Below are 288358 nucleotides of genomic sequence, written 5' to 3'. Positions count from 1 at the left end.
AAGCGTAGAGCTCTGTTCTGTCCCTTTGTCGCGGCGGGACCCCCTCTTGGGCTTCTCGCGCGTTAGCCGGTTTTCGTCTTTGTTTTTATCTCTTATTTTGCGGGCTGGGGGCGGTGGCGAGGGGCACGGTTGCGCAACGTTCGCAGCATACGGAACAGTGGCGGCAGCGTCTCTTTGCAGCTAAGTTTAAAGACGATAGTCTTTTCTTAGCTACTCGAGCGGTACAATGTTGGCCTGTCTGTCTGTCTGTCTCTATGTGTCTGCCATAGAGATAATTTATTATTGCAACTTATATTACACCCCGCTGTATGCATTGGAGCTTCCTGCCCCGCACGCTTTTTCTTCCAGTACTGCAGCGATATGTCACGTTGCAAAAATCCTTGCTAGTGCCGACTTAATCACAGTGGTAGTTTAAACTCTCGAGCGTACAAAAAGCCTGTGCTATCAATAGTTCATCTGCTGAGTGCGTGCTACAGGCACCCATAGCTGAACTTGCAAACACTCGTCAGAGCAACACCTTTTCACAGACCTCCACTGTCTGTATCCCCATACTGGGCATACCTCAATTTTGAGCCTTTTATACCGTGGTGACCGCAATGTTCCTTTTTTCTGTTCCAACCCCTCCTCCGGAAATTTTTCCCGTCTCCTCCTCCCGCGCAAAAGAAGAACACCAAATATAACACAAGACCAGGATAACCTTACAAAGATAACTTATCGTTTTTCGGCTTCAATAATGCCATTGAATGGCAGCGATCATGTTCTACAGCGTGTCAGTGGAGTAATTTTGAAGTGCCAAAAAGTGTGCTCACCAATGAGTCACTCGGAAAGACTACTTGCCTAGCAGGTGTTCCGAACAGCTACTGAGGATGACGCAACATTGCATGATGCAACATTGCGTCAGCAGAACCACTTCACATGATTCAACATTGCGTTAACCGTAAGTGCGGCTATTGGTTGGATGTAGCCGCTACGGCTGGACAAAACTTGGGGTCCTACTACATATATTCCCTACAGCGTCCACCCATGCCTCGTTTGACCTCGCAAGGCAGATAAAAACTTATTCTCACTAAGAAACGAAGTTTTACACGATATTGAAATGGAGTGCAAAACAATGACAATCGAAGAAAGAAACATATGCTGACGAACGTTCAGCGACAGGATGTGCCTAGAGAGCGCTAAAATATTTGGCAACTCTCGTTCCCTGTTCAATGCTACCGGTGTCTAAATAAGCATTGGTGGAGTTTATTTCCACTGCACCAAACGGTAACGATGGTATTTTTAACGATGATTTATGTGTAACGATTATATTCACCACCTTGCATAATTGGAAGCTGGGATGAATTTATATAATATACTCGGAGGCGCCACGCGAACGCAGCGCAGAAATGGAGGAGCGATTACGTATTCCCCCGTATCCGTCACTGGTACTTCTCCCTCCAGACGGCCACTTTAAGTTTATTACGCCCGTAGGCCCCGCCCACGTTTTCAATGAGTTGGTGTTATCACCCCATATCAGACATTGTGAACTTCTAGCAGATGAGGCTTGTAAAACCACAGATTCGACATCGAATGGCCCGGGGCCCCGTTTCATCTTGGGGGCTAGTACATGCATGTACATGCTGGCACGATTTCTCACCACACGTGCTCTAGAACTAAGCATAGGTAGCGCCAGGTGTACTGCATACACACGAGAGAAACCGTACCAGCTAAGTGAGTGAGAGAGCACGCGACATCACACATGCCACCGAAATTGCATTCATTGAATTATTCTTTAAATTTTTCAAAGAAGGTGGTGTTTCGTGTGGTAAAAACGTCTCCACCGGCTGAAACCATCTTTGGGCCTTATCGATTGCCCTGAAAATTATGCTTCTGGGCGTAAGATATGGATAAGCCTCGAACCTTATGCCACACCTGTTCCTCGAAAGCATCATTTCTCGCATCAAACAGATCGTCATGCTTGGCATCCGGACGTCCGTGGCTAGCAAAGCGCAGTGGTTTTGCAACCTGGTCACTGTAAAGACTACGGCAGATGTCCGTTTTGAGCAGATAATCTTACTGACAGCTACCTAGATAGTTAGTTAGACATAGTTACCTAGACAGTTACCAGCACATACACAAGGAATCACGTACATAACGCGCACATTTTTATTTTTCCGTCAAAGATTTCTGAAAAGGCGCTTTTTCATTAGTATTCTACTCTGAATGCTTATTGGAAGGATGAGGCTTGTGTAAGCTCCAGGTCTGTTTTGATCTTGCACATGGTGCCTATCACTAACGAATTCATTCAAGGTACGAATCCATGCGGTGAGGCGTAAAGCTTTAGGTTGAAACCATTCTTTGTACGCCGTCCAACTTTGTTGGTGACTCTGTGCCAGTACCACATACACACCGGGACGTTCATTTTCTAATGTCTCCTGCTGCAGAATTCCGCACGCTTCGAAGACACGTGGAGCCTTGAGGGTTCTTACTTTCAGACAAGAAATACACACGGAACCATAGCCATACACGCTTGCCTTCAAAAATTCCGCGCGTTCAGACGCTACCGGCATCGACATTGCAATATTTGTATGGACTAACGAACGCCCAACGATTAATACCTGGCCGCGCTTTCAAGCTAATACGGTAGCCGCACGCCAAGAAAGTAAAAATAAAAAAATGGTTCCAATCCACGCTGTGAATTAAGGTGGTTGGAAAGCAAAGCTTTAAACGACACCCACAAAAATTGGCCATGCGGCGTTACTTGAATTCACACACGTTGTTCTACAAAGAGTTGAAGCCATAGATTCTGCCAGCCGTTACCTGGAATTAGCGGGGGCAGCATCCCGAACGTAGCAGCAGCGTCGGCATCGGCCGAGCTTGAGCGGCGGACGCCGCCGCTGTAGCCCGGCCGTGAGTCGGGAGAGTAGAGATCCGGGCACAGGCAGCATGCACGACGGCAAGCACAAGAACGAGACGACGCATGTAAAACTGTGATTGCCTGCTCACCAGACTTCTCCAAGGTAATCCGCCCGATTACAAAAACGCAAGCAAAACTCGGTGCATTTCTGGTGAGATAACTGACACCGGGCCAATCGACGAGCTACATCGCCCGTGCGCAGGTCATTCCAGCCACGAGCAACGAGCCGCACCACGTACGCACCACGCAAGAGCCAGAAAGCACAACATGCCAGGCACCCGTTCTAGATGTACACGAACGAAATTCTGAGAGCGCAGAACGCACCTGAGCCAGTACGTAAATTTTCCGCACGTGCTGTACCGGCCCCTGTCCGCGGAACCAACGACAAAGCATCCGTATTGGTGGAGAGGCTATGACGAGTGAGATGCATGACGTTTGGAACGCACCATACGTGGCGAATGACAGCATACCAATGTTAGTGGAGTTGCCCAGGAAAGAAGAGACGCACAGCGCACGAAACGCACGAGAGGTGACGAACGACATCCAACTTGGACCGTGGGAGCTGACCATGGTGAACAAAATGCAAAGCGCACGGAAAGCGACCAAGCCAGCATACACGTAGGAAACCGCTATTTGCGACATCATGCGCTCCAGATGCTCCTTTCCGAACTTGGCCAACGAATGTCACAACAACAGAAGTTTGCCTTGGCACAAGCAACAATAACCCAGCCCGTGCGTTTCAACCGTACCGGAACGTGCGAGCTCTCCGGCACCCGATCCTCCATCCCGAGTCCAGCGAACGAACGACATCACACTCGCGCAGGTAGGTCCGTCAACCAGCAATGACACGGGCAGCACTTGGGGCATGTCTGAGCTGGAACGTACAAGATCACCAGCACCCGCTGCTAAGATCGAGACTCACACGACAAACTCCATTTTGTAGAAGAGGACGCAACCGTGAGCAAGCGGACTCGGGATGGACGGAATGCTTTCGAGCCTGCTGGTATGGGAGAGATACCGATTCTAGCATTCTCGAATCAACGGGCCAAAAACGAGAGCTTGAGCAACGACACGGACACGGCAAGAAGGGCAACGAATAAGCCCGATCCAGACGAAAGCATCGAACGCCCTATCGATGAAGGGACGCTTACGACACCAACGAATGTGGGAGGAATGGACGAGACGAACTACGCCCAATTCCCCGCCACAACGCTTTCACTTTCGTAGCAACCAAGGCGAAAGAAAGCAACGATTTTGACCGATCCGCCACGCCATCCTACAACAACGCCACGCAACCGCCCGCTGAACGAAAAGCCAAGCGGCTCCCGCACCATACCTAACTCTTACCTCAATCGAGTCAACGCCGCAACGTCTTGAACGTGCCGAACTATGCCATCCCAGAACACCGCAGCGAGCCAGCGCACAAAACAGACGTCTATGCTCCCACATTCATCAAGCACGCAACGAGCTACAGAACACGATCGGCGACGGAAGCGACATGACTAACGCTACGACGTAAAGGCTGTCTTGTTCAGGTCCGACGAAGTGAATATCACGGTACACACATTAAAAAAACAAGCCGATTTGCTATTCACCAAACCTCATCGAGACAAACGCCCTGTAGCGGAGTTTCTAGTATCCAGAACAATATAAAAAATTACACCATCTTCCCATGGGGAACCCTGATGAGGATGCGAAGCATCGTGGCGGTTCCGTGTGGTTCCATTGTGTTGCCGTTATGTTGAGGGATCTGGTTTTTACTAGCGCCAGAGGGAATTCCGCGTCCGGGTCCACACCGGTGGCAAGGGCACGCAGGTGCTGTTGTGTTACGTTCAGTAGGCGGTGGTTCTCGAGGCGCCGAAACTCGTCCATCATGTTCTTGTCGATGTTGTCGCTGTGGTAGAATCGGTAGTCTCCGTCAGCTTTCGTGAGGTAAAGGTTGTTGACATTGGTGCACCGGCTGAGAGCAATGTACACGCCCTCCACTTCGCAGCTTTGTCTTCTCGTTTTTCTTCTTCTTCGGCGGTTCCCCTACGGGAAGATGACGATGGTGGTTGAAGGCGAACCTATCTCGTGATGGATTCTTTGGTTGGCCTATCCCTAGGGGCATCCTACCACAATCAGCATCAGAGGCGCTGCGGACGATGCTGGTTGAGCTGCAAGGAGCGTGGCGCTTCCCGCCGCAGCTTTCCCACGGGAAATTCATCATCCCCCTCTAAAGTTTTCAGGTCGTTGTTTCCGTTGACGTTCAGCTTCGCGTGCCTTCATTGTATCAGTAGCTTATTGACGTAGTTTGAATGAGTCGAGAAGATAAGGCGCGTTCGTAGCCCTTGCTCCTGTTCCGGATTTGTAGCGTAGTGGGAAGAGCACCGCGTACCTCCCGTTGGGGCCAGGGAGTCGTGGGATCGAAACCGGGCGCCGCTAACTATTTCTTTGTTTTATACTTTAGTATCGCGGAGCTGTGGGTGTAAGGAGGAGAGTTGCGCATGCGCAGTGAGCGTGTGGACGGCGCCGCCATCAACGACGGAGGTCCAGCGAGCCGCATTTAAAACAAACGCCAGCATCGAGCAACTCGGAGTTAGTGGGCAGTGATCTGGATACGAACGGATGTCAAACTACGCCGACACCTAATTGTGCCTGAGAGTATTGAGTATTGAGTTGCGTATTCATGAGTAATACAAATCCAGTACTCATGAATACAGATTGAGTACTCAGGAGTACAGATTGTGTACTCATGAGTAAAGATTGAGTACTCATGGCTACAGAATATTGAGTACTCATGAGTACAGATTGAGTACTCATGAGTACAGATTGAATAGGAATACTCGTGAGGACAAATGAGTGGGAGTACGAGTACGATTACAAATGAGTATCTGATCAGTGAGCATGAGTGATTTTGAGAACAGACGAGATTTTGAGTCTGACCTTGATTGAGTACAGCGTCAATTAAAAAATTGTGTCTGAGTTTGAGTGAGTTCTTTTCGTTTTACCGACCTATGCATAAGACAGACTAAAAATTGCTTCCTGCTTATACTCAAGAGATATTCCCATGAGTCATAGATTGGGTTAAAGGTCTATGTGATGCTGCTACGATTGTTGTGTAGTCCACTTTACTGTTTATATTGCGGTTCAACATTTGTAGGTCTTCACTGTATCGAGCCAAATTTAACACGTTGAGGAAGCTTTATTGTACCTTGAACAGAAAATTAGGGAAATTCAAACATGCCTTTATGTTACTATCGTAGAATTTATTATACGTGAGCATGCTAAATTAGTCGATGATTTCAACCTTACTTATTACTACTGTTGAAGAAGCTGCTTACAAATAAATTATGGAGAAGCAGTCGAACATTAAAACGTGCGAACCCGGCTTACGGTGAATGATGGGATTTCGTAGGTCACTCTACAAAACCAAAATGTTATATCAGATAAAGTAATAGAATACTGCGAGAATAGCAGCAAACTACTGTAGCAATATTGTGCATGAGAATGTTTTTAAAGCTAGCTTTAATTACGTCGCCCCCAGCGGAGGGGCTTTAGCCGTAAGCAAAATTAGGTTCAATTGGTTCTGAAAAGGTTGAAGTAGTGAAGGGATCACAATATTACCTGACATAACGAAGCCACCTAATAAAATTTGGTAACTGAATTCAGGGTTATCTGTTATATTATGTTGAAATCCATGTTGTATAAAAGCCAAAGAAAATATCGGCAATATTCTTGTAATTGAAAACAGGGAGCCTAAGCCACAAACAATGGACTGTTTCAAAAAACGTGACGAATAAGAGACCTTGAGCCAATCATCATCTTTTTCCCGTATTGACTTCAATATTGCTGCGGTGAAAGAATTAAGCTTAGGTTTCTTTTGACGCGAGGAAATATAAAAGCCCATGTACTCACCTATATGTTGTAATTCAAACGGCTCAACCTACGAAATATGTTTGATCTATTTCCAAGACAGGTGTATATTCATATGATTGTATATTCATATAGGTGTATATTCATATTCAATCGCCATTTGGTTTTGAGAGAACATACTTACGAGACTATAATGAGTTCTTTTTCGTCAGTGTCGCAGGAAATCAATCCACACATCAGGCCATGAGGTTGGTACGTAGCATTGGATTTTGTTTCACCTGGCGCGTATTCTGTGCCATTAAAGTGGCAATGTCCTGAAATAAGTAGGGCAATTCCCGTTTATCTTGTTTTATATAGCGATTGCCATTTCAATGTTGGCGAAGAGCTTCACAACAGTATACAATGAAAAGTATGATAAACACATATTAGGGAGATACCCACACTGTGACTTTCAAAAAGGCGACATTTGCATTTCCTTCCATTGTAAATGGACATAATAGATAAACCAGGTCCGTAACGGATGTTTTTGCAGTGACTGCTTCAAACTATATCCTTGTGTAATAGACTACCGGATTCAAAATCGCCATTTCAGATACGTTGCTACGCATATTGACTCATTTCACTTTCAGGGGAAGTACCTCAGGTGATTGCTTTGCGATCTTTATTGCTCTACGGGCAACCAGCTCCACGTCAAATCTGTTACACGAGCAGGATGACCCAGCTTGTTACGAATTCTTTCGTAATGAGAAGTTTGAAAAAACGCAAGTACAAATACGGTCATAACATTCCTGTTTTAGTACTAAAAGGCTCAAAAACTGGGAGTGTACGTGACATACGGGAAGCTGGTTTCGTGAAGCATATTTTACCAGTGGCGCTGTTTATGCTCGACTTCCACCCATGCTTGGCGTCGCTCAAAACGGGGCGAGCAAACTGGAGAGGAGAAAAATTCTGGGCCAAGAAGTGCGAGGGAAAGCGGCGAGGAGGCAAGGAGCGGGCAAGCTGGTGGGGGCATTCCGCGTCTCATAAAAACAATAAAGCAGTCCCACTCAACGGGAAAGCTGTAACGTGCGGAGTAAAAATTAACAAAATGGGCTTGACGCCCTATCTTGACTAGCTTCAGTATCAGCCTAGCGCTGGTACTGAAATAGTCAAAGTACTCAAAGGCACCGGAGTCAGCTGTCATTTATATCGGGTAATTGTGCATTAGATGATTATGTCCTATATTATATCATTGTGTACCATTACCGCCCTGAAAACGGCAGCCTTCGTGCCAACGGCGCAGCGCTCAGACCCACTTCTACCACTGCATATGAGTATCTTATGCCAGCGTAATGGAATGGGATTGACACTGAGTTTGTGACGCTAGGGACCCATGTTCGATCCAGGCCAGGGGAGTAGGAGATCTTTTTGAACGCCTCATTACTGCAATAGCGGGTCGATCATGATGGGGACGAGCTACGACGACAAGCCGCGCCTCTAATGGCGGTGAGATGTTTGAGTGGTGCCCCCTGGCTCGGACGTAGGCTTAGGGACTCGCGCCGCTGTCGTCTGCTATACTCCGCTTGTGAGGGGCAGCAGTGCCTGTTCTAAAAATCGCACGCTTTGATGCTTCAGTTCATTTAAAAGAGTATTTGCCGTAATTCAGCTATTTTGACATCTTCTGACACATCTAAATAGTTTTAAGCTGTATTCCCCACAAGTGTACAACACACCAGACGAGAGAAAACAACTTTCTTCAGAGCATCGGTGAGAAGATCGTGTGTAATCTGTCCTTTCTTATTTATTCGCGAGTATCAGCGCTCAGAAATCCTCGATAAGTATTCACAATGCGTAGGCTAGTCTACAGTATTTTTCAGATGCTCTTTATGAAGAATCAACGGTCTAATGTTAAGCAGCGGACTCCTAAACGGGCATCGCACAGCAGGAAATAAAGCGGGTGTCTTCTGTTTTTTTTTTTCATTGTTGTTGACTTGTACAAGATGAATGTTGTTTTTTTGCGGTTTCCAACGCATTTATTTTCTTCACCCTAACAAAAGTCTTAGTAGATTTGGCCCTGTCCGGTAGGCTGACAAAGATCGTGTTGATATTCTCATCAGGCTATATGGCATTCTTTCCCTTGTTCACAAACTGGCTTTTGTTATGGCTGCATGGCAGAAGGCGCATATCCGAAGCGTGCATTGTTTATTCACATGCAAATACCGTGAGAAGGTTTCCGCACCGCCACCACGATTGCACCCCAGACAATGGTGTCCAGAGTACGGGTTAGCCTCTTTTGTGCTTCGAACTTGTATCGTAACCATCATTATCAAAGTCAACTGACTCTCCATCCCGAACAATTATAACATGTATACGCTGTTCAAGGCTTGTTATAATCGGAAAAGGACGCACTAAATAGTATACGTGCATACATTACAAGACTCGAAACCGATTTATATTGCCAAGCAACTTTTTAATGTTTTTCAACCCTTCCAGGCGTAAAGAACAAGTCCTGGTGTTATCGGGATGGCGTTCTATGAATTCAAGAAAATTAGTTTTTCTCTCTTGTCCTGGACTGAGGACCCGGCCAGTAATCAGCTCGAATTTACTGTTAAATAAGGTCTCCTCCTCTTCCACTTCCTGCTCCTCCTCTTGATTGCAGTTTTTTTTAATGCATATCCGAATACTGTGAATATATGGCTGTGGTAAAAGTACCGAAATATCCCTCTAGGTCTGAACAAAAATGGTGTTTGTGTATCTGTAATGTACACGTGACTTGTCTTGCTCAATAGACCTCCATAACGGCGCGTGGTGGTAAAAAACAAGCATGCGGATATACACATTGGGTTATTGGGAAGTCAACCTACAGTTTTTGTAGCCCATAGTGCACGTCGGCATACTTTCATGCAATGACAACGTAAAGTGATGTGATACAATTTTTCTAGCGTTCGGAAAGGTTGCCAAAGATGTTTTACTTTACATATGATTACCGAGAATAGTAATACCTTCTCCCGAAGCTGACATCCCTGAAGGCCTGGAATTAGTTTTCGTCTTGTATTTTGGGGGTTTTCGGTTACTAGAAGCTGGCTGTTCCCACTGTTCGAGAGATTGCTTATTACGCAAGCTGACGCCTAGCGCCGGCTCTTCGCGCTCCGCACAGGAACGGATTCGGAATTGGGGCGACGCCGGCCATGTTTCTTCCGTAGGGGTATAAGGACTATATTCAAACTCCCGCCTTTAGCTAGCGTATTCGATTTTAATTCTATTATTAGGATATAAAGTTATGCACACGCAAAATCTGGTACGCATAAGCATCGGACGTTAACCGAGCGCAAAGAAACAGCAAAGCGCGAGCCTGAGTGAAGCAGACAAAAAAAAAGTGAGAATCTCTAAGCCGACGTCACGGAGGCGCGCTTCACAGCGCCGCCTGTGGTCGAGCTCACCACCAAAAGTTATCCGCATGTAAAAGATTCCCGTTGTGGAATTGCAACCGTGGTCGCTCGCATTATGAAACCGGCGTCTATTCGATTGTGTTATCATCGAATACGTCGCGCTCAGCACTTCCTTTGAGTTTTCACCGGGAGTGTTGGCGTGGGACTTCGGATATGGTGAGGTGGGCAGATATTTGTGTGGGGACGTGCGTCAGCGTTTGGATGCGGCTTGTGGTGGCGTAAGCTCTGACGTACTGGTGATAGCCTAGTTAATATAGATGGCGTGGGATCGGCAACATTCAGTGTCCGATCCACCGATAAGATGGGCAGACCTACAAAAAATTGAATTGAAACCTCTGATGACCACCAGCTTTGGAGTTTTCCCTGTGTTTGCATCTCAGTTGTAAAGGTGGCCGAATTTTTCGAGGGCACCTTCATAAAGCTTGTTTGGAAATCCTCTTTTATGAATCATGTTTTATGAAAGCTCCTGTGTTTTGTCTTACATAACTTCCTTCCGCGAACACTGTGCAGAGCCAGGTGACACGGAGACGTGGGGATGGGATGGACCGACGCCCGTGCGAATGTCATTTGTTCGATTTGGAGCGGATGCATCGATGAGGCGCTGACCCTGGTGAGTTTGACTGGGCACGTTGTGGGAGTGTCATGGCACACCAAGTTCGGCTTAAAATTAGCGTAGTTCGGCTCTAAGGTCCTGTATGCCTTGTTTGAAGATCTTGTTTTCGCGCGCGTTGGGATTTGGTGTGCTTATTTGCGATTACTAGGGAATATATTTGATGGAAGCTGCTATTGCATCGGCCCAGGTGACACTGGTTCTTGTTTTAGACTTTTGTCCTGATATTACACCTGTTACGTTGTGCGACCAGGGCACAGGGAGCTCATAGCCAGATGGCAGGGTTTTTTGCATCCAGTACAGCGATTGCGTGGTTATGCGCGCCGCCTAGGGTAGATACTGGCGACGGCAATCTCGGCCGACAGCAGCTGATGGTCAGAATTTTGCCATGTGCCCTATTGTGCTGAATTTAATACAGACAATGTGCTTGGGTCTGTACTCAGCCACCCGCACCAGCTCCATGTGGCACTTGACAACACAGGGCAAGACTACAGAGTCAAAGTGGAGGATAGCGTAGTCACACTTGCCTACCTTTTGCACCATGGTAACAGCCGCCTGTTTACAGCGTAACCTACTGAAAATTGTCTCATTGCTTTCTTTGCGGTCGATGCAGATGAAACCGCGCGATGCGACAAAATAGAATATCATTGTTATCAATGTTAGGGCTGCTAGGCTGCCATTGTTAAGAAATGTGGGTCATTTTGCGCAATATCTGGTATTTCTTTTGTCGGAGTCATAGAGGAAAATTGTGAAAATGTTTAGCGCATTACCGTAATTGATGGCCACCATCCCATCTAGCTCGGCGCTTCGGTAGCTACAGCCTATGGCATCATCAATAGCTTGTCTAGAGATATCATGCACTCGTACTTTGTTGGATGTTCTGAATTGCAGCAAGAAACGAGCCTAATTCACCGCTTCATTTTTAGAGGCCTTGGTCTTCTTAGTAAATCCAAGGCGGTAACATACGCCATCGTCGTCGTTATCATCTTTCGTCTGGTTAATCTGCAAACGAGGTCGCCGTCTTTAGGCACCTTGTGTGACTATGCCGCAATGAAGCCGTTGCTCCAAGGGGACTCGGTAAGAGTGGAAGCTTGGGCATGTTTGCGATCGATATTTGACACCGATGTACAGGTCAAAAGACAACGAGAAGAAAGAAGATAGGACGGCAGCCCTGTATTTTTTCTCGTCATTGCCTTATTGATGTATATTATGTGTTGTATATGGGTCTCGGTAGTGAATTTGATGACATTCTTTCCGTATCATTTGAAATGCCTGCTTGAATTTCTTTACAGCCAGCGCATCACAGCGCTCAGAAGCTGAAGGAGCAGCATCACCAATAGTTTTGCTGGCCCGGGTGCAGCTGCAGCCACTGCTGCGTATGCGGGCGAACGCCATCTGTGTCCTAGGACTAACGACTGCCGTGTGGCTGCGTGAAAAAATTTCCGAAAATGATGAAGCAAGTGTGGCGCAATGGTACTTTCTGGGTGGTCAGCGCAGTTCCTGATACTACGTACTTCCTCTGCCAGTAAGCGAGGCGGTCCTCTGCAAGAAAAGGCTAATAATTACTAAGCTCATACGAGGCGTATTGGAATCACTGGGCCCGCTAGTGGCCATCGCTTGGGGAGGTTTTCCTGCGCACATTTGCCGTCCAAGGGGCAGCCTGCGCAGCAATAAATGCAACGCTGCTATGTGTGTGGACGTTCGGCGAACCTTTACAGCCTTGGAAGAAACGCACGGGGATTAGCTACACGCATTTATTTGTATTACAGGGTGCGGAACAGCACTGCTTCAAAACGCAGCGCAGTATAGAGCCGTTCCAGTTACGCTCACAACACGACATTTTTGTAAACGCAGCATTGCAATCACTGCGAAAATAAATATGAAATTTCCCTCCCCAAATCCCCTCTTAAATCTCGCATACGCAGCCTTGTGCACATTATATCTGGTGGTGGGGTACCTGCGTCGTTTCGTCGGACACCCCACTTGGCCGCAGTTGCCTGCCTGACGAGCCCGCCGGTTACGGGCAGTATCTAGGACATGGTTTCCGAATTCGGGCTTTAATTCTGTTTTGTGCTAGGTGTTCCAATTTTTAGCTAAGCCATTTTCAGCTTTCATAGACCCATTTTAAACTCTTCGTAATTGCGTTTTTGTCACATGGAAATATAAATATCTTTGAGTTTTGTTTGTATATTCTGAGGAGTTTGTCTACTTTATTGTACTGCTGCAAAGCCGCAAACGGCATTTGTAGCGTATACGGGCAAAGCAGTTGCAACGTTTATCAACTTTGTCACGCCTATTTGACCGGTAGTTTTAAACATTATGTGAACGATTGAATGAGTGTTTATTTCCACAAACACGTTTATGGAGTACAATACGGAGAAAGTTGCAATCTTGCGACTTGTCGGGAATTAAGGATGAAAAACCTTTTTTCTGGAGCCGGGTTGTCACGAACTGCCAGGATATTATCTGGCCTACTAAAACTCTAGATATAATATTGTACACACGGTGCACTAGCAATAACGAACGGGTGATCGCATGTCAAATTCAAATTTAAAAGGCAAAAGAAACGTTTCGGCATCTATACGGAGGTCTTGTTCACCGTCCTGGTCGGAGATAACTAGTTTCTTCAACTACAAATCTTTCACCCGACCAGACCAGCTATCGTCAAACCTTAGACTTTCCTGCAGTAGCAGTCAAGCCGCAAGAAGCCATTAAAGAGGCCATTTGCCGGCATTCACCGCTGTGGCTAAGTGGGCTGAGGCGTTGTGTTACCGACCCCAGGTACGCGGGTTCGACTTCCGGTCGGGGCGGCTGCTTTTCATATAAATGTGAAAAGCAAAAAGGCTCGCGTGTTCGAGATTTTGGAACACGTTAAAGATCTCCAGCCGGTCAAACTTAATCTGGAGCCATCCATACGGTGCGCCTTATCGCCTGTGTTACGTCGGCGTGTTAAACATCATAATCAGTCAGCCAGTTTTTCTTCATATCGGCGATGAAAATTCCAAGGTCTTGGGAGCTATATTCTCGGCGCACACAACATGCGACTCCCACATGAATTGTTGGCCAGAAATGTATCCTCGGTTTGGGTGCGCTATACATTGTCTTGGCATTTTTCCAATAAGTCATGTTTACAATGTTTCATGTTTCAATGCTTCATGTTTACAATGCTGTTTAGAGATGTAAGTTAAAATATTTTACGTTAGTATGGAGAACTGCTATAAGGAATGCTTATATATTCATTCTTCTTGAAAAGACAGAAATTTGACGCACTAAAGATTTTCTGTCTTTGCATTCTATGGACAGTCATTTCAGCCACACAAGATAGTCAACATTCAGAATAATTAGAAATACCACCTTTTCTACCAATTATATTGTTCGAGTAAGGCCCACTGTGATGTTTGTGAAAATATTTGGTGAAACCATGTGAACCGGAAGGGGCCGATCCCGTAAACAAATTACATCATCTTCCCCTAGGGCAACCCTGATTAGTATGCGAAGCAGCCATGGGGTCGACTGAAGCTCCCATTAGTTTTCAGTTCGTCATTCCCGTTGACATTCAGCTTCGCGTCCCTTCGTTGTATCAGTTGCTTCTTGACGTAGTTTAAATGAGTGAAGGACATAAGGCGCGTTCGTAGCGCATGCTCCCGTCTTGGTTTGTGGCGCAGTGGGAAGATCTCCTCGTACCTCCCGTTGCGGGCAGAAAGTCGTGGAGTCGAATCCGGGCACCGCCTAACAATTTCTTTTTATAGTGGACTGCACTGACGTCAGCCCAAAAGCTGATGGAGCTGAAGAGACTCGCATGCTCAGTAGAGTGCGGACGGCGGACGACAAGGAAGGGAGGGACACAGCCCCAAGCATGAGATGCTCCGCATCTATAAGATAACTACTCTATACTGCTCCCCGGTAGAGCACTGACAATTTTTAGAGTCACCTACAACATACTTGTGATGTTTATGCGATTACACACACAATTGCGGAATATCACAGGATCGGTTGCAAACAATTGCATTCTATAATTTTTAATGACAAAATAGTGTAATGATCGTATAAACAATGTTTTTTGAATTTTTCATACAAATGGACTTTGTAAACGTGTTTGACCTTTTGCAAAGTTCATTTGCTACGTGGTCAATAAGAGTGATGTACGCTGTTCAATGAACGGTCAGATTTCTACCGCATAATATTTGTTTCTTACCGACGAAGCTATCTACTGTATTCTTCTCACTAAATATGCCGCAGGTACATCGGTACTCTGGCCCCGTCAAGCTGTCTCTATACCTTTATGCCAGAGTTATCATGAAAATGGGCGACCCTGTACAAAAGTTTGAAAATTAAACTCGATTTGAAGAGATTTATTTGTAATTTTATATGTTGACCATTTTACAGCTGGATCAGATAAAGTTGGCTTTACCTTTATCATTACTTAGGCATCTTCATTTGATTATGGGGGCCTGTTTTGCATTCTACTGAGCTACTTTATTATGCCGTCGTTATTATTTTATACTGTAAATTTCCTTTATTTCAAAAAAGCTATTAGGCACCTGGTTTCTTTCCATTCTGGTAAAGGGTGATGGTAGTTTTTGTCACGTAAATGTAATTCGATGGGTCGCCACCCAAATACACCGGCGCGGTGAAACCAGGAAGACCATAACATGCTTATCAATGTGAGCAACACAGGTCAATGACACTACGTCATCAGTTGCCTGAGTGATAGGAGCATGCAATTGTTTGATTGTTTGTCAGTCACTCGCGGAATGTACCAGTATGACTGGTATTACATTCTGTTCAATATTGATATTATCGGAGGATTTTTTGCTCATGCAAGCTTCAGCAATTACAGCAAGCTCGAAATACCAACCCCATTCTATGAAACTTCAGTCGTATAACTTTTAGGTCAACATTCCTAAGACCACTTCGGTTAAATGCGGTGTCAGGTGCGCGTAAAAGGAAATATGTCCCCTTCAAAACTGTTTCATAGCATTTGCGACCGACGTCCGGCGTAGGCTACAGTAAAAATTAAAAAAACCTTTCTTCGGGTATGTTCCATACAACGAGGCGCTCATCCACGTGACTTAAGCTCTCGTTAGCTAGCTGTGGTCGTTCATGCAGTGCACCGCAGATAATACAGCCAAACAAGCAGAAACATTTTCAGTCATCCTTACCTGTCTCATAACATGGTGGAAGGAACTGGGAGAGACGCGACGCGGAGGAAGCCAGATTGAAGCCATTCGAAACCGTTACAGCGGATCGCAAAGGAAAGCATTCAGAGTGCAGAGATTACAAAAGCCCTTGACTAGGCGAGGCAAAGCAAGTTGTGTTAAGCAATGAAGTGAACAGTCAGTAGGCTCGAATGAGCTCTATAGAGCACGTAGACACTGACGCGTAAGCTCTATAAGAGACGTATACACTGACACGTACTGCAAACGAAGTCCAATTTGTTATTTTCCAGCAACTTCCAGAACACAGAAATGGCAAGTTTTTCTTTTCGGCATACGAAGCTATCTACTGTATTCTTCTCACTAAATATGCCCCAGCTGCATCGGTACTCTGGCCCCGTCAAGCTGTCTCTACACCTTTATGCCAGAGTTCGATGGTCGGTGGGGAGCTTAGCCGATTTCTTGCATTGGACAAATATTTTCGTTGGAATTATTTGGTCGTCTTCAGAACTGCGCCCTAAATACTTCGGTGCTGCTTACATTGAACCAGCTCGTGCTGATTGAAACGCTCTGTGTTAGCCACGGTTTGCTCGGCGTGGGTCTCTGGAGCCATCGTGAGAATTCTCCATTATATATCCCGAGAAAGTTTAGGGGGCGCAACTGGTAAGGCATTTGCTACCAATTTCAGATATCTTGGCATCACCTCGGCAACTGACAATTTTATTTAGTGATAGCTATCCAGTATGCATCACACGGTCAGCGCAGCCGCACACATTAAAAACTAACAAACATAACGAAATCCTGTACACATCATGCCCACCATGGCCTTTGTACCACGGTGGATCAAAGGCCAAACCACATTCTTCTAACCGCTAACTCCTCGCGAGGCCGAATTCAATTCTTCGCTTCTGTATTTTTTTATTCCATTGCAGCTGTATTAGGCCAGGTTGTGTAGCCTCTTCGCTGCCCTCACATACACCTTTCCAACTTTATTCGCGTTTTCAAGCAGTTTATCGAAGTGTTCCTAAAGCGCTAGGTGTGCACGTTTTATTATCGTTTCTCGCCTAATCTTGTATTCGAAAACATCAATCCCCTACTGTATACACGTCAAAGGCGCTTTGAACTATTTTCCGCTTCTTTTCATCCTAAGCTTTTGTTATTGAATGTATCAGCTAAAATGGTGGCCTCATGTTTTTGAAAACAACTAACGTGTGATAAACACCATATGGCGGCAACCACAAGAACACAATAAACGGCGGTAAAATTTAAAAAGAAGTATGGTACAGGATTGTGAAGTCCCCCATAAAGGTATAAATAGATGTATATTGGAGTGCTCACCAGTTTTAGTGATGTTTGCTTCAAGCTTAGTTATGTTTTGTGCTGACGTGCTCCACACACCCAAAATCAACGCATAGGCCGCCACAGATATTAGTAATCCCATTCGGACTTCTGTCTCCCGTTGCACACTGACCGCAAATGGAAATTTTTTCTGAAGTACTGGCTTATTACACATGTCGTGTTTTCGTCAGAGCGCAGGGAACTAACAGTGGTCAACACACTACAAACACTCGTACTCCGTACTTGCAGTTTTTTTTTTTCGCGTGACACTTCGTAAAGGTCAAGACGGAAAGGGGAGGGTTGTAAATGCGCTCGGTACGACGGAGCATGTTCTTTGACGTGCGCACTTCGAAAGCCTACGGCATTGAAGGAATTTTTTTTTCTTGGATACATAATTGTGTGCATGTCTGCAATGTCTAAGCGCAAATACCGACTGGTCCCCGGCACACCAAATACAAGTAAGAGTATTGGCTCAAAAACGTAGTGCCCGCAGATCGGATGTTAAAAGGGGAATGGGGTTGTTTAACTCAGAGGTAACTCAAACATTTCAAGCAAGAGATGAGCTCCCACACTCGACATCCACCCAGCCAACCTGTGCAGGAATGCCCCTCCATCCATTGTAAATCAAAGTACCCAGTTAATACCAATATTCGCCAACCCATTGAGTTCATTTAGGAAGTTAAAATGCAAAAATTGTTATTTCCCCAATGGCGTTTTAAGTGATGGTAATGACATATTCCGGTGGTTAGCTAGGAGTCTGTTTTTGCTAAATTTGGGAGCATTTATATAACTTAGGGAATGTTTTAGACGGGTTTCAGGGGAGAATTTCATTCTTTTTAATGGAGTTTTATCTAGTTTTAGGGAGCTTATGGGAACCTTTTATACTCTCTTTGCAAGCTTTCCCAAAACCGAAGGAAAGCTTTTGCCCCCCAAGGGGGCATTGAGCCTTGCGAAGTATTTTTTTTTCGCGCTCACAAAGCATTTAGGAGCCTTTACTGAAAGAACGCAGTATGTTAGCTTAAATGAAAGTTTGACATTTGGTGAGGTATTTTGAAGTACAATGGTAGCCTTCTGGAAGCTTGAATGGACTATTTGGGTTCTGTACTCTTTTTTCGGTTAAATCAAATCTTCATTCCAACATCAACAGCTACAACAGGTCTCGATGCTGGGTACAATCAAAACGCCGACCCTTGGCTTGACAGTGAGAGTGCCCTGTATACATGGCAAAAAGTAGAAAATGCATGAGACACATAATGCATGCACATTTCACTCAAATATGCAAATTACACACAACTATGTGAATCTCACACAACAGTGCAAATAAACGTACTATGCAGATGCACATAGCTACAATGGCCCCTTGCCGTTTGATTTTTACAAAAAATAAAGAACAGCAATAATCAATCTGTGCGTTGCCTACAGCATAGGTGCGGTTTTAAAAAAATATATAAATAATTGCTTGATTGCTATCCTCGTACTTTCATACCTTATGAAAGGTAGAAACTATCATGCAAGGATGAAAAATCATTGTGACATTCTTAACACAAAATTATTTTTGGGTAATGACCACCTACAAACTGGAAAAAATCGTAGTTTACACAATGCAATAAGGTAATAAAAATAAAACAAAGCGTAACTAACAATAGTACTGAGATTTTTAATGATGTTCAATCATTGTATAGCCATAAAAAGCAAGTTCTTGACTGATCCAAGAAGTGATTAGACCTAAGGTCTTCTCTCATGGCTCTGTACTTGCAAGTCCTGAAGCATGCTAGCCAAATATCAAAAAAAAATTCCCCGCATTTCCCCGAGGGGAAGAATGTGAAAGTGCGAATGCACGAGTTGAATTTGCGTGGTTCGGTAATGTTCGCGAAAGAGAGATCACACACACACACACACACAACTACAAAGAAAGAAAGAAATGCATTTATTCACAGACACCTATTTGTGTTGTCGTTGTACTTGATTGCTAGAGCGGATCTCAGCTTTGAAATTTCGTGTCAGTACTCCTTTAAGCGGGTGCATTAGCCCTTCTCACGCCCGATTCCTGGTCAATCCCCCACGTGGGTATGTGCCATGTCAGCGGCCAGGCAGCGCGCGCCCATCTCCCCCCGTTGCCAAGTAAGACGAGGAGCGCGCACCCGCAGCTGTTGCTATGCGGACGGTGGCGGACGCTTCAGGCTCGCTTAAGAAGTGCATTCGCACTTAAAACTGAGCGTCGTACTGGGGTATTTCACATTATACGCCCAAACAATACGCAAACTCGTATAAGACGTTTTCCTGGTTCGCATGATTACTAATACGAATAACACGCCTTTTTCGAGTCAAAACAATTTCTTGCTTCCTAAGATTCGAAGTAATTATTGTAACCCTACAATACGGTTTTCAGCGATATATTTTTGAAATTCTTTACCCAGCTATATTAAAACAAATTCTTTCTATATGTTGAGAACTGTACTTAGGAACTGCCTGCTCGACATTTAAATTTCTTGTGGTATATTAATGTTCCATTTCTTATTATATCTTGTTGTTTATATTTTGCTTGAAATCTACTACTTGTTATAACTGTAGCTGAAGTTCTATATAGTTTTATATTTTGTCTCTGAATACATAGTTATGTATTGTTCAATTGTTCTGTATAGTTTTATAGTTTGGCTTTGTAAATGTAGTTGTTTATGGTTCAATAGTTCTGAATACCTTTTTATTTTTTAACGTCGCTCGTATTATTTTGTGTATCGTCATCGGAGGTCCCGCGTACGGCTTCGGCCTTGGGACCTCCGTCTGTATTACAACCTATATGTAAATATGTATACATCCCTGAATAAAAATTGAATTGAATTGAATTGAAAAAAGCACCCCAGTCCTGTAAACATTAAGGGAGCAAGGAAACAAAGCTGGCTAAGTGCGTCTACGTCAACAGCATCATTGCAGAACTGCAGGAAGGGTGCCAGGGAAAATTTGCCTTTGAAAAAGCAACGAAAAAAGAAGATTCAGTCAGATCCAAAAATATTTTAAGTAAAGAGGAGCTTCAAATTTTAAGAGTAGCACAAATAAATCACCAGGCAGACACCATGGCTAGAGAAACCTACAATAACTGCAATAAGTTTTAGTAGTAACCAAAGCATATAGACCAGGTTTGCTATAAAGTTTAGGCTGAATCAAGAATGCAACAGTGCTGCAATAAATTAGCTGTAAATATGGTGCTGGAGGCCTTGGAGAAAGGCTTTTGTCCTGCAGTGGACGAAACCAGGCTGATGATGATGATGATGATGATGATGATGATGATGATGATGATGATTAAATACAGTAGCAGTTCCTTAATTTGAACCTGAAGTGGACGACAAACCAGTTCAAGTAAGCGCAGTTCTAATGAGGAAGTGGGCGCTAGAAATGGGACTGCAGCTTTTTCCGGCCTATTCTGCAACTGTAGCTGATCACAGGCCAAACGATCAGGCACAACAAAAACGTGCAACAGCTTGAGTCGAAAAATAGCAGTGCCTGCTGTAGAGGGCAACACATGTTGCGGCATGCACCAGAGCGCTGCCGCACTGGCTCAGACGGGCAAGTGAACTTCGCACTACGTTCACACCTGCTTGTGCTTCTCACCCGTTCTATCGGATGTATAGTAAATTTCGTGTGGGTTTGCAATGCATTGTATTCACTATCTGCCAATGTTTATATACCCAAGGAGCGGTGTAAGCTAGGGGCTGCTAGTTCGAACTGAATGTTGTGAACACCGTCCCTTTCAAATTATCAGGAGGTCCTCACCTTAAAATACAGTGTAGAATTGGGACCTGTACATCAATTCGGATGGTCTGCATTTCAAATCAACCAATTTCAAAAAACAAGCCTTCACTGTATGACATTTGCTCCTTTAGAGCAATAAGAGGTTTTTAATCGTCACTGTGGCGAATCAGTGGTGCATTGAAGGTCATTCTCTGTAGCAACCTCAGCTTGCAATTTTATCACAAAATGTGATGTATGCCTGCCTCCAAATAAACAAACCTTACTTGCAAGCTTACCTTGACAGAGTACTCATACAAAAATTCTTGTGTTGCGTTTTTTTTCACTGTTATGGGTGCCTATCAGCCCACTAGTTATGGAACGGCACATTAGATGGTCGGTCGCCACCAAAATAATTTACAGCCTGGAGGAAGAGGAGTAGGAGTGGGATAACTCTCAAGCAGACTAGCACCATTCACTCTCATGACCTATCCACATAGCTTGTAGCTTGCCCATGATACTGCCAGGTATTACCGAATTATCTGTACCATCTTCTGAAAGCACGGACTTAATGCACCTGTCAAGTAACCATGGTAGAAGTGACCAGGAGTGATACCTTAAACTGCAGAGCACACGGCGTTGTTAATCAGTCTTCACCCAATCTTTGGTGAGGGCACCACTCATTCATGCATTCTATTCTCATGGGCTCGTAAGTTGTTTTAGGAAAAACTTTCCCAGCTGGAAGATTCTGCCGATAAAACATGATTCAGGGCGGCTGCTTTTGCCCACCGGTTGTGCAACACATCACAATAGTGCCGCTGCTAAAGCCACTTTAAGAAATGGCTTCCATCATTTTTTAAAAAAACATTATTTCTCTAACGATTTCTTTCAAAAAGAACACATTGAACCTTCCTTAGACATTTGTTTTTTTTTTAACGTTAAAATCTAAAAAAATATGAGTGCATTTTTCTTTTTGGTCATTACCACCATCATGCGTAACACATTTATTCCCTTGAGTATTGGAGTTTAGTACAACCCGCCCGAATAATGTCATTCACTTTCTCAAGGCTTACGCACTTCATATTATTTTTTGTGCGTGTGGCACGGGTATTAAACACCGCCAACTTTAGCAAGTATGGTATTACGATCCTGCTTCAAAGCCACTCCTTACATTGTTTAAAAGATGCCTAAAATACCCTAATGTCGCCTTACGTCCTATCGTTCACTACAGCTCTTCTCCACTTTATATAACGTAATGCTAAGCCATATTTTTCAAAGGGATGCTTAAGGCACGCTAAAGTGAAATTGTCAAACTTGTGTCTGTGTAAGCAAGTAATGGACCTTCTTCAACATACTCTTCAGCGCCTCCCCTGTCACTAAGGCAGTATATATTTTTTGAGAATACAGAAGTGAGATAAAGAATCAGACGATGTCTGTGGAGGGCGCAATCACAGCAGTGACTTAAATTACGCTCAAAGTTCTCGCAATGTGAGTGGACGATCCGGACATTTTTGAGTTTCCATTGCACTTTGCGTCAAGTTAATCTTTTTTTTAAAGAAGAGCTTTTGGGATATTTTCCCCATGCAGATGAGGCAAATGTGGTACTTGTTGATTTTTTTATCTGGTTGTGGAGAATGTGGTTGTGTACTTCCGAAGAACCAAAACCAAAACAACATCAATTTCTGTTCTGGTGCTCTGCAACACCGTGTTTGGCCTGTGTGATTATCCTTAGCTTTGCACACTCACTACTTCGGGAATTGGCTTGCCTCGCTCTTGCCAAGTTGTCAGCAGCAACGTGGGCCTGGTAAAACTGGGACAATTGCTATAGGTATTAAGGGAGAGCAGGTATCGTAGCATTCAGAGCCAAAAGACGAACCAATATATCGGCAGTGGCTGAACGCTCTCCGTGTCAGTGGAGACGTTCAACTGTAAGACGGTTAGCACACACTTTCGGAGCTCTCCTTGCTGATCCTTGTTATACCCACCTAATCAGATGTATGTCGACATCAGGCCCACAGTCGGCGGATTCAGCACCGCGTCGGCAAGATGCCGGCGCCCTGTCACATTGGGCCACCTCGGCCACCGGCCACCTCTGGGCGCTGATGTGTGCACCGGTTGAAACTCGCCTGTAAAGCATTCGAGGTTGCTGCGGAAAATCATGCACAAAAAAAGAACTCATGAGTGCAGCATAGAAACTACACAAAAATTGATTGCCTGGGATTCGAAACCACATAGTGCAATAATGCTTGCACTGTGCTTCCTGTGACTGTGCTACAAGAACATCCAGGGCCACTCCGATAAGGGACCCCCCATCATGTTGTACATTGTGGTTTACTTGTTGAATAAGGCATTGTGAGCTCCTAATCTAAGCATTTCTTCAAATGTTTTTGCAGTATATTTCCCCCTAGCCGCCACAAATATCTTTTCCCGACCTAATGCATTCCTTCGGTTAGCATAAGCGATTGCAAATATGCACCGGCTTCGCTCTACAAGCCATAAAAAGGCGATATCAGGCAGCACAATTGCGACGCTTAGGCCTTACACTAGTAGAATGAAGTGTCTTGAATACAAATGTACGAGTCACTCGGTCTCCGTTGTGTACTAATATATAAAACGCCGATAGCGTAAAATCCGGTGTTTAAAATGAGGCAGCGCACGACGAAAGATGTTATCTCGACTCCCCTGTTACGAACCGGACTACAAAAGAATGCGAATGCATACCCCCAAAACCCACATCAGCGAGGTGTCCACAGCTCTCGCCGTATCCAAATGCTCTTAGCAGCCGTTCCTTGCATGAAAGGAGCATGTAAAAATGCTTTGATCAATTGGCATTTCTCGTCCTTCTAAAATAATAAAAAACGATGGCCGAATGCGATGCTTAAAGCTCCGACATCACCGAGTCACCGACGTTCTCTGTTGTATCCATCCGGGCTTCACAGTGCAGTAGTGCCGGCAGGGCAATCTCAGTCGCTGCAGTCGGATGCGTTGGAGCGCTGGCACGTGAATTTAAATCGTCTATACGTGCGCAAGCAAGCGGAGCATATGAACATTGCGACTTTTTCCAACTGCGAGCACTGTCTCTCAGTTAGCAGCAGTGTTTGGCAAAAGCTATTACAAAAATAAACAGACTGAAACGACATGGCCATCCCATCTGCCTGTGGTCGCGCTGGTTGAAGTATCAATACCGGGTATACGTACGACATCGGTTTTGTAGCTGCATGCAACCGTCGCGTCCTGATCACTCGTTATAATTAGCATTAAGAATTAAGACACGGCTGAAGTGCTGATACACGTAAAGAACACAAGACTAACATGGCGCCCGTCCGCTTCACGCGATTACCAGATCTGGGGATTTTTTTGCTGGCTTGTGTGGAAACCCCGCCAGGAACTCCATTAAGGAACGGAAGGCAATTAATTTTAAATGGTCTTTTTTACTCCTCATATAAGCTACTGGAATAAAAGTTCGGTTTTTCCACATTTTTACCCCATACATAGGGGGCAAGCGTTTTTCTGAAGGGAGATTTTAAAGCACATCTCTAGCTGAAAACTCAATTTCCGGCTTGTTTTCGTTTACAGTGAGGACTCCCCCAATCCAGGTCTACACAGCACATTCAGAGAAACAGAATAGCATTCTGTGCAACAAACGCTCATTACTCCGTCGGCACCTGACCCAGGCAACACCCCTAATACGCACTCACTCTCTTCAGGATATAGACGTCAGTGATTTCACTGTGCCCATTAACTTATCAATGAACGCTCGACCGATGGTACCCTTGCTCAGAGGTGTTATGCACCAGAACTACATTAATCCAATAACCGCGGAGATCTTCACACAGGGAAACTTCGCCGCATATCTCTTACCTCGTGTATTGGAAAACTTCTCGCACACATGGCCAACTAAATTTGCTAAATTAACGCATTTATTTACTCAAACGGATGCAGGCTCCCGCCTCCACCTAACAACGCAGGGAGTAATACTTCCCTACCACTATATTTTACTCTCCGATTATTCCCGAAAGCGCATCACGAAGGCCAATCTATCTCTGCATGTCATGAAAGCTTACTACAATATATTCCCCTCCTTCCTCCTCGTTGCAGTAAATGGTTACATTGCTTGAAAAAAGAGCTACCAACCACGTTTACAATTTTGTTACCGACCGCACCCAACGTTTGCTAGTTGGTCCTCACTCCGATGACAAACTCACACTTTCCTTCCAACTCAATTAAGGTATAGAGTTGGGCAGTTGCTTCATTTACAACAGGATGCAAGAACGCGGAACCCCTCTCAGGACACACCCGGGAAGGCAATTGACAATTCAGTGCACATCGTGCTGATGCTCGCCTCGTCTGGAAAGCCGTGCCATTATGAACAAATACAAGGATACAAACACGCAAATATGTTTTAAGCTCTCTTGATTGCCTGACGACAAATACATTAGTATGCACCGATCGTCTTAATGGACAACGTGATGATGCACAGTCATGCACAATTCAAATGCGAACCGTGGAGCGCATTTGCCCTCATTTGAAACCGACCATGCCAAGCGTTCCGGAGGAAGACCGACTGCGCATGATACACCTCTTCGAAGAAGATATTAGGCAGCACCATATTGCGAAAGCCACAGGACGACCACTATGCACCGTGAATTGATACCTTCTTCGAAGAGGTGGATCATGCGCAGTCGGTCTTCCTCCGGAACGCTTGGCATGGTCGGTTTCAAATGAGGGCATGGCTGACGGCATCTTCGCATTTTATACAGTTTTGTTGACACAACAGCGACACCAGGAAAAGGGTGACGTGTCAACAAAACTGAGTAAAATGCGAAGAGGTCGTCAGCAATGCCCTCATTTGAAAACGACCATGCCAAGCGTTCCGGAAGAAGACCGACTGGGCATGATCCACCTCTTCCAAGAAGGTATTAGGCAGCGCGATATTGCGAAAGCCACAGGACGACCACTATGCACCGTGAATTGAATCCTGCAAGCGTTCCGCGATGAGAGCCGGATCGAGAATCTTCCCCGAGGACGCAGACCACGGGCTACCACAAGTGAGCAAGACATGCTAATCGAGGCCGCCACGGCAGTAAAGCCGTCCCTGGCTTCTAAACAAATCAAGTGTGAGCTCGGCTTTTCGGCAAGCACGAAAACTTTTTGACGCCGCTTACGTGATGTGCGGCAACGAAACTGTGTCGCTGCTAGAAATCCCAAGCTTTCGGAAGCGAAGAAGCTAGTGAGAGTGTTTTTCGCTGAAGACCACGAATTCTGGGCGGCGGAAGACTGGTGCTGTGTTCTCTTCACGCCCGAATCCACATTTTCAAGCCGTTGGGACCAGCGCCAACGCATTTGGAGGGCCGTGAACACCAAGTATGAGTGATGCAAATGTTTTTCCTTTATTTTAAAACCACATAGTAATAGAATACACAGCGATAGTGCGAATATAATTAAAATATAGACCAGGCAAACGAGCCCACGACAAGCTTTCGTGTTGCTTGCATGTTCGTTTACGTGAAGGTTTGTTGCCCCTCACCACGCGTTTTGTAGTGCAGTCATTTCATATCTTTCTTCGGCGCAGCCCTCGCCAGCAGTCATAACTATTTCACTCTCAAGCTTGGGCGCCAAGTTTCTTTTGTGACTCACAATAGAAAAACCAATGGCGGAACATATGCAGTCATTTAGCTGCCTACAGCACTGCCTTTCCCGGAGCGAAATTTTGCGTCGGGTGCATCTGTCGACAATGGCCCAGGGATTAATAAACGTCTGAACGATACCGGCACTAACCTCTGCGATTTCTTTCTTCCTCAGATTCGAGTCGTGAAACCTGCAGCGGATTTCAAGTAGCGGCCGGTGCACCGTTAGCGTGTGGTGTGTGATTTCAAGCCATGGCCTCGGTCCGTTAGTTCGTATCGAGGGCTGCTTCAACGCGGCTGCCTACGAGGACATTGTTGACAGCGTGGTGATACCCTACGCCCTCGATGGTTCTTATCGAGGGCTGCTTCAACGTGGCTGCCTACGAGGACATTGTTGACAGCGTGGTGATACCCTACGCCCTCGATGGTCTATTCGCGGATGGTCTGTATTATTTGCAGCATGACCGAAGCCCGATACACATGGCTCGGTCAGTAAAACACCTACCGGAAGAAGGGGGCGTGATGGTGATCGAGTGGCCACGGCGGGGGGTGAACATGAATATAATTGAAAACGTGTGGGGAGCAATGAAGAAGTTATTTAGCAGCCGACAGCTACAGGGCGTCTCGCGTGGCGCGTTGTGGTAAGCTGTCGAAGAGGAGTGGCAGCGTCTCCAAGCTACCGACTTCGCGGCGCGCCTTTGCCAGAGCATTCCTCGATGTGTGGCGGCTGTTGTGTCTGCCAAGGGGGACTTCACCAAGTATTGAAGTTTCTCAAAAAGGCTCCCGCCACTGCCTTTGTTGACCAGGGGCTGCTGCCTATCCCGGCGACTGTTTGCCATGACACTTGCATTTTTAACATTTTTTTAGAATAATACCACGGCTAATTGGCAGTTTTCGGGTTGTCGCTCACCGTAATCTCATTTGTTTTTGTTGTTGTTGGCACAAAGCACATGCTGCGATCTGTATGCCTCGGCACTATGCGGCTGCTAACTGGCCGAAGTAAACCGAGTTACGGCGTCGTTGTCAATGGGCTAATTTATTTTCTTTGGTTTTGTGGCATGCATGCGACGCCTCAGGATCAACTCCTGACTGCAATAAATATGGCTTTGGGTCAGTCCCAATGGTCGTCGTTGGTTCAAGTCACTGCGCCACGCACGCGCAGCTATGGGACGCTGGCAAAGGCGGGGAGCGGCCGATCGTGGGCGCCGAACGCTGAGTAACCGCAGTTGCCTACTATCTTGCGCCGCCTCGCTAACACCTCAGATTTCAGCGCTCTTGCGGCGCTGCGACAAAGCAAGCATGCGAGCGAGCAGAGGGCAACATATAGGAGTGGGACACACTGCCTCGCTCCCTTTATCTAAACTGCGTATTTCCGTGAGTTTTCCACGGCCGCTGCCAGGTGACGGCACCGGTATCTTCGGCCACGCGCTCCGCGGTTCTCAGTTCAATTGTCCATAACTGTACTTGAAGTGGTGAAGGAGGTCAAAATGCACAATAGTGTAAAGCGACTCCGCAGTGCGATTGCTTTCATTTTACTAGGTATTTTTGGGTTCTTTTCTTTGTGTCTTGCTTTTGCTTCTGACAATAGGTATTCATTTACTGGCCACATTGAATATGCTGAGTTGTTTGTCGGTCATCCTCCTTGTACACTCCTGACTGTTAGTCCTGGTTCTTTCCTCCGTTTTACTGTTTTGAACAGAGCCCTCATGAGGCCTTCTTCAACCCGTCTCTGTTTAGCTTACCACTAGGCTATTTTTCATTCATGAGCCCTTCTTTTCTCTCTACGTTGTCGACATTTCACCACACTACACTACACACTACACACGACTCATACATTACAACAAGGACGCACGATTACCAAACACTGTCTAGCAAAACGAAAACGAAAATTGAACATTTACATGCACATCACCTCAAAACAAATACCACCCTGCGTACCTTGGCCCCCTAGTACACGATTTCCTACCAGTAGTGGGCTCCACAGTTGACTTAGGACCGCGACGTAGGTCCGGAAGGTAGAGGAGGTGGCGTGTCAATTCAAACTAAGCTCCCATTTTGTGCAATTATCTAGGGTTATAGCATTATCACTGGCCATTACGCAATTTTATGCATCGCAACCAACAAAAACAGATTTGCTGTTTGTATCGCCCACCCTCTGGAAGCCTCCTGGCTGTTTTGCATTTTTTGACCATTTATTATCCTATGCAAGTGAAACAAATTGCTGCCTTATTGTATGTGGTGACCAAAACATCTATCAATTAAAGAACACCGCCGCTGCCATTGAGCTTTCATCAATAATCCAGACCAATGGCTTTACAAACTTCATCACGTCCCAAACACGTGTCACGTCGACAACAGCGTCTTTAAGTGATGTATTCATTACTAACTCTGCCACAGAATACACTACGTCTGGAGTTCTAAGCACGGATATTAGTGATCATATGCCCATTTTCTTTATCACTGACCCCCCAGTTGGAGTAAGGCGGAAAAACTGGGACGCCTTTACTTATCACCTGATAACCCCAAATACGCTGGAAGACTTTCGAAAACGCATAGCTGAAACAAACTGGACAAAAATCCTTGCCGTAACGAGTGCAAATACCGCTTAATAAAGCTTTAAAAATTTTTTAAAATCGCTCTAGTTTAATTCATTTCACATTCAAACGCACCGAACATCTGGGAATTCGCTCAAGCCATGGATTACCGGTTGCCTAAGAAAACAAATTGCAAAGAAAAACAAGTTGTACCATTCGTTTGTAAAAACTGGAGATTCAAAGAATTGGGATAAATACAAGTCGTTTAGAAACAACTTAAGGGGAGACGTGGGTCTTGAAATGAACTTTTTTATTAATTGGTCTGTGATAATGAAAATCACTGTGCATAGGTGTTTTGGCTTCCTCATTTCAAATATGTAATTAGTTTTCAAGTGGTAGAATTATTTTTTGAGTTATAAGGAAAACACTGGAGCCTAATTAAGTAATTTCTTACGGGCCTTTCAGGAACTTTTTATTCAATTTTTTTTAAAAATAAATGGTATGGGTGTGTAGCTTAAGACCTGCCATGCATGCTGAAGCTATTTATATTCCTGTAAAGATAGTTTATTGGATAGAATTAATCTAATTATGCCAAGTACAGTTTTCTGAAAACTTAATGACCTCTAATTATAACTCATAACATTTATTTGAGGCAAAATGAGCCAATTAAAATAGCTTCAGCATGCAGTTCATTTTATCCCGAATTCAACGGTATAACACTTGTAGAAATCCTTTGAAAAAAACTACCTCAAAACCCCTGTAAGGCTAGGCACATATGCAAAAAAAGGGAAGCTGAGAAAATCGCAGTTGAAGTTTTACTACAAGTGACAGTTTTATCTATTGAGCATATGAAAAAAAGAAAGGTTCTAGAATGTAGCTCGCTTTTCGCTCAACACGAGCATACCAAGTTTGCTGAAATCAGTTGGTGGGAAAATTATGAAATCCTCTGTCTACAGATGGCACCTGGCAGAAAAACTGAACAAAAGCAAAGCCAGAACGTTGCTTCAATTTTTATGCTGTTGGCATCGCGCCGTCTCTCTTTGGCGACTAGGGCTGAGGTGCCGAGCGTGCACCACAGTTGTAAACGCTATTTTGTTATGTTACTGCTTCATTTGTAGCAATCAAATCGGATTTGCATCGCGTGAAGTGAGTTGCAGCGAAGGGGCTGGTAACGGAATGCCCGCCACTGTTCTGTAACGTGCATGCGCTTGGCTAGGTGGGATAACCACGTTTTCTGTTTAATCTACTCGTATACCACGTTACCAACGCACATTGTGCACAGTGCGAACATTTATAATTCTCAAATCGCTCATCTATATGGTAACCTGCCCACGAGGAAGCGCGCGCCGGTGTGCGGGCCGAACCGCCGCAGCATCGTTGATAACAGAATGAACACACTTCCCTTGCGACGTCGGCATGCGGCATCCTCCACTTTATCATTTCTTTTCTTTCTATTTGCTGCTGATCGAAAGATAGACGCACCTTAGTGCCCCCGCAGGCGTAATCATATCGCTACGCTATCGTCTCGGCAGCCCGCGCGGGCGCTAAGCCTACCTCCGTCTCGGCGCCGTTCTCGCGATAAGTCGTCGTCACAGGAGCAGAAAATCGTATTTCAGGCGCTTTTAATAATGCCTGTTCTTCCTTTCGGTTATCGATAGACATCTTTACTTTATTTTTACGCCATGCGGGGCTTTTGCCGGTCCTCGCATAGACGAATACATGAGCCGTTGCCCTGTGATGAGAGTGCCGAGCAGACGACCCACTGCGCCCAGCCAATGAGATTGCGCCCTGCGGTCACGTGCAGTCAGTAACCAATTAGGCGGCGCGATCCGTCTCTTTTCTACCCCGGTTTTACTCGCAACCAACGGACGAAACGGAGTGGTTCTGGCGGGGAATTGAAAACGAAAAGACGCGCTTTCGAATGAGACCAAGATGGACGCCGTGGCGCATGTAGAACCCGAGAGGCGAGTCGTCGAAAAAATGCTATTTTCGCGTCGAATCTTGGCCCATTTTAGCGGGCGTCGGTGCTATAAATTGATATTATGGCTCAAATACGTACTCCTGGGTCTGGATATTTTGCTAACCGGTAGAAAAATAGCTCTACTTTCCGAAAATGGCGATTTCTAAAAATCGATTTTTTGGCCAAATTTCGGGATTCCAAGACCCGCGTCTCCCCTTAAATAAAGAAAAAGAAAAGGTGAAACGAGAATACTGCAACCGCATTTTCGAGGCAAGTTGTTTCAAGCGGAGTGAATGTTTGGAAGAGACTCAATGAGCGACTGAGCAAGAGATCCTGCTGTACCCCGATCTTCAGTCTCAAGGTGCATGAAAAATACTTAGTGGACCTGACCTCGCTGACAGGTTTAACGATTTTTTTGTAGAAATCAGAGATGCTAGTAACCTAAACCAAACTGCCCAAAAACGTTGAGTCCCTTCCTAACACAATCTTTCTTCAGCCCACGTGCATGCGGGAAGTAATATACACCACAAATAAATTTAAATATATTCATAGCAGCGATCTTAACGGTTTACAAATTAGGCCTATTAGGTACCTTTTGGATCTTTTAAAGAGGTATTTACTCACATTTACAATGTAGTCCTTTTATCAGGAGGTTTCCCAGAAGGCATGCAGGTAGCCCAAGTGAGCGTGATACACAAAGGAGGTGAAAAGAATGAAATTGAATTATAGGCCAACCTCAGCCTTTCCAGTTTTTTTTAAATGTCTGGAGAAAATATTATGTAACCAACTTGAATTTTTTCCTGGTACACAATCTTCCCGGAACACTGCCAGTTCTGCAATAATAGCGCGCTCTAGAGAAAGCGCGCTATTATTGCAGAAAGACACGATTCTTGAAACTTTTGAAAAAAGCTTACATACGCTAGGCATATACCTAGATTTTAGTAAGGCGTTTGATTGTGCTAATCATGCACTTCTTCTTAACAAATTGCACAACTATGGTTTTTGGGGTGTGGCCTATAGTCTCATGCAGCCTTACTTTTTGACGCCATCTCAGTGCGTAGAAGTAAATAACCACAAATGGCAAACTAAGACTTTAAAAACTGGCGTGCCACAAGGGAGCATTCTCGGAACTATTATATTTTTATTTTACGTAAATGATATAAAACGCATACAGATAAATTGTAAGTTTAATATATATGCCGATGATTGCACTCTGTTTCTGGTAATAAATTGGAGACTATAGTGCCCGTGTCATCTTCTCTATGTTACGCAATGCAAGAGTGGTCCCAAAAGAACTGCTTAACGCTAAAAGAATGAAAAACAAAGGTGTACTTTTCCGCCCTTTAGGCAAGGCAGTAGTAGTACCTGATAGCATTGTTTTCGGCCCGTATAAAATCCCTATGGTCGAAAATGTTAAAATGCTTGGTGCCGTTTTTACAGAACACCTTTCAAGGAAAGAGCATGTTAGGTCACTCTGCTTGAAAGCGCAAAATGCCGCTGGTATCATAAATAGGTCTCGTCATTTCTTACCCACTGGCGTAAAGCGACTTTTTTACCAGGTGCTGTTTCACTCACATCTGAACTACTGTGCATTAGTCTAGGACACCACGACCTTTAAAAAATATACACAAAATAACAACAGTGCAAAAGAAAGCCATTCGTGCAGTTAAAAATGTTCCCTTCCTAGCGCACACAAAAGAACTATTTCAAAAACAGCGATTATTAAACGCTGAAAACATATATCGATATAAACTCATCCGTAGTTCGAGGTATGCAAAACAAAGCAAACAGGATAATTTTATGACCTTAGCACATTTACAGGAAACTGTATATGCATACGCACACCGATATAAGCCTCCTCGGAAAATCCCATAATTACGGATTCACTATGGACAACAGCAACTACAGCATACACTTCCCAGCACGCTCAAATATTTTCACAAACAAGAAATTGACATTCTGGTTTTAAGGGATGACGGCATCAGAGATATGTTTATTTAGTGTCGCATTTGTCTTTTTGTAATTTTGTCATTTTGTGGCATTTGTGATTTTGTATAATCATTTTTCTCAATGTACACCTTACGTTTTAAGCCTCTCATTGTTGCGTCGGCGGACGGTGCTCTGTCAAACTGCAGGGTTGCAGCTTTTTTTCGTCCGCTTTTTATCACCTCTGTAGTGACATTGGTGCAAAATTAACCACAATGTATTGTATTGTATTGTATTGTATTGTATTGTATTGTATTGTAATGTATTGTATTGTATTGTATTGTATTGTATTGTATTGTATTGTGTTGTATTGTACCTCACTATAACGCACACAAGACTGCCGTACTAACTGGCCTAGCACAAAATCCACCCAAAGTACGCGAATTCTTGCAATAGTATCCAACTGCCATGCTGGCACAAAAGAAGACACTTTAGTTCTCCTTGGATAGCCCTTCACAATTTTTCGAATAGCATATAAAACCTCCTTCCGGAAGCTCACACCAACTGTTCGATCGATACTTTCCAGAATAATCTGTTACTTTCCAGAATAATCTGTCAATTCTAGAAAGTAGCCCTGGGGCTCCAAGCCTACACTAACATCCTTAATATACCCTAACTAGTAGTCGACGGCACTCTTAGCAAATTTCAAGACCCTCACCGAACGTTACGAGTTTTCCCCTTTCCTAAAACGCACTACAGCTCGGCTAGACTACTCAGGCGTCGAATAAATCTCCCCCTTACCGAAATCAGCCGCAGAGATACCACTTTTCTCGACATCGAGGCCAACATACACATTCTATCTTATTTAATACCTACACCCCAACTGCAATACAGAAGATCGGCCTGAAGAGCGACGGCTCTCCGAAAAAGCCCCACCTGATTCAGCCACTCTCAATACAGATTCGGAAACCTATCTTACTAAAGGTCTACTTGGTGTCCCCACTGTTTTTCTCCATAGCTATGCTGAAATTCTCGTGAAATATTGAGTGGTTCTTTATAGCTACCTATATTTCGAGAAAACGCAGATCTGAAGCAGGGCTACAAATTGCGTTACGCTGGATGTGGTTAATAACATGAGTATTTGAGCGTCACAATAACCAACATCTTCTGGAACCTTCACGACAAGTTTTTTTTTATTTGCATTCTGAATGCTTCGTTTATTAACACATAATCATCAAAGTGTCCCGCCTAAAGCAAAATTCTGTTACTTAACATTATAAGACTGAACCTGGAGTATTCACATGTTTTGTAAGGTTCGTTAACAAAGTATACCATCGATGGTCTTGAGCAATCCCAAAAAAACTGTGTGATTTATTCATCAAAAAATGTTCCGGAATAACCCGTTAATTTCCGAGCTCTTTTTTCTAGACATTGAAAGAAACCAATTAAGATTAGATTTTCTTTGTCTACTCGTACGTCACAAACTAGCACTGGACCCCTCACTGTTTCCATCGCTATTAACAAAAGGAGCTACCCGGCGCCAACAAAACCAAGCGTTTACTGTTGTGTCGTATGCACTTGTATGGTCCACTTTGCTTGGACCCAGTGTCCGCAGTATGTAAGGTAAAGAAAATTTATTAAACACAAGTTACAGCTAGGACCCGCTGCAGTTATCTACTACACGGGTCGAGAGGGCGCAGTATTTGCGCAATATGCCACAGTGAAAAGGAAGTGAAGATCACACAAGTTCACAAAACAACTAGTACACCGCACCGAAGGTCCTTTACAATAATGTCCGTGGCACGGGACTCAGACACCATAGTTCACGCGTGTGAGTGAACATAAAAAACACAACAGTTCACACACTTTCTTTGTATGTCCGTACAGAGTTGCAGCTCAGCCAGGCTGCCTAAACTGCGTCTTTGCCTCAAACATACAACTCCCTCAGCACGCAACTTTTACCCTATTAATAAGGCACGACACACCATTGCACGGTGTTATTGGCAACCTTGATAAAGCGAGTAGACCAACGCATGAGGAAAGATTCTTCACCCGACGAAACCCGCTCATGCTGCCGATGCTCTATGGCCATTTTCTGAACACGCCACAACAGGGGATACATGGCTCGCTGTGGTCGCGCCTGCAAGGTGGCTACACCTCGCTGGCGCCACACAACAAAGGCACCCACACACATCAGAAAGCTGGCAAATGGGTCTTTCGATTTCGTGTGGGCTCCCAGCCTAAGCTGAAATCTTCTGCTGAGTAAAACGCAGAATGTGGCGGCCACACGACACTCAAAAAAAGCATGCTCTAGCGTCTCAGTGCGTCCGCAATGCGGGCACCGGGCAGAGCGAGCCACACCAAATGCTGCAAGGCGGTCACATGTCGGCAGGGCCCTCCAGCCCCGCAGCCACCCGAAATCACGAACGTCTGCAGGAAGCACCGCTGACATTAACTGTTGCCAGTGGGCCCCGCGAGACTTCTCTTTTTGCCGATCATTCAGTTGCCCAATAGCCAATTTCTCGCATATACCAGTCGCAGATGAGGCTCTAATATCCAAATCTGGTTTGGTCGACTGAAAGCCTGTAATTGTTTTAGCAACGTACCTATAGAAAGCCGGCGGCTGCACGGCTGTAGGTCCGGTAAAGGGCTCATCATAAAACAACAAGCGAGCAGTACCCAAGAAGTAGCGAAGCAGAGCCTGCCCCGGGTACTCATCATCATCTACAAGTTCCCACACACCGCGTAACGCTAGAACACTTGACATCGTGTTGAGGCATGGCAAGCTAAAGCCCCCCATGCTGCGGGGCAGACGCAGCAAAGCGCGCGTAACAGACTCGGTCTTGATAGCCCAGAAAAATGACCCGAATTTTGTGGCCAGCCGACGGGTTATGTCAAGAGGTGGCCGAGCTACCCTAATTTATACCTATGATGAGAAGTTCCTGGCTGACAGACTGACTGACTGACTCACTGACTGACTGACTGACTGGCTGACTTACTGAATGAGTGACCGACTGACTCATCAACTTCCAGCCAAAAATGCTAGATGTAGAGGCTAAAAATTTCTGAAGTACGTTTGTGTATTGGCGTTTGTGCTCACTAAGGCGGGGTTTTTTTAGTTGTACTCCTAATGAAAAAAAGGGTAACTTGAGTTTTCGTAAATTGATGTTTGTCTCGCTCACCCGTTCACATATCGAAGCGCTTTTTTGGGGGTGAGGGGTGTAACAAGTGTATGGCACCCCCGACACTAATATTGGTTGACCGCTAAGTTCGGTGGCACCACCAGGCTCGGTGGGAAACATTTTGCATGGCTGACCAATAAACACTGACGAGAACGGCGGCTCTCGTTCAATCACCGTCACCACCAGCACGCTGCGTGTTGTCACTCGGCTGGAGGGTACCCCGACCCGCCCACGTTCACGAATGTGGAGCTAAATCTGACAGGTAGTAATACTTTTTCTACACAGATTTAGGTCGCGTCTATGAGCGCGTTTTTGCCTAGTTTAAAATCTTGTAACATCCTGTAAAATCTTGTAAAATGTTGTAATGGATGGGTAATCATTTGAGTACCGTGCATGCAAACGATGTTTCCCGGCTTGATTGTCACGGTCAATGAATATCCTCAAGGTTCCTTCACTCAATTAAGGTGCAGATAAACAACTTCGGCGGCACGTTTTAACTATCTCGGTAGGTTGACGATTCGACTATGCCATGTTGTCAATAAGTCTGCGATGTAAACATCCCTGAATATGCTGGCACATTAGTCTGGTGAAAACCTCTATATCGAATGTGACAAATGGATCCTTGAACGTCAGCGAACGTACGTTACCGACGTTTTGGCTGTAAAATGTCATGAAAGATTAACAACCTTTTTAATCAGTCTTTTACCCTAAATTAATTTTGCACCTTTTACAAATTGCCAATTTATTTCTGCTTTTCCCTCTCACACAGTGAGAAAAGAAGCTTAGGCACGGGCTGTCCACTCTTTAGGCACCATGAAAACTTTTTTTCACAAATTTACAGCCCCATGTCATCTTCGCCCTATATCGTGTTAGTCATTATTAGCGGCGCTCTTTAGAAAATTGTGATTTTTTATGCCGCAGTTAATAATACGAAGAAATGGCCGTGAGCCCGCAAGCGAGCGAGGACAGAGCGACGGCCGTCCGGCAGTTTGAAAATTGGCTGGCGATTATGATACTCCATAACGGAAAATTCGGACGCAGCGGTTAAGCTATTTTGAGTGTGCATAAATTGTTCACGGCAAACAGTTTCATCACACGTATTTGTATGGTTCCTGAACACGTTCATTTGCAGCGGCTGACAAACTACAACCACCCGTGACCTCGCTCATTGTTCAGCCGCAACTGTACGTTCCGGCGTCGGCGGTGCTCAGCCTCCGCTCGGGCAGCTCGTTTAGCTGCAGCGACAGGCGATGCACACGATTGGTTGCCTCACTGGCAGTTTAGAACTTGCTTCTGAGTGCTGCAGCGCGCTGCGGCAGCACTCAATCGTTGGTTCTCTCAATGGCAGCGATGGTGAGCCTTTGCGTCAGCGGCGCATTAGCTGAAGAAGGGACAGCGCCCCGTGTCTTCTTATCGAATGCACATCATTCGCACGGGCATGCAGCCCTCACGTTTTCGCCAAGCATCGCGTAGACGAGCGTATCGGCGAGCACAGCATGTTGCCCCCACCCCCTTCTTCATCACACTGTTGGAGAAGCGTCTCGCGCCGCCACCACGAACGTCCCCCCTTGCTCCACCCCCCCCCCCCCCCGCTTTTCTGATGGAGGCGAAAAGCAAAAACGCCCGTCTGTACAAAATTTCGGCGCACGTTAAAGATCCAAGGTGGTCAAAATGAATACGGAGCCCTCCACTGCAGCGTTCATCATTGCCTGCGTTGCGTGGGCGTGTTAAACCCTACAATCAATCAATCAATGAACGTCCCCTAACTCCAAATTTCTCGACAGTCTCCTCCCCTGCTGTTGTTACTTCTTTGGAATTCCCATTGTTCGCACGATGACACCGACGGCGACACCCCCAGCCCAAGAATAGGCGCCAGTGGGCTTCGTCCTAAAAAACCAATAAAATGACGAGCGCTAGAGTGCCTCGGGGCGACCCCCAGAGTCACCGGAGCACGTTTGAAAGCCAAGTGTAACTACTCTGGAGACTGGCGAACATGGGAAAAAAAAAACTTCGCCGTAATCGTCGCAACACTATATCGGAACGGGAAATACGGGTCATAGCTCAGTCCCCTCTAATGTGATGTCCAAAGATTGTCACTTTAAAAAAATAAGAGAAGCTACACTTATTGTCACAATGATGGAGTCAAGGTCGTTGCGACAGCGATAAAGAAGCGAATTCGCTGCAGTCGCGGACTTAACCCGTAGGTCTGGTCGTAAAGGTTTTGTACAGCTTTCCCACCTTCAATTATTCCCCGTTAGTGGGAGGTTCCATCGTTTTTCTTCCGAAAACAGTGAAAATAGCTCTTGAATGAAGACAGCAAAAAAAGAAACAGATACGACAGGCGTGTCTTTTATGCAGAAATGCATTATAGTCGGGGGTTGTCGTGCGTCCCTTGGCCGGCGTGCGCAGCGCGTCTGATGATGATTGTGGAATGATGCTCCTAGGGATTGGCCAACCAAACAATCGATCACGAGATAGCTTCGCGTTCAACCACCATCGTCATCTTCCCGTAGGGGAACCGCTGAAGAAGAAGGAGAAGAAGACAAAGCTGCGAAGAGGAGGGCTGCGTGAGTTTTGGCTACCGTTATCCTCCTCGGCCGGCGCATCTTCCCGATTTGAACCCGGTCGAAGAGCGGCTCATCGCGCCTCGACTCCCCTTCATGAGCATCAGGCGGCTGACTCGAGGCAACGGGCAGTTTGGAATCAAGGGACAGGCGGTGAACGTGCCCATCGACGTATCGAAGGTTGTGCGGTGCCTTCCTCGCATGGTACCCGAGGACGTTGCGTTCGACGTTCACATCAAGCGGAGGCAGATGAGTCCGGCAACGTACAAGCGCGGGTTGGTGAAGCGCGGCAACCTCCTGGCTTGGCTCAAGCACCTGGAACACACCCCGCTGTATCGCGCCATCAACGTTCGGGTCGATTGGAGTCGGCTCGATCACTTCGATGACGGCGGCGAACGAGAGGAACCGCAGGAAGACGACGTCGATGATGCTGACGGGGAGTTCGAAACGATTCCCGACGACTTTGACATGAACGATCCTCTGCAGTTGGCGGTTGCGTTCAACGCGGTCTCGAAGACGCTTCTCTATAACGAAGCGGAAATGACGGGTGTGGAAAAAGAAAAAATAAATGATTACGCTCACACTCTCGCCTCTCCTTTCGCCATTAATCGCATCACACTCATCGGTGCACCCAATGCATTTCTGCATCCTCACAATCCCCCTCGGGGAGGTGCGGGGATTTTTTTTTTTACTGTGTTGGTTTCAGCTCGTTCTCACCGATTTGTGATGTATCCCAGAATCAAACGTCACTTACATATCTTCCAGGCATATCGAGAAAACTCGAGTGCCAGGAAGTGCGATTTTGCACCACATCTTGTCTCTGCAGCAGAAAAACAAATGTGCAGAATTTTATACGAACCCCTTCAAACGTGCCCCCACTGCGCCGGGTGCAGAGCATAGGCGCACGTTTAAGTTTTTGTAAAACGATGACTAGATATACTAGTGTAAGGTCCACTTATGATTAGCGGCCAGGCGCCCGGGCTGTGCGTGAGAACCCGCCACTCTGTCTGGTGGCCCAGCACTGTAGACTGTACGCTGCAGCCGTCGCCAATTCGTCATGGCGCGCATGGGAGACGGATTGTCTGGCCCACCGCATACCACAGGGATAATCCCCATTGAGAAAGCAGACGGCGCCGTCGGATTCCATGAACCGTCCGCGTGACGCGAGGATGTGGTGGGATTACCGGCGTCGAAGCGCGCGCCGCGCAAGACACCATTGTTGACGCGCCCCGGGCCGGCACAGTGCACTGTCGCCGCCTTTCGCTCTCACCCCGTGGGGTCGTGCGCACCTGCTCGTTTGCGCGCCTGCCATTGACCCAAAGATGGCGGCGCCTCATTGAATATTTCGTGGCGCACTGAGTCACAGCTGTCTACGTGAATATGGGCACTCTCTTACTCATAAACGAACGCTACAGGGGCGTTCCCGGGAGAGGGTGATCTTGAGGTTTTATAAGGCCAAACTTTGCCGTTGGAAATGGTCCTTGTCTGAGCGCCGAGCTGGGCAGTTCCCGGCTGGACAAGGAGTCTCGACCGTTGAAGCTAGGTTGGGATTTGCGAGCCCCCTAGACAAAAGGGTAGAGGTGTTGTGCCACCAAATTTGTTGCTTGTGCATTCTTTGTTGCAAACGTTTTATATTTCGTTAGAAAGCATGATACATGCTCTCACATGCACATATTCTGAGTAAAAAATTTATTATCGCACGAGTCATGTGAACAGGATTCGGTTTCGGTTTCTGGGCACCGATTCAAGCAGTGACGTGACAGTGTTGCGAGGACGCTCTGCCACGTGTGTCTACCATGCGGCGCTACGGTACGTTGCGACTTTACTGCGGCGTCTGCTCCCCCACATACGTGCTTCACCACGGAAGTAAACACGACGACTCGCCACGTCAAGCTGCGACAGGTCCGACACTTATTCTTTGTCTGCATCCGAGGATGCAGACAAATGAAAACCATTGATATGCAAACCATGAAAATGCTAAAAAACCGCTAAAAAAATTTGCCCCCGCCGTGAATCGAAACCCGCTACGTTGACCGCGCGGGCGCAACGCGCGAGACCACTGAGCCCAGAACAAATGGTTTCACACCGCGATATAGCCGGTGTACTAGATGGAGGCCCATCCTTGGAGTCGTACGTCGGTGTTTACTAGCTAGTTTACAGAATTCCTGACTTGTTGTAAACTCAAATTTCTTAAATAGCGCTTGCGCAGCAAGGTTCCGCGAATCCCCTGCAACAGCTTATCGCCATCAACTCTGCTCTTTTGCGAAAGCGCTGGCAAAAATAAGTATGCCCGGCTGCGACTGCGATTTTGCAGTGAAGGGATAGGACTTGCTGTACTTTGGTTTTATGTTTTACGTTAAAAACCTTTGCCAATACTCATCTCTTATTCCCAAATTACCCTACGTAATTCTTCTTCTGCACGAAACTGATCTTATTGTCACGAGAAGACGATGAACAGGTAGGCACTGAGACTAGCCGGAGCGATGATCACGTTGCAGCATGCTATCAGAGATCGTGGCGCGTTCTCTCCGAGGCCCGTGCTACCTCCTCGTCGTCTTCACAGTCCCCATTCACTACGTACCCATTATGGCCTATGACCACCGTATCAGAACATACCCACACGGGGCATAATGCGTCCTTCGCAGTGCCTGATAGCATACTCTAAGTGGGCAAATCTTTTGCACTACAATGCACTTTTGCACTCATGTCACGAGAAGACGTTGAACAGGGCAACGCAGGGTAGCTGTGCCCTCCCAGCCAAGGACGACGGAGAAGATCTGTGGGTGCGCACTGCCTGCGTGGGCTCTGGGATGGCCGCCGTGTAAATAAGCTGTAAATACATCGTTCGACAGTCTCATCGTTCATGTCGTCTGTCCTGTTGCCACTTAACATTTTGGTGGAGTGTGCGGGTTCCTGCCCCTCCTTGCTTCAGCTTCGCCCCTCATTGGCATTGGCGCTATCGTCGAGAGGCCGTGACTTGCATCGGCAGCCCCAGCCCCGCAACTACCAGAACTCGACGACGTCCCCCAGCACCGTATCCCCAGCCCGTGACAAGCCGACCTAGAACCGCTAAGACCGAATGGCATCTGACCAGACGACGACGACGTGTCCCCAGCTTAATATTCGGACGCAGTTTCGGATACGTCCGGCGTTTGGTGTGGGCCTTGACGAGGTTCTGTCGCGGGACCAGGCATACCCCACACCCTCATCATCCTAATTGGCGGCAAGGATTCATTGTACATTGGCATCTCATCTTTCGTCCTCACTACATCGCTATTACGGAGGCGTCGACCGGGACGGTCGCTTTAAATCTGGGAGCCATGTCACGAGAAGACGATGAACAGGGCAACGCAGGGTAGCTGTGCCATCCCAGCCAAGGACGACGGAGAAGATCTGTGGGTGCGCACTGCCTGCGCGGGCTCTGGGATGGCCGCCATGTAAATAAGATGTAAATACATCGTTCGACAGTCTCATCGTTCATGTCGTCTGCCCTGTTGCCACTTAACTATATATTTTCTACAGGCGAGCCCATCGCACACGCATTCCGGGGTAGCGGCGTCGCCTAAGAGCACGGCCGAAGCGTCGAACGCCAAAATACGGATCGCATTAGCGCTAGTGTTGAGTTGTATGGGCTTCATGGAACTTACTGAGTTTATTACACTCCAGAAACAAACAAAATAGAGCCGCCTTCATTGCGGCACGAATGTTGTCGGGGCGCAGTTTTCGCTTCTCGGTCGATTCCCGACGGCGCGTCGGGCGGCCAGACAGGCGACCGGGTTCGTTGGCGTCTTCGGTCGGCGAGTCAGTCACACTACGGAGGCTTTCCATCGGCCCACGTATTTTTGTCGCCATGGGCGTAGTGTGACCACGCGGTAATTCAGCAGTTGGCCGATGGTTTGGCGACTCGTCGGCGTCGCGGCGTCGTCGCCGTCGTGTCGGCATAGTGTGTCGGATACGACCAAGCGACCAAACAAACTGTGTTAACTGGAATTCACGTTGATTTCGCTCGAGTCGCTAACGTTGAATGACGTCACAAACTTTGTTATGGTGGCAATTCACTGGTGTCATGGTCAGTGGCGCTAGCGATGGGTCTCTACTTCCAGAAGAGCATTTAGGTAATTTTTAGAAGCGAAATAAAATATATATTAAGCGCTTGCTGTACCCAGCACTTCGTGTTGAGGGTCGTTGCATGCAGAGGAGGCCTACAGCAGGCTTTTTACGGCTGTCTTGGAAACGAATCCGAAAATTCTTTTTATTTGACGAGAATAAAAAATTATACACTGTGTTTTGCCAATATTGCAGCAACTGTATACTTTTTACCTTTCATCAGCATTTCCGCTTTCTCCGAATGTTATCAGGGTTGTCATTTAAGTTGATGTGTATTTTTCCTGTTTTTGTGTTTTTTTCCACCTGTTCCTCGTCGATCTTTGTAGAAGATATGTAAACCTGATGTAATCTTATACGGTCATGACCTTGCTCTTGTGAGGAACTGCAGAGCAGCCTCTTTAAGCCCCTTTTCACCTTGGCTTTCGGCGGTTGATCTCCTTTTGTAAAACAAACGAAACACAACGATTCTATTTGATTTACGAATTCAGTGGAGGTTGCTACAGATGCGTTATCCCAGATAATTCTATTTACTTATCCGAATTAGGATATTTCCATCAGCTGGGTATTTATGAATGGGCGATCAAGTCCTATTAGTTATCGACAACGCTCTTTTTGATAGTTGACACATATTTGCCACGAACTACACCACTTCTTACGTTTCTAATTTTCTAAATTTAGTTTTACTTGGTCGTCGATTGTGTGAGCATGGAAATACAGTGAACAATTCTCACCATATAATCGTATTTCAGCACAACTCTCAACACTATCATTATGAATGAGCATAATTAAAATGACCAGATCACAGTGCGATGACGAACTCCTGAAACAACCGGTAACACAAGTTATTGATTGTATTTAAAAACAGCGTTTTGCTGCCGGGTTGTGAATTACCATTTATCCAATTACATAGCTGCCGGGTGTTTGAACAACGTATTCAATATAGTTATATATTTAAATTCAGAAATATTAGCAAATGCTTTGGGAAACATTAAAGAAACAACATCGTTCTGTTTCCACTCATTAAATGCTGTAGCGAAGTCGTCTTTCATTATAACCAGATAAATACCAGTAGAGTCGCACCGTAATCCTATTTGCATTTGTTCTAGAATGGAGTACTTTTCCAAGAAAACTGTCGTATACTTAAGAAAAAGATGTAAAAGGAACAAACATGAAAGAATATTAAACGTCTCCACAAACATGTAACCAGGGGAGGGGATAAGCATGCAGTGTATAAATGTATTCTTGGCGCTTTGGCTTTTTTGACAACTGAGATGAAACCGTTGTGGGGTAGAGGCCTACAACTTTGCTATAAGACTATTGCCTTTTAATTCACAAAAGTCTCGAGCGCGAGGCGTAAACGACTGCCTCGATGTTTTATTTAGTACGCGTCACGTTCCATCGCGAAGCGTAAACAAGTTTCCCTGTGTTTTAGTACCGTGACTACAAGAGACGACGACGACGCCAGGAGAAGCCCGCCGCCCCCGCACCTATGGAGCTTCGCCCTTAAAAATATTTAACAAGCATAGATAATAACCGTTCGAAAGTTGGTTCCTTAAACTTTTTAAGGCCATTAAAACAATAGGGGAGGAATACTTCTTGAACCTGTTTTATTAAAAAAAGCACCAGTTGAGAGAACGTAAGAAAATTAAAATTGAAAGCCAATCATAAGCTGGATTTTCTGCCTTGGTGAACCTTGGCCCGTTGGCGACGAATTCATGCAGCAAAGCCTGGAAGGGTATTCTGTGCCGAAAAGCGCACGCATGTGTGGTGCAGCACTCTATCGAACAATACGCACACACGATACCTGCCGAAGCCATGCAGGGGTCATTGTAATTTCGTTCGACTGTCTAAGCGCATCGCACGTGTTTCAAATAACGCTGCCTGCGTGATTCTTCGTATTCGCTGGCATAAAGCAAGAATAATCCAATGCACCACGGTTTGTCGTCGCTGGAGGAGTCCTGACTCCGAGATGCTTGAAATCCGGAGCACGGTTCATGTTTTCACCACCTCTGCCGAAGCTTCACATGTTCATGCTGATACTTCCCGGAGGCATAAGAAGCACTTTTTTGCAAAACCGCTACGCGTAACTTCAAGTAGGCACAGCGTAGATGCGAAGTGTAGACGAGCGAATCATTCATGCAGCCTCCGCCAAATGTTGAGCGAGAGACAAATACAGTAGGGAACAAAGTGTTCCTCGGACGGTCACCGTAACTTCTTCCGCGACCCCTCCCTACTACCCTTCCCATTTCTTCGTAATGTGGGATCGCACGCCCCGCGACTGCTGTCGCGAGACAGGCCTTCGGTAGTGACAATGCCTCCCCCGACGTTCTTCCGAACGGCCGGGCTTGAGAGGAGGCGTGCTTTTTCTTCTACGTTAGTTTTTTAACACGGCTTGGTAATGCAATGGGTTTTCTTGCATAAGTCGGCAGGCTCACTCATGAGTGTACTCGCACACCCACCACTTACCACTCACGAGTGAGTGGGGAGTGGTGAGTGAGCCTCCCCATCAGGTCGGCCTAGTGAGTACAAGTGCTAGTGAGTGCGAGTGCCACTCGCGGTGAGCCCCACTCCCCACTCGCGAGTGCGAGTTCCATCCGCGGCGAGCTACGCGACACTCGCGGCGATCCCGTCCGCCACTCGTGAGTACTAGTTCCACTTGCGGCGAGCACCGCTCAGCAATCGCGAGTAGGAACGCAACTCACCGCGAGCCCCACTCAGTACTCGCGGGGGCGAGTTCCACTCACCGCGAGCCCCACTCACCACTCACGAGGGCGAGTGCCACTCGCGGTGAGCCCCACTTACCACTCGCGTGTGCGAGTTCCACTCGCGACCAGTCCCGCTCACCATTCATGAGTGGCGATTGCACTAAGGTGTGCGGGAATTACCGCGGTGAGCATCACTCGCTGTTGGCATTCGTCACTGGAGCCGCTTGATGTGGTAATTGCTCCTATCAATATCTACTCGTACGCACAGCAACTAGTTAATGGAGCGATTGCCTTTAGCTTCGGATTTATGCAGCAACTCCCGTCGTTACGGCGCACCATCGAATCAACTCTCCGGTAACGTGTTTGTTTAGGAATACAAATTTGGATGGCCGTCCGACGCCATAATACACTGACTGTCATGACTCATTAAACTGCAAATAGAACTTATGTATTTGTTTTTAAAGCTCATATTTGTGTAACTTCTTGGTCTTGTTCAACAGTGTTGACAAGTATAACCATTGACACCGGTCCTAGACATTTTGATTTGGCTTTGGGTATATAAGACTATTGCGCATGAGGGGCTGTGGCATGCAGTCTCACTGAATGATGGTTCCGGCACGCAGCGTTTTTTTTTTGGAATTGGTGTAGGTAACGTCCTCGTAACAAAGCGAATGAACTTTTCTTCCGGTGACCGCTGCGATGGAAGCATTAGGTAGCACCGTGGTATAGTGATGTATTACTTAGTGTGCATAATTGTCCTGCTTAATACAGCTGTAACTAATAGGCTGTTGTGAAGCACAAATGGTGAGTGCCATTACATTCGTTTGGAAATGTGCCGCAGATTTTCACGGATTCGCGTATCCGGATGGTGAAACGGTTCGAATGGGTGGTTTGCGTGTTGTATAAGAAGTACCCCATTTTCTAGGTCTTGGCGTATTAAACGTACTCTTTTATTATACCTCACATTCTCGCGGACCTGGCTTCCCACATCCTTCTACGGCAGCTACTGGGCTTGCCTTGAGTAATGTGGTCTGCTGTTGTCCCCGTTTGACACACCGGAATACTTCACCGCTGTTGTCTTCTTGCAAAATTTACCAAACCTTTTGCATTTCGTTATGTTGAGTGAATGTTGAAATACGCACCATTTGCGTGCCTTTCGCAACGTGCAGCAAAGGAAGAAACTCTTAGTCACAAAGACCTGATATAGTATTTGTAATTCCGCTAGCCGGCTGCACGCCTTTGTTTAGTTTCCTGCTTCCAGCTTAAGTTTGAACGACGGAATCTGTAAGGAATGTTGCGCCGCACGGCATACACACAGAATACAAATAAGCCCGAATGGGAGTAAATGGCTTGTCGCATAACGCAGAACCAATTCGGAGTTTTCAAAACTCCTTCCAATGGGAGTTTCGCCTTCCTCCCGCTTTTCCGCAGCTTTTTCAGTAGCATATGGGAGTTTTCAGGAGAGCCACTGGAAGCATATAACTTCCTCCAAGTGATAGTTTTCAGGGCGCGTTGGGAGCAGTGTTGACCTGCGTTCCGGGTATGTTTTTTTACTGTTTTTGGGCGTTTGATATAAGCGCAGTGGAGGAATTTATTACTGTGTTTGGGAGTTCTTAATGAGCGCACAGGCCGCATTTTCAGTTTTCGTTTAGGATTACGCAATTTCTAGTCTTTTTCTGTCAAACGTTGAAAGGGAAAACTCGAAAAGATTGTTTTGAGCGCACAGTCAATTTATTGCAAAGCAATTACATAAATACGATATACCTGTGAACATGTTATTCGCGAAATAAAAACACTGAATCAACAAAACACCTACATCGAGAATACAAGGTATCTTGAGTTAAATTTCGCCTCTCCATCTTCTTGGCGAACTGATGGAGACGAAATAGTGATGTTCTTTTGATGCGCGAGCCGAGAGGACGGTCTCGACTCGCTCCGATGACCGACGACCGATGCTTGAAGCGGGTGAGGAACGAGGACTGCCTTCTTTGCTGGATACTAGGTTTATTTACACTATTTACATTACTCCAAGTATCCACATCAGGACAGAGTGACGGTTACATGTTCACTCTGCCCGCAGCAGCCTGTTCGGCCGAGATCTATACTGAATTAGACCCCTCTCGAACGACCCTGGACCAAACCCAACACTCCGGTTTTGATACCAAAAACCCCGCCTCCAAGAAGGGGGCGTACAAGAAAGAGAGAAAAACCTTTCAAACCTATAATAGAAACTATTGATTGGCCACAGGAACCAGCCAATCGCATATGTGTCCCCATCTGCGGTCACGTGACCCAACCCTCTCTCTTATACACTCAGAGTGCATTTCCACGCACGCTATTACAGGCGACAAGCAAATACAGGACGTCTGCGTCCTAAAAGGGACACACCATTACGTTCAGCGGGTGGCATCTGCTCAAAAGCCAAGCCGACGGTTTGGAGCGGTCTCCGCGCGGCTAACCTCTTCCCTCGTCCTCGCCTTGGCGCCTTGTCTGCCCGCCCGCTGGGACAAAGAGGGAGTCCACTCTAAGAACTAAAGGAGTCCCACCAATTCCCAAAGGGAATAGAAACCCTTGTCCCATATACGATTCCCTTTTCCAGCATCAGGCAACTCCCTTTTTAGCAGAATAGCCTTACCCTTCACAAGGGAGTCGCAGGCCTCTCGCGGAGAGGGGGTCGAGGTATTCTCACAGGAGTTGCGGGAACCGCGTCCAGCAATTCCCTCACCACGGGTCGAATAATTCCTCCAGTCAGGGAGTTATACAATTCTTTACCAGAATCTTGCTATACCTCTGCCAAGAAGGTTAACTTACACCCCTCAGAATTACCTTATTCCACCAAACAGCATTTTGCAATACTTCACCAAGAAGGGTTAGCGTACTCTTTTCAGAATCATTGTATTCTTTCAACCAGAGTCCCATAATGCCTCCTCAAGGAGGGCTAGCTTACTCTTTGACAGTACTAATGTATTCCTTTGAAGCAGGATCTATGCACTACCTGCGAGTTGCCGAACTCTACTATTCAGAGGCTTTACGATGTTACCTTTAACAAGACTACACTTTAGCATCCACAACAGCATTAGTGTCAGTCCTCTTTACTTCATGTTTACAAACTGAAATACCGTAAAATTACTTCACAAGCAAACATAGCAAAGCGTCTTTACAAAAAAAGCTGTCGTTTGTGCTTAGCCAAAAAAAAAATAAGACAAATCGTTTTCACACTGCATTTCATGCTTTATTTTGACATCCTCACACACGTCGCTCCACCTGTATTGTAGTTGCTGCTTTTATGACCAAAACCATCTGCTCTGTCGGTGGTAGGCCGAGCATCATCTCAAAAAGCAGACAGGTCCGCTTTGTCTTTGGGGCATACTGGATGTTGAAGGTCCAGTAGACCGCCAAAAGCAAAGCGAACCCGTCCACTATGTCCATAGCCGTCAGCTGGAGCTCTTCGAAGTACACGGTCACGGCTCCAGATTTCTCCGCAGTTTGGCCCGAGAACAAGATCCGGGGGTAAGGGAAGTCTCTCCTGGCTCCTGCATAAAAAGCACACAAATGCAAGTACCAGAACAAACACAAGCAACAGTATTTTGCTCTTCCTTCCTCAGTGGACACATTCACTGGATGACCTGCCTTACCCAACCACTGTACAAGCGATTTTCAGGAAAACGAATCGCTAATTAGTAGTCTATATACTTAAAGCTAACAATTTAGTGACTATGCTAACGATTCATCAATGTGACATTCACAATTGTCTACTGATGAGGCAAAATGCTCCCTTTAGCAAATTTGAATTGCTGTGATGGTGATTGCTGAGCCTGATTCACAAGCACTACACTGGATTTCACTTACTCAACATGCAGAAGAAAAATATGGATACCAGCTTTGAGAGCAAGGCCTCTGGCTTTTCTTTCACCAGCACTGCCACTGAAAAGCCATCTGAGAAGAACGAGAGCACGGGTTAATTTAAAGCATCGGGGTCCTGATCCCCTATTCAAATTTTAAACCAACAAGGTCCTCCTCCTCTTTTTTTCCAACCACTTTCAGAAAAAGCAGCCAGACCAACAACAGAACCTGCAACCTCAGGCCAACCTGCAAGTACTTGGTGTTATCAAAAAGGGTGGCTTGAATACAAGCAATATTACAGCAAAACTGTCAGCCTCTCATTATTGGAATTAATCATGGGATCAGTGAACAGTAACAAGGCCGAATCATGGAGAGTAACAAGAGGCAAGCAGAAAATAAATGCCGCACAGCCGCATTCCTAATCCCCATCAATCTTGAAGCTGCACATCGAATCTTACTCGTGACCAAATAAGTTTATTAAAAAAATACTGCAGTGTTTGGCAGTTTGAAAAAGCTACAGCAATAATGCACTGCAGTGGAAGCGACACAGTTTTAATCAAGCAGAAACTTGGTTACGCAGTTATGTTATGTCTCTAATGACATTTATAATAAAACACAACTAAGGTCAGTCGATGCTAGAAAGCAAATGTGTATGCAAATGACAGCATGAAGGCTAAAAGACACATTTTTATTTGCCAGATGACTATGACAAAGTGACCAAAGATGAAGTGTTTAATACTTACAGCTGTCTGCCGCATCAGGCATCTTTTCTCTCTTTCTGCTGCCGAACGCCAGGCGATCACAATATGTTGCTGAACAGCACTATTGTAGAATAGCCCAGGAAACATCCACGGGAAACACCTTTACGTCGTAGCGCCTGTAATAAGTAAAAAAAGTTCACTATAATGCTAAATCCACGCTGCTTACTAAATACAGCACCTAGCACCAGTTTTACCATGCATGTCCGCGTGAAAATATTCAGCCTAAAGTTCTAGCTTGTCAACACTCGCTATGAAACGAAACGCACTGCAGTATTCATTTTTCTATACTACGTTTTACGGTAGCAGTTACTTGGCTCTTTCTTGAGAAAACAGTACGGAATTTCACCGGAAATGGGCTTCACGCTTATTGCAGTCGCGCAAGGTAATAAGAAAAAAAGTCCAATAGACAAAGCAACACGCCAGCGGTTCCGTGAAATTTTGTTGTGGCTACTGCAGCCACATAATCAATTAATCGCGAAGAAATGTCCTGCCGTCAACGTTTTATTAGCGTAAGTATTGTTTTCTAACAACACGGGACCAGAGGCTACAAGGCAACGCACTACACAATGGGTTCGAAACGCACAAACGTTCACGTTCTTTTTGTTTTTTTTTGCGAGACATCTATGCCAACTTGGAGTTTGAATTGAAACCTTGTGACCTTTGACTGCGTTATATTTTAAGGGGTAACCAAACAAAGCGACGCTACCAACCTAACTGATTGGGTAATAAACTGGTTACCGTGTTGCTGTCGCCGTCGCTCACTTCTGCCTCGTCAGACGCGCCAGATGGGAACGGAACCGACGGATAAGCCCGGCGGCAGTGTAATTACCTTGTCGCTCGACAATATATTTACGTTGCTCAAGAAGATAATGAAACGAAAGCCTAATTTATAGCTAGAGGTTAAAGCGCTGGACACATGTGCGATTAGTACAGGCGATTCGCATGCGACTGATCGTTACGATTGATCGTTACGATTGATCGTTAGGGCCTGTTTTGGGTCGTTCGCTGGTCCGAGGAGGCTCACGACTTGCGACTGGCAAGCCAGATGCAGTCGTGCCATCAATGCGATTGTCGTGAGGCCACAGCCAATGAGAGTCCGCTGAGCCCCAACCGCCCGCAACAGGCTTGCGTTGCTCGGGTCGGCTCGGGTGTTGGAAACTTTAGGCTTAGCATTCTGGCGGACATTTGATCGCCGCTATCTGTGCAACTGCGGATGACAATCCGTAACACAACTTTTCACCACACTATATTCCTTTTTCTCGCATGTGAAACTTTATTTGGGGTATAACAGCCGTTTTAGCGATCGGTGACCAAGACATATGCGTAGCCTGTTTAGATGCTTCCGCGCAGGTATCGCCATCTCTCGGCTGCTCGGCGCACCGCGCGCCGCGGCATCTACGGCCGGTCAGCGCAGGCTTGCATAGCGGCAGATATCTGATCACCGCTTTTAAAATAAGCCCTGACAACAATTCCTAGCACAATTTTTAACCACATTAACACCTACTTTTTCGCATGTGAAACTTCTTCTTAGCGAACAGATTGATTCGGGAGAGCAGCGACAAGCGGTTGCTACCGTGGTCTACGCCGGTTCGAGCCGATGAATGTGTCGAGCTGGCAGGCGCGGCCGGCGTGAGCGCGGACTGTTCCCGAAGGCAGAAAACGCTTCAAGATTGCTTGCTTTATCAATTTCTTGCGAAAAAACGCGCGGAATCTACAAATTCAGCTCAGCGATCGTCGTAGTTGACCATGCAGCAAAAACAGTGGGCGGAGCGAAGCCGACGACACATCGCATGCGCGCATCGGGCATGTGGCTCACATTCACGCGTACGGCTACTCGTGGCGACAGTCGTAACGATCAGTCGCATGCGAATCGCGTGTACCAATCGTACATGTACCCAGTGCCTAAAGAAGCCAGCTTAATAAATCCGCAACTCATACTGCACACGAGTCTTGTTTCAACGCATGCTGAACGTCGTGAACCTGCGATGGATGGGAGCACGGCCGCTTGTTCGAAAAACACAAAGCCGGAAAAAGGATAGCTAGAACTGGTGTCACACAAATGAGAGCACATGTATGTGACCACTTAATTCTTCGCAAGAACCAACAACGCTAAGCAGTACTCACGAGCGCCAGTTGTTATAAATACAGCTGAACTTTTGGCGGGAACGAGCGCGAGCTCTCCCGTACCGCGCAAGAAAAACTGAAATGGTGACTTACGTTTTCAGCGGCGGCCGCAGCAGCCAAACGATGTTATTCCACCAGTCAGGTATACTTCAAACACAGCCACCGACACCAAAACGCACCTCACAGACACGTACAGGAGTACTACGGCGGTTTCAATGCCACAAAAGAGACGGAGACGTCGGAGAGACGCGTCCGTCCGCCAGCCCCGCCGCGATGAAAAGACCGCGCAAAGGTACAACGCTCAAGTAGTCCTACGGACACACAAATGACCCATTCCTAGAGGACGTGTAACACTACCTCGCACGCTCTTTTGAATACGCTGCGCTTTATTTTAGGTACGCTTTGTTTCATGGCCCGGTGCTGTGGTTGTTTAGGTAACTACTTTTTCATTCGATTTCAAAGAGTTCGCGTCCGCCATAGAGGTGTCTGCCTTTTTGCACACCTGAAAGCGTGCAGCTGAAGTTGATAGAGTCGGTATACTGTTTTATTCTCTCTCGCGGAGGATATACGAACTCCATCGATGCGAGACAGAGTCGGTACGCTGTTCTATTCTCTCCCGCGAAAGGGGTACAACCGCCGCTTAGCTCCATCAAGAGCGGGGAGAGTTCGCCAGCAGTTTTATTCTGGTTGCCTAGTAGAGTGAACACGCCATCTAACGCCACACGTGGTGCGGACGGTGTCAAACGACCCTGGCAGGAATAGGAACGCTGTTTGATTCTTCAACTACTCCCCACATTTCTTAGAGTTGCTAATCCCCTCCCAGACCAAGGGGCGCCGCCGCCCGCCTGAACAGCCCATGGGAAGAGACGCTGCCAGCCCAGGCGACCATCGTCGAAGCGAACGACCCGTCAATGAAGAGCGCCCGGCGCCGGCTAAGCAAATTCTCAAAAACTTACACCGCGCGCCTTTTCGACACTAAGAGACACACCATCATTCAGCTTCCCATCAGCTTGTCATGCCGAATTACCCAGCCACCTCCGACTCGACAGAGGTACTCAGGCTAAGTGCCCGTGTCTTTTGACACACAAAAGGACGGGCACAAAACACGCTCTCCGCGGCTCCGAAGTTGGCGTCCGTGCGGCTGCATGAAAGAGACACGGGATAGCAGCTACCAGCGGACACGACGCCAATACCTGAGCCACCGGCGGCTTTCATTAAATAATGAGGAGCCCGAACTTAACATCTTGGTAAGAACTTTATCACTCCAACACTCTTCAACGAAAAAAATCTAAGGTATTTGCAAAAAATGAGGACAGCGTGTCGTCGATTCGCTGTTTGCTTGCACTTGCCTCTCAAACGCTGATGTTGCCACGCCTCCTGGCACGTTCCCTACGAAGCCATTGTAGCACATGCATTACAGAGATAGAAAAACTCTTTAAGTCTAAGTCAACAAATATAAAAGCACATTCGGCATCAGACCTGAAAAAATAAGATACATCATTTTAATGACGCCGAACTTGTCGCTCTTGTGTCCAACTTTTCGTAATGCCTGAATTTTTTTATAAAGCTTCGCAAAGTTGCACTTCCGTCCGAGACACCTGCGCTCTCTAGTCGGAAAAACGAAGTGCTGTTCGAAAGGCAGCGCGAACCTTGGAGCTACCAACTTCTCAAAATGCTTCATTTCACTCTTTTCCATGCGTGTACTGTTCTGGGAGCGAGCTTCAAGTTTTACCAGCCGCACTTCCCCACTCTCCCCTCATCCACAGGTAAAGGAAAATATCCCAGTCGAAAAACACAACAGAAAAATACGACAGAATGATCCTGTGAGGGAATGGGACATCCTGTAGTCTGTAGTAAATCCTGTCCTGTAGTCTGTAGTAAATCCTGTCTTGTTTTCTGTAGTAAATCCTGTCCTGTAGTCTGTAGTTAATCCTCTCCTGTAGTCTGTCGTAAATCCTGTCCTGTAATCTGCAGTAAATCCTGCCCTGTAGTCTGTAGTAAATCCTGTCATGTCGGTTTTCGTAGTAAATCCTGTCATGTCTCCAATTTCAACTTGTTTGGCATAAGAAATTTACTTCCCGTGATGTTTTTTTCTATTAAGTACCTGAGGTATGCAGGATTTCAATCAAATTTCATTTCAATTTCAAAATTTCAATAACAATTTCAATAAAAACATCACCAACAAACTTAAGCATTTGAAGTCATTCTTGCCTTTCTGGTACAATCTTGAAATTGTTTTCAGTGAATAACTGATTTCAGAAAGCTGTACCAAAAGGCATTTAAGCAATGCAACTAGTGGTACATTTATGTATGCAATACAAAAGTTTGATGTTACGCAGACTGCACATGCCTGATCACAGTCCGAAAAAAAAGCAGTTTGCGGTGCTTATCCATTTTATTTTCCTCTTTTTACAACACTGTTCCTGGGCACTACCGTGGCTTAACTTTTTCTCATGGAGAGGCTTTTACTGCCCTCTTATGTTGCTGTTACACCAAACAAATAATTTTTATTTCATTGCCAACTATAAAAACAAAATATGGCGCGTTATTTGTATGCTCCATGATCGTGCTGACTTGGAAACGGTAAGAACTATATTTTTTGATTACAAAAGAGCTTTCATCCGCACGTCATGCGAAACCGCGCCTGCTGCAATCTCACGGGAACCTGGACGCTGGTACACGCCGGTCGCGGAAACTCGTGGATCCAGCAGCCGCTGGAATGTGACGCTGGAACACGCCCGGCCTTTTTTTCTTTAATAGCCGTGTAATTGCAAACCAGCGGAGCTGTTAACAAGAAATACAGAAGTCATTCCTTCAGGGAAACCTCAGTAGCGCTACAAAATTTAGCCAGACTCATTTGGGCACTTTTCAGCTGATTTGGCCGTGCTTCGGAAGCAGGGCCAAATCGCGTCCCATCACCGCGTTCCGTCAATGACACTCAACCTGTTCATAAAAGCAAATTTATTCTATATAAAAAATATTAAACGAGCATCGACCATAACCGTTCGAAAATTCGTTCCTTATATTAGTTAGGGCCATTAAAACACAAGTGAACAAATATTTTTTACACTGCAAAACGTGAGCGAACGTGAGAAAATTAAAATGGAAAGTCAATCTTTAGCTGGAATGCTTGCCTTTGTGAACCTTGTTTCGTTGCATTCGCACAGCAAGGCGTGGAAGGGTATCCTGTTGTGAAAAGCGCACGTCTCTGTGGTGCTGCACTATCTTGAAGAGTATGCACGCACGATACCTGCCGAATTCACGCAGGGATCGTGGCAAGTCCTGTCGATTGTCGTAGCACATCGCACGTATTCCAAATCACGCTGCCTTCGAGATTCGTCACATTCACTCACATTAAAGTGCCAATTATCCCAAGCACCCCGGTTAGTCGTCGCTGGAGGAGTCCTCACATCGAGATGCTTGAAATCCGGACCACTGATCTTGCTTTTACCACAGCTTTCGAAGCTTCAAATGTTGCTGCTGACACTCCGCGGAGCCATAGATGCACGTTTTTTCAAAAAAGTTAAGCCTAACTTCAACTAGGCAAAGCGCCGATGTGAAATGTGAACGAGCCACTGGGCCACGCAGCCACCGCGAATGGACCTTTTTCCAGTACCGGTCCCTCTAGCGGCCGCCACGGCGACCTAAAAATGGCAGTAAGGCGCACCCCCAAGAAAGTTTGGCTTTCGGAGAACTCGTGCACAAAATATCCTGGTCCTGCAGCCCCTCCCGCACTGACCCGTCACCCGCACCTTTCACATGAAGTTCAGTGTTGCAGGCGAATGTTCTCGTGACTAATCTGCTGTGTTCGAAGCGCCCCCCCCCTCTTTTTATTTTTCATTTTCGTAACCCCCTCACTGGCAGCCATGTGCTGGCAGCGTGGTCAGTCTCAAGCGTCTTCGCCCCCTTTTCTTAGAAAGCCATTATTGTATGCCGATGGTACGAACCCACATCGAGGAGTACAAAAAGAGAAAAAAAGAAAACGTGCAGATTGTAGCCGCTCCCTAAGCAGAAAAACGAGGGGCGCGCTTTTGTTTATTTTTCCCGAGGCGCCTGCCAAGAATGGTGGACCGGCAGCCCGCGCATGCGCAGATAGCTACTGGAAAAAGGTCCATTTGGATCGGGAGAAGAAAAGCAGGAGGGAACAAAGGAAGGGTAAGGAGGGAACCGGCCGATCACGAGAAGTTGTTTCGCGACCACTCCTCACCCCTTTCGATTCTTCGTATTGTGGTCTCCCCGTCCCGCGAGTTCTGCGGCGCCGCGACATGCCTTCAGTGGTGACGATGCTTCCCCGAACTTCTTCCGAAGGGCCGGGCTAGAGGGAAGGCGCGCGTTTTCTTTCTTTCTACATTTATTTTTTTAACACATCTCGGTAATGCAGCGAGTTCACTGGCGCCGTTCTTTTTTTTTTCACACAGGTAGCGGCAACTGGTTCGCTGTTTTTAAAATCTTATTTTAACTATTTCGGCTTGATTGGACACATGTTTCGTGTTAAAATAAACAAATTGCTCGCTAAAAAATAAAACAACAACACGCAGATTGAAACAATGGGGCTCTAAAAGACACCCAGAAATACATGTCAGAATGTGCACTGCAATTGCTTGTTATCTTGCTTGTTTTTTATGCGTCCGTTTTGCCGAGGGGCTACCCTTGTTGCCTGATTCTTTTATCAAACATTGTCCACAGTACAATATATGCCATTGCAATTCACTCAAAGAACCCAAGGAATTTCCGAAGTTCTCTATGTATCCATTTTTTTTATTATGCGGCTACGCTTAGATGCTCCAACATTAGTGTGATTTGTGCTAAGTTGTGTTGTTAATTGCAAATTTGTAGCGAAGGTTTTTTCCAACACGGCCGGAATGCTAATGGCCGCAATGCAACAAACGTTCATTACAACAGACGCTTGCAATGCAATTGAACGAGATGACCGTCACTCGCACGCAGCATTGTTTCCGTGAAGCGCACGCTAAAAAAGTGGGATTTTGCGGTACCGCACGGGCCGTAAACACCAAGTTTCGGAGCATCTGCGTCGATCGCGGGAGCGGCATTCCTGTGTCCAGCCAAGCAGCGGCACCATACCATCCCGTACTATCCCGTTCGTACTATCCCCTTCGCATTGGCTGAAGCCCTGTCCCCAAAGGCAATGTCTCCATGTTATTCGATGCTCTCCAGCAACCTCCCAGCGTTGCTGTCGTTCAGCGCGGTGTTTTCCTGTGTATTCCGTTCTTTCCGGGCAATTCCATCGCTCTCCTAATGCCGGGAAACGCGGGGTTTTCCGACTGGGTAAGCAAGAGATTTTGTAGCAATACTGAACGGTCTGTCATCTGACACTTTCGCAATGGATCTAAACTTCTCTTTCACACTATAAAAATCTGCAGGTACTACAAAATGATCTGTCACATGGCAGATAATAATGGTAATTACGGAATGCTGAATGTAGTGGCTGAAATACAGTCTGTGGGCCAACAGAAGTTTGTGTAGTGCCTACAGGGTGTTGCACAATAACTGTAGTACAACAGGAATGTCTCATGCGACAGAAATTTTGTCACATGAGTTTTCCCACACTTTACCCCCCTTCTATTTATATATTCTATGTCATTCACTTCACTTCATTTGTTTGCTCCTAAAAGGCCAGGAGGCACTTCCGACTTGTTTTGTCTAAAAGAAAATATTGTACTTCCAATAAATCAATTTATAGTTGTTTTCCCACTGTCCACTTCGTGTGTCCCAATATTTGGCACCATGTAACCTAAAGCGAACTCTATAAAACGAACGTGAAATTCATTTTTATGTATAGAGGGCGCAATATTCGGCCTAGTAAAGTAGCAGACGCCATTGCATGGAGTCTACCATAAGAGGTATTGGCGGTGAGCGCGACCACGGGCGGCGCAGCGAAACGCGCCTCCGTGACGTCGGCTTAGAGATTCTCGCATTGCTCGTCTGCTTCACTCGGGCTCGCTTTCTCTGGTGTTTCTTTGCGCTCGATTGACATCTGATTCATGTCCGCACCAGATTTTGCGTGTGTGTAACTTTTTATCGAAATAACAAACTTAAAATTTCATTCGCTAGCTCAAGGCATTTAAAGCATAGTTTCGGATACCGCAACGGAAGAAACATTCCGGCGTCACCTCATTGCTTGCGAAGCCGGTCCTGCGTGGAGCGCGAGGAGTCAAAGATAGGCGTCAGCTTCTGTATTAAGCTATCTTTATAACAAAGGGAACACCCAGCTGCTAGTAACCGACAACAGCGAAAATACAAGACGAAAACAAATTCCAGGCCTTTAGGACTGCCGGCTTTGGCAGGAGGAATTACGATTCTCCGTCATCATAGGTAGGGTAAAACAGTTTTTGGGTACTTTTCAACGCTCCAGAATATTGTATCACATCACTTTACGGAAGTGATATCCTGAAAGTAGGCCGACATGAACAATGAGCAGCAAAACGTCTTTAGGTTGAGTTCCAAACAGCCCACTGGGTGTATAGGCCAGTCGTGCTTTTATGACAGGCTTCCAACCACTGCGGAGGTTTATTGAGAAATTCGAGTCACGTGTACGGTAAAGATACGACAACACCATGTTTTTTCAGACCTGGAGATTAATTTCGGTACATTTTCCTCAGCCATATCTTCCCAGTATTCAGATATGCGTGATAGGAAAACTGCACTCAAGAGGAGGAGAAAAAGGAGAAAACTTTGTTTAACAGTAAAATCAAATTGATTAGTTGCCCGGGTCCTCAGTCCAGGACAAGAAAGTAGAAGTAATTTTCTTCAATTCATCAAGGGCGCCATTACGAGTGGAGCAGAATTCTTTCTGTATGCTGGGAAGGGTTGGAAAACTACAAAGAGCTGCTTGGAAATATTCTTCAATTTCCGTTATTGTTATATATGCACGTATATTATTTATTGCGTAGTTAGCGAGAATATCAAGCCTTCAACACCGTAACTATGTCATAATTGTTCGGTTCGAGAGTCAGTTGGTTATAATAAGGATGGTTGTGATAGAAATTCGAAGCACAAAAGCCGCCTTCGAGTACTCAGGACAGCGTTGTCTAGGGCGCAATCGCGGCGGCGTAGCGCGAACCTTCTCACTGTATTTGCATACGGATAAACAACGTGCCCTGAGGGCGTATTCCCAAACCATATCCCGCAGAGGCCCAGACCGACCACACCCTCTAAACAGGGGCGCAGCCAATGAGGTCAAAAAATTGCAATTTTTTAACCACCTTGGACGCAGCACTGTGACGTCTCCACCTATATGTGCGCGACTTCATGCGAGGTGGATTTTTTTCTTTTTTCCCCCTCCCTTCGTTTCGGCTGCTTGGCAGGCGGCCGGCGGTTTCGCTCCGTGGGCGGGGCTGTCCTGCGGCGCTGGGGAAGCTGACGCACATGTGGCAGAAGCTAACCTTTTGTACCTGAGCCCCTGATCTCTCCGCGCTCTTCTTGCGCCCCTGCAAGTTGACGCTGACCTGCGATCGTGTTCCTAGATAAGCGCTCGACTCGGTGCTAGAAGTGCACGCGCCCGGATGGACGCTTTCACGCTCATGTTGCAGTTATACACGTTCCGGAAAGCAAACACCCTCATTGAAAGCTCATCCTACAGCACACATAAGGTTATACCATTGAGTTGGGTGCTCTTTCACTATATACACACCTCAAAACACGATTCGGTGCTGCAGGTAAGGATTACAGGAAAGGCAGCCAATTACCCATTACTACATTTACAAACTGTCCTACTCTAGTGAAATATTACAGCTGCATGAGCTGCTACATTTTGGCACTTTCATCAGCACTATTACATTGAACTTCGTTAACATTAACTTCGTTGCCTTATTTTTTATCAGGAACAGTGCCACTAAGGAAAGTATTGACATTTTGTTAACAGCAATGCAAGGTGTGAATCGTTCTTGCAAGGGTGATACGTTGATAAGAAAGACACAAGCTCAAACGTACACGTTTTACACTCGGTCATAAATTCTGCATAATTTGCACTGCTGGTCATAACAATTTAGGGAAACAATATCGAAAATATATACCAACCAAGTGCTAAGTAATAGTTGGATTGTACAGCTACTGATTGTACAGCTACTGAACCATAGGCCGCTCGCCAAGCAGCGGAACCGAGCGGAGGGGGAAAAAAAGAAAAAAATCCACATCGCATGAAGTCGCGCACATGTAGGTAGAGACGTCACGGTGCTGCGTCCAAGGAGGTTAAAAAATTGCAATTTTTTAACCTCGTTGGCTGCGCCGCTGCTTAAGGGGTGTGGTCGGCCTGGGCCCCTACGGGATATGGTTTCGGAATACGCGCCCTGAGGATATGCTACTTCTTGCTCACAGCCATAACGAAAGCCAATTTGTAAATAAGAAAATCTATGCCATACGGCCTGAAGAAAATATCCCCACGATCTTTTTGAGCCTCAAAAACATTTCCAAACCCACTAATAACGCGTTTGTGACAGTGCAGAAAAATTGATGCTTTGGAAACAAAAAACACACTCACCTGATAGAGGTCAACAACAATGATACAAATAGAGGACAGCCGCTTCATTTCCTGCTGTGCGACGCGCATGTAGGGTCCCACTGCTAAGTACGTATCACCAGACTGTTGCGTATTCATAAGAGCATGTCAAGAATAGGTTAGGGAAGCTTACACATTTTGCGCAATGGTCTAAATAGTGTAGCATCATGGCAGCGATGAGAGCGGTTTGTGTGTGTCACCGAACCAATCAAACCGCTTCCACTCACTGACTAGCCAGAGTCACTGTTATTAACAATGACTGTGGCTAGTCAGTGAACGAAAGCCGTTTGGCCGGTTGGGCAAAAATCAAGACAGTGTGCTGCCATCCACTACAGCAATCCTCGCTAGTGTCATTTGGCAACTGCAACTGATCAGTCTGTCTTGATTTTACCCAACCGGACAAACAGCTTCCGCTCACTGACTAGCCAGCGTCGCTAGCAATAATTAAAAGTGACTCTGGCTGGTCAGTTAGTGGAAGCGGTTGGTCCGGTTGGTTGAAATTAACCATGACAGTTCCGATCGCCGCCATGATGCGACAGTAATTCGACCGTTGCCCGCATTTTGAATACTTATCGAGGAGGGCTGTGCGCTGAAGCTGGCGAATGAACAAGAGAGGATGAGTTCCGCACAATTTTCTGACAAATGCTCTTAAGGAAGTTGTTGTCTTCCCCATTGTGTTTTTCTAGCTTTAGGGTTGACAGAGCTTGAAATTATTCAGAGGCGTCAGAAGCTGGCAAAAATAACTGAAGTACAAGAAATACCCTCTTTAAGACACTAAAGTATGAATGCCGGCGATTTCTAGCACAGGCACTGCTGTCCCTCACAAGGGGAGTGTAGACGACGACAGCGGAGCGAGTCCCTAAGCCGACGTCAGAGCCATGGGGCGCCACTCACACATCTCACGGCTAATAAGGCTGTCGCGCAGAGAAATCTTTTTTGAGCTGTTGCGCTGAGCAGCCGCATTGCCGCTTAGGTAGATTACGTGTACTTTTTTTCAGCGTGTGTTTTAATAGTGGAGTTGTTGTTGCTGGCCGTAGTGTGTGCGGTGTGCGGCAACACCAGGAACTGCATTATAGTTACTCCCGCCATTCATCGTGAAAGCGAGCATGCGCCTTACGTCGTCCAGGCTCGCGCGTGGCGCTCGCAAAAAATGCCAAGAAAACACTTCACGTGCATCCGCGCCTCAAGGGGTAGAACAAGACAGCTCGCGGTACAGACACCCAGTTCGCGAAGTCGGTTGCCGTGTTTGTGGTCTTCGTCTCGTCCCTGACCTTTTTTCGCGCTGTGTTACTCGCGGACAAAACAACCCGGGCCACCAGTCATGCATGATGATGGCAACAATATACATGGATATGACAATGAGCGTACCTAGAAAGAAAGTGCTAACACAGAAAGAAATCATACAGCTTCGATGTGGTTGAAGCATTGCGCGACTAAGTGCAAGCGTCGCCATTTTAAATGCAGAGCATTTTAGGCGCTCGCCTTGTCGTCCTGGCTCGCTCGCTGGAACCAAGCATGTCGCCACGGCGTTAGGGTGTAGCCTAATACGGCCCCTTCGCCACGGCGTAACCAAGAGGCTTCGAAAGTCAAGTTTCTATGCTAGGTTATGCGTAGCGTGAGCTAAGGTTCAGCTGGTTATTCTTAGATTTCATGGTTGTCTAGGATTAAACTAGATGATTACATGCTTACTGTTGCTTATCATCTAATCCAAATCCAATACAAATCCCATTCAATTCAATCAATTCAAATCCAATCCAATGGAATCCAGAACTCCCGCTGCCGCAGTTTCAGGCAGGGGGCGCAAGAGCACTGCAAAGGCAGGAAATTTGATTTGCATGGTGTTGTAGCAGTAAGCCGATAACAGCGGTACAGCCCATTATGGCGAATCACCGCTCTGCGTGTTGTGTTGTGTTGTGTTGTGTTTTGTGGCACAGAAGCAACTAAGGCTACCATGCGCCAAGCAAAAGATTTGGTGTTTTTTGTGGATAATATCCAATTGCTTTATTTTGTTATACCTTGTTTAGAAGTGTAGCTTCTTTTAAAAAAACTAAAGACAGAGGAAATTTAACAACAGCATCCTCTCCTATGAGTAGGCTAGGGTGAAATGGAATTTGCTCACTGTAGAACAGCCTAAAAGGTTTTTTTCCTCAAGGCTTGAAATTTTGCACATGAGCGTAAGATGTGATTTACTGTAAGTTCTTGGTTAAAATCTTTTCTTCTCGGTTTGTCTTGTTTCGTAAGAAGAAAGCTATGTGTAAGATGTGGGGGTCCTATGCAGAGACGACATAAAATCACTTTTTGAGGTATTGTTGTGTAATTGATTCCCAGTATGCTATCATGGTTTTAACTAGGCGAAGTTTCTTGTCGGTTTCCTTATCCCATGAGGACTGCCAAGTCTCTCTCAGTTTGCTCCGGGTAAATTTCATGCAGTCGCTATGAGGAATCTTTACTTGCCTATTTTTCCGTTACCCGCCTGTGCGGCACATGCATCGGCTCTCTCATTTCCCTTGATTGCAACAGGGCTAGGGAACCAGCACAACTTAATTTCATGACATTGTGTTGTGACTGTTACTAAATTTTGTATAATGCCTCCTATTAGAGCTGGAGCTGCAATTTTGTAATGCACTCCTGTGACTCTGCTGAGAAAGTCTGTATATATAGTACTGTGTTTATTTTGTGCTTCATTATCGTTTCTACTGCCACAGCAATGGCCTTACATTCCGCTGTGTAAACCGAAGCGCACTGGGATATAGCCAGATCACCTTTTACCATTTCCCTTGCACTATTGCACTCGCCACATAGCATGATGTTTTGGAACCGTATGTGTGAAATGCTGTGTATTCTTTGTATTTTTTAATTAGTTCCGAAAATTCGTGTAAAATATGTTCTCGCGATGTCTGCTTTTTTGAAGACGTGTTAGTGTGAAGTCAAATGTTGCAGAAAAACTATACCAGGGGTTACTTGTCTCTGCCTATGGGCAATTTGAGGTAATGTGTCCAGCCTACTGAGTTCTTGGCATCTCTCTTCAAACCGAAGAAGCAACGGTCTCATATCTTGGGGTTTATTAATAAACAGTGTCCTAGACGGGCATTTGGTAACTTTGGGATAGCACAGATGTTTCAGCAGTGAACGCATATTTAGTATGTACGAGCACGTCATCATTGTTCTTCTATCTGTGAGTGGTGGTTCATTTGTTTCGACGTAGAGGCTGTTTATGGGTAATGTCCTATACGTCCCAGACGAGAGACGTATACCTAAATTGCGAATTGGGTCCACTCGTTTCAAGTAGGACTGTCTCGCGGAGCCATACACAATGCTACCACAGTCTAAGCAGGAGTGTACAACTGAACGGTAAATTTCTAAAAGGCAGGCCCTGTCGGAACCCCACTGTTTGCGCCACAGGCCCTTAAGTATATTTAGAGCTCGGGAAGCTTTCTTTTTAAGCATATTGATTTGGGGCAGGAAAGCGAGTTTTTTGTCGAACATTATGCCTAGAAATTTGTGTTCGTTTAGTATGCGTAAGTCGATTTCCTTGAGTTGTAGGATTGGATTGGTCTGTAAGCCTTGTTTGAGACAGACAAGAATAGCCACTGTTTTGTGAGGGGAAAACTGGAGACCCTTTCTGTCTGCAAGTGTTGTCAGTTTATTTATAGTCAACTGTACTTCTCTCGCGTGTTGCTACTTTGAAAGATGTGCAAGCTATTTGAAGATAATCAACATAGACCGAGTACATAATCGAGTTTGGAATTATTTTGCATATGGAGTTCATTTTTACAACAAACAGTGTTGTGCTTAGAGTACCCTTTTTAGGGACCCGTTCTCCTTTTCAGAGGTTCTCGAGAGGGTTGAGCCCAGGGGTATCTGTAATGAACGTTTTGCCATGAAGTCATTCATCGAATTCAGCATTCTTCCAGGGATGCCTAACTCTACTAAAAAGCTCATTATTCAAGATCTCCATGTAGTGTCGTAGGCCTTCTCAACATAGAAAAAGACCGCCAGGCAGTTTTGCCTGTGTATAAATGTTTCCTTTTCTATTAAAGGTTGTCTCTCTCTGTCTCTCGTACGGTATTTCCTAGGCGGAAAACACTGCCAGTTGTTGAGCATGCTTTTTTGAAACCACGCTGGTGAACATCAAAGAGTTCGTTTGATTGTAGAACAAAGCTTAATCTTGTATTTATAATACGTTCATACGTTTTAGCTGGACAGCTGGAAAAGTCTATTTGTCTGGAACTACTAGGGGAGGTTGGCGGCATTTGGGCTTTTAATAATGCTACAACGAATGCTTTTTTCCAGGCCACCGGTATTTTTTAAGTGCCCAAATTTTGTTAAAAACTTTAAGAGTGCTCCCTCCGAAGAACTTGAAAGATGTGCAAGATTTCGTAATGTATATCATCTTGGCCTGGAGCGGCCGTTTACCGGCCAATCGAGCTTTTTTTAGGACTTTGAGTGTAATTAAACTATTTTGTGATTCGTTTGCGCCTCCACGTGTTGGGGTCTTTGCTTTTCTATTGTTTTTTGTATTTTAAAATGATTCTGTGTAGTGTGCGGACCTTGAACCTCCCGAGAAGTGTACACCCAGTACATTTGCCCTGTTATTCTAAGCTTGTTTGTTTATCCTGTGCTGTTAAAAGAGAAAGTGGGTTGGGGTAGTATGTCCCATGAAGTTTATTAACATGCTGAAATACCTTTTTTAAGTTACTTAGTGTTTATGGATGATACATATTTTGTCATCAGGTTTCCTCGGCATTGCGGCGGATATACCTTGCTTTAGCTCTTTTCCTTTTAAAATTCATGAGGTTTTCTGTTTCGGGTATCTTCGAAAGACACCCCATGCTTTATTTTGCACCTTTTATGCCTGTTTACAATCCAGTGTACACCATATTTTGTGATTTTGTGTCACCAGTCCCGTGGACTGCGGAATAGCTCGGTGTGCATCATTAACGATGCAGGTTGTAAATTCTTCGTTCACTTCGTGAATGCTAAGCACTTCAGAAAAAACTTCATCTAAACTTACATCGGGCGTACAAGGTCCCCACTCGGCAGACTGAAGTTTCCACCGGAGTGGTTTCGCTGGGATAGTTGTTGGTGATCATATTATGCTGATGAGTACAGGTATATGATCGCTCCCGTATGAATTGTCAATGATATCCCACTTAAAATCGCTAAAAACAGAGGGTGAAATAAAAGAGCAATCTATGCAGCTCATCTTTCCTGAGCTCGGAGAGCAGTATGTACGTTGGCCAGTGTTTAGAAGACATGCGCTATTGGGTAAAATAAAATCCTCTAAAATCTCGCCTCTTGCATCAGTTTTTTCACTTCCCCAAAAAGGAGAGTGGGAATTAAAATCGCCAACTAATAAAAACGGCTCTGGCAATTGGTTTAGGAAGTCCGACAGCTTTCACATTGAGTAGAACGGCGTTAATATCTTAAATATTTTTAGGACCGCGCCTCATTGTCGTAGCTCGCTCGCTGGATCCAAGTACAGCCGGTGTTTCGTCGTAGCCACTGTCGTGGCGGCGTAACTCAGTGGCTTCGAAATCCCACAGGTTTCTATAATCATAAGCCTTCGAAACTCGTGAACCACTTGCGCTTGTCATACATCTCGCCGTTGTTTAGCCTAAAGAAATGTGTACGTACATTTCAGGAAAAATATACGTAATTAACCAGCAGCACCCGCGTCAATTTAGTTAGGAACGATCGTTGGGTTGGTTTTTATGGTAGTAAGCGAGAAAAAGCGGCAGTGCAACGCCGGCACGTGCGGGAAGAAGAGCAGGCAGAAATATAACACAACTCCCGCTGGCGGAGTTTCAGGCCGCGGGCGCGCGAGCCCTGCGAAGGCGGAAAATTTGAATTGCATGGGGTGATAGCAGTAAGCGGATAACGGCGCTACAGCCCATTATGGCGAATCACTGCTGTGCAGTTCCGACTGCTTTGACATTGAGTGGAACAGCTTTAATTTTTTATGTGAAGCTTTCTATTCCTCACTGATGGAGTCGACGTCCGTGTAAAAAGCACTCCAGGAAAGACAACTTTACTTAGTTGGTTTCATAAAACGATGTTGATGATAAGCGAAGGCACATGAAGCGCCTCAAGCAAAAATCTCTCTCATGGTCGGAATTGAAACTGGGTTTCCCGCGATGTGATCCGACGTCTACCCGATTGCGCCATTCCGAAACTGTTGAATCATTTTGGATTTTAAACTGTGACTTTGACTCACTTTGCCCGGGTGAAAGCTTTGCGCTTTAATTCTTGAACACAGGTTTGTCTTTGTCAGTTGGATCAAATTGCTCGGAGTTATTGATTGTTTTGGGGCATGCCTCATAGCCAATGGGAAGGTTCTCTCTTGAAACACCCAATTTTTTTCTTGCTTCACGTAACGGTATCATTGTGGTGTCGGTGTCAATAGGGCCGCATTGAAGGTCTCCACAAAATAGAACAATTCAAGTGGTTTCCAAACAAAGCAAAGTTAAAACTCCTATGCTGTTAAGAAACAAAGTGATTTGGATTGTGAATTAGTGGCGGTTGTGAGTGAGCGTGAGCGGGGGATGGGAGGGGTGAGTGCGGTTGAGTGGGGGAAGAGAGTGGTTATTGCGAGTGAGTGTGAGTGGCCACTCCAAGTGGTGAGTGCAATTGCGAAGTAGTGTTACTGGTGAATGCGAGTGCTGAGCGTAAGGGCGAGTGAGTGCGAGTGGTGACGACGAGACGAGTTGTGAGCGTGAGCACGAATGCGAGTGTGACGAGGAGTAGTGAGCGTGAGCGCAAGTGAGTGTGAGTTGTGACGACAAGTGATGAGCGTGAGCGTGAGTTGGTGCGAGTAGTGAGGCCCGAGTGGCGAGCGTGAGTGCGAGTTAGTGAGACTTTTGAGAGCGGAGTGGTGAGCGTGAGCGCGAGTGAGCGCGAGTGAGCGCGAGTGGTGTGGCGGAGTGGCGAGCGTGAGAGCGAGGAGTATGTTGGGATAAAAATATATTTTGAGTGAGTGTGAGTGACTGGCATACGGTTTTGCCGAGTTGTGTTCACTGTGCCATTTTTTTCTATTCACACCTGTAGCGGCAACCGGTTGGGCTGGTTTTAGACTTAGTTTCACTAATCGAGCTTGATTCACCGCACGGCTTGCGTTAAAATAAAAGGGTTGCTTGCTAGGAAAAAACAATAAAACTTCAGCACGCAGAGTGAGACAATGGGTCTCTCAAACACGCCCAAAAATACATGTCGAAATGTGAACTGCAATAATTACAACACGTCTGCAAAAGTAGGTCTTGCTTGTCCGTTAGGCGTCCGTTTGGCCGATGGCCTACTTTTACTGCGCGGGTATTTCATAAATGATTGCCCGCAGCAAAATAAATGCAACTGCAATATCATCTAACAACCGCAGGAATCTGAGAATTTATACATTTTCCCACTTGTTTGGTAACGGGCTACGCTTAGATTTTCCAACATTACCGTGATTTGTGCCAAGTTTCGCTGTAAATAAAAATTTGTAGCAAATGTTTGTTTTTTTTTCAAATGAGGCCAGAATGCTAATAGCAGCAATACAAGAAACTTTCATCACGAAAGACGCTTGCAATGCGAAGGAGCAGGCTGGCGCGACCGCTTCGAAGCTGGCCCCAAGGAAGGTTTTTTTCGCTATTGGCGCAATGGTCAAGTCCCGCCCCCATGGCGTGTGCGGATTGGCGCATCACGCGCAGCCTCGTTCGCAGGAGATTGGCGTATCCCGAAAATGGCTCCTTTCATTAGTGCGCCTTAAGGAAGGTTTGTGAATCGTAAAGCGGCCTTTTCTTATTTTGGTCCTTTTCCAAAACTTACGACAGGCTTCGTTATGGCATCAGTTAAGTATGCTTTGTGATTACTGGGGATAGTTTCCTCCGAAAAAATTAGTTTATACCTGCGAAATCCGTGAAACCGGTGGTTGCCGCCCTTCATAGAAGGTCTCTATGGCGCCATCTTCCCGGGCCGTCCCACTAATCACTATGACGTTAAGAAATTGCGGGGTGATTAGCCACGTCTTCGCAAGGGAAATGTTTCTCCCTGAGTCTCAAATCGCTCTGCAAATCAAGGACTACATCACGCCGAAAATTGCTCTTTTCAAAAAGCCTCACACACCTTCGTTGCAAGAGGGTAATGCCAAGGCGCTTTAGCAATGATCACAACTATGGCAATAAAGTTACATTGAACAGTGAACACGGGGAAGAAAGGTGATTGTGCACATATTTGAAAGCATCGCGTTACGTCGATTCTCACCTGTTGGTGCAATCAGCAAATTTATTTGGGCAAAAGACTACTCTCGGCCCATCTAGAGCCATATTGTCGGAATCATTGTTGCAATTTGGTATTTGTTCTATAAGTTTGTACAGAAGATCTGGTATGACGAAATTGCATGTACGCGGAAGTTAAATCGCTTTCATACGTGAACGCCGTTTTTTCTCAAATAACGATTTCAAAGAGAAAGGTTAAATGCCCTAGCCCGCAATATAACTGTAGTGGTTGTAGCAGTAGTGCTAGTAGTTTTATTGTTATTGGCTCGTAAAAATGTTCGCCGCTGTACAGAGTAATTACAATATCTGTGTAATACTATGGGGCTTAAACCAAGGTCTCCACAGTGACAGCCCAATGCGCTGCCACTGCGTAATCAATGCTGATTTTTTTATTAGCTGATAATTATACGAATGTTATTCGGCTATATAAGCAGTCTAAATATTCATAGTTTAAGAACGGGAACAGAGCAAAATTTTTAACAAAATGTTAAGAAGGCACACACAGGCATCAAGAAGGTGGGGGCTCACTTTGGGCAGCATATACACCTTGTAAACACGGCCATTGATCACGAAAAAGTGATTTGTTTGAATGAGGAGGGTCCACCTGACGATCGGTTATGCGGTGCTTCCACAAACTGAAAAGCCACTTCAGTAGGAGGAGATCATACGGACCTCCACTTTCTCGGTCAACCGCAAGAAATCGGATAACATACGGGGTAATGTGTATGTTCTTCTCCAGTGTCCGCTGTATAATTTCCCAGAAAAACACTATGTTTCGACTCATAAAGCAGTAGTCAATAGATTCAAATTAATTGCACAACAGGCATTTCACAGGCCATGATACTTAAAATCCCTTGAATGTAGCGGCATTTTAACAGGAAGTGTTGACGTGTGCAATTTCAATAGGAATGTTTTCGCAGCCGTCTGCGTGCACATACGTATAACTCGTGATAAAACAGTGTCATCGCTAACATTTATGTACGGCTGACGATGTATAGATACATGGAACAAGTTTTCCAGTAATACACGTGTTATCTACTTCCTTGTATCAAGGACACAGCACCAAGCTGCGATTTTATCACTGTTTCTTTTTTCGCAGTAAATGCCCACTCGTACGGTTCGCAGGAATCAGTAGCTTAATTTGTCTCCGTGCGTACTTCGTGAAATGAGAATAACACTTTTTTGAAATCATTAAATTTGAAACAATTAAGTTGTGCAATAGTGCCGGTGGGGTCTAATCTCAAGGTGATTCGACGAGAGAAGAATCGGTGTATAAAATCCTCCGATAGTTACAGCATTTGTGGCGTGTGCAGGTCTGCTCGCTGGGGTAATTCGCTCCGTGAAATACCGAACCAATAAAAACACGAGAGCCAAAGTGATCTAAAAGAAAAGAAGCCAGAAGAAGAATTCGCTCCAAAGAAAAAAAATCTACCCCAAAAAATGATATGTAATCATTTTGTAGCAGAAAATAAGAGAGTAAGTATCGCCACGGTTTCGCCTTGAAAGTACGGAGAAGTACTTAAATGCGTCGTGAAAGACTTTTTCAGGCAATCAATCAAAGGGCGTCGACCACACATCGCCATTTCTGAAGGGAAGAGAACGGTATGCTGAGATCGAGAAAATTTTTCCGCTCAGGTCAAAACATATTCAGGGGCACTGCATTTCGCCTGAGTCAGAAACCTCTTAACGGCAAATGCCGCCAAACGCATTCGACATCGCTTTTTCTCGAATATTGCCGGTCGCAATCTGCGCGCTTAAGCCAAAGTTGTCGAGGGAAAGCTGTGTTTACGGGAAAGACCGCGCAGTGACGGAGCACATAATTGCGAAGCAAGATAAAACATAGAGGCTGCTTCTTGCGGTGCCCCTCTAGTGGTGAACGCGCGGGGATGTTTGATGCAGCCAGAGGCTTTTCTTGTTTTGTTTTCGGTTTGCACGCCCCCTCACGCTTTCCTTCGATCCCCCTCCTCGAAACTTTCCAAACACAAAACTGCGCAAGCCGTTGCCACCGGGAATGGGACAAATCGGTGGCCGAAGCGTGGTCGGTGGCACTTTCGTTGGAGCTTCCGTCAGCACGTCGGCTTGCTTAACCTTGAGCGCAAGAGCCGCTTCCTTCAAATTAATAACGACGCTACCAGGCGTTTGCTGGGTTTGTACCTGGAGTAAAAGATTCACTTGAGATATCTTAATAACTTATTAAGGCTGACATACACAACGATATGCCCCTTTTTGCTTTTTATACTGTAATAAAAATACAGACGTCAATATAAAAGCTAACAAAAACGTATACCCACTTTAATCTACCGACCACGATGGTTGAACGCGAAGCTTTTTAGCTATTGAATCCTTGGTTGGCCATCACACACTGCGAGTATGTGGTGCTTTGGGGTGTGCACCACTTTTCTAAAATAACCAATGAAAATTTCTGGTATCCACTCTGTAGGCCTAAAGTTTTGGTTTTGTAGCGTGAGCTACTATGGCCGTGTTTGAGCAGTTTCGCGTGGCTCCTGGAGAGCCGTGCTGCGGATGCGCGAATAGCATTGACGTATTACGGTGCACAGCTGGCGCGCCGGCGCCGCCACCACCGCGACTGGATTGTATTGAATAGGATTAGATTGGAATGGATTGCAAATTGTTTTAGCAGCAGTAAGCATGATAATCAGCTAATTATAGACAACCAGGACAGCTAGGCATAACCAGCGGGGCCTTAGCTTACTCTACGTATATCCTGGCATAGCCGAGCTAAGCCACTGCTGTTGTTTTGGGCTGCGGCAATATTTAATACCTGCTACTTGGCGTACAATGCGTTCTTTTTCGAATGACCACCGGTTTAAGGTGTGCCAAGTGAAATAGTTACGTTAGGCCTAATGTCCTAAGCCGTAAAATGTGGCGTCACGCCTTGTGTCCTGCAGCTAAGAGCCTTAAGCCATGCAGAGCAACATCATTCTCATCGTACGTCGAGCTGTCAGTAACGACTGTCAACGTTCACTTCAGAAAAATGTCGATGGCATCAATACGCCACGCATTCGCACGCCCGCCTTACCTACTCCCTCTGTTGCGCCTCAACGTTCCCCGCAAACGTATTCCTACAGTGTTCTCCTACAGTTCACCAGCGATGATCACCAGCGTTAGAGTAAGTTGCTTTCCAGAAGTGTGTTTCCGCGTACGGACTTCATTAATCAAAGGCTAGAAGCTCCGCTCTAAGAGCAGTGTTTAAGAATTTCTAGACATTAAGCATGCAGCTGACAGATGAAGGCCTTGGCAAAGAATTACTAGGAATAATTTAAGATATTCATTTTGAATATCATGTACGTGGCTTGTGGCGAATCAAACGCATTGCTGAAGACCTTGTGTACAAACACTTTTACGCGTATACCGGAGTCACAAAAAAGATGCCAAACAATTTTATTTCCTCTGCGCATGTAAAAAGTTCGATTAGGAGACGCTCCAACAAGCTGGTACTTGAATCATAAGTACTTAAATATTTTGCCCGCATTTAGTGTTTTCAAACTCGACGTTTCTCGATTGCTCACACGTTCCAAAGTGTTTAATTTGTGCGATATCTTTGTCCGCCGATGAAATTATAGCGCTGATGTACTAAAATACGTCCCGAGGCAACGATGCTACGCGGTACATCGCACAGAGAAATCCGTACAGAATTTCGAGAAGTTGCTTTGGGTTGCCCGCCCACGTCATAAGAATGACTTGAGAGTAATTTACGTCATTTTGCAGCGTTGAATAGCAACACTTCCCAACCACAAAATTGGTGTTTTTAAATTACAAAATACGCACTATTGCGTTTCTAAACGTCGCAATTTGGAAATAAACGATTCACTCACTGATGTCTGTTAAAAAGGGACAATTTGTTGCTGCCAATCGTTTGCAAACTCTTCATTTCTGCCGTGTCTTATAACACAATGTTCACCTTGTATTCGCTAAACACGGATTGACAATAAACGTGCAAACAGCAAGTGTTCCTAATAGACGAAAAAAGCGCTGAAAGCCCTCAATGAACTAGTTATGTTTCATAACGCACAATTGTACTATTAAATGGAAATATCATTTTGTTTTAGCATACTCCTCAAAATCGGCAGTTGTATCAGTGGACTATAATTCAAACTGAAAGATTGTAATTCCGCGCAACTTCAACGCAGCCGTGTGGGATCAATAAATGGGTTGCAAGATACAATATTCGTTTGCCCTGTGATTTAAGCATGTACAAAACTGCTTGAGAACAAACGTTTCTTATGATATGTGAACTTATTTCGTGGCACTCAGAGATTATGGAATGACGTTACGCAGTATTGTGACTCCTGGTTGCTCATAAACTACACGGTTTCCATTATGACATGCACACTTGCAACACCATCTGCTGAAAGAAGGGGCGTTTGGGTGAAACAAGCTACCTATCTCGAGTTTTCGATCACTAACTTGTTAGGGCCTCAAGAGCGCTTAACCAAATGCAATATGTGAGCTTAATTGCCCTTCATTTTCTGTTTCAGCTTGTGTTTCCACTGAAAAAAGCGACCGAATACACAATCGTAGGTAGTATTTTAAAGAATATAAGAAGCCTATTTGCACATCAAGGATTTTGAATACGGTGCAGACCCAAAAAATTTTCCTCGTTGGAAAACAATGATTATGAAGCCACAAAGGTTTACGACCCGGCATTTGAAAGTGAACTTTGGCCCTGTGCACTGCATAAATAGGCAGGGGCGACGCTGAAGATATACAATTACGTTTGGTATCACGCAAAGTGTCGCGTAGGAAAAAGGGCACCTCAGGTTCTTCTACAAACCCTTGCCACTCAAAGGGGAGAAACGACCAGCTGGTCGCAATCATTGAACTTTATTTCGCACATGACGTAGGTAGCACGCCAAGTAACGAAAAATGCGCACATCCAGCTGTTCTGCAAAAATGTCGACAAGCAAATGACCTGACTCCACAATTCAAGCGAGCTTCGTTTTGAGCGTACTAAGCCCTACATACTACTGCTCAGAAATCAAAACCATGTAAGGTTAACATGAAGTATTTATGTTCACTTTCCAAGATCGCTCAAGGAAACCTTGCGAAGCGCCACTTGAGATTGTTCAAATTTATTGTAGCAAATTGATTGTAGGGGAGAGTTAAAGGCTGACCCGGTGGAGAGAAGCGGGGCATAATGACATCGGAGAAAGAAAAAATGCATTGACCAGCGAAAAAAGTAATCCAGCAAAAACAGTCTCATAAATTGTCTCACTGACAAAAGTTCTGGTTACGTCGGGTGGCCTACCTGGCAGCAAAGTGGATAGTGCTGTTGAGCTTTATGTTAGCGTGTCGGCTGATGAGGTCACGTTCTGGCACCCACGCTCACTCCGCTGTTCGTAGAAAAACGCTCCGTTACTGAAGCTGCCAAACTTTCGCCAGCGTTGCAAGCCAGGAGAAAGATGTGGCTTGGTAGTGTGATCGTTTGCGCCCAACCAAGAACTCGTCTCGCAGCGAGCTTTCCCGCCGCACCAATTTGCCTCGTACCTCGAGTGCCTTCCTTGAATTCAGGCAGCCTTGATGGCAAGGAAGATGCGGTTCACCTACCGTGGCTGGTGGGAGTGCGCGCTCAACGATATTTCACAAATAACTGTGCAGATCACTTTTTCGCAATTGCCATGCCTCTCCTTCTGCGTGTTCGCTCGTTGGTCTTTTTTTCAGTTTTTTTCACACACTATCTTTGTCATGTTGATTTTCTCGCCCACTGCTGCCTTCGCAAAAAGAGCCCACTCACGCGTGAACACATCAGATGTGTTTTTTAAGAGAGAAAGAAAAGCAACTTTGCAAAAATAAGTTGTGGGGTAGCTCCTTGTCTGGAAGTCTATTGGCACTCCTCGCGCTCGCCGCTTGGTAAACCAAGATAATGTGGCCGTCGAGGCTTTCAGTTGGATAATACGCTCTCCTTATACTCACGGGAACGTTTGGGAATGACGGGAATGTCGTGGTTTCAACGTAGCACAACTCTATCTCCCAAGCCGACTCAATGAGAATCGCAATATAGAACACGGCTTGTACGCACATGACTTCACAATTTGGACTGGCTCTGTTTCGGTGGTAGGCGTTCAGGACAGCCTTAAATAGGCAGCCGATATAGTTTCAACATGCCTAGGAATATGGCCTTTGCTACGCCCCGCAAAAATCAGAGCTTCTACTAGTCAAGAAAAAGTCGCGTGGAGGCACTCCAGTGACATTAGGATTAAACTGGACGGCCCCACTATACACCCTTGCAAATATCACATCTCAAACCTCTTGGGAAACACTCCCAGCGAGAAGTGTGCTCATGGGGTTCGGTTGGCTACGCCTGTGCACTCATGCAACACAGCACCAATTAGAAGCATTACCAACACGCTACACTGAAACAGCTCTTCGAAAATAGAATATATTCACTGAACACTCACAAGCTATAAATTCAGACGATGAAATATATAAAACTAGACTATAACTTCCAGAATGCGACTTTAAGAAGTGAACCACCTAACACTTTACACCCAAAGAGATACATCACACAAACCAAAACTAGCACAAAAATAGTGCATGGTGCGGAACCATACAACACGGAAGTAGAGCAGCCTTCATCCAAGGTGACTCATGCTGCACTGCATACTCGTCTTCCGAAGCATGAAAAAATAAACTAACAATACTACACAAGACAGTCCAGATGCACACACGTGCATGTTGCAGCGAACGATGCCTTCTGTTCTGTTTTCGTATGTGTTTTGTTTTCAGCGTCTGACAGGGCCCACATGTATTATGGGTGTTGCAAGCGTAGCGGGTGTTACATTCACGCGGGCTATCTCACAATGCTGGCATAGCGTACCGCCCTGTCGTCACTCGACTAGAATAGTCCTCGCTTTCCTCCGCCTAATTTCAGGGCTCCAGAAAGAATGACTGGTTAAACCAAAAGCGCGCTGGTCAAACGCCGCGTCATCCCATTCACCAACGCTTCAATGCGCGTATCCCTTTGTCGTCCGCTTCTTAGCCGCATGTTTTAACCTTGTTGTCGAGGATTGCAAGTTCGCTACAATAAAACTTGTTTACTGAAAGAAAAGTGCATGGTTCTAGGCTACGTTACACATCGTCAAGGGGCGCAGTACTCATTCTGCAAGCAGCCGCTTCAGCGATAGTGCTGCAACAACCCCACAAATCACCATCGTTCCGGGCACTCCATCGGAAGATGTCGAAAAGTGATTGCATAAGCTGCAGCGTCTTCGAATTTTTGACTGGCGGGACGGCCAAGGCGCGTATTGTTATACACTTGAACTCATCTCCAGTCTGGTTTCGCTAACATTATGACATTTCGCACATATTTCGGTAAGATACTGCAGCATATGCAGAAGAAATTGTTTGAAATCGTTCACAGCTATTGCCCGTAAGGAACGACCTGCGCAGTTGCTGAAGATGTCGTGGTGAAGAAATGAAGATGCTGTTCCGACGACGTGCTCCCGAAATGGCAGAAAAGAAGCTGCGAGCTTTTCAACACGGGGCGTCAAACATCAGCTTTTCGCAGCACTCCCTCACAATCTCCATAAAATGATCGCTGAGATCTTATAGAGGCTTTAATGATTGAGAGGATCCTCGACAAGCGCTCGAGCAGTACGTTCGGCCACTCAACGAGGTTCTGACGGGCCCCTTCGAAGCCACTGGATTCACGACGGACGCGTTATTGGGAAACCAATCGGCGCCGGCGTTCGTCAAAAACTTCGGAAACTATCTCCAGAACACCGTAACCTGCCATTGGTTCCCTCACCGACGCTTTCGGGAAGAAGTGCAGCAAGCATTGGTCACTTCTACTGCGCCGGAAGCACTCCGTGAGCGCACGCCATGGCCTAAGCGGCTGTTGTACGCAACCTTCGCACGCCCATACGTCGTCACCAGGATGCTCCGTACTACCATTTCTTGTCGCCAGCCCCACACATAAGGCGCAACACCTTACCCCAACGAAGGCAGATGTGTGGCGAACACCAAAGCTGAATTCTCTAGAACTATTGGTGTCGCTTGGAAGCCAAGCGCAGTTGGAATGCAAATTCGTGTCTTCTGGGGCTTTGGTGGCGTTTGGACGGCTGGAAGGAAGGAGTGACGCAAACTGTATTTTCCCAAGCCCGCTTAGTCAACGGCGCCGTCTTGGGAAGCTGTGGCCATGGCTTCCTCCGCTCTCGACGTAAGCAGAAGCTTTGTCGCAGCGCTGGGGTCTGGCAGACTTGCCTCCCAGAATGCTAAAGCTCGATTGGCGATGCGGGTCAACTTTGGATGTAGATCACCGGCCAATATTGTGTGGAATATGTTTGGTTAGCCTCCGCAGAACGAGGAAGTAGGGGTTAGGGGTAAATTTCGAAAGCGATGTGTGAGGTGTTCAGTGGGTAAAGCGTTAGTCTGCATCTGTCTGGACTAATTTCTGCCTTGTGAGTGCACGATGTGGGGATGGATGTACCTTGAGCGGCGTGCGAAAAGATTCGAGGTATTCCAGCGGCTCAAAGAAGGCTGTGCATCGATTAAGGTTGATGAGAACTGGTCAGGTGCGTGGTAAATACTTGCACAGGCGAACGTATGTGCCCGCGGTGGCATAAATGCGAACCATACGAATTTGGCCGCAAATGTAGATTGCGGTCACTCGTACGATCTTTTCGGTGGCAGAGTCGTGAATTGACTTGGTCACAGCAAAGTTCTGGTGGCCAGATACGTCAACGTAGATCGCCTTTGCTTCCGACTGCAGAAGGGTCGCTGTGCCTACCATCATGAGTGCCGCGGGTCGATGGTTGGCTAAGAGTAAATGCTCTTGTGGGCGGAGTACTAGTGTGGACTGGGTCTTTGGCTGCTGCTTTTTGCGGAGGAAAGTGAACCAGTCATCTTTCTCGGACCGTATAGTTGGACCATCTTCAAAGTTAGGCCGGAGCGAAATGACTCAGAGTTTAGGGTAGATAACTGGGAGCGCAAAAAGTCTTCTAGCTCCGGGGCCGAATAGAGCCACGCAGGCAACCGGTGGATGTGAGCGCAGCCGCCGTCGCTGTAGCAATCGGCCCAAGTCGCTAAGCCTGAACCCCACTGACCAAGGTCTATCTCTTGTTATGCACAAAAACTGTAACCGTGCCCACCTTAAAGGTGCTATCCACAGCTTCCTGGCATAAAATGTCGTCCAGTAGAGTAGGCTTCGGGACTGTAGGGCTAATTTTACCACAAATATGGCCCAAAAGGAACGGAGCGAAGCTCAGAGCAGTAGCGGCGCGTCACTTCGTCTGGAAGTTGGAATTGCATATCACTTGGCGAAGTTCCCACCTGCAATTGGGGCCACACGGCGCGCTAAACGGCTGGGGTCACTGCGCGTCTTTTAGTGCGTCGCTTATCTTCCTTGTGCAAGTGTGAAATCGCCAAGCCCGATGCGGGTTTCACTGTTTCCAGCCCCCCAAGCAGCACCATCTATACCACCCATGCCAAATTGGATTTCGCCCCCACCTTGGTGCAGAGGATGGTCTAGGCCACCTCTCCGAGATGATACTTATTGGCGGCCGATCCCACCGTGTTCCATCTGTGCTGGGCATGGACGTTCACAAAGCGTATTACCACCTTGGCCACGCTGCCGTCATTGCGGTACTTCATCTCCTTCACCTGCCATCCCGCCTATGTGATTTCATTTCCTACTACCTACGAAACCGCACCTTCTCCATACGTCTCAACGGATCTCCCATAGGTTCCTTCCAGCCCCGCTGTGGTGTGCCTCAGGGATCTGTCTTGGCCCCCTTGCTTTTTAACATGGCCATGATACCTCTTGCCTGGCGACTTGGTGCTGTTCCACAAATCTATAGTATCATCTATGCAGACGACATCACGGTATGGTCTGTTCACCAGGACCTTCACGTCCAAAGTGTCCGCCCGCAACAAGCTCTAGATGAAACCAATTCTTGGTGCAGGTATCTGGGCCTCACGCTTTCGCCTAAGAAAACAGCCCTTCTCACCGTGGCCAACGCATGGGGCTGTCGGCGGTTGGCAACCTCCCCGACCCGTCTTTCTGTTCAAGGCACGCCTATACCAACAGCATCTACCCTGCTGGTGTTGGGCTTGGATATGACGGCCACCGGTTCTGCAAAACCTTGGATTCGTTCTGCAAAGCATCAAGCGTCACAATCGCTGCATCTGTTCCGTCGCATGTCTCAAAAAGCCGGCGGTGCGGCCTCCAAGATGGACCGCATGCTTGTCCGAGCCATTCTTCAGCCTCGCATAATTTATCAAGCGCAATTCCACTTTCTTACAAAGTCAGACTGGGCACTACTCGAATCAATAAACAATTCGGCTATGAGAGCTATAACTGGTCTTCCAGCCCTCACCCCCGTCCCTATTCTGTAACAGGAAGCGCAGCTCAACACGTTTGATGAGACCAGCCCCACCACTATCAAACACCAATATACCGCCCCCAAGGAAGTTCCACCAATTAACGGATACACGACCTGTTGGCCGTACTCATCCCCGGACAGTTGGTGCTCCGATTCCGCCTTCTATGGAGATTGGTAGCCCTTCGTCTACGCTGATGTTTGTCGACGCCAGTGCTTCCGATACCTTACTTCATACGGCTCTACTCTGCCCGATTGTGGCTCCCGATCCAGTGACCTGCACTTACATAACAACGGAGAAGTGGCCGTCAATGCAGGCAGAACTCCTTGCAGTTGGGATGCTCTGCTGCACACATCGTTTCTAATCAACCAAGCTTCACCACAGTGTGCAATTTACACTGATTCGTCGGCAGCTGTACGAGAGCTTCGTAAAACTATCACGTCCAACAAACTTCTGCTAGAAATCCAGGACATAATGGACACTTATCCGTGTCGTGTGCGCGTGTCATGACGCCAACGGAATAGCCACCCCGCAATGCAGGCTGCAGATGCCGGAACACACCCCGTGCGTGTGCACTATCCAGCTCCTCTTGCACCTTCGTCAAATGATGTTCGCCTTGCCAGTGCAAAAGAACGTCTACGGCGCACCGCGCGCGCTCTCATACCCCCGTGCGGTACAGATCTCCCTGGAGGGTTGTCTCGCCAAGATGAGGTCCTGCTCAGACGTCTTCGCCTGGGAGTCGCCCTCACGCCAGCTGTGACGAGGTCCTGGCCTCCTCAATACCATGCCCCGTTCAACTCCACCTGCCCCTTTTGCCCCGCTCCAGTTGACCAGGCTACAGCAGAGCACCTGGTGTGGCGGTGCCCTGATCTGCGAAGCCTACGCGCTGTGCACATCGCCACCTGCGGCCCGCGCCCCGGACGTCCGCCAGACTTCAAGGCGTGGATACAAAGACCACATCATGGCCCCCTGCTCCGATTCCTTCGGGAATCCGGCGTATATCTATACATTTAGTTTCCCCTTGTGCTGATTAGCAAATAAAAAAAATCCCCATCCCGAAAATACAAGCAATTAGCGTGTGGACACCACCTAGCTCCACAATGGTTACCAAGGGTATTATAGTATTAAGACCCAGATCGTTGGTCCCTGTGCTAACACTTCGGAGGAGCCGGCCATATCTACATTGCCAACCGACTCAGACGGCGAGGTTTCTCTGTCCATGCTCCCCGCAATTGGCCCGGCCAGCAGATAGACAAGTACCTTCCGCACACCAGCCGGCTCCCAGCACACTTCAACTGTTCGATGTCGCCCTATTCATTTCAATCACCGAGTTATCACAGTGGCGCTGATCACAGTGGCGCTGACTCCCCGTGGCCTCATACACGAATCTCAAAGCAGCAACTTCTGGTGGTGAAGGTGCTGTACACCGATAAAATGAAAGCCCTCCAACGATGCAATAACGCGCAGAAAAGTACCATTTGCGGTGCGCCCACAGCTCTACGCAGCGAACTAATGCAGATATGACATCTCAACACGACTACAACCCCACTGCGTGACCCCTTTCCGCGTGATAAGAAAAATGAATTCATCCGAAGGGCCCGGAAAGCCCGATTACGTGCTAACCAGATTGGCTTCTCTGAGGAATGCGACAGCCGAGTGTATATAAACTACCACTTGACGATGGCCAACAAGCAACTTTCTGCCAAGGCGCTTGCTCTCAAGAAAGACAAGAAATGGCAGTTCTTGTGGACAGAAAACTGTCAGATCAAGGCGCGCTGGAACGAAGAAAGCAAGGCCTTCCGCATAGCAGCAGAGTCCGACCTGAAAATCTTCGCCTAATGGTCCCCTTTTATGCAGTTCACAGCGCATCACGTGCTCAACGCCGGTATGGCTCTGTTTTCACCGGACCAATTTAAACTAGCTCTCCAACGCAAAAATAGATCCCTAATTCACTTTAACGCACGAAGCATCCGCAAAAACTACATTATATCAGCACATTTCTTAGATCGCTAGAACATTTTCTTTTATTTGCCTGTCGGAAACTTGGCTTTGCAATGACGATGCTCTCTTATACGGCTTTCACATTATCAGTCCGAGTTTTGCCATCGTCCATCTAGTAGCCATGGGGGTGCTGTTATCTGCATCTCACAACTAATCTCATATTCACGCAGACTTGGTATCGCAATAAACGTTACTCAATGTGAATCTGTATTTATCGAACTTAACAAATCTTTTATTGAGAGCGAGGGCAAAAACTTTATTCTGGGATGCATCTATCGTTCGCCGTCGTCATCCGTTCCTGAATCTTTGACTAGCCTTGACGCAGTATTTGAAAAACTGTCGACGGAAAACAAAAACGTTGTTCTTGTAGGAGATATTAACATGAACATGTTGGATATTTATTCTAAAAAACCCGCAGACTACATTGCCTGTTTCTGTGGGTTCGGCTATGAATCGTTAATTCAACATCCTACTAGATGTACGTTCCTTTGACCTGAAACTCTAATTGATCATGCCATATCAAACATTTCACCTGCACCGGCATCTGGAGTGGTAAGTGTAGACATCACCCACCATTATCCCATATTTCTTACGTTTAGCGCTGCAGTGGCAAAAAGCCTCCAGTGTTTTTCAACTTCTGTGTCCAACAGAGATAAATTTCTAGAAATCGTTACCTCCCCTGACTGGTCCCGTATCGACACCCTACAGGATGGAGATAAAGCTATAGAAGAAATTTGTAACATTATCCATAATGCCATATCCGCTAGCACCTTTACAGTGAAATGTAAAAAAAGGTTCAAGTACCCTGGCCACCCTTGGGTTACACAGGGGCTACTACGAAGCATGCGCAAGAAAGAAAATTTATACCGCAAAACTAAACAGAAACCTTTTAATTTATCACTTGCTAGGCGCTACAAGAATTATTCCAAGGTTTTGAATAATTTGTTGAGGGCAGCTAAGGAACGTTACACCGTAGGTGAATTTGACAAAAATAAAAAAAATCCTAAAAACATTGGAAGTTATTCAATAATTTTCTAAACAAGTCCGCATGCAATGTGCCTGTATCGGAAGTAAACTATAACGGGGTCATTCACGATTCCGGCGACGTTGTCAATGCATTTTGTGAATACTTCTTCTCGCTTCCGAAACCACAGCTTTCTTCGTCACATTCCGATATATACCTTTCTAGTCATACATTTTACCTTTCTCTTGTGTCACCTGAAGCGGTATACTTAACAATTTTGGGATTGAAAGATAATAGTGGAGGACTAGACAATATCCGTGCAAGTCATTTAAAAGCTGTTGCTGGTGTCATTTCTAGTACGCTATGCATAATAATTAATCGAATTTTTGAAGGTGGAATTTTCCCGCAAATTTTACGAAAGGCGAAAATTATTCCTATGTTCAAAAAGGGAGATAGGTTACTAATATCCAACTACAGGCCGATCTCCATTCTATCATGTATCAGTAAGAATATTGAGCGGTTATTTGTACAGTGCTTGAATGACTTCCTCGCGAAATTTGACCTCCTTAAGCCCAATCAATTTGGTTTTCGCGCTGGTAGCTAGACTACTCTCGCACTCCTATCCCTAAAAGATTATATTAAAAAATTAATAGCCTCCGACTTGCTAGTAGGCTCTGTGTTTAAAGATTTCACGAAGGCTTTCGACTCAATTAATCATAATATTTTATTTCATAAACTTGATATGTATGGCTTAGGGGCCCTGCACTTTCTTTTTTCAGGAGCTTTTTATTTAGGATGTAAGGGAAGGTTTACAATGGCGAACATTCCTCTGATACCAAAATTATAAATCAAAGGGTCCCTCAAGGGTCAAATATTGGCCCCTTATTGTTTATAATTTATATTAATGACATCGTGGATCATCTTCAATCAGATCATTGTGTTCTTTACGCCGACGACACCCCATTATCTCGTGCCCACAAATCGTTACCGCCCCTTGTTTCATTGCTAAATGGTGTTTTAACGAAAGCCATGGATTGGTGTCACAAGAATCACCTAATTATAAATCCCTCAAAAACTAAATTTATGTTGTTTAGATGGGAACAGAAGCGCGTCTCCTTTATACCGGTGATAAATCTGGGTACCGACACTATTCATGCCTCTGACCATGTCATTTTTCTTGGCGTTCACCTTGATTCTCATCTCAAGTTTCGCACTCACTTCAATTACTTAAAACGAAAAATTCCATATGGCATTGGAGCCCTCATTAGGGCTCGTCAGTTTTTTCCACGTCACGCGCTTCTATCTTTGTATTTTGGATTTATTCACAGTCATTTGACATATGGAATTGTTGCGTGGGGTAATACGTAAAATTCTCACATTTCATACGTCTAACATGTCGAGAACCAAGCCATCCGCATAATAACAAATAGCTCCTTCTATTCCAGCGCTAGCACACTTCTTGCTCAAAATAGCGTGTTGTCAGTTCGCAAATTATTTCAATATAACAATATTACTTTATTGTTCAAACTGCTGACTAATCAACTTCTTTTCCACTTTATTGAGTTAAGTTGTGTCACAAATACCAACCCAACCAGGTTCGCTGCAAACTACAATTACTTGCTTCCTTAAGTTTCAACAAATGACTTCGCATTTTTCCGCTATTTCAAGCTGGAATAGTCTGCAGGATGCAATTGAGTCAGTTTCTTCTTTATCGCCATTTAAAAAGCATTTTAAAGAATTTCTTTTGCAGTTTTGATTCGTTCACAGTAGTTGTACGAATGTGTAATTTTGCGTGTGTTTATCTTTTTGTTGTTGTTGCGTGGTTGTTTGTTCGCGGTTTTATTGAATATATGTGTGTTTGTGGTTTTGTTTTGAATCTGGGATACAATTCTTTTTTTCTTCAGTGTCAGCTACATTCCAATTCACTTTGCTCATTTTTTTTCACTTTCTTTTAAACGTATGCAATACTCGCCCCTTGAACTGCGTTAGCTGTTGTCCTCCCTTGGCATAAATTCTTTATAGATTTCGCTTAAATGCACGGTTTCGTCTATTCGTTTTTCCTGCACATTCTGAATTGTTGTTTTGCTTTAAATTGTGATTTGACATACAATACAGTGTAGAGTGTCCAGTTGTTCCTATTTTCGTTTTTTTCCTTCCTTTTTCGTTCTTTTTTCTTTTTCGTCGTTCCAACCTTTTTTTTGCTTTTTTCTTTTGTTGTCGTTCTTCTCTTTTAATTTAGTCTGTCTCGTAATGTTACGACATGAGTTCTTGGTTTGCATTGCTCTATTGTTACTTTGGCTCTTTAAGTGTAACTCCTAGACTTGTGATTATTTATATTGACTTTAGCTTCTTTCATTGTATTTTTTCTATGTAATTATATATCGAGGGTCCCGGTGCAATATCAACTATGGGACTCTCGTCTGGATATCTCTTCACATGTAACCTTCCTCTTTTACAATAAAGTTCTTCTTCTCTCTTAACAACACACCAACGAAGGCAACGACGTCGCGTTGCGAACGGCCGTGAACACATACAAGCCGACATAAGACGCCACGACCTACCCGACACTCGACAAAGGCGACGCACATCGTACGACTGTCCACAGACCACCCGGACACGGTCACGTCGATGCACACGGGAGCTGATCACCCAGTCATGACAAGGTGAGTATGGACGAAGCTTTGGCAAACAGTTTAGACGAACTGGAATGGTCCGCATATCCGCACAGAAAAAGCTAATCTCATTCCCCCCAAGTGGACAATTTAGATCGCTGACCACCATAATGGCACCATGTACCCTTCAGATTTCGACATACTTCTGAACTGTTCGTACGACGTAGTTCCACAGTGGACGATTGTACAGAGAGCAGCTATTCTTTATCTGCAGGCCAAATCCGTACGTTTCTCCGCCGCCGACGCCACGAAGGCGAAGCCCAGCCCCGAGCGAGGGTTTCCAATGAACTTAGTCACCCATCGCAGCTTTTGCTGTAAAAATGCTTATACTGTTGCCGACGTACTTGTGAAATGCAACCAGCTGGCTTCCTGAGCACGATGTCGCCATCGCGGGAGCAATTCCGTGATTGGGGCCAAGAAAATCATGTTCTAATCACTAATCTTTCCGAGGAGCATGAGCATTTCGAAGAGGGCAGTAAAATTGCGTTTCTTGAAGAAATTCACAAAGGAGAGAGGTCATTGCGCTCGCGGAATTTGAACGCCAGCCCCACAACGCGTCCGACCCTAAACGTTTCCTCGAAGTAGCCCAGGAAATTACGCTGGATAAACCAGAACTTTTAGGGGTTTTGCTATCTCAACCCTATTTCTCGCCGAAAAAGATAGGGTTGGCGTCCCGTCCTAAGCACGAAATGAACACTAAAAATGGAGCCAAATTTAGGCGATATTCACCGTAACCGGTTGTATTGACACAAGAGGGAGTTTTCCTAGGCGCAAGCTGAAACAAATTAGATGGCGACATCATATAACCCTCAAAAAAATCCTCCGTCGTATGCCCCCGCGCGAGGAGCGCGAGTAAATGCAGAGTATTGGGGGTGGTCACGTGGCGTAGGTTGTGGTAGTTGGCGGTGGTAGTTGTAGTTGTTGTCGTAGGGGTTTGGGTATTTGGGTTGCGAGACAAGAGAGAGAGAGAGAGAAAGAGAGAGAAAGAGACGAGAGACGTAAATACGTAACGTGTTATTTATTGCCATCGTTTGCACCCCACCCTCTCTGCGGGGCAATCGGTTGGATCGAGACGGCGGGCTGTCGACGCCGAACGCAAGCGTCTGAAGCGCGCTGCCGACGCCGAACTTCGTGAACGAGACGCCGCGGCCAAATGTCAACGTCGGGCCGCGGATCCTTCGCTCGGGCAACGAGTAAATTCGTAGCGCGCGCAGTAGAGGGAGAGGAGGTACCACCTGCTGCTGCAACGCCTCTTTCAGCGCCGGAGCACGCGCCCGCGCTCCCGCACCTGTTGTTGAGAGCGAGGAGGAGCGGGGGAGGGGCGCACGTGCTGGCTGGCTGCGGACGCTAACTTACGGGGGCATAACATCGTGAGTTAAAGAAATGCTCTGCATTTAAAAAATTACGCCCACCTCCCCTCGCGGGAACCCTGGTGTGATGCGACGATGAGGGGGTTCAAGCGCAAGCTGAGAGCGACCGTCGACCGAAAGGCCGCCGGAGAGAGGCCCACCGGTTATATGCGCAGCGCGCCCGAAGTAACGGAGACCGCGGAGAGAGAAAGAGTGTCGCGGCTATGACGCAACACAATCCACTTTAATCCAATCCAAGTCAATCTAATCCAATCCAATCCAAGCCAAGCCAAGCCAATTCAATCGAATCCAATCCAATGCCCCTCGCGAGAGAGCGTTCGCTATCGGAAAGGAGAGGGGTAGATTGGCTGCGGACAACAACAACGGACGCACGCGGACAACAACAACGGACGCACGCAGGAAGGACAGGGCCGCCGACAAGAGACGCTGTCTGCGTCGCATCTAAAAGCCCCGGGGCTGCCCCAGTTGTGCCCGTGCAGAAAAAGACGCGGCACAAAGGTTCTAGATTGACTACCAACGGTTGAACAAAATTACAAACTAAGACGTGTACCCCCTCCCACGAATCAAAGACGCCCTTGACCACATCCGCCACCCGAAGTATTCATCTTTTATTGACCTCTAAACCGGGGTACTCGCAAATCGAAGACGACACGAGGCGCAGCGGAAAACAGCGTTTCTAACGGCGGACGGGCAGTGATATTCTAAGGTGACCACGGTTGCACTGTGCGCGGCGCCAGCCAAACAGCCATGGTACTGGCAACCTGCCGCAAATGACACACCGGCTTCATCTGCCACGACGTTGTCGTATTCGCTCGGAGGATCACGAGCACCTCGCAAGTTTGCAGTCAGTGGTTCAGACAATCCGAACATCAGGATTACCATTGAATGCAGAAAAGTGACGCCTTCCATACAAGGAAGTGAAGTGCTTTTGCCACGTCGTCAACACCAAGGGAGTCTTTCCGTACCCGACACAAACTTCAACCATCGCCACCTTTCAGAGGCGGGAAGACAAGAAAGCGTGCGATGGTTCCTCAGACTGTACTTGTATCATCGGCGCTTCGTCTAAAACTTCGAAAAATTGGAGATTCATTCGCGCGCGTTACTAAAGACAGCATTCAATTCAGCCGGCAGAAAGGGCAGCAGGAAGATTACAACCAACTTTAAAATCACCTACAGTGCCTGGATGCACGCACTTCCGCATTTCGACCAGTATAACGTGACCGAAAGGTGCACAGACGCCAGTAACGAAGGTTTGGGTGTGGTCCTCCTTCAAAGCACACAACGTCGGCGAAAAAGGAATTGTTTATTCCAGCCGCGGTCTGTCAAAATAAGAAAGGAACTGTTCGATCTCTGAACAACGCTGCCTCTTTGTAATATGGACCATTTTTACGTTCCCCCTTTATGTATACGGCAGGCCATTTAAGGTGGCGACAGACAACCTTGCGCTGTGTTCACTCGGACAATAGAAAAACCCCTCGGACCGCATTGGGTGATGGAGCCGGCGCCTGCCGAAATTCGACGTGACCATTCTTTACAAAGCGGGCTGGGTATTCATTATTGTTTTAAAGTTAAATGACCGTTTAAAACCGCACATTGCTCGCATTCTTGCAAAGTGAGAGGCTTCAAACAGAGAATTCGTCTCTGAAACAACATTGAGGAATGTAACATCTTTTGTGGGGTTTAAAATTATGGTAATTATTTATTAAGTTGATTAGACCTTTTGCGGCGCTGCGGTTTTATATATGGAATTGTATCTATCAACGGCCTATAATTGTCACTTGTATACAATGGCCCTTTTAGTATTCCTTCAGCCGTGGACAATACCGCACGCTCGTAGAAAAGATTTTAATCGAAATCACATAAGATGGTGAATGAAAGGCATCAATTAGGCACGCGAACAAGTCATCAAAGGAAGCAGATACTTCTAATATAGAGTAGCTAGAAGTATATTTACTACGCGTACTCAATATAGATGCCAAAACCGCCGCCTCGTGAACTGAGGCGTCAGAATAACAGAAGACCTCTGCGCTTTTGTGGATAATGATGCCGCCTCAAGAGTATACCGCTTCGGGCTCTGGCTTTGCAATTCCTTTTTGTCAAGGTAGCGAGTTTATAACAAGTTGATAACGTGTGGTGCTGTACCGCAAGTATTTTGTAGGAGCGAAGCTCTTCTTGCTTGGGCCCTGTTCAATCCCTCGTTGCTGCGGTATACGGCACAGCACATTCTTGATGATTGTGGCAGGGTCCCCCTAGGGATTGGCCAACCAAAGATTGGCCGAAGAAACAAAACGTTCAACGCGTTCGTTGCTTCCTAACAAGGCGAAGAGGAAGAAGAAGAGGTTGAATTGTCGCCTGCGAGCTCAAGACACCTACCGGGGGTACACGACACAAGACGCTCTGCAGAAGGCGACGGCCAAGGTGGCTAAAATGTCGCATACTGATTTCGCCAACTTACCCGTGGAGATTCTCATCATCCCAAACAACCCCTACATAACCACCACAAACATCGACTTCGTCGAAGGGCCTATCAACGCAGTGGTGGAAAGTTTGACGTGTCAAGTCTCTATATGATGGTGGGCGAATGTTTCACGGTTTTAAAGATAAGTATTTTTGCTTCGCCCCTCTCATCATCATTCACTTCGTGGAGACGGCGGATTTTTTTTTCGAAACCTGATGTTCTGCTACAGGTGTTGCTCGCATTGTTGCTCGCAGACTTCGAAGATGACAGACACATATTCCGGATGGTGGTTTCGTTTTATTCTAAGATAATGTTTTTCATTTTCAACACAAAAAAATTACGCCATCTTCGCGTAGGGGAACACTGAGTAGTATGCGATGGAGGCATGGGCTCGATTCAAGTGCCCATTAGTTTTCAGTTCGCCGTTTCCTTGATGATAACGTATGTAGCTAACGTTATATTTACCGTTTGGTTTCCATGGCAACTACCACATTTTTCACTTACCGGAACTACGAAATGGGAAATTGCGTTGACCCCATGGCTGTTTCTCATAATACTCAGGGTTCCCCTAGGCGAAGATGGTATTATTTTATTGGAGGGGGGTGTGTGGTGTTAGAGGGCAGATACATTAAAGAGAGAGAGAGGGAGAGAGTTGTACGTGGTATGAGTTTGTCTTTATTTAGGCATTATCATCACCATGTTCAACGTAGGTGACATCAAGCTGTGGTTGGCGTTCCACCTTGATTATGACCGCTGTATGGTCCTTGACTGTACATTTCACAGACCATAAGGCGCTGATAATGAAAGCGGAACGCCAACGACAGCTCGACGTCACCTACGTTGAACATGATGATGATAATGCTTAAATAAACACAAACTCATACCACGTACAACGTCTCTCTCTCTCTCTTTAATGCCTGTCCAATCTAACACCTCCACCCCCTCCAATAAAATTACACCATCTTCCTGTAGGGGAACACTGAGTAGTATGAGAAGTAGCCATGGGGTAAAAGCAATTTCCCATTTCGTAGTTCCGGTAAGTGAAAATCGTAGTAGTTATCATGGAAACCAAGGGTAAATATAACACTAGCTACGTATCTCAACCATACGAAAACGACGAACTGGAAACAAATCGCCACTCGAATCGACCCCATGCCTGCTTCGCATACCATTCAGAGTTCCCCTACGGGAAGATGGTGTAATTTTTTACACGAGGACGCTTCGGTCACCCACGAGCGCGGACGTAACCTCGCAACACTACTGAGTATCACGGCGGCACTACCGTCATAGAGCCAGATCCCTCATACAGACTTCACCAACAACTCCTCCATAATGTAAGGCCTCTCTTGACATAAACTGTATGTCGCTACCATTCACGATACCAGCACTACCGCCTTCAAAAATGGCCAGAATGCCGCTGTGCCACTGAGCCAAATTTTAGGGTCAGTGCCATCGAGCCTCGGCGCCTAGTCCCTGCGAAACCGGCACTCCCTGATGTAGACGAGGACACCAACTACGCAAAAGCGGCTCCATATGCACTGCAACACAACTACAGCATCATGAACGCTGTAGCAAACCAGCGGACCACCACTACTCTACCACCAGGGAATTCCAGCTCTACAGCCTATCCAATCGTCAAACGCCTGCACAACAAGGTCTACATCCAGGCTTCCAAGAGCTCGCTAAGTATCCGGGGCTTGCTCTCTACCCCAACTTTCCCAAACCCTCCTCAAGCCACAACAGAAGAATGGCAAGATGGGATCGCGGCACTCCGTCGATAAATGCAAGCACTCCGCCACATATTCGCCAACAAAACAAGCCTCACGCGCGAAAACGCCCAAGTCAAATAACAAGTCTTCCTCAACAATCCGCAGCCCCCCGTGCTCAATGAGTCGTCACAATCTCCCCCGTTCAAAAGACGGGCATCTGCTGCAATTAACAAACTATCCGCCCCGGTAACACCTTACGCGATTACGTCCCTATGCTTGAAATTGGAGTCCGCTTTTACTGCCTTAAAAAATCAAGCCACGGAATAAGTCATCATCGGCATCATCATCATCATCATCATCAGCCTATTTGGGTCCACTGCAGGACGAAGGCCTGCCCCATTGACCTCCACCCATTTCTGTCCTCTGCCGCCCGTATCCACTCCTTGCCTCCGAATTTTCTTATTTCATCTCTCCTTTGAGTTCATAGCTTCCTCTTCTTCCAGCCTCGTCTCGCGATTTACATTATGTTGTCCTTGTGGTCCACCTGTTGTTCGTTCGTAGTACGACATGGCCAGCCCAAGTCCACTTCTTTTTGTTAACCTGGAATATGATATCATCTACCCGAGTTTGCTCCCTAATCCAGGTAGCTCGTTTTCTGTCCCTAAGCGTTACTCCTAAGATATTCTCTCCATGGCACGTTGAGCGGACCTAAGCTTGCTTTCTAATTGCCCAGTAAGTTGCAAAGTTTGCGCTTCGTATGTCATCACCGGCAGGATGCATTGGTTGAATACCTTTCTTTTTAGGGATAGAGGCATCTTACGTTTCATTATTCCAGAATGCTTGCCGAATGTGCCCCATCCCAGTCCTATTCTGCGCCCGATTTCTTTCTCGTGCTTTGGGTCCGCACTGACCATCTGACCAAGGTAGTTATATTCTTGTACTTATTCCAGTGTTTCGTCTCCTAGTCTAAAAAAGGCGCGTTCAGCATGTTTATTTATCATCGCTTTAGTTTTATTCATGTTTAACTTTAGCCCCACAGTGAAGCTCTGTGATTTTGGTTCCTCAATCTTGTTTAGGATTTGCTCTGCAGATTCACTGAGCAAGGCTATCTAATCTGCAAACCTGAAATGGCGCAATTTTTCGCCCTTTACCCGAAAGCCTAAGTTTTCCCAGTCAAGCCTCCGGAATATACTCTCCAGACATGCTGAGAACCATTTTAGTGAGAAGGTATCTTCTCGTCGCACTCCCCTTCGGGTGGGGAATTTATCATTTCTCTTGTGAAGTGTAATTCTACCGGTGCATTCTTCATAAATGTCGACTAGGAGTCGTAGGTAGGTATTCTCTATTCCTTGGTCATTTAAGGCGTCCATTACTGCGGCGGTGCTTACTGAATGGAACGCTTTTTCATAGTCTATAAATATTATTTAAGTGGTTTATTATACTCTGCCCATTTTCCTATTACTTGGTCGATGACATGGCTGTAATTCATTGTAAAGTATCCTTTTCTGAACCCAGCCAGTTCCCTGGGTTGTTGGAAGTCTAGGTTGGCGGTTAGGCGGTTAAGTATTATCTTTGTAAATAGCTTCTACACAACCACAGGAGTCTGATGGGTCTGTAGTTCCTAAGATACCCGCCGCGGTGGCTCAGTGGCTAAGGCGTTGCGCTGCTGAGCACAAGGTCGCGGGTTCGATTCCAGGCCGCGGCGGCCGCTTTTCTGATGGAAGCGAAAAGCAAAAACGCCCGTGTGTACTAGATTTCGGCGCACGATAAAGATCCCCAGGTGGTCAAAATTAATCCGGAGCCCTCCACTACGGCGCGCCTCATCGCCGCGTTGCGTCGGCGCGTTAAACCCTACAATCAATCAGTTCCTAAGATCATTGTTATCTCCCTTCTTCTGAATTAAAACTGTTGCCGTTTTTCCAGGCTTTTGGTACTTTTAAACTCCTTTAACACACTGAAAATGGTTGAGCAAGCTTCTCGAGAATTATATCTCCACCCTCTTTAGAAGGTCTATGGTTATGCCATTATCGCCTGCAGCTTTCCCTTTTTTCATGTCCTTGAGTGCCTTTTCTACATCCTCTTTCGTTACTGGTGAAACATCGCAAGCAACGCTTGTAGGCTCGCTACTTTGTCTCGCTCCAGCGTCGATAGCCTAGTGTAGAACCGTTCTGCGATTTTTATTATCTCTTCCATATTGTGCTTAACGTTGCCCTGTTCATCTCTAAGTGCGCACATTCTGTCTCTGCCAATAGCCAGCTTCCTCCTTGTTGCCTTCAAGCTTTGTCCTCTTTCTAGAGTTTCCTCGATGGCCGCTATGTTGTACGCACGAATGTCGTTTGTTTTACTTTTCTTTATTAATTTTGACAGCTCTGTAGTTCAGTTTATTCCGCCGTACTCAACAATATCATCTTCTGGCGCTGCGAAATAAGTTCATTTGTTTGCCTAGTTAGTTTTCCAGTTTCCTTTCTACATGATGCTTCTCCAGCAGCCGCTGCTGACTCCGTGATTGCTGCTAGGTTATCATTTAAAGTGTCCACACTGTCCTTGTTCTTACCGTCTAGAAGTGCGAACCTGTTCTAAAGGGTTATTTTTAACTCATGCATCCTGTTTCTTACTGACCTTACGTTGGGCTTCTTACTTTTTACGAGCTTCTTTCTTTTTTTGATATTTAGCCTAGCTTTGCACCTAACCATCCTATGATCACTGCACCAAATCTTTCTTATTGCCTCCACGTCTTGCACAATACTTGGGTTGTTACTCAGAATGAAGTCAATTTGGTTTTTGTAATCCCGTCAGGCTTTTTTTCATGTCCATTTCACACCCTTGCGTTTCCGGAAGAATGTGTTCAGTGTTTTTAGGTTGTTTTTCTCTGCAAATCAAACCAGTGCGTCAACTCGACAGTTGCGAGTGCTTATTCCAAAATTTCCAACTGATTTTTCTTCTATTCCCTTTCCACCTACTTTTGCGTTAAAGTCTCCCATTACAATTGGGAACTGCACGGTTCCCTTTTTCATTGCCGACTCGACCCTTTTGTAGAAACTATCTACGGCCTCGTTTTCGTAGCTAGCTGTTAGCGCATACGGTTGTATTATATTTAACCTTTACCGCTTGGTAAGCTTGATCACAACTACTGCAACCCTTTCGTTAACACTGAAGAATTCTTCCATGTTTCCTGCTATTTACCGGTTGATGAAAAATCCTAACCCGTGCAGTTTCTTTTCGTAAGGCCCCAGATAGCACAGAATATGCCCGCTAGTCAGTTCTATGCAGCCTTCTCCTGTTCCTCTAACTTCACTTAGCCCAATAATATCCCACCTCACGTCTATGAGTTCCTCTAATAGTACAGCTAAGCTACCCTCGCTAGAGAGGTTTCGTGCGTTGAACGTTGCCAAGTTCAGTTGCCATACGTGACTGTCCGGATCCAGGGATTCTTACACTATCGGCTGTATGACTCTCCTGACCGCCGCCGTGGTCAGGTGTTGTACAGCTGCTTTGGACTTTGTATCATTCAGCGGCTCCTCTCTTGCGGAAAGACGCTACCATATTTTGTGTTCCGAGGCACAGACGACCTCCCCTCAGTAGCCGATGGCCCTGCGTACTATATTCAGCCTCTGTTGGTGTCTATGCGAGGTTATCATTGCTTAGGGAATTGTAACGCCCTTACTACCTGTACGTTGGGGGCTTCCTTTCTATTTTGCCGGGATTGCGATGCGAGCAGTGTATGGCCCCGCGTTCAGTCTGCGACTATTGCGTCCGCTTGCCTCTCAGTAGTTGTGTTTCTAACATATAATAAGGGTACCGACGGCATACTTTGAAACTGGTAGAAACTGCGGCAGCTACCAAATGCAGTTCCCAAGACGCTTTGAGGTTATCCAAGTACAACTGCAAATAGTTTTTTTGTTTTTTTAGAATTAGGTATGGATGTGGAAGCTCCCAGCAACTCATCCTTTCTTTTTACTTCAGCCTTGAAGACTTTCCTATCCAAAATACACTAAACCAAAGTACCATTCACTCATTACCCTATCAAAGCGCGACACTCCTCGCTGTTTTTTTCTGCGGGCAATAGCCCTGGCCGCTCCTTGTTTGCTCACTCGCTCAGCTTTACTGAGATTCGCCCGACACCATGTAAGAGCTTAAAAGCTATAACAACCAAGCAACTGCGACTTTCGTAGATAGACGCAGAGTGTTTTCCGTAGCACCGTATGAGAATTTAACGTGCCGCTTAGGAGCAGGCTCATTATGAAAATATGCGCGTGACGGTTTCTTCTTTTCTTTTCTGTATTTCTTCTTTTTTCTCTTTTTGACTTTTTTTCTCTCTTACCAAAATATTGCAGGCATAAGGTGCTGCCCGGTCCGGAAGTAAAACACCATCCCGGATACCTTGGCGGCTACGCTAGAAAGGTTCTAGGAACACAAACAGCAGTCCCTCACCAGAGAAGGACCTGACCACCCTGGTGTAGTAGTTGGCCCAACCACCTTATGAGTGACCAACAAGTCAAAACCATCCAAATCCCTGTGCACAACATCCATCTAAAAAATTTTAGACGGGATGTAGGCACCCATTCTACAGCCCTTCCTACCTTCCTCAGCTCATATTATAGGGCAAATATGTATAACCCGGATATGATATGCAGAAGGTACATGCCCCAATGCTCTAACCTCCAGGCATTCCTCACCACACTCGACGAAATATTCCGCCTCATAGCGCCACAGAAACACACCCGCCAACCAAACATCTCAATTACAGAGCAAATCAGGATACTCGTTTCCCTCAACTAGCACTCTTTGTGCATAGGAATACAGTCACCCAAAAAAACATGCTCAACATTAACTTCTCCGATCTATTCATTGCTCTTTAACCCGTCAAACCAACTAGTACCCAATTAACCCTCTTCAATGTGTGTAGCCACCCAAATCCACCTATACCAATTTCAAAGCGTTATTCCAACAAGCGAAGCACCATTCCACCACCTGAAATGGTAGAATACTATGGGAAGTTATACAGGAATTCAAAACTCACGACGCATAACGACCCTCATGTTCGGCCCGAAGATAAAGCGCCGGCGTGCGTGTGTTATGTACAGCTCCCAGTGATATGACCCCGTGATTGATTGATTTGATTTGATTGTAGGGTTTAACGCGCCGACGCAACGCAGGCGATGAGGCGCGCCGTAGTGGAGGGCTCCGGATTAATTTTGACCACCTGGGAATCTTTAACGTGCGCCGAAGTCTCGTACACACGGGCGTTTTTGCTTTTCTGCTCCATCAGAAAAGCGGCCTCCGCGGCCGGGAATCACACCCGCGACCTCGTGCTCAGCAGCGCAACGCCTTAGCTACACAGCCACGGCATGAGGTTATGGGTACGGCTTTGCGGCGCCGAGCTGCCGCACGCCGCCCGTTGCACGCGTCTGGATAGCTGAGATTCTGAGCGCTGTACCTCTGCAAACAATTTTAATTTCCTGGAATCTAATAATTCATACGGGATGGACTCATGATCCTACTGAGCACCCTACTGCACCCTACTGAGAATAATTTACCAGGTCTAGTTACATTATCCTCTAAATAGCGCTTGGAACCCGTTTTTATGGCACCCGCCACGGCTCCTGATAACGTAGCACAAGAAAAAAAAAACATTTCCGTTTCAATGGCCAATTTTTAAATTACGTAGTATCTCTGAAACACCCTGTATACATACACATTTACTTAAACCAATTTTGATTTACTACCCGTGCTTACGTGTTCTCTCTCTGCACGGCTTATATTTCTGATTTAAATTACCCAAGAAGGCCCAGCACTGTTGGTTAGCACTTCAAATAAATAAATAAAATAGTGCTTGGTTGAACCCGCCGCGGTGGCTCAGTGTCTAAGGCGTTGCGCTGCTGAGCACGAGGTCGCGGGTTCGATTCCCGGCCGCGGCGGCCGCTTTTCTGATGGAGGCGAAAAGCAAAAACGCCCGTGTGTACGAGATTTCGGCGCACGATAAAGATCCCCAGGTGGTCAAAATTAATCCGGAGCCCTCCACTACGGCGCGCCTCATCGCCTGCGTTGCGTCGGCGCGTTAAACCCCACAATCAATCAATCAATAGTGCTTGGTTGAACGCCTCAGCGGCGGTGAATGTAGCCGCCTTCCTTAGTAAACAAAACTTTCCATACAACAGAACCGTTCAGCTACAAAAGAAGCGTTTTCTCGTATGTAGAATCAGTTATCAATATCGCCGCGAAACACCCGCGAACCATGCGTTGGGTTCGTTTATTTTTTATGGTTTGCTTTTACTACCCGGCCGCGCCCAGCTCCCTTATCTGGGTCCCGAACGAAGCGCGTGTTGCATTGTATTTTTTATGCTGCGTAGATTATCTCATTCTGATAAGGAGATTGAATCGCCCTGAAGTAACTAGCCTAGAATAATCTTCCTTTGATCTAGAATGTTCTGGATGCAAATCGACGGATCGAGGGCCACTTGCGCCGAAAGATAAAAAGCCTGCAGAGCAGACGTTGCGGTATTCTATTCGCCGCCACCAGTCTGCTCACGTCACTTTGTTGACTGCTATTTTGCGCCTCTGTATTCTTCGAGTTGTTAGGGGAGCCCAAGGTCGCTCCATTAAGCTTGTTTTTCCTTCGAGACAGCTACGTCGTCGTTCGCGACATGACAATATTTTTGGCCAGGTTTTGTGCTGGGAAACCGGTGCTTTAATCCTAAAAGGTCCAGAAAAAGCAAATACTAAAAATATTCAATTGTGCCCTATTCGAAACTGACACATCCGAAAACTTTAAAAACTTGGTAAAAGTAAACCTCCAGCAATGACCTCCGTAATTATCGGAAAATAAAGCCCGAAACAAGAGTCGAAAGCTAGGCTGATCTATGCAGAGAGAGAGAGAGAATAAACTTCCCCCGCATTTCCCCGAGGGGGAGAATGTGAAAGTGCGAATGCACGGTTGTCGGCCCGCTTGCGGCGCTTGCGCTCGGCCCCCGCAGCCCACCGCCTTCTCTTCCATCTCTTCCATCGGGTTTGTAGTATCACGTGTACACCACGCAGTTATCAAGCCGCTATAACGCCGCTGAGTCGCCAACGCACGCCGCTGACGACGTAGTTTGAATGCGTTAAAGATATAAGGCGCGTCACTAACGCTGATATCAGCGTCGCGTCCGTGGCTTGGTCGGTAGAGCGTCGCGCTGCGGCCGCAGAGTCCTCGGATCGAAACCAGGCGCCGGATGCTGTTTCTTTTTTAAATATAGAGGAGCACTGCGGACGCCGCCGCCGCCGCCGGCGGTGGATGGTTTGGGGTCGCTTATAAAGTGCATTCGCACTTAAAACGTCTTTATTTGTTCGGCAGAAGTGAAGCGGCCTAACGTCGCGCTGGACGGTCCCTTGCCATCGGCTACCTATTCGCACCCAGCCTCCGAGGAGACAGTGCTTTCGGCCGCTGACGCTCGAGGGCTTCCAACACTCGCTGGACGGCCTTACGGTGAGCGTCGTAGTCCTTGCTAACTACCGCACCGGCCAGGTGGGGTGGTAACGTCTCTGTAGTACCTTCTTTCACGTTACAGTTCTACAAGATGTGAGCCATCGTGGCTCTGTCCTTCACACACACCGCACACACGTCACTGGGATACACTTCCGGCCATACGTGCTTGGCTATCACTGGTGTCCAAACCGCGTGCGCTTGTAGCTGTCGTAGCGTTACCGCTTCTTGCCTGGTGAGCTTATGATGGGGCGGCGGAAACACCCGCCTGCTATCCCGATACCATTCCAGGGTGTCTTTGTACAAGGTGAGTGGTATCACCTCGTCGTCGTCCGTCCCCATAGGTTGGCGGTCCGAGCTTACGCCGCGACTGGTGAGAGCGCGCGCCGCTCGGTTCGCCTCCTCGTTGCGGTTCTCGCCCGTGCTGACCGGGCCGACGTGTGCCGGGAACCACTTCACCGTCACCGGCAGCCGCCTGGATTGTAGGGTCCCGCACACCCTCACTGCGCTGGGGGACACGTTGTCTGTAGCGTTGTTCATGATCGCCGTTCGCGAATCACTAATCCCTGTAGAGCACTTCGGGTTCACAAGCGCCAGCGCAATGGCCAGCTCCTCGGCCTGATCCGAGCTCAGCGCCCGAACGTTGCCCGCCGTGAACAGCTCCCCGGAGGTTGCCGAGACCACGACCGCTGCGTACGTGCTCGGCCGGTCTGGATACTTGGCCACGTTCGCGTAGTAGGCGCCGGTGTCCGACGCATGCGTCGCCGTGAGAGCTTTTGCCCTCGCGAGCCTTCGGTCTTGGTTGACGTCGGGATGCATGTGCTTCGGGATCGGCGGCACCTGCAGTTAGCGGAGCAACCCGTACGGCAGCGATGCCCGACTCTTTTCCCCTTGCAACCCCTCTCCGCGATAGCCTATCCTTTTCAGTATCGAGGGTCTTGTCCTCGTCTGCGCTAATTTCGCTAGCTCCGCTGTGCGCTGAGCTTCGGCGATTTGGTCTAACGTATTGTGCACCCCTAGCTCCAGGAGTCTTCCCGTGCTCGTGTGCGTATACAGCCCTAGCGCTGCCTTGTACGCTTTGCGTATTATCGCGTCTAACTTCTGGCGCTCCGACGCCTTCCAGTCGTGAAACGCCGCAACGTAAGCCACGTGGCTGACCGCAAACGACTGCACGAGCCTGAGGAGGCTTGGCTCCTTCATGCCCGCGTGATGGGTGGACACCTTCCTGATGAGCCGGATGGCCGTCGCCACTTTGGTATCCAGCTTCTTGATTGTAAGTCCGTTTTGTCTGAGCGCGTCAATGTGCGGCCCCAGCGCTCGTAGTGATTTGACGTGCGGGATGGCCGTCCCGTCCTTCGTCTTCAAGTTGATGTCCGGCTCGGTTGCGCCTCTCCTGCTCCTCCTGCGCGGCGGAATGATCAGGAGCTCCGACTTTGCCGGCGAGTACACCAGCCCCGTTCCTCGCAGTCGATCCTCGATCTCGTCGATCGCTCGTTGCACCGCAGCCTCGATGTGGCCGTCGTTACCTCCCGTCACCCAGAGCGTTATGTCGTCGGCGTAGATAGTGTATTAGACATCCAGGAGTCCTTCGAGTCTCTCGGCCACCCCGATCATCACCAGGTTAAAGAGTATGGGTGATATCACCGACCCCTGCGGTGTGCCCACGCTGCCCAGTGTCCTGTTGGGAAGCTCCATATCCCCGGCCACCATCGTCATCGTTCGGTCGGTGAGGAAGTACCTGATGTATGCAAACGTTCGCCGTCCCATGTTAAAACGGGGCACTTACTCGAGTATTGCCGAATGGAGGACCCAGTCAAACGCACTTTGTAAGTCCAAGCCCAGCACTGAACGGTTGTCCATGGAGCGAGTCGGTTGGTCGATCACCTCGTGCTTGATGAGTAACATGGCGTCTTGGGTGCTCAACTTGGCCCGCAAGCCCAGCATCGTGTCCGGGTGGCGCCATGCCGACATCTCCCTGATACCGAAGCCCAATAAACCCGTCAAAATCGAACACCTCAGACCGATATCCCTCACGTCGTGTCTAGGAAAACTCCTTGAGCACATTATCACAAGCCGCCTCACAACCTACCTAGAAGATCATGACCTTCTCCCACACAACCTCACCGGCTTCCGCCCCGGCCTCTCCACTCAGGACACCCACCTTCAACTGCACAATGACCTACTTCTTTCCCCATCCAAGAGCGACAGTGCGGCTATCCTAGCCCTCGACTTGCACAAAGCATTCGACAACGTCTCTCACGCAGCCATCCTACGGTCTCTAAATTCCCTCAACCTGGGATCTCGCACTTACTACTATGTCGCCTCCTTTCTCAGTAACCGCACAGCAACCCTTCGCCTAGGGCCCCTTACCTCAGACCTCTTCCCCCTACCACCAGTCGGCACACCTCAGGGTTCGGTTATATCCCCCCTTCTCTTTAACCTCGCTATGATCCCTCTGGCCACCGCCCTACTAACTATCCCCAACCTACACACTTCTGTATACGCCGATGACATCACCCTCTGGATGACCAGTGGCAGTGATGCGCACATCGAAGAGACGCTGCAGCTAGGAGCAGAAACTGTGAGTACAGTCGCCCGCACAATCGGTCTATCATGTTCACCGCACAAATCAGAACTTCTCATCCTACATCCCACCCGCCCACGCCCACCCACTGCGCCCCCCATCACCGTCTCGATTGACAACACACGAGTGCCTATCGTCCCCTCCATACGTATACTTGGCATCACTATACAAGCTAACCGCGGCAATACGCTCACCTTTCAACGACTCCGCTCACACACACTTCAGACCATAGGACTCCTCAGGCGTATTACATCTCGGCACCACGGCCTCACGGAGCCCGAGCGACTTCGGCTGCTCCATGCTTTCGTAATTAGCAGGTTCACGTACCACCTCCCATACTGCAGGCTCACCGTATCAGACAAAGCCAAATCGGACTGCCTTCTCCGCAAAGTCTATAGGGCTGCTCTTTTACTTCCACCAAATGCCCCTACCGACCGCCTCCTTCAGCTTGGGGTAGATAACACCACGTCTGAACTCATCGAAGCCCACCGCACGGCCCAAATCCACCGACTGGCCCGCACCCACACTGGGCGTTCCATACTCGCTCGACTTTCCATCTCAACCCCTATCCTCCCCCCATCCTCCGTCCCCATCCCTAGAGAATTTCGCCAACTCATAAGAATTAAGCCACTACCTCGCAACTCTCACCCCACATTCCATGCGGCCAGACGTGCTGCACGCGCAGCGAACCTGCAACGCCTGCACCCCCCCTCACCTCATACCATCTACGTAGACGCTGCTAGCTACCCCTCCCGATCTGCATTCTCCATAGTAGCGCTCTCCGAGGATAGCACACCTCAGGACTCCCTCACTGTCCTCACGAGTTCAGCCACAGCGGCGGAGGAGGCGGCCATATCCCTCGCCCTAGCCCAAGACCCCTGTCCAGACACCATCCTGTCAGATTCACAATCCGCAATCAGAAATTTCCAAGCTGGCCGGATATCCAAAATTGCCCTCCAAATTCTACCCCGAAAACCCCCTCCTCACCCCGTGGTCTTGTTGTGGGTCCCCGCCCATACAGGAATAGGTGCCAACGAGGCGGCCAACCGAGAAGCTCGAGCTATGACCACCCGAGCAGGCCCTTCGTTGGAGACCAACCACGGCCTTCCTAGCTCCCGGGACATTCTCATCTCGTACAGGGAAATCACACAACATTATCGCCTCCTCCGCCGCCACTATCCCCCCCCGCACCCCAGCCTCACACAGGAGGAGGCCAGAACCTGGCGCCTCCTCCAAACGCACTCCTTCCCCTGCAGAGCCTCCCTCTCCCACTCACACCCTTCCCTGTTCCCCTCCTCACTCTGCCCACTCTGCGGCGCCCGGGACTCTCAACTACACTCTCTCTGTGACTGCCCGCGCTCCCCTTTTCCCCCTTTCCCCACACCCACCCACTGGGAGCAGGCCCTGCGGAGCTCGACCCTGGAGACCCAGACCATCCTCGTCTCCAGGGCCCAACAGGTCGCGGAAACCCTTTGGGCCACCGCCACCTCCTCCCCCTGACCCAGCCGTAAAATAAAGTGGTTCTCTCTCTCTCTCTCTCGTGTCCGGGTACAGCCCTTCCTCCTCGAGGTACAACTGCCACCGCTTGAGTAGCACGTGCTCCAACACTTTGCCCACACAGGACGTTAGCGAGATCGGGCGCAGTTTCTCGATGTGCGGTGGCTCGCCCGGCTTCGGAATAAGCACCATCCTCGCCTCCTTCCATTTCTTGGGCAACTTGCCGGCACGCCAGCCCTCGTTGTGGTATCGCGTAAGCGCCGTGACGGCCGCGTCGTTGATGTTGCGGAGACCCATGTTCGTCACCTTGTCGGGACCGGCCGCCGACCTGCAGTTGATCGACTGGAGCACCGCGCGGACTTCCTACTCTTTGATGTCTTCGTCGAGGCGGCCGTTGTCAGTGCCCGCGTACTCCGGGAGGGGGTCCGGCGGGGCGGACGGAAGGTACTTGTTGTTCAGGCGTCGGCGGACCTCCGGCTCACTGAGCTCTTGCTTCGCCTTGTGCAGGGTATGGGCGAAGACGTGGTGCTGCGTTACCTTGGTCTTGGTCTCGTCCAGCAAGTGGTGCAGCAGCTGCCAGGTGCGTCTCTTGCGTATCTGACCGTCGGCCTACTGACAGACTGCGTGCCACTGCTGTCTGCAGAGAACGGCGCTATGTTTCTCTATCTCCTGATTGAGCTGAGCCACCCTCTTTCGGAGCTTGCGATTGTGTCGTTGTTGCTTCCACCTGTGGCGTGCGGAATTACTCGCTTCGAGGAGGTGCGCGAGCCGACTATCGGCCTGGGGGGCCGTGTCGTCCAGCTCGACTTCCGTGGTGGCCGCTCGCGCCGCCTCGTTGAGGGCATGCGTCCACTTGTCAATGTCGTCTATCCGTTCCGGGATCCCGCCCAGGACCTCGCGATACGCGTTCCAATCCGTAATGCATTGCGCTCTGGGTGCCGGCGCCCTGGATTTCAGCGGTACGACGATCTCCAAGATGCAATGGTCGCTGCCGAGCGTCTCGCCCGTATTCGGCCATCGCACCTCGGCTCTTGTGCCGGCCGCCTTGCAAAAGGCCAGGTCGTGGTTGGTGTCCCGCTGTACCGACGTGCCATTCCTCGTGTATCCGCCGGGTCGTTGGGCAACTGGTATCCAGCGTCCGTGGTCTTCTCGAACAGGCTTCGTCCCTTCGCCGTCGTCTTCGGGTACCACCACGTGGTGTGTGGGGCATTGAATTCCCCGCACATCAGTGCGGCGTTGTCTCCGGCCAACTGGTCACCTTGTGCACGAGGGTCCTGAACTTTTGCTGGTAGTGCTTCGGATTGCTGTAGATGTTGATCACGAACGTGCTCTCTTTCCTTCTCCTACCCGTGACGATCTTGACCGCTCGGTGCTCGATGGCGCTATTGCTCAGTATTTCTTGCTCGAAGTAGGTGATCCCCTTCTTCACCAGGGTACACACTCCCTGCCCTGTTCCTTTCCTAATCACTCTCGCGCTGGGGGGGGCTGGCGTACGAGCGGTACCCCGTCATGTTCCGGGGAACCTCGCTGTGCGTCTCATGCAGTAATATTACATCCGGCCGTCGGGTGAGTTGCCCAATGTACTGTTGTAGTGATGCCCTTTTGCCTGGCAGTCCGTTTGAATTCCATTGCCAAACCACGGGGCTATTGCTGCTCTGGCCATACTGGTTGTTGATTGGGTTGTTGATATTGTGCTCCGGCGCTTAGTCTCGCGATAGCCGCTTGCATCTGCACCAGCGTCTCCTGCATCGCCTGGAACATCTGCTAGAGCTTGGTGAGGCGGACGACGATGTCGGCCGTCGTGGCTTCCAGCGCCGCCAGCCTTCGGTTCGTGGACTCCTCGAATCTGTCAAAGCGCTCTTCGAGCCTGTCGAATCGTTCCTCCTTTCTTTGGATTCTCCTGTCGATCGTTCGCGTTTCCGTGGCTCGCCTCTTGACCCGGGGTCCGGGCCCGTCCATCGGGACCTCCTCCACCATCTCCTCAGCTGGCGCCTCGGTCTGTACTTCACTCACGGGTGCTTGTGCTTGCCGCTGGTTAGCGAGGAGCATATCCAGCTTCCTGTTCATTTCAAACATTCGTGCGTCCTACTCAGCAATCCGCTTCTTCAGGCGCTCATTCTCGTTCCTGAGCTTGAGCATCTCCGGGCTGGGTTGCTGTGGACTCGCCGTTTGTTTAGGCACGGCCTTCTGCTCTGGTGCCTGTGGCCTGGCTACGTCGGCCCACGCCACGCGTTCTTTCGATTTGGCTTCTCTGCCTCTCCGGCTCGCACTGCGGCTGGCGCTGCGGCGCAGAATGGCGGAGCGCCGGCGGCTGCTGCTGCGCTGACGTAAGCGACCACGCTCGTCCGCAGCTGGCTCCCGCGCCTGCTCTTGCGCTACCACGTGGTCTCGCGGCTGCAGCTGCGGAAAGTCCGCTAAGCCTAATCGAGGCTGCTGCTGCTCCACGTGCTTGCACTCCCACCGACGGCTTATAACCACGTACGGGATTTTGTATCGATTTTTACATCCCGCCGCCCCGGTGAGATGTGTTCCATTGCATAGCTTACATCGTGGCTTACACTCTTTTTCGTGATTCGGGCCGGGGTTCGGCGCGTTACATGCAAAGTACACCTTATTGTCTGGAAAGGGGCACACATCGGTTCGATGACCAACCTTGCCGCAGCAGCGGCATACCTCAAAATGCTGCCGGTACAAGCTGCACTTGACCAACATAGCGCCGTACTTTACATAATTGGGAACTTTGGTCCCCTCAAACACTACGATGACCGTGGTCGTGTTACCTATCCTGTGCGCGTCTAGTGCCAGGGGATTGGCCTCATTCACAATGTTGTCCTCAAGTTCTTGATTCGTGTACGTTAGCGCTATGCCTCGAATAACGCCCTTGGCGGTGCCGTTGGGTGCCGATAAGTAGGCATTGACCTCATGTTCTCTATCCCCGACGCATAGACGCCGGATTCCTGCATGCTTACTAGCCCTGCTCTCGTGCGGGGTACTGACCACAATAATATTCTGGGCCGCGTTGGTGCACATAGTATCCTCCGTAGACTCCTGGAGCGTTGTTCCTGCCGCCACAAAAATAGCTGCTATTAGCCTAGACGAGTCGGTGCGGGCTAGGTTAAGTCCGCCGCGTGGTCTAAGCACTACCTTAATCTCCTCACTCGGCAGCGTTCGCGGCATGCGGGCTTCCCGGCTAACTCGTGCTGATACTCTCTTCGCGTACAGTGCGCTACTAACTCTGGGGGTTGCAAGAGGGGAAACCGACTCACCGCTTGCCGTGGCGGCTGCTCGCTGCCGGAGTCGTTTGCCCTCCGCCTGCCATCCCTCCGTGTCCGTTGGTTGTAGATTGGTGCCCTGGACCATTACGGCCGCACCTCCGTCGTCATAGTTCACTTGCGTATTTGTTGCCTGAAGATCATCCCCGCTGATCGGGGCACTGCCGATGTCCATCGCTGACATCCCGTCGGGAGTAGTAGTCATAGTCCAGGCTCGGCGGCCGCCGCCGGCTCTCCTGGGGTCGTAATCGAACTAAGCCTAGCTTAGGCTTAGCAAGGCAGCCACGCCGGGATCCGTTGAACTCAAATAACTCGGTGAACAATCGATACACCTCACCGAAATTGGTATCAGTCGATGCTCCTGATCAAGCTGTGTCGAATAGTAATAAGGGTCCGTAGGATAAATTAATTTGGCACTGCAGAATTGGTCATAACATGCGGAGCCGATGCGACACACGTCCGCTCGCTCCGACGACCGCAGCGCCTCTATGCAAAAGTTTAAAAGAAAGCGCATCGGGCGGAACACGAAGAGAAATTGACAAACACTTGGGCAAGTGTTCGTATACTTCTCTTTCCGTCCGGTCTGATGCGTTCTTGCTTGCTTTCGGACCCTGAAAACACCCATGCAGAATAATTGAATGACTGTGTCGAAAGCCATATTTTTGTCACTTCCTTGAAACTGCCTTTCAACGTTCCGTTGGGTACATGAAAAAAAAATGGACTTTTGTTTTAACGGGCAACGCAAACTGGATAGTCTGACGCATTATCCAAGACTACATCATCCAGCGTTATCAATATTCGACTGGTTTTGCTTGCTGCGACAGACGCGCATCGAAGCGAGCAGAGGCACCGCGCATCCTGATGCTGTGACTGCACGGCGACTTCGTAACGCCGTGTCCCATGAAAATGCAAGACGTCAATGCGACCTTGACTGCGCTCAGTGGGCTGCAAGAAAATTGAAATTTTGGGACTGTAACACACTAAAGCTATACCTGGGATATATGGCGCGTGATAGTGGTGGGCTCCGGATGAATTACAACCACGTGGAGATACTTACCGTTTTGCCAAAGCTCCACATGCGGGCGTTGTTGCTTCTCGCCTCCATCTGAAGAGTGCCCAACGCGACCGGGACAGCACCCGCACCTTCGCTGCGCTTTTATCGCAGCCACGCAGTCACGGGTATCTGGATATACTATTCATATAGGCTGAACGGCTGGGAACGGTTACCAGTTGCTGAGGAATCTTCACAACTGCTTGCGTGTCTTTTTTTCATATTTCTGAAGGTTGGCATCGCCGTTGTGTAATGACTATAGGCTGGGTTCTGTTTTTCACTGCGCGCGACACTGAAAATCACGGCGGTGACATTGAGCAAGGGGCGGCGTCACTTGTCCTCTTCACGCGGGCGGTGTGCCTTAGCCCGCCCAGGGTAGCAAAGTTGCGCGTCCATCCTTCATCTTTAGTTCCAGGTCATGCGGGAAAGCCAAACGTATCGCATATAGGAGCTGCGGCCAGGCCGCCGCGCCAGAGGCAGCGGAGAGGAGGAGTTGTGAGGAGTGGTGCGGACCAAAACCTGCGCACGATAGACGGCTGCTTTTCGGATGAGCAGCCGCTGCTACCACCGCTTCCGCAACCACCGATGCTCGGTTGAGCATTACTAACTGAACTGACCGAAGTGACGAAGTGGGTCAAGGAACAAACGCGTTACGCCCATATTAGTATAAATAAGGAAGAAGAAATGGACGTGTACAGGGAATCTAATGCGCCGGCTAGCTAACCGTTGGGCATTAATGTTGACAGAGTCGATTCCTAGAGAAGGGAAGCGTGGCAGCGGGCGACTCAAAGTCAGGTGGGCAGATGAGATCAAGAAAATTTCTGAGAAAAATTGGCCGCAGTTAACGCAGAACGTGGAAAACTGGAGAATAAGGGGAGAGGCCTTTGCCCTGAAGTTGGAGTAGATATCCTGGTGGTGGTGATGATGATGATCACTGAATACGGGCTCTTGTGCGGAGCTCTGAAAGCCGGCTTTCCTGTCGAACTGGAACCCGCGGCATGTTGTAATAAGACGCGCAACTGTTGCACCACGCGATATACACGAACTCTAGCCGCCCTGTATCCGCAGCTCCTCCTTCTGGGATGAGCGTGCTTCCTACGTTTTGTGTGAAGTATTTCCAGACACCGGCCAGGCCCAGGAATTTCCTGCCCAATTAATCAAGAATCCTACAAGAGCACTTTTTGTTTTCTCCAGACAGCAAGTCATTCGGGACTTGTATGGACTTCGTAAAATGGTCTCGCAATTCAAAAGAAAGTGTAAAGAATCTGCATGAAGTGCAGTGGTTAATGGTATATTTCATGAAATCGCGGTTATATTTCGACATCAAACTTCACCCACATGCTTGCACCTACATGTGGCTTCTTGTGTACGTGCTTGCGGGCGTGCGAGTGCAGGTGTACGTGTGTGCATATCCATTCTCGCGTGCGCGCGTGAGCGTCTGTGCGTCGGCGTGCGTGCTAGTGTTTGAGTTTACGTGAGTTTACGTGAGTGGGTGTGTGCGCGCGGGTGTGAGCCCCCTCAACGTAGGGGAATTGCTCCAATTCAGAAGCCGGCTGCGTGAGTGCGGGAATGCTACAGTATGCCATTGAAATCGAGGTGCGTCATTGCATCATGGCGCCAAACTGATGGAGGTGTCAAAATCAAACAAATCACCCTCATGGTTTTCCGGTGGTTTGTCTGTCATACGTAACAAAAATGCGGCGAGCACACTCCCATAGAATACACATAAGTGAAAATTAACCAAGTACCCGCTAAATAGCATTTGAACAACTAAAATCAGTCAAATTTTTATTTCAACGGCAGTTCTTGATGTTTTTTTTTTCGCGGGAGGGGGGGGGGGGTGGCGGATCATGAAGCCGCTGAGGTGCTTGACGAGGAACGTGCTGCGTAAACTAGGCAACTGCTGTTTTAGAGAAAGAACTAGACATATAAATGCAAACGAGTTCCTGCACATTAGTGGCTTGGCCAGTTGGTACATGCGGACTTGTCGAAGAGCAGCACAAAACGAGGGAAAAGAACACAGAAGAGACACAGTGCGGTCTGTGTCTTCTGTGATATTGTTCATCGTCTTGTACTGCGCTTCTAGGCGTGGATACAAGTTACAATTTTCGCATAGGAAATGCGTATTGTGCGCAGATGCAAGAAAACTCATTGCAACATTTGTGTCTAATTTGGAGACAAACTGACCAGTTTGCAAAAATAAATAAAACATGTATGTGCGTGGACTGAGACGAACGTTTTAAGCCCTGTAGTGATAGCAGGCGAACACCAGTGAACGGTCATGGACAACCGATCGTTTATCCGTGCTTTAAAGGGATCAACATCAGCGATGAACCCTCAGCGTAATAAAAATAACGCAAGTAAAAACAAAGTCACTATTAAAGAAAGACCGCGCATGCACGAATTGAAAAGAACATTATGAATAAACAAACAGGAGAAAGTTAAAAAAAAAACAAGAGAGTAAGATTTCCTTCTTTGAAAGACTAAGCTTTCCGAGCGTTGCTTTCTTACATATACGCTGTATTAATGCATCGCACCGCACACCGTACATTTCTGTGTATTGGGGAATGAGCATAAAACGGTCTAAAGGAAGATTTTCGGAGCAGTTTTGGAAGAGCACATTTAGGCGGCATAAAAGAAAGCTTCGCACCCGCACTAAAAATAACCAATTGGTGTGCCAGAATCTTTTCCATTACTGCAAATAAGGAGACCAATATTTTTACTATCATATCCTTAATATCCAGTATGGTTCACATTCTGTGCGTTCGCAGTTATCTCTGTCGGCCCCTTCTAGCAATTTCCGCCTGGAATTTATTCAAGTAATAAAAACGTTACATTTTTGATAGAAAGGCACCCTGGAAATTAGGAAGATTGTTAGGTAAAGTGAAGTGTACAAAAATGGGATACGGTGCTAAAGCGAAGGCGAGAGAGGGGGAAGGGGGTAGGAGAAAGAGGAGGAAGAAACGGAGAAGTAGAAGGCGCCAGAGGTGAAAAGTCTTAATCATTAAAAATAAACCTAAAGAAGGTGGGTGTTATCCTCACTTCAGGAATCCCGATAAACTATTTAGCGACTCAAGTACGAAACCACTCTGTTGATCTCGTCACTCATCCTAACTTTCAAGAAAAAAGAAAGCATTTCGGCAGTTCTGCATCCTAGCTGTCACCGCATTGCAATGAATGATATGCAGCAGACACAACGGGAAGATTTGGGGTAACGTAACTGCGGGCAAACGCTTCGTCTTGGCTAAAGCTCAGAGTTGAATAATAACTAAATATGCACCACATCGACCAACGCCGTCGGTTCTGGGATTCTACATTTCAAACACCAGTTATTTCCAAGCCCGCAGCCATCCGCACTCAGCAAACATGCCTTGCGAGGGCCGCGGCTGCGATGGGTCCGTTGTTTGCGGAGACAAACAAAGGCAGGAGGCGGCGAGGGCAAAACATCAATTGCAGCATTTATTGCAAAGTGCGAATCAAATACACTGCATACAGACTGATCCTAGGCCATAACAGTAACACTGTGAGCGAGGCAATAAACAACGCTAGAGATCGAGATGGTTCGACACATAAATGGCATACCGGAGTAGCATACCGCTGCGCTGGCATACCGCTGCGCGTGCGAGCGCGGTTCCAGTCTCCCAGCTCGACCGAACGCGTCCCATTGTGGCTCGTTCCCCAGGTCCGGACCGGCGCGCCGAAATGTCCGCTCGCTACCGCACCCCCAAGACAAGAAAGCATCCTCTCGTCATGCGACAGCCAACAAGACATCGCAGAATCGTGGCGATAGTGCAGAGGAAGAACTGGTACTCGGATATGGCAGAGGCGAAAAGGGTGAACGCCTCCACCCTGGCGACAACCAACCCTCCGGTCTCTGGCGCCCTCCCGTATGGCTCCCGTCGCGCGATCGAAGCGCGCAATTGTGCAACGCCGGCCGCAATGGGTGGATAGCCAGAAAGGGGTTCGCGTGAATGTCGCGATCCCCACAACCCTCCCTTCTAAATTTCTTGCGTACGCCGGCCAGAGCTGATTACAGGACTTGAGGCGACGGAAAGGTCATTCGTCGATTAAATCGTTAGTCACTACATCGTGTTGCCTACGCTGGATTCCGCTTGTCCAATTCCCCAGCTGGTAGTGTTACCAGCAGGCCCGTTCATCACCCGCTGATGTCTGCAGGGAGGAAAATCCGGGAGGAATCGCCCCAGCCAGCGCAAGCAAGCGCTGCTCATGGGGTGGTACATCCGTGATGTCCCTTGGCCGCAAAGCGAACAGAGACTGCCGACTCGATCGGCCAGGCTGGCGGGGGTATACCGCACCGCTTCAGCAGGCTCGCCAGCTGCAGACTACCCGTCGTCCGGAACAATACTTACGCTCCATCTTGTGGTCTAAGCCTGGGTGACTCAGCTGCACAAAGAAACTCACCGCACCTACATTCAGTGTAGGGCGGAAAAATAGCTCTCCGGTCCCACGGGCTTTGTGGCGCGATCCCAATGACAATTGCCAAATTGTCAGCATTGCCATTGCTCTGTTAATGTCAACAAAGCCCAATAAATTGTCCAAACTCAACAATGTATAGTCCAGAAAAAACAGGCTGCAGTAGCCCTTTGATCCCATTGATCATGTGGTTCGATGTCGAATATCACAACTTCCAAGGCTTCGGCATAACAACCAGCTTGTTAACGTCAACAAAGCACGCAAAATTGTCCTTGATCTGCGGAGTGCAGGGTAGGGAGAATACAAACTCGATTGCATCAATCACGTGACACAATCCGATGATTCAGCTGCTAAGTTTCTCAGCAATGCAACCGCTCTTGAACTGGCAACAGAGCTAGAACCTGCTCTAACCCTGTAGGGTACAGGACGCAAGGAACAGAAACGATCGCATCGACCACACGGCGCGATGCTTAACCACACAAATGCGAAAGCAGTATTTGCTCGCATCTGTAACACTACATTCATACCTATGAACGCTGAAACAGTATTTGCTCCCAACGACAGCCCTATGTTCACAGACATGAACAACGCTTGCGCAAAAATGCTGAAATACGTTTCAACACATTGGCGCTTAGTTCACGTGAACAGAACTTGGTCTCTCAAGTCGAACAAGAGGGCTCCTGCGACGTACAATCAGCGGACGTAAAGTTTGGCTAGCGTAATTCTCCCCGTCAGTGCAAGAGGGATGAGGCCCCCCTTCAGTCCCCTCGCCGGCGTGGCGCGACAACAACAGCTAAGCTGCCGAAAGCAGTTTTTCAAGCAGCAAGTGTTCAAAGCAACCGTCTTTCCTGAGGCGGGAGAGATTCTTTTCTCTCGCGCGAGGCGATCAACAAAAGGGAGGGAGCGTGCCATGCCCCACTCGCATTGTGCCAAAAATCGTGCTTTCTCCGGGAGGACTGACTGTGAAAGCCTTCGGGTCACTCACTTCGGCAAACGACCCGCATCCAAAACCACACCAAAATATAACACACCAAACGAAAAGAAACCCTGAACGTGCCCGTACCTGCAGCCGTGAGGAGACATCTGCTTTGTTAGGGTCCTACTCGCTAGTTGCAACACAAACAGCTTATGAGCGAACGGTGCCTACCGCAATCAGCGGTATCGGAGCGCTCGTGACAGGCTGCAATACCAGCTAGCCTTCTGTGGCACACGTGGCCCGGACACATGGCTCCCAGAGCCTCGACAACCGGAGTCGAAAAAAACAAAAAGAAAACTCGGACCCATTTTGCAGTTTCCGTACACACTCGTACACACTCTTCCATACACACTCTTAGCCGTACACACTCAATCAGCTGGTCTTAAATTGTTTTACGCAGCCGCAGTTTTACAGCCTCAATTTGCGCCGCACCGACCACATATTATGCTGCAAATCGCTCCCATGTCACAACGGGATAATATTATTACAAAGGTCGTTTACACACAAAATATGTCTTCACGCTACAAAGAGCTTACACGCACTCAGAACCCACGTGCTACATGGTCAGACGCCAGCTGCCGTCGGCAAAAGGAAGCGCGAATTCAGGTGAACAAATCTTGCGTCACGGAAACCTTACGACAAACGACTGAACATGCTACGCCGCTGAAAATTATGCTGTGAGTTAAGCGCGCACATGACCAATACACGGCCTCTTATACAAAGCAGAGCTTACGACGTGACGAACTCACCGCTGCGCGCAATGCCTACTCAGAACAAAGGGTGGACGACGGTCGCGAAAGGAATACGTATTTCTTCGTAGGTGACCGCTCAAGCTTGCGGAGAATGTGACAAAGCAAGGACAAGCATTACTAAACTTACCCCGCAAAAGAGTGACGGGAGCTTCGGCTTGAAGTATGCCCGTTCAAATTTATGCAACCAAACGGAGTCTTTCGCCATCCCGCACCCTATTCGCGCTGCCTAAGCCACAACACATCGTCACCGCCAAGGAATCCCCTAGAATGACTAAGGTAGCGCCATTCTATAATTTTGCACATTTTGCCCTCACGCCACGCTCCTTTGCTCCTCTGTGTTTTGGTACTTCCTTTTAAATTTTGATTGATTGTGAGGGTTTAACGCGCCAACGCAACGCAGGCGATGAGGCGCGCCGTAGTGGAGGGCTCCGGATTAATTTAGACCACCTGGGGATCTTTAACGTGCGCCGAAATCTCGTACACACGGGAGTTTTTGCTTTTCGCCTCCATCAGAAAAGCGGCCGCCGCGGCCGGGAATCGAACCCGCGACCTCGTGCTCAGTAGCGCAACGCCTTAGCCACTGAGCCACCGCGGTCCTTTTAAATGCAGAGCATTTCTTTAACTCAGGATGTCACCCGTTCTTGGCGTTCGTAGTTGTCCGCATCGCTCGCCTCGACATGCCCGGCTCAGACATTTCGTTATCGTCGCGATCAACAGTCGATAGCGCGCCCAGGCGCATTTCAAGGACACTCTCTCCCCTCTCTCGGACTCAACGTGCGCCGAGGCTGCCAATTTTACTGCTGACGAGCGCTACCTCGTCAGCAGTTGCCACAAGTGCAACAACATTAACGTAACGCAAACTACTTACGTCGTGCGCCCCCGGAAATGCTCTGCATTTCATCGTGCCCCTCGCGAGGGGGATGTTTTACTGCGTCGCCATGCGAACAGTTTGCCAGGCTTTATTTTCAGTTCCGTATCTCCCCGCCGCGGCCGTGGAGAGAAGGCGGCCAGCCGCGACTCTCGCCACCGCGGCGCTGCGGTTGCGAGTTGCGCTAGGAAAGCGAGAGTCGTCTGCTAGCGGGGAGCGGAACGCGTTCTGCTCGGCATCTCCGGTCTTCGCCACTTCTGGCTGCGCACTGCTAATGTTTCTCTTGCCAGCGCCGCCGGCCATTGGGCAACAGAAAAGTCACGTGGTACCTGCCTTTTTTTTTTGTTTTACAGCCTCCTCGCGGGTCGCCTCGCCTGTTAGGACATTGCGCAACGCCGCCGGTGCGGCGCCATCATTGGCTGCGCAGCTTCAGTTTCGGCTTTATCGTAGGCACCAGCGAATAGCAAAGAAAGAGTTGGCTGCTCGTTCCGAACAAATGTCGGATCGGTGTCGCTTTATGGTGCTTCGCGGTAAGGCCCCTAAAATTCCTAAAGTAGCGCCAACCCCTCCCTCCTTCTCCGGCGCTCTCCTCTTTTAAGTGCGAATGCACTTTATAAGCGACCCCAAACCATCCAGCGCCGGCGGCGGCGGCGGCGGCGTCCGCAGTGCTCCTCTATATTTAAAAAAGAAACAGCATCCGGCGCCAGGTTTCGATCCGAGGACTTTGCGGCCGCAGCGCGACGCTCTACCGACCAAGCCACGGACGCGACGCTGATATCAGTGTTAGTGACGCGCCTTATATCTTTAACGCATTCAAACTACGTCGTCAGCGACGTGCGTTGGCGACTCAGCGGCGTTATAGCGGCTTGATAACTGCGTGGTGTACACGTGATACTACAAACCCGATGGAAGAGATGGAAGAGAAGGCGGCGAGGCGGTGGGCTGCGGGGGCCGAGCGCAAGCGCCGCAAGCGGGCCGACAACCGTGCATTCGCACTTTCACATTCTCCCCCTCGGGGAAATGCGGGGGAATTTTTTTCTTGCAGTTTGCTCTGGTTTCGGCGCCAAATCGCTGTTGGGTGGCATTTATAGAATTTCTAGATAATTATTTTACAAACACACACTTAGTGAGGCTGTTTTGTTTTTATAATTTTTTCTACAAGGGGATATTTGTGCGGGGTGGACGCCGCTCACGCATACGCACAGCGCGGTGTTTGTTTAGGTCTGCGGCTTGTTTGTAACATCTCAAGATAGTTCGTGAATGCAAAAGGATTGAACTTGAACATTTCGAATTTCCCTGTTGCGCGAATTCGTTTCTTGCATTCGCGTGAGTGTGGCCGTGCAATCACTGCACAGAGGACGTGCGCACGGTTTGCGGCAGTATACAGAGCGTTTGATTCGTAAATGACGTCGTACGAGCGCTGCGCTGGCGTCGTTGCATTCGCCTTTCTTACGATGGTTGTGAATCATTAGCGGCGTTCAGTCTGCAACCGCTTTTACTTCCGACATACACCCTACCTTAATTCCGTGCAGTTTATAGTGTTTGCCCTTTTTGTAGATATGTTTCTTTCACCTTCATATCGTTATAGATTGCTGTGAATAGATTAAACAAATACGCATGGTGTTGTGCGTGTGTGCACGTACAGCGACGTGAAAAATCCCTGCTTTTCCGACTTCGCAGCGGGATACACTGAACTGCACTTGCGGCCGTACGTTCATGTGCGAACCAAGTCAAAAACGTAAGCTTGTTTTTCTGGCAATAGGCGCCAGAGAAGACTGCGATCAATCTATCGGTTAAACTGAAATTCCAGATTTGCGGCCTCTGATTTCTCATACGAACCATATATAGAGTCCCTGTATGCACAAATTATGTAGCTAACTACTACAGTTAATTAAAGGTGCAATAAGTTTTTTACCGGGCGCGGTCGCTTACAGCCGTATTAATGGAGGCGCGCTGGACAGAATCGATTTGTGCTGGGATATATTTGGCATATTTGTACATGGCACTTAAACAGGAATACACCCGAGAGAAATTGGAAACTGAACCAATATCACGATCAGTATCAAGAGAAAACTATAAGGTATATCACAAAAGTGATTTGGTGCCACCAAATGGATATTTTATTTTAGTAAACATCTGTAATGACCTCGTGCAGGTGGGTTGTGCTGCTGACGTGGGTTCGCGAGAAAAAATGCTGGGAGTGGCATTTGGGTTTAGTTTTTTAACGCCAAGCTTCTCGTATATTCGTTGCTCAAATTGATCCGTGAAATATTCCTATTGAGAAGAAAAAAAATGTCAGAGTTTTAGATGCACCACAAACAATCCGCAAATATAGGCAACCATGCCTCGCAGAAGAGAGTTAGTGTTCTACCGCAAGAGAGATCTACCGTAGCATGGTCGAATTCGTGTCCATGCTCATTGCCTGCTCATTGCCGCGTCCACACTAAACTCGTTTACACTAAATGCGTTTACCAAGCGCTTTGCTGGAAAAGAATAGGCCTGCTGAGAGTTATATTGTCGCCCAGTTTGTTTTGGTTCACATCGCAATCACTGGATACGCTTCCCGTTGACTACTAAGATGAAGTAAGTGCGCACACTGCTAATGTGAGGCCTCACGTATAAAGCAAACGTTAAGATGTAATTAAATGTCAGATGTCTTAAAAACAAAGTTAATGAGTTAGTACAAAAATACATACCTCTCCTAATCGTTTTCTGTAACCATCGGACACCATGGTTTAATGTATCTCTAAAACGCATTTTGAACAAAAAAAAGCGGCTGTTCCGGCAAGCTAAGAAACCCAACACGAGTGATAGCTGGCGTGCGTATCATGAGATTGCCGCACTGTTTAAAAATTCCATCAAAGAGGCTAAGCGGGTTTACTTTACCACCACTCTGTCATCTCTTTTGTCTGATAATATTAAAAAATTTTGGAAAATTATCAAAGGATCGGAATATAACACTGTATCTTTAAATGATATAGACGGTGCGGTTGTTGCACCTGAAAAATGCTGTTCTGCATTTATTGACATGTTTTCTAAATCATTTTGGAATAACCTGTTACCTTGCACTTCTTTACCTGAACTTGTTAAGATGAACTTCTCGGCAATGGATCCCTTGATTATTGATTATGATGGTGGTGCGAAGTCGATCCGTAATCTAAAAATTTCGTCTTCTTCAGAAATAGATGGCATCAATTCAAAGGGTTCGAAAAATACGGAAGTGTACTCATCTCTCATTTTGGGAAATATTTTTCGCAGTTTCTTTTGTCGTGTTCTTTGCCGAAAGATCTTAAAGTCGGCAAGGTGGTTCCATTGTTTAAATCTGGCGACATGCATTCACTTCTAAATTACCGGGCTATTTCTATAACAATTTTTATGCAAGATTCTAGAGCATATATTATTCTCCAAGCCTATTAACGTTCTAGAAACAAATTCATTCCTTTCATCCAGTCAGCACGGCTTCCGTAAATCATTTTCTTGTGATACCCAGCTTATTTCATTTACACATGACATCTGTGCCTCGTTATATAATGGATTTCATATTGACAGCTTTTTTTAGACTTTTCTAAAGCATTTTATCTTGTTTCTCACCAATTACTTTGTCATAAATTAAGTGCCCTCAACATTGACCGTAATATTATCATGTGGATTGAAAACTTTTTGTCCAACCGAACACAATATGTCTCTGCTAACCACTCTGATTCTGCTCCTTGTCCTGTCACCTCCGGGGTTCCGCAAGGCTCTGCTCTCAGACCTTTGCTTTTTCTGATCTATATTAATGACTTCCCTAACTCCGGAATATCCTCAATAAGGTCATTTGCCGCTGATTGTGTCATTTACCGTGTAATATCATCAAATTCAGACACTCTAACATTAGAGTATGACCTAGATAAGATTTCTACTTGGAGTGATACTTGGAAGATGCGCCTTAACATCCAAAAGTCTAAACTAATGAGAATTTCCCCCAATACTGCTCCGCCTAACTTCCACAATTATCGCATTATGGATTCTGCACTCGAAAGGTCACCTCTTATAAATACTTAGGCGTCTACATAACATCTAACCTTTCCTGGCAAACTCACATAAACCATATCACTGACAACGCTAACCGCATGCTTGGTTACCTCCGTCGCAATTTCTCAATGGCCCCAGTTAACGTAAAGCTACTTCTCTACAAAACACTAATACGACCTGAGCTTGAATATGCCTCTTCTGTCTGGGACCCTGGAGTAGAATATCTAACAAATGCAATGGAATCTGTTCAAAATCGTAGTGTACGTTTCATTCTTGCTAACTACTCTCGGACAGCTAGTGCAACATCTATGAAGACTACCTTGAACTTCCCTCTCCTCTCACACCGTAAGAAACTAGCACGCTTAGTTCTACTCCACAAAATTTACTATTACAATCCGGAATTAGGAAGTCAACTTTTCTCTCCACCTTCCTATATATCGTCTCGAACAGATCACGTAAATAAATTGTGCGTTCCACTGTGCGCTCTAATTTATTTTTCGACTCATTTATTCCAAATGCATCACTGCATGGAACCACCTCCCTGGCTCAATTACTAGCATAACCGATTTGTCTGCATTTAACAATGCTATAGAAAAACACTATAGCTAATCCGCGTTTTTTTGTTTTTTTTTCTCGGTTTTTCCTGTTTTTGATATCCTGTCCTGTGTTTGCATATGTATTAATTCCACTCCCTTGTGTAACGCCTTCGGGCTTTGAAGGTACAATAAATGAAATGAAATAAAATAACGGTCCGTTGTGTACTGTGTACCCGTCATCTGCTTAAAATTTTGTTCTGTTCTGTATGTTTCGTTGGCATCGTGGGCTTAAAGGAGCCATGAAGACAGAATACCAGTTTGTTTTATTCGAAAGATTTCACGTTTTAAAGCTCCCCCAGTGCTTGCCCGGCAGCAAATGATGCCGTATTCACTGAGCAATTGATCAATTTAAGTTAGAATATTGATTCTCCCGCCAAATCGTAGGTTTTGTAGTCACAAATGACGTGAGAAGCGCGTGTATTCAAGCGAACTTCCACGGCGTCATTCGGGTTTGCGGCCTTGCTGTCCGTCAGCCCTCCCAGATGGCGCTGCTATAGTCATCCACAAACCGTTGTCCGCCGTTGCTTTGTTTTTGAACGTATTTGCACCTGGATTTTTTGTGTTACTGTAAAAAGTGATCGTCTCTTGAAACCTGGGGTACCCTCGACAAATAGGGTCACGTAAGACAACCCCGCTTACGCCAATCGGCTAGTGTCCTGTAAAATAACTACAAAGCGGCGGAGTGCTGCGCAGCTAAAACTAGCATAGTGCGCCCAGTACCAACAACAGTGCGCATCGGTACTTCTATGCTTACCTGCGTTTTCGCAACTTTCATTGTTTACCGCACCATTCTTACTGCTGTAAAATAAATATTCATTACACTTAAGCGCAAATAGTTCGTTCGGAAAGCTTGTAAGCCGTGCTTAATTTGCCTTTACTTTTTTCGTCCTCGGCCAATCGCACAGCTGAGCTCATGTGACATCATAGGTTCTGTTGCGGGAAATGAGCTAGTGGGTCGCATGGCCATTCTGTTTTTCCCTAGTTATGTAGCTTATTTGAGCGAAGTGTGCGTTAACGGTGGTGTGAGTATGTTTCTATCGAGGCAATCTTTCAAATGAACCGAACTTGTGTTTTCTCTTCATGGCTCCTTTACATGGAGTGAAAGGCCATATTACAACCTTTTTGCTGAAACTTGGGCGTTGAAATAGCCAAAAAAATGTGTTAAATCGCCAATGCTCAAATGAACCAGGAATTAGCCAGATCGCCGCACTGAAATGTCCGCCGCCACGAGTCCTGAAAAGTCAGCAGTTTGGCCAGACCTGGCAACCATGCAGGTTCCCGACGCCAACAAGGCACACGAATGCACATTCAGACTCCCACAGCCATGGTAGACGTTCCAATCGTAATAAGCTCTGGCAGGACATCCCATCGCACTCTGAGGTTATCCCTTACGCACTTGCAATTTAATATAGGTTCAGAAAGGTAGCTGGTAGGTTTAACGTGAACTTAGGGCTTAACGTGGATTTATAGCTAAACGTAGACTTAGGGAGACTATAGTCTAGAAAAGCTTTGTCCGGCGATCAAAAGGAGTTAGACCAAAAAAGAGGGTCGTCTAGAAACATGGGTTGTGGTGTAAAACACCATTCCGAGTTTTTTCAACACAAAAGCAACGTGGTTTACGGCATCCCCCTGTCGTTTGATAAAATGTACACTGGTCAGACGGGCGGTACATCATCGAATGACTGTGTGAACGAGGGAACACGTTGAAGGGCACGGCCACGCCACACCTTTCAGCGCATTGCTCTAAGCGTGGTTGTCACCCCTAATTAAACCGCATAGGCGTTCTCTCTGCAAAAAAAGAGGCGTTCTCCACACAAATTTTTGAAGACTTCTTGATAAAAAAGAATTTTTTACATGCATTAGTTTGCCCTCGCTGCCCTTTATCTATATTGAAGTGGCTTATCTTGACCGCCCTTGACCTTAGTTTTCTTACTGGAGTGAGCGTGATGGGCACGTGGTATTGGGCACGGCTGTGGTTAGTGCGCAGGCTCAAGCCTTCATACCTGTTTTGCGATTTTCAATAAAACTTGAGTTGTTAGTATGCGCTTGTGTTATGTCCTTCTTTTGTGCCGTTACATTTGCATTGTTCAACAATAATAAATGTATACCAACTAGCCATGCTCTAGACCTTGTTACCAAACGGGAAACTTGACTTCATGTGCGCCATGAAACAAATTTATCGACGGCATCAGTACCCCACGGTAGTATTTATCAACTGGCAAAACAATGCACAATTATGGACACAATATAATTCCAGCACAACAACAATTAAAAGAACAACCAACTTGCTAAGATACAATTCGTGGAGATTTATTAACGGCGCCTGATTGGTAGATTTCGATAACTACATTTTGATTTCGAAAAATAAAACTGATACTAAGCCAAGCATCAATGGCTTACCTGAAGGAAATCGCGCTATTTCTGCTGTGGTTGATGTTTTCGTGTTTGATTTTTATTTGTCCATGATTGTACGTCTAAGCCATAACATCGGCTATGGAATTGGGGTAACGCGTAGAAAGAGAAATGGCGAATTCCTACAGCAATACTCGGTTGTTGTGGCCAAAATATTTAGCAGCAGTTTTCTTCCTTTCGCCCTCAGAACTTGGTATGTTAAATTTCTCAGCAAAAAACACTGCCAGGAAAAAGAAATGATTCCGGTGTGCCCGGTATACGACGTCAACCAACCATTTCCGTGCATCAGGGTTTCACAGTCTCGCTGTCCTAGCTTAGGAAGGGCAAAAGGACATTACAGGCGCTGCTATTAATACGCGAAATGCTGTATTGTCTCCACATTAGGAACTGAGAATTCGTGAGCGCGCTGTGTGCTGCGACATGTTGATCGTCCTTTCTAATGGGTGTCTGCAACAGCACAACACTTGCTGCCTTGTTTACACCATCACGTTGTAGAGATAGGATGACCTGATAAGGCAGCCACGTATGCCTTTACTGCTTAGAAGAAGAATGCACAAAGCTTAGACTCAGTACAGTGCCCAGATTTTTAAGTGTTGGAAATTCCAGCGATATACAGCGAGTACTGACGCGTAAGAGCAAAGTGCAACGTCCGTTTTGATATCCAGAAATATATACTCACCGGCAGTCAAAAAGAATGGAAAAAGATCGCATAGTTTGCGAAAGGGCAATGCCTTACAGCCCTTTAAATTCTAACGTATCCCTGCTGGACCCGAGTTGCAGTACTCAGTTCACTTGCTAGATATCACTCAAAATAAAGATGTCTCCGCTCCACGGATTCAAATTGAAGGCTGAATTTTGCACTAAATGTCTTGCCATGTCTCTTAGAACGGTGTACATTTTAAGGCGAAACCATCAAGGGCCCATTGTGAAAAAAAGCAGGCGTCCAGCGTCTGGCTTTGTAGGAGAAACAGATCCCTCCAGCATGTTCTATTGCACGAGGTGTTCTATAGCAGGAACTGGAATCTGAGAAGCAACAGCTGCCTCATTGCGAGGAATTCCGCAGCCCGAGTTTTTTTCCACCATAGACGTACACTCCGCAGAAGAGGCGGTAGTCTACTGTAATACAAAAAGCGGCCGTACACGCTAGTACAGCTTACGTAAAGCTAGTACCACGATTCAGCTGAGTGCGAAAATCGGGCACCAGATTAGTGGACAATGGCCGTTTATTCTCCCACCTCATGGAGGCACGAACGACCAACCGGGCAACGCGTAGGAGGCCTACCAAAGCTACTCGACAGTGCAAAGGCTGATTTCAAAGCACCATGTTCCAAAAAGGAACATTCCGGAGCACTTCAACAAGGCGATGCGGAACAAATCGTACCCGGCATGGTGCTGTACATATATTATTTGCATTCACAGTCCCTTGAACATGCTCTCCTGTATTTGGAATTTTTCTTTGATTTGAACGAACAGCTAATGCGGCGGGGAACCCACTTTAGAATGCATGGCATAGGTTGTTTTTTTCGCGGGCAGGACGGACTACCGCCTGGAGAGTGCTGGGGGATGTACCTTGCGCTGCGCAGTAAAAGTCTAGAAGTATGAGCGCAAGCAGAGAAGCAGCTGTGCAAGGCTTGGAGAATTATTGACATAAAACTTTTCTTTTTTATCGATGGTATTGGTGCCTACCATCCCTGTAATGATACAAACGCAAATTAGTTGGTTTATCGAATCGTATATAATTATTTAAAGCCTCATTTATTAGTTTGAAGTTGAGTTTCGACAAAACTAACACCGAGGCGCCTTCCAAGACAGAAGAGCGCTTATGACATCCGTATTCTTGTCGCACCACGTCCTTCCTGGACGGGGCACGCCTGCCTGATGACCTGTTCTTATTGCACCATTCCGGGCAGCATCACGTCAGTTCCAGAACACTGACGGATGCCCAAGGCAAGCAGTATGCCCAAGGCAAAGCAGCGGGCTCCCACAGCTGCTAGCGGCCTGGCTACGCGATGGTAGAAGTGACAACGGAAGCTGTGCCAATGCTGAAAAGCTATTTTTTCAGAGCTTCCTGGTGTGCACAAAGATTCAAATTTATTTATAATATGTTATCTCTAGCGCTTATGGTCTACGCTTTCTGGGAGATATCACTTTACACAAAGGATTGTTTCTACATAGGTGTAGTGGCGGAAGCAAACAAGGAAACCAGACGTCCTGCTATCAAAGATGACAACGAACCGACTGCCACCTGAGCCGCGCTTGCGGAACGAGCTTCCACTGGCTGCACTCGTGGCGCGCTTCCTTTTCTTTATTCAACACACTCCCGCGGCCTCAAGACGACCAGGGGCTTGCTTCAAAATAATATCCGCTGAAGCGGTCACCATCTCTCAAGTCCCGATGGCTGGCAGAGAGAAATACAATGGCGAAGGGTACACATCTGCAGAAATACGTCACGTCCGGGAAACAGGTAAAGGCTGCTAAGTTGCTAAAAAGCAGGCAACAAGTTGTCATCACGAGCACGACGTCTCCTACTTAGAGCTTGGGTGCCGGCGGCACATCCGCTCTTGGAAGCGGGTCGAAGCAGAAGAAGGTGCCAATGTCTCCGTCAGTGCCAAAGATGACACTCCTCGACTGCTTGACGGTGGTGTGGCTGTAGGCGGAGCTCGCTGCTTAACAGCAAGAGTTCTGGAAGCCCGAGTTTCTGCTGGAGGCAGGTGTTTTCTTGCAGAACCATAAATGTGATCGAGCAAGTGGGCACGGCTCCGCTCTTTGTCACAGGCTTTTCCGATACGAACGTGGTGACGGTGTCCGCACTCAGGACGACGCTGCATGAGCGTTTCCAGTGCGTTAAACCGTTACCTCAGCTTTGAAATTTACTATCAGTACTACTTTGGGTGGGTGTTTCTGGTCGGCTGCCTAGTCAATATTAGTTAGGGTGAGCATTTGTGCCACCTCATTATTCTCACGAAAGTCTGCCTGTTGTCGAGCACATACCAAATGGTCCGGGCTGTGTGGTAGTGCAGACCATTTGGACACATAACGATGTGCCCTCGGGTTCTGAGGGGATAATTATTGCACAGAACAGCTACGGAAACAATGCTTACGCAAAAGGAAAAACGAAGGAGAAAGTAGGAAAAAGATTGTAGCAGCAGGCCAGGAGTCACCAAGTGGTGCCTGGAGAAAAAATTGCACGCCCATCTGCTCTCTTTGTTGCATGTGGCACCGGTGGCATGCGGTATGTGGCATGTGGATTCAGTCGGCATGTGGCACACCTGCCAACTGAATCAATTCACGATAATGGCGGATTTTCAGATGAGCTAGAAGAAGTGCTCTGCACATAACTGGTTGGCTGCCCAATGATGTCGAACATTTAATGCTCCTATATGTGTTGGTACTTGCGTAAGTTTACGTTGTTATTCACTCACCTGGAGGCTTAAGTGTTCATTTATTCAATATTTTTATTTATATGCATGCCTTACGCCCGTGGCCATTACACATCTTGAGAATTACACACACACACACACACACACACACGCACGCACGCACGCACGCACACACACACACACACACACACACACACACACACACACACACACACACACACACACACACACACGCACACGCGCGCGCCCGCAGAAAAACAAATCTTGTCAACACTGTGGTTGACAAGATTTTTGTTGTGGTTGACAAGATTTAATGCACACTTGAAAAACTCCAATGAAAAGGACTCAATAATTGAACTACACACATGTTATAAACACTCAAACCTCTAACAATCCGAAACCACAAATCAAATCTAAACCCTAAAGTGTACAATAAATTAGACACTGCAGAAGAGCGGAAAGTTGGACTAGTTTGTAGGTGTTCATCTTGGTGGAAACAAAAGCGCTAAAAAAACCGGGATGAAGGAAGACATAGACAGCTAGGCGCATAGACACACGTAGTTTAGACACAAAGTTAGACACACCTAGTTTATACACACTCATTACACTGAGTCCTAGTTAGTTTCTTTCCTACCACAAGTCCTAATTGTGTCCCACAACTATGTCCCTAATTGACTGGCCTACTCCGCTGTCGTAGGCACTGACGTGTAGCAACAGTTGCGTGGCCGTGACTGGGTAGTAGTGGCCTCGTCTCGCGTCGGTGCTGGTGTTCGATGCGCGGGGCCACTCGTTGGACGGCATGGGCTCCGCGCGTCCTCTGGCTACTAGATGGTAGCTGCAGCCGCTGGAGATTCCAGGTAGGCTCCGCAACCCCTTTCGTCTCGACGGCCCCTTTCGGGGCCGTCGAGACGAACGTCGACGGAGCATGGACTTTGGCCGCTGGTGCCCCATCAACGCCGGTGGGGCCACGAAGACACAGGTTCGTGGTGCACCTAGGATGACGGTGTCGATGCGAAGTCGGCCCGCTCCCGCCAAGGATCGGACGGCATAGTCCATTGCCTGCCCGCGTCCCCCTGGCTCGTTCCTTGAAGCGCACGTGTTCCTACCGCCTTCTGGTTACTTCGGTTTGTTGCTTCTCTTTTGTCTTTGTGCGCACAGCTTTAATCCCCTCTGGGCTATCTCGTTGCACACTCTGATTGGCTGCTTGCCTTTCTAATATCTGTATTTGGCCATCACGCCACTGGTCTAATACGCGGTATTCTCCGATTGGATGGCAAGTGCGCTGCCATATACCCATCATGCCTCAGTGTTTTGGCGCTGGCGTTGCGCCAATTGGTGCGCGCCTGGCGCGCACTTCACACTTCCATTCTTTCGTTTTTCTTTCATTTTTTTAGGGGGGGGGGTTGGCGGATCCTCTGTCCGGGGGTGCCCTGACACATCACAATCCCCGCTCCAAAATGTTTTAAATGCAGAGCATTTCAGTAACTCACGATGTCACGCGCATTGACGTCCGTAGTCGTAGTCCGCACCCCTCCCCCTACACTATATATAAAAAAAATACTCGACCCTGCGGGCGGAACGCAATGTACATGGTGCTCTACCCACTGCGCCACAAAGCCGACACCGAATGGGAGGCTACGAACGCGCCTTTTATCCTTGACTCATTCAAACTACCTCAAGAAGCTGCTGATACAACGCATTCACTACCTCCAACTTCCCAAACACTAAACGTTAACGCAATACACCCACCCCCTATGCCACGCATATACTCGAGTCCCCCTCGCGGGGAGATGGGCCCAATTTATTCATTAAAAAACTGCTTCACCATGTCCGCCGACGTCCTCTTGTTCCACAACCCCTGCTCACTTCTCTTGTCGCACTTTTTACTTCACACTTCACTTCCCTTCCATTTGTTTCAATTGTATTACTTGTTTTCAGTTCACTCCCGCTCACGGAAACCACACGTAGTGTTCACCAACTTTTACCACATTGGCAACACATTCTACTCAAATACTCTGCTCTAACACGTCACCAAAATCAAACACTTCCTTGATCTTAAATTCGACAACACTGCCAATCCTCACGCAAAATAACGTTTTTCCTCCTCCACGTACTCAATCAGCACTTCGGCAGAACTTCTTTTATGTCTACAGTTCAACGCTTACACCAACCTACTCTACAGTCTGCACCCAAACACATCACCCGCATTAAACACTTCAATGTTTAATATTCGACACCACTTTTTCTCAACCGAACTTCATCACTAACTTATTTGTATCCCCATTGTATCCATCTACACGAAGCTATCCTTTCGCGATACTACAATCTTTCTGCTCTGCCACAATACCCGACTTGAATATTCGTCACCATTAGGGGTCCGATACCTGTCCAAGTCAACTCCGTGTTTTCCATCACGTTTGTTGACCTACAGTTTCATCTTCACCTTCTTCCGCGTCAACCATTCAGCACCTTTCGCTACACATACAACTCGCTGAACACAATCACTTTTCTTCATATTGCTCGTGTGTCGCTAGCACACATCCTGGCTGGGTGCTCTGGCTGGAAACCGATGCTTTCCGATTTCAGCCGTCACTCTGCCCTTGAGCGCTGCTCTTTGTCCCCTTCGAGCTCGCGAGCCGCTAAGCACATCCTGTCTTCTAATACCTGAGCTAGCTTGCTCACCGTGCTCGCTCCGGGCGTTTTTATGAAAATGACTCTTCTTGGTCAGTCGTCTGGTCATTCGCCCCTTTCCGTACCTTGTCCGAACCTATTTTCGAGACAGACCGCATTTCGATCTTGTATTCACCTCGTATTCCGTAAACGGGATAGGTGGTATAGAAAGTGTGTCGCAAGACCAAACCGTCTTTGACCGCTTTCTGGCATGTCGGGCCCCCATACAGGTTCGGGCAGCCACAGATCATACGATGAACGGCCAACATTTGGCAACCAGCGCTTCAGTATTTCTCCGGCTACGCATGTTCAGACTCACAACGGCCGCTCCGCGGCTGCCGTTGACACCGCAAAAGAGAAATCCGGTGTTCTTTGAAATAATAGAGGACGTATTAGGTTATTTTACTAATACACATAGCAAAGTAATTGTCTCTGGGGACTTCAATGTAAACAATAATGACAACTACAACACAAAGTATCACGAATCACTCCTGTCTTATGGCTTTAAAAATCACATTTCCACCCTACAGGGGTTACGCAAACGCCTTCATCCACTCTAGATGATATCATCTCTAACCTAGAACTTGGAATACTTGATGCCGGTATGTACAAACAAATGTAGCGGCCCACTTTTCGTATCACATAATAGTGAACATTCATCCTTGGCAGCGGATTAAAACTACCGGAGTACACAAATACGAAACAGCCCCTGCACAAAAAAAATTACACCATCTTCCCGTGGGGAACCCTGATGAGAATGTGAAGCATCGTGGCGGTTCCGTGTGGTTCTATTGTGTTGCGGTCATGTTGAGTGATCTGGTTTTTACTAGCGCCACAGGGAATTCCGCGTCAGGGTCCACACTGGTGGCAAAGGCACGCAAGTGCTGTTGTGTTACGGTGAGTAGGCGGTGGTTCTCGAGGCGCCGAAACTCGTCCATCATGTTCTTGTCGATGTTGTCTCTGTGGTAGAGTCGGTAGTCTCCGTCAGCTTTGGTGAGGTAAAGGTTGTTGACATTGGTGCACCGGCTGAGAGCAATGTACACGCCCTCCTCTTCGCAGATTTGTCTTCTCGTTCTCCTTCTTCGTCGGCGGTTCCCCTACGGGATTATGATGACGGTGGTTGAACGCGAACCTATACCGTGATGGGTTCTTTGGTTGGCCAATCCCTAGGGGCATCCTGCCACAATCAGCATCAGAGGCGCTGCGGATGGGGCTGGTTGAGCTGCAAGGCGCGTGGCGCTTCCCGCCAAAGCTTTCCCACGGCAAATTCAGCATCCCCCTCTAAAGTTTTAAGTAAGTCGTTTCCGTTGACGTTCAGCTTCGCGTGCCTTCGTTGTATCAGTAGCTTCTCGACTTAGTTTGAATCAGTCAAGAACATAAGGCGCGTTCGTAGCACTTGCTCCTGTCCCGGATTTGTAGCGTAGTGGGAAGAGCACCGCGTACCTCCCGTGGCGGCCAGAGAGTCGTGGGATCGAAACCGGGCGCGCTAACTATTTCTTTTTTTATAGTGTAGTATCGCGGAGCTGTGGGTGTAAGGAGAATAATTGCGCATGGGCAGTGAGCGTGTGGACGGCGCCGCCATCAACAACGGAGGACCAGGCAAGCCTAAGAAATGCTCCGCATTTGAAAAACTTCAGGGTAGGTTATGATGGCGACATCAATGCACCCCGCAAAATTATTTTCGCAATGCTGTAATCGAGCAGCGTAAGAAGAAAATTTGTTTCGCGGAGAGCAGAGTACTTCACTTACCCCAGTTGTACCTGAATGACCGATTCAGTTCTGGACGTTATTAGGAGAAAAGAACGCCGGTGTAAGAAAATAAAACACAAAAACAAAGCTTATCACAAACAGCAGTACAGGATGGCATAACCTTCGAGTTTAGCTTATGCTTAAGCGTAAAGAAGAATACTACGGTAACCTCAATCTAAAAGCACGTGCTAACTCGAAACTGATCTGGCGAATAAGTAACTCTATTACGAAAAAAGCAACAACATTGTGTGAAATTGCCTGAATCGGACACTCTACTCTGTGGCACTGCACGTCTACTCGAGATGTTTAACAAGCTTTTATTTCAATGTGGGGAACCAGTTTCTATAAATTCATAGTGACGGAAGTCCACAGTCCTACTTTGCCCGCTCCTATTAAAAATTGTTGCTATAAAAATTACACCAGAAGATATTATACAAATAACACAACAGATGCCGGCCAACAAAGGAGCCCGTGCTGACGAAATTACAGTGAATATGCTAAAAGGCACCATAATTTATTGTGCCTTCCAATAAAATTTTTTAACCAACCACTTTTAGTAAGAAGGTACTATATGCGCCTAAAACTGAGAGTTTAAACCCGATATTCAAAGCAGATGACTCGAATAACATCACCAATTACCCACCGAACACAGTATCGGCTTGCGTAAACATCCTTTTTGAAAAATGAATAGCTAAGAAAACTACAAAATTTTATAGAAAATTATATTATTTTAAGAAACCAGCACAGCGTTCGTAGAAATTATTTTACAGCAACGGGTGTGCACTCAGTCACAGAAGTAATATACAGTGCGATTACCCAGCATCAATTCGCGTTAGGTATATTTTTAGATATGAAAAGGCATTTCAATCTGTAAATAATGATATTGTGCTAAGGGTATGCTAAAAGTATCATGATAAGGGTGTGGGTTTTCAGAGCAGGTATAAATTTTTTTCACAAGCTCTAAATTATCGCAAACAATATCGGACATAGCCAAACATAGATCACCAGCAAAAAATCTAATCAACGGAATACCACAGCCCCTCTCGGAGGTCCAATACATCGCCCCTTTTTCAATAATGACAACCCGAGCTCCCTATATAAAGCGCAAGCAGTTTTGTATGCTGACGATACCTGTCCTATTATTGCACATCCGCCGCTCACTTTGAAATAAAGAACTGCAGAATACACTGGAGGGCTTCAACGCGAAGAAGCTCTTGTTAAATATAAAGAAACTAAACTTAGTGTGTTCACTTCGAACTGTAAAAAGACAACTGAATGTGTGTACTTTCAAAATAGGACTGATAGATATCTATCAGTTTGTCCAGTACAAATATTTTGGAATAAATCTACACACTTCACTTCATTGGACATCGCACGCAGTAGCTTACAGGTGTTACACGTTGATTAATGGAAGAAAACATTCTGAGAGAACCTTCCGTATAATAAATTTTAGTGTTTTTCTTTGTCACATAACTATCGTATAGATTTATGGAGCTTCACCTATGCATAGTACCTAGCACGCATAAACATTCTTCAAAGAGGGCTTTAAAAATCAAGTTACAAGCTCAAAGAAGGTTACCTGAAGATCCAATTTTTAACGAACTCAGCATAATGACATTTAACATAGTTGGCGACTACAAAGCACCTTTTCGCTTTTACAGAGTTTGGACTCTTTATACACCTTACTCATCAGCACTTTTTTCGTCCCCTTCGCAGGGTACGTGACATGCATGCAACATCAAGTTCACCAAACTAGTACAATATAGTGGGTCATCGCCAAGTATCTTTTATTGGTGCCGAAGTATAGAACCTCTTACCCATGTGTTTTATGAATGTTTAAAATTTTGCACTGGCGTTAAACACAGACCTTTTTTAGAGTAGTATACTTCTTCTAAGCTATAGAGTGTTATTGTTTGTAAACTAACCTATCCTCGAGGGATTATGTGCAAAAACCTTTTTTTAGTGGGTCCTTACAAGGCTCGTCGGCTAAGGGTCCAGATGCGTGATTCGCACTTTAATTCTGTATTTCATTATGAAGCGTGTTTTTCTTCTTGTTCATTTCGAGGAGATGTCGTGTAGTAAAGAGTAAGCGATGCTTTCGTATATCATAACCTTTGTTGAAGCGAACTCGTGTTCGCAAAGAACTAAAAATAGAGAAACGTTGAAGAAGCTGTTAACGGAATGACGTACACAAACGGTCAGCGGCAAATGTAATGTCCTGTGTTTGCTCGGCGAGAATGAATCTCTCCGTGCCATTACTGGTCAACCATTTCCTTGGATCGACCAAATTGCCCATCAAGGAACGAAGGTATAGGATACTGTCGAGCGGGTAAACGCGAAAACCCGGGATCAGTTAGAAAAGTATAGATAGCCGGGAGCACCCAGTCATTTGCAAAGCGTAAACAAGGCATGTTTCTCACAATATGTACGCATGTATGCACCGTGAGTACAGCTTTTTTAAACACTAAAACTATCTTGTTTTTATGTACTTCCTCTTCAACCAACGTTCGACCTGCTATAGGACCGGTGGTTCAATCGTGTCACAAACCGGCATGATAATCATTCGCATGTTCCGAGTGTCGCATATAGCAACGCAGCGTCGCATATGGCAACGCTGAATAGCCCTCACTTGGCGATGGTTCTCTTCCCCGTGTACTTATTTGCTCCGTCTGTTCATTTTAGCAGGATCGAATCTGGGACACCCGCTGGTGCCAGCGTTTTGTTGCTAGTGCGTCGGGGGCATTTTTCCATCCTGTCGGGAGGAGGATTTTCTGTCCTCCTGACTATCAAGGACGGAGGGGAGGTCAACGCCCTGAAGAACTTAGCGTGTTGCTTTGGGTGGTAACCTCGTCTAAGGAGTCAAGCTGCAATGGCTGGTGAGAACTTGAAAGAACTGGTCTGGCCCTCCGGCCGTGAGCAGTAGCTTGCTGCCTCATCTCATGGTGGCTTCCGCGTCGAACGTCCAAGCTTTTTCATTCAGCCAACCGTGCTACTGTTTAGCACTTCTCTGGCTTACAGGCCGCGTCCAGAATTTTTGCCGCGGCGCCCTCTTGCGCTGCGACGCATTTTATTTGTAGTTTAGTTTCTTTGTGTTTAGTTTCTTCTTTATTCCCTCCGTTTTAAATACTCGCAAATAGACTGTTTCTTTATCATCTGTCACTCCGACTGCGTCATATCTTTGTCACGCTCATCAACGCGTACGATAAACAGAATTTGACATCGAACTTCAACGCCTCCGGGCAATTCGACGGCGTGCGGAGCGACGGTACAGGCATACAAAAGCCGTACACGACCTAAGGGTAGCCAGAAGCATGCAGAAGAAAATTCAGCGCCGCATCGCTCAGGTCCAGACATGACGTTGGACATCATTCTGCGAGTCCCTCGGCCCTCAGAAACCATTTTTTTCTATAGGGAGGGTAGTGCGTGGCCTTTCGACACCTGTGCAGCAGCGCTACCCATTCGAGGCTTTCGCACTTCGTGAAAACCATTCACAGCTGAAGGTCGCAGAAAATTTCTGCGCGAGGGTTGCTGCTAGAGCTGATGGCATCCGACATTAAAGGACCCGTGAAGGACCCCACGTGATCAACGCATGGACGTACTCTTTTCCATGAAGACTTAGAGGCAGCTCTAGAAAACTGGAGGCGTAGCTCATCACCAGGTCCGGATGTGGTCTCCTACTCCACACTATGCCACCTTGGCTCTCAAGCCCGTCAAACGCTTTTGGGCATCTTGAACAAGACATGAACGGATGGCGTCATTCCATCCGAGTGGAAAATAAACCGTCTGGTCCTTTTACTCAAGCCTGACAAATCTCCGCTTGATCTTCTATCACACCGTCCAATTGCCTTGGCAAGCTGCCCTTGTAAGGTCATGGAAAGAATGATACTCACGCGGCTGCAGTGGTACCTTGAAAACAATAACATATACCCTGAAGTTACGGCCGGTTTCCGACGTTGGCGTTCCTCCACAGACGGCGTCGTGGAACTGGTAACGTTTGCTCAGCAAAAAAAAAGTCGCAAACGCGTGTCCGCAGCCCTCTTCCTTGATGTTAAGGGCGCCTACGACAGTGTCGTTCATGAGGCCATTCTGGATGCCCTGGAGTATTTCGGACCTGGTGGGCGACTTTACCGATGGGTAGAAAGCTTCTTGTCCGGAAGACATTTTTATGTTATGACAGAGGACGGCCCAACATCAGAGCAGCTTATTCAACGTGGTGTTCCTCAAGGTGGAGTGCTAAGCCCAACGCTTTTCAATCTAGCGATCGTCGGACTTGTGCATCCTCTCCCCAAAAATGTCTGCGTCTCCATTTATGCCGATGACATTTGCCTGTGGGCTTGGGGTGTCAACCGACCACAGCTACGGGAACAACTTCAAAAGGCGGCCAATGTCACGGGATCTTACCTGCAAAGGCAAAGTCTCTGCATCTCGGTGACAAGTCCGCGCTTGTCCCATTTACCCGCAAGCCCATGTCCCTATATTGCATCAAGATAAATGGGATGTTGGTTCCTTGCTCCAGGTATCATAAATTCCTTGGCATCATTATCGGCAGAGACATTTCATGGAGCGCACATGTGACTGTCCTTAAAAAGAAACTCACCGCCACTGCTCACATATTCATGTTTCTTGCTGGAAAGACTTGGGGAACATCGGTAAGGGTAATGATGCAGCTGTACTCCGGCGTATTTTTAAGAGTCTTGCGTTACAGCTTGCCCGCAATTTCCAAGACCTCCTCCACAAACCTTCGGGTAATATAGAGAATTCAAGCACAGACTCTGCGTACGTGTCTTGGTTTGCCGCGTTCTGCATCAACAGTGGCCACCACTTCCATCGCTCAGGAATACCCAATAGCAACGTATGTGGCTACGGACACACTACACCTGTACATCAGGCTTCTCACGAGGCTGCCATCTCACCATCTGGAGCAGCTCCATCATAACCAACCACGATCTACGTTTTCAGCCATTGTCACAAGGCACAGGGCTGAAATCCAGTCGAGGTACGTTCCTGCGGTTACATTGTCCTCCCCGTTGTGGTGTGTTGAACAGCCTGATATCCGTCTCAGCGTTCCGGGAATCGGCAAAAACGTGCCCTTGCCATCATTGGCCCTTCAACGGCTTACAATGGTGTTGCTTCATGAGCGGTGCAAATACCAGAAGCATGTATACACGGATGGGTCAGTAACGCCATCCAGTTCGGCAGGTGCGATGGTTGTTCTAGCAGATTGTTCCACAACTCGATTCCGTGTGGCCCATATTACGACCTCGACACTCACAGATCTCCCAGCCATTTGTGAGGCTCTTCTTCACGTTATCAGAGATACTCCTAAAAACTGGTTATTTTCTTTGACTCTAAGGTTGCTTTACAAAGCTTACGCGCAGCCCTGCGCTACGGCCCCCTCCACCAATTGGTGACAGAGATTAGAGAAAAATACCATCAAGCCGTCACAAACGCCCATGAGATAATATTCCAGTGGCTTCCAGGCCACTGCGGAATCATCGGCAACGTCTTGGCGGATGAAGCTGCTCGAAAAGGTCACGACAGCGAACGCACCTTCCTGCTTCCGCTTTCAAGAACTGATACCGCGAGGTCGCTTCACTCCTTTACTTGCAGAATCACCATGAAGCAATGGAACACACCGGACTTTACGAACGACCGTCTCTATGTTCAAGACCCCCTTCTTCAGCGCCGTCTTCTGTATGGGTTGTCTCCACCCCAGTCGAATTTTCTCTGTAGACTTTGGTTAGGAGTGGCCTTCACGAAAGCCTAATACTTCATCATCGGGATGGCCACCAGCGCCCAATGTGACGCCTGTGGGGCGGAAGAGACGATAGAGCATGTGCTGTGCCGCTGCCCCGAATACTCTTCGGAGAGGAGCATGCTTTCCAGCCCGCTCATAAGATTGCACAGTCGACCACTTACAGTAGAGACTATCCTAGCGCATCGGTTTCTTCGTTTCCTGAGCGAAACGAATATGCAGGAAAGACTCTAGTGCCTGAAAGGAGACTTGAGTGCGCCCCTTCCCACTTCTACCTCTTACTTTTCTCCCGCCCCCTAATTTATCCCCTGAACCCCATTCCCCCATCGCAGGGTAGCAAGTGGGGCTCTACACCTGGTTAACCACCCAGACTTTCCATCCCTCCTTTCTTTCTCTCTGTCTCTCTCTCATCTGTTACTTTCTGAGTACAAGCCAGCCACTTTCTGCATTCACCCAGCGTCACCTACGGGTTTTGTTTCGAACAATATTGTTTTGGGAAAGTGATAAAATCAACAATGGCTTCGGTGCCTAGACGTGGAACAAGAGGGTTTAAATCGAACGACCTCGCATCGAGCCCGAGCAGTAATAAATGCTTTGCCAGACAATCGTGATTTTTTTGCTGTTTAATGTTCTCTTCGTTTAATTCCTTTCATCCGTTTGTTGAACGAAATGGTTTGTTATCTTTCAGGTTAGTTTCAATGTTTGAATCCGTTTGAGCCATCAGGCTCAACGTAACACCTATATAGCATCATCCCTACACGTAAGACTAAGCTTGGGGCCAAGTTTTTGTGGTAGCTGCAGAGAAATAACGCGATAGAAATAGATAACGATGATTATTCTGAGGAGCGAAGTTACTTTGGCTCGCACTACTTCATTCACACGCGCAATGTGATGTGAGCAGTCGCCGCGGTACATGCTGCTATCGCGATGCATACAAAGCAGCACATCACTCACAAAGTGAACATTATTCCCTTGGCGGCTCCAAGACAAAGTGGCCATAGGTTTGGCGGTAGTTCTTACTATGAAAGACTGAATTTCTCTGCAAGGAAGCACTTTCATCTGACGTTTATTATTGGTGGGAAAATAGGCAAAAAAAGTGTCAATGCCTCGCTAAAATGCACTGTCAGAATTTCCGGTTGCTTTGGTGCTGTGGAGGTCGTTTATTTTTTTTTATTGTTTAGTACGCTCAGAGTGATACAATACAGAGAGGAATTGGGTTTGCAAAGAAGCCCGAAAAGAGCCATTTGTTTTAAAAAGGAAACAACCTGGTTTATGCCCTGTACACATAAAACCTTAATACATTCCTATAAACATACAAATTTTTGCACGTACACAAATTTTAAGTGTAATACACTCTTGTAAATATATATATAACGGCTAAGAAACTGTGTTTGCCCATAACAGAAATTATTCAGCAACATTGCATAATGCAAAATGCAACAAAGTTTTCTTCTTAATTTTAGCAAGGTTTCCTAAGGGGTGGTTCTATCACTGAATGAATGCGGGATGAATCAATACAAAACCTTTAATCATACAATTAATGACGTGACTGCGCATGCGGTCCACAAGCGATGACAGTTATGAGGGTGAAGTTATTGAACTATCTCGCACAGTGCGGTAGAAAAACTGTAAAATGGGCAGACGTGCAGTTCTGCGACGTGAATGTAGTGATGGAACACTCAAATCATTTGATATTGTAGTTACGCTGGTTACTGCGAGGTAATATGTATACATAAAATGTGCCGAGATATTACTTACCATATTCTCAAACGAGTAAGCGTTTTACCCAACGAGTCCCGCATAGCAGGAACGGCTGGCCCTCGCCGGGGAACTGTCGCGTCGTTATGTGCGACGGCTCATCCCCATTCGGGTGCGCGATGACTGGCCTACTCAGCAGTCGAACCTCCAATCGATTCCCCGGCAAGGAGCTGCAGCAGTCCCATGCGGCCGTACTTGTGTTGCCGACGCTTCGTAGCCTCCGGAAGTCGCGGAGGGGCAAGGCAGCGAGCGACCTTCGACGCAGAGTCTGGAGATTCTCTTGCTGACCTCGCAGTGAACGCACGGTACGATCTTGTATGCAGCGCGGCACGGATCGCGGGGTACACTCTTTTCTACATGAAGGACGGGAGACCCAACAATGATCCCGACCGACCCGGCGAGGATGCTGCTGTGGGCAACAGATGCGGAAAAACCTGCCCGGAAACCGGTACGTCGACGGACAACACCCCCGAAGAAGAACGCCCTTCACGGCCCCAAAAATGCGCGCCTCAACACCGACCAAGAAGGCACGAGGCCCAGCTACACCGCCAAGATGACGCGCGCAGGGAGTGGAGCCGAGGTCGTAGCAAAAACGGCGGAGAACCGACGATGAGAGAAAGCCATAGGTCGGCAAAACAAAAAGAACTCACTCAAACTCAATCACAATTTTTTTCATTCACGCTGTACTCAAACTCAGACTCAAAAACTCGTCTGTTCACAAAATCACTCGTACTCACTCATGAAATACTCATTTGTAATCATACTCACTTGTACTCAAACTCATTTGTCCTCACGGGTATTCGTACTCAATCTGTACTCATGAGTACTGAATCTATACTCATGAGTACTCACTCTGTACTTATGAGTACTCAATCTTCTGTACTCATGAGTACTACTCGTTCTGCACTTATGACTACTACTCATTCTGCACTCATGAGTACTACTCATTCTGCACTTATGAGTACTACTCATTCTGCGCTCCTGAGTACTACTCATTCTGCACTCATAAGTACTCAATCTGTACTCATGAGTACTCAATTTGTATTACTCACGAAGAATCAACTTATCTGCAGTGTTAGCTAGGTCGTATCCCGAATGAAAAAATAAATAGAAAAAAATAAAATGTTTAATTGATTAGAAAAACACAGGTTACATATATATCAGGACAGAGGAAGGAAACGTCTGGCGCGGTCCACTGTCGTAGGGCGACTTAATGCGCGAAGGCACGTACATGTAAGAGAGCGAAACGGAACGTAAGCACTGGCGTTGTGTCTGGTGTCTCCTCGTGTTCCCAGGAATAAAACAACAAAGCCTAGGGCAGGACGGGCTCACGGGAACTCGGGGCTTGTCTGTGCGGCCATAGCCGTAAACTGCTGTTTTGTGCGTGTCTTCCGGTGGCAGCTTTTGTCATCCGTTTTCGTTTCCGGGCGCGCTCATACACTCGTAATCGTGCGCCGAATCGGAATTGTGCTTGCCAGCAGGCACAATGAAGCGTTTGAGTAGATTGACGTCCGTTCGTATCTAGATCACAAGCCGCTTATTCACATATGCTGGATGCTGGCGTTTGTTTTGTGTTGTTCCGGATACTAGTAACTTCGTTAAGAGGGTGTTCGTCTTGTTGAGTTTCGGTGAATTTGAAATCTGCTTGATTTTATTGTGTGTGTGCCGTGGGATTCACTTCGTCAGACCTGAACTTGACATTGTTTACGGCGTTGCGTTAGCCGCGCCGCTTCGCATTTTTCGGAGGTGTGATACCTTGCACTGACGTCACTGTATTGCGTGTTGGTTGGTTGGTTGCACAGTGGAAATCTGCAGCTCGTATCTCTAGCAGCGCAGATGAAGCTGATAGCGATCGATAAAAAAGTGCGGTGGCGTCGTTATGTGCAATCCACATGTTTTACGAGACATTCCAAGACGCGAGCTTAACCGACAATCATGGCGCCTGCCATTGGCGTTCATCATTTCAAAACGATTCCTTCACGAGGCCTCCCACAGTGCGAGCTTAAAATCGGCAGTAGTTGCTAGCTAGGGGTGGTCGCCCCGCCTGTAAACAGTAGTGAAAGTAGCGGAATAACAACCACCGAAATTCACCATTATCGTCAGCGCCCTCAGTACACGGTGGCATAAAAGAGAAGCGACGAATGGGGTTGCCACTTTAAAGTAAAGCCATTCGCAAGGAAAACGCTCCTCCAGCGGCAAGATGCCAGAGCTCTTCGACAAAATATGCGAGGATAAACAAAGCGTCGCTTGCGTTCAACTGGTTATTATGATGTCCAAGTCACAACTCAAAAACGTGCTTAAGTTTACTCGGATATTTTATTTCCATTGCTGAAGCAAATTCCACCGCCACGCTTGCATGGTGGGGCTGTATGCTCACTTGTAAATGGCACTACACGAGACAATATTACTAGCGAACCTGAGCGAAATGTTTCAAAACTGGAACCTAATAAACCATATGGGCGCACATACATCAGCCAAATTGTCGCTTCAATACGCACAGCAAATAGTGCGGACAATGTCGGGGAGAAAAACGTTACTAATCACGCAGTCGGCTTGACGCGAGTTACGTAAATTAGCTGCGGCTGTTGAAATGAGCGGTTCGGCTCCCGAAACGACTACACAGCGTGACATGAGTCTACGGAAGCTTCTGAAGACCGAAAAAAATCCCCCCACCTCCCCGAAGGGGATCGTGCGGAAATGCGAATGCATTGGGTGCACCGAATTCTTCTTTGCGGCATCGTTTCCGCGAGGGATTCGACTTCACCGACTTCCATCGCTATCAAGGCGCCAGTCGGCAAGCAGTAACGGAGAGAGACGCGCGCTCCCTGCATTTATATGCGCAGCGAGCGGAGAGGGGTAGGCGGAGAGGAGAGAGAGACCCGCGCCAGCCCGCGCGCGAGCTCTCTCTCCGCCCCGAGCTCCGCGATGCGAGTGCCCTCACACGCCGAGCACGCTCCTCCTCTCCACTCACTCTCCGCTACTCCGCCCGGGCTCCGCGATGCGAGCGCCCTCACATGCCGAGCGCGCTCCTCCTCTCCACTAACTCTCCGCTACTCCGCCCGAGCTCCGCGATGCGAGCGCCCTCACACGCCGAGCGCGCTCCTCCCCTCCGCTTGCCCTCCGCTACTCCGCACCTGCTCCGGTTGCTAGGCGCGCGCCACAGCTGTTGCTAGGCACACGCCGCAAAACGACGCAAGACAACCCGCGGCTAAGAAATGCATTTGCATTTCAGTACGCCAGGTGCGTGCATTGTTAGCAGCCTCCACCGCCTCTCCCCTAAAACAACTGGAAGGGAGCAAGCGCAATGAAACCGCCACGCGTTCACAGTCCGTGTCAACAAAAATAACTGCGGCAGTCAACAAGTGCCATTGGAGCACAGCAACTGCAGCCGCGTTTCCCGCCGGGCCCTCACCCCCTCGTTTATCTCTCTTCACCGTGACCCCTTTGGGAGCGACCGCCGAGACACGCTTACAGTGGCGAACAGTGACCGGGAAAGGAGGGAGGTGCCGTTTTCGTTGTCTAATTTTATCATCCTGGACAGTAAGGTTGCACAGCAGCACCGCTAAATGTTTGCGACTAGTACACGCGCGTCCGGACTCGAGATCATGATAAAACTTGTTTGTACTACTGTACTCACGAGTGCATATATTCAAGAGTGTGGACAATCGCAAAACCGGTATTCATGAGGTTGTACTCAAGAGTAGTGTACTCATGAATACTGTGTACTCATGAGTACTGTGTACTCACGAGTACTGTGTACTCATGAGTGCTCATACTCATTAGTACTCAAACTCATGAGTAATGCTCATGAATACTGTACTCATGAGTACTCATACTGATTAGTAGTGTACTCATGAGTTCTGTACTCACGAGTGGTGGACTTACCCCTGTACTCACTCGTCATCGTACTCTCTTTTTTTTCTGGGTGTGTACTCACTCATCATCGTACTCACTCATGAGTTTGAGTGCAAATGAGTACAAATGAGTTTACTCTCGAGTGAGTACGCCGACCTATGGAGGAAGCACACAAAGACTGCGCGCCCCTACACAAGCGCCGCTCCGAGCTGCCCCATGGACTTGAAGCAAAAGAGGTTGCGCGGGCCGCCGCTATTTCCCCCGAGCACGCTGGGACTGGGAGAACTCCGTTATCAGTGCTGCCGGCTGTTGACGGCATGGAACCGCTACCTGCGCGAAAGAATGGAAGCCGCATGGCAGCGCCCCGGCCCGACGCCCCTATCTCCCGCCGTAGATCCAGAGGAAGACGAGACCGCGGCAGGCCCTCGGGAGATCTGAGTGCTATCGACAGCGGCGCCGCCAACGGCGGACACCCCTTCTGTTACTGGGCAGGGTTACTGTGGGGATTGTCTTGTTCCGCCCCGTAGGAAGTGCCTATTTCCTCTCCGCCTCCCGGACGCGATTTCGCATCCACTGAGAGCGATAGCGAGAGTGCTCGAAGTGCGGGTGAACATGCCGCGAAACATGAGGGCTGCCTACGCCGTGTCTCCAGAGTGCCTCGCCAGACGTTTGGATGTCACATCGCTGTGTGGCTTGTCAGTCCACTGCCGAGAACCCATCGGCAGCAAATTAGGCGCGGGATCATTTACGGCGTGGATGTGCACATCTCTACAGCGGATCTCCTTGCTGGGATCGACATGACGGCCACGCTGACATTCGCCAGGATAGCCTTTGCCTGCACTCCTCGGGGCCGTCCTCTCCACAGCAAGTGAGTCTCTTCAAGAGGCCTGCGTAGGTGAGAGGTGGTCACCCTCGGCCACTGCAGTGCAAACGTAGTAGGCGGCTGGACCATGCGACGGCCTCCTGTCCAGGCCCCGCGAAGTGCGAGCGCTGTGGGGGGCCCCACCGGCCCGTCTACTGCGGTGCAAGAGGGCCCACCTGGACAAACAGCCGTGGGCCCCACTCTGTCAATGCCCCCCGGTGCCACCTTTGGTAAAATGCACGACGGGTGATGACAGAGTTGGTGCGGGCTACACTCCCTGTTTCAGGAGTGGCCCTCTAGACTTCGCTCCACCAACTCACCCCTTCAACGAGGTTCCCAATTCGTTGACATGCAGTCCGCCCTAGCTCCTCTGGCATAGCTTGGATTTTCCTTCCTGACACATGGACAGCTGTAACGGGCCAAGACCACTCGTTCTCCATTGGAACGTCCAGTCACTGCGGAGACGCAGTGCAGAGCTTGCCGACCACCTCCTGTGGGCTGTCTTCGGCCCAGCAGGAGGTTATGGGGAAAGAGGAGCCACCCCAGCTGCCTGGCTACGTAGCGTGCCACAGCCAAACATCGTGCAAGCTCGAGTCCTGTACCCTGACCCCCTGCCTGGATCTCAGTCCCCCGCAGGGTACATCATGGGCGGCCCTGTGCGTGATACGAGACCTATCTAGCGTGTCTCAGAAACTGGACGACTCGCTGATGGCCCAATGGAGTGTGTCGGCGTCACAGCACGAATGGAGGGCCCAGACACCTCTGCTGTCAACATATACATCAGGCCAGGAGAACCTTGGCCCGCCTGCCTTCTGAGCCGACTGTGGAGAGACTTTGGACGTGACTGTCTTATCTGCGGAACGCCCCCCCCCCCCGGCTTTTGGAAAGAAGCGCGAGCCCCAGACGGTGTATACACATCCAACACGCATCGGGCGCTGCAGGACTGCTTATAATCAACACTGGCAGCCCAACTTTTATCCGCCGTGCCTGTCAGACGCGCATTGACCTCGCACTGGTGTCCGAGTGGGACACCACGAAGGACCCCTGGGGTCCGACCCCTTCCAGGTCCTCTTTACCCATCCGCCCTGTATCGCCGCTTTGTCACCTGACACTGCAGAGTGATTAACTGTTTCATCTGCCTGCAACTATTAAGGGAACGGCTACAGACGACATCACCCTTCTAAAGGAACTTGTCCCCTGCAGTGAAGCTGCCACTACCTACACCGAAGTAACCCTGGAAGGGCGGTACCTAATATTAAAGACACCCTGGAACAATCTTTCAGTAGTACTAATAAACCTGCGCGCCGTTTCGATTACAACGCCAGGAACACGTGAGACAACTATTACATGTGCACGTGAAGCAGTGAGCGCGCAAATCGCTGTGAAAGGTGCGCAAAAACCAACTGCGCTCTCTTCAAATTTTACTCATTATGCACTCCTGGCATGGCGTAAACGACGTCATCGGGGCGATGGATGTCCTAATGGATGTCGCTGGCAAACTTCGCGGCCTCTTTCTCGCATTTTCTATGACGACCCACCATCGTCGGCGCTGTGTGACAACCTCTTCTATGCCTGAACCTGTAGGCACAGTTTAGGCGTTTCTTTCGGGTGCGAGGGACTAACTCATTACTCTAGTTGCAATGACACCAATGGACAACAAACGTTTATTGCTTTAAAAACGCCTTAACAACTTGAGAGCTCGCTTGCGAGAAGGCAGCCATGGCTGCTTTTTTGTGACACCAGACCGGAAATACACCATTCCACTTTGCGGAGAAAAGGACAAAACATTCCGTCCTGTGATACAGTCTAGTCCACGTATTACAATATCCACGTGCCAAAAAAATCCCATTGTTATAACCCATAATTGTTATAAGCGGGTTGCGAAAAGAAAAGACGGATCAGAGCTCAAAACATTTTATTCGGATGCCAGCAAGGCCGTACTACTACTAATTTGCGGAAAAGAAGCCACAGTCGGTCAGCTTTGTTACCCGCGTGTGAAGCTAGCGCAAATATTTTCCAAGAGCCTCTATAGGTGCTTCACCTAGCTGAGGTAAATGTCCTTGGCGGAAACAAACTCCCCGAGGGACAGTGTCATGCATTGGGCCTCCTACGAGGACACTACCTGAGTAGGCTGGGCAACCTCGTCATTAGAGCCATCACTGCTGCACTTTTGATGCGCAATATAACCGGATTCAATGGTTATATCCAATATCGTGGCACTGGAGCATTGTTATGGCGGTTTATTTTACCATAGAATTAATACAAAAGTTGACGGTGCCATAGCTGTTCGTCGTAATATCCGACATATTGTTATAAACGGTATCGTTATAAGTGGACCCGACTGTATATCGAACGTCACCGCCGAGAACACCACGAGCCGCGCCCCTCTCCGGGAGAGAGCGGGCAGCTTTCGCCGCGTTGTTCAGGACGAGTTGAAAGGAAACAATTATGGGCGATTTCTAATTGCGCGCAATTTTAGTGATAGAGAACAGATTTTCATAATTCTTGCGTGACGAGACTGCTAGCACAATACACTTAAACCCAAAATACATTCCGAGCCGTCGAGGGCAAGTGCTTCAGGGTCCTTTAAAGCACTGAACCTTCAGCCCGCCAGGACAAGAGCCCAGAAGCAGGCCGTCTGCCACATCACCCCGGCCCTTTGGACAGCCTTCAGAAGGCTGGATGCAGCAGACGGCACACAAGCCAGCAGCGCAAAAGATGGTGGCGAAGCTTCCGCTGCTCCCTTGACAACGGCCGGAACCCTGTGCGGGCTTGGAGGCTTTTCAAGTATCTCAAACAGCGAGCCAGTGCACTGCTCCCAGTACCCTCCGTGGCCATAGTGACAGAGATATGAGAGCATGCCGAGCTCCTTGCGGAGCAGTTTGCCCCTTGCTTAAAGCCGATGCAACCACTTCTAACACTCGTCCTTAGGGCCACTATCTTCGGACTGGCCCACGCGAGCGCAGGCTGCTACCTGCTACTATGCCACCTCCACCTCGCCGAGCCACCACGGAGACCAGCTGACGCTCGCGTCGTAGCGGACTGCAACGCAGACATCAAACATGCTGAACTCCAAGTGGACGTGCGGCGCTGCCCCCAGAGGCGCAGCACCCCTGGTGCCGACGGCATTACATGTGCCATGCTGCGAATCCTGGACCCCACCAGAAACTGCATCTAGTGGAATTCAACCGCGTCAGGAGGACGGGTACCATCCCTGTGGACTGGCGAATGACGATTGTTACAGTGCTAATCAAAGCTGCAAGGCACTGAACAAGCCTTTCTGGTGTCGGCCCATCTCTCTGACCTCATCGGTGAGGATTCTCATGGAGACGCTGGTCTTAGGTAGAATGGAATGGGTAGCAAGATTGCCAGAAACTCTGGACTAAAATAAGAGCGCCATCTGAAGGTCCCGCTGCACCGCTTATGCTCTCGCATATGTGGTGTCGTTCCCACAATTGGCCTTACAGGAGAAAGATTGGCCATAACTCCTGTTCCAGGACGTCCAGACAGCTTTGTACGTGCTACTGCGCCACATCCTTCCATGGTGCCCTTTACCACCTGGGAGTAGAGGAGAGGATCAGGCATTATCAGTGGTGTTCTCAGAGACTATACACTGAGTATAGGCATCGGTAAGACCTTGAGCCCCCCCATCGAAGTGCGGACCAGTGTTTCGCAAGGGAGCATCCTGAGCGCACATCTTTTTAACGTTGCCACTGCAGATTCTCTAGCCGTCTTGCGGAATCCCCGTAGTATCCATTAGAGGTGACCATCCATGCCCACGACGTGGCACTGTGGACCCCAGGCCCCAATAAAGTCGGCAGGCGGGTACGCGCGTTCCTAGAAGCAGACCTCGATGCAGTGGTGAACCACTTGACCAGCAAGGGACTTAAACTCTCTGAAGCCAAAACTGAGGCCATGGCGATCCACTCGTGCTGAGTCCAAGCTCGACGGACTGCTCCCCTGCATCTGAACGGTGGACCCCTCCCCTGGTGACGGACTGTCGTCTACCTGGCCGTGGCAATGGACAAAACCCTCTCATAAAAGATTGTAGTCAAGCACAACTAGACCAGATGACCCACAAAGTTAGGGCAATCAACCATAAATATGGCAGCTCAGGGTACAGCTCATGGAATTGTAGAGTGTTCTCGCACCAGTGTGCGCTCAGTATCTACAGAGCCTGCGCTGTCTCGCGGGTCCTATCTTCACTCCCCATAGTGAACCTAGGGATGCTCAGTTGAAGACCCTGGAGCAGGATCATCGAAAGGCCCTTCGGCGCTGCGTCAACCTCCCAAGATACTCCCCAGCAGCCAGCAGCCTGGCTGAAACCTGGTGACCCATTCAGCTGCTCGCCACAAAGAGAGTACTGCGGCATGTGTTGCGCCTGCAGTGAGGAGCTGGGAGTGACGACCTACGGCCCAGGCTTAAGGACAATCGCGGATGGGCAGCATGGCCACTCTGTTTAAAGACTATTTTGAAGTCCCTCAGAGGGCGTAGGAGCTCAGTACCGGGCGAGACTGCCAGAGGTCCGGATTCACCAGCACGCTGCTGCCCTCATAGAACTTTTAAAATCATTTAAAAAATGCCGCGATCCTCCTACCCCCAATAATAAAGAAAAATTAAGTGGAGAACAATATGCACTCCAGCAAGGCTATGGCAGTCTTGTAACCGTCAGGATAACTCCCAGTATACACAGATCGCTCGGTTCCAAGCGAGGGCAGAGGTTCTGGTGCCTGCATTTCCGTGGTCAGAGAAGACCACCGGCAATGCCGGCTGCCGCTCCCCACCAGCTCCACAGTGGCCCAACTGGCAGGAATAAACTTAGACGCGCACCTGCTACTAGAAGATCCACCACTAGCGGCCACCATCTGCGCTACTTCCCCTGATGGCGGCATGTGGGCAGGGGAGCGAAGTGGTCACATCAAGATATCCCTAGCTCCCAAGCTGCGCGACCTACAGGGGTAAGGCTGCAACCTCCGACTGCAGTGGCTTCCTCCCCACGTTGACTTACCGGGGAACGAGGCTGCGGACGATTTAGCGGAAGCAGTCCACCACTCCACAATGGCCCCACTTTCCATGTCGCTGGTGCGCTATGATGTTGCCTTGGACCTCAGCAGGCGAGAGGTGGCAGCCCGCCCCCCCTGCAAACGAGTGGCCCCAGGTGAGGCTCCGCGGCTCCTTCCAACCAGTGGGATAGCCCACACAGAGCGGTCCCTCCTCCAACTCCTCCGCACCGTTGCAGGAGCCCAGCAGCGCACTTCCACAGGCAGTGTCACAAGGCCATACTCACCTGTCCCAATGCCTCGATCCTAAGACATTGGATCACGCCCTCTACTCCTGCCCTGCGTACGCTGGTGCCCAGGAAAAACTAGTGCCTACGCCCTGGTGGTTGCGGCTACCCTGAAGCACTGCAGAGGACATCCTGCGTCATCTGGGACCCCGCATGCTTCTCCGAGAGTCCTTCACCCTGCTCCTCTTTTACCTCGAGGAATCAGGCATCAACACCCGTACATGAACTGTCACTGCCAAATCCCATCCACCATAGACTCCCTGTTTCCTTTCTTCATTTTGGGTGTGTGTGCGTGTGCGAGTGCGTATCCAAATAGCCTTTATACAACCTCCATCTATGTGTATATGGTCTGTACATAGCCCTTTACTCGCGGGTTATCACATTCCTAATATTCCATTGACTTTTCACTGACTGGCATTTCAATGCTTTTCGATCACCGGGCAACACCTGTGCTTTCGGTCGAGAGGCAAAACTTCGCGCTGTAAATATTATCCGTTTGATAAACACTTTCTCTCGTAGAGATGAGACACATTGAATTTGTGAGCAGATGACGGTTTTGCAAAAATGAAGTTTGAGCTAAGAAGGGAGGGAACGAAACCTGCGTCCTAATTAAGAAAGCATGGCGTTAAATTTATTGATGAAGAATAAATTGTGCACTTTCCATGATAGGTCAGATGTAACATGAAGATATTTGTAAGAAAAATATTTCTGCATGTTTGTGCCAAGAAATATTTAAAAGAGGAGACTCATTGCAAAGCGGCGCCGTTTACGTTATTAGAAAACGTGTTTCTAAGATGCCACGACCCCCTTTGCCCACTCACACGAACAATGAGGCGTGACAAGTCATTCATTTTTGCAGGGTGGCCGGCCCGTCCGTGCACGTGTGCTGAAGTTGCTGGAGTGACTGAGAGTTCACAGGGGCCCACAAGTACGGTTTAAAGAAAATATTTTTACTGCATGAATAAGACAAGATCACATGGGGTCAGCCAACGCTTGACAAGAAAAAGAGAAGAGGGAAAAAAGCCTTCGTGCGGATATCGTTCTTCTGCGCGCAGGCACTAAACTTGAGACGCTGTAGAATGAGAACCACGTGCACGCTGGGCGGCTAATGCTCGGTGTTAACTGCGCACGCAGCAAAAAATAAAACACACATCCGCAAAACTTCACATACATACGCAACGAAAAAACAATAGGAAGTACGCAAGCAGTAAACTACAAAATAAACGCTCCTATAGGGGGAAGCCTACATCCTAACCCTGAGAGTCAAAAGGTACCGGTGGAGAAAAGCAGGTTTCACCGGGGTAGTCGCTAACTCTTTTCGTGGCCTAGGGGGAGGAGTCTTGTTTGTCTTGTGACCTGCGGTGAAGAGGCGAACTCCACCCTGCAGAAAAGGCGCTGGTAGTCTTGCTACAAGCCTACCGACGGACTTCCGCTATAATCCCGTCACCCACTGACCCTCCCCAGCGACTTCGATAAATCTCTTAATCGGCTCCCGCAAGCTCACGCTCACACCCCCTTGGAAGAGTTCGCCAGACCATTGTACTATCGCGCACATTTGCTCCTCCGCTGTCCCTATAGGTTCTTTTTTTCTTGGGCCCCCGATACCACGCCTCATCTGCGAGCACGGGGCTGCACTCCCCATTGTTTCGGTGCCTTCCCGGAATCCCGCAGGGGGCCTGCACTGGACCCTGCCGGTTCCTCCCGGCATACTGAGGTCGCCTCCCGAGAAATTGACACAGCCGCGAGCGAGCCGAACTGCCGCGGCCCCGCCACATAATGGCCGGGTTCAGATTGCGCTCTGTCGATAGAGCTGTATGTTATGGTGGCACAGGAAGGGGAGACAATTGAGACAACTCTGTGTAATAGTAAACGTCATTATTGGATTCAGGTTATGTCTTACTGGTCCTCTGGTCCGCATTTAAGAGATGCCTGTTTTCCCACTTTCGGTTTACACGCCCGAGTGCTTTCTGTGCGATGGGGTTACTCTGGGCCATCACTCTGTCCATAATTCAAAAAGGGCGTATTATGGAAAAGACGCATACCTGTAAATGTATGTTGTTTAAGTGCCTGTTTTATATTTCCGCTTGGAAACGGCTTTGTGGCTGTGTTGAGAGGCGTGAGATTAAAACCATTTCAACGAACCTTTATTGTTTACTTCACGGCAGCGCAACGTCAGCTCAGAAAGCAACATGACTACCTAGTTTTAGAGTCTGCAGATGTGCATGCAACGCACTGCGATTTGTGATATCTACGATCATATGTACTGAATACGAAATGGAAACTTCTTCGAGACATATACTGTTATATTTTGTTGAAGAGCACATTACGGGATAAATATAGTAAATAAACAATATGGGTATCGCCCAGCCCCCTTGTTATAACTTGTAACACACCGTTCAGCAGGGAGGCCTGTATAACGACGAAAATTTATTTGTTCAGCAGATAGGATCAGGGCAGCAATCCGGAAAATCTGTCCCTGTAGGAAGGGCTAACTCACAGCCTGGAGGAGGCTTCTTGATATCACACCTGCAAAAAAAATGTACAAACCTTAAATTATTTTACAGGACCCAAATGATTGAAGAAAAAAATAAATTGTAGTTTGGCGGCTTGTGTTACAAAAGGCGTCATAGTAAGGTCTTTGCTTACTGACCGCTCGATTGAATATCCTATGTTTTGCTCAGTTATGATTGAAATTGAAGAGCCTATTCTCGCTATAGGCGACGAACCCGACAAACAGAATCTTCACTACAGTACTAATATCTTATATGGCTCCAGTCTTGCTACTAATTTTTCTACATTGCTTAATTAGGCTGGAATGCTTGAGCTGCAAAGGCTTGAGGAGACACGTTAAAACACAAAGAAAACAAGACACAAATAAAAACGTACAATGGTACAAACCTCGGGGGGGTGGGGGGCGGGGTGAAGCAACCAATGCTTCCTTTGGACTCTTACCAAACAGACAAGGAACAAATGAACAGTTACAAAGAGGGGTGGTTGAAGGCCACGTGGAGGGAAGGGGTGGGAGGACACTCAATGCTTCCAACGAAAGTCATTGCTGCATGTTGTTTCCTTCAAGCTTTCAAAAAAGTCCTGTTTTCACTGAACAGAAGACAGCCTCTGTAAACAGTGGGCACATTGAAGATCTAACGTGTTTTTTACACAAGTTCTGCCCAATCCGAAGTAGTGCTTAAGGGTGTTTTGAAGTTTGAAGTTGTTTATTATTGTGCAGCTTTCATATCTACAAAATAGAAACAGCAGTGTCTGGGTCCTTAGCCTTAAGCTAGTTATGGACCCATTCAAAACATAGAAATTGAGATAGGGGAGTACCAACACGCGTAAAGCAATTCAATAAAAAGGTGCAACGGTAAAAATAACTTGCGAACAGCACAGCACACAAAATAAAGTAAAACAGAACGATTAGGAATCAGTAGTTAAAGTCTTACGATACAAAAGAACACTTGAAAAAATATTTTACACAAAAAAAACCCCGAAAAATACAGGGAATATTACAAGAATATTGCATTACATAACGATGATCAGCTCGCCGTATCAAAGAATGAGTGTGATTTTAGGACAAGGAAGATAAAAAATAAGCGCTCAAATACTTTGTGACATTACAAGCACGTTGATTTAAACACAAGATGACTGTACAACGAAGCTCGTTCCAAATCTTCTGCAATCGCCGCTGAGAGTATATATTGTGTATAGGTGGTATTAAATATTTGCTTGAAGCAGAACGACTATTTATGTTACATTTCCTAAGCATTGTCGCTGCGAATGGCAAGCTGTTATAAATGATGTTATGCAATTAAATGACTGAACGGTAGTCACGCAGCACTATCACCGGCATTATCTTACTGTGAAAAAACAATGGTTTCGACGGTTAGTAATTTGCTACAGAATTAATTATCCGTACGCTCTTTTTTGGAGGCGCAAAATTGCTGCAATATACGTGCTCTAAGTGAATCCCTATGCTTCATTGACGTATGACAAGTGTGAGTGAAATATAGAAAAATATACAATGCGCATTGTTTGAAAATCGAAGTGGCGTCGACTTTTGGCCAGAATGAAACAAGCACAAGATAGTTTTTTTCTAAAATTGTTTATGTGTGGCCTCCAGTCAAACGGTTTGTCGAGAATCACTCCCAAGTAGGACACTGTCTCAACACGACCAATTTCGGTATAGCGTATGCGAACTGTGATTGGTATAGTTTTGTGGGCTTTATATGGAGACCAGAACAAAATATATTTCGTTTTGGAGGTGTTCAGTGTCAGTTTGTTAGACACAAACCATTTGTGAACATTTTCTAGTTCGTTGTTGAAAATGCACTCGGCATCTAACAACGATTTCGATCTTACTAATATTGCAGTGTCATCGCCGTACATAAGAGCCTGGCCACTACCTAGACAATCAGGCAGGTCGTTTATGTACAGTGTAGATAATAAGGGCCCTAATACTGACCACAGGGGTACTCCCATGTTTGTTTTAAGCTAGAGGTATGTTGGCCTATATTTACTGCTTGTTGGCGACAGCTGAGGTCACTTTTGAAGACCTCGAGAGCCACACCCCTAATGCCATATCGTTGTAACGATATCGAATGCTTTTTTGATGTCCAAAAAATAACGACTGGATATTCCCTGTTGTTAAGGCCCTCATTAAATAAATCAGAAACACAAATTATTGCCTATGTAGTAGACTTAGTATCTTGAAACCAATGCTGATGGGGTGAAATTATGCCATTTTTATTAAGAAACTGCCGTACTTGCTTGGCTATCAGCTTTTCAAATAAAGTATTAATGCAAATAAGAACAGAAATTGGCCTGTAATAACCGTAGTCATTAAGCTCCCCAGCTTTGTATATTGAACAGCACGAGCGACTTTCAAACATCGGAATACACACCAGTAAGGAATGCCTTTCTGAAAAGCGAAACCAAAGGGGGGGCCAGAGTATTAATGTTGTTTTTAAGGATAGATACCGGAATGGCATCGATTCCAGTAGCCTTACCAGAGTCCAGCAGTTTGGCAGTTGATATAACTTATTCGCGTGTTATGCACCAGAAAGCGAAAGATAACTCGTGCGACAGAGGCAGGTAAAGGCATTCAGTATCACGCATCTCGGCTATCAAGTTCGTGCCGACAGCTCAGAAGTGGTTGTTAAAATTTTCAGTTAAGGCATGGAAATCAGCTGAACAGTCTAGATCGGGTAGCATTCTCTTGGGAACGCTAGGTCGAATGATGGATTTTATGGTTGCCCAAAGTTTGCTGTTTCCTGCTGACTGATTAATTCGAGTATAGTAAAACTGCTCTTTCTGTCTACGCATCATGGCCATAGCTTTATTTCTATGCTTCTTATAACAAAAGAATAGTAAGAATTTCCTCTGTTTTGTTTCATTTTTTGATGCCAGTGGTCACAAAATGAAATTTTATCGCTTCTAGAACCGCTTCTGTCATCCAAGGCCAGATTGGATGAGTATAATATTTTTACGGCTGATTTCACGGCCCTCTTAAGGTACGGCTTGAATTTGTTCGGTCAGAAGATGGCAATGCTCATCAGCAGTCATAGGGCTAAATGCCTTAAAACTGTACTGGGACAATAGCGTTGTTGCTTTAGTAAAATGATTTCGAGTGACATATTCAGCGTTAATTCTTCGTTCTTGGTGCGTATTATTCATACCGTACAGAAGGGCAACACCCAGGTGATCAGCAATAGTGGTATCGTGTACACCAGACAAAAAACATTCCGGGGCAAAGTTACACAAGATATGATCAATGCACGTGGCACTTGTTACCGTTATTCTGGTTGGCGTTGAACTACAAATATAAACCATACGAATCGAGGAGGTCTGTGTATTCTTGAATGAAACTGCCTAAAATATCGATGTTTGTATCGCCCAATATAACGGCTCGTTTATTGTTCTCCGTGAGCAGAGCAAACACCGTTTCTTTGTCATCAAAGAAAAGGCTGCGGTCAGTCTGAGGTGCCTTGTACACGACTCCTAAAACTATGTCCTCTAGCTCAACAAAGAAAATTTCAGCGTCAGAACGCACAGAGGAACTCAGCAAATGACATGGTTCAAAAGTTACGGAGCTCCTAATATACAAACCAAAGCCACCTCCTCGGTTACTGGAAATTCTACGTCGGGATACAAACAATGGAACAGAGAACGGGGGGAAAATCGCCGACCGTGCTCAGCTACATACACAATATTTGGATAATATATATACGGTTATATATAATTTATAGACGGTAAGAGCAAAACGCGACATGTTTGGGGTCTTCTCAGCGACAATAAAACCTAAAGGGAGATAGAACAACGGCGCCTAAAAATATATGTGATGCAAGGTACTAAACAAAACTTCTAGTATGCTGCGTAATTGTTATTTACAGCATCTTCGGACCTGTAGCCATGTGGGATAAATAGATATATCCATAATCACATTGACCAGGGAGCCGCGGTTCTCGTGTGCGCTGATTAGCAGACCTAAAACTAGGCCGCGCACTGTAAAGTGTGTGGATGCCAGGTTTTGCATCAACAGACCGATGCTTTAATCATATTACCAAAAGACCAAGAGAGGGATATTACGGAGGCACAAATTTCAATATCACGCGCATGCGGTTCAGTCGTGAGGACACCATTATTGTCGTTCAACACGTTGGTGATTGCGTTTCTAAAGGACGTGGATTGGCTGATGTAACTGCACGTACCCAAAGGAATCTAAAGGCTCCGTCGCTGAAATTTCACTTGTTTACCTCAGTGGGCTGGCTTTGTGTTTTACTGTGTTCTTAAGCCTCACCCCCTACTCCCTCCCATTCTTTTGTAGCAGACGTTTAGTGTTTTAAACGATGGCATCTCTAACCCGAAAACGCCCTAAAAAAAGTGCGAATTTTCTCTGACGATGATGATGAATGATCGTGGGTGAAGTGAAACCAAAATTACGCTTCAGTAGCCAGAATCGAGATGGGTCCTTCGTGTTTCAAAAGCCGCGTTTACCACCGTGCTCCATTTCGACGTCGTCGAAACTCACTAAACTCGTTGGACAACCAAAGAATTCGCCAAGAGAAAAGTTCGCGTTCAACCATCGTCGTCGTGACACGGAGGGGCGCAGGAGTTTATGTCTGAGTTTTTCTTTCCTGTTATGCACAGCCACAGAAAGCATTCGAAAAATGAACAGCTGATAATTGTGTTTTGCCCTTCGTGTGGTGTTTTCTAGTCTCCGTCCATGTTTTGTACATCCTTCGCAGGGTAACTATTCTAGCCTAGGTTATACATGTACCAAGTAGCCCAGAAAAGTGCCTTACCGATGTCTGCTACATATGAAAATGGAATTTTCGAAAGGTCTTTCTGACGGGCTACCAGAGCTTTTCCCACGTACTTGACGCTACCTAGCCGCTTAGCAGGACCGTCGTACCAGTAAGACAAAACCTGCCATTGTCTTCCTAGTGCCCAATGGAATTTTCCTGACTATTGACACACACTCTAGGTGCAGCCTCTGTGGCGGCTCCCATCTCTCTGGGACTCTTGGGTGCACAAAACGCTACGCTGAACCATTCGCTCTCCAACGACGACTCTGCAAGGAACGAAGTGAATCACCCAGGAACCCGCATGACCTATCGCCACATAGCATTCGCTCACGAGGCCATTCATCTACGCTTGCTGCACGGAAACACTGCCGTTCCAGAAGCAAGTCTATGTGGACATTATGCACCAAGTCACCTGTGGATCAACTGTACCGGCCGGCACAAGTAAGCTGGGCTCAGATGGCTTCTCCCACAGCTCAACTCCAATCTTTCCCACCGAATCCTACCAAAGCTACACAAATGCCAACACCCTGCATGGAGTGCAAAAAAACTAACCGGTGTCCTTGAGGAACAAACTGCATAATTACGTCTCTTCAGGCCCCTCTTGAGGCCCTTGAAAGCTCTGAAAGTTGTCTTGATGGGAAACACAAGAAACCTAATCTTCTTCCTGCCACCTCAATTCCCCTAACTCCGCTGCTCCGCCCAAAAATTCAAAATCAATGGCCCTTCCCCAAATTCATTATATGCCATCCCGGCTCACGAGCCATCTACGTGGAATAACTCAGAAATTCAACTTAACCGCCTAGCAAATCATAGCCTCAACAGCAACTTCAATGTCTACAGGCTGATCAATGTGCCCTCTGAAATGAAATCACCATTCGCAACCACACTACATGATCCCCAGACAACACCTATGACCTCAGCACTCTTCGCACCGAACACCCCAGTGAAAACTTGAGTTGCGCCTACAGAATAGTTCTGCCTTACGCCCATAACTCCGATGCAATACTCTCCTTCACCCTGCCGGATGCATCCGACGTGGCCTCAAGCGACCTTAACTACCGTACTCCACTGGAATTGTAGAGACATCCAACAGAGAAGTGCTGCTCTCAGTCAGTTCCCTTGTGTCCTCGACCAAAAACCAGCTATTAAAACATTAAAAAGCCAACACCTGCCTTAAATTACCTGTGTGCATATCGTATGGGTCCATCGACACGTACCCAACATTAACCTGGGTCAATAGAGTCACATAAGCTGTTCCTCATCACACGGCAGCACAGATGTAACAACACCTTTGTGGTGCTTCTCTCCCCGTCCGCCAAAACCAAGTGCAGCGTTTTCAGACTCAACATGTCATCCAAACCAAAAATCACCAGACAATAATGCCACTACCAATGATGTCTTCAAAATCGCCAAAAACAGACCTCTTTTTCCTGTAGGAGATTTCAATGCAGTAATCCTGCCTGCAGCTAGCACTACAAAAACCAGCAAGGCTCCCTTCTGGCCATTGGTATCGACGAAGTTAATTTACTGCTGCTCAACTAGCCTTATTCACCAACCCGAATTTGTACAGTGGTGATCTCACTAAGGGCGAACACGGGAGTGCGTGGCCGCCGGTACAATCAGAACAGTCTACCGTGACAAGCCCAAACCATCACGCACGCGTTGTGCGTGCCGAGCGATATTTTGCTTTCAGCGCGCGCATATTGTCATCGGAGCGCCTGCTCGTCGTCTGCTATGTTGCGTCTCGTCAGCTAATGGTACCTTGCTTTGAACCGCGATTCTTGGATCCTTGCATAAAAACGCCCAAATATAAAAAGTAAAGGATGATAGTGTTCTCCCGTATATTGAATGAAGTCGTAGCGCCTGCGCCACCTTTGAGTTACCATTTTCGAACCCTTCAATTGGGTGCTTCTATGTGCATTTAACATACTTTTTGTAAGCACTTGCAAAAATAAACTGCTGCTAAAATCTGCGAAATCTTTCGATTGAGTCTGTTTCAAACAAGTGGACGAGTTACACTGCTGTGCGGAAACCATTGTATTAGAGCTGAAGAACGAATTACCGCTCCCACGGAAACATTTTCATGTGGATTCTAGTTTTCACTCATTCACACAGTGGCTGATACATCCACCGCTACACGCGCGATAAACATAGCACACGACGCGAAGACGCTCCGATGAAGCTGCGCGCGTGCCAATAGCACAGCCTGGCTCTGCACGCACAGCGTATGCGTGATGGCGCGTGCTGGGCATGGTAGGCTGCTCTGACCGTACCGGCGGCCACGCGCTCCTGTGTTCACCCTTAGCGAGATCACCACTGTAAGCGTCAGCAGCAGTTCTACCCCAGATCTTTCATTTTCTTTTGGGCTTCCTAGTGGTCTCGTGGTTCTCCCGAAGGAAAACTGTGGATCTGATGACGAGCTTATACTAAGAGCAATTACAAACCACATGTATAGAGCTCAGCTGGGGGCGGCACGCCTTACTACATGGGACGCCTGAAGAAGATGAAATTCTTCCTAACCTGTTCACCACTCAGCAGCCAAAACCAAGGCTCTCCCCTGTTACACCTCAGTTGTTGAACCGAAACTCTTAAGGATTTGGGAGGCACGACGTAGTCTCACCAAGTGCTAAAAGCGACAGCGCCCTGTGCTGTACTACGCTGCGTTAAGTACTGGCGATATTATTCACATTCGGGTAGGCACGCTTCAACATATACCGCACAACTTCCCTGGAGTACCGATACTTGTAGCTGGAGACTAATTCGCTGCGCGGATCCTTTGGTTACCCAAGGAAGAGTTCCAGGTGGCAGCTGGTATACGTCACACTTTATGGGGCGAATTTTGAACTTCTTAATGACGTTCAATGACGTACCTGTCGGAAAGCCCACAACAGACCACCGTCTTAGTTTCAGGAACTCTGTTGGTTCTTCGGACACAGTACTCAATCATGGCACTTGGACCCTCTTCGCTGGTCCGGCGATCATCACCCCATAGATATTGATCTTTCTGCAGCACCACTGTTTGTACTTTGTTGAGAATGCCAAGTCCTTATTAGCGAGTAGTTCCGGTCACAACTTTCATTACTCCACGAACACGAGACTGTTCACACAGGTTCCGTCATTCAAGGCGCACTGAACACGCCATTGCACATTTCCAGGATAGATGAAGCCCGCAATACGCCAGCTGTTAAATCTGATCTATGGTCTGATGGTTAATCTGATCAATACTAACTAGCCCTGCCCACCGAACCTCTGAGGTTTAATATTTCCGCTTATGGGCAGTCCGCCGTGGCGCGGAACTGACGGCTGCCCGCCAACCGTCATCGGAGAAGGCCAAGATCCCGTGTAATTACCTAACATGAATGCCGCACTTACGGGTTTTCTCTTGCAAGCTTTCGGAGAGAGCACTGACCATCTGCAACTTCAATCATCAGATCGTGCTGTTATTGAGGGCTGTTGAAGATGTAAAAACTGAAGGGGTGTTGGACCTTCGCATGATGAATTTGTTGGCAGCCATCGACGTGGCGGGCGCGCATAAGGTACCAGGTCCTTATAGTGTCCATGCTGAGCATTTAAGAACGCACAGATGACTCCTTTCACGTGGTTCCAACAGTTATGAATATTTCTTGGACGACTTAATCGAAAACCAAATCATGGGAGCATACAAAAGCTATTGGCGTACTGTATGCAAGAAAACCACCAGGTACGCTCAGCACCTACGGCCTATTTCCCTCACTCTATGCAGCTTGTAGAAGCGTTTGTCATCAGCATAAAGGCTCAGGTGGTGGCTTCAGGTCATGAGACGGTATCAGCGTGCTTTAAGTGGATTCGGGCCTCACATTGGCACCAAAACAGGCCTCAAGGCGTTCTAAGTATCGGTACCGACCGGAGGAAGCAGTTGTCTTATTCGCTGAATTCTTGCCCTGGTCTCAGGAAAGCATACACATTTTTAATTGAGCAATTCCCCATATACTACGCTGCCATGGGTGCCCGATGCCTGTGGCGGGCTTTAGCAGACCTTTCTTAATCCGCCGGTCACTTTCAATCAGCGTCTCAGGAAAGACAACAGGCTCTTTTTTACACGTGCCACGTCGTACCGCAAGGCACGGTCTTTACCCCCACATTACTCAACCTCACACTTCACACATTTGCTTGGAGTGTAGGGGCTTTGATAAATCTGAAATGCCTCATCGATACGGATGACGTCAACATCTGGTCGGCCCTTTTAGACATTGAATGCCAAGCACGAGCGAATGCCATCGAATGCCAAGCAGAGTGTTTTGACTAATGTAGACCCGTGTTGCAAACCAGTAGTCTTACCCTCTCCCGAGATAAGACAATTGCAGTCGCGGCTCGATGTAGTCTGAGGCTCGATGTAGGCTGCGAAATCACGCCATTTTGTATGCTTTATTGCGATCCAGTAACAGCAGTTAATTTTCACGGAATTCTTGGTCTGTATGTTGCGGCCTACGGCTGAGAAACGCCTTGACTCCTGAAATCCCGCCATCGCGGCCTTGAACTGTTGCACCTCGTTCGGAAGATATCTAGGAAAGCGGGACGCGCTCACACAAAGGTGGCTGGGCTTCTCGTTCAGTCAAACCTACAATCGAGTTTCGCATAAGCGAGTCAATTCCAGTGGTTGACAAGGGTGGAAAGGGTGGAAAGCACTGAGAATCCACACTTGCCTTTTTCATTTAACACCGATCTGCAGACTGCATAAAGAAACTGGACCTAACGAAACACATATGCTGGTCCACCAGCGGTGATAGACACGCTCTTTTAAACAGAAGATATAGTTGTCTGTGGTGCCTTAAGGTTGTATTATTGGCCTCCAATATGAGAGGCCGTCAGCTCCCTTTTTGAACCACAATACTGATTACGGACTGCAAGCCTTGGGCCGATCTATACTTGTTGAACCAAAATTTGCACCTAATGCTAAACAAGTTGCCTTTTACGTCAACGCCTGTGTTTTGCGGCGCCGCGTACCCAGATAACTCGTGAACCTCGACTGCAGGTTTCGGAAAACTGTCACTACTACACCACTCAGAGGCCCTTGTCAAGACGGGCTGAGCCCGAAAAAATTTCCGACGCCTTGACAAGTCTGCCTAGAACTGCTTAAGGCTACAGCAATCACATCCTGTTGTGTTTTGACGGCCACAATGCAGGCCGCACGGGCAGTACTTCATCAAGTACATACAATACAAGCAATCCACGAAAAGGCAGCAAAACTTGCCTTCAGACTGAGGATCACCTGGGTCCTTAGGACGTCAACTTCTGCAGGGAACAGGTGGACCCGGCGACACGTATACCACCCAAAATACATCCACTGCCAACAGTAACACTGCACTTTCTTTCCATTCTTTATAATTAAGCCACCGATGAAGAACTTTGGCGCTTCACACCGGAAGTTATTCCACGGCCTGGATAAAACCTCCAACATTATTTTCACCCACCGCAATGATATGGTGCTATGGAGGATGCGTGTCGTTGAGGCTTTCATATCAGCCACCAGTCACACCAGGAAACCGTATCGACAGGCCCCATTGGCCCCACTTTCTTATATTGTTTCACCGCAGAATCATTCACAGGTATCCATCATCATGTGTGACCAGGCTGACCGGCCCACCAAGAAGCTTGCTTATTGGGCCATATACCTTTCGGCCCTTCGGCTTTTTTGCTGAGTACGACAAGTTTCAATAGACACAACCATACGCTCCTCCGCTGCGCTATGCCAAGGAGAAAATTTTTGAACTAACAAAAATGAGCACGGAGAGGTTGTTCGTGCTTCCTCCGGCCTCAAATAAGGCATCCAGCGCTAAACAGAAATGTGTTGGGGTGCACTCGGTAAGCAATCCCAAATAAAAAGTAAGCTGCTGCTACCACCGAAACAACAGTATGCAACCAGTCCGATGGTCATTGATGCCCCCAGGAGTGAAACCATCGCCTTTCACCAAGCTTCAAGGCAAATTTAGGTCGGCTCAATGGGCCATGGATCGAAGGATACGAGTAATGCTTAGGGGCAGAAAACCAGCTTCCTGGTTCAGAGAACAAGAGAGAGAGAGGGAGAGAGAGAGAGATAGACAGACAGAGAGACTCTTTATTACAGAGAATGCAGAGAGGTTTGCAGCAGAAATTCGCTGACATGCTACTCTGCGGAAGGGGGAGAAGGAAACAGAGGAATTAGATGGAAGAAGACGATTAGAAGACAAGAAGAAAAGAATAAAAATAAAAAAACACAAAAATACAAATTAAAAATGAGTAGAGTGCTGTTTAAGGGCGCCGAATAAAAAGTTGACTGTACAGGCTAGGGAGATGGTACAATGTTGTAGCGACGCCAATGTCCTCGAGGTACTCAATTAATTAAGACAGGGCTTTGCGATGGGAGGATGGCGAGTGGAACGGTCCATGCATCGAGCTCAGTGGTAATGGTCCAGGTTGGAGACATTCAATTCGTTGCTGAAAACGGCCCCTTGATTCTGCATAAGCAGAACACTCTAGTAATATATGTTCGATGGTTTTGGGTGAGCCACAGTTGTCACAATAAGGGCTGGAATTCTGGCCTATACAATAAAGAAACAAATTTGTAGACGCTGCCTTAAGGCGCAGTCGGTGGTACAGTATCTCCAATCGGCGGGGTAGTCGTTCCGGCCGCCTCATTCTCATGTACAGGTCTATGCAATATAGAAAGGTCTGATGAAACTCCGGAAGGGACCATAAGCGGTTTCTTTCAGCCAAAACTACAGTCAAATCTCGGTACAACGAACGCCACGTAAACGAAGTTTTCAGATTAACGAGCATTGAGGAACTCCCACGCCGACTGCTTATAGTTTTAATGTAAAATTATTTCACTACGACGTACTTCAGAACAGCGAACCTTTCAAAATAAAGTTTCCTTGATTTAGTTCCGCGCCATGTTAACAACACGTCAGTAGTACGTACTCATATCTTCGAGGCCGGATATTTTTAGATTTCCGTTAAACAATCTTGGCAACCAGAACGGTATGCCAGTAGGGGACACGGCAAAAAAGCAGCGCAGAAGAGGACGTTTGCAACTTGCTCCGCGGAGTGCGCGAGCGAATGCGCGAGAGGCGAAAAAGAAGGTGAGGGGAAGAAAAAAAATCGATCATGGCATGGGTGGCCACTTCCGTCCAGGAAGCCGCGGCCGTGCTATTGGCGCCGCACCCCAAGATTATCTACGTTCCGAAGCTGCTCGGGCGGCTTGCTGCATCTTCACGGACATAAGCGGAGCTGGCAACAGAGCACATTCTCCAGAGAGTGAGCGTTCAGGTTGAAGAAAGCAGCGAGAAAGACATGAACGACGTGAGGGTGCCGCGGCAGCACTCGAAGACTGCAACGAGCACGGGACGACTGCGGATGTGCTGGACAGCAAACGAGAAGTCCGCACATTTCCGGGCAAAAACCGCATGGCCACTGAGGCAGTACCCAGGAATGTGGACGAGTTGGAGTTCTTCGTCCCAGAAAGCCTGTGATGCACTCCCCAGAAGAAACTGCTTTAAACAAACGTGAATTCCTTCATGATCACTTGCGCATTTATGTGAAAAATTACTTCAAAGATACACTGCTGTGCACGTAGGTCGTTTTAGTCTTTGAAATAACATTTTTTGACTTACATTTTGCGATTATCGCTACAACAACTTTTCAGAATAACGAGCAATTTTCTGCGCTTCCCTGAATTTCGGTACATTGAGATTTCACTGCACTGCCCATGCGGGCAGCCTCATCCGCTTTCTGGTTTCTCAAAATGCCACAGTGGCCTGGGAGCCACTGTAGTGTCACACGATGTCTAGAGACGAATGCGAGAGGGTGGAGATACTTCACTTCTCGCTGGGCATGTTCATGAAGGCTGAAGCAGCTAGCGCGTTGCAGTGTCTGAAGAGCTGCCTTGGAATCGCAAAAAATTGTCCACTGTTTCGAAGGCTGGCGAAGAATGTATCGGATGGCTTCTTTTATCCGATGAAGCTAAGCGGACGTGGACGAAGTCGGTCGCTCAAGCCGGTATGATAGGGCTTTCCCAGCTGATGGAATAAAAATTCCCAAAGAACTGCTCTGAGATGTTGCCCCTTTGGATAAAAACATTTATACCTGGAATTGATTCAAAAAAGCAATTGCCTCAAATTAGCCTACCTCAGAGGACACTTGCACACATTAACAAATTTTACAATGCAACAACTCAAATTTTTACGGATGGGTCGGAGAACAAACTCTAGTAAAAATATTGCCACAGTATAAACAGTCGTTACCCCCAAGAGGGTATGCGTGGACGTCCGGAAAAACCGCCAGAACCACTAGGTTGAGCCTGCAACCTTGCCAGGGAAAGGGGTTGCGTCTTCTTGAATCGCTGCCCTTTGCGCTCCTTTCTGACAGATCAACTTCTTTGTTGTGCAAATCCCAAAGGGTCTACCTGTCTTCTGACAGTTTATTGCAGGTGCGAAGCAGCCAAAACGCACTTCCATCGCGAAGAATTCATCGCTTCCAGGAAGAGTGTGGTGGAAACACCCGGTTTCATAATAGTAGCTCGGGGTCCGCGGTGTCGCTGCTCACCATCACCATGAATTCTCAAGGTGCCCCGTGCGGGGGCCGATGCAAACTAGTTAGTTTAGTAAGTTTGAGAATGGCGAGAAAGCTGAGAGAACTCTTATAATCTCTACTTATCGGAACTAGTTGCTCCTTTCCCCTTATGTAATACCTGTTAGATGAACGGAATTTGAATTCACCAACTCAGAAAACGGAGTTCTACTCGTGGCAAGCAGTGTGCAAAAGGTAGTGTTTGTTTAGCGGCCAGATGTCTATATATCGTAGGGACCAGGGTTCTCACGGCGATCAAGCTCGACCCTCGAGACTCGGCCGCAAGGCTAACTCCACTGAACTCCGCCACAGACCGCCGACTGACGTAGCGACAAGGAACAGGAAGGAACACACAAGACACATCAGAACGGCCAAGGTCGCGTTTATTGGCGCTCCAATAACGTTGTCGACTCCTCCCTCGTCCTGATCCAGCCGACCGGCAAAAATCAGGAGAAAGGCGCAATGGGGGCAAACAAAGGAAAGTATTGCGCTTACCTCCCCTCGCGGGAACCCTGGTGTGATGCGACGCTGAAGGGGGTTCCTTTGGGTGTTTCCGTTGGGTCGATAGTCGAATTGCGTGAAACGTGCAGTGAACATGAATTGCGTTTCAATCACATCGTTGGGTTCCGCGCGAGGGGATGCAGGTGTAATTTTGGGCATAATGAGAGATGTTGATAGGCTGCTTCACGTCGCCGGAGCTCGGCGTCGTCAGCACGCTTCTCACGCACGGCAGCGGCGCGCAGCGCACCCGAAGGAGAGAAGACCGCGGAGAGAGAGAGTACAGCACTTGCGCACAGCGCACAGGGCCGCGCGCAGCGCCGCCCACCGGCAGAGTGAGAGTGCGCTGCGCCACGCGCCCGCAGACATAGGGCAAGAATTTTCGTTATCGGAGAGAGGAGAGGGGTGAGCAGAGGAGAGACGCAGCTGTGCAGACGCGGACGACGACGACGACGGACGTAGGACAGGGCCGCCGGCAAGAGATGCTCCTCTCAGCGTCGCACTTTAAAAAAGCGGGTCCTCCGGTACTCACGTCTGTCGTGGCCGCTCGCTCGAACACCAGAGACTCTTTCTTCGTCCAGCGAACCCAGACAGGCCCTCGGGGGCCACCGACAACCCGGTCACGTGAGGGGTCCGGCGCTCCAATGCCGCGACATGCCCTCGCCGTGGCGGGGAGAGGGCGCGGCCTCCGGAGAAGAGAGGGAACCCCCTTCTAGACCCGGCAGCGGGCAGTGAGTAGTGGGGAAAGCGCCAGGACTCCGTGTTTTCCACAATAAGGTCTGTACGTTTTGTTTTGGTGCCTTACATCCCAATCTTTACCGCATATTTGCCGTACGAACACTTACTTCCGTCGTTTCCGGGTTACCCAGGAGGTGCTATCGAACAATTTCATCAAGCCGTACGAAGGAAGCGCAAATTGGACGCGAAGCTGCGTCTGAACAGGCCCAAAACAACCGTCGCTAAAGCAGCCGACAACGCCAATCGCGGCAATGCGCCTGCCTTCGTGAGCGGGCGGGGTATGCTGGCTAAATTTGCCGCGCCACCTACACTGTCGACCGTGAGTGAAAACCGCGCTTCGCTCCGCAGCCTTGTTGGGAGTCCCTCGTCCCGCATGACGTGAAAGAACCGTTGGCTGGTAGAGGTTAAAGCCTTCTTCAAAAAGCAATTGTATGTACTGAGCTTTTGGATCCGACGTCGTACATCCGAACCTTGTATTTTATTTTACAAAACACACCCACTTCCACAGCATAGCCATTGACGGGAGCACTGAAGACATACAACGTTCACAAAAACCACTCAAAAGTTCGAGTGCTTTCCAAGAGCATGAATGCTCAACTCCACTCCTTCAGTTCCGGGTGCATAACCCCTTGTTCCTCGCGCGGTGGTTGCTATAGCATTTGCTACAGCATTCTGCTGACGGGCAGCTTCCCCCGGCTCTAGCTTCAGCTAGAACAACGGAATCCGGCTGTGGCTTGTTGCAGGGATAAGAACCCGCCTTAGTTCTCATCATTTTATTATTTGCAATTCGCCGCTAAAGTCCTATTCTATGTAATCAACCGTTTATTGTCACTGCTGCATTCAGTATAGTACTCCTCACGGTCCCTCCCATGCGCAATCTCGTATGCGTTGTTTTCGACATATACGTATCGCGCGGATTGTGATGGCATCGAACAACCTCGAATAACCATCCCGCGTACTACCTGCAACTTGCAGCCGAGAATGATCCGCTCATCATACGCCTGCCCCCAAAATCAGTGCATCTTCCCCTTTTATTGACGAATGCACTAAAAAACATAAAAACTTGCCACAGACGTCATTACGACAATGTGGTACATACAACCTGCCACCCCGCCGTAGCACCAATAATGCGAACATACGCTTGTGCGCAGTCGAGCGAAACCAACCTACGTTTTCGCACCATCTCGTAGCTGAGAGAAGGCTCGTTACATCGCTGTGATATAAACAAAGGTGGCGCGATAACTCCAAGCAGAATGCAAAACGCAGTCGTCACACCACACCCGTCAAACACCACCCAGCCGTGCGCCGCTCCGTGCTTGTGAATGTTCATGGCCGCGCGTTGGAGCAAATCCGATCGTGGTTCGAGCGATCCAACGTCAAAAGTCAAATTCGTATCGCCGCTCGTTGAGATGCTTCCTCAGCATGCGATCTAAGTCTGGCCTCGCTTTGAACAGCGACCGGGGCAGTAGTTTACGATACGAGGCTGGAACTGCCACACTGTAGCGAAATTTCGTACGACGCTTTCGGCGACGCCACTCTACTTCACCGCCACCGGCAGCCAGGCGGAGGCTATAAATGCTACCGCCGGCCACAAAAAGGTGAAGGTTCCATGACGCACTGCGCGGGAGGAAACCGACGAAAATGGACGCGGTTGCAGAGTAGATTGGCTTCCCAAAGCTGGACCTCCTGACGTCATGCTACCTCCTAAAATTTGTTCCTCCATGGAGGTAAGGGATTAAGCTGTGCAACCGAAAACCAGTTATTGCACGTGCTGAACCGCTATTGCGCTGCCGTGCGGTGGCAGCACCCGACAAGGGCACTATATTAGCACTTCCCGCTATGTGCGCGCCTGCTTGTGCTTCTCTGTGGTTGTTAAGCATCTGTAGTAAGTTTGGTATTACTTCCGATTGCATAGCGCTCACTGTGGGACGACTTCTATCGCCTAGTTGCAGTGTAAGCGAGTTGGGTATTGCTTTCAATTGCATAGCGCTCACTGTGGGACGACTTCTGTCGCCGAGTTGTGGTGTAAGCGAGTTAGGTATTCCTTTCGATTGCATAGTGCTCACTGTGGGACGACTTCTATCGCCGATTTGTGGTGTAAGCGAAGGGCTCCTCGTTCAAATTCAACTGTGTGGTTACTGTCGGGGTATATTTTCTATATTTTTCCCCTTAAAATACAGAGTTGTGCGGACACCATTGCGTCAGGTCTATTGACCTGTATGATTTACTTACCGAGTTTGATTTAACGAGGTTTATTAGGTCGTCTGTACCCCAGCATAGCATTTCGACAAGGCTGCCAGCTTCGCAGAGCGAAAGGACTCTAATATTTTAAGGATTACGAGGGAACTGCAACCGGTGTGTTCCGCCTAAGCTAAGATTCGCCACAGAACTGTGATATTTTGAATAGAATTACAGTGCATTGGTCGCTGTAATACCGCGGTAAGCCACCTTTAAACAATTTCTGCAGCCTTAAAATCATACAGCATTGTTGATTCTCTGCTACTAAAAGCAACGGTACCTTAGCGAACTAAATCAATTTAGTTGAAACAATGACGTCAAAACTTTAATCACGGAGGATCACTACCCCGGAGCACGCACTGAATGCTATGTCATGATGCGTGTAGATATACTTACTGCACTTCTGTGACTTCTAATGTTTTGCTGTCGCAATCAACGAGCCCACACCCGGGCACAAGTGAAGTAATGCCATTCCGGAAGTTTGTGCCATTGACATCACATCCTCCTAGAGCAGACAGGCAATATTGGGCTTGCTTTTATGTGCTGAGTCGCATAAACAGTTTTTCATATCAATGGAGCACCAACATATACGTAAAATCTAAAAGGTACACAAAATCAAATATAATACAGTTTGTGCCATTGACATCACATCCTCCTAGAACAGTCAGACAATATTGGGCGCTGCTTTTATGCGCAGAGTCGCATAAACTCTTTTCTATGTAAATACGGCCACAACATATACGGAAAATTTAAAAGGTACACAAAATAAAATTATTACAATCAAGCCAACCTTCCGCAAACCACTTGTGCTTTATCCTAAGACTGCGGAATTGGGGACTGCCGAAATGAATATGGTGGGCCTGTTAGACAAGGGCATGTTCGCAAATACAAATCACCGCCCGTGATCAAATATTCACTACTTATAAATGTTTTAGACGGAACGCTCTATTCCTCGAGGTAAAAACGAAGACGAAGGCTGGTTCCGTCAATATTTATTTATTTTTATTTATTTACTTCCGATTTCGTTCAGACATACATTGTCTAGGATGAGAGGGCTAAAGGCAACAAGCTGCCTGACTAGGGCCCTGACACCCAAAGTACATTAAACAGGAGCAATTATGACCTCCAAGCTCAGCCAAAATCAAGCCTGCGCTTGCTTTCAAGCAAGTAATTGCTCGCCCCTTTCTATTGGTTGATTGTTGCCTTTAACGCGCCGACGCAACGCAGGCGATGAGGCGCGCCGTAGTGGAGGGCTCCGGATTAATTTTGACCACCTGGGGATCTTTAACGTGCGCCTAAATCTCGTACACACGGGCGTTTTTGCTTTTCGCCTCCATCGTAAAAGCGGCCGCCGCGGCCGGGAATCGAACCCGCAACCTCGTGCTCAGCAGCGCAACGCCTTAGCGACTGAGCCACCGCGGCGGGTTCGCTTCTTTCTAGGCGCGGGGGAAGGGCGAAGAGAAGTACAGGAGAAAAGTTGAGCGCCTACATAAAAAAGCATACGCGTTTAATATGTACATCGGCGCATAAGCCGAGCTCTCGATCAGTGCGGGCTTCACGCCACTCTCCGCGAGTTCACTGCGCTGTTCACTCCGCGTCTGGGTGTAGTGCGGTGCAATGGTGAGCGCGGAAGTTGCATACAGCTGCGGGTGTTTGATGGCCGCGTCGCCCCGACCTAGCTCTTCGTTTGACCGCGTTTTCCAACTGCGAAATCTTTTGTGCAGGAAGCTACCTCTCCCCCAAATGCAGTTTCTATATATGGTGAACACCCTTAAGCGGCAAAAATTGAGAAGGACGCGAAGGACAAGTACACGCTTTAACATCCAACCAAATTTCACATTCAAAACGTGATACACGTAGGTTATACCAACTGCACTAACAAAAATCGTAAGCAAAGGTACTGCTAAGAGTGCAGATAAAAACTCCGTCACCATTCAACTGTTTTATCAGGATTTGGTATTTGCGCTTTTTACTTGTTTTCATAGACCGTAGAAATAAGCCATTGCGGAAAATCTGTACAAAGTCATGGCTTTAAATGGCAGGCCAAAACACAAAAGCAAGCAAGAATCTACGACACGAATGTGAACGCCTTGAAAGAGGGTTTAACCAAAGCAACCGGAGACAGGCTCACCCTAATCGCTGATGCACAACAAGATCGTGACATAGACTTCTGCCGTAGATTCAGTTGTCATAGAACAGAGATTGACTTCTTCCGTAGATTCAGTTGTCATAGAACAGACCTCAGCGAGGAAACACTAAAATACACATTTAAACTCAGCTTTAACATAAAGCCTACAACTCTTCCCAATCCATGCTTCCGCACGACGACTACGGAGAGGACAAGTATATTCAGTAATTCCCTATCATTCCACAGATGTGCGGAAGCTTGCGCGCTTCCAAACAATTCGGTACGAATGCACGGAGGCTTCCAGCTATGACTTAGCCAGAGCCATGATATCTCAACGTCGTATACCCACTTTTGGATTCTCACTCAGATTAATGAAAATAATAATAATAAAAATCATGATAATAATAAGAATAATATATTATTATTATTAATATTATACTATTATTATTATTAGTAGTATTAGTATTAGATGGCGCCTAGCACGTCCGTGCTAGGCGCCATGCGCCTAGCACTGACGTCTGTGTGCTGTGCTGCTCTGTTTTTTACGGAAAGCAGAAGTTCTTTCGATGTGCATCATGCCAAAAACGTGCTCACATCAAGTGTATTCAGCTACCGGATGAGGAGCTACAATCTTTGTTGACCGGTGAGCAACCTTTCCAGTGTGGTCTGTGTAAGTGTTCGGCGTTGGATGCCGCGGGTAGGCCTAGCATCGACTCCGGCGAAGAGAGCCAACGATTGCCTCCCTCGTCGCAACCACTCCTTACACAGAAAAGCACCCCCTGTTTGGGTGACCTTGAAGACTCTGCCGGTCTCCAACGCATGCTTCTCAACGCCCTCGAGGGGATCTCTTTCCTGACGGACGAGGTGGCGAAGCTGCGAGAGGGGAACGAGCGCCTGTGCAGGGACAATGCCCGCGCTTTCGCCCAGCAGGCAGACGTAATTGCTTCGCTGCGAGCGGAGGTTCGCAGCCTGCGCGGAGAGCTGTCGCGACGTGCCGGTTCCTTTCTTCCTGTGCCTTCCCCCCCTTCGACGCCCATGCTCAATGGGACGGCGGCGGCAGCTTCTCTACGGCGTGAGCCCTCTTCAACGTTTGCCGGTGCTGTGGCGAATACGAACGGGGCGGTGGCGGACACTGCGCCCGACCAGCCGATGCCAGGGTCGACAACGTCTTCGCCTTCTCCCCTACTAGGTCCCCCATCCGGTGCGACTCCTCGCACCGACTCGGTGAAGTCCAACAAAAAGAACGTGAGTGCGGCGTGTGTAGGCGCAGCAGACACAACTCTAATCTCCGTTGTGCAGCGACCGAAGCACCCGAGGCGCATCTTTGTTTCGAAGCTATCTCCCTGCACCACCTCTGCGCAACTGACCGCGCACTTATCGTCCGTGGACGTCACACCTTTATCGTGCCAGCGGCTGAAGACAAAGTACGACTCCTATTCTTCCTTCTGCGTGACTGTAAACGAGGACTCGTCTCAGCGTCTGGCAGATCCCTCCTTGTGGCCTAAGGATTGTCTTTTTAAACCGTTCCGAGGAAAGCTGCTTCCGGAGATGATACTTACTACCGATGTCGCGTAAGATGACCAAAGGGATAAATAGAATAGACGTCTATTATCAGAATGCTCGCGGTCTTCGCACCAAAGCGTCTGAATTTTTCTCAAATTTAGTTTCTTCAAGTATTCAGGTTATTGTTATTTCCGAAACCTGGCTCTGCGGTGATATTAGCTCTTCGGATTATTTTCCACCAAACTACCAAGTATTTCGTAAAGATAGGGATTTTGGTGGGGTTAAGCAAAAGGGAGGGGGGTGTTAGTTGCGGTTGACAGTACTTGTGCGGCGTCATGAACTGGAGGGCGACCACGAGTCTGTCTGGCTAGATATACGACTAAATGGAGGTGAGATGCTTTTACTGGGGGCACTCTATATTCCTCCGGATATTGCTCCTTCATCGTTCAATCAGGTTCTTACATCTATAGAACAAGTATTCGCATCTCACCAAAACCATCAGCATGTTATTCTGGGTGATTTCAATACACCTGGTGTGCAATGGGATAGCCTTACTCTTCAACACTACAACTATTATGTGCAACAGAAATCCAGCATGCTATTAGACTTCGTAGCCTTTACATCCATGATGCAACTTAATAAGATCAAAAATAGCTCCGGCAACATCTTAGACCTCTGCTTTTCAAACATTCAGAATGCACGAGTATCGAGGTCTGGTATTTCTCTTGTTAAACCCGACAAGTTTCATCCTCCGTTTTTAGTTTCTACTCCAATCTCTTTTCAACGCCGTACTGTCTCGTCGAAGAATAACGAATTATCTTGCTACTGCTATGCTCGTGGGGACTACATTGGCTTGTATGACTTCTTTTGTACATTTGATTGGTCTGCAATTCAAGATCTTCCTGATTGTGATGCGCAGGTCGAGCGGTTCACTGAGGTTGTCAAAAGCGGTATGGACAAGTTTATCCCCAAGTTCAAGCCCAGCCGCTCAAAGTACCCCTATTGGTTCTCCGCAGAACTTCGTACCGCGCTTAAATTAAAGGACCGCGCCCACAGAAAGTCAAAGAGCACTGGACTTGCTAAATGGAAGGAGGAATTTCGCTCTAACCGAAAAATATGTAAAAGTCTATATGAGCGTGACCACCGCTCCTATCTAGATTCCGTGGAGAGCAGCATGAATTCCCAGCCTGCAAAATTTTGGAAGTATATCCGGTCTCGTCAAAACAACTCTTGTAATCGCATCAGCCTGGTTAATTCCTCTGGGGAACAGGTTCATGACGTCGCCAACTATTTTGCGCAGCAATTTAGCGCTACATATGGCCAGCGCGATGAGACGGTAATGAACGTTTTGTTAAACCATATAGAAGGCCCAAGCCTTATACTATTACACGAAAAGCTGGTTCTTGAGAGCCTAAAGCGCATGAAACCATCTTTGTCATGTGGCCCTGACGGAATCCCTCCGGCCATTGTTAAAACCTATGGCAATATTTTTGTACCTGTTCTAACTTCTATATTCAATAATTGTCTAAAAACAAACGTCTTCCCGCGCACGTGGAAAATCTCTCGAGTGCGTCCAATTTTAAAGACAGGCCCGACGTCTGACGCAACAAATTATAGGGCTGTTTCTCTCCTTTGTGCCTGCTCCAAGCTGTTTGAGACAGCGCTTCACAAAGTCTTATCAAGTTCTGTACAAAACGTCCTTATACCTAACCAGCATGGTTTTAATCGACCAGATTTAGGGGAAATCCCCAAGGTGGAGTAAGTTTCTGTAAAGGATAGTTTGACATCCACCTAAACGCAGCCATACGGCTACAAAGGAAAGCTATACAGCTTTCTCGGAAACTTCGCAGTTGAAGAAAAATTCGTCCTGGTCCAGGATTCGAACCCGGGACCACTGCTTAGCTCAGTTAGCTCCTGGTTAGCTCAGTTAGATCCTGGTTAGCTCAGTTGGTAGAGCGACTGCTCCGGTTAAGCAGTGGTCCCGGGTTCGAATCCTGGACCAGGACGAATTTTTCTTCAACTGCGAAGTTTCCGAGAAAGCTGTATAGCTTTCCTTTGTAGCCGTATGGCTGCGTTTAGGTGGATGTCAAACTATCCTTTACAGCATGGTTTTATATCGGGAAAATTGACAACAACAAACCTCACCTGCTTCATGGAGCAGGCCTCCGCAGCAGTTTCAGAGAGGGGCCAGTTGGACGTTGTATACTGTGACCTGAGCAAGGCATTCGATGTTGTCTGCCATTCGTTGTTACTTAATAAGCTTTTACTGTCTGGCGTTGATGCACCACTCGTGGCATTGTTGTGGAGTTATCTACACAATCGGTTTTGTTATGTGAGTGTTAACGGCAAGAATTCCGCTATGTACAGGACAACAAGTGGTGTGCCCCAAGGCTCTGTGTTGGGCCCTCTGTTGTTTTCTATTTTTATAAACGATGTGTCAGCTGCAATCAAGAAGTCTTCGTTCCTAATCTATGCTGACGACATCAAAATATTCAAACGTATTAAGTCTGCTGAGGACTGTGTTTCCCTAAACAAAGATGTGTCCTTGTTCTCTAAATGGTGTTCAGAGAATAGATTAACTCTTAATCCAAAGAAAACAAAGGTCATCTCTTATAGCCAAAAAACAAACATCCTTTACTTTTCTTACACCATTGACGGCGGCCCCCTGTCTAGAGTTGATGGTATCAGAGACCTTGGAGTGCTCTTTGACAGCGCCTTAACTTTCTCGCCCCATGTCGATCAACTTACTCGGCGGGCTCTTCGCTCTCTTGGTGCTGTATGCAGATTTTCACGGGACTTTGGGTCTCCTAATTCATTCCTGAAACTATTCAAAACACTTTGTATTCCTCAACTAGAATATGCCTCTGTCGTGTGGAATGGAACCTGTCATTCTAACAGCAAACGTATAGAGCGTGTTCAGACCAAATTTCTAGCAATATACAGGCATCGTTTTTCCTCTGGGCCTCCCGAGACTGCCTTACCAGTATCCAGATTCCCATTGCCTGTCTCTCTGAGTTGTCGGCGAACCCGCCTAGATCTTCTTTTTCTATATAAACTGCCTAATGGTATTATCACATGCCAGGAACTACTTGCCCAAGTCAGCCTTCGAGTTTCGCCAAAAACAACAAGGTTTACCCCCCCTTTCCATAATGCTAGAGCACTCAACACCCATTGCCCCCTCCAAAGAATGCAGCGTCTCTATAACTGTCACTCTGGGAAACTTGATATATTTCAACGTCCCTTTCGGGAGTTTTTGACTGGTTTGTTAGCTGGGATACAATAATTACTGTCCTTTTCGGCCTTTTTTTTAGTTTTTTATATGGTTTTTATGTATGCAATGTCTACATAGTTCTAGTTTCTGGTTTGTAAGTCCAATATATTCGGGACTTTGTGGCTGTAACTGCTTCATTGACTTGTCATATATTACGGTATGCTACTTGCCTTCCATCGCACCTGATTTATTGTGATGTGCCTGGTACTTTCCATCTTCTGTTGCTGTAATTTCATAAATCAGTTCCTGTATTTTGTTTCATACATTCATGTTTAATTGAAGCTTTGTGTTTTCGCCTATATCTGCGAATATGTTTTTATGTCTGCTTGCTTCACCCAACTGCTGTGACCATTGTTCCATATACTTTTGCCATTGATCCACCATTAGAGTTTCTTAATCGTCTAATTGTGGCTGGAATACCTTTTTATTATCCTTAGGGTTTTACTGCTCTTTTTTTTTCTTTGATCGTTCTTCTCGTTGACTGTTTATATTGTAAGTTGCTCCTGTATATTAGTGCCGCATTTTGTCTTCCTCAGTGCGCCAGAACCAAGGCCTCGGCTGTTCCTGGGCACTCTAATAAACATTGATTGATTGATTGATTGATTGATTGATTGATTGATTGATTATTAATATTATTATTAAAAAAGCACAAAAAGCGCAAACCCAACTGCTGTGACCATTGTTCCATATACTTTTGCCATTGATCCACCATTCGAGTTTCTTAATCGTCTAATTGTGTTTGGAATACCTTTTTATTATCCTTAGGGTTTTACTGCTCTTTTTTTTTTCTTCGCTCGTTCTTCTTGTTGACTGTTTATATTGTGAGTTTCTGCTGTATATTAGTGCCGCATTTTGTCTTCCTCAGTGCGCCAGAACCAAGGCCTCGGCTGTTCCTGGGCACTCTAATAAACATTGATTGATTGATTGATTGATTGATTATTATTATTATTAGCGCCATCTTGTGCCGAGATGGCGCCCAGCACAGATGTCTGCGTGCTGTGCTCCGCTGTTTTTTACGGCAGACAGGAGAATTTTCGATGCACATCGTGCAAAAAACGTGCGCACTCCAAATGTATTCAGCTGCCCGACATGGAGCTGCAAGCTGTGAAGACTGGTGAGAGGTCCTTCCAGTGTAATCTGTGCCTGTGTTCGGCGTCGGAGGTGGTGAGTAGGCCTAGTGACGATTCCGTACATGAGAGCCTGCCGGCCACGGAGCCACCCGATCCTTAGAACAGCGCTCCTCGACCAGGCGACCTTGGAGGGGACGCGACCGACATCCGCGAAATGCTGCTCCACGCTCTCGAGGGCCTCTCATTCCTGACGGACGAGGTGGCAAAGCTACGAGAGGCCAACGACCGCCTGAGCAGGGAGAACGCGCGTGCTTTCGCCCAGCAGTCAGGCATAATTGCTTCTCTGTGGGCGGAGGTTCGCAGCCTTCGAGGGGAGCGGCTCCCGCGGTTACCGCGGGCCGGTCCCTTGCCTCCCAAGTGGCCTGCCCCCCCTTCGACACCTGAGCTCAACGTGACGATGGCGACCCCTTCCACGCAGCGAGTGGACCTTTCATCCTTTGCCACTGTTGTGGCGAAGATAAACGCAGCGTCTACGCTTTCGGCGAACGAGCCGCTGACCCCAGCCCCTTCCGAGGCTTGCCTTTTGTTAAATGATGCATCCGGCAAGCCACCTTCCAACGACTCGGCCCAGTCAAACAAACGCAGAGGGAGTGCAGTGTGTGTGGGTGCTTCAGATGCGTGTAGCATCTCCGCCGTTCGTCCATCTAAGCGTCCGAGACACATCTTCGTGTCTAAACTGTCACCGTCCACCACTTCAGCCCAACTGACGGAGCATCTTTCGACGGTACATGTCATACCTCTGGCTTGTCAGCGGCTGAAGACCAAGTACAGTTCATATTCTTCCTTCTGCGTTAAGGTCGATGAGGACTCCTTCGAGCGTTTCAGCGATCCTTTGTTCTGGCCGAAGGGCTGCCTTTTCAAACCTTTCCGCGGAAAGCTGCATCCCGAAATGTTCTGTTCCACTGATGTCCCACACGATGAAAAAAACTAACAATAGGGTGGACATTTACTATCAAAATGCGCGCGGCCTTCGCACCAAAGCGTCCGAATTTTTTGCTAATGTACTTTCCACAAATTTTCCAATTATTGTAATTTCTGAATCCTTTCTCTGTAGCGACATTAGCTCTAATGATTATTTCTCTCCAAATTACCAAGTTTTCCGCAAAGATAGGAATTTTACTGGGACTAAACAAGAGGGAGGGGGCGTATTAGTTGCGGTCGATTGTGGTCTTCAGTGTAAGAGGCGTCAAGACCTTGAGGGCGACAATGAGTGTGTCTGGCTGGACATCCGACTGACTGGGGGCGAGAGGCTCTTAATAGGGGCGTTTTATATTCCCCCCGATGTTCCTATTTCTTCGTTCAATGAGCTACTTACTTCTGTAGAAGAAGTTTGCGCTTCACACCAAAATCACCAGTTTATCATTCTAGGGGATTTCAATGCACCTGGTGTACAATAGGACAGTCTAACTAACCAGCATTACAATTATTACGTACAGCAAAAATCTCGCATTGTTTTAGACTTCCTAGATTTCACAACCATGGCACAACTGAATAACATCAAAAACTGCTCCGAAAATATCTTAGACCTCTGCTTCTCAAACATACAGAACGCGCGAGTATCAATGGTGGATATCTCTCTTGTCAAACCCGACAAGCTTCATCCTCCATTTTCAGTTTCGGCTCCCGTTTCGATTCGGCATTGTGGTACCTCACTAAAGTATAATGAACTCTCTCCCTTCTGTTATGCATGTGGGGATTACATTGGCTTGTATAGCTTTTTTTCTTCGTTTGATTGGTCGGAAATTCAAGAACATCCTGATTGCAATGCACAGGTCGAACGGTTCACCGAAATTGTCAAAAGCGGTATGGACCAATTTATTCCCAAGTATAAACCAAACCACTCCAAGCACCCACATTGGTTTTCGAAAGAACTTCGTACGACTCTTAAATTCAAAGACCGCTGCCACAGAAAGTATGAGAAAACCGGGAGTGACGAATGGAAACAGAACTTCTGCTCTTACCGTAAATTATGTAAAAACCTTTATGAGCGGGACCAGCGCTCCTATCTCGATTCTGTAGAGAGTAGTGCGAATTCTCAGCCTGAAACATTTTGGAGATACATCCGGTCCCGTAAGAACAACTCACATGATCTTATCAATCTTGTAGATTCCTCTGGGGAAGAAGTTCATAATGTCGCCAAGCACTTTTCTCAGCACTTCAGTGCCACATGCGGCCAGCGTGACGTCTCTGAAATGAACATATTGTTAAATCGCGTAGAAGGCTCCAGCTTAGTGCTTTTGGACGAGCAGTTGGTTTTGGAGAGCCTAAAGCGCATGAAACCGTCATTGTCGTGTGGAGCTGACGGAATACCTCCAGCTATTCTCAAAACATACGGCAGCATTTTCGTACCTGTTTTGACGGTGATATTTAACCAGTGTTTTAAAACAAACGTGTTCCCTCTCGCGTGGAAAATTTCTTGAGTCCGTCCTATTTTCAAGTCAGGCTCCAAATCGGATGCAACAAACTACAGAGCAGTTTCTCTCCTTTGTGCTTGTTCCAAGCTGTTTGAGACAGCGCTGTACAAATTACTGTCAAGTTCTGTACAGAATTTTCTTGTAAGTAACCAGCACGGCTTTATATCAGGAAGGTCGACAACAACTAATCTCTCCTGCTTTATGGAGCAGGCCTCGGCAGCCATTTCTGAGAGGGGCCAGCTCGACGTTGTCTACTGTGATCTGAGCAAAGCATTTGACGTTGTCTGCCACACGCTGTTACTTAAAAAGCTTTTACAGGTACGAATTGATACACCACTCGTGGCATTGTTGGGTAGTTATCTAGATAACCGGTTCAGTTTCGTTAGCGTTAACGGGCAGACGTCTGCTCTGTACAGATCAACAAGCGGTGTGCCTCAAGGCTCGGTGTTGGGGCCTCTCTTGTTCTCCATTTTTGTTAATGATGTGTCAGCCGCAATTAAGATGTCTTCTTTCCTTCTTTACGCTGACGACATTAAAATATTCAGACGGATTGAGTCCATTAATGACTGCATTGCCCTGGAGCAAGATATATCCTCATTTTCCAAGTGGTGCTCAGACAATAGATTAAATCGTAACTCTACAAAAACAAAGGTCATGTCTTAGAGCAGGAAAACGAACCGCACTTTATTTTGCTACAGTATTAACGGCGGTTACTTGTCTAGAGTTGAAGAGATCAGAGACCTCGGCGTGCTTTTCGACAGTGCCTTAACTTTCTCACCTCATGTCACTCAACTTACTAGGCGGGCGCTACGCTCTCTTGGGGCTGTATGCAGGTTTTCTCGATAATTCCGGTTTCCTTCTTCATTCCTAAAACTATTCAGAACGCTTTGTATTCCGCAACTAGAATATGCTTCTGTCGTTTGGAATGGAACCTGTAGTTCCAACTGTCAACGTATAGAGCGTGTACAAACCAAATTTTCATCAATATTTAGGCATCGTTTTCCTTCGGAGCCTATCCTTATAACTGTTTCTCTAAGTTCCCGGCGGACCCACTCAGACCTTCTTTTCATGTACAAATTGCTTCATGGTACTATTTTATGCCCGGAACTACTTGAATCAATCAGTTTTCGCGTTCCACAAAAAGCTACAAGGCTCGCCCACCCTTTTAAAGCAGCTGGAGCTCTCAGCACACATTCTCCTCTTCAAAGGATGCAGCATCTGCATAATGTTCACTGCGAGAAGCTCGATATCTTTCAGCGTCCTCTTCGGGAGTTTTTGGCCGGGTTGTCAGCTCTGACACACTAGGTTCATCTTGGCAGTGCTCTTTTTCTTCACTTATCGTCCTGACCTGTGCATTGACTTCACCGAGCTTGTTCATGTATTGTGCTGATACTGCGACTGTAATTATCGTAGAATTTTTCTTTTTCTGCCGTTTTTATCATTAAAAGTTGCCATATTCACTTCATGCGTCCATTTGAAACTGCAAATGTACGCTTCCAAAATCTTGTAAAAACTTTCTTCTTTTCACTCACCCTTCCGTATAGTTACGCTTATTGTAAGATGGCTTCTTGCAATTGACCAGACATTACAGTTTCTATTGATTGTGTAATGTTGCCTAAAATTACACTATGGCATTTTTACTCTTCTGTGAAGTTGTAGTTTCTTCTTATTTTTTGCTCACTCACTGTTCTTTTACCAGCTGTTGATGCATTTCATTGCTGTCTTATACCTTTTCTGTGCGCCAGCACGACTTGATTGTGTAAAGTCGGTTGGATTGCACTATTTTATTGCTAATCTTCTTTGCCGTTTTTTGTAGGTCTTTCTTTCTTTTCTTTTTTTTGCTCACTGAGTGTTTATTAGCAAATTGTTGATGTACTACAGTGCTGCATTTTCCCCTCTGAGTGCTCCAGCACGAAGGCCTCCGCTGTTCCTGGGCACTATAATAAACATTGATTGATTGATTGATTGATTATTATATATTCAACCAATTATTTATTAAACCTTTAATACTGTGCCCAGGAACAGCCGAAGCCTTCCTGCTGGCGCACTGACAGTGTAAAAAAAGGCACCTCTGAAATACATCAGCGGCTGATACATAAACAGCCAGTAAAAAAGCGGGTGAGTGAATAAAAATAAAAAACTCGAAATACTACAGAGACTAAAATTAAAGGTGGCATCCAACCTACATTTCACGATTAACAGGACTGCATATTATGGTACATTACAAAAACACATCGTAAAAAATCACAGCAATTGTATGAAGCATCAATTACACAAAAATATATGAAACAAAGTACAGGACGTACTTCTAACTATTGAGAGAAAACGATAAGTCATAGCATCATTTGTTACTGTGGCCTGCCCGGGCCTCCTAAAATGTACTATGTAAGAAGAGTTCACTGCAAAAGTTTGTCACAGTACATGCAACAACCACACCCACCGCATCAGCGTCATGCACGAACTAATAAGAACAGACTCTGTGAAAACAAGGCGCACATCAGGGAAATAAGTGAAGAACAGGAGTACTGCCGAAATGAAGTTAGCTCGCCGCGGATAAAACAAGGCCAAAAACTCCCGATGGGGACGACAAAAATATTCAGTTCCCTGTTGTGAAGGTTATACAGACGCTGCAGTTTATCAAGCGAAGAACATCTGCTAAGTACGCCAGCTGTGTGGAAAGGGTGGTTAAGCCATGTTGCTTTTTTCGGAACACGAAAACTGATTGATGCAAGGAGTTCCGGGCGGTAAATACTACCATGAACCAGTTTGTATAAGGAACAAAGGTCTGAGCGGATTCGCCAGTGACTTAAAGGGGCCCTGAAAGGCGTTTTGAGCACACTAAATTGACTAGCGCTATCGTTAGATTGAGTCGTCAACATCATCTGTGCCAAGTATTACTCTTTTACGCGCAGCGGAAAGCTCACACTTTTGTTGCAAAGTTTGTCGCTTTTTTCTCACCCTTTCCTGCGTGTTTTTGGACGCCGCCATCTTCACATGTCTACATCATCAATTCCCAGATGTTCGTCATGAGCTAGACATCCTGCTATTGGGCGGCTTTTTCACGCACTTCCGGCAAAGAGATGAGTCGTCTGCTCAGCGTCGGCTCGCCGGCTGATCTGCCAGCGGAGTGCCGGAGTGCTTGGACATTTTACGACAAACGACACAAGTGCAAACAAAATCTTAACCGTTTGTATTGAATGCAACACGGCCATAACACGACATGAATATTCTTTTACCTGAGTACGTTCCATAAAGAAAGCGTTGAAGCCCCGTGGCACTTCTTTCGTACAATCGCAAAGAACGCCCTGAGCCGAATGCCCGGGTTTGACGCATACAGTTTATTCAACTTCCAAACAATCCAGAGATGCGTTTCGAACGAACACAACGTCACAACATGCGTTGCAAGTCCGAACCGCGATTGACAGACGGTGGGTTGCCTCCTCCTGCCCCTCGTAAATTCGGCACTCACCTCGCGCGCGGTTTGCGGGGACGAACAGCAAGTCACTTAACTCTGGCGCACAAGCTGAGATGGCTTTTAGCCACGCACACTGCACATACCCCATGCGAGGTTGAGAAGTACGCCTCTTGAGAAAGATAATCCAGACCATGGGAAGCACTATCCACCCGCAGAAGCGCAACGTCGCATTTCGTCGCGAAACAAAGGCGTACACAACACACACACCATCGCCTCCTGTAATGCCAAACGCATCTCGCACTTCCAAATGGGAGTGAGTAGTATGCCTGCAGTGCCCATATGCCGCGAGGTGGGGCCCCAAGCTGAACCGAGATCACGCAACCGTAACTGACTTCTAGAGTGGTTTGTGCCTTGTTGCCAGGGCAACCGATGTTTGATATTGTCAAAGAAATGGTGCTCGCTCCAGCGCTAGAAAGCTCAGAGCCGCGGCGGAGCATGTTTTGCCAACGTTGCCGCTCTCCACCACGCGTCGCCCCAAGCTGAACTGGCGTTTTGTGCACGGGTTCTGTATAGGTTTAAAATGTCTTTTTCACATGCCGCCGGCAGAAATTACCACCGCCACAAAATAAGACCCCGCACGAGCGGGGCCACATCTGATACGGCGCTTTTTGGATAAACAGTGCGGAGGTGCATGAGGGGCATGAGGGACCGAGCGCACAGTCCTCCCCGAGCGGCTGCGAGTTCGCCGCCGATTAAAAGTCACGTGCTATCCTTCAGCAACGCACACCGCGAAAGGGCAAGGCCAGGCCGCTGCACAAATGCGGCCAGATTTTTCGTTCGCTTTTCCAGCCTTGATCGGAGTGAGGGATTCAAGGTGTCAACAAAGCTTGTCCGTAGCCATCCCGTAGCAGACGGCGGTATGAGCAGCGCGATAGCGGAAGTACGTCACCACCGAGCAGCGCAGCATCATGGGAGGGAAGGCTCGCTCGTCGTCAACAGCGGAGAGTAAGTTGAAAGGAGGAGGAAACGCGGCGCGACGATAATGCGCGGTTTTTGATTTACGATTTCTCAGCTAATACTCATCGCTTCAACAAAATTCTTGCGGGAGGAGATTGCTAATACATTTCTTTATTTGGTTACATGTACATCCACGCATCGGCAGAAGGTATTTCAGGACCCCTTTAAAGAAACAGTTATCGGAAGAGACTCAGAGAGAAAACGATGCATAAATACTGATAAAAATTTAGTATGTACACGTTCTACACATTGACAATTAGATATACAGGTTGTATTTCAAATGACAGTGGCACAGTCAATTTCAGGAATACAAATGGCCGTAAAAAGTTTTAGGAGCCAATGAGGAGACTGGAAGTTTCCTGAAAACCTGCATACGGCACCAAGCGAGCGGAACGCCTCCGAGTCAGTTCAGTGACGTGAGGTGAGAAAGTTAAGGCGGTGTGGAAGAGCAGTCCGAGGTTTTAATCTCGTGTACTCTTGACAGAAAACCATCATCAATGCTGTAGCAAAGAAAAACGGGGTTTGTTTGTTGGGTATGAGGTATGACCTTCATTATCGCAGGATTACGATTCATTTTGTTATCTTAGCCCCATTTAGCACTGGATAATGTACCTTGCTGCAGGGCAACACAGTCATCCATGGACTCAATAGGTCTGAATTTTTTTATATCGTCAGCGTACAGAAGAAAAGAAGGCTTTTTAATTACGGCTGACACATCGTTTACAAACACGGACAAGAAGACAGGGCCCAACACGGAGCCTTGGGACACATCACTAGTTGATATATACCAAGTGGAGGTTTCTGTAATTTATAAGGGAGGGGACAAAAATGAAATAAATGTCTACCGACCAAATTCCATACTTTCAGTGCTTTCCAATCGGTTAGAGAAAGGAATTATATTCTGTATCAATAATTTTATTAGTAAACTCACTATACTCCCAGAAAGCCAACACGGATTCCGCCAGAAAAACCCCTCTCAGACGGCCTTTTTAGCAATGAAAGAACTGATCATAAAAAATATTGAACGCAACGAGATCACGCTTGGTATATTCATAGACTACAGTAAAGCTTTTTAGTACCTAAATCATAAAATATTGCTTCATAAGGTGGTTGCGTAAGACGTTTGCGGTGTAGCACATGCTCTGTTTCAATCATACCTTTGTAATCAGATACAGTGTGTTGAAATTGGAAACTTTGTTTCATCGCAGAGAAAAATATGTTCCAGTGTACTACAAGAGAGTGTTTTAGCTCCATTTCTTTTTAATGTTTACGTCAACGACATTGTTAAACTTCACTCAAGTGTTGGCCTTATACTTTCTGCAGACGATACAAGCCTCTTTATTTCAGAGCCACAGTCAAGTGACGTAACAACTAGGGTAGAAAAATGTCTATAAGAACTATCCAGATGATTTAACTCAAATGGTTTAAAAATAACTACATAAAAACAAAAGCTCTATTGTTCAGGGCCAGGAACAAACAGGCAATGTTAAATAGGCAGCTGACACTTGCGTCTGCCCCTATAAAAATTGCTAGCAAACACAAGATCCTTAGGGTAGCTTTTTGTAATGATATGACCTGGACATTCCCTTTGCAGTCTGCAGCAAAATTATCTGCCTGGGGAGCCCTAACTAGATGTCGTCATTTTTTCCCAACAAAAGACAAGCTAGAAATTTATCATTCCCTGTTCGCTTCGCATGTCAATTACTGCACACTTGTTTGGTGTGCGACTACAGTTTAAAATATAAACGCAAATCACCCTTTGCAAAAGAAAGCACTCCGTAGTATTGCCAAAGCTGTTTCCGCATACGACAATGCCGCTGTTTACAAGATATAAGATAATACCCCTTCCGCGAACATACGAGTTTCATCTGCTTTATTCTTTTTTGTTGCCAAACCAGAGCTTCAAATTATTTGCGCACTGAATATCTGGGTTATTCAAAAATGTCGCGGATGTCCCCACTAGATGGAATGGCAACTGGCTTGTACCACACCGACTGCACTGACTATGTTCTGCAATCCCTCGTATACTGAATTCCTGTTCTGCTTAATACGCGTGAAAATAAAAGGTGTTGCCATTGGAAGTGTTATCCGTAAACAACTGGTCGAATACTTTTTATACAACTCGTTGTGAACAAATAATTTGTGGATATGTTTTTTTCCTGGCTTAGTGCAGCTTTGTATACACAAGCATACAATTTTATGATACTTTTTAATCTCAAGTACTTTGGATTGTAAATAGGCATTTTATGCAGTACTTCTTATTGTGAACACGCTGTCCTCGAAGGGTTGTTAGGCACCCTCAAGCAGTATGCAACTGCTTTTCTCCTGATGTAACCCCAACCTTGTGTTGAAAAAAATAAACGTTTGATTTGATTTGATTTGATACAGAACGTCTGCCGATTATCGCTAACGAACCTGGACCGATTTCCTGCATAGCTACCCAGCAATGCCCCGAGAGGAGTATCAGTGTCGGACTGCAAAAGCCCATCAAGTAACAACGCGTGGCATACATCAAATGCTATGCTCAGGTTACTTGGGAGAAACGTCTGTGCACAACTTGACAATGATTTGTGCCGTGCTGTACCAGAAAGCTCGGAGGCAGCACAAAGGAGAGAAACAGCTCTATTTGGTTTTTTAATCACATTTGGTGCGAGACTTGAAAATGGGGGGCACTAGAGGTGTTTTCTACTTGCCAGGAAACATGTTTGTTTTAATACAATTATGGAATATCCTAGGTAAAACAGGAACAAAAATGCTGCCGAATGTTTTAAAATAGCAGGAGGCATTGCGCCAGGGCCACACAACAGCGACCATTTCATGCGCCTGAGACTCTGAAGAACCAGCTGCTCGTCCAATTGTACTAAGCTAGAGCCCTGTACGGCATTGAACATTACGTTTATTTCCCTGTCATCGCTTTCGCCATATGTAGTAAATAATTGCTGTGTAAATGGTTGGCAACATCATGAGCTTGTTCCCCAGAGGAATCAACAACACGAATTTGCTCACGGGAATTATTCTTACGGAATTCGGAATAGATCTACAGAATGTTGCAGGCTTGACATTTACGCTGCTCTCCACAGAATCGAGATAACAGCGCTGGTACAGCTCATAAAGACTTTTACATATCTTACGGGAAGACGGGAAGTCCTCATCAATCAGGTTTTTCTTGTATTTTCTGTGGCTTCGGCCTTTTAATAAAAAGGTGGTACGAAGTTCATTAGAGCACCAGAAGGGGTCTTTTGAATGGCAGGGTTTGCATTTTGGGATAAACTGATTCATGCCGCTTTTGACTATCTAAGTGAACCGCTCGACATGGTCATCGCTTAACTTTCTAACAAATGAAACGAAGAAAAAGGTTATACAAGCCAATGTAATCACCAGGCGCCTAGCAGTAGGGAGGGAATTTATTCTTCAGTGAAGCACTATAATGCCGAGTCGACACGGGAGCAGAATCTAGAAAGGAAGTAGGAAGCTTTTCGGGTTTCACAAAGGACATGTCAGACAACGATACTCGCGCGTTTTGAATATCTGAAAAGCAAGAATATAAATATTTTGAGAGCCGTTTTTGATATTAAGTTGCACCATGGGGGTGAAGTCAGCGAAGTCTAAAATTATGTTGCATTTCTGCTGTGCGTAATATTTGTCATGTTGATGGGTAAGATGTTTCCATTGTACACCAGGTGTATTGAAATCAGCCAGAATGATATTCGGGTGATTCGGTTTTGATGAGCAAACTTCTACAGATGTAAGGAGCTTAATAAACAAAGATATGGGAACATCAGTAGAATATAAAACGCCCCTATTAAAAGCTTCTCACCACCAGTCAGACGAATGTCCAGCCGGACAGAGTCGTTGTCACGCCAAAGTTCATGATGCTTCATAGATTCAAAAGCGCTATCTACCGCAACTAGTTCCCTGCTTCCCTTTTGTTTGCGCTCAGACAAGTTCCTATATAAACGGAAAACTTTGTAGTTTTTTGGAAAATAATCATATGAGCTAATCTAAAAAAAACACGAGGTTTCAGAAGTTACAATAATCAAAACATCTGACGAAATCGCCTTTGAAATGTATCCATGCTCTTTGCTGCGAAAGCCGCCGGCATTCTGATAATAGATGTCCACCCTATTGCATCTTTTTGTCATCATTTTGAACATTGGTGGTACGTAACATGTCGGCATGCAGCTTTCCACGGAAAGGTTTGTAAAGACAGCCCTTGGGCCAGAAGAAAATTCCCGCCATCTCCACGAACTGAACGACGATGAGAGGGGCGAAGTTAAAATGCTTATCGGTAAAACCGTGAAACATGCACCGACACATCATATAAAGGCTCGACACGTCAAGCTTTCCACCGCTCCGTTGACAAGCCCGTCGATGACGTCGATATTTGTGGTAATTATGTAGGGCTTGTTTGGGACGACGAGAATCTCCATGGGTAAGTTGCCGAATTCGTGTGTGACATTTTAGCCACCTTTTCCGTCGCCTTCTGCAGACCGTCTTGTGTCACGTACCCCCCCTACGTGTCTTGATCTCGCAGGTAACGAACGACAACCTCTTCTTCTTCCTCTCCTCTTTGTTTGGTAGCAACGAACGCGTTGAACGTTTTGACCTCTTCGGCTAATCTTCGGATGGCCAATCCCCAGGACGATTCTGCCACAATCATCATGATTCCGCCATGCATGGCAGCAACGAGGGACGGGGCAGGCGCGAAGAAGAGGAGCTTCGCCCCTAAAATCAACGTTGAAAAGAAATTTGCCACAGTTTTGCTGATCTTGCAATGTAGGGACCGCATGTGCCTCACGCACTCAACTTCGAAAATGAGTGCGTCAGTGCTCCGTCAGTTTCGTTGCTGAAATAAAGACTCCGTATCTGAAAAATTGTTGTATGAAGTGATATGACTCGCACGTGTACTGGAAGTTGATACAAGGTGGCAGGGGTATTTATATGTTGCTGTGTTTATTAAACTTTTCACAGTTGCTAGTAGCGCATCTTCCGTTTCGTGTGTCCTATTTTCCATTTATGCTGAGGTCCTCGTGTTAAGTTCAGCGCTATTTGTTCCATTCTGTTCTAAAGAAAGATAATATCAACTCGCATTCATCGGCGCCTAAGAGAAGGAAGACTTTGCAGAAAAGACACACTGCCGTTTGCGCCTTCCTACACATGACGGAAATGATGCTTAAAGGTAGAACGGAATTTATTTAAAAACCTTTCGGTACGGTCACTATTACACTTGCAGGTTCTATTCCAAACAACAGAGCCGTATTCGAGAAGAGGTATGCCGAGAGCAGAATACAAATATAGAAAAGGAAGAGGACCTTTAAACTCTCTAGAATACGTGCTAACAGCTCCCAGACATCGAAGAGAGCGTCGGGTAATTTGTGTAACGTGGATAGAGAAAGTCAGAGAAGAATGAAACAGTACTACCAGGTCCCGAATTTCGGTCACCATCGGCAGTGCAGTGCTTGGAAATTTATAGGCGTATTGCTGCTGTTGAGTTTTTCTACTATCGTTTTTGAGGGTTTAAAAATTAGGTAGTTTTTGGTGCACCAATAATAAAGTTACACGATATCAGCCTGAAGATAAGTACAGTCCTGAACCCTCATACAACAAAAAAGAATGTTGAATGGCTGGAGCAACATCGTGGATGAAAATGGAAAAAAAGAAGGGGACCCATAACGGAGCCCTGGAGTAGACCACTGGTTGCTTTGTACCTTAATGATGTTTGACCATTAACACTTACATAGCAATATCGCCCCTGGAGATAGCAACGTATAAGACCCACCAAAGAAGCGTGGTCATCTAACAGGATGAACTTGGCAAGCAAGAACGAGTGGTTGAATACTTCAAAGGCCTTGCTCATGTCACTGTAGACCACATCAAGCTGGCTTCGACCAAAGATTGCGGAGACAGCCGGCTCCATGAAGCACGCGAGGTTTGTGGAAGTTGAACGACCGCGCATAAAGCCATGTTCATTCGGAATGAGGACGTGTTTAAGTGAGAAATGCAAGACCGTATGAACAGATAGTTCCAATATTTTAAAGGCAGAACAAAAGAGCGGGACTGGACTATACTTAATGGCTCAGGTGTTTGGGGCTGACTTGGAAACAAGCGATACGCGAGAGATTTTCTATGAGCGAGGGAACCAACGAGTTAGACCGGAAACCGTTAATAAATATTGAAGTGAACACAGGCACAAATATATTTTCATATGTTTTTAGAATGGCAAGTGAAATACCACATAGCCCAAAAGAAAGCGAGGGCTTTAGCTGCTTGATGCTGGTCCGCACGATGTTCCCAACCCGTTAGAAACAACCCGAGTTACCGGCCTGGTGACAAGGGACGCTGCCGCCATCACTACCACCTCTAAGCCCCCCCAAAAAAGAAACCTGACGAGCAAAGCAGTCTGCCATCTCTGCTACCCCATCGCCACTGGAACCTAGCAGATGTATAGATTATTTATTTGCTCTAGATCTAGAATGAATCTACTTCCAGAAGGCTCCTGGTTGATGACTTCCTTTAGCTTCTACTGACGTCAGTTATGAAGCAAGATCACGATTGTGCAATATTTTGCTTCAGGGAACGTAGGCACCGGAACTCCTCAGCGGACTGGTTCGCAACAGGGCGCTTCATCTTTCTGTGCGCACGTTCTTTGAGTCTCAGGGAACCCCGCAATTCGGAGCAATATCAATATGGGAACTTGAACTTGTGTGGTAAATATTGCGGATTGTGTTTCTTCATACCCAAGAGGACCATGTCAGCAGAACGGTCAACTTTTTCATTCACATCAGCGTGGGCAATTACTGTCGACAAGGGGAAATAGAGGAGTAGCCATACAGCCCAACGCAATCTTCTCGGGCGAAAGCGTAGCGAGGTTGCGTGTTTCTGGAACTTTCGGAACAGTGGAGTATAGTAGGAAGGCGAACAGAAATATAAAGAGGAGGATGAAATGTGTCGGGTATCACTAAAGAACAATAAGAGCGCGGCACACTAACGCCATCAAAGTTCGAAAAACACAGTTCCACAATGCCTCCACGGCAGTTCTGTATGTGATTACGCTTTGCCATAGAAACGAAAGATGAAAAATTTCGTACTCTATCCCCCTTATGTTCAATGTGGTGGTTATAGTTGGAACAGGTTAGCTGGCTCCACTGAACGCAAGGAGTGTTAAAGTCTCCACGGAGGAATACCTTGCGGTTGCAATGAGTAATAAACTCCTGTTGAAAGGAGGAAATTACCTGATTGAACGCGTCAGGAGCTACATCAGGGGGCGTGTAAAAACCAAGAACAAGAAGTTTTTAAGTTTTAGAGAGAGGAATTTGAGCCTATACAGACTCATCTGCGTCCTCAATAACACTAGGTAGGACACACGGGAAACATTTATCGACTGCAATAAGGACCCCTTCTCCTTTTTGTTCGCTTCCCCTCAAGTCACGAGCACTACAATATAATTGGTAATTTTGTGGCACATTTTGAGTATTAATAATAATGATAATATTCAATATTCACTTCGTGTTTCGTGCTGACAGGCTTCGTGCTGACACACTTGGAAAGAAAAAAAAGTCGACACTAAAATACATTAGTGGCTGATGGATACATGGTCAGTAAGAAAATCCAATATGTAAAAAAACACTATACACCTCTGGATTTTAAAAATAAAAAAATGCCATCCATCTAACCTACATAACCCGACTAGAATAAATTGTAATATCTAATACAATGCAGTAAGCCATTGTACAATAATCGTAGCAATAAAACCAGGCAAGTGGAAGAACATTGTCTGCAACTACGAGGCAACACAAAGCTTACATTTTACATAAATGCATGAAATAAAATAAAGGAAAGTGTTTATGGATAATAATGAGGGAAAATCATCAGTTCAAGAAAGATGCGTTACTTTATGAGTAGAGATTCCGCGACGTAAAAATGCGGGACGTAAGACGAGCTGACTACACAAGTGTTTCGTAGCCCATCCAACCATTACACCCGCAGCATGAACATCATACACAAAACAAAGAACCAACTCTTTGAAATCAACGCGCACTTGCGGAAAACAACTGAAGAAAAAGAGCACTTTCGAAATGAACTTAGTGCTCCAGTGATAACAGCCCGGCCAAAAACTCCCGAAGGGAACGGTGAAAAATATCCCCCCAGTGACAGTTATACAGACGCTGCAGTTGATACACGCTGAAATAGTGGCGCCCACTAGAAGGAAGCATCACAATATCTTTGTGCAATGTGAATGCCTCAAAAACGCAAATCTACCCTGTGAATGTGGGTGGAAAGCAAGACCGTCAACGGCACCCACAACGATTACCCATGCGACGACGCCTAAACTCACTCACATCGCTCTACAAAGGGGAAACCAGAGAGAATGAAATGCCATTAACCACACCCTTTATTACTTCCAAGAGACATTCTTGGTAAGGTTACATCAATGCATGATGCATAAACGGTAGTTGCTTGAGTGTATTGGTGTAGAACATGAGTGGAAACACTTTTTTTATAAAAAAAGGAAGCTCAAGCCCAGTATAACACTATCTCACTTAACCGTGTATGCCGCCGCAGGAAGAGGCGACGTGATCGGCGGCGGAGAGGGGGCGGAGCAGGAGATTGGGGAAGAAAACGAGGATCAGGAGGAAATGCTTCTATACAGATTTTTGAACAGCCAGAGTGCGGTCAAGGGGAGGAGTTTCTTTGTCAGTGGAGCCCAGATGCAGTTCGCGCCGCCTGTTCTCTGTACACCTGCTGAAACTGGGTAGGTAGAGAGGGGTTGTAAAGCAGCATTGCCCATTGCCTGTGTTGGGTAGTTGACGGAAAGAGAGGAGAGTGCTCCGGGGTAAAGTCTGACACCCCGCTTATTTGGCGAGGTTGCTCCTACCTCTGATCCATATTTGCATTTGGCGTCATATTTTCGCAATATTTGGAATCGGGATTTCAATTTGCCTGATGTTGAATAGAAATCCTTCTCGCTTAAAACCGTAATAATTCATTTAGCGAAGAAATGTTTGATATTGCCTTCACGTTAAATTTATTGCAAATTGTCGATGACGTGCATGGTGCACGGTAGTTCTTCGGCAATCCTTGATCTTTTTTTCTTAGCTGGTCAATTTCACCCTAGACAGCTTTCAGTGTTGTTCTGGGAATGTGCTCCTGAACTATCAGATGTTTGCCGAACCAGAAATTAAAAACAAAAATTTTCGGAACTTATCTCGCGCAGACGACACATCAATCATGTATATGCTGTCTTTTACCTTTTCTGCCTTTTCGCACAAAAACCTTGACGTTGAAAGCCTTTGGAGTTTTTTTAGAGATATTGTTCATTAATGTGTAAAGCGATTGATTCCACGTATCACAAAACTGCCAAAAAACAACCAATGGATCACTCAGGACACATTACGGTTGAATAGGCAGGTAAAAAGGCTAAAAAAGCAACCATCACGAAAATGCACTTCTTGTAGTAGCCCAAAAATACCTGAAATTACCTACAAGCTAAACATTAAGCTGAGTGAAGATAAAAACCGCTATTAGATTGAGTCTCTCCCAAGATTTATAGCAGCAACCCCTGAAAAAGTTTGGCAGACAATACGTCCGACACCTTCACTCTGTGACGTGTTTGATATATTCACTGTACGAGTAAATGGTAAATGTATTGTTTCCAATGGTTTGAACAAACATTTCAAATCTGTCTTTGTGCAAGATAATGGTTCGCTTCAATTTTTCCGCATATTAGACGTTGTAATAATTGAACAAGGTATCAAGGTATTCTAATATGCTTTTAGAGCTTGATGTAAAAAAGTTGCCTGGACCGGGCAATGTTCCGAACATGTTCTGACAACGTTACGAAGAATGGACTTCAAAATAATTACATGAGGGGCAATTGCCGAGCGACCAAAGAACCTCCAGAATGAAGCCCCTGCGTAAGACAGGACCCAAGTATATGATTTCCTACTACGCCCGATTTCTTTCCCCTCACCTTTTTGCAAGTTACTATAACACAATACACAGGATCACTTATGTGAATGTCTAGAAACACATAGTATGCTAACCAACTGTCAACATGGGTTCCGGTAGGCATACTCAACCTGCACACAGCTGGTACAAACAGTGCATGATTTTGCCATATCTATTAGAAAGGTCAATCGAACTGACGCCATTTTCATGCATTTCTCAAAAGCCTTTGATAAAGTCTCACACAGAAAATTGCTTTTCAAAATAGATAAAATTTTCTGGTATAACCAATTTCTTGTATAGATCTTGGCATACCGGGTCAAACCGGTAACACTATGTTATTTTAAACCAGCAGCTCCTGTAGGCTAAGGGTCGAATCTGGCATTCCCCAGGTCTCGGTGCTTGGACCTATACTGTTTCTGGTATATATTAATGATACTGTTGACAATTTTCCAGTGAAAATGAAACTTTTTGCAGATTATTGTGTATTTACTCTGATATAAGCAGCACGTCAGATCAATTTCTTCTCAACCATGCCCATCATTAAGTTATCACGTGGTGTGAAGAATGGCAGATGACTGTGAACTTCCAATAAAACCATAGTTATAAGAATTACTGAGAAAAAATCCTTTTGTCTTTAATTACTCTGTTAACACAAACACTCGGACGAATGAAACTCAATATAACTACCTCGGTTTGTGGATAACTAATAATCTTAACTGTAATACGCACATTGATTCCGTTATTGCTGCCGCGAATAAGAACTTTTTCTTCGACGAACTCTGAAACTTTCCACTTCTAATGTTCGTTTACTTGCATACAAATCAACAGTTCTACCAGCATTACAATATTGCGTTGTTATTTGGGATCCTTACACCAATATAACGTGAGCAGACTCGAAAACGTACAAAAGAAAGCTGTGCCTCACTATTTAACAAATTTGGCGCTCTTCAGCTACCGAGCTTCCAAGACGGGCCGAGTTACTGTCCTTAGCCCACAGGAATCTTTGATCCCGACAGAAGTTTTTCCATCGAATAATCAAGGGGATTTTCTGATGTGATTTCATTTTCAGTTTGATACGCGACCAAAGACACTAACAAACAGTCACCCCCCCCCCATCCACACACACTGTTTTATATATTCCTTCTTTCTTCGAACCATTTCCGACTGGAATAATCTTCACAATTCACAAGTTCTACATCCTTCATTAGGTTTGTTTGAGTCCCACCTTAATTAGCATTGTATAAAAATCGTCTGTTGTTTTCATTTGTGTGTGATATTACTTGTAACAACTTTTTGTATCCGAGAAGAAACGGAGCTGTTTCACCACCTCAACGAACCTGTTATTAGGATTCGGCCTACATAATACCACGATAGAATTATTCGAAGCAGAAAAAGTCAGTCAATTAGAAAGATTGAAACCCACCCCTACAGGGAGACACGTCCTCCGAGAACTACGATACTCGATACCTGAACTTCCCCCGCGCGAGCTTAAACCAATACCCCCGGAATTTAGAGCGAGGGTAACAGTATGACACATACCCAGAAATATGCACCCAGAACATCATGCTCGCAGGCGTGGCGCGCGGGCTAAGGCTTTGCACCGGATATACGGCAGTAACCCCGACATCCTCTACACGGATGCAGCAGACTAACCAGCCATAAATGCCAAGGTGGCAGCGGTAGCCTACAAGAGGGGTGAGAGGATACCATCAGCCTCGATACGCTCCGGGAACAGCACGGAAGCGCAAGACAGTGCAAAAGCACTTGCTGTCAGCAGTCGCACTTCAGGGAACCCAATATATATCATGCGCGACTTGCAAGAGGCATGCCAAAATTATGCGTAGGGACGTAGCACCCCGACAACCCATTATATCCTGCAGCGAAACCTACACATTCCACCAGTCCGTCTAATCTCTACACCTGGCATGCGTGTTTTCCTTGCAATGAACGCGTTCGTGCGATATCCCGACGCCTCACCCTCCGTGCTCCAGCAGACGATCAACCCAAACCAGAGACAAGACAGAAAGCATCCCACAAACATACACACGTCTAATAAAACACTACAGACTCTCCCGTAGGACACTTCCTCCACCACACGCGCAACTCCCTCGTGAGGAAGCCCCTGCATGGCACCAGCTGCAAACTAACAGGTTTCTAGCCTCTCCCTCCGCCAGACATTCTACCCTACATGTGCCCTAACAGACGCCCATCCTGCAGACGACACCCGAGCCTGTATCATTCCACATGGGAATGCCCCAAACCCCCCGACCCAATTGCATGTACCCAGCCCCTCCCCCTCAGGATGGGAAGCCGCTCTTTCAAGCTTAGCCTTGGCCGACCAGCACGGACCGATTGACCGGGCAAGATGGATCGCAGCAGCAAATGGGGTCCTGAACTAAGGGCACTTCCTTTGAGAGCTAAAAAATCTTTACGTTGGATTTATTGCAAATTGTCGATCGCTGCCATTGTAAAAAGTAGTTCTTCGGCAATCTTTGATCTTGTTTTGTTAGCGAGTCAATCTCATCCAAGACAGCTCGCGCTGTTGCCTCGGGAATACCGGATCACAAGCCAGTGCTCCTGGAAATAGCAGATGTTTCGCGAACAATAACCTAAAAACTAAAAATTTCCCGAGCGTATCTCGCGCACACAACACATCAATCATGGATAGGCTGTATGTTACCTTTTATGCCTTTTCGCACAACAACCTTGACGTTCAAAGCCTTTGGAATTTTTTTAGAGATATTGTTAATGAATGCGTCTAGCGATTTATTCCACGTATCACAAAAACTGCCAAAAAACATCCATGGATCACTCGGGAGACATTACGGTTGAATAGGCAGGTAAAAAGGCTAAAAAAGCAACCATCACAAAATTGCACTTCTTGTAGTAGCCCAAAAATACCTGAAATTACCTACAAGCTAAACATTAAGCTGAGTGAAGATAAAAACCGCTATTAGACTGAGTCTCTCCGAAGATTTATAGCAGCAACCCCTGAAAAATTTTTGCAGACAAGCAGTCCTACATCTGCACTCTGTGACGTGTTCGATATTGTCACTGTACGAGTAAATGGTGAATCTATTGTTTCCAATTCATCTAACAAACACTTTAAATCTGTCTTTGTGCAAGATAATGGTTCGCTACAACTTTCCCGCATGTCGGACGTAGTAATAATTGAAGAAGGTATTCTAATATGCTTATATATCTGGATGTAAAAACGTTGCCTGGACCGTACAATTTTCCGAAAATGTTCGTACAGCGTTACGCAGAATAGACTTCAAAATAATTACGTGAGGGGCAATAGCCGAGCCACCGAAGAACCGCCAGAATGAAGCCCCTGCGTAAGACAGGACCCAAGTATATGATTCCGTACTACGCCCGATTTCTTTAACCTCAACTTTGTTGCAAGGTTCTATAACACAATACACACGATCACTTATCTCAATTTCCAGAAACACATAGTGTACTAACGAACTGTCAACATGAGTTCCGGAAGGCATACTCTACCAGCACACAGCTAGTACAGACAGTGCATTATTTTGCCATTTTTATTAAGAAAGGCAATCTAACTGACACCATTTTCAAGCATTTCTCAAAAGCCTTGATAAAGTCTGACACAAAAAATTGCTTTCAAATTAGATAAAATTTCTGGAATGCCCTATTTCTTGCATGGATTTTGCCGTAACTCTAAGACAGGTAACAGTATGTTAATTTCAAAACCAGCAGCTCCTGTAGGCTAACCGTCAACTCTGCGTTCCCCAGGTGTCGGTGCTTGGACCTATACTGTTTCTGGTATAAATTAATGATATAGTTGACAATATTCCTGTGAAAATGAAACGTTTTGGAGATGATTGTGTATTTACTCTGAAATAAGCAGCACGTCAGATCAGTTTCTTCTAAACCTTGCCCTTCAATAAGTTATCACGTGGTGTGAACAATGGCAGATGGCTGTAAACTTCTACAAAACCATAGTCATGAGAATAACTCAGAAAAAAATCATTTTGACTTTAATTACTCTTTGAACACCATCACTCCGACGAAAGAAACACAATGATTTCGTTATTGCTGCCGCGAATAAAAAGTGTTTCTTAGACGAGAGCTGAAACTTTCACTCTTTATGTTCGCTAACTTGCATACAAATCAGTAGTTCGACCAGCATTAGAATATTGCTTTGTTATTTGGTATTCTTACACCAATACAAACGTCAGCAGACTTGAAAACGTACAAAAGAGAGCAGTGCACTACCTATTTAACAAATTCTGGCGCTCTTCAGCTGCCGAGCTTCCAAGACGGGCCGAGTTACCGTCGTTAGCCCACAGGAATCTTTTATCCCTACTGAAGTTTTTCTGTCGAATATTCAAGCGGATTTTTTCAGATGTGATTTTATTTTCAGTTGGGTAAGTGACCAGATAGAGACACCAACTAACTGTCACCCCCATACACAAGCACTGTTTTATGTATTCCTTCTGTCCTAGTACCATTTCCGACTCGAATAATCTTCACAATTCACAAGTTCTACACGCTTCTTTAAGTTTGTTTGAGTTCAAACTTAATTAGCATTGTATAAAAAATCGTCTGTTGTTTACATTTCTGTGTGATATTACTGGTAACAACTTTGTGTATCCTTGAAGAAACGGAGGCGTTTCACCACCACAGCGAAACTGTTATTAGAATTCGGCCTACATAATACCACGATAGAATTATTCTAAGCACAAAAAGTCAGTCCATTAGAAAGATTGAAACCCACCCCTACAGGGAGACACGTCCTCCGACAACAAGTATAATCGACATCTGAACCCTCGCGAGCTTAAGCCAATACCACCGGAATTTAGAGCGAGGATAACAGTATGACACATACCCAGAAATATGCACTCAGAATATCATGCTTGCAGGCGTGCCGCGTGGGCTAAGGCTTTGCACCGGATATACGGCAGTAACCCCGACACCCTGTACACGGATGCAGCAGACTATCCAGCCATAAATGCCAAGGTGGCAGCGGTAGCCTACTAGAGGGGTGAGAGGATACCATCAGCCTCGATACGCTCCGGGAACAGCACGGAAGCGCAAGACAGTGCAAAAGCACTTACTGTCAGCACTCACACTTCAGAGAACCCAATATATATTTTGTGCGACTCGCAACAGGCATGCCGAAATTATGCGTAAGCACGTATCACCCCGCCCACCCATTACATCCTTCAGCGAAACCAACACATTCCACCAGTCCGTGTAATCTCAACACCTGGTCATGCGTGTTTCCCTTGCAATGAACGCGTTCGTGCGATATCCTGACGCCTCACCCTCCGTGCTGCAGCAGACGATCAACCCAAACCAGAGACAAGACAGAAAGCATCCCACAAACATACACACGTCTGATAAAACACTACAGACTCTCCCGTAGGACACTTCCTCCACCACACGCGCAACTCCCTCGTGAGGAAGCCAATGCATGGCGCAAGCTACAAACTAACACGTTTCCTAGCCTGTCGCTCCGGCACACATTCTACCCTACCATGTGCACTAAGAGATGCCCATCCTGCATAGGACACCCGAGTCTGTATAATTCCACGTGGGAATGCCCCAAACGCCCGACCCAATTGCATGTACCCAGCCCCTTCCCCTCCGGATGGGAAGCCGCTCTTTCCAGCTTGGCCTTGGCCGACCAGCACGGACTGGTTGGCCGGGCATGACGGATATCAGCAGCAAATGGGGTCCTGGACTAAGCGCACCACCCTGTGAGAGCTGGAAAAATCTGACTTTATAATAAAGGTTTCTACTGCTATATTTTTAATCAAAGGGAGCATCTTTAGTTTTTGTCGCCAATTGTCTGCGAGTACATCAAGCGGAATTATATTTTGTGCTGCACAGCCAATCTGATAAAGGATGCGGTGACGCGCCGCAGTTCTGCTCATTCGGATTTTTAGGTTAGAAAGATGGCCCTCTATCAGCTCTTCCACTGTGTTGAGGTGCCCCGTGCTAAGCAGCCTCTCTGTGGACGCACGCATACGAAGACCAACTGCCTGTTGAAACGGCTTTCTAATCATGATATTGTCACGAGGAGATGAAGAAGGGCGCAGTATGGTATGCGCCGCGGTGGGTCCGATGGAGAACGACGAAGAAGAGCTGTGTGCAGAGCGTTCGCCCAGGCTGCACGCCCCACACACAGCTCTTCTTCGTCGTTCTCCATCGAACCCACAGCGGCGCATACCCTACTGCGCCCTTCTTCGTCTCCTCGTGGCAATATAAAGGATCGTTATGTCCTGCTTGCCGAAAAGACAGGGGGTTTATGGGAGTCATTCTCGAAGCGACAAAAGCTTGAATTAATCGAAAGGTATTAGATTCCTTGATTCCTCATTCTTTCCGGCACCTCGCCTAATGATGTGTATGATTTCATTGATTATGTGTTTCAGGCGCTGGAAGGATACTTCATTCTTGGTGTTGGCCTCGAGATGCAGGCGAAGGATAATAATGCTCGTGCTTGGAGTGATGGATTTGAATGTGTTCTTTGATGAGTCGTTTGATGTGAGGTCGGACTAAAAGGAGCTGTGATTTTTTACATGCATACTAGAGGCCACAGCGTTTGGCACATTGGCGTACCAGAAGTGAGACGTCATGCGTTGTTGTGAGCATGCTTTCTTTTTGGAACGGCAAGCTGACGCGCAACGAACGCACCGGGCCACTACACTTGCCGTTGGCGGAGCGCACAGCGGCGCGAGACGTTGCGGGGCGCTATCACGTGGTACTCAGCAAGCCTGCAAGAGGTAAACCCATAGATGTGCTTGGTGAGTGGACCACCTGTGTTCCCCATCTCCGCGTGGGCTCGTAGCTAAATCGGTACGACAATGGGCTATCGCTTTGTTACTCTGTTAGCTTCATATTCGAGTACTGGCACTGCCAGTAAATTTTTTTATTTGTTCACGGGTGTTTTCTGGTGACACCAATGATCGCGAGAGAACCCTTGGGGGGTAAAGGTAAACAGCATTGCTTTAAAAGAATATTTTCCGATCCGCCACGTGTTGCTTATACACGCTGCAAACATTTTTGTGACGTTCTCCACAAATGTAGCATCCGCCGACCACAGACTACTGGTTGCATGCCCTGTAAAATACCACGGTGTAAGGTATACCCAGAAAGAACCACCACACAGCGCGTCACCGGCACGCCTTTAAACTATTATGTTAACGTGATAGGGAACTTTAACTGTGACTCTACCAACGTCCTATTCCTTCTGGTATACACCCCGTGCGAGAAATAATACACCGGCAAGAGTGAAACACCCTACGTGTTAAGTTTTAGCAATCATCGCACTTATTCAAACACCGGCTCTGTTTGCCTCTACAAAGGCATGTGAACAGTCCTGCTCATTTTTTTGAACAGCTCAAGGCCACAGTTCTCGAATATCGTTCTAAATCGGATCACGATAACGACGTTCGAGAGTACTAGCTCATCTATGGGCTTAGATCAGCGCCCTTTGCCCTCAAGAAAATTTATGAAAACTGCCTTGTCTTTCATACGATTGCGCAGTGGAGCACTCCTGAAGCCTGACTGCTCCAATGAAGTCGCAGCTACGGAAGGACAAAGTCGTTTTATATCGCCTGGACGCTGCCGAGAACGACACTTTGTTTGGTCAGCTTGCACTTCGCTCACCGCTTCCAGCAGCAACAGTCCATTTCTACATTGGTGCTCATTCATTTTCCCTGTTGTTACATAGAGCGTTATCAAACCGTTTCGGAAGGAACCGGTAACCGTTATTTCTTTTTAGGTTCCGTTCCCGTTTGACACGCTGATATATATATATATATTGAAGCGTGGTTTATTGGACCACTAACGAGCAGTTAGAGCTGCGGAGAAGCCGGGGTTCTTCGTGCTCAGCAAGCTAAGTCCGACGCGATACTCGATCGGCCCGTGCCCAAGCGATGCTTCTGCCTCCTCGTCGTCGGGCGTGCACCAAGCCGAATATCCCCAACGGGGAATTGTCCTTACATGGTTGCCGGTGACAATTACATCAATCGCGTCCATAATCAACGCTACAATATTCGCCCCCGGTGGAAAAGGAGCCATCCTGGCGACTCAAGGTGCCGAGGAGACCACAGGATCGTAATACTCTTTCAGCCGGTTGGCGTGAACTATCTCGCGACCACGGTGTCGACGGTCGGGTGCGGGCGCAACCGGTTCGATGAGGTAATTCACTGCTGAAGTTTGCTTGACGACTCTGTAGGGTCCATGATATTTTGCAACAAGCTTCGGTGAGAGACCGGGTGTAGGGCATGGCACCCAAAGCCAGACAAGTGAATCAGGCCTATAGGTGGGAGCCGCGGTGGAAGCGTCGAGATTATGCTTCTGGTGTTGCTGGTGTTCAGATGTCAGCGAGCGGGCGAGCTGACGGCACTCTTCGGCATGCTTGACTATTTCCGAAATGGGTGCGAACTCGGTCTGATCTGGGCGATACGGCAAAATTGTGTCAAGAGTGCATGCCGGCTCCCGTCCGTAGAGCAGGAAAAAAGGTGAGAATCCCGTCGTCGTCTGCGTGGCCGTGTTGTAGGCGTACGTGACAAAGGGTAGTATCACGTCCCAGTCCGAATGGTCCGACGCCACGTACATCGAAAGCATATCACTCAAAGTGCGGTTAAATCGTTCTGTGAGACCATTCGTCTGCGGGTGGTAAGACGACGTAGTTCGGTGAACAATTCAACATTCCCGCAGGAGGGCTTCGATGACTTCCGACAGGAAGACGCGACCTCGGTCACTGAGCAGCTCTCGAGGGGCACCATGGCGAAGTATGAAGCGGCGTAACAGGAAGGACGCGACGTCACGTGCCGTGGCAGTTGCTAGAGCAGCGGTTTCTGCATAGCGCGTAAGGTGATCCACTGCCACAATGACCCAACGGTTGCCAGCAGCTGTGCACGGAAGGGGACCGTAAAGGTCTATCCCAATGCGATCGAACGGCCTTTCTGGGCACGGCAATGGCTGTAGCGGGCCCGCCGCGGGAGTAGGAGGGCATTTGCGCCGCTGACAGTTGATGCATGATCGGATGTACTTGCGGACGAACGTGTACATTCCCCGCCAGTAATACCGTAGGCGAAGCCGCTCATACGTTTTTAACACACCGGCGTGAGCGCAGCTGGGGTCAGCGTGGAAGGATGCGCATATGCCCGTGCGCAAATGGCGAGGTATTACCAGTAACCATTTGCGACCTCCTGATTGGTAGTTGCGCCTGAACAGCATTTCGTCGCGGACTGCAAAGTGGGCAGCTTGGCGGCGCAGCGCACGCGATTCTTGAGCAGAGGGCACGCCAGAGAGAAAGTCAATAAGCGAAGCAATCCAGGGGTCCTTGCGCTGCTCGGCTGGCATGTCCGTGATGTCGAGGGACGACAGGCCGGCATCAACAGAAACGGAACACGAGTCTTCCGCCGGTAGGGGGGAGCGGGACAGAGCGTCAGCGTCTGAATGCTTCCGGCCGGAACGGTACAGCACACGGATGTCATGCTCTTGAAGTCGCAGAGCCCAGCGACCAAGGCGGCCAGACGGGTCTTTGAGCGACGACAACCAACACAATGCGTGGTGGTCCGTCACAACGTCAAAAGGACGACCGTACCAATATGGTCGAAATTTCGCAAGCGCCCATACGATGGCCAAGCACTCCTTTTCCGTGACCGAATAATTTAACTCAGCTTTTGTGAGCGTACGACTGGCATAAGCGACGACATAATCGTCAAAACCAGCTTTTCGTTGGGCAAGCACTGCACCAATTCCGACGCCGCTGGCATCCGTGTGGATTTCTGTTGGCGCGGTCGGGTCAAAGTGTCGCAGAATAGGCGGGGAAGTAAGGAGTCGCCGTAACTTTGCGAACGCTTCATCGCAATCCCTCGACCAAGCGCCAATACCACTTTCCTTGCCGAGAAGCGCCGTCAAGGGCGCAATTATGGCGGCAAAGTTGCGAATAAAGCGGCGGAAATACGAACATAGTCCACTAAAGCTCCGTAGAGCCTTCATGGTGGTCGGTTTAGGGAACTCGGCGACCGCGCGAAGTTTGGTGGCGTCGGGAAGAATTCCCTCCTTCGACACAACGTGGCCCAGTATGGTCAACTTTCGCGCCGCAAAGTGGCATTTCTTCATGTTGAGCTGCAATCTGGCTTTGGCAAGGCAAGTCAAAACCTGCTCCAGGCGCCTCAAATGAGTGTCGAAGTCGGGAGAAAAAACGACTATGTCATCGAGATAACATAGACACGTTTTCCACTTCAGGCCGCGCAAAATGGTGTCCATCATCCTCTCAAACGTGGCAGGAGCGTTGCACAGGCCAAACGGCATGACGTTAAATTCATACAGGCCGTCAGGAGTGATGAACGCCGTTTTCGCGCGATCGGCCTCCGCCATGGGTACCTGCCAATATCCAGACCGCAGATCAAGGGAAGAAAAAAACTCGGCGCCTTGTAAACTGTCAAGGGCATCGTCAATCCGTGGTAAAGGATAGACATCCTTCCGCGTTATGCTGTTCAGACGGCGATAATCTACGCAAAAGCGGATGGAACCGTCCTTTTTCGTTACAAGCACCACGGGAGACGCCCAGGGACTGTTGGAGGGCCGTATTACTCCCCGCTTGAGCATATCGTTCACTTCGTCGTCAATAGTGCTGCGCTCCTTCGGCGACACACGGTACGGTCGTTGGCGCAGTGGTGCATGCGATCCGGTGTCGATGGAGTGAGCAACTGCAGATGTTCGGCCCAGTGGTGCCTTTGCGCCGTCAAAAGAAGAGCGGAACCGATATAGCAGAGCGAGGAGCCTCACTCGTTGGTCTGATCTGAGGGTAGGATCGATCGAAGCGCCAATGTCCGGAGGCGACAGGTCTGGTGCTGACGGGGCAGGACTCAGTCCAGCCACTGGAACCCATGACGAAAAGTCGTCTGGTACGGCGGTGACAAGCTGTGGCTCAACAACTTCGACGCAGCCAAGGACCTCACCGTGCAGGAGACGAAGGGGCTCCAAGGACTCGTTGTTGACTACTATGGCGCTCGTGCCAGCATGAACTGTCAGTAGGGCGAATGGCAGGGACATCGATTTTCGGTGGAAAAATAAGGGCGACGGCGTAAAAACAACAGGTGCGTCGGGAATGGAAGAGCAGCAGAGCGGTACGAGAGCAGCCGAGCGTGGAGGAATGTCCGTGTCGTTAGCCACGGTGAGCTTTGCAGGGGCAGAGGACTGAAGGTCGGCATAAGGCGCATCCAACGGAGAATCAAATTCTACTTGCGCACGCGCACAGTCGATTATTGCGCGATTGCGAGATAAAAAGTCCCAGCCTAAAATGACGTCATGGGAGCAGGATGGCAGCACGAGGAACTCGACGGGGTACACGACGTCCTGGATTGTGACACGCGCCGTGCAGGCTGCCAAAGGTTTTACACGTTGCGCAGTTGCGGTACATAGCGAAAATTGCGGCAGTGGCGTCGTAACTTTTCTAAGCGAGCGGCAAATATCGGCGGTAATGACGGAAACGGCTGCGCCTGTGTCGACTAGTGCGACTGTACGGACACCCTCAACAGATACGTCGATTACATTTGTAGGCCTTTTACAGTTCGAAAGTCGCGCAGCTCTTGCCTCCGGAACTGCGGCGGCTAGTTTTCCTGTTCAGTTGGGCTTGAACGACGTCGCATAGGCGATAGTGAGCGGCGACGTGGGGAGCTTGAACGGCGGCTATTGGCGTCACGGCGGCTGAAATCGTTGTAACCGGAGGCAGGTAACGGCGACCTGGGTGGCACGTCGGTCATTAGCTGCGAAGACCCGTGTGGAGAGCCAAAAGTGTGGCTAACGTCATCATTCATCGCGGACACGCGGCGGCGGCAGTAACGGGCCACATGGCCTGGAAGTCGGCAGGCGAAACAGATGGGGCGATTATCAGCCGTGCGCCACGGATTCCCCGGTGGCGGATTCCTGTGTACCGCAGAGCGTGGCGGGGTTGGCGGCATGGCCCGAAAAGACGTCCCAGCTGGCTGTACCGGTCTCCCCATGGCTTCGGCATACGTGAGGGGCGCATAATACAGAGTGGGTGGTAGTGCCTCAGCCACCTGTTCCTTGATCATGTGGCGAAGCGCTGGAAGCGTCGGCGAGACAACGGAAGGAGTCACTTCGGTAGGCTGCGGAGGCACTCCGTATCGAGGAGATGGGCCAGCAACAGACGGTGGCATCGTTGATCCAGGCTCCAGGGTAAGAAGTGACACTTGCCGAGCGACTTCTTCGCGAACAAACTGTTGAAGCTGCCGCATCAAGGATGCGTCGGCCCCCGCCTCCGTCAAGCTCGACAGCGGCTCTCCCTGGACAGAAGAGCTCCGGGTAAGCGCCCTCTGTCTGCGGAGTTCTTCGTAGCTTCGGCACTGGGTGATAATGTCAGCAACGGTTCGCAGATCTTTCGCTAACAGCATCTGGAAAGCATCATCATCGATTCCTTTCATCAGGTGCTTAATTTTCTCTGCTTCCGCCATAGCTGAATCAACACGGTTGCAAAGGTCCACAACATCCTCGATATAACTGGTGAAGGTCTCTCCAGCACGCTGTGCTCGTGTGCGGAGACGCTGCTCAGCAAGAAGCTTCCGCACGGCGGGACGGCCGAAGACCTCGACAATGCGGTTTTTGAATTCAGCCCAGGTATCCATGGTGGCTGCGTTGTTGTGGAACCACTTCTTCGCTAGGTGGTCCAAATGAAACTCAACGTCATTAAGCTTCATGCGATCGTCCCATCTGTTGTGCGTGCTCACTCGCTCGTACTGCGACAGCCACTCCTCCACGTCGTTGTCATCCCTTCCATCGAAGTTAGGGGGGTCTCGCTGCCGAAGCACACCCGAACACATGATGGGCTGCGGTGAGGAAGGTGCCATGTCCCGGTCGGTGTTCAGCTGCATCACGGGCTGTAGCCGTCTGCTCCGTAACTCCAGGATGTGGTATCGGAGTCTTGCGATGCGAAGGTAGAGTCACGCTGGGAACGAACCCGCACACTCCACCAAACTGAAGCGTGGTTTATTGGACCACTAACGAGCAGTTAGAGCTGCGGAGAAGCCGGGGTTCTTCGTGCTCAGCAAGCTAAGTCCGACGCGATACTCGATCGGCCCGTGCCCAAGCGATGCTTCTGCCTCCTCGTCGTCGGGCGTGCACCAAGCCGAATATCCCCAACGGGGAATTGTCCTTACATGGTTGCCGGTGACAATTACATCAATCGCGTCCATAATCAACGCTACAATATATATATATATATATATATATATATATATATATATATATACATATTGTGTAGCGAATCAGAATAGGAAATGAGGAGCTCGTAGAAAATAACACAGAAATGAGGGTTCGCAGCCAAGAAAATCTCGGAAAGCAAAGGGGAGGTTGTGGTAGGTCATTGAAACAGCTAAAGAATTTGGAAGGACAGAAAGAAAGGAAAGAAAAAATGCCCGCCAGGTGGGATCCGAACCCACGACCTCCAGAATACCGGTCTGGTGCGATAACCACTGCGCTACCGGCGGGGCGATTTTCCCCCCCCGGCTTTGTGGGGTATCTGTGTCAATGTAATTTTTTGCTGTGGTTGGGGGTGGTAGCCAGCGCTACTCTGACTTCTCGGGGTGAAGGGGACCTTCTTTTTAATTCCCGCGCCGTGACTCGAGTGTCTACGACATGTCCAGAGTGGTCAACCAGCGTTAAACCCTCTTAAGCTACCTATGGCACCAAGACTGCCAGAACAGAGGCCCTCGCTATGCATGTAGCGAATCAGAATAGGAAATGAGGGGCTCGTAGAAAAGAACACAGAAATAAGGGTTGGCAGCCAAGAAAACCTCGGAAAGAAAAGGGGAGGTTGTGGTAGGTCATTGAAACAGATAAAAATTTTGGAAAGAAAGAAAGAAAGAAGCGAAGAAAAAATGCCCGCCAGGTGGGATCCGAACCCACGACCTCCAGAATACTGGTGCGATAACAACTACGTTACCGGCGGGGCGATTTTCCCCGCAGCTTTGCGGGGTATTTATGTCAATGTAATTTTTTCCTGTGCTTGGGGGTGGTAGCCAGCGCCACTTTGACTCTGACTCTGATCCCACCTGGCGGGCATTTTTTCTTCGCTTTCTTTTTTTCTTTCCATATTCTTTATCTGTTTGAATGACCTACCACAACCTCCCCTTTGCTTTCCGATGTTTTGCCAACCCTTATATATATATATATATATATATATATACATATATATATATATATATATATATATATATATATATATATATATATATATATATATATATATATATATATATATATATATATATATATATATATATTTATATATATATATATATATATATATATATATATATATATATATATATATATATATATATATATATATATATATATAGTCTGAAAGATAAAACCTCACACAGAGCGCGTACAAAATAAGGTTAGTATAGACAGAGACAAACGAGAAAGACGTAGAAAATAAAAATAAGTTTACGGACGTTTCAGGGAGAGGACTCCCTTTCTTCAGAGTACTGAAGAAAGGGAGTCCTCTCCCTGAAACGTCAGTAAACTTATTTTTATTTTCTACGTCTTTCTCGTTTGTCTCTGTCTCTACTAACCTTATATATATATATATATATATATATGTGATGGAATACAGGCTCTTCTAACGATCCCCAGCGTTACGGACGGGAGAATAACAAGACAGGGCACAGGAACATGGCGAAGAACAGAAGATGGCACGCTTTATGGGGTTGGGTAGTAGCAGAAACACACGGAGTAAGAAGCGACGGGAAAAAAAACTAAACAGGGCTGCTAACTAAAAAGAAGCACGAGTCCGTTTGAACGGAAGTGAGGTTGGCCAACTGTAACAGTCTCACGTGTTGGGTGAGCTGTTCGGGAGTGTGCAGATTGGCTGGAGCGTCTTCGGCGCGCCGGTGGAACTTCCTCGAACGTGGGCAGGTCGTGGGGCGCTGGTCCGTGCTGTCGGTCCCTGGCCGTCGCCTTCCAGGCCGTCGCAGGGGAACCACGGTCGCGCACCCGGTACTGGAACAGCGGTGTCCGGTCCGAAGGCTGTCCCCTCGCTCACGATCGCCGCCGAGCAATCCGGAACACCCCGTCCTCTTCGTCGGGATCCCCTCGCACACCTCCTCTTCCTCTTCGTGGCACATAGCCCAACCATAGGGATTGGCCGTTTTCTTGCACAAAATGTTCTTCAAAAACGCAAAGTTCCGGCTACTTCCTCACATTGTCTCCCCACTTTAGAAAGTTGTCGGCGAAGACACACACTTTCACATCCTCACTACTCCACCAAGAAGAAAAACGCACTGGTGGCGGGGGGAGGGGGGGGGGCATAACACACGCGGATGTTCACACTCTACTGAGGAAATCGGCACCAACATTGTCACTGCCCTTAATGTACTGCACAATGAATGAGTATTCTTGTAGGAATAGGCTCCACCGAAGGACACGGTTGTTCAAATGTTTCGCGCTTTGCAAATACTCTAAAGGTTGGTGATCGGTTTGCAAAACAAAGTCCTTGCCGCATAGATACAAGTGGTACTTCCTCACAGCCCAGATAAAGGCTAAGCATTCGCGTTCTACAGTTGAATACTTGCTTTCTCGAGGGGAGAGAGCTCTGCTAGCATACGATACCGGATGAAGCGTTCCCTCCACCTCCTGCAGAAGTACTGCGCCCAGACTCTGGTCGGATGCGTCAGTCCGCAAGACGAAGCTTCCCTGAATGTTGGGTGTTCGCAGGATAGGAGCGGACGAAAGCTTTTCCTTCAGGACGGAGAAAGCTTGCTCATGGTTTTCATTCCATTGAATCTGGTTTCCTGCGCTCTTACGGGTTAGATCTGTAAGTGGCTTGGCTAGTTCAGCGTAATGGGGAATAAACTGACGGTAGTATCCTGTGAGTCCCAGGAATGACCTAACTTGCTTCTTGGTCTGAGGCCGTTTGGAACCCAGGATCTTTTCCAGCGTCTTGTCCATGGGCTCCACTCGACCATCACCTATCTTGTGGCCCAAAAAGAAGACACTCGGTTGTCCGATTTCAGATTTTTTCGGTTTGATGGTGAGCTTCGCTTCTCGAATTCGTCGGAAAACCACTCGTAAGGTGTCCACATGCTCACTCCAGGTTTCAGCTGCGATGAGGACATCGTCAAAGTAGTGATACACATTTGGGATGCCTTCGAAGACCTTCCGCATAAGTCTAGCATAGACCGCGGGGGCGGTTTTTATCCCAAAGGGCATGAACTTGAATTGGTATAACCCAGACTGGCATGAAAATGCGGTCTTTGCACGGCAATCTGGGGCCATGGGTATCTGCCAGTACCATTTGGTGAAATCAAACTTTGAGTAGTACTTCTTAGGTCCGACTTGGGCCAGAATGACGTCGATCCGAGGAATCGGTTCACTGTCAGCAACAAGAAGTTTGTTTAACTCCCTGTAATCAACGCATAGCCGGATAGTGTTATCGGGCTTACGGACCGGAACCAGTGGAGCATTGTACGGGGATGTAGATCGCTCGATTACATCCAACCGAAGCATGTCTTTCACCTCTTCTTCAATAGATTGCTGGAGGGCAAAAGGAATAGGGCACTGCCGTACCTGGACTGGAGTGGTGCTGGTCAGTTTAAGTTGACATTCCACCAGATTCGTCTTGCCCGGCAAATCACTGAATATGTCTTGGTATTCTTTGCAGAGTAGGCGAGCCGCCTGACTCTGTTCCGTAGACAGGCTAGGTGATATGGAGATGTCTTTAAAGGTCTGCTCTTGTTTCATGGGTAAGTAAGGTATCTCTTCTCCTTCGGCCTCATCTTCGAGGCTGCTAACCGCAGCTACGCTAGCCGTGGCTGTCTCGCGCTCTTCGTACTTCTTAAGCATGTTGATGTGGAAGAGCTTGGTCTTGTTGTTCACATCAACTTCATAGTCGACGTCGTTCCTCTTTTGGAGTACAACAAATGGCCCTTTCCATTGCATGATCAACTTGTTAGGGTTGCTCGGTAGCAATACTAGCACACTTTCTCCAGGCTTAAGCTGTCGCGCGACTGCTTTGCGGTCGTAGTACGCCTTTTGCTTGATCTTCGCCTTCCGCAGTTATTCGTGAGCAGTCTTGCACGTTTCCTCCAGACGAGTTCGAAGCTCGAATAGGTACGTGTATGTGGTTCGTACTTGCTCTTCAAGCTTGTCCTTGGTCCAAAGCTCTCGTAGGACTGCCATGGGTCCGCGGACATGCCTGCCATAGATTAACTCGAATGGCGAAAATCCCAAACTTGCCTGTGGAACCTCTCGATAAGCAAAAAGTAATGGCGCCAAGTACCGGTCCCACGACCTCGGCTTTTCTTGGCACATCCTCTTGAGCATTGTTTTCAATGTGCCGTTATACTTTTCCACCAATCCGTTGCTCATAGCATGATACGGGGTGGTTTTCAGAGACTTCATACTCAGTAGGCGATTCACCTCTTGCATTAGCGAAGACGTGAAGCACGTTCCTCTGTCTGTGAGGATTTCTTGAGGGATACCGACTCTCGAACACATTTCCAGCAGACCTTCAGCAACATGGACGCTGTCCATGCTAGGTAAGGCCACAGCGTCAGGGTAACGAGTAGCGACGTCAATCATGGTCAGAATAAATTTGTTTCCTTTTTCTGAGGGCGGTATTAAGGGTCCTATCAGATCCACCGCAACTCTCTGGAAAGGGGTGCCAATAATAGGTGTCTTTCCCAAGGGCACGACTCCAACTTTACCCCTTGGAGTCGTTCGCTGGCACACATCGCAGGAGTTCACAAACCTTTTGATATCAGCGTGGATATTCGGCCAATAGAATTCATCGAGAATTCTATTGGCCGAATTCTTTCTTTCTGTGGTCTTCTTTCTGTGGTCTTCCGAATGCCTTGATGACCGGACATTATGCCTTCGTGGGCCACCTTAAGTACTGTTTCTCTTAGAAGTTTTGGAACGACCAGCTGTTTGTAAACTTGACCTGATGGAAGACAGTATCGTCGATACAGCAAATCGTTTTCTTGAATGAACCGGTAGGTGTTGCCACTTCGCGACGTGTAGTCGGTCCCTTCCTTCTTAAAGCAATCCCTCAAAGAACGATCCCCGAGCTGTTTCGCCTGCATTTCTTGTCTCGTTACCTCGGCGACTGCGATGTTACTTGTTGGTAAGCTACCGGTTTTGATGACGGCGACTTCACTCATGGCTTCCTGCCGTCCAGGGTCCCTGTCAGTGTGGGGATGCAAAAGTAACTTGGACTCTGTCCCTTCGTGGTGCGGTAGGGGCTCCCAGTTAGGATCGGGATTATTTGGGTCTCTAATGCCGGGGATGTTACCTAGGACCAAGTCATAAAGTGGGTCGGTCATGCACTTCGCCAGGACGTGGCCCGAAAAGTAGGGAGTGTGAACCTTGATGTACGCCTCTTGAAGGCGCTGTGTTGTCTTGTCGAGGAACAACACGGTGTTCGCTTGGCCTGTCAAGCACTTATCCGGCACGAGCTCTCTGCGTACAATTACTGTGTTACTTCCGGAATCCTGTAGCACGGTTACGGATTTCCCGTACATCTGACCGGTAACGACAGGTAAGTTGTCCACGGAGCATTCTGGTTGAGTTGCACCTCCCCCAAGCTTCTTCCGCGGATTTGGGACAGAATGCGTGTGCGGACGAGTAGCTCGTCTCCTTTTCTGGGATTTCGCTACTGTACACGCGGAAACTTGCTTGGGATGAGGTTCTCTCGATTTACAGGTCTCGCTCTTGTGGCCTGGTTTGTGACACTTCGAGCAGATTGGAGCTTGTCCCGTCATACGGCAATCAGGAGCGCGATGTCCAACTCTACCACAAATAAAGCAGGTCGGTCCTTTCTTTGCAGCCCCATCAGTGTGACTCGAGCCTACGTTAATCTGAGTGCCTTCCTTGAACTTCCCCAAGTTCTTCAGAGACTGGGCTTCCAGGAAACGATCGGAAGCCTCGGCCATTTGGTTAATGGTCTGGCAGTCTCTTTCCTTAATGAAGACAACAAGTTCCTGGCTGCAGCACTTCAGGAACTGCTCGGCGATCATTTTGTCGCGTAGGCTATCAAATGTCTTTGGTACGCCCGACGTCTCGATCCACCGATCAAAATATCCTGACAGGCGGGAAGCGAACTGTAGCCCAGTTTCTCCATCTTCAGCCTTGGCATGGCGGAACTTGTCATTATAGCCCTGAGCCGTGAATCGAAATCGCTGGAGAAGAGCCAGTTTAACCTTCTGGTAATTCAGAGAGTCCTCTGGCGTCATTCTCCCGATGACTGTGAGAGCATCTCCAGTCAGACACATGCTCAGGCCAACAGCCCATTTATCTTCCGGCCACTGTTGCGCGAGCGCTATCCTCTCAAATCTCATGAGGTAGGCGTCTAGATCGTCCCGACGATCGTCAAAGGGGGGAATGAAATTGTGTGGGCTTATGGAGATAGGCGCCGGTGCTGCCGCTGATGCGCTCGCTTTGTTGCTCTGCGGATTGTTCCTGGCACCTTCCTGCAGTCTTAACTTTAGCTGAAGGTTCGCGTGCTCCAGCTCTGCGGCTGCCTTGTTAGCCTCGCGTTCTGCTGCCCTCTCAACTCTCATGCGATCTTGTTCTGCCCTCACCCATTCCCGGAGCTCAGAGTCCCTGAGACCCAATTGGGTACCAAGCGTGACTAGTTTGTCCAGATCCATGTCACGTCTCGCACTCTCCAATCCTCCAGCTGGTGACGTTAGCTCTTCGGGTTAAGTTAATGAAGAGTCCTGTCGCGGACGCCAGATGTGATGGAATACAGGCTCTTCTAACGATCCCCAGCGTTACGGACGGGAGAATAACAAGACAGGGCACAGGAACATGGCGAAGAACAGAAGATGGCACGCTTTATGGGGTTGGGTAGTAGCAGAAACACACGGAGTAAGAAGCGACAGGAAAAAAAACTAAACAGGGCTGCTAACTAAAAAGAAGCACGAGTCCGTTTGAATGGAAGTGAGGTTGGCCAACTGTAACAGTCTCACGTGTTGGGTGAGCTTTTCGGGAGTGTGCAGATTGGCTGGAGCGTCTTCGGCGCGCCGGTGGAACTTCCTCGAACGTGGGCAGGTCGTGGGGCGCTGGTCCGTGCTGTCGTTCCCTGGCCGTCGCCTTCCAGGCCGTCGCAGGGGAACCACGGTCGCGCACCCGGTACTGAAACAGCGGTGTCCGGTCCGAAGGCTGTCCCCTCGCTCACGATCGCCACCGAGCAATCCGGAACACCCCGTCCTCTTCGTCGGGATCCCCTCGCACACCTCCTCTTCCTCTTCGTGGCACATAGCCCAAACATAGGGATTGGCCGTCTTCTTGCACAAAATGTTCTTCAAAAACGCAAAGTTCCGGCTACTTCCTCACAATATATATATATATATATATATATATATATATGTGTGTGTGTGTGTGTGTGTGTGTGTGTGTGTGTGTGTGTGTGTGTGTGTGTGTGTGTATGCATATGTATATATGTATGAACGTATGCATATACAAATTATAGTTTCTTTAGCAATAGGGCAATGCACCCGAACAGTTATTCACGGACGCGCACATACTGGGAAAGAATTATTAAGATGGAATAATGTAAGCCGTACAAAACCGGGAGGATCTCAGATGGCTTTCACTTGAGATAAACAGCATAAAAGGAGTGTACTCATAAAAAGGTATGAAAAAAAGCATTAGGAAATACGAAAAAATGTTGGTGTTGCTCACGCTTCACGCCCAATTTTCAGCATAAACATCAGCCGTGTATCATGAATGCACAACTCAAAAAGCGTAAAGTTAAGGCATGACCAGCTCACGTACATACTTGAGAACGAGAACGAGAACGAGAGAACAATAGGGCAATGCACCCGAACAGTTATTCACGGAGGCACACATACTGAGAAAAAAATGTTAAGATGGAATAATGTAAGCCGTACAAAACCGGGAGCATCTCAGATGGCTTTCACTTGAGATAAACAGCATAAAAGGAGTGTACTCATAAAAAGGTATGAAAAAAAGCATTAGGAAATACGAAAAAATGTTGGTGTTGCTCACGCTTCACGCCCAATTTTCAGCATAAACGTCAGCCGTGTATCATGAATGCAGAACTCAAAAAGCGTAAAGTTAAGGCATGACCAGCTCACGTACATACTTGAGAACGAGAGTCGGGGAATTATTATATATATCAAAGTACCCCTAGTACCGGTTGTACAAAAGTGCTTTCGGAACCGAGGGCACAAGCCACGCAGACATTTCGGATTATATAAAGAATCATGTTTCCTGGTCACCTTCTGCGGCACATAGAGTGAAATACATTTTATCAGCAATTCACAAGACACTGAACTGTGAATAATTTTGAATACGTTATGTAACGAGGTCCCCCCGACAGTTTTCAACTTCGGGACCTCTTTTGTCAATGTACTCCTTTATGTTATGCAAAAAAGCGAAATAAACTTGAACTTCAATTTGAACTAGGTAAAGGACATACACCCAATTCCGCATGGAGATTAAGCGTGGTAGCGTCAGTGCAGAAGACGGTCCAGGGTGTGTATTAGGAGCAAAGCGATGGCTAGAAAAAGGCGTAACCTTATTTTGGACCATGTCAATGACTATACAGTTTGTTTTACATGTGCTATTCCAAACAACACAAGCATACCCCAGCGGCGAACGACAAATAGTAGTGCAGACCTTAACAAGAGAATTCTCTTCTTTGAACTCCTTCGATATACGGCACACAACACCAAGAAATCGAAGAGGCATTCTTGTCATTAAATGGATATGCGACTAGAATATCAGCTTGCTGTGAAAGATGACACCAAGGTCATTAACGTCTGCCACACGACGGAGCACTACCATGAATGCTATAGAGGAATAAGATGTCAGCTTTTGTAGTGTATGTCATTACCTAAGTTGTAAATATGTTGATATGAAGTTTGTTGCAAGTGCAGCCGTGAGAAAATGACAAGATTGCTCTCTGGAGAGCATAACAGCTTGCAGTCTTCGAAACAATTATTTTCACGTTGTTAACATATAGGAGAAAATTACAATCCCTAATTACTCGAAAAACATCATTACAAATTGGAAAAAGGAGGTGGCTCGACAACAGATCCCTGAGGGGCAGCACTGGTGCCTCATAGCAAAGTGAGGACTGCCTAATTACACTCACAAAATGTGACCTTTTACAGAAATAATTTCATACGAGGCAGGCGAGGTAGGGGTTCAGACAGTTTGTTCAATAAGAAATCACGGCGGACGACACCAAAAGCCTTATCAAAAGTATACGAATTCAAGTTGGCCTCTCCTCTACACAGCTGCTGGGGCATGTAGCATAACATTCAGAAGGTTAGAGGTTTTCAATCGCCCATGAAAGAAGCCATGCTGGTCAGGTATAATATGAGTTTTATACTGAACATGTGTAGCGTATGCAATTGTGTCTCAAAGAGCTTGGAAGGAGAACATAGAATAGAGATGGGCTGATGACCCTGACTTAAAAACACCAACAACTTGTGCAGTCTTCTAGCGAGTGGGGATTCGACTAGTCTTGAGGGACGATAGGAATATGCACTTCAACACGGGTACTATAAGATCAACAAAAAAGTTCTGCGTTTCTGCAGCCGCCCGTTTCGATAGGAGTGATTTCCCGTGCAAGCCCTGTGAACGTCCAAATCGTTGTAGTCCCACACAAGGGCTGAGCGCCAGGCGAGGGGGTCGCTTGTACCTATTGTACCGGTAGATGCCCGGAACCACCAAGGCACACGAAGCAACATGGTGCCTTTCTAAGCCACTGTGTACGCTCAACTCGCACTAGCCTGTGGCAGGACATTCCGCCAGACACTTTCACCTCCGGCAATGGCTCAACGCGGCATCATGGCCGGGAGCCCCGCCAGATAAACCAGGCTCACGGGCCCCTCTCAAGGGTAGAGGCCGTTTGCAGGTGTGAATTCCCCTTTGAAGGTCCACACTCGACCAGGGATGCCTGTACTTAATTAAGAAACCGGTGGGTTCCCGGCGGTACGAGGATTAGAACCCGGGACCTCCCGTATATGAAGCGAGTACTGTAACTCTGAGCTATCTAAGCGGTTTTTAAAGTTCCTGCGTTTTTGCAGCCGCCCCTTTCCATAGGGGGGTTTCCCGTGTAAGCCGGGCGAACTTCCCAATTGTTGTAGTGCCACAAAAAGGCCGAGCGCCAGGCCGGGGAGTCGCGTGTAGCCATTTTTTGTGGTGGGTGCCTGGCGCCACAAAGGCGAATGAATACACGTGGTGCCGTCCACAGCCACGTTGTACTGTCAACTCGCTTCCGCCTGTCGCACGACATGCCGCCAGACTCTTTCCACCCCGCCAATGGCGCAACGTGGCATGATGGCCTGGGATCACCAGATGGACATGGGTCAGGGGCCCCTAGCAAGGGTAAAGGCAGCTTTGCAGACATGAATTCCCCTTTCAATGGACCGCACTCGACCAGAAACTGCTGTACCCATTAAAGAAACCGGTGGGAGCACGGCGGTCCGCGGATTCGAGCCTGGTTCCTCACGCATACCAGGAGAGTGCTGTACCTCTGTGCCATCGCTCTGAGCCATCGCTACGAAGGCGTCTAATAAAAAATGGTCATTAAAGATATCCTGATTGCATTACAAAATCTATCGCCATTTCGGAATGGTTATTCTTGTGGAGGAAAACATCTGTGTAATACTGCACGCAGAGAAAAAAAATTCTCCTAATTTCGCGGTGCTCTTCCGCGGAAACTAAGAATTTACTCTTGGGCGTAAAATCAATTGACGTTGGGACTGCAGAAATTGTGAAAAAGTTTTGCTTGCAATGTCGTGCAACGAAAGCAAAAAGGTGCACGGTTTTTATGTTATTGTATGTGTCATTGAATGCAACCTCAATAGATCTTATTGTAGATATCTAGACCACAGATGACGTACTTACCTCTGTATGTATTGTTCGCAGTGTATTTATATACGGTCTGTCCAGACGTGTGCCACACATCGAAAATGACCGTACATGCGGCCACAAACAACAAGATACCCATCGTTTCTTCCTTCTTGCAAGTTTCGGTGTACGCTATTGGAACTTTTCATGAAACTTTGGTTAAATAAGCGCAGCCATTTTATTTCCACTCCTCAGAACTAGGGAAGGAAGGTCAGCACAAGACACCAACCTTTGATTTTTCTCTGGACTGTTGATGTTGGACACTACCTAAATGTTCTGACCGTAAAAGGTGTAAGCAACATGCATCTGTCATTGAAATAAAAATACGCTTGACGATGGCCCATAGCAACCAATTTATTAGAACGAAATTCGTTCCCCCGAGGGATTTGTCCGGCACATACCGCCAAGATCAAAGCCTGATGACTGTTTTGTCCACGGCACAGTCTATACCAGCACGCTTTCGCTCTGTATTTGAAGACTGGCCGATGAAAAGAAACTAAACAGATTTTTAAAAGCTTAATATCATCCTATTTTACCCTAGTGATGCCCGCGCTGAAAGTTCGCAACTTTTGTCAATGACCCACAGGTTTCTCTTTGTACACCAAGTACAAGCGTCACTGTTCACCTTTAGTTTTAGCTCTCTTCGGTAGCTTAAACGTTAACAATGGCTGAATTGCGGCTCGTCCAACTTATGCAATATGACACCGTGTTGTGACCTTCTCTTCTACGACCAATCTCTTTGTTGGTACAGAAACCATTTATGAAGTTCCTGGAGAGTCGTTTCTCGCACACAGCTACTGGGACGTGAAAAAAGGTTATAGAAAATGTTTAGGAAGAAGCTAAACATTGAGAGTGGCGAATGCAGAACAATATTGGTTACACGTTCTATTGTAACACTTCCCTAATATTGGTTGTCCCCTGGCAGTGTGGCACCTTAGAGTATCCACGTTTTACTCTACACAACAAACATGGTGGAGTCCGTTTCCCTCCCCCGTGCTAGGCATCTCACTGTCTGTGCTACGCACCACCCAAAACCCCCCAGTCACGAAGTAAAGCAGTCAGGGCGCTTTGGGCCCTGAGATGTCCACTTAAAATTGTAACTACATCAAAATGGCTACGCACACCATGTGCACGTGAAGCCCGCATACGCGTGAGTCCCTTCATCTAACTGAGCGCATAAAAAACAAACCGGGGACGTTCGCGAGATTTGACCAGAAGAACGGCAGCCAAAACACTCTCTCCAGGCGGGGCACATTGCAATAGCGCTAAGGCGGAACACAGAAGAATGAATAATGAAAAGAAAGAAAAACCCAGGACGAATAGCAGTTCGTCATGGGTTTTTCTTTCTTTTGCGTTTGTCCTTAGCCCTATCACAATGTATCTAGCATCTATAAATGAGCTAGCCAAACTTTCCGTGCCTAATGCGTCGCACGGGAACCTTTTAAGCTGGACGGTAACAAAACCAGCAAAAACGTCACACCACAAGCCCTTGAAGAAGTAACCACACAACAAGCAGTAGCATTTGTCGTTTCGGCTTTGGCGAGGCTTTTCTATTTGCTCAAATATATATTTTTATTGCCTGACATCTCCGTTTAAAGCGGGCAAGCTGCTCCCATTGGGCTGGTATTTATAACTACTCGACGAGATTCAACAAGACGCAGCAAGGGCGGCTGCAGTGCGTTCGCGGCAGCTGCTTTGTGTTGTGTTCGCGCTCATTCGTACTCCTGTGCCTGCGAACGCACCATCACTCCCCTCATTTCTTTCTTCGAGCCAACGACACACGTCACCTCATAACGAGTATAAAATTTAACATCTCATAACGGTGCTGGTGCCGTTCCCAGTCGATTACAGTACTTCTGAAAGATGTATGTTGGTGGCGAGTGCAACGCAATTTGCGGTAGAGGGTCTCGTCTTGGCGTCGTGGAGCAGTGAAGCGGTGCCGAGTAAAGAGTCCTCATCAGAAGGATAAATGGGGCGGTAGTGCAAGTTCATAGTGCTTCGCCATAAAAATCTCGGAGATACAAATACTTCTGAAGACGAGCTCCTGCAGCCCGTGATTGCAGGCCCTTTTTTCGTCAGTTCTGGCGAAATATGACCACCTTTTCTTGTCCAATTTTCGGCCAGCTTTCATGAATAGATTCCTTCTGCTGGTCATTTTAAAAAAAAAACATCCCAGGGGCTTCAGGTACACCCTCTTCACAAGCACTCGTTCTTTACAGGCTTTACAAACCAGCTACCTCTGCCTTTTTATGCGGATTTTTTACAGCTTCTCCTGCTTCTCCACAAAGAAAGGCGGCCTAGGGAAATGATTTATTTTGTGAATGAGAATATCAAATATCCGGTTATAACGGCATTCAACGTACATGCATTACGAGAATGTTGTTGTCAGAGCCCATCCTGTACTACTGGTAACTTTTAATTTTTGATCCCTCAACCTTGACAAACATTCAGTATAACAAAATATTTTCGCCTAGTTTACAAAACACTGATTCTACAAAACATTCCAGGTCTTGAAAACGTCAGTTCTGTACAGTCATACCGTAAAAACGAAAACGTTGAGGACGTGCACGCACGCCAGCATTACCAGCAAACAATACGACCAGCATCGATTTTGAAACACTAATTTAGAAACGCGCGGCCTTTACGGCCACTATGCAGTGAAGTTGCACCTGGAGGCCAATCGCAATTAAGCCCTCCATCGCGTCCCTATTTTAAACTGCTCGACGGAAGTGTTTGAGCTACCTCTTCTAGCGCGCGCGACTGTCGTGGGAGAGGCACTTTCAGAGGAGCTTGACCGTTTATATAGCACCCTGGATATCGGCTGGCCAGAGAGTGGCCCCCAGGAATGTTAGTTCTGGTTTATGGTTGATTCCGCACTCCGTTTCAGTTGCAGCGCTGTGTGCTAGAAAGTTACTCAAATGCTTCTAACTGAATACCAAAGTATTTCATATGACTATCAATAACTTCCCGGGTGTTGTGGAACCACAGAACATTCCAAACATACTCGGGCAGTGGCGAAGTTTGCACAGTAGGCACTTGTTATTCTGTATAAAAGAATGTATCATTTGTAGACTACTACGCATCATCCCAATACTTGAAACCGTGCCAATGAAGTGATACCTCCAAAGAAATCGACTGTCCCTTTGGTGGGCGATCAGAAAACGCACCTCACACTGTCCATTTGGTACTGCAAGTCTTCGGCAAACAAAGGATGTACGCACTTATGGACGACCAGGGTAACATTCCGCCCAACTTCGCCGAGAAGATAAAGGTAGCAGAAGGATTCTACACCGGGCTGTATGCCAGCGACGTTAGACCAGGGGAAGCTACTGTGAGCAGAGGGTCAACTGTCGATGTCGCGCTATTAACTAAAGAGGAAGTTGGAATGACTCTTAAAGGCATAAAAATAGAAAAAGGTGCAGGCGACGGTGCATAACCGTGAATCGTTTGGAGAAGGAAGCCGTATGGTACTGGAAAAACTTCCTGAAGTATTTTCGGAATGCTTTAAGACCCAAAAGTGTCCATAGCTAGAACAAATGCCAACATTATTCTTATTCATAACAAGGCAGATCCAAAGGACCTCAAAAATCACAAACCCGTAAGCCTACTCGAATGTTTACAATCTGTTTACCAAAGTTATATTTAGCTTCATATGACAGCATGGATTCGTAACAACCAAAACACCTGGCTGGATTTAGGATTGGGTACTCAACCATTATTCCTATCCATGTGGTCAATAAATTGATATAAAAATCCGCAGAGTACACTAAACACCTCTACATGGCATTTATAGATTATGAGAGTTTGATTCCGTACTCACCGTAGCAGTTCGAGATGCGCTAAAAGACCAGGCTAGAGAGGAAACCAACATAATACTTTTACAAGTCATATATAAGAAATTCACGTAAAGGATAAGCCTCCACAAGCAAAGCAATCATTTTCCGATCCGAAAGGGAGTATCCCAGGGATATATCGTCTCCCCATAAATATTCACCACGTGTCTGGAGGAGGCATTTTTAAAGCTTGACTGGGCAGACATTATTCTTATGTCTGCCTTATGTCTTATGATAAACGAGGAATACTTGAGCGATTTGATGTTGCAGACGGCATAGTCTTTCTGGGTGAGTGAGTGAGTGAGTGAGTGAGTGAGTGAGTGAGTGAGTGAGTGAGTGAGTGAGTGAGTGAGTGAGTGAGTGAGTGAGTGAGTGAGTGAGAGAGAGAGAGAGAGAGAGAGAGAGAGAGAGAGAGAGAGAGAGAGAGAAACACTTTCATAAACGAGAGGACATGGGGCCCTGAAGGGAGCAAGGATGAGGAGAAAAGTGGAAGGTCACATCTCGCACAATGAACACAGTTGCAGTCATTGGTTCTTAATAAAAAATTAACCCATCGTATTCAGTCATTGTGGCACTAAAATGTACAGTTCCCACCCAAATGCACAGTTCACACTGTAAACAATGCGGTTCACACTGAAAACAGTGCACGCTGCTGACAGTTCACATTGTAGACAGAAAGGGGAAGTCGACCAGGCTGTTACACAAATTTGTAGAGTCTGTTTTCAAGGGCGTACTTAGTGATTGCTTCTGGTGTGGCGGGATCGTCACGAACCCGACTGACATGTTCCTGTTCCTAGAGTTAAAAGCTGGTTGCGATTATGGTCGAATAATTAATAAAGCTAAATTAGGTGGTGTGCCTCCACGACTGCAGTGGGGGCATCGGCGCAATTCGGATCCTGCTGGAACTGTCCGTTTATTAATAATGGGGGGGTTGTACGCTGCATTCATGTACACTATCTGGCAAAAACTTCTCCCGGACGCGAGAAGTGCATGAGAGGGGCAAGGATCCCAACAGGAACACATTCAAACGGTGTTGGAGAAACTAGAATCAGGAAGCATGGTGGATGGGCAGAAAATTAGGATGAATCAATTTAACGTAATGAGAATTAAGCCTGCTAGAAAGTCCACTTCAGATTAAGAAATGAAACACTACAAGTAAAATATTATCACTACAGCCGAAAGATGGTTAATGTTGACCTCTACCCCGAGAGAGAAATCCTAGCAGAATAGGAATTGGTTGGGTAGCACTCGACAAGCACTCCAAAAAATGAGACGTAAGCTACCTCTTTCACTATAGAAAACCAAAACCACTGCATTCTGCCGGTGATGGCATACGGAGGTAAAACGTGGCATCTAAGTAGCTGGAAAGCAAACCTAGATTGGCTTGATGGACCACGGAACGAATAATGCTAGGAGCTACCTGGATGTTCTAGAAACCAAAGTAAAGCAGATCTTCATCACCAGCCTATCTCCGCCCAATGCAGGGCAAAGGCCTCTCCCATTAATCTCCAATTATTTCGGTCCTGTACTAACTGCGACGGATATATCCCCGAGAACCTATTGATCTCATCTGCCCATTTAACCTTCTGCCGCCCCCTGCCACGCGTGGCTTTCTGTAGGTATCCACTCTGTTACCCTGAATGACGAACGGTTATCTGGGCTTCGCCTCAAATCCCGTTCCGTCGTCCACATCATCCTTTTCTTCATAATTTCAACTAATATGTCGTTAACACATGTTTGTTCCCTAACTCACTATGCTCTCTTCTTGTCCCTTAAAGTTACACCTATCATCTTCCGTTCTAATACTCGCTAAGTCGTTCTCATATTAGGTTGAACCTTCTTAGCGAGCTTCAAAGTTTCTGCCCCGTAGGTGAGTCCCGGTAAGATGCACCTGTTATACGCTTTCTTGTTCAGAGACAATGCTGGGCTTTCATTCATTATCTCAGAATTCCTGCAGAATTCACTCCACCCCTTTCTTATCCTTCTGATAATCACTGCCTAATGGTTGAGATCAGGGGTCACAACTTGGCCTACGTAGGTATATTTGCTCACCACTTCCACTGCCTCGCCACCTATCTCAAGTCACTCAGCTGTCTGTTGATCAATTATTTACTTTTCAACATATTTATTTTCAGGCACATGCTTCTACTCTGCTTGTCCAGTCCGGTAAGCATGCTTTGCAGTTCGGTCTCCAAGTTACTTGGCAAGGTAACGTCAACAGAAAATCTGAGGTTACTGGGGTATTCTCCAGTAACCCTTAATCACACCTGTCCCCAGTCTAATGTTCTGAATACTTGTAAACCTGCTGAGAATAACATTGGAGAGATTGTGTATCCTTGTCTGACACCCTTCCTTATAGGTAATTTACTGCTCCCCTCATGGAGGATGATGGTAGCTGTAAAACCATTGTAAATATCCTCTAATATTCTTACATAATGCTCGTCTACACCCTGGTTCTGGAAAGCCTGAATAAATGATGAGGTTTCTACCTAGTGAGATGCTTCCTCGCAATCTAATAAGGCTATATATAGCGGTTCAGTATACTCCCAGCACTTCTCTATCCCCTGAGTGATCGTGTGAATATCCTTCATTGTTGAATAGACTTTACAAAACCCTGCTTGTTCTTTAGGTTCACTGGAATCTAAGGCGGCAGAAATTCTGTTAGCGATTACCTTGGTAAGTACCTCGTAGACGACTGACAGTAAGCTTATCGGCCTGTAATTTTACAAGTTCTTCATGTCACCTTTTATGGATTAGGAGGATGTTCGCGTTCTTGCAAGATTGCGGTACACTCGCGGTCAATAGGCATTGTGTGTACAGGTTTGCCAGTTTTACTAGTACAATTAGCTGGCCGTCGTTCTACAGGACTCTGTTAGCTTATCTTCACCAGATGCTTTGCCCCCTTACATTTTTTTCAAAGCCTTTACTATTTCTTCTGTCGTTAGAGGTGGAATGTACATTTCGTCTGAACTATTTCCTCGATCTGCTTTATCCTAGATGTCCCGGCTACTGTACAGATTTCTGTAGAGGTCCTCGGCTGACGTGATAATTTTATCCCTAGTTGTGACTACTACTTGCTTGTATTTATTGCCATACATGTGATTTTTCCACACGCATAGACGCTTCTTCCCTGCTTTCAAGCTGCCGGCATTCTTTACAGTATATTCGATTCTCTCCATATTATACTTCCGCATGTCAGCTGTTTTACGCTCCTTGATAACCTTAGAAATCTCCGCTAGTTATATTCTGCCAGCTGAGGTGGAAATCGTCATGGTTTTCGGTTTCCTAATTAGATCTTTCCTCACCTGGGAACGCTTAACAGTATCCTGTCGGGCCATCGCGCCCCCGAGTGCTACTGCACTCTCGTAGATAATGCGTGCACGATTTTCGCTGGCTTCCTGTTTCGTAAACTCTGCTTCCTCGGTAAGAGCTGAATATTGGTTCTGCCGTGCGATCCTGAAATCGCCTGACGAGGCCCCGGCCCTCTTACAGGTTTCACAGTTTCACACAAAAGATCTCAATTGAAGCAGCTTGCTCTCAGCAAAACGAGATAGAAAATATAAGAACAGATATTCCACGTAACAAAAGAGTAAAACACACACCACAGGTGGATATATAAAAAATGAAGCACAATACAACTACAATATATCCGCGTACATAGATGAAGTATTTCGGGGGTGTATCAACCCATGTAACATATAATAACCAACATTAGGTAAGCATAAATCTTACAAAAAGTTAATAGGCCGTACAGTGTAAAGAAAGCAGTAGACATGTATTTCTAACAATGGGGCCAGTGAATTTCTGTACAGCATGAGTGGTATATCATGAATATTAGTTGCATATTCAAACATACAATGCAACGTTCTTGGTGTTCAACAAATGTAAAGAAACAATATTTCACAAGAAACAACACTTCAAAGTGTAGAGAATGATGTACCATTGCGGACTAGACATTTTCTGCATTCGCTTTTGAATGGTGCAAATGGTCTTAGGAAATTTGTTTTCATATCAATGCTACTTATTATTTTTGCAGCTTCATAAGGAATAGTCTGTTTACCGTAATTAGTGCGAATTAATTGTAGGTGGTAGAATTAAGGGCTTGCGCATTGGGTATGTGCTAGGTTTCGCGGTAAGTACGTTATGCAGGCGGTTTTTATGAATATGTTGTAAGCGTTTGAAGTAATAGATGTTATTAGCTTTAAGTATGTTATACTTTATAAAACGTTGGTCTTACCTTAATGTTTGTTGCTTTCCCTGGTAGTTCTCCTATATGTGAAGCATTTTTTTCTGCAAAATAATCAAGCTATTGTAGTTATATGCCGTCGTGATTCCCTAATTTAACATGGCATAGCGCAGTCTCGAATAGAAAAGAGAACAGTAGAGTGTTTTAGCAAGGAGGTTATCCCATGTTGAATTCGGTATATGTTTCCTGTTACTCGTGACAACTTAGCTTTAGGTTTGCTCACGTGGAACGACTATGAAAGGTGCTCAGGAAACCAAACACGAAGAAATTTTTGTTGAGCCACTTGTTCCAATTTTGTTCCAATGTTGTTCCAATGTTGTAACGTATGTAGTTACCTTCATACGTTAGTTTAATTGGGCTGATATCTCCTTTACTTGCTGGCTTAAATATGATGTATTTTGTCTTAATAATAATATGATTCTTATTAATAATATTTATTTTTTGTACGTTGTGCCGCCTGGTTTCGTGAGACCCTAAAGTGGCCTGTCACACAGGGTTTGCGCAGTTTTTGCGCACGTAAAAATGTAATTGTAATTATGTGATATTGACTACATGGTTTTGAGAACATTTTTCAGATGACAATGTCTGTACAACACCCAAGAAATCAGTAGAGATTATAGTTTGGTTAATTCCAGTTACACGTATATGACCTGCAACTTCGAGTATGTCGTACGCCTCTGCGGTGTAGATTCTAGTATTTCTATGTACGGTTCTACACACATTAAAGGTGGCACCATGCGCTGCGCTGGACATAGGGGCGGTATTTTGTGAGGCATCAGGGCAACACTTTGGCACACATGTATGTGTGCTGCAGAGAAAATAAAGGCTGCAAAATCACGCTGCTGGGCCTACTGTTTTTCTTGACAGCTATACAAGATGTAGCACATGATATCGGGAGACGCGGAAAAGGTGTTTGAAAATCGGGGACGCAGGTTTTAATCGTGTATACCACGAGAGAGTAAGTTTCGACGCTTCTTCTTGTACTCTTAAGCGAAGGCAGCACAAATGCATGAGGGTAATTTCCCGCCGAACGCCTCAGGTCTGGCAATTCACCCTCTTCATTTTTAATTAAAAATGTCGGGTGATTGTCGCGTTCCAGAAAACCTTCAGTTTTAAAAAAGCGCGCGAAAATATTATACTACTCCATGCGATCACGTATTAAATATACGGCGATTGTCAGAGCTGCGTCAAATTTGTATATTTATTTTAAACTTCCTCTACAAGAATGAAGTGGGAAACCCTGGTCATGGGACATGTGTTTTCTGGTATCTTCGTCCAATTGAAATGAAATGTCTTTAAAATGTATTTTCTTCGAGCTTTTTTAAAAAGCAATCCAGCTAAATGGCTTGAATGTGAACAGCTCCGATCGAACTCTGCCTGGTTGAGCTAAACTTGAGAAAAAGGCAAATACACCAACCAAAGGTGTTTTTTCTCTCCTTCCGAGACGGGCGTTTTCGCCAAAGGTGACGGCTTTAACTTTACAACTAGCCGTCTGCTAATATTGGTGACAGGAATCGAAAGTGGGATTATGTGTCTTGAAGCCGGTGCCCAAGAGAAAGTCAGACTGAAGGTCATTGGCTTTCTCTCGAACATTCACGGAAAGCACAACACAACTTAAACCCTCATGACGCAGAAGCCATCCGTAGGCATTGAGATGGTGATAGCGTATCATCCTCCCTGCTGACAAAGAAAAATGTGCCGTCGTGCTTTGCCCACAAGCCTACGAAAGCAATCTTCAAGACCTCCTCCATTGCTCAACGTACGAAACACTGAATAAGAAGCCAACGCAGAAGTTCCAAGGGAGCTCAACAAACTCTTGTCCAGCATTTCCCAGAAGTACGTCACTTTTCGAAGCCTGTATCTACGACTGCTGTGCCGGAATGGCTCAGCGCATTTTTTTTATGGGCAACCCAAAATTCATAAACTCGATCTGCCCTTCCGGCCTATTGTGGACTTCACAAAATAACCACTTCAAGCCCTCTCTAACTTAATTTATCAGGTTCTCTCTGCTCTCGTCGGAGCTTTCAGCAGTGAGCTTTCAAGCTCTAAGAGGAGTCCTGCCGGTCACGAAGCACCCGCCACCGAGGCTTCGTGTCGAATGCATTGTTAACGCGAATGCGAGCCCATGGCTGCGCTGAACCTTCTGTCTCTTCTTTCTCCTGTAACTCCTGATAGTGCTCGCAGGCGGTTAGCTGCATTTGTCCTCTTCCTCTTCCTTAATAATTCCGAAACATACTTCCTCCACCGACGGTTACGCCAGAGGTAGGGAAATGCAGAACAGGTTAGTCAAGCTTTCGCCGTAAATGGGTAGTCCGATGTCGATTCCTTTGAACACGAGAGTTGCCGCATGCCTCCTGCTTTATCCTCCATCGATGCTTCGTGGCACGATGCCTTTGTCTCGCTATCTCCTTGGTGACCGGACTGTCTTGTACATGAGGCAATATAGTCTTCGAGCGAGAATGTCTAAATCGTTTTTGGAATGCAGCATAGACCTTCTGCCCAGTGGTCCAATTTTCTCTTCCTGTTTGATTTCGGTGTTGCTTCTGCATGTTGGCTGAATTTTTCTCAGTTGCGTATGAATAGATGCTACCGAGCTGGTTTTGCTTACGTCTTGTGGTGGAATGGGCGTTTCACTTTCACGTGTCTGTATTTCACGTTTCTAGCTTTGGTGCTGAGCCACTCGTTAGGTAACGGCGGTGCACGAGTGAATGTCTTGCTCTCCTTGCATGTGGGACCACTGTTAGGTCGTTCATCACTTTTCTTCATCTGAGTATTGTCCATGCGCGATGGCTTCTTGGGTTTCGCCCCGGAGCATCCGAATCTGAGGTGGTATTGTCATCCCTTCTGCGGTATGCCTCACCATCGGCTGTAAGGGCGAACTCGGTGTTGCTGCTACATCCCGCGGCCTGGTTTACCGGCGACATCGGAAATGTAGGGGCGCTGTGCTGCTCCATCCTCTGTTCCACCGGCGACCAAGAGCCCACGGCTTCGAATGCATTGTTTTTGCGAATGAGGAGTACTGCATTGGCCGCATCCTTTGTCTGAAAGGTGCCACCTCTGGGAATCTCCCGCTTGTGTTGAGGTGGTGACAGTCTTCGTCGTGGGGTACGACTTCCTGAAAGTTGCCTCAGAAATTCGTGGCGACTTATCACGTACGACTACTCTTCGTCTTCTTCCAAGAGCTTTACGAAACTGTCAAACTGTAGAAGGTTGTGAACCTGCTCCTTCAGCTTTCGATGTTCGTCCTGTCTTAGTTCTGCCATACGGAACAAATCAATAGGCGTATTTATATTCGATGGTGAGGATTGCAAGACACGAACAGTTGTGTTGGCTAATTCAGTTATGTCCACCAGGAGGATGGCCCGCGAAATTCGAAGTGTTTCCACGACCTGCCTATCATCACAACCAGGGAGCGCAGCAAAGCAAGCGTAGGAGCTGTCCGATGGCTTGGGTTCACCTCCGGGTTCCAGGCGGGGGTCTGCGTCAAGTACGCACCCATGGCAGGCACCATACAAGAGTGTGGCCTCCGAAATGTGAAGTGGCGTACTCGATGCCACGCACTAACTTGAAGGCGCTGCCTGCGCTGTGAAGTTCGCTGGTCCGTTCTGCCTGGGTTTCACGGAAGCATACTGTTATAAAACGGCATGCGAGTGTGTGGCTGAGCTGAACCGAGTTTTATTCGGTTTTTTCTCTTTAGCTCATCAGAGTCATCGAAGGCCATTAGCTGCCTTTGTCCTCTTCTTTATCCTTAGTAATTCCACAACAGGCATTTCGGTGATCACCCCGCGTTCCATTGCGGCCGTGGGGCTGCATTTGAGGTGGAGGCGAAAAGCGAGAACAGCTAGACCATACGGCCTAGTAGACAGTGAGGTCTACTCAACAAACAATCCCAAGTACTTTTATTAAAATTGCCACACTGAGAATTGTACTTCCGGATATCTGTCAAAACGCGTTTTGGCAGATTTGAAGCTTATTTCTCGAAAACTACTCACACTTCACTCTAAAAATATTTGTATATTATTGTACACCATGTAGTCTCACTTTCAATTTTTTTTTCTTTTCGCACTCCGCAGCGGAAGTCAGTTTAGAAAAAAGTTTAATTTACGCCATTTTAGCTCCAGTATTTCCTCAAAAACAAGGAGAAAATAAATTTTAATGGCAGTTCATTTGAATTGCCCGAAGATACCAGGAAGCACATGTGCCATGACCAGGCTTTCCCTTTTCCATCTTGTCCAGGATGTTTAAACTGAATTTACATATATGACGCAGCTTCGACAAGCACCGTATCTTTAAAGGGTTGTCGCGCGGAGTAAAATCTTTTTTTCGCGCGCAATATAACAAGTAGAGCTTTTCTGGAACACAATAATAAACGGGGATTCTTTTTTTTTCTGAAAACTGGGGAAGGTTGACAGCCATACCTGCAACGTTGGACGTGTAATGACTCATGTACTAATGAAAAGGAGTTGAAATATATAGATCTATCGTAAAAAAACTCACTTAATAGGGTGGCGAGGGATTGATGAAGTTTTAAAACCATAAAGCAGGTCCATTTGGCCTCAGTGACGCAGCAAGTTGAATTTGTCCCACTCCAAATATAGGCTTTCGGTTGGGCTAGAGCGGGAGCCGTCACATGAAAGGTGGAACACCAGGTGAATCACTGAGTGAAGCATTTTGAGGAATTTTGCAATGGCTGCGGCAGAGAATACGCTTCCTAAATGGAATCGGGAACCTATTAACCTAGTAAAAATGCAGAAAAGCTTTTTGTCAGCAGCAAAAGAAATGTGTGAGATAACTTTCAGGATACTCAGTGTTTTTAGGCGTTTGGGACTTAGTTGTATAATATACGTGCAATGAAAGTGAGCTTTCCACCAAGGACTACATCCGGGAACGAGTGCTCTTTTTGACTGGAATCGAGAAACCATTGACTTTGGTGCCTTGATGCGGCCGAAAATCAGACCTCTTGCCCAATAAAACGCAAGTGAATGGGACTAGATTAAATCTAAAGCATTGGTATCTGCCCAACCAGCAAGGACGTTAACATCAAGCCGGACTTCGCGCTCGCGGATAGACAGTTTACAGGGTTTCAAGGATGTTACGCCTTCTCTATATAGATAGAACCGGAAAATGTTGGTTGCAACGCCTTCCTACACTTAATGATTTTCACAACAAAGTGCAGCAAAGAACTTCTCCTTGGCGTGTGAAATTTTCCTGAACACAAATCCTACAGAGTGCCATTATAACACTCACTCAAAAGGTTCTCTCAAACATGCAACTTGCAAGCATGTTTATCATGTTACTCGACATGCCAAAGGACTTTAGATAGCACATGATACAATACCGCCATGCAGTAGGCTACGCTTTTCGAAGACCAAACCATATCGTAATACAGAACTAATTGTGCAGTGAAGTTGCTTTTATGTATGATTGTACTGCAACCAGTTCGTCGTTTGTAAATCAACCAGCCCTGGAGCCTGACCGGCAGATGTCGAAATGACCATTGTGGTCCAGAAAGTACACGAGCCTTGTGCTTATCATTTTGCCCAGTAGCGTGCACAGGCAGCTCGTCAGAGCGATGAGTCGATAACTGGCGGGATACGGAGTCGATAACTGGTGGGAAAGGAGAATGTGTCGTTTCATTCCTTTAGGAAAACCTCTACTATCGCCTCCCTCCAAGACGTGAGAAAGGGCTACAGAAGCCATATTTTGTTGTACAGGTGTAGAAGTGCTTCAGGTGTGTCTGTGAGTATGTGCTGTACCAGAGTGTGTGTAATGTTGTTTGCACCTGAATATGAAGGCTTATAAGTTCTGAGAGCCATCTTCACCTCATGAACTGAGAAAGGTAGCGTTAGGCCGCGTTCGGGGTGATTTTTATGCCGATGTCACAACTGCTGGTTGCTGCACTGAGCTAACTGGCAACAATGTTCCCCACAATGTGCGTTGACTTTCCATATCTGTCCACGATGCGCTATCTAAAGTTTTAGTTAGTGATTCAAAGAGATCTTACACACCCCATTGCGGAGTTTTTTGCTGCACTTTGTTGTCAAAAGCATTGCTGTTAGAAAGGTGTTGCAACCACCAATTTTCTGTTAAATATGAGCAGAAAAGACGTAATATCTTTGAAACCCTATAACCTGTCTATCCGAGAGCGCGAAGTCCAGCTTGATGTTAACGAGCTGGCTTACTGGGTAGATATGTCCGATCAAAATATAGCAAAAAACTCCGCCTTTGTTTTCGCAATATTCCTGCACACAACAAAAATATTTCTTTAATATTTTACACCATGTAGTCTCAATTTCAATTTTAATTTCTCGCTCCCCGCAGCAGAAGTCCGTTTCGAAAATTGGTGAATTTACGCCATTGTAGCTGCAGTATTTACGCAAAAACAAGAAGAAAAAGATTTTATTGACAGTTCATTTCAATTGCCGGAAGATACCAGGAAGCACATAAGTTATGACCACACTTTCCCCTTTCCATGTTGTCCAGGATGTTTAAACTAAATTTACATATATGACGCAGCTTCGAAAAACACCGTATCTTTAAAGGGTTGTCGCGAGGAGTACAATCTTTTTTTCGCGCGCAATATAACAAGCAGAGCTTTTCTGGAACACAATATTAAACGATCATTCTTTTTTTTTCACAAAAAACTGGGGAAGGTTGCGAACCATGTCTGGAACGTGTGACGTGAAATCACCCATGGACTAATGAAAATGAGTTGAGATATAGATCTATTGTAAAAAAACTGATGTAGGATGGTGGCGATGCATTGATGAAATTTTATAAGCATAAAGCAGGTTCGTGTCGGCTCACTGACGCACCAAGTTCAATTTGTTACACTCCAAAAATAGGCTTTGGTCTGGGCTAGTGCGGAAGCCGTCACATGCAAGGAGGTGGAGACAACATACATACACTCTAGTGCAGCACATACACACTGACACAGCTGAAACACTCCTACAACTGTACAACCAAATATGATTTTTGGGCCCCTTCCCGAGGCATGGAGGGAGGCGATAGTAGGGGTTTTCTTAAAGGAATGGACGGTGAAATCTTCTCCCGCCAGTTATGGACTCATCGCTGTTACGAGCTGCCTGTGCGAGCTACTCGGCAAAATTATAATCAGGAGACGCGTGTACTTTTTTGAACCATAATGGCTTTTTCGAGAGCTGCCAGGCAGACTTCAGGGTATCCACCAATTTCCGGTTTAATCTAAGTAGAGAAGACGTAATATCTTTGAGACCCTGTAACCTGTCTATCCGCGAGCGCGAAGTCCAGCTTGATGTTAACGACTCCCACCACTTGTCGACTTATCGTTCTGACGAGCTGCCTGTGCAAGCTACTCGGCAAAAAGATAACAAGGGGATTCATGTACTTTTTTGGACCCCAATGGTTTTTTCGAGAGCTGCAAGGCAGGCTCGAGGGCTGGTCGATCTACCAACGACCAACTGTTTGCAGTAGAACTATACATGGAGGTGGGGCTGGTCGATTTACCAACGGCCAACTGGTTGCAATAGAATCATACATGAAAGAAACTTTCCTCCACAATTAGTACTGTATGACGATATGGTTTGGTCTTCGAATTGCGTAGCATACTGCATGGCGGTATTGTATCCTCAGCTGCCTTAAGTCCTTTCGAATTTCGAGTAACATGATAAACATGCTTGGAAGTTACATGTTTTAAAGAACCTTTGAGTGAGCAGGAAAATTTGAGTGTGCAGGAAAATTGCGAACACCAAGGCCGAGTTTTTGCTGCACTTTGTTGTGAAAATCATTTTGGTTAGGAAGGCGTTGCAACCACCAATTTCCAGTTCAATCTATGTAATATTCCTTGAACCCTGTAACCTGTCTTTCGTAAAAAATCACATAGGAGTGTGGCGAGGAAATGATGAAATCTTAAAAGCATAAAGCAGGTTCATGTGGGTTCACTGGCGCACCAAGTTCAATTTGTTACACTCCAAATAAAGGCTTACGAGTGGGCTTGTGCGGACGCCGTCGCATGCAAGGTAGAGCAACATGTGAAGCACCGGGTCAAGCATTTTTAAGAATGTTGCAGTGGCTGCGGCGTAGAGTACGCTTCCATAATTGAATTGTGAACCTATTAAGCTAGTAAAAACGTGGAAAAGCTGTTTGTCAGCAACATAAAGAATGTGTGAGAGAACTTTCAGGATACCCAGAATTTTTAGGCGGTTGCGTCTTTGTTGTATGACGTATTTGGAATGAATGTAAGCTTTGCGCCAAGGACTACACCCAGAAACGTGTGTTCGTTTTGGCTGGAATCAGCACATCGACTCATTGTTGTCACAGAAACTTGTCCTTTACACAGGATACTTTGTGTTTATGAAGAAGTTTGTTTAATATGCAGAAATCCCACATATTGGCAGTGTTGTCCATGTGTGTTATCCTGATCTGCGAGTGACCTCTCTGTTGGGCTAATTAGGGGCGCGCTGTGTCTTTTGTCTTTTACGCTTACGCCATCGCGTCCAGTCTTTGTGTGTGCGTATGCATGAGTTTTTGGACGCCAAGAAAGAGTGCTAACTACTTTGTTTTACCTCATGGCGCATACGCTTCCCAAGTGCGTCTGCGCGTTAAAAGTATATGAGATTCTGCGACGTGCGGTGGCATCCGGGGATACAGCATGCCTTCTTCAGGGCTTCTTGCAAACGCCTATAGCGCTCATTCCACCATGACGTCTTAGTGTTGCGCGAGGCGGCGGTGGCGTGGGGAAGGGACTTCTCGAAGGCGGCGAGAATGTGTGCTCTAACAAATTTGCCTGGCTCCTCCACGTGGAGTTATGTCATTGATATGTTGTGTAATTTATGTCTCTGTGAATGCATTCTAGTTTGATTTGGCTTCGTTAAACTCGCAAAAAGAAGGTGAGCGGTTAGGGCCTTCACCTTTGTATGTTAGTATGGTTGGGAAGTGGTCACTGCCATATTCCTGTGCCAACATCCCACTCAAGAAATGGATTGACTACTGCAGAGCAAATCGCAATATGCAGGTATATTAAGGGTTGTGTGATATATTCTGATATGTACGCAGTTGCTTATTTAAAAAAGCATGATCCAAATGATATATCAAAAAGTTTCTACAGGGTGACCTCGGGAATTCATGGGTGAAGAGCCCAAAGAGGATTTTGTGCATTGACATTGCCTACGCGTATGTATTGTTCAGGCAGCTGGTATACCATCGCCTGGAAATCTGAGATTAGTAACTGTTAATCTGGCGGAATTCAAGAAGCGCATACCGTTATTCATTTATAAATATTTTAAAAGAATTAATACGGCCTCAAGGACATTATTTAAACGGAGAGTATTACATGCTATCATTTGAGGACAAAACTGGCCCCACCACCAGCGGACTGTGTGCACCCATCCCTGTCCATCGTGAATACCATACGCTTATTAAGAAAGTTTTATGTTTACTATTTTACATGCATGCGTATGCGTATTTATTGAGTTTTTCTGTTTACTATTTTACATACATGACGCTTTCCTTATTAAAACGCTGTACCTCGTACACATCGCAAAGGTTTTTAAGCAAGCCTTTAAAGTTCCATTCAACAATATTTTCTATTCCCATAGTTCAGAGCAACTGGAGTGTGATTGTCTAGATCTTTCGCGGTTGTGATTCTCTGAGAGGTTTTTTTTTACTTCTCTGGAGGTTTTCACGAAGAGGTCCATTCCTTGCGCAGCCACGCACACAGGAAAAGTCCCATGCTCTTCTCGTTCGTCAGATGTCCTTGGGGAGCCCGGCGGACCGGGTCCCACAGAATTAGCACCCTTTCGGGTGCCCTTCGTTATAATCGTCACAACCGCGGGTGTTGGGAGCTCCACAGGCTGGTGTAACAACCGCTGCTGTGGCTTCCGCGTCCATCTACTCGTCGCCCTCAAGTGTACGTTGGCCGGGGAAGCAAACACCCAAGAAGCTGTCCCACCCGTTTTTATTGCCACCGCTGCCGCTGCGGGTTGGGCTTGCATTGTGGTCGCGGCTTATCTGCTAGACTCAAACCACGGGAGTGGGTGGAGGGGCATCCGGGAGCACGAACAGGTCAGCCACGCTTACTTGAATCACTGCCAGGGCCAGACGCGGCTACACCCGCCGGCGAGCTGCGTCGCCATACCTCTCCCGAATAAAAACCAGCCAACCGCATTCGCGACTATGCAAAGGAGATGTTCTCTGTGACTTATACATTTATGATGTGTTTTTTACTTGCAATTTCAAGCAGGTCAGGCAGAAGACGGCGTGCGGTTTCCAGCAGTTAGCACAAGTAAATGCATTGAACTTACAATTATCGAGGGGGTGGTTCTGTGCGGCGCATTTCGCACAGGTGGTTTGTCCACGGCGAGTGTGTAGCGTGCTCAAACCGCTAGCACTTGAAGCAGCGGCGTGGTTTAGGTATGTACCAGTGTGTCGAACCGGAATCGAACCGAGCCAAAAACCCAAACTGAACCGATATTTTTGCTAGAACTGAACCCTAACCTGAACCGATACCTTTTGAGCACGCTGAACGCGAGCCGGAACTAAACCTGAAAAAGAAATAACGCTTACCGGTCCATGCCGAAACGCTTCGACCCTCCGCTGTTTGTATTGCACAGTGATTGCAATTCAGGCCTTTTTCTTCTTTCACTTACCATCAACTTCGTACCCGCTCGAGCACTTTACCCTCCAGACAATTGAGCAGTATCACGCTCTATGTAACAACAGGGGAAACGAATTAGCATCAATGTAGCAATGGTAAGTTGCTGCTGGAAGCCCGAGAGTAGTACAAGCTGACCAAACGAACTGTTGTTGTTGTTGTTGCGCCTTTAGCTATGGCACATACCCAATCAGGGGATCGGCCAATCAACAGAGGATGGTTAAAATGAATGGAATTCTTTTCTAATCACGCGACTTTTAGGAAAGATAATTTAGACCGGTTTGAAAAATTTTTGAGGGAAAAGGAAAAAAATAGAAAAAAAAACCCTGAAAAATCAAAGCGAGGGTGACCAATCGCAATCATAAACAGAATCGTTTTGAATTTTCAATGTAGCGCAGGAGGGCAGAGCATACATCCCGGCGGCAGAACCCCGTTTCGGATGCCCCGAACGATAGAATGCCGGCACTGTTAGGGATATCCCCAAACTGTTAAGCGGCACCTCCAGGGACTGACGTCTGACTCGGGAAAAACGTCGGCATGTCAAAAGGAAGTGATCGACAGACTCGTCTTCGTTGCAATAGCTGCACAGAGCTGTTGGCGCCAGACGAGACCTGTGCAAATACCTGTTTAACTTGGGTACTCGACAACGTAAGGCTGTAATAATCACCTCTAAGTTGCGTGAAGGGCACCATTCAGGTTTCCATGAAAATTTAAGATGATTGAAATCCCTTAATGATAATAAAACCGATTCTTGCTGTACTTGGAGTTTCAGCATCCTACGGTACCTAGCTGCTGTTATTAAAGGTGTCGGCTCTACGACGTCTACTACAGGCCCAGAAAGTGCTACCCTTGCTAGAGAGTCGGCAGTCTCGTTGTATGTGATCCCTGCATGACCAGGAACCCAAACAAGGTGAATTTCAGTGAAGTGAGGTGGCAGGAGTGACCGAAACGTCCGCAGAAGGGGAGTGTCTTTAGGGGAAGAAAGGGCTAGGCATACAGAAAAAGAATCGGAAATTATCATTGGAGATGTAATTGACACATCCAGCTTTCGTAGCGCCAGGACAATTGCCAGGAATTCCGCAAAGAATATGGGGATAAAATCACGCAGACGAACCGAAAAGGTCCAGTTAAGGGAAAGGGAAAATATTCCGATACCGGATTTTTCTTCTCGTTGAGAGGCATCTGTATAAATTATAGCACCTGGCTGCATAGAGGCCAAATAATCTTCGAGAAGGCGATTGAGTAGCCGGGCTGGTAAAAGTTTAGCATTTTTGGGGAAAATGTTCCGGAAATTGATAGAAAGAGGTGAACTCCTGTCAGTATATGGAATAATCTGATTTATTGCTACACCCAATGGAGAAAGGAAGCTCTGTATCAAAGTGCTTTGTGGACATAAGGACCTGGGCCATTGGTGCACCATAAACGCACTTGGTTCTGCAATAAAAATAAACTGCTCCCTGTTCACCTCAGAGCTATAAGCTCTCAGAAAAGTTTCAACCGTCAGAATCCGGAACCTATTAAGCAGAGGAGGAACGCGCGCTTCCAAGTAAACTACTGCATTTGCTGCATTCTTAGGCAACCCTAAACAGCAGCGAAGAGCCTGGCGCTCCAGAATAACCAGACGATGAAGCTTATACGCGGCGCACCCAGAGAATAACACGCACCCAAACTCTAAAATGGGGCGAACGTACATTCTATATATCATAAGAAGGGTCTCTCTGCGCATGCCCTTCTTCCTATGACTGAGACTTCTCAACATCCCAACAGCACGTGCACCTTTGGCCTCAATGAGGGCTATATGTGGGGTCCAGTCAAGTTCACTGGTGTAAATAATCCCGAGGTACTTTAAAGAAGGAACCTGAGGAATTATGCACTGTCGGTAACTGAGAGTAATGTTAACAGGACCTGAGATTGGAAAAACTAATAAGGAACATTTGTTCACATTGATAGAGAGACAAATACTGTCCAACCACGAGGCAATAATATTCAGATAAGACTGCAATAATTTGTGAAGAGATTGAATGTCAGGTGCTGATGCAAAAAACGCAATATCGTCGGCATATACATATGTAGGAACACCAGAAACCACCGGAATAGCGCTTACAAGGATGTTAAAAAGAACAGGGGAAAGGACCGCCCCTTGCGGAACGCCCCTAGACTGTGGCCGCTGTGAGGAGGTAACATTAAATTTTACACAACTGAACTGCCTGTCTCTCAGAAATTCACAAATCCAAGCTATGATATACCTTGGGAAGTTTAAGACTTGTAACCGGGACAACAACACAGGGTATTCGACGCTATCAAAAGCTTTTGCTACATCTAGGGTTACTAGGGCCGAAAACTGGTTAGTGCGACGGGCAAGTTTAATCCGGCTTTCAAGGTCCATATGCGCACTCCAAATCGAACACCCAGGGCGGAAACCAATTTGTCTTGGGCTAAAGATTCTAGAACTGGACACCAATTGCATTATGCGCTGCTGCAAAATCCGCTCGATTAATTTAACCACATTAGATGTCAACGCAATAGGCCTGACGTTTTCAATCGAGAGGCCCTGACCAGCATTCTTAAGTACCGGAAGTATTTTGGCAACACGCCAGACATCGGGGATCCATGCATGTCGAATAGAATAATTGATCATGTTAAGTAAATGATTGGGAGCCTCGTCAAATAATAACTTCAGCATTTCAGTTGTAATGCCATCTGGGCCAGGAGCTGCAGCAGTCAATTTAGTCATGACGTCAGCGAGCTCTGATAGCGTTACCTCTTTGAAGTCGTCTACCACGTCTGGCGGAGTAAATGACATCGCTAAGAAGGATGAAAAACGAGTTTGAAGCCCATCAGCTATCGACTCTAGGGACTTTGAGAGTTCACCTGACGATAGCACCACGGAGTCTGTATTATCTGGAGAGGGTACTGCTTTCCGCGATCGAAGAAAGCGAAAAAGCGCACGCTTATTGTTAGGCTTGGAGAGACACAGAGATCGATCTGTGTCATAAGTCTGTTTAGCATTAGAAACAGCGCGTTTGAATACCGCTGAAAAATATTTGTAGTTGCACCAGTTAAGCGGGGATAGGTTATGGCAAAGTTTCTTCCAGGCCGCCTTTCTACGTCTAAAGCAGCGCGAACATTCTTCGTCCCACCAGGGACTCGGCAATACTGACTTCTTCGACACCACTTCAAATAATGACGACTGAGCTGAAGAGGAAAGGGCGGAACAAAGGCCTGTCGCACATTCAGCTTCATTTTGTGTGACCAGAGAGGACAGGGACTCCTTCAGAGAGGTTTGAAACATTTTATAGTTAACAAAAGAACGGCTCTGGCGGTTAACGGAACGGATGGGACACCCAATGTCAAAAACTATTGGGATGTGGTCACTACTCGACCCGCCATCAACAGTCGACCAAGAAGGCACGGAAACACCTCGAGAAGATATAGTTAAATCCAAAACAGATTGCGTTTGTCCCTTATGGTAGGTTGGAGAATCCGAATTTATGCATGTTAAGTTGTTATCTGTAATCCAATCCAACAAGCGATTACCGCAAGAATCCGTCCGGAAGCCCCAAGTAACGTGGTGGGAATTAAAGTCTCCTGCAAAGATAATGGGAGGTACAGCCGAAGCAATAGCCAAATCAAGTGGTTCGGAATCAACGACGCCACTAGGAAAGTACACGTTGGCCAATGAGAAGGGGAGGCAACCAGGTAGCTTTAATTCCAGCACTAAAATTTCACAGTCTGGGCGTTGAAGTTGAAAGGACACCTTCGCGGTGTGGGCAAACTTTGTAGATATCAAACTTAACAGACCGCCACCTCGGGTTGGCCTGTCTAGTCGAAAAGTGCGGTAATTATAAAGTCCAAATTTTTGGTTGCTACTAAGCCAGGTTTCCTGTAGCAAAATTACGTCTGGGGAAAATTGGGAGCACAAACAAAGTAAATCCGCAAAGCCTGCCGAAACGGAGCAACAATTCCACTGAACGACTTTTAGAACCCCTATGATTCAGAGAGACCGGCTGCAGCAACTGCAGCTTGTAATATCTGATTCTTGGGCTTTGAAACAGATTTACCTTTCTTGGATTTTGCTTTTGGCTGCACTTCCAGGGTTTCGGTACTAGGTGATCCGGAACGTTTACTAGACTGAAGAACAGTCTCCATAGGCCAAGCCTGAAGCTCCATGTCCGAGTCTGAAGAGGGCGAAAGGGGAGGAATATACTCGTTGTCGGCCGTAGGACCACGAACAGACGAAGTACCAGCCTCAGCGTAAGTAGGATGTTCCGAACCACGCACCGAAGTAGCGAGAGTAGACGATACTTTAACAGAATCCGAGGCAAGATTAGCTGCTGAGAGCAGCGGACCTTCAGGGACGGTGGAAACTTGCTGGATCACTTGGGGAGAGGAGGTACACAAAAGGGGAGCGGGCTGCAAATGTGGCGCCAGCTGAGTCACCACTGTGCGAGACACGCACTCGATTATGGTGGAAGTTAACTGGGTGATTACTGAAGAGACACCCTTCTCAACAGCCGCTGCTACAACGGAAGCAAAAGCTGGGTCAGCGAGGGAAGACTGTTGGAGCTTGGCAACGGCTTGTTCAACCGCTGCAACAATGGTATTCACTACGGCTGCATCAGCGAGTGATGGAGAGTGTTTGGCCGTAACTCCAGCATAACCATGTGTCCTTTCTTTGACAATTGTAACAGCATCCCCGCGCGAGCAGCGACGCTTACCCATGACCTCGACAACTTGGACTTCTTGAGCTCTCGCAGGGCAATTAGAATAGTCAGCTGGGTGTGCCGCTCCACACAAACAACATTTGGCATCTTGGGCAGTACATAGCTCGACAGAATGGCTCTCACCGCATGCGCGACACCGGGGAGACGATTTGCATGCCTTGGATGTGTGGCCAAAACGCCAACAGTTGTTGCACTGAAGAGGCCGGGGAGAGAGAGGTTCCACACGGTAAATGAGAGGCCATACTTTAATCTCCGATGGACATTGCGTCCCAACAAATGTAGCAATGACAGATTCTGTTGGCACCCTGTTTTTCTCTACAACACGGCTGCAACGGTAAACTGAGGTGACTCCCGCTACCGAAAACTGCTCTAGTACCTCCTGAGGTGTCATCTGAACATCAACACCTCGTACGATGCCCTTCACGCAAGCAAGGTGAGGGGGGATAAATGCACTCACCTGAACAGAGGTAAACATTGTACATTTCAAGAGATCAGCGACACAGGTCTCGTCTGACGATCGGCACAAGACGCCACCTTTGCCAAACGGGCGGACCTCCGTAATGTGCTCGAACTTCTCAGTAGCCGCTCGAAGTGCCGCCTGTACAGCCCGCGGGTTTTTCAGCCGGATGAATCCGCCACTTACTGGCACCAAGGCCACGGGGATGCTGCCCACCCCACTGCGCTTTAGGGCTTCCAATTGCATGTCCTGCGGACGAATCGAGGCCGCCCAGGGGGAACTCCCCCGGCCAGGAGACTCAAAAGACATCCAGGCGCGGAAACCAGCAACCTGGAAGAAAAGAAAAGACCAAAAGAATGGCGGGAAACAACCGCTAATCCGCCTGAAGGTTGGCCGATCACCTCAACCAGGAAAGCGGAAAACCAAGCAGCTTAGAAGCAAGCGACCACGCAGACAGACACGTCAGCCGTCTGAGTCTTGGCAGCTTGCGGGGGATATAAAACGACTTTCTTCTTCCTTAGCTGCGACGTCATAGGAGCAATGAGGCAGCAGAAGTGATCCACTGCGCCACAGCGACAGCCCACACCCGATGTGTGCAAACTCTTTACATTTCGTAATTTGTTTAAAAGGTACGACACCTGCAAATTTTTAATACTTGACAAGTGTGACCGCAGGAGCTGTTCCATGGCTAAGCCATTTGCTGCTGATGCCGTTTTGCCTCTTTCACATCTGCTTTTTTTTCGGAGGTGCTCTGGTACTGACTGCCCAACTCGCTACATTACTTCTTCTGCTGCTCGTTGCGGAGGAAAGCACTGCTGTGAACCAATTCAAGAGCGTCCACCCAAAAAAGTTCCATCTTATGCTCCGGGCGTCAAATTCCCCTTTTATTTCGTAACAGCATAATCTCTTATAAAGATTACGCAATGTACCACAAGGAACGATGGCCGGGGGTCAGGCGGTATGATGACATACTGATTGTAATGCAGACATCCGGAATAGCTATCGCAAAAAGAATTGCAGTGGCAAGAGCAATATTGCAGTGACTGAGCGTTAACTAAAACTTACTTTCAACAAAATTGTGGCTAATACACTTTATAAGGTGACAGCTAAGAAATTATTCAGGGTCACTAAATAATCTAATTCATTTGTTGTATACGTGTTCCCGTCGTAGGATTATTCTCTTTGTTTACAAATACAAAAAATGTGCGCCGCTCTTATTAAGCGCTGTTATTTGAACGCGCCAGTACGCAGGCCTAAATTTAACGCTTCAACGTTAGCATGATGGGCGATTCCATAGCGACGATTACGATTTCAACAAAAAAAAGAAAGGGCAGAAAATATATCCCACCATCATATCTCTTGGCGGCGGCCTTACGAATAGTTGCTAGGACAACATAAAACCCGGGCGAGAAGTTAGGTGGTAAATCGTAGCCACTTCATCTGTTTTTATAATATATTGTAATTGTTTAGAGTTTGCTTTGCAATTGCGCCACTGCACTGGGGAACAGCAGAATTTTGAGTTTTTGTTTGTATTTTGATTAGACTGTCGTTTTGAACAACTGAATGTTTTTTTTTTTGTTCTAATTTCAGTGATAATGCAATTCCTCGAACCGCTTCGCGAACCGATTCAAGCTCCCGAACCGGTTCACGAATCGGTTCGGTGCGTGATTTTGTCGAACCAGAACTGAAAAGGAACGAAATGTTTTCCCCTAACCACAACCGTAACCAAACTGGTATTTTTTCGGTTCGACACACTGGTATGTACGGACGGACTGCGCATCGTATAAAGCCTGCTATGTGTTGCTCAGGAGGTTTTAATCGGTGGATTGTCAATATATGTTTTGTGGATGTTTCCTTATTGTCTGTTCGGATAGTGACATGGCTGATGGCCGTAATGCCCTGATACTTGAGGCCTTAGATCATGTCGGCGTCAGTTTCGCTCAGCAGGTCTGGCTCAGAAATAACCACATGAAGTTAATCAGGCTCCGGGGAGGGGGGGGGGAAGGAAGGGGAGGGTGAGCCCCTGAACTCCAGATCGAGGGTGTGTGTTTGGGCAACTTGGTTGACACTTGATGTTCGGTGTTGCCTTCGACAAAGGTTTCCCCGCCTTGAGTTTTCCAGCCTAATACGTTTCGCCTAGGATGCTCTGCGAGAATCTTGATATCAGGAATACGGACGTGACACTAAAGCTCTTGCTGAATCAGCTGACTCGATCACGAGAAAACCAAAATAGTTGTCAGGCTTTGAATAGCAAAGATCGTAGTTGAAACTGGTGGAAAGGATAATTCGGTGCTACCGCTTTTCAGAAACCAATCATGTATAGGGAGGGGGGGGGAAGAAAAAGTACCACATGGACTGAATTAAAAGCAGGGAACGAGGATTTTCTCCTCAAAGCTCATTCTGATAGTTTGAGAGGTCCCGGAGGACCTTTCCTCGTAAAGAGACGTGGAGCCCATCGGCATGAGGTTGACCAGGGCTCCGACGGTAACCATTAAAAGCTTTTACTTTTCACTCTAAATCTCATAACCATGGTTGGTTACAGCGTGAGAATGGCGGCTCGGGGTCCGCGGTAACACTAATACCGTTGCCCTAAATACAGAAGGTTCTACGTGCGGCATAGACACGTAAACTGTCGTAGGGGATACTAGTCTAAAACAGTTTCTGCAATACAGGAATTTCCAGTAGATAAGATTTTTGTGGCCAGTCTCTGCCGCCCTACACAGTCCTCCCTACATAGTCCTACACAGCCCTACACAGTCCACTGAGAAACACTAAAGGGGTACCTTTAAATATGTCAAGGCATACGTGGCCGAATGCGGATAGTTCAATTCGCGAGAGAGGAGGACAATTTCATAAAAACAGCCCATTGAACACATGCATTCCAACGGCGCCGTTCCGTATCACGGATCATCAGTGTTCTCAAGATTTTTCAAGTTCAAGGATAACTGTTCAAGAACCAGTCACTCTAGTAGTTTATTTTGAGGGTTCCCCACGAAGGATGCTGAATACAACGTCCTGCAATTTTCTTTTTACCTTCTCATACACAATTTAATGCCTAAGCAAACTTTACTCTAGTGTGTTTGATGTGCGAGACCTTCCTTACCCCGAGGCGTTCGACAGTGTGAGTTTATCTTATGTTAAAGCCGACGAATTTTAATGAGCGAGCCATACGTGTCTATGCATTCGGTTTCATTTCGTGGTTTGTGCTTGAAGGCGGCAGAACGTAGGTGTCCCCCAGTCAACCAACTATTCAGGTGTCCAGGCACACGACACAAAAAAGAAATGCACCTTGCTCTATTTCACTTTCCGTTCCTACGTCTCAGCGTATTAGTGAGGCTATGTATTGTCCGGTATCCAGTGTGCCGGAAACCCGAAAATGTTTATGCATGCGGTACATGTAGACTCTGCTCAAAAGGGCCGTGCCCCGATTCTCCATCACGAATGAATACGCCTAGCCTCTGCACGATAGGCTTACCCATGTTCAATGAAGTCGAAGAACGGCTTGTCGCAAGGCGTCTTTCGTCAATAGCTCATACTTTTGAACATAACTCATTCACATGAGCTTAGCTAAATATGCCCCTGTATAGAAAGGAACAGCTCATAAATATTTCCGTGCGGTATTGAGGTAATCTCTTGCTGGTAACCTGTTAGTCAGGACCTCGAACCTGCAGTTTTCTTTACAGGGTCCTAGTTAATTTGATTTCTTTTCCCGGCGTTATCACGAGGATGTGCTTGCGGAAACACTTTACTACCATTTAGGTTTTTATGCTAAACTAACATCAGTCTGAAGCTCGGAAGTCCGGAATCGAAAGTCCGAAAAATGCACACAACGTTGCACATAACAGTGCCGTAAAATTGACAGAAAACACAGAAAGAAGTCAAGCAGTTCAATATTTTTCGCCAGATATCTCAAGACAGCTTCTGAAAGCACACCGAAAAAACTTAGTAAAGAATATATTGTGGAGAAATGCGACCGAAAGGTATTCAAATTAATACACTCTGTTGTGTCAGCTGAGTCCGCATTTCTAACAGTGCTGTGGCTCCAGGCTCTGGCGGATTCAAAGATAGCCCAGTAAATCATCGAGGCCTCTGACTTAAAGACATTTGTAAGAGACATGAACTGAGACCTACATTGATTGATTTCTATTGGCGGCAACAACATCTGCAGTTAGCGCCACTATCATCATCATAAGCACCCTTCCACAATCATGATCAGCGGTACCTGGCCAGGTCAGAATTTCCACGCCACACACAGAGATCGACATCCCGTCTTTTCCCTGTTCTCTTAATGCTTCCAGGCCTGCTGCGGTGCGCACTTAATCAAACGCTTTTTCGTAGTCTATAAACGTCATGTAATAGTGCCTATTTTTGCAAATTTTTCATTACCTGATTGGCGACATAAATGTGGTCTTTGTTTAGTATACTTTGCTAACCCCAGCCTACTCTCTGAGTTGTTAAGAATCTAGGCTGTTGCTGACACGGTTATCTGTAACATTGCTAAACAGCTTGCATACAACCGCAACTACGCTGGCTCGTCTGTATTTCCTTAAGCATTTGGTACCTCTTTTCTTGTGAATCATAATTACGTTAGTGGTTCTTCCGGTTATGGGCACCTTTAGAGCCTTTAAGCATTCTGAAAATTGTGTAGCAAGTTTTGCGAGTACAATCTTCGGGCCTTCTAATGAGAGACCCACGGTTTTTGTTGTCGTCACCTACATCTTTGCGTCTTTTTACGCCCATGAGACTGCAGCGTAGGTCGCTAAAAACTATGGCGATGCCCCTGCGCAAGCAAAAAACGTCAAGCAAGACACTTTATGGCACAGCCAGGGAAGGGGGCTCCTGCCGCTTCTTAGCTACGTTGCCTCAACTGGCGTCTCGGAGATGTGTCAGAGTTCCTGGTGCAACCCTTGCGCGGCGACGTGAGTTCTGTTTAGGTGACGTCTCAACCACCATGTTGTGATCCTAACATTGCCGACGTGACTGTCATTTTGCAAACATCTCAACAGCCCTGATGGACTCGGAGCTACTTTCATTGGATCACGTTTCGAAAACGCGGCTCATCCAGGTTGTAGTCACGCACCAGGCGATTGCAAAGGGCCTGCTTCTCCGGTGATCTGCGAGTGAACTTCGGCTCTTGAATGGAACTGCGGCTGGGCACATTTAAGCCTGAGTTGGTGGTCGCTTCAGAGACCTGTGTGGTTTTATTACATCATTGTATTTTGAAATTCGTGCCCGGTTGGTAAATGAGTAAAGTGAGGGTACGGATTTATTCGGGCTTTCAGAAGTTACTACTTCACTTTCGGATTATTCTTCTCAATTTTTCGTTTTTACCTCTATAGTAGTTTCTTTTCATATCTTTGTTATTGCTGAATTAGTTTCCGAAGGGTGCCATATCTTTTGAAAGCATGAACGCTGCCGGGCCGTTTAAATAATATCTCATATCACCCATCGACCTTTCCCAATCTTAGGTTTCAGTTCTTCCTATTGGATCTATGTTCAATGAACTCCGTTCACGACCCACACTCAGTAACAGCAATTCAGCGTCTCAACTTCCCGAGTTAAATTTTTCACCGGCACGCTACAATATCTGTGCAAGGACCGTCCGAAGTACTTGCAATATGTTTCCGCACAAAAATTAAAATAATGAGTCTTAACACCACGTAGTTTATAACTGTATAACGACTTACAAGCTTTTAGTGCGGCACACTGCCCTAACACCGGCATTGGAATGTGTACCTCGGATCAAGGAATTGGAATATTGAGACAAAATATTTAGCTTTTACCTGATACTATGGGATTGGCGTAGCAAAACTATGGCTAAATTTTGCGCGTCGGGCCCTAAACAACTTGTTATGCCGAATCACGCAAGCAAATAGTGCAATCAGGCAAGTCCAGCGATTTTGATTATTCGGTTGGCGCCAACAAAAGCTACCCCGGTAGGTAGACTGCGTTTACAGCCAGTCTACCTGGTACATGGAACACCTGTAGAGTCCCATCTGTTTTCACCACCGGCGAGTGCGTAATTTTTTCGCCTTGTTTAATCGTAATAATAGGCTGTTATACCCCCACTGCGACGCGTGGCGTTACCTTTTCCATTTGGTTTAGAATATCGGGTTTGAGGGAGCAGATTACAAGAAGGTGACAGCGACGTCCGGTTTTTTCCGTAAATACCAGCGAAGCTCTAATGTCGAGACATAGTGCAACGCCCTACGCCATAAAATACAACTAGTTCTGGCGAGATATTTGCGAAATGACACCTTGAAGACAGAAAAAACTGTCTCCTGCCATGCTGCAACAATTTCTTTTTTGTGTGGAAGAACAACAATGGAGATATTACAAGTCTTTTGAAAGAAAAAAGTTGTGCAGTATAAAAATGTCACTCCACTTTTTTCTCGACTGCAGCACGTGGACGTCGCCTTACGCTGCTGTGGATGTATCACACTAAAGTTCATCAGCACATTCTCGCGGGGGTTAAAGGCAGTACAAGATATTGAAATGAATGTTGCCCGCAAAACCCCTATGTACTATTATGAGCAATATGAAAGGGAACAGAGGAACGCGTGGCAAACAGCCTCGAAACAGACTCGTAGCGATACGCGGATGGCGGTGTGAAAACCAAAGGGGGAAAGGAGGGCGCTCTTCCACTAACTGTTGGCACTCCCACCGCGCTATCATTTCTACAAACCGGCAGCCTACGCCATTTCTCCGATAATATGGCATTGTCGGGCAGCCAATAAGACGCACGGCGGGAATGGGGACAGTTGTTAGAACAGCGCCCCCCTTTCCACTTTGATTCCAACGGAGGCCGCTGCGTATCACTCATAGCTGGGTCTGAGGGTGTTTTCTACGCGTTCCTGTGTTCCCTTTCATATTGCTCATAATAGTACAGTTCCACAGTGTTTCGTACTGAACGAAAACCTTGTTACCGATAAAGCAGTTTTATAATATGGTGTGTCCTGAATACGAAAGAATAAACCCGTAGATCTATCATTTTTTCTGCCAAGACTCCGGGATTTTAAATTTTCCTGACTCTGGGGCCCAACACGGGATATATATTTGCTGCTACAAATAGTCTTTGAAACTCCCGCCAATCCTCGGTTAATGCAACCCAGAACATCATCATTTAGGGCGAAGTTATTTCGCATTATCATTTATTTTTTTCAAACCGATGCCCTTCCGGTAATTGTGAGGAACGCCACTTCACTTAGATCCTATAGGGAAACATCAAAGTTTAAGCAACCACACAAACACAGGTGGGATATTGTGTCGGAAAGGCTTTGAAAACGAAGGTCCCGGACTGTAAGAACAGCCTACTCCCTTCTCCATGACACTAAAAGAGACAGAACGTTCGGCCCCTCTTCAGAAGAGGGGAGAGGGAGTTGGTAGTGAATACCTACTAAGCGCCTGCCTATGAGAAGAAACTTCCACTCGATAACCTATTGTATGCCCAGCACAATTTTCATGCTGGCAAGAGACGTCAGCGTACATCAAGGCCTAATAAAGCAATAAAAACGTTTATTTCAAGGAAGCCAGAAAAAGAGAAAATAACGCCCCTTAAAGAAAACATCGCAGCAACTACGAGCCACATCTGCATGACAAAACTCTCGCAATAGAGCGGTAACAATAAAAGAAGCCGCGATTACAGCAAGAAAAAACAAATGCAAAATCAACTTAAATATTCACTCTCATAAACAGAGCAAGATGGTTATCATATCCGCCATTAAAAACCAAACAAAACTGTTACCCAAATGAAATTTTAAAAACGTTAGCGGCACATTACGCCGCGGGAATTCAAAATTGCGGATCGGTCGGGTCTATAAATAGTGCGCTGTTTTCAGTAAAAGCCACAGTTTTTTCTTTATGATTGGGAGATCTGCACGCACTTGAAATGAATCACTTCCAGTCGTTGGGCTAGGCGTTGCTGTCTCGGTGACAGTGACTCGTGGTAAAGTAGGTACCGGTTCGGTGTCGCACAGGGAAGCAACCACCACCAGCAGCAGCACAGGCCACTCTGCACCGCAGCAGAATCCTTGGCCCCTTGTTTCAAACGATTCCTGTTCAGAATGAGCATGCTAACGTAGAAACCCTGCAACTAGAACTAATTTATTTGCAAAACTCGAAAGAACGCCCCTCTTCACAACTCAAAGTCTTCATTTGCAATAAAAAACTGTAAAAGTCATTAAAGGATTTTCATGTGATCAATAATTGTTTGGCTTTCACAACTCATAAAGAAGCACGCCAGAGTCTTCGGACGTTTTTTTTGTTTTAGAAATTACCTTATATAGGCCGTCTTTTGCAAAAACCACTAGATTTCAGAGCCTGTCGGGTACAGAATGGAGTGCTAAGTGCTTAATATTTCATATCCCAAAAGAACCAAAATTGCGGTTGCAGTCAGCAGAGCATGGTGGACTGCTTATTATTTCAATCTTCCCTCGTTGTATGACCCATGATTTCAGGGTATCAACTGGCCAACTACTACGTATTTTCAACACCCTCCCGCCTACGAAAAAGCAGCGCTATAACCGGACACTTTTAAGAGATAAAGATACTAAACTGATGTTCAAACACCATACCAACCGTACTTCAGATGGCAAAAGGAACTCGCTTCTCCGACCGCCAAAGAAAGGTCTTTCAAATGCGGAGCATTTCTTAGGCTCACCTGGTCCTGCTTCGTTGATGACGGCGCCGTCCACACGCTCACTGCGCCTGCGCTACTCTCCTCCTTACACCCACAGCACCGCGATACTACACTATAAAAAAAAGAAATAGTTAGCGGCTCCCGGATTTGATCCCACGACTCTCTGGCCGCAACGAGAGGTACGCGGTGCTCTTCCCACTACGCTACAAATCCACGACAGGAGCAAGTGCTACGAACGCGCCCTTTGTCCTTGACTCATTCAAACTACGTCAACAAGCTACTGATACAACGAAGGCACGCGAAGCTGAACGTCAACGGAAACGACGAACTGAAAACTTTAGAGGGGGGTGCTGAATTTCCCGTGGAAAGCTGTGGCGGGAAGGGCCACGCGCCTTGCAGCTCAACCAGCCCCGTCCACAGCTCCTCTAAAGCTGATTGTGGCAGGATGCCCCTAGGGATAGCCCAACCAAACAATCCATCACGACATAGGTTCGCGTTCAACCACCATCGTCATCTTCCCGTAGGGTGTGGCAATCCGGCAATAGTGGCGGTGGACAATCCCGCGCGATGGACATGTTCCGGCGGAGTATGAAGATGTGGCGCGAGATGAGATAGGATGGAACATGGCGGACTCGGCTGGGCTACGTGTGTGCAGCCGGATCGGCTGAGCAGTGGACCTTGGCGGAGCGGGACTCCAAGTAAAGGTGTGATCGAGGGGGCTCAGTGTCTTTCTGGGGAACCGCGGCCGGGTGCAAGAACCCCGGTACCACATTTGGCGCCCTGAACGTGGGGCCGGCCGTGGTTCCTGGGAAGGGCATTGTGGTCTTCTTCCTTGTTTTGGTGTTCCCCGGTGGGCATTTTGCGGGGCGAATTACGTTGGCGTTTTTGAGTGGCTCTCGGGATTTTTCGGTAGCCCTCCTCGTGATTTGAGGCGCCTTTGTAGTGGCTTCTGTTGTTTATAACCATTTTGTCTTCCCGTGTTCGCTTCGCGGCGCGCGAGAGCATTTCTTCCCAGGGACATGCCTGGCCGTGGAGCTTCTACCCGTCGGCGCCCCTTGGTTGCTCCGCGTGAGCCCGCAGGGGATGCGGACGCCACTGGGCTCGTCGGCGTGCTCCGCCCGATCATGGACCTCTGCGAGAACCTCACGAACCGGCTGGCCGGTCTCGGGCTAGAAGGCGGTGGGTCCGAGCATGGGCCATCGTTCCAGCCGAGCATTGCGGTGCCACGGTTCACGGGCTACGATGACCGCAAAACCGTGGCGGACTTCCTGAGCGATCTCAGTGTTTACAAGACGGCGTCGGGTGCTTCGGACGAGTTCGTGTTGACCCGTGTCCTGCCGGTTGCCCTGGAGGCATCGGCTGGTCGTTGGTGGCGCCTCCAGACCCCGTTCGCGTCCTGGGCTGACTTCGAGGCACGCTTCCGCGAGGAGTTCTTGCCTCCCGACTACGACTACCGCATCCGCCGTGAGTTGAAGGCACGTACGCAGCACCCGCGCGAAGGCTTGCTCGAATACATTCGAGCTATCCAGGAGCTCTTCAAGCGAGCTATCCCGGGTGCGTCTGACGCGGAAATGGTAAAGCACGTCTTGCGGTGTTGCCATCCGCGCTTCCGACCTTTCCTGCACGGTCGTGATTACTCCAGTTTGGAGGAGATGGCGCGATCAGCTCGAGCAATCGAGGACGCTCTGATATCAGAGCTGAGTTATATACCCCCTCCGCCAGTAGGGGAGGCACTTGAGCCAGCTTGCGCATGGAGAGACACCTATGAGACTTCGCCACAGCGAAGTCCACAGCCGCGTACGGCAGCGGCGGGCTTGAATTCCCCCCGCGCACGAGGTCCTTCTGCCCTTGGCGACAGGCAGTTGGAGCGCGGAAGACCACTAGATGGTGCAGACCACGGCGGGAACTCCCCACAGCGGTTAGAGCCAGGGTTCCTGCGTTGGGAAAACAGGCCCTCTTTACTGGCAGGCTCACCGCTCCCCGACCCTAGTCCGGTCCGGTCTCGTCCGGTCGTCGAGACGGGAGGGTCGCGGGGCTACACGCCCAATGGAAATCAAGCTAGCGGCTGTTGCCAATGTGGGCAGCCAGGACACATCCGTCGTGAGTATCCGCGTGTGATGGCTGGTCGCCGAAATACAAATAGCCATCGAGATGAAGGAATGCAGCCCGAGGCAATGATGGTGACTAACCCATCACTGAGTGGCCCAGAATTGGCTGGTGGCGAGGACTGGTTCCTATTACCCACTGCTAGCCGTGTTGAAGCACGCACACAGCCCATAGCACCACATCTTTCTGTTCACGTTCTTGGAACGAATGTTTCTGCATTGGTTGATACCGGCGGCAGTTTGTCGCTCATTGGTGATACTGTCTTTGAACTTTGCCGAGCACGTGGTGTTAAGTTGCGCCAATGCAGCACCCGGTTGCAAGTGGCCAATGGTGCTGTGGTTGAAGCGCGTGGGGCTGTGCGTTTGCACATTTCTTACGCAAGCAGAAGGTGTCGGCAGCGCTTTACGTACTGCCCTGGCTTGGCAGTACCCATGATTTTGGGCCGGGATTTCATTATTCGCGAGGGCCTACTGCTTGACTTGGCGGGAGGTGGTTACAGATTGGGCAATGACGCAGAATTGATACCTTTTCTGGCGTCAACGCATATCTGCACCGTGCCAAGGTCAGCCGCAGTCGCAACGAAATCCGTGTTGCCTTAGCGAATCAGGCAGTTGCTTGAGGAGTGTCCTTGCAGTGACTATGAGAGGGAGCAGCTCGCCTATGTGCTGGAGCCGTTTGCTGAAATGTTCACGGAGGCCCCTGGGCGGACAACAGTCCTTCAACATCGCATTGACACGGGAGACGCCCCTCCTTGGAGCTGCAATCCACGGCCGCTCAGAATCCAGAAGAAGGCGAAACTGGATGTCGCCCTTGACGAGATGCTGAACACGGGGGTTGTGCGGCCGTCGCAGAGTGCCCATGCATCTCCAGTCGTGTTGGCGCCAGAAAAGGACGGAAGCGTGCGTCTCTGCGTGGACTACCGTCGTCTCAACGACGTAACTGTAAGAGACGCATATCCTTTTCCTGCCATAGAATCCATCATTTCCTCGCTTGGTGGTGCCCGCGTGTTTACCACTCTAGATTGCTCACGCGGCTTTTTGCAAATTGAAATGCACCCTGATGATATTCCTAAAACAGCTTTCACATGCTACAGGGGTCTTTTCGAGTTTGTGCGCATGCCGTTTGGGCTGAAGAACTCCCCGAGCTCGTTTCAAAGATTAATGGACATCGTCCTTGACGATGTACGTCATAAGTACGCGATGGCCTATATGGATGACGTCGTCGTCTTTTCGCGCACCTTTGAGGAGCATCTCGTGCATCTCAGAGATGTGCTTGACCGCATGAAACGCGCCGGTCTCACCATCAATCCTAAAAAGGTCCAACTCGCGACAATCAAAGTTGACTTGCTCGGCTTTGTCGTGGACAAGGGAGAGCTTCGTCCTAACGATGCCAAACTGAAAGCAATTACAGAGTATCCGTGCCCGCGTGACGTTAAGAGCTTGCAGCGCTTCCTGGGCATGATAGCCTTTTTCCGCAGCTTCATCCCTCATTGTGGGGAGCTATCACGTCCGCTAAACCAGCTACTACGGAAAGGCGTGAAATGGCAATGGGAAGAGGCTGAACAGCAAGCTTCTGAAGCACTGTCTCGCGCAATCGCGGCAACAGCGGCGTTAAGGATACCGGACCTTAACAAACAATTTGTCTTGCAGACCGATGCTAGCGACTATGGACTGGGCGCAGTGCTGATGCAGGAGTTTGAGGGCGTTCTCCGTCCGGTCGCATTTGCTAGCCATACGCTCACTCCGGCTGAGCGCAATTACACGGTCACAGAACGTGAGTGCCTAGCAATTGTGTTTGCACTAAGGAAATTTGACATGTATCTTGACGGTGCCTTTTTCACCATTCAGACAGACCACATGGCATTAACGTGGCTGCAGCGTTTGCAGAACCCTGCTGGTCGTCTTGCGCGCTGGGTGCTTGCGCTTCAGCGCTACGATTTTACTATCCAGCACAGGAAGGGTTCGCAGAACCAAGTCGCTGACGCGCTATCGCGCGCGCCCCTGCCGCCATCTTCGGACGCGGAAGCGCCGGCGCTGGTGGCTGCAGTGGATGCTGACGCACGCTGGGGTACGCTAGTGAGCAGGGCAGATCTTCTCGCGGCGCAACGTGCCGACGGACTCTGCCGTAAGATCATTGAGCACGTCGGGGCACAGGGCGCAGCTCCCACCAGCAACAGCGGTGAGTTTGATACATATGTGTTGGCGGAAGACGGTCCCCTGCTACGGTATATCCCGCAGGACGATGAAGAAGCTAATTCCCCATTCCGCACTGTTGTACCCCGTAAACTTCGGAGGGCTTTCATCCGTTACTTTCATGATTCAGCGCTGGCTGGACACAGCTCTGGCAGAAAAACTTATGAGAAGTTATGTCGGACTGTCACGTGGCCGGGAATGAGGCAGGATGTGCTGCGGTACGCCAGGAGCTGTCACGTGTGTCAGACAGCGAAACCCCGCGTCGGTTGCCCGCCCGGATTGATGCAGTCTGTTGAGAGTAAGAGCCCCTGGCAAATCGTTGCTTGCGATATCATGGGGCCTTACCCCCGCAGCCCGCGTGGGAATTGTTATTTGTTTGTGGTGACGGACCATTTCACGAAGTGGGTAGAGCTGTTCCCGCTACGTACCGTCAATACACCGAATGTATGGAGGTGCCTAATGGAAGTGTTTTCGCGCTTTGGGTTCCCCGCACAGCTCATAACGGATAATGCTACGTATTTTACGAGCAAATTGTTTGAGGACAACTGCCGAGCTCTAGGCGTGAAACACAATCGTACGACCACCTATTACCCTCCGGCAAACATAACTGAGCGTGTGAATCGCAATCTCAAGGCGATGCTAATTGCTCATACGGAGCAACACAAGGATTGGGATGCTAAGCTGCCTGAGATTGCATTTGCCACTCGCACCACGGTGAATCGCTCAACCGGGTTTACGCCAGCTTATTTGAACTACGGTCGGGAAATGCCATTTCCTCTTGACAGGACACTTCCAGAAACGGAGGCGGGTTCTGGTCGGTCGCCCCATGCTGTGGCCGTCCGCCAGCGCCTGCGCGACGCGCTACAGGCTGCCCGGGAGCAGCTTGACGTTGCTCGTCTCCAGCAGGCGGAGCAGTACAACCGGTGTCGTCGAGATGTTCAGTTTGCGGTTGGCGACATGGTTCTCCGGCGCACTCATCCACTGAGCGATGCCTCACGCAAGTTTGCCGCGACGCTAGCCCCTAAATGGGAGGGCCCTTTTACCGTAAGCGAGAAGCTGTCTTCCATAACGTATCTTTTACGCCACAGCAGTACAGGTGAACATGCAGGCCCGGTTAATATTGCAGACCTTAAACAGTACCACGTGGACTGATCTGCTTTTGGCCGCAACGCCTCTTGTTTCTCAATGGCGTCTGTGCACCCGTCATGTTAACTTTCTATGGGATGTATCTAGAGTATTCTTTTTAGGCATTTTTTTTGTTTCGGATTACCTATTCTTGGCCCTGAATTTGATGATTGATCAGTACCACGTGATTGCGCTTCTTTATTTTTTTATTTTTCCCCCTGCTAGAATTGTGTTCTTTCCGGGCGTTAATTTTTGCTTCTTTCGCGTCCAGAATCCATTTTGGCATTCGCGTCCGGCTGCGCCCGCATTCACCGCCGACCCGTGTGGAGGACTTCCCCCACTGCCACATCCACATGCGCGTGGTGCATGACCCGGTGGCATTCTGAGTTCTTGAGTCCCTGGCCTTGGGGCTACCTTCTTGGCTCCAAGGCTCTTGCTCCTGGCCGTGCCTGCTTTCTACTCTCCACTGTGCTACCTTGGCGTGTGTGCTGTGGGTCTTGAACCGGACGTGTGGGTGGTGCTCTCGGTTCCACTCCGGCGCTGCGTACCTCTCGCCGGGAGGCCCTATCTGCTACCTCTGGTACTGTTGAACAGACCGTCATCGGTTCATGGGATTCCTCCAGTGGCGCCAGCGATCCAGCGGCGTCCATGGCTGTTCCTGGGCTGATTTGATCCTGTGGCTGCTGTCCTGAAGGATGTCCCGAGTTCCAAGATTGCTGTAGACATCTCTTTCGTGGACTGTGACGTCATCTCGGGGCTCCGATGCGGATGCTTCGAATTACTCTTTAAATGTTGGTTGCCTCGAGGACTGTGCGTCGGCCTTTTCTTCGGAGGGGGGGAGAGTGTGGCAATCCGGCAATAGTGGCGGTGGACAATCCCGCGCGATGGACATGTTCCGGCGGAGTATGAAGATGTGGCGCGAGATGAGATAGGATGGAACATGGCGGACTCGGCTGGGCTACGTGTGTGCAGCCGGATCGGCTGAGCAGTGGACCTTGGCGGAGCGGGACTCCAAGTAAAGGTGTGATCGAGGGGGCTCAGTGTCTTTCTGGGGAACCGCGGCCGGGTGCAAGAACCCCGGTACCACAAGGGGAACCGCCGAAAAAGAAGAACGAGAAGACAAATCTGCGAATAGGAGGGCGTGTACATTGCTCTCAGCCGGTGCACCAATGTTAACAACCTTTACCTCACCAAAGCTGACGGAGACTACCGATTCTACCACAGAGATAACATCGACAAGAACATGATGAACGAGTTTCGGCGCCTCGAAAACCACCGCCTACTCACCGTAACACAACAGCACTTGCATGCCTTTGCGACTGGTGTGGACCCGGACGCGGAATTCCCTCTGGCGCTAGTAAAAACCAGATCACTCAACATAACGGCAACACAATGGAACCACACGGAACCGCCACGATGCTTCGCATCCACATCAGGGTTCCCCATGGGAAGATGGTGTGATTTTTTAAGAATGAATACCACTGGGTGACACGTTCAATGTTGAATTTTCAAGAACGGATACTGCTGGGACTTCTTAACCTTTTCCACAGTAGCAGATGACGCTCCATCATCAGTATGGTCATCTACACAATCCGAAGAGTGGCACGCGCTCGCGCTGCACCCGCAGCGACTTCAATCAAAGCCCTCATAATAACATAAGGCATACTTTCCGCGTTCGCACTATGTCTTGGCAGCAGGAGGACATCGACGTCCCATTTGTAGTGCCGGAACCCGGAATCTCAAGACAAGGCCAACCTCATCGATGCGTGCAGACGCGCAAGCCTGTGAACAGACGCGACGCTTGCGACCTTGACCCCGCAATCTCCGTCCAGCAGCCGACCGCCATAAAACGGCTACTCCCACGACGCCAGACCCTCCCCTCGCGGCTGGACGGCAAAATAAACAAAGCAGAAGGGGAAGTACGATGGCAACCATCACTTTCGGCGTCCGAGGTGAGCCTGCTGCTTAAACTAGTCGATGCGCTTCAGCTACAGATAAAAACTCTAGATGACAAGGTATCTGACGAGACACTAGATGGCGGACCTCAGACGATAGAAAATACGGAAACAAGGTCGTCAACACGGCAGAGGCCCCGCGCTTCAAGTTGCAAGACGCTCTCGCGTCTGGACCTTCACGACCGCTGAGCTACCAGACTTTGACCAACAGTAAGTCCAAAGTCCCTTAAGCTTGAGCTAATTAAGCTTGATGGAAACCACAAAAACTCGCAGCGCTTTTGGATGAAGTTTTCATCGGCTATGCACAAAAGCGACGACGTGGCCACCGTAGAGACGCTTAGTTACCTGAACGCCCTCCCGACTGTACCTACCACATCTGCCATCTCGGAAATCCAGGCCAGCGAAGAGTGCTACAAGGATGCCGTTGACTTTGTAAGACAGGGCTCCGGTGGCAAAATGCTCGTCCTTCAAGGCCACCTTAGAAGACTGCTGCACTTGGAACCCATTTCGTTGTCTTCTAACGTAAATCCACTTCGACGAATGTACGTCCGGTACCGGTTCACATACGAAATATGAAGGCACTTGGCACCATACGTCGCCGTAACCAGTCGTGAGTATACTCATTACTACCGATTTGCACTCAAACTGACGAATGGGTACGCTGACGAGTGAGTGCATACCCAGATTTAAAAAGTGTGTGCAATGACGAGTGAGTACATACGTATGCAGAGTACTCCTGAGTACAGTATTCATCAGTATAAGTACTCAAGAGTACAGTACTTAAAATTACAGTATTCATCAGTATCAGTACGAATGAGTACAATAGTCATATGTACTGCATTTGCGAGTCCTTGCACTCGTGAGTACATGAAATTGTTGGTACAGTAGTGCGAAACAAGTTTTGGTCATGAACTCCAGTCCGGACGCATCCGTATGAGTCGCATTCATTTAGCGGTTCCGCTTGCCGCCGAACTCTCAAGGATGGTAAAATCATACAACGAAAACTGCCCCTTTCTCTTTTCCCGGTCCCTGTTTGGTGGTGCTAGCGTTTTCGGCGGTCACTCGCTAAAAGGCTGCGCGGTAAAAGGGAAAACCGAGGGGGTAACAGACGGGTGAGCAACGCGGCCGCAGCTGCTCTGCTCCTACGGAATCTGTTCATTACCGCCGTTATTTCGATTAAAAAACACGCGCCCTTGGAAAGCGTGGGTACTTCGTTGCACTTGCGCCATTCAAGTCGTTGTAAGCGGGAGACGATGGGAGCTGCTAATATTGCCTGCACTACCCGCACAATCATCAGTCTCTGGAGACGCACATCTCGCCCTATATAGAAGTTTCGTGAGCCGAACCGCTCATTTAAACAGTCGCCAATAATTTACGTTATTCTCGTCAAGTCGACTGCATCGTTTCAGCCACCAAAATTTTAGGCACCATTCCGCTGTGCGCAATGAAGGGAAAATTTTGGTGATGTACGTGCACCCATCTGGTTCAAAGCAGCAAGGTGCTTTACTAACACGTGATGAGAGAGAGATAAGGAGAGATAGAGAGAGAATGGTCTTCAATGATGCTGACGAGGTCTGTTCAGCACATTGCCTTCCATGCTACATCAGGTGAATAATAAAACGAATAAAAAAAGAAACACCGGCCAGAAATCAGTAGGCAGAGTTCAGTAGGTCATGGTAAAAATAAAAGTGGTAACACCCAGTGCAGAAAGGTTCGATCGCACTGGAGAAATGCTCGCTGTCAATTTCAGCAGAGTTCAGCCACCGCGGAGCGACTACACGTGGTCATGAGTTCAGTAGGTCAGGTTAAAAATACACGCAGTGGTAAACACGCAAGGGAGAAATGACCACTTTTAATTTAAGCACAGTTCAAAAAACCGCTGACCGACCACAAGCGATCATGTCACGTTGACAGCTAGCATAGCAGTCGTGGTGAACGCAGCCCCTAAATGTTCACTGGGACACCACGTACAGTTTGAGAGCGCAAAGGTGATGATTACGGTCCTGTAGTACATGTCGCATCAACGCTCGAGACTGTTAAATACTGAGAACTAGGCCTGAACTGCGAATGAGGCTTAGGAAGGCCTTCGTCGCACGTGAAGCCATCTTTGCACATGACCAATGTCGAAGCATCATTCGACGTAAGACACAAAGTGAGTAGCCTGCCCAAGGTCCTTATCAAGGAGTGTCTGGGATCATCATATTGTTTACACACACATAAGACATGGTGAATATCTTCGGGACAGTCGCAGGTTTACAGAAGGGTGAACTGGTCTGCTGAAGTTTGAAACGAAAAAGGCGAGTCTAGGCGACGCTCGGGCATATGCGGTATATTACGGCTGTTTTTTGGCTGCATCGTGTTTGGTGAGATTAGAGGGCGACTTGAAAGTACATTCCGTGTTAACAGAGTAGAGTGGGGTGTAGCGGAGTGATGGATCAGGCCGTCTTAAAAGCTGTACCTACCACGCAACACGACACGCAAGTTCGGCCACATCCTTCCTCGAAAAACGGTATTTCCCCAGTAAGCACTTGACGATTGTGAGCTTGGGAAGCTGGAACACCTGCTGTAGAATTACCCGAAAAAAATTACACCATCTTCCCGTGGGGAACCCTGATGAGGATGCGAAGCATCGTGGTGGTTACGTGTGCTTCCATTGTGTTGCCGTTATGTTGAGTGATCTGGTTTTTACTAGCGCCAGAGGGAATTCCGCGTCCGGGTCCACACCGGTGGCAAAGGCACGCAAGTGCTGTTGTGTTATGGTGAGTAGGCCGTGGTTCTCGAGGCGCCGAAACTCGTTCATCATGTTCTTGTCGATGTTGTCTCTGTGGTAGAATCGATAGTCTTCGTCAGCTTTGGTGAGGCAAAGGTTGTTGACATTGGTGCACCGGCTGAGAGCAACGTACACGCCCTCCTCTTCCCAGCTTTGTCTTGTCGTTCTTCTTCTTCTTCGGCGGTTCCCCTACGGGAAGATGACGACGGTTGTTCAACGCAAACCTATCTCGTGATGGATTCTTTGGTTGGCCTATCCCTAGGGGCATCCTGCCACAATCAGCAGCAGAGGCGCTGTGGACGGGGCTGGTTGAGCTGCAAGGGGCGTGGCGCTTCCCGCCACAGCTTTCCCACGGGAAATTCAGCATCCCCCTCTAAAGTTTTCAGTTCATCATTTCCGTTGACGTTCAGCTTCGCGTGCCTTCGTTGTATCAGTAGCTTCTTGACGTAGTTTGAATGAGTCAAGGACATAGGGCGCGTTCGTAGCCCTTGCTCCTTTCCCGGATTTGTAGCGTAGTGGGAAGAGCACCGCGTACCTCCCGTTGCGGCCAGAGAGTCGTGGGATCAAAACCGGGCGCCGCTAACTATTTATTTTTTTATAGTGTAGTATCACGGAGCTGTGGGTGTAAGGAGGAGAGTTGCGCATCCGCGGTGAGCCTGTGGACGGCGCCGCCATCAACGACGCAGAACCAGGCGAGCCTAAGAAATGCTCCGCATTTAGAACACTAATTTGCTGGTATCCATTGTAGTTCGACAAAATTGTAAGCCCTGATGGCTTGGTGATGTAAAAACCGAATGTCCCAGACTATCTGGTCAGTAGAAAGAGATCGAAGGCTTTGAAGGGCCACGTGGGTGACTGCATGCTGATGTGTTCAAGAGCATAACGGAGGGCGGCGATCTCAGTCACCATTGATGACGTCCTGTGACTGTGGTTATGGTAGTGCACGATGCAGGTATCCAAACACCAATCGTGGAAGATCCTTTTGTGACTGAGCCATTAGTATATATATATACATATATATATATATATATATATATATATATATATATATCTATATATATATATATATATATATATATATATATATATATATATGTTTATGGCCGGATTATGTACTGTCTAAAAGTTGTAGAGTGTGAAACTTCAGAGCTGGAGCGGGATCATTTGCTATTCGCGTCACTCCTGGCACGGCGGTGTGAACACTTACGGATGGGAGCAACCATAGCGGGTACGAAGGCAGAGATGGGATCTTGTAATGTGGCGGTAAAAGGTCATGAAGATCTGAAGCAGATGTCTCATCCAATGGATGGTGACGTTGTCTTGTGACACCGCAAACATGCACTAAGCAGTTCCTGTTGGCGCAGCGCTGTCGGCGTCAATTGTCTACATTCAATGATAGTTCCCTGAGTGGATGTTGTTTTTGGGACGCCGATACACCCCCAGAGTATGCACGCCGGCATGCTGTTCAAAGCCTTCAGATTTCCTGATGAGAGAGGAAACAAAGCAGGCATGTTGTACCGTAAAAGACATTCGCACGGAGCATCGTAGAGACGAAGAATCAAGCAAACTGTGCAGCCACCAGTGTTGCTGGAAAGCATTCGAAAGATTTTGAAAAATGACAACTTTTCTTTCAAACGGCGAGTATGGGGCGTCCATGTCAACAATCCGTCGAATGTGGCGCCGAGAAATTTGTCATTTGCGACAAAAGGTATTGGTATCCCATTGCCGTGAGCTCGTAGCGTGTGACGTCTAGCTTCGCGAAAGCGATGGCGGCTGATTTTGTTGCGGAGATTGCGAGTCCACGCACTGCGAGGAATTCTGATGTAGAATCTCTTGCCCGCTGAAGCCTACCACGAAGCACACGCCCGTCGCGACCGGACTACCATATGCAAATATCGTCGGCATGTAAGGAAGTCGCGATAGGTCGTGGGAAACATTTTTCAATTCCGATGAGGAAAATAATAAAAGCGCTGGGCTGAGTACTCCTCCTTGCTGAACGCGACGAGTTACGCTGTGCTTCGATGTGTCGCCATCAGAGGTGGTCATAAAGATGGTTCTGTCGCTAAGATAATTTTACAGCCAATCGTACATCCGACCACCAAACCTCATGAGTGCAATATTTGAAAGCTGATAGCGTCATGCGTGACAGTCATACACTGCTATAACGGTGTGACGGACTGCTTTTTCGCGCTTGACGAAATTAGCAAGGGCGATTACATTTTCAATACTGCTCCAGCCTTTGTGAAAACCGGACATTAGTTCCGAGTAAATATTTCTAGTACTTAGATCCCGATCTCGCCGCAGCAGCACCAATATTTCGATCAGCCTGCCTACGCAGCTCAAAAGCGCAATAGGTCGATACGATTTTATGTCTGAGGTATCCTTTCCTGGTTTCAATATAGGCACAATGCGAACAGCCTTCCAGCAGGGCTGCATACGACCGATCCTTCAGGATTGGTTGAAAATGTCCTGGAGAAATCTCTTTCCTGCTTCTCTCAGATTGGTCAGAGCTGTCTAAGTTTGGTCGTCTGGACCAGTGGAAGCGTACTTGTTAACTGCGGATAAAGCCTTGATGAGTTCTGGTATTCTAAACGGTGCATCCTTCAGGGGCGTGTGCTCGGATAGGCGTCCGTTATCCGGAAATGGAAGTGATGGAAGTGACGTTGATGTGGCCGCAATTTTTGCACAGAACATCTCAGCGATGTCTAAGCATGCGGGATTGGTACGAAATGAAATTGAATTAAATGGGTAGAGACACGTCGGTGGTGCGCGAATTCTTCTGACGAGGCACCATATTCGAGTGAGTGGTTTCCTGGGGTCCAGCTTTCAACAGAAAGATGTGCATTCACCTCCAGCCAATTTTCCCATGTGCCGTTGAATGCGCTTTTGCACTCGTCTGCACTCTCGCATGTCTTCATGTGCCAGTGTTTTACGTGCTCAACTTCCTGCTAGCCGGCGTATGGCACGAAGCCCTTCAAACTCTGCGTCAGCGACAGAAAATAACTTGGGTAATATAAAAGTCTTCGTGCTCGTTTTACGCGCATTAGACATCGTGCTTACGAAGTCGTCGTAGGACAACACTGAACTCAGGCGCTTTTGGACATTTGTGGTAAATACCTCCCAGTTTGGGAATCGCACCTCACGTTTTCTATAACTACCCGGAACACATTCCGTTGTTATGTAGGTAGAAAGGTGGTCGCTACCACGGGATTCAATGTCCACAGGACACGCCTTTGCAGAAAAAAATTGGTTCCTCGTTATTAAGTACAGTCGTATTGTACTGGTACCGATAAGTGCTGCGCTTTAGTTGTTGCTCAGTGGCTCCCCCATGACGGATGATGGGCGTTGAAATCACCAGTGAGTATATGCGAAGGCGGCGTAGCATGAAGGATACTCTTCTAACGGTCGCTGTCTTACACCTTTCATGGTGGCATACAGGCGGCAATCTGGGTGAAAGACAGACCTTCGATTTGCACAGTGGCTGCTACGTATTCGTTCTGTGGATTCGACGTCAAATCATGGTGTATAGTTGAAAGGTCATTTCCAAGAGCTAAAAGTACTCTTGTTTAAGGCACATCAGCATTGGGACGCAGTAAGGTGTATCCTGAAGGGCGTGCGTCTTCAGATAGACGTGATACCGAGATTGCGATCACAGGGACAATGTTCTTGTTTACAAATCTCCGGAAATATGGTAGTCGAGAGTGCAACCCACACGAAAAACACTGAAGAATTATGGCTGCATTTCGAATTTGTTGCATTGTAATAGTACAGACTGGAGACATAACCCATAGAGCCACTGAGTGAGGAATCGGCCGCAGAGTCGGTGATTGTGATAAGGACTTCAGCTTCTGGTTAGGAAAACAAGGCCAGGAATGTACGTATGGTCTGTGTCATAAAGAGAATTGAGGAGCTCAGTTTGGCCAAGTCTAGTTGATTGGAGGTTCCTGAGTGACCTCCTCTAACACATGCGCGATGTGGAGATTTTGGAAGACCGGCCTTACGAGTCTCTGTGGGAGTGTTAACAGCAGCTTGTTTTGCTGTAGGTGATTTTTGGGTTACGGCTCGGGATACAACTTACGGCAGAACTGGTGATGTATGCACAGTCATATCTGGCGGTGCCGCTCTACATGCGGCTTCGAGAGGAGGCTGTGGTGGTGTTGCTTGCATGTGGAGTTTCGCCGACTGCCCGCACTCCCTTCGAGGTAGAGGTGGTAAATGGTTGTCGACATCGACGGGCGTGTACCCATCTGGCAGTTTCGTATTCCTCCCCGGCGTATGTTTTCTCGTTGTGCCTCAGTGCAGCTGCACAGTCGCCTTGGCTGACTAATAATCAGTTTTCTTAGTCTACTTGACGCGTGTGATGGCATTCCCTTACGGGGTACTGGGGAGTTAACGTGCTACTTAGGATCCTTAGCACCACAAGCAGAACGATCATGGTTATTTGCCCATCAGGCGCAGCGCCAGTAAAATGTACATGCCGCAGCCGCGTGGCCGAAACATTGACATTTCGTGCACTGTCTTGGAGCGACATGATACCATGTGCAGCCTATAATGACGTGGTCCGGCGTAGTTGAAGTAGCGAACACAATAAGCACGCTTTGTGATTTTTGTCCTAATCTTCGGATAGAGCGAATAGCCACTTTCTCACGAAAAGCGTCAACGATTTCCGAGTCTGAAAGTTCATTGTCCACATGTGTAATTACACCTTATCCGCCACTTCTGGGGTGCCTCTCTTACGCGTGGACTTGGATATTTGGAATGCTAGTAATCTATAGCAGATGCTCCGTGAAAACCGTATTTCGAATATCAAAGGCTAGTAGGTTATATTGGTAATTTGGTAGTACTTGTAGCCCCCTACCAGGAGCCACAGACTCCAATGCGCTTTTAATGGCAACCGGATTGAAACTGGTGATGAGTTTTGAAGGGTCTGTTGGTTTATAATCACAATCAGACGACATTTTAGAGGATATGAAACAACGTTTCAGTCGGCGACTTGCTGACATTGTGAAGAGTTACGGGGGCGCTTTGGCGGGAGGGAGCAAAATTTGTCAGATTCCTCAGCGTCCAAGATGGTTTCACCCTCTACTGGTGTGGAAAGCGGCGCATGATTCCTCTTGTAGCTGCGGTTTTGCATCAGGCGACGTCTGATTTGAAGATACAGGGGTCATAACTTATCTTACTTGACATGGAGGTAATGGTGGCCCACTTGACTGGAAAATTCGGCTCGTAGGAGCGGAGACATCCGGTTGCACTGGAAGATTATGTAGAAGTGAAGCGGCAGCAATTACGGGCCGTGGATCGTGTCCAGCATCTGACGAATGACCGTGAGGCAGGCTAAGCAACAGGAATGTTGGCCTCACGCCTGCCGCGGGTTGCATAAGCAATGCTCACAATAGCGTCAGAGCAGGATTACATCTTGAAAAATCATCGTCATCATCATCATCACCAGCCTATCTACGCCCACTGCAGGGCAAAGGCCTCTCCCATTATTCTCCAATTACCTCGGTCCTGTGCCAACTGTGACCAATTTATCCCCGCAAACTTCTTGATCTCATCTGCCCATCTAACTTTCTGCCGCCCCCTGCAACGCTTGCCTTCTCTAGGGATCCACTCTGTTACCCTTAATGACCAGCGGTTCTCTTGCCTTCGCATTGCATGCCCTGCCCACGTCCATTTTTTCTTCTTAATTTCTACTAATATGTCTTTAACACCAGTTTGCTGCCTGACCGCCTCCGCTCTCTTCTTGTCCCTTAATGTTACACCTATCATTTTCCGCTCCATTGCCCGCTGAGTCGTTCTCAATTTAAGTTGAACCCTCTTAGTGAGCCTCCAAGTTTCTGCCCTGTAGGTGAGTACCGGTAAGATTCAGCTGTCATACACTTTCTTCTTCAAAGACAATGGTAGGCTGCTATTCATTATCTGAGAATGTCTGCCATATGCACCCCACCCCATTCTGATCCTTCTAATTATCTCTGCCTCATGGTTGGGATCTGGGGTCACAACTTGGCCTAAGCAGATATATTCGCTTACCACTTCCACTGCCTCGCCACCTATCTCAAACTGCTGCGCTGTCCCGAGGCTATTGATCATTACTTTAGTTTTCTGCATATTAATTTTCAGGCCCACGGTTCTACTCTGTTCGCCCAGTGCGGAAAGCATGCTTTGCAATTCGTCCCCCGAGTTACTTAGCAAGGCAACGTCATCAGCAAATCTCAGGTTACTGAGGTATTCTCCATTTACCCTTACTCCCACCTGTTCCCAATCCAACGTTCTGAATACTTCTTGTAAGCATGCTGTGAATAACATTAGAGAGATTGTGTCTCCTTGTCTGACACCCTTCCTTATAGGTATTTTACTGCTCTCCCTATGGAGGATGATGGTAGCTGTAGACCCATTCTAGATATCCTCTAGTATTCTTACATAATGCTGATCTACCCCCTGGTTCCGTAATGCCTGAATGACTGCTAGGGTTTCGACCGAGTCAAATGCTTTCTCATAATCTATGAAGGCTATATATAGGGGTTCAGTGTACTCAGCGCACTTCTCTATCACCTGATTGATCGTGTGAATATGGTCCATTGTTGAATAACCTTTACGGAACCCTGCTTGTACTTTAGGTTGACTGAAATCTAAGGTTGCAGAGATTCGGTTAGCGATTACCTTGGTAAATACCTTGTAGACGACTGACAGTAAGCTGATCGGCCTGTAAAATAGATTCGAGTAAAAAAATGAGAGCCGACGAAAGAGGCTGATGCGTCCCCTCTCCGCCGGATGAGGGCGCTACCGCCGTTATAAGCCGATTGCGCAAATTCTAAAAGGCGCATCGGTGGTGGCAAGGGGAACAACACTTCTGAAAACGCGGTTGGCGGTACTGGGGAGGAGCGCCGTAGCAGCGCTGAGATAGAGAGAGAGAGAGAGAGAGAGAGAGAGAAAGACTTTATTTATGGCCAGCAGGGAGTGGGAGGTCGGGATGCGCAGAGCCTCCACATCCCACCCACGTTCACGACGTCTTCGGGACTAGGCCCCGCCGGCTTCTGCGTGAGCGGTGCGCGAAAGGTACTCGGGAGTTCGTCTCTTTCCCCCCATCCCCCCGTCTGCGACTCGCTCCGCTTCTGCCTGGCGAGAGCAGCCTCGAGCTGCTGGAGCCGCTGAGTAAAGCGCCTTCACCGGAATGAAAACAAGGGGTGTTAGACATACAGTGCTTCGAATTAAGACGCATCTGCGATCTTTGTCGTTGAGTACACAAAGCGCTACGGAACAGTTGGACACTGCTTCAGTGGTAGCCAAGCACCTGCAGCTACTGAGTGCACTGCGGCCCGAAATCCTCTAGAAATGTTGCTGCAGCGCTCGACTGCGAGCGATAGCCGCTTCGTGCCCTCCCCCCTTCCCGCGTCTCTCAAACACGCGCGCGTACAAATTTTAGTGGCATACGTGTGCGCTCTTAACGAAATATTTATAACGAGGGGTTGCGCCGCTGTTTGCCCTATTTCGCGGGGGGGGGAAACGAGGGGGAGGGAAGGGAGGATATCCTTTTTGGCTTATCGCGGTGTCGCCGGTTTTCGTCTTGTGTTTTTCTATTGTTTTATGGGCCGGCACTACTGGCGAGGAGCACGGCTGCGCAATGCTCGCAGCATGGAGAACAGTGGCAGCAGTGTCTCTTTTCAGCTGGTTTTAAAGACGATAGTATTTCTTCGGCTACTTAAACGCCAACCTTTTAGCCTGTCTGTCTGGCTGTCTGTCTGCCTGTCACAAAGATAATTTATGATTTCAGTTTTATATCAGATCACACTGTAGGTGGGAATTGCAGGTGTCGCCGCCCATTAGATTTATGTACATATGTGTGCTCTCTACAACAGGTCAACTCTCTGTCCGGCGATTCAGCCCCTTGGCCAAAACGGAAAAGAATTCTTCAACGAGAGCTCTACATCGGCATGAGAGCTTCATATCATTCTCTAGCTAATAAATCTTGTGGCATACTTCATTATTGTGAAAATTCTTCAGCAAAAATAAAACATTAGGGATATTTGAAAACCAACATAACTGCGAAAGTGATATTCGCAATGTTCGTTTAGTGAAGAATAGACGTTGGTGCAATTATTGCGATCGCAAAAAAAGTATTAAAACCAATATTTCACCCCAAACACAAACCACTGGCACAGATTGCACTAGTGGTGCAAGATTGGAAAAATAGAAGAGCTGGCGCCCCTCTCCCTTCGTTGGAGGCCCGGTTCTTGCACCTCACATGGATTTTCAATCTTGCCTCAGCAAGTGTTTCTTGACTGGCAGGCCAGGACCGTTTTGTCGGCTGGAATTCACAACTGTCCCAATGTGGAGCGCGTCAGCACGTTCTAGCAGCCGCGGCAACGTGCTTCGGGAACTCGGCGTCTGTGGCGAGAACTCGGCGCCAGTGCTCCCCACTTCAGGCGTAAACGCACATGAACTAGCAAAAGAACAGCATACGAGAGATGGCGCCACAAGCGCAGGCAGACCGTTCCCGAAGGTCGGTTTGGCAGACGTGGAACGCTCCGCACGAGGCGCACGCTCGCGTGCGCTCGTGTATTTTCTTGGTATTTATATGAGGTCTTGACGGGCCGCAAGCCCAGGCCTGGAGACGCCGGACGGTCTTCACGAGACGCATGGTCATGTGCGCATCGTTCGCGTTACTTGGCCGGGGCTAAACAAGATTTTCGTCTTACGCTACCATTTCAATGAGCAGATTCGCAGCCACTTTTTCTGTTGAATAATGGCCTCAATGTAGCCATTAAAGAAGATCTTTTATTTCATTGAAGTGTAGTTTTGCCATTTCTATCCCGTTAGGTTAACGGAACAGCATTAGGTAAACTGAACAGCGGCCACTAACTGCTTCACACGTTGGAATTCATACTATAAAGGACAAGATAATGCAGGACTAGCGAGTACTCCGGTCGGCTCTCCTGTTTACCGTCATCTTGACAGGCCGTAAATACACTAGTCTGTGGCGCACTGAATACTATATTTTATTAGGCCTATTCGAGGACTAAGCAGGCAAAACTCAGAAAACTGTGCCAACAAGGCCAGATTGTATAGCGCATCAAAATAATTTATTGTCACGTGACAAACAGCTATTTTGGTGCGTCCTCAACTAGCAATGCCCAGAGGTTGTCCAGTAGCCAAGAAGGTAGGTAGCGTTGCGATATTTATGGGGAAACGGCGGCACTTTCCAATAACAGCAATTCAGAATAACATTGGTGCCGATGGATTACGCCGTTCGATTAATCTGTGTTACCGACTTAAATTTCCTGAAGCGTGTCGACCCCCCATTTTGGTCCAGCTACGTTGCAACATTGTGTTAACATGCTTTGCGTTAACATTACAATTCAACTTTGCGTTATCGTGTACTGTTATCTTTGACACGACTTTTACACACACGGCTTAGTTAAACAGAGCGTTTTCACTCCTTAGTGCCGTGGAAAAGGGAGGTGGAGGTGTGGCGTCGGGTGTCCGGTGCGAGATGCTCGGTGACCTACACCCATGAGATCCCACGTTTCCACTGGTTTATATTGGCGTAAATTGCAAAACCATTATTCGGTAATCAGCCGCCGAGATTATGCAGCCGATGAACGTAAGGTGTTGTGCTGCAGAATTGTCTTCTTTAGCTTTATCTACATCCTACGTAATAATTACAATATTGTGCGGGCCATGAATTAGTTCACTAAGTGGTCGCTAAACTCTTTTTCTTTGCGGAACGTTTCTTGTGCGTTGCGCTCATGCTCCGAGCGGGCGCCACGAAACCGGCTGGCGATGTTCGCTCTTGCGTCCCTCTTCTGAACGCCTGAGAGACACCTGAACGCGATGGCACGTGAGTAGGCAACAGGTGCACACCAGTCGCACAGAATGTTTTTTTATAGAGAGGTTGTGGCGTGCTCATGTCTGCTGGCCGATGTGATTCGCGCCGCGCCGTAAGGCGAACAAACAGAAGCGATGAAAGCGACGCATTAAGCGCGGTATGAAGCTTCCGACGTCAACAGCGCATTCATTATAGGTACAGAGGAGTGCCCAACGATTAAAACGTGGCCGCGCTTTCGAGCTACTACGGTAAGCGCACGTCATGGAAGATATATTAAAAAATGACAGAAACAGGTATCAAAAGTGCGGTTTTTTGTTCTCTTCGCTGCGAACTCTCCCTGCAGCACCCATGCCGGGAGTGCAAGCGTGAAAGCAAAAAGGAAGCGTAGGGCAACCAGCAGCACAAGGCTGCGAAAGTCCGCTGTTGCAGCGTAAGCTACACTGGCCGAAGTTTAACAGTTTCACGTGGGCCGTGAAGGGCCGTTCTGCGCAAGCGCGAGGAGCATTAGATTGGTTTGGATCAGATCGGATCGGATTGGCTTGGCTTGCATTAGATTGGATTGGATTGGATTAGCTCGGCTAGGATTGGATTGGAATAAATTGGATTGTGTTGGATTGAAATCCAATCCGATTGGAGTGCGGGTATGTAGAGAATTGAGTCTGCACTTTCGCCGTTCTGCGCACTCCACAGGAGTGACGTCATAGCCGCGGCCAATGCTCTGGTGCCGGCGCGTGCGTAGCTGTGCGCCTCCGTTGCGCAGTAGCATATCTGACGCTGCGCAGGAGCTGCTTGATAGCCGTTTCGAGTGGCTCCTGGAGAGCCGCGCTGAGCATGCGCGACAGAGCAGTGTCTGGACTGGGCTGGTCTGGACTGGACTGGACTGAACTGGACTGAATTGGATTGGATCGGGTTGGATTGGATTGGATTGAACGGGACTGGATTGTATTGGATTGCATTGGAAATCGTTTTAGCAGCAGTAAGCATAATCAGCTAATCCTAGAAAACCAGGAAACATAAGAATAACCAGCTGAAGCCTGCCTCACGCTACGTATACCCTGGCATAGCCGATCTAAGCCACTGCTATTTTTTGGATTTGCTGGCCTCGGTTCGCCCACGCCATCGCCCGATGAGAGGCAGCCAATATCCGGTAGCAGTCACCTCCTTTCCAGGCACCGTACTAGCAACCCTGGTACCAATGTTGGAGACAGAAAGAAGATGCGACGCCATCCGGGCGCATTTCCAGGAGCCTCGTTAGTAATAGGCCAAGCAGAAGAAAGCGTCAGGCAAGGAGTACTTATCGCGGCAGCATCGTGCAGGTTGAAACTTCCCGCTACGCAGCGCGAAGTATTATTGCAGTATCACCCATTTATCTCTCATCATGGAGCAACACAAGCTTCACAACAACCTCGCCCGATAACAAAGCCACTCAAGAAATGAACGTTGCCTTAAATAAAATCATAGCCGTGCGGCTAAAATAAAATCATAGCAGTGAAATGTTTCAAACTTAGTTGTTGGTGATAATAAAATGCGGATTCGCATAGGATTAAATAATCGGAGTTTCACATCTTGGGGGTGGCCCTTGAAAGAAAACTGGGAAACAGCAGTGGCCGCATTGGCCGGTTTGCTGGAACCGCATCTTCCAGCGCTGTAGAATGAACGAGAGAACTAGGGGTAACGTGCATGTGATCGGTTGGTTTTGTAAAGATACATACTGCCGCCCTTTGTCCACCCATTTGGCATTATTCCTATCATGCTTCGTTGTAACCAAACTTGTGCTTTTATTCTAAAGGAGGAAAAGCTGTCTCTTCTTATTAGACGAACTGAACACGTCTGATTATTCCGCAGTTTGCGATTCCTCGTGCCATCGCCCTGACCGGACGCTGTGATGGAAGTCAACATCCTGGGATCGCAGTTGCGTGAATACCTAAAAATGTTCTTGCAACAGGTTGTAATGTGGTGCTGTTGTATTTCTTACAGACAGTATGTTTTATGCGGTCATCATTGCTGGGGCGTGCACGATGCTGTGGTACGCCGTTGTGGCGTTCGGCCGGTAATAACTGATATGAGTGTTACCATTAGGATACGGCTTCAAGTGCTGTATATGTCAGGTTTGCCCCGTTACGAGAGAGTACTCTCGCTTGCATCCTTACCCAACGTGTTTGCTAATAATGGCATTTTCTACTGATATTCAGTTGGTTTTTCCTGCACGCGCGAAATTAATATTAGAATTTTTGTCGGAGAACGTCGCTACAAAGATGTCGATAACGAAGCGGGGCACCACCGACAACGGCGGGGAATTATTGGCGCTGCGGTTAAAGCGTGCGCTGCTTCTATGTTCTGCGTGAGCGCGCCTCGGCTGGTCTCTTATCATTGACGTTCAGAAATATTTTTGCTCTGGAGAAAAATCACGATTGTGCAACTGATGCTGTCTAAAATAATGCTAGATGTGCATTTTAGTTCGATAATACACGATTACAACTACAACAAAACGCACTCCAATTGTCGACCTTTCTCATTAACGCACTTCCTGACGCAATAGGGGCGCAACCGCTTCCTCTGGGCTTGTGTTATTATGGGGGTTTATGGACAGGGTTCAGCAAATACATGCAAGTAATTCATTCCTAGCAAACATTAGTAAACATTTTTGAATTCAATCACATGTGAGGGCAGATTATCTACACGTGAATACAGGTGAGTGCGACTGAGTACAGATTGAGTACAAATGAGCACTGTCACCTGCCTTGACGATTCGAAGAATTTCAGCCTGTCTAGAAACAAAAATGAACGACAAAATCTCCTGCCCGAGGACACTCAGCAAACTGCAATTTTCGCCACAGCAGCCGCATGAAGCCCTCCGGCCCACGACAGCACAACGCACCCGATACTCCTGGTGCGTCTCCCGATATTTCTGACAAGACGACACGACCCCATGCTCAACCCGAAAGTTTAAAGTTACGCTTCGCTCTCTGACGAGTACGTGCCTTCGCAGAGTGAGTCGCCCTACAGCAGTGCACCACGTGAGGATTTTCTTCCCGAGCTCCTACGTCCCGAACCTATTGGAATGAACTTCCTATTAGAACGAACTTCTCGACGCTATCGCTTCTATAACGAACCATAGCAGATTTCGTGAACAACTAAATCCGCATTGTTTCTAATGTTTTAACTTCACATTTGTGCTTCCCACGTACTCGATAACCATGCTTTCTATCTCTGTTTACACATTCCCTGAATTTTGCTTTTGATTTGAGTGTTTATGAATTTTTGAGGGTTCCTTTTCATTAAAAATGTTTAATGATGTCCGGTTAATCTTGTTTATATTTCCCTTTTCCAGAGTGTTGAATATATGCCCCAAGTTACTCATTTTTGTATGCCCCCTTACCCTATGCTCGACTTGGAGCCTGTAAGCTTTTTATAAATAAATAAATAAATAACCTCCGTATTTCTAAATAAGTACACATTTATATGTTTTTTCTGTGTAGTGTTTTATTCCACCCATGACCTAGCTAACATGCCGCAGTCAAAAGAATCCGAATGTGAAGCCACGTGTGGACCAACGGGCAAAGAAACCAACGACGAGGGCGAATCGCACCACGACTATGACATTGTGGAACGCAGAGGTGCACCGATGGACTTCTCGTCAACGGTGATAGACCCACTGCCAACTTCAACAAAACCTTCGTCCAATGTTCAACAAAGGAACGACAGTTGGTGAACAAACTACCATCTCGAGGGCTCCCCTGCTCTTGTTGTAAACGTGACATTGCCTGGCGTCTTCTAGAGGACAATGAACAAAATCACCAGCTCTTCAAACGAACGAATGTACGAACGATACTTTAGGCTGCGTACGATGACGAACGGAAGACGAATGTGCAACCAGGACTGCCTGAGAACGGTAGGCTGCGTGAAGGAGAATAAAAGCGTGAGAAAACTGGCGAAAGGCGGCCCTACGTTTCTCGTGGTGGCTTACCTGCACGAGATCCGGACACAGGCAGCATGCTCGACGGCACGAACGCGAACAAGATGATGCATGCAAAACGGTGCACTTCCTGTTCATTGGTCCTCGTCCACGTACTCGCCGCGATTGGGGATGCGCACACAAAGCTCAGTGCATTTCCGGCGAGATTTCGATCGCCCGCTGCTCTGCACCGAGCCAATCTACGAGCAACATCACCCACGCGCAGGTCCTTCAAGCGACGAGCAACGAGACGCGGAACGTCCGCAGTGCGCATGAGCCAGAACGCAACGCGTCTTTGGCACCCGCTCTTCCTGTCCAGACGTACAAGAACAAAACTGTCAGAGCGTGGAACCCAACGGAGCCAGTACGACCGACATTTTCCGCTCGTGCTGCCCAGGCCCAGTCCACGCAACTAAATACATCACAGCCAGATTGGTGGACCTCGCTATGACAAACGAGACGCACAGTGCACAAAACACACCAGAGGTGACAAAAGACATGTGTGTGCTGGCTTGGTCGCGCACGAAACGCGACGAATCCAGCACAAACGGAACAAACGCTATTCGCGACATCCTCCGCTGCCGCTGCTGCTATCTTGACTCGGCCAGCGAACGTGACAACCACAGATATTAACCATGCTACAAGAAAGAAAAGTGGTTCAACCCCACAGGGACGTAGGGGCTCTGCCACACCCGCTGCTCAATCCCAAATCCAGCGGACGAACGACATCACAATCGTACACGTAGGTCCGTCAACGATCAACCACATGGCCAGACCATCCGGCATGTCCGCGCCGGAACGAACAAGATTCCCGGTACCCGCTGCTCCGATCGATAATCAGCTGACAAAACCCATTTCTTACAGGACGACGCAACCACGAGCAAGCAAACTCGGAATGAACAGAACGCTTTCGAGGCTGCTTTAACGGGAGACACCGACCTCAGTATTCTTGAAACAGCGTGCAAAGGACGAGAGCTTGAGCGACGACACCGACATTGCAAGAATGACATATAATTTACCCTATCCAGACGAATGGCATCGGATGCCCTACCTATAAAGCCACGCTAACGACGCTAACTAAAGTGAGACCGAACGGACGAGACTAGCACGCTGATTCCCCACCACAACGAGGCAATCACGGCCAAAGCCAGCATGGAGCCGCACATACTTTGACCGACAAGCCACCCTACTCTCCGAGAACACCATGTCACCGCAAGGTAAACGAAGAAGGCAAACGGCTCCCCCACCATACACAATGAACACCCCAAACAAAGCAAGGTCCTCAATTGCAGAGGTACGCCATCCCCGCACACCGCAGCTCGCCACTGGACAAAACAGGCGCCTATGCTCCCACGTCGTCGACGGAAGTGATGTGACTAATGTAACACGTAAAATCTGCAAGTTTGTGAATGGCGAAGTGATTTACACGGTACGCGAAAAAGAAGCCGATTTCAAATTCAGTGAACCTGATCGAAACAAACGCACTCTTAACGAAGTTTTCAGTATCTGGAACAACGGAGAACAAGGGCCAGCACAGAGCAACAAGAGTAGGTGGACAAATGACCTAGATAGGAACTGACATCAATCTACGCGAACACCTAAATGCGCCTGGGGGAAGTCACAATCTTTATGAGGAGCGTGCCACCTACCTCCGATGATGGTGAGAATATTAGAGTGCGGACAAAGAAAAACAGACGACCAGAACTGCCGCCCGAAGACGCGCAGAAAATACCAATGTATGACCACGGCCGCGTCGGGAAGCCCCGAGCCCAACGAGAGCAGGACGTGCCCCAGACTTCGTTATTATATGCGGCGCATCTCTTTAACTCGCCTTGTCCCTCCGGCGTCTTCCGTCGTCCGTGATGATGATGATGATTGCTATTGGTTTCCCCTTTGAAGCCGGGTGATGACATGTCATCTCACAAAAAAGGACTAATATAACCATGTTTTACACTCTTGGTGTATTACTAGCGCTGCTTAGGGCAGGCACTAAAGCTTATTAGGCCCGAAATACTTTCTTTTCCCTGTTACAGGTGGTAACTGTCCTAGGCAATACTCCCCTCTCTGCTTTTCGTCCACCAGCATTCTAATGTTCTTTTCGTCCCCTCGAAAGCCTTGAAGTTAACTTCCTCTCTGATACCCTTAAATCCTAGGGCTTCTGGAAGCCTAGTATTCCCTTCATGTAGTTTTGGATGGATACCCTCACATTCTAACACTATGTGCCGCATAGTTTCTGTTTCTTTTCCGCAGACCACACATACCCCATCATTTTGTGAATACTTCCCCACAAAACTCTTAGTTCGCAGGCAACCTGCTCTAGCCTCAAAAAGCAAAGCACTGCGCTGGGAATTATCGTAGAATTCCTTTCTGATGTTCGTTTTCTCAGCCCTGTACATCTCTAACGACCTTTTAGCTTGCATTTTTTCCCTCCATTTATTCGTTTCAATCTGCCTTGCATCTTTTTTGGTTATCTTGGCTGTTTTGGATTCTCCACTGTTCTTTCCGCATTTCATTGTTAGCCTTCTAGTCTTTTTTCACCACTGCGTGTCCATCCATTTCAAGTATAGGTACCTAAAAAACCTTAGCTGCCCACCTTCGTTGATTCATTGCCCTCCACCTCATCTCAAAGCATATTTTACTCTCAGCTTTTCCAACTTCAAACGACGCCCAGCCCATATCTCTCTGAACTGCTTCATTAGTTGTTTTTTCATGCGCGCCTAAGGCCAAACGTCCTACCGTTCTCTGGTTTACTTCAAGGCATGATAGAACTTCTGATTTAAAGAGAGTACAGCATTCGCAAACGTGACACCCGGAACAATTACTCCTTTCCACATTCCTCTTACTACTTCATATTTGTTATACCCCCAGAGAGCTCTATGCTTCATTATAGCTGCGTTACGCTTTCCCTTAACGTTAAGTTGCTCCTCGTGAGTACTTAAGTAGTTATCCCCTTCGTTTATCCACACTCCCATATATTTATATTTCTTCACTCTAGGTAATTCCCCTTGCTGGATGACACTACGTCGGTGGTAGCGTCATTGAAAAGCATTATTCCTGATTTTTCTGCACTGAAATTTAAGCCGAGGGTGGTAGCTACCTGGCCGCTAATATTTATTAGCCCCTACATATCGGTTTGGTTATCAGCTAAAAGAACAATGTCGTCTGCGTATAACATTCCCGGAATATGATGTTGTACCACTTCGCCTTGCAGCATATGGGTTAGGCTAAACCCTACTTGATTTTTTTCCAGTTTCTTTTCTTACCCTGCCACGTAAAGCATGAACAGTAGTGCGCTCAAAGGGCATCCTGGTTTCAGTCCCCGATGGATGTTGACCTGCTGGGCGCATTTCTGTCCTTCCCAAGCAAGGTGCACTCTGTTGTCTTTATAGATTGCTATAAGGAACTGTACTAACTTGTCATCTAATCCCTGGAGTTTCAGCGTTCTCCACAGCCGTTCTCTGTTTACGTTGTCATATGCCCTTTTAATGTCCAAGAACGTGATCCATAGTGGTCTATTCTGTGTTTTCGCAATTTCAATGCATTGCGTTGTCACGAACAAATTCCCATCCAGTCGCCTGTCTTGTCTAAATCCATTATGCAGTTCGCCAAGTATTTCATTTTCTTCCATTCATGCTGGAATTTCTGATTTTATCGCCTGCATTACGAATCTATACACCACTGACGTTACTGTGAGTGGTCTGTATGAATCAATACTGGCTTTGTCTCCTCTGCCTTTATATATTAAATTCATCCTACTATCTAACCAGTTGGTATTTGTTTTGTTTCTATGACCTTATCTATTGCTCTCATAAACGATTCCTTACTTTTAGGTCCAAGCAGGTTTATCAGTTGCATTGGTGTTTCGTCCGGGCCCACGGCTGTCTAGGGGGGAACCATTTGCTCTGGTTTTTTCCAATCAAGGTTGCTCAAACTCATTCTCTTACCGCAGTCTTCTGTGGCGCTGATGTTATCGGTGCTGGTTTCCCTACCACTATTGTCCTAAAATTCTCACTAATCACTCGATGAATATGCTCCAACGCGTGCTCTCTATCTAAATGTTCCCCCTCCTCATCAATCAGAAATTTTTGATGGTTATCGATTTTTGAGCTTAGTGATTTTACATGGTTTCAAAACTTCTTGGATGCGCTTTTGTCCTTCTTCCGTATTTCTGCCATCCATTGTTCGCTTTTCTGCTTGATCTTTGCAGAAGTCCGCATTCCTTCCCCATCCTTTTCGCCGCGCCAGCTGCGCGCTAACGCCGCTCTCACCGGAGCGCCATCTGCGTGTTAGCGCTCGCTCCCGTCGACGTTCCAGCTGTGCGTCAGCACGCGTTAGCGCTTGGGTAAACATCAAACACATGCGCATGCGCTGCTCTCTCTCATTCCCCTCACCGTTAACGCGTGGTACATATAAACGCGGTAACTGCGCCGCTCCGCTCAGTCGTCCCGCCGCTCCGATGACATCCGATGGCCACCGATGATTTGAATGGAGACTAACAGGCCTGCTATCACGATGGTCGGCGCAACCGTACGTAATATAATGGAAACAACAAATTGACACGCTAAATGGAAACAACCTAACGGAAACGCAACGGAAACCCCACGATGCATCGCATCTACCTATGGTTCCCCTCGCGGGAAGATGGTGTAAACTTTTTATTCCTGAGAACACAAGGAGACACCAGACGCACCGCGAGCGTTTATGTTTTGTCTTTCTCTCTCACGTGTACGTGCCTTCTCGGAGTGAATCACCGTACGACAGTGCACTGTGACAGGCGTTTTCTTGAAGTGCTCCTTTTTTCTGATAGCTATGTAACCTCAGTTTTGCTAATCAATAAAACATTTAAAATTTCCCCATTTAGTCTATCACTCTAGCCACGACCTAGCTAACATTACAGATAAGTTGAATACTCGTGAGTACAAATTCAGTACTCTTGAATACAGATTAGGTTCGAGTACTCATGAGTAGAGATTCAGTACCCATGAGTACAGATTGAGTACTATTACTCGTGAGTACAGATGCATTTTGTACAAGTACAAATTGAGTACGAGTACAAGTAAGTACAGGTTGAATGTGTAGTACAAGCGAGTAAAGAAGAATTAGGCACTCATGATTACATTGTGAGTGTGAGCACTAGTGAGGAAAAATCAGTTTGAGCACGAGTACGACTACAAATCAGTATGTGACAAGTGAGGACAAGTAATTTTGAGAAGATACGGGCTTTTTAGGCCTACGTTTTAGTGAGTGCAGCGTGAGGGAAAAACAATTTGTTTTTGGTTAGGTTAGTTCTTTCTGTTTTGCCGATATATGCTTGGTACCAGTTCCGCTATCTAGGAATTGATGCTACGGGCGATAACCTACAACGTTCTGCCCCGTGACATGGCGTTGAAGTTTTATGAATGCTTCAACCCACCGATGCGTTCAACATATATATCCAGCTCGACTCAAGCCTTAGGTGACACACATAATCAGACGGCATAGCAAGGACAAGAACTCCGGCAGCTTTCTATTTTTTCGACCATCAAATCCATTGTCGCGAATTCGTGGAGCAACATTCGGGTTTCAAGAGAAAGAACACCAGACGTCGCTGTGACAGTAGAAGAGCCACCTAGAAACCAAGGACGCCGTCACAAAGGTGCATGTCGGCTCAAGAAAAATCAGAGAACAACACTAAGCGCTCCGTGTAGTGCAAGTCCACAATTCAACGTTCAAAGATCGGAGACTGTCAAGAATGGTGCCTTACACGAAAGAAGCATTTGCTCACCAACGAAGGTCGATGCTTTCTGTGTTTGCAGAAAACTCTTTTATCGTTAGACTGCCAAGGTCGTCTGCGTCGCGGCAACTGCTCACAAAAGCAGCAACTACTATGTGCACGTCAGACGACACGAGCAGCAACAACAACGCCTCTACACCAGTCAGCTGGTTTCTCGGCAAACTGGCCCTGGGATCCTGACTGAAACTTTGACCGCAACTGTCGCAAGCTCCCTATCCTCGGGACACCATCGAATTCCATTCGACGGCGGAAGCCAACAGCCAACGGCGGAAGGAATTAGGATGTGAGTACTGAAAAAAAGGAAACATTACCAAGTGGGTATCCTCGGAGGACAGAAAACTATGAGAACCCTGATATAAGTGGCTTTCTTCATCGTTTCCGTAATGAACAAATGGCCCGTGCAAATAGAAGCTTTAAGATAGACGATATCTGCAACGATCATTTTCCAATTCCAGGTGACCAAGGCATCAAGAAAATTAAGGGAATGCACTCGGAGGTACGGTAAAACTGCACACAATTGGGTGAAACCAAAATATTGATCATGATTCGCTTAGATCACTGCCAGGGTCTTAAGGCAGGCAGTATCAAGGTAGTGACTCCAATGATTAAACGTTAACAACATTGCTAGGCGGGACGGTTCAAGTACCTCTGAAATTAGGAGGCTACATAGCTCACAGACCATGAATTATCATGCTTAGAAGCGGTCGCAGCGACAAACAAACGACAAGAAGTAGTTTTCCTGTAGGACCCAAGTCTTGACCTCTAGGATAACCTTGAAGTTCTGAAAAACCGGCTCTTCAGCGTAATTAAAAAACTGGGTACAAACGCCAAACATATGGAAAGGCATGACGCGCCAATAGCAGTGCACTGGAAGATGAAACCAGCGACGTAGTGCTGATCATAAAACAGTATGATAACTTTGTCGTCGAAACAAAATGTATTTCTGTCAATTAACCCCTTCCCTCGGCCAGACCAACCAACACGCTGCGACTATTCTTTAGGGGAGAAGAGTTCTGGCGAGTTCGAGTAAGGTTACTCAGCAACGACGTGTACGGGGCACAGTTACCCACACTTCTATCGAAGGGCACGTATTTTGCAACACTTGGAATCCAGCATGCCCACGGACAGGTTCGACATAGAGGAGCACAAACTTTGTCCACCCAAGCCCGGCAGAAGATTCGGATACCACGCTCCCGACAGGCGGTAAAGAAGAGTTACATTAAAGCCATTATAACCTAACGTGTGATCTCCGCTTTCTCTCGACTTCTTGGCAGTACGAGGACCTCGAGGATAATCACAAATACCACTCGGATGGCAATTTGGGCATTGCATTTCCAGTGGATGACACTTTGTCTGAAAATTACTAACAGCTTCTTGTTTTGCTGTTCTCATATTCAGAGACGAAATACGTCCGAGGACGAACAAGCAGAGTATTTCCATTATAACAGGAACCTTCCGTGAAGAATGCTTTCTTGTTTAAATATTCGGGAAGCTCTCCAGCTCACTGCTCTGAAGCTGTGGATGAAACTGCAGCGATATCGACAGCTCACCCGGACGTTGTTTGCTTTCGTCACACACAATAGCATTAAAAATGCTCTTGGACACGCTCGTCTGGGCTATCCGCATGAAAAAACACAGCCCAGGCCAAACACGGATCGAAGGCGTGATACCAATTCAGCGTCCCACTCCCACCACAATTATCTAGGAATCCAAAACTGCAATTCAAATCTTTGCCTAGCGCAACGCTTCATTTCTGGCACTCAAAATTATTCTTACGAATTCCTCCTCATCCGACCGGACAATCTTAACGTCGGCCGAGGCAGTTCAGCAAAAGAAGAAAAGCCCAGACTTTCAGGCTCGACATCTTACTATCTGAGCCGGAGCGGCGCGCCTTACTCATCTCACGAGGCAATTTCAGCCAGTCAGCCAGAGACAGTCTTGTTAAATCAGCAGGCATCATGGAACATCACCGCTTCTCCCATGGACAGCTAGCAAAACCAGCAGCCCCACAGATAGCATGCGGACTGATACAAGCAAATGCATATCAGCACCCTGCCAGCCTGCTCCAAATGCACCCTCCGCTACCTCTACACCATAAATGCACCCTCTGCACAGCACCAGCCACCCTGCGCAATATGTGGGCGTGCCACCAAAATCTATATCTTCGCATCACCATGGCTAAGAAGCTCTGGCATCCGATGATAGAGAGGCACAGACGTCCTTGATTGCGCACGGACGCATCGCTATTCACTGGGCTTATTCCAACGACCCCTAATTTTTAGCACTGAATGAAAGTTGACTTCATTATAGTTTATTCCATAGGCGCAGCTTGTGCTTCTTGAGACGCAAAGGAACTTTGCAAGACTGGACTGCAGTGCTGATATACTCCTCCTTGACCATGCTCCCTTCCATTTTTGTCTCTTCCTAAGCTTAACTTCTTGTGGTCCTTACGTTATTGTTGTGTTCCTTGGCTGAAAAAAATTGTTCAGCAACGGACTTCAAGGCCGCGGCGTTTTCGGTTGCACTCGGCCACGAAGTTGTAGCGCCTACTTGAATTTCTTTACATTTTCCGACTTGTACAATGACGCATTCGTGGCAAATGTGCAGGAGACGAGTTCATGCAATTCGCTTCATCAAATTTCTCTCAGGACGCCAAATTTAGGGCTGAACGTCGAGCAGTGACAGAGTAATTGCAGTTTGTCAGAAGCCTCTGCTGTGCCTCTGCAGGCTTGGGCAACAGAGCTTGCAGCGCCGTGGACTAACAAGCTTTCGGCTTTGCGTACAAAGATGCCTTTATAACGTCTTGCTGCGGCTGGAAGCCCGTGTGATAGATTACTGCTGGGAAGACTGCTTTGGTTATTTAGTTTGGCGGGCTATTCTCGGGGTTCAATGTATTTGTGAAGAACTGCAGCCACCTTGCTGCAGGGAGCATCGACACATAGCTGTTTGGCTTGAGCTCATAACAGTGCAAAACAATGCTATCTCTGCTGTGCAGTGAACGGCTCCCGGTCTCTCGTTCATGTGCAGTTCATTTCGCGTTTCTCTCTTGATATGGCAACGTGAAAAAGATGAGGTTGGGGAGCTGCATGCACAGCCATGTCGCCACGCTACGACTGAGACAATATGCATACTGGCTCATAGCCGTACTTGTCCAGATATGGCCAATACAAATTAAACCTCATCTCGTTCACCCTCAGTTATGGTTCACGTCGTTTGTCCTGCCACCACGCAACACAAGATGTCAGAATAAACTATTTATAGACCATGCGCTTCCATCAGGCGAATGTTTGTGGTGTCCGGCGATTCTTCTTCTTTGCCTAGGAGGAGGTACGCTGCCTCTCACTTTACGGCAGGGACGACCATCAGGCATGGTAAAGCCCCCACTCACGCCATTAGCTGATCCAGAAAAGCATTCTTGTGTTCTCTTTGACTGGGCTACAGTAAAAAGATGCTTCAACAACCATTATGCGTTTTCAAGCCATCAAATTCTAACGGTGGCCGCTTTCAATTATTATTCAGTTCCTTTTAATACTTCACTTTTGCTGCCTGTCGGCTCTCGGGCATCGTTTGCGATGCAAAGATCCCAGACGTCGTATCCAGTGTGAATACAAACCGCGACCGCAGTTATACTCCCTATTGCCGCGAACCAGGAACTGTGTTTGTTTGTTTGTGTTTTGTTTTTACTGGCCAGACGTGCCCGTCCGTGTTATCTGTATCCCAAGAGAAGCGCTTGTGTTCCATTCTTTAAATTTATGTCGCACGCGGTATCTAATTCTGATGCGGAACGCATTTCAGCCCTAACGTCACTAGCCTAGAATAATCTTTTTGATCTACAATGTTCTGGGTGTAAATCGACGTTTCCAAGCACTCGCTCTGAAAGATAAAATACTCCCGAGCAGACGCCGCGGGATTGAACTCGCCGACGCTCGCTTGCACACGTCGCTTTGCTGGCTGTTTCTTCTCCAGTTGGTATTCTTTGAGTAGTTTGGAATGTCGAATAAACTTTTTTTCCTGAAGACAACTGCGTTGTTTTTGGCTTCGTGACATCTGGTGAAGATGCTGGGTACATGCGCCCAAAATCTTCTGTAAGTAGCCAAGAAAGCCCCACTCGTACCACCCTTCGACGACAAGGCCTCCCACCGGAGGTCGGTCTACTACAAGAGAAGGTGCAGAAGGAAGACGTCGCGACCAGCACCGTGGTCAACCAAGCAAATCCTCCCATCGTTCTGCAGCAACCTTGGGAGCACCATCATTCCGAGAATTCCCTGGTGAAGACCCGGAAGAGTGCTTGTTGAAGCTAGAGCTGGTCCGACGTTTCAGCCGATGGGATGATTAAGACACCCTGAGGCAATTGTTTTTTATCTCGGAGCCTCGCCTCAAGTACGGTTTAAAATCACGAGAGCTCGCTAACATCATGGAGCATGGTAAAAACAGAATTGTTGAAAACGTTCACGACTGTCGTGCGGAAAGAACGAGCTGACCTCTTGTTGGAGACGCAAATCCAACACCCCGATGAGCGTGTTTTTTTCGTTGAGGAGATGAAGATACCGTTCCCACGTGCTGACCCCGAAATGGCAGAAGAGAAAAAGGTGCGCTCTCTGATGAGGGGAGTTAAACAAGAGCTCTTCGCTGGACCCAATCGCAACCCCCCAAAACCGTCGCTGAGTTCGTGACCGAAGCTTCGATGATCTAGAGCACCCTAGATTTGCGTTCGAGGCAGTAGGATCGGCGAACCCTATCAACTGCCCTGGATTCACGACGGAACATTTACGGGAAACAATCTGCGTCGTCATTAGCGAAGAACTGAGAAAACATTTCCCAACCACGCCGTAACCCCATGTCGCCTTCCTGACCGACGTGATAAGGGAAGTCCAGCACAAACTAAGGAATTCTACGCTGGAGGAAGCACCCCGCGAACCACAAGCTATGACCTACTCCGCGGCTGTTCCTCGACCCCGCCCTGCTCTAACCCGTCGTCAAGAAGCCCCGCCATACCGCCGTCCATTGTCGCCCGCACGACCCCCTGAAGCAAAAACCGGACGCCGAGGAACACGGACGTATGGTGAACCCCCGATAATCGTCCGAATTGCTACGACTATGGAGAGGCCGACCACAGCTATCGTCGCTGCCCATACAAGAGACTCGGACTCCGTGGATTCACCGTCGATGCCCCTCGCCCTCTCCCTGGCCAACGACCACGCGATATCGACGAATATCTATGCCAAACCAGCCATGGCCCAGACCGTTTCAACCTATCCCCGTCGCCCTATCCATACCGATCCCCGATCCGCCGTAGCAATGCTGACTTTGAACGTGGAAAGTCCCCAGCCCAGGTAGGGGAACGAAAAGCAGCAACTTCTGGAGGTACAGTTGCACAGCGGTGGAAAAATGAAAACCATCCAACGACGCAGGGATTCGTTGAAGACCATGATTCGCGAAAAGCCCCGAGCCCGGAGACCCGATCTAACCCTTGGTGGCTCCCGAAAACGACGAAAGCAAAACGGTGCGACACGTACCCGACGTCACCGCACCGGCCGATGAGAATATGGCGATGATGATGACGGCAAGTTCCCGGCCGTCAACACACACAAGCCGAGATACAACGCCACGACGCAACCCGAAGTCGAAGAAGGTGGCGTCCGACGTTCAGCTGTCCATCGACGGCTTTGATGTAGTCGCCCTCGTAGACACGGAAGCCGACAACACATTCATGAGTGGACAATTTCCGTCTAAGGTAAAGAAAGTTATGACAAGATGGGACGATCCGCACATACGCACAGCAGGCTGCCACCTCCTTACGTCAAGTGGAACGTGTACATCGCGCGTCAACATAGACGACACAACGTACCCTGAGGCGTTCGTCATTTCTTTTAACTGCTGCCGCTACGTAATTCTTGGAATTGACTTTTCGACGAACAACGGTGCAATAATTAACCCACAGACCAAGTCTATAACTTTTTCCTCCGATAACTCTATGACGCCGGAACCGAACCCAGAAACACTGTGCGACTGTAAGGACCACCGATGATCATGTCACCCTGCCATCCCGCGCAAACTTGATGATCACCTTCTACTGTGAAGGTGCTGTTCCTGACGTCGACGCTATCGCTAGAGGCACTGTGCACTTTAAGCAACGCCAGTACCAAGTTTTGGTCACTACTTTCCGCGAGAAATACCAGAATTTAAACAGGGGTGCTACAATGGCGTTAATCGAAGAAAGACAAGAAGCCAGTAACGTCTTCCCGATTGCCGACTTCGAACGCGCATCCGAAGATACCTTCAAGCTTCCGAATCCCTTTGACGTGAATCCTCTGTTACCTCAAGATGAATGGAAGGAACGAAATTGACTTTGCTGCGTAGCTACAGAGAGTGTTTTTCGTCGAACTCAAAATTACGTCAGATACCTCTATCGCAATACAAAATAATACCCGAAGTTGAAGCCCGTCCCTCCCGACAGTCACCATACCGCGTCTCTTCACACGCGTGGGAAGCGATCAAGACTCAAATCGACATGCTCAGCGACATTTACAGCCATCGAAAAGTTCCTGGGCTACGACGGTCGTACTCGTGAAGCAAAAAGACGGCACATTAATTAAGGTTCTGCATTGACTACCGGCGACTGAACAAAATCACCAAAAAGGACGTCTACCCTCTGCCACGAATCGACGACGCCCTCGACCGCCTCTTCCACGCGAATTACTTCTCATCGATGGATCTGAAGACCGCCTACTGGCAAATTGAAGTAGACGAGAGAGACCGAGAGAAGAGAGAAGACGAGTTTAAGGTGATGCCGTTTGAGTTTTGGACTGCGCCAGAAACGTTTCAAAGAGTCATGCACACGGTGCTAGCTGGCCTAAAGTGGCGCACCTGCCTCGTATACCTGGACGACGTTTTGGTATTCGCCTGGACTTTCGACGAACACCTTACAAGGTTGGAGTCTGTACTCGAGCTCATTCATGCGTCGGGGATAACACTTAAGGCTGAAAAGTTCCGTTTTGCGTACGAGGAACTCAGGTTTGTGGGCCATGTCGTCAACATCAGAAAGAGTCAAGCCTGAGCCGGCAAAAACTTCAGCCATAGCGGACTCCCCTAGACCGAAAGACAATAGAGGCATGCGAAGATTTCTCGGACTGTGCGAATAGTCTCCGCGATTCGTCCAAAACTTCGCACACATTGCAGAGCCACTCACGCGCTTGACCGAAGATGGCACCCCTTTCAGCTGGGAAAACGCCCGAGAGGAAGAGTTCTGCGAGCTGCAGTGACGCCTGCAAAGCTCGCCCGTGCTATTTCTTTTCGACGAAAACGCCGAAACGGAAATGCACACTGACGCCAGTGATATAGGCCTGGATGCCGTCCCCGTCCAAAAGCAAAGCGGCTTTAATACCACCGTAGGACAAAGCCGGAACACCCCATCCGCCGTGACTTCTTCTCCTAGGCCGGACTCCTGCTTTTAGATGCAAAGCATCTCTTGCGCTCGGCTCCGTCGTACGTCCATCCACCGGCCCTGGAAGACACTGGCAACACTGCCGCTCTAGGAGCCCTTTAAGGGGAAGCGTGCTTGTCTCGTGCCTGCCCAGGAAGACACCGGCAACACTGTCGCTCCAGCATCTCATGGTAGGGGCTATGTCCCACCCTTGTTGTGGCGCCGTCCACACCCCCACTGCGCATGCTCGGCTTATCTCAGGCCGGCCCAGGAAGACACTGGTAACACTCTCGCTCCAGGAGCCATTAAAGGGTAAGACACCACCGGGCGTTCAGCAAGCCGAGCATGCGCAGTGGGGTGTGGACGGCGTAACAAAGACAAGGGAGGGACATAGCCCAGTCGCATCTAATAAAATTAACCATCTTCCTGTGGGGGAACCCTATGTTGTGTGCGAAACAGACATGGGCTCAACGCAATTTCCCATTTCGTAGTTCCGGTATGTGAAAAGTGTGATAGTTCCATGGAAACCAAACTGTAAATATAACGGTAGCTACATACCTCAACATAACGGAAACGGCGATCTTAAAACTAATGGGCACTTGAATCGATCCCATGGCTGCTTTTCATACTACTCAGGGTTCCCCTACGGGAAGATGGTGTCATTTTTTTCTTCTCCTCTTCTCCCTCTTCGTGGCACATAGCCCCACAATGGAGAATGGCCGACGTTTTTGACGAAACGGACTTCGAAAACGGAAAATTTCCCGTACTTCCTAACAGTGAGCCTCCAAGTTTCTGCCCCGTAGGTGAGCACCAGTAAGATGCAGCTGTCATGCACTCTTTTCTTCAGGGACAATGGTTGGCTGCCATTCATTATATAAGAATGCCTGCCGTATGCACTCCACCCCATTCTTATCCTTCTAATTATCTCTGCCTCATGGTTTCGATAAGGGGTCACAACTTCGCCTAAGTAGATATATTCGCGCAAAACTTCCACTGCCTCGCCACCTATCTCAAACCGCTGTGGTGTCCCGAGGTTATTGACCATTACTTAGGTTTCAGCATATTAATTTTCAGGCCCACGGTTCCAATGTGTTTGTCCAGGGCCGTAATCGTGCTTTGCACTTCCTCTCGCGAGTTATTTATCAAGGTAAGGTCCTCAGCAAATGTGAGGTTTCTGAGGTACTCTTTAGTAATCCTTACTCCCACCTCCAATCCAGTGTTCTAAATATTTCTTGTAAACATGGTGGGAATAACAATGAGGAAATGGTGTCTCCTTGTCTGACGCCCTTTCTTATAGGTATTTATCTGCTCTCCATATGGAGGACGATGGTAGCTGTTGATCCATTGTAAATATACTCTAGTATTCTTGCATAATACTCATCTACACCCTGGTTCCGTAATGCCTGAATGACTGCTGAGGTTTCCGCCGAGTCAAATGCTTTCTCATAATCTATGAAGGCTATATAAAGCGGTTCAGTATGCTCAGCGAAATTCCCTATCACCTGATTGATCGTATGAATATAGTTCATTGTTGAATATCATTTACGGAACCCTGCTTGTTTTTTAGCGTGACTCAGATCTGAAGTGTCAGAAATTGTGTTACCAATTACCTTGGTAAGTAACTTGTAGACGACTGACAGTGAGCTGATCGGCCTGTCAGTTGTCAAGGCTTTCATGTCACTTTTCTTATGGATTAGGATTATCTTCGCGTTCTTCTAAGATTCCGCTACACTCCGGTCATTTAGCATTGCGTATGCAGGTTGACCAGTTTTAGATGCCAGGATGCTTATGGTCGCGACCGTTCCTTCCGCGGTTTTGCGGCCGCCGTTGTGCAGTGTCCACATCTCCACTGTGCATGCGCATCCTCCACCGCCTACTCTCCTCTCCTTGTCTCATCTCGTCTCCTCTCCGGCATTCCTTGTCTCCTCTCCGACGCTCCTCCCTTCTCCGAAGCTCCTTTCCTTTCCGTGATTGCACAACAAATGGCAACACCTGCTGCTCCGCGCGCGATATTGCAAAGCAGTTTAGGGTTAGAAGCGCGACGGTAGCCGCTGCATACTCCGGTGGGGGCGCCACTGTAGCTCCACGGTTCAAATGACGCGCGGGCGCGCTCTCTCCCCTCATTCTCCTCCCGAAACGCCGCGATGGGTTCCACGGGCAACGCCGCCGGTAACGCCACCTGCAACGCCAGCGTCAACGCCAGTGTCAGTGCCGCGGACACCACCGCGGAGAAGAGGGCTCGAGCCGCTGCCTCGAAACGGCAGCGGCGACAGGCCGATCCCGAACTCCGGGCTCGCGAAGCCGAAGGTAAACGTCAACGCCGCCAAGAAGCTGATGTAGCTACAAACTTCAACTTTACGTAAACGACGACCTGAAAACTAATGGGAACTTGAGTCGACCCCATGGCTGCTTCGCATACTACTCAGGTTTCCCCTACGGGAAGATGGTGAAATTTTTTTTCAAGTAGAATTTCCCCGCCACACTTCATATAGGTCCGTTTTATAGGTCTGTATTAAACAAACATATCTTTACCAAACTCGTCGGCAATGCTGACTGGTGTCGTCCTGCGCTAATAATAGTGAATTCATTTCGGCGCATACAGTGAATTCATTTCTATTATTCAGAAGTGTCAAATCCTTTCTACAGCGCAAATTAAATGCCATAAGAAATTTGCAGCTGTCCTCCATCCCTCGCTTACAGATAGCTTACTGTCATGTAATCGTAAAAGAGACAACTTGCACAAAATACAAAACTGCATCCTTCTAGGATTCCATTAAAATAGGTACAGAGCCTACAGTTACACCTTTAACAAGCTACTAAAAGGCGTCGGAATTACGCGTCTAAGATTAACTCGGCAGGTTTCGATGCTAAACAACAGTGTAAAATAATTATTTTTTTCTGAACAGGGACTGACCCACCGTATCGATAAACGAAATTCCCTCCTCTGGAAAAATATGTACTCTCCCCTGGAAATCGCAAACAACCTTAACGATCATTTTTCCTTTCATATTAATGACCCTGCTCTGAGCGATACAGGTTTCTTCCAACGCCTCCCGCAGTCGTTTTTTTTCAACAAGCGCTAATAAAGTAATTTCGATGATGAAATATTTCAAGGTAACTAGTGCTGCCCTCGACAACATTTCTGCGGGTCCCATGAAGAGAGTTTGTGACATACTTTCCCCTGCGTTTTGTGAGCTTATAAATAGAATATTCAATTCTGGTGCCTTTCCATCTGATCTTAAAATATTCAAAATCATGTCGATCTACAAAAAGCGACACAAAACATCAAATAATAATTTCAGACCTTTTGCTTTATTATCATTCTTCAGCAAAGTAATAGAAAATGCTTTACAACGCATCTGCCTAAATATCTAACAAAATTTCAGGTTTTATCGTCTCATCAGTTTGGTTTCCGTGCTGGATATTCCACTAATCTTGTCCTCGTGTCGTTTACTGATAAAATTAAAACCATCATCGACACAGGAAGATACGCCGGATTCTTTTTTATAGACGTTACCAAAACATTAGATTCTATAAACATAGTTTCGTACTAGCTATACTGTAATCAATATGCGTCGCAGGCCCAGCGGTAGCATTTCTAAAACGGTGCTTGTGTATTAGATCGCGAGCAGTATTTTTAAAAGTTTAAAACAGTAAGTTTTAAAGAGTAAAAGTTAAAAACTAAGTTTAAAACAGTAAATAAAGGCGTGCCGCAGGGTTCAATTCTTGGACCTATTTTATTTCTGATATACATAAAAGACTGACCTAGACGTCTTAGCTATTGGAACCCTTTCTTTACGCCGATGGTACAACCCTAGTAGCTAACGACACCTCCATTCGTAATTTAACTGTAAAACTGGCATGCGACCTCAAAAATGTGTTTCATTGATGTGAACGTAACTGTCAGCAAATAAACGCGTTTAAAGCAGCTTCTGTGGTCTTCACTTCCTGCCAGAAAAGCGTTACTTTTGACCCTGTCTTACAAATTAATAATTTATCTATTCATAGAGTAAATGAATTCAAATTTATAGGAGTTGTACTCGACTCAAATCTAAAATACACCAGCCATGTATCGCATATCAAACGAGAACGGTCTTATGGTACCCGCATACTAAATAAAGGTCGTACATATTTTAGCTTATAAATAATAATATCGCTTTATTATGCATTCATTGACACTCACCACACTTACTGTATTGTATCATGGAGTAAGTCGTAGCATACTCATACCGCTCCTATTCACATTCAAAATCAAGCGGCTCGAATAATTACATATAGTCCGAACAATAGCAGGGCCTTCAGCTACTCAAGACTAATAGATTACTAACAATAGGCAATCTTTTCAAATGCACCCTTACTATCCTTATGTACCTATCAGTTAATAAACTGATACCTTCGATCATATTCCACCCCGCAACAGTATAATAGCACTTATACCCGGTTCGCCTCAAAAACTATTTTTTACTGCCAAAATTGAACACTAACTATTGCAAACACGCTTCTTATTTTGCGGTAATTTCAAACTGGGATAGTCTTCCTAGTTAAATAAAAAGCTATCATTTATAAATTCTTTCAAAACTGCTATTTGTTCCTTTCTTCATGACATTTAGCAGTGTGTAACACATTTGACTACTCTTTTCATTCTGAAATTCCTTTCGTTGGTTTGTTCACTGTTGTACTTGTATTTTATTATCGTCAAAATGGCTACTCGGATCTTTTTGCATTTTCTGTATGTACTTACTCACAGGAGGTCCGT

At 47.3% G+C, this 288358-nt stretch overlaps 1 protein-coding gene across 1 annotated transcript; it reads left to right on the top strand.

Moving 5' to 3' along the window:
• The first annotated feature begins 145641 nt into the window (after positions 1–145641).
• Positions 145642–248595, top strand: LOC144177830 (uncharacterized). The gene is made up of 4 exons (XM_077705409.1): positions 145642–145726; positions 168144–168589; positions 247686–248364; positions 248468–248595. The coding sequence occupies exons 1-4, from the start codon at positions 145642–145644 to the stop codon at positions 248593–248595; spliced, it is 1338 nt and encodes a 445-aa protein (XP_077561535.1).
• Positions 248596–288358: the final 39763 nt, after the last annotated feature.

This window comes from Haemaphysalis longicornis, unplaced genomic scaffold, assembly GCF_048455015.1.
Source record: "Haemaphysalis longicornis isolate Haplotype H1 unplaced genomic scaffold, Haemaphysalis longicornis Haplotype H1 scaffold_32, whole genome shotgun sequence".
Lineage (NCBI taxonomy): Eukaryota > Metazoa > Arthropoda > Arachnida > Ixodida > Ixodidae > Haemaphysalis > Haemaphysalis longicornis.
The sequence above is the reverse complement of the archived record's forward strand: the minus strand, read 5'-3'. Positions and strand labels throughout refer to the sequence as shown.

What these genes read in the sequence shown, in the direction of transcription:
- LOC144177830 (XM_077705409.1), top strand. Translation starts at nt 145,642, where the DNA reads ATGTCGCTGGTGCGCTATGATGTTGCCTTGGACCTCAGCAGGCGAGAG. An exon ending in CTGCAAACGAGTGGCCCCAG is followed by an intron (nt 145,727 to 168,143) that starts GTGAGGCTCCGC and finishes GTGACCTTGAAG; the next exon opens with ACTCTGCCGGTCTCCAACGC. An exon ending in GCGCGGAAGACCACTAGATG is followed by an intron (nt 248,365 to 248,467) that starts GTGCAGACCACG and finishes CCCCGACCCTAG; the next exon opens with TCCGGTCCGGTCTCGTCCGG.